General features: G+C 46.3%; 1 protein-coding gene across 2 annotated transcripts; it reads left to right on the top strand.

The window, feature by feature from the left end:
- Positions 1-90,556: 90,556 nt before the first annotated feature.
- On the top strand, positions 90,557-271,189 carry PIP4K2A (phosphatidylinositol-5-phosphate 4-kinase type 2 alpha). 2 transcript variants are annotated; one of them, XM_002717397.4, is made up of 10 exons: positions 90,557-90,983; positions 203,078-203,175; positions 204,561-204,657; positions 219,279-219,431; positions 238,734-238,880; positions 243,421-243,459; positions 257,955-258,068; positions 265,088-265,331; positions 266,604-266,707; positions 268,962-271,189. In XM_002717397.4, the coding sequence occupies exons 1-10, from the start codon at positions 90,840-90,842 to the stop codon at positions 269,040-269,042; spliced, it is 1,221 nt and encodes a 406-aa protein (XP_002717443.3). In that variant the 5' UTR covers positions 90,557-90,839; the 3' UTR covers positions 269,043-271,189. The 2 variants fall into 2 exon arrangements, with proteins under 2 accessions (XP_002717443.3, XP_051676660.1); XM_051820700.2 differs by lacking the exon at positions 90,557-90,983 and adding an exon at positions 176,124-176,146.
- The last annotated feature ends 17,169 nt before the right edge of the window (positions 271,190-288,358 follow it).

The raw sequence follows: 288,358 nt of genomic DNA, 5'->3' as shown, positions 1-288,358 counted from the left end.
TATGGCTAAGCAGCACCCGAGACCCCGGAAGAATCCACAGCTGCAGGGGCACACCCACCTTCTGTTGTTACTTCCTCCTTCACCCAAAGGTGATTGGTTTCCTGCTCACCCAATTTGTCTCATCGTACCTTCTCGAGTGACACCACCTGTATCCAGAGTCACAGAAGAATCTTCCTCAGAAGAAAGCCTGCGGAATAAAGCTGTGTGCCTCACAAGGTTAGGCACCTGGGGGATCAGAAGAACAATCACCTTGAACCACAAGTTATTTGGATCATTCGGCGAAAGATAAAGCCACTTTCTCTCACAGGTGCGGTCTGAAAAGGTTTTCGCCTGAGAAGGAGAAATGGATAGCCTAAGAACTGAGACCAAAGGCGTGCTGGGAGATGCGGAAGGGGATAATCTGCATTGTGATTTGAGTGGCTCTAGGGATGGATTTTGGTTCCACACCTGAGCATTCTGACAAGGACGAGGGAAACTTCATCCTCAAGTAAAGCCCTGAAACCAAAGAGAACACTTGTCCAACAGGACAGACACCTAGTCTGCCTATACGCTTCAGGTTTCTTTTACAAATGTAAACTTCAACTCAAACTCTCATTAACTTGTTTTGAGTACAAATCCCTTATGATCAGCCATGAAATACATTTATTATCAGTCTTGTCCGATCTTCATGCTACCTTTTGCTGTTTTCTGTGTCTGGAATCGCCTCTTTTTCTATTGTATCTCCCTTTTGATTCCTTGCATGAAAATCTGACTCTATGGATATCTGACTCTAATTAGGCAACCACTTGCAAACCACATCTTGAGCATTTCAGTGAGAATTGTTTTCACTGTGAATAATTCTTCCCGAGAAAAGAGGCTTTCGCAGATCTAGCTTGAGTCTCCTTGATCTAAATCAAAACCATACTTGCCTGTTTTACCATGAGGAAAAATATTTATACTTTCTACTCACAATTCCAGTCTGGCCCATGGAGGAAAGAGTGATCTACCTGCACCCCATTGAGGAGTGTTGGGGAGAAACATTGAGGAACTTCACGTCCTCTAGGCCACGTTGCACACAAGGGAAACATCACTGCATTCTGTCTTGCCCAAATCCTCCATTCCTTGATGGATGAGAAGGAACAGTGTGCTTTACTGAATCCTGTCCCCAGAGCACTGTGAGATGTTTTAAAACCCACCCAGCACCCCTCTCCCCAGGGGCGTCCAAGGTCCTAGGGAATCTTCAAAGACAGGAGCCAGGAACCCTTCTTTGGTCCAAAGTTGAAATTACATTCTCTAACGGATTTCCTGCAGTTGTGGGGGAGCTGTGAGAGAGGAGGGTCACTTACCAGGCAATTGTTAAAGGTTTGCCTATTGGATCCTACGAGACAGGCCTTCACTGAGAAGCACCTGCCCCAGGTTGGAGGCCATACAACTCTCAAGCCCCAACACCTAACATCTCTACATTCTTAGAGAGATGATTGTTCTCATAATTGTTCCACTTGCCAGATAAGGCTGTCTGTAGTCACTGATCCTCCATGAAATCGTGCCTGTGTGTCCTCAGTGCTAGGTAAGGCGAAGGATCCAAAAGACAACAAGCCCTGCTTTCTCTCCTTGGGAGATGTTCAAGTTTATCTCTATTGGTTCCAGTGATTCAAGTAACCCTACTTTTCTTTGCAGCCTTATTTTTACAAGATATTCATAATTTTACAACTTCCCTTCTGGATGGTTCTAGTCTCTAAAATGTGATTCTGAACCTGCACAGAGTGTTTACTAGGGTCTCCTCAGAATGAAATACCACTTCCTGATCTTGCACAGGCAAAGCTTTCCATTTGTGTTAAACTTTAAAAATAGCTTCTTTGTCTAAACAACAGGCACCGCGTCGGCTGTTCATGCAGCATCTGCGAGTGCATCACACTTTCTGCACCCTCACACTTCTCGAGGAATCCAGCTGGAAGCCGGTTTCACTGGTTCAGGCCCATATGTGCTACGCATTTCACCCCCAGCGCCTTCTTCCTCAAAGAGCAGCATCGCTGGTCAGGGAGCCGAGCCCTGAGCAAGCTTAGATCAAACGTCATTGGCTGCTCAAATCTCAGCGCCACAAAGAATCTGGGGTGTTACCATATCTTGGATATCCCCAAAATCTTGGGATTTTTGTTCAATTTTTGGTAAAAAGGACTTGAAGCTGTACTGAACATGCATTGGGATGCTATCTTGTCTCCAAAATCCTGAAGCCTTTTTGTTTTTGCTTTTTTATTTCTTCTGTTAGTTCATCATTAGTGTTCTCTCAGTCTGAACTAATAGAGTATTTAGGATGGAATTGGGAAAAGCCTATTTTTCTCTCTCAAAGGCAATTGGAATTCCCCCAAGAAAACCTACCTAAAAGTCCATGTTTGATTTGAAAGAGACACATACTGTTCATAAAGTATTTAGAAAAAGGCAAGAGAATATAAAATTCTGTTCAATAAAAGCAATAATTAATAACAACATATAAGTTGGTTCTGTGTCATGGACTAACTTTAAGACCGATTGAATGAGGAAGATAGAAAGGGGAAACTACAGGGCTGGCATTGTGGCGTGGAGGATAAAGCTGCCGACTGGGACACCGACCGTGGGCACTGGTTTGTATCCCAGCTACTTCACTTCCAATCCAGCTGCTAGCTAATGGCCTGGGAAAAGCAGAAGATGACCCAGTTGTCTGGGCCCCTACCACCCACATGGGAGACCCAGATGAAGCTCCTGGCTCCTGGCTTTAGCCTGGCTATTGAGGCCATATAGGGAGTGAACCAGCAGATGGAAGATATTTCTCTCTCTCTCTCTCTCTGCTCCCATAATTCTGACTTTCAAATAAATAAATCTAAAAAAAAATAAAGAAAAGAAAGGGAAAAATACAAGGGGTGATGAGAGGGAGACAGAGAAAAGCCGAGAGGGTAAACAGTAGGGTGGCAGCACCAGAGTGTGGTGTTGTTGTCACCAAGCAGGGAAACAGTCATCACAACGGAGGCACAGTGAAGTCATCCTTGGAGACTTTACTCTCGGGGAGATGGCTAAAGTAGAACGTGAGCAACAATGTCCTCCTGCTTCAAAGGAGGAAACAGTAGGAAAGAGAGCCACTGACTGTGCTGTATTGTGAGGGTGCTCATTTTAGGCACAGTGTCCAGTAGAAGTCTGGAAGGGAAAAGCATCAATCACAAGAAACAAAAAGGCACTGCCCAGAGCTGGTTTCCATATACCATGCAGGGAATCTTCAAAAAATCCAGGCAAAATGCATATTATGAAAATACTATAGGGGCCGGCGCTGTGGCACAGTGGGTTAATGCCCTGGCCTGAAGCATCGGCATCCCATGTGGGTGCCGGTTCGAGACCCGGCTTTTCCAATTCTGATTCAGCTCTCTGCTATGGCCTGGGAAAGCAGTAGAAGATGGCCCGAGTCCTTGGGCCCCTGCACTTGCGTGAGAAACCCAGAGGAAGCTCCTGGCTCCTGGCTTTGGATCAGCACAGCTCCGGTCATTGCAGCCAGTTGGGGAGTGAACCATCAGATAGAAGACCCCTCCTCTCCCACCTCTCCTCTCTGTGTAATTCTGACTTTCAAATAAATAAATAAATCTTTAAAAAAAAGAAAATACTATGCAAGGATTTCAATGGTTTTTGCACCTAATATAAACTTAACCTTTACTTCTATTTTTACAAACTTTTTCAAGTACAATCTGCATTTCCCATACCTGAACATACACAATCTATAAGAGGCAGGAAACCCTGCAATAAAAACCTGACTGTGACTCTAGTTGACCAGAGCCCTCCTGGTCCTGCCAGCTTGCTGCTGCCTTCACTCCAACCAGCAGCCCCAAGCCCTCATCGCTGTCCTTATGGCAAAGTGAGGTTTAGAAGGTGCTGGAGCCAATCCATCCTGAATTGTGATAACCAATCATTAAATTGACAGGAACTCTCTGAGCTAGCCATTATTAAACAGTAAATTATATAAACACGCAATTCAATGAATTATACTTACACCAGAGCTAACATATACTTAAACCCATCATTTCCTAGTTATTTTCCAGCCTTTAGTGGTCGCCTATGCTTCTGTGGTTGTTCATGTTATTGTTATTGGTTCAGTGCAAATATTATATAATGATAATTTTCCAACTCTGCATTGAGTGATATCACTCAAGAAGCTTGAAATCAGCCAAAGAGAAGTCCTTACGCCACCAAAATCAGCAAATGCGGTAAATCAGAGCTTTTTACTTTTCCAGAGAACTAGTTGTTAAACACTAAGCAACACACCACAGGCTGCAGAGGGGAAGGCACTGCCAGGGACAGATTTCCCAGAGAAAACTTAAGTTCTGCAACCAAGGGGATGCGATGGAATGGTACAAAGTACATTAAAATTGCCACGGACTGACGAGCACAGACGAGTTTCATTTGTTTTGTCACAAATGTAAAAGATAGAAAATAAAGAACCCAGAGGGAAAGAGGCAAGTTGCAGGCGTCCCTGGCATGCATTCGTGGTTCTCCCTCTTGGCACTGCATATTTGCCACCACCCAGTTCGTCCCCACCAGCCCAAAGTGAACAGAGGGACTTGTGCATACCCGGAGACCACTCCTGAAATCGACATGCGGCCTAACCAAACCAGAAGTACGAACATCTCAGTGTTTCCTCAATAACATTTCTGAACTCTCCTCCCATCTGTGGAATGGCACAGCTCTGAACTTGGAACAGGAAACCAACAATAAAAATCACTGCGGCGTGCATGTGTGTTTAGAGATAGTTTCTGAAAATAGGGGACTGCATGCACAACTAATTAACAATGTGTCCTACAGAATCAACAGGCCCGTTTGCCCAATTATACACATCAGCCGTTCCTTCTGGACGCACACCACCCTAGCCTCCCACTTTTCCCCCTTATCAGTTATTCAGCACCTAATTACGTCTCTGTAAAGCTGCACTCAGCCAGATATACAGAGGTACCAAATACTTTCACTTCGTTCATCCAAATATAGTCTAAGCTCCAAAGGAGTATGTTCCTCTTTCTTTTCGCTCTCTCTTTAATAAAGTTCCATTTTAAAAAATAATTATTTTATTTATTTGAAAGGAAGAGTGACAGAGACCACCTGCTGGTTCATTTCTCAAATGGCTACAACCAGGGCTGCGCCAGGCCAAAGTCAGGAGCCTGAACTCCATCCGGGTCTCCCACGTGGGTGGCAGGGTCCCAAGGTCTTGGGCCATCTTCTGCTGCTTTCCCAGGTGCATTAGCAGGGAGCTGGATTGGAAGCAGAGGAGCCAGGACTTGAACCAGTGCTCCAATGTGGGATTCTAGTGTTGTAAGAGGCTTAACCCCCTGTACCCCAGTGCCAGTGCCCATTTCTCCTTTCTTAAAAACCCTGTGTCCAGATGTTCAGGTCCACATGCACCTCGTCAGCACTGGGCCTGTGAGAAACACAGGGTATGTTCTGAGAGCCACCAGAGAGACCCCTTAACTACCTAAATACTTCTTCATTTCTCCGAAGCAAGAATACAAGCTAATCATACTAATTGAACATTCGATCAAAGGGAGTTGTAGTAAATAATGTTTATCCTGGCTGACTTCAGGCCTAACAAAATACAATCTAGGTGCATAGGATGGCGGTGGGTGGGCGGTGGGAGACAGGAAGAGGATGAGGAGAGAGAAACATCAGTGAAAAGGGATGGGAAGAGGGTCTTTTTTCATGATAAACTTTGATCATTGAAAAATTCAGCTGAAGTTCATTTACAAATTAACGGAGAGTCTATTGACTGCTACACAGTTTCCTGGGGTGTACCTTGAGGTATCATGTTGGGGGTACCCTGCATGATGGGGCCCAGGCCTGTGTCTGGGCTCCCAGGCAGCTAAGTCAGCAGACACCGTTCTCACTTCTAACAGTCTCTTTGCACCCAGTTTGCACCCCGGCACCCAGTTCAAAATTCAGTAACAACGTGAGAACTAAATGAAGTTTTCCCCTTTTATAAATCTGCAGAATCTTGAATTTTCTTCTCATTTTTCAAAATGTGAAGTTAATGGCCCTACCCTATGCTTAGTGAATTTCCCAAATATCTATGGTTTAAAGGAAGCTAATCCCACTTCCTGCCCCACCACAAGAGAGAATGTAAACCCAGGTTTGAGATGCAAATAGCCTTTGTTTTTAAAGACTGGGGCTATAAAATCCCTCCTTTAAGACTGTCATCAACATCTTCCCATCCCCTAAGAAAAGAAAGAATACAATTTTCTGCGTCTTTTTTTTTTTTACCACATTACTTCTGAATTCAAACTTAAGTAAAAAGTGAGCAGGAGTACAAAGACACATGGCTTAGCTAAGATAAGACTTGTCAGCAACTTTGAGACACTACGCTTGCTTACAATTAACGTAAAAATCATAAATACAACATTGATGGGAATATAAAATGATCTGGCCACTTTGGAAATAGTTTGGCAGTTTCTTAAAAAGTTCCACAGGATGTGGCCATTCAGCCTAGCAGTTAGGGTGCCTGCATCCCACATCAGAGTACCTGAGTTCCTTCCCCAGCTCTGGCTCCCGACTCCACTTTCCCGCTAATGCCGACCTTGGGAGGTGGCAGTGATGGCTCAAGTAATTGGGTGCCTGCCACTCTCCCAAGGAGACCTGGATTGCATTCCTGATTCATTGCTCTGGTCCCAGGAAGGCCCCAGCTGTTGTAGGCATTTGGGGAGTAACCAGCAGACAGGGAGATCTCATTCTGTGTGTGTGTGTGTGTCTGTGTGTGTTTGTGTGTGTATGCCTGTGTGTCTCGCTCTGCCTCTCAAATAAATAATTATTTCTTAAAAAGAATTTAACATACACTTACCATACGATGCAGCAATTCTACTCCTATGTATCTACCCCCAAAGAAATGAAAATATATGTCTATACAAAGACTTGCACACAAATGTTCATAGCAGCACTACACACGATCACAGAAAAACTGAAAACAATCCGCAACTCTCACACTGGTGAATGTTAAACAAATGGTGGTTTACCCATAAAAGCTATTCAGCAAGAGAATGAAGAAAACCACTGATGTACCCCACTTAAATGCATTATGCTACGTGAAAGAGGAAAAGCACTGTGCTACATGGAAGAACCAAATATCCAAGACCCCATATGGTATAATCCTATTTAAATGAAATTTCTAGAAAAAGTGTAGAGACAGTGACTGACTAAGGCGAGAGTTGAGATTGGAAGCATCTGCAAATGGGCATAAGGGAAGTTGCGGGGGGAACACGATTGTGTAAAACTGGATGGCGGTGAAGGTTGCACAACTATGCTACTTCACTAACATGTCTAGCTACACACTCACAACCAGTCAGTTTCATGCTATGTGAACTATACATCAAAAAGCTGTTTTTAAAAGAGCATGTATGGGGACCAGCGCAGTGACACAGAAGGTTAATCCTCCACCTGCGGTGCCAGCATCCCATATGGGTGCCGGTTCTAGTCCAGGTTGCTGCTCTTCCAATCCAGCTCTCTGCTATGGCCTGGGAAAGCAGTAGAACATAGTCCAAGTGCTTGGGCCCCTGCACCCACATGGGAGACCAGGAATAAGCTCCTGGCTCCTGGCTTTGGGTAGGTGTAGGTCCAGCTGTTGTGGCCATTTGGGGAGTGAACCAACAGAAGAAAGGCCTTTCTCTCTGTTTCTTCCTCTCACTGTCTGTAACTCTATGTCTCAAATAAAAAAATAAAAATCTTTTTTTTAAAGATTTATTTATTTATTTGAAAGTCAGAGTTACAGAGAGAGGAGAGGCAGAGAGAGAGAGAGAGAGAGAGAGAGAGAGAGAGAGATGTTCCATCCGATGGTTCATTCCCCAGATGGCCACAACGGCCGGAGCTGTGCCAATCCAAAGCCAGGAGCCAGGAACTTCTTCCAGGTCTCCCACATGGGTGCAGGGGCCCAAGGACTTGGGCCATCTTCTACTGCTTTCCCAGGCCATAGCAGAGAGCTGGGTTGAAAGAGGAGCAACCGGGACTAGAACCGGCGCCCATGTGGGATGCTGGTGCTTTAGGCCAGGGAGTTAACCCGCTGTGCCACAGTGCTGACCCCGAGTATGTATGGTATTCTACCTTTCCAGGAAGCAGAAGGAAAAATTAAAACCATGAATATCTAGGGATGTTTACAAAAAAGCACAGGAAGGATAAACCAGAACCATGAAGTTGGTGAGCTACAAGGGGAATGTGGCAGAAGGGACTGTGTACGGAATGGCATTTGTGTGGCTATAACTCTCCAGATTTTCTTTTGAAAATATTACGACTTTCTACACATACAAAGGATTAATCGAATTAGTAAGAATAGCATAAAAGAAATGAAATGGAAAAAAATACGAAAAAGTCAACCCAATTAGATTTTAAATAAACAGCATAACCACACAGAGAGAAAATGCAGAAAAATTAACCCTAGCAATGTCTGAATACAGTATTTAACTGTTCTCTCCAGTGGTTTTCATTACATTAACTAAAATACCTCAGAGGAGTCATTTAGCAAGGAAGGTTTATTTCCCCTTAACTTTTTTTTAAGATTTATTTATTTATTTATTTATTTGAAAGTCAGAATTACACAGAGAGACAAAGAGAGGGCTTCCATCTGCTGGTTTACTTCCCAACTGGCTGCAACGGCCAGAGCTGTGCCGATCCAAACCCAGGATCCAGAAGCTTCTTCCTGGTCTCCCACGTGGGTGCAGGGGCCCAAGGACTTGGGCCATCTTCTCCTGCTTTCCCAGGCCATAGCAGAGAGCTGGATTGGAAGTAGAGCAGCCGGGTCTTGAACCGGCACCCATATGGGATGCTGGTGCTTCAGGCCAGGGCGTTAATGCGCTGTGCCACAGTGCTGGCCCCTCCCTTTAACTTTTGTTAGCTCACAGTCCAAGATTAGGCAGTCAACTGCTAGAGCCATCTGGGGAGGCTGTAATTCACATGGTGATCTAGGAAGCAGGAAGCAGGAAAAGAAGTCCAAACTCAGCTCATGTAACCAACCTTCCCATGAGAACAACCCTCAGAGAGCAGGCTTCCATGACCCAGAGACCTCCCACTAGGCCCACCTCCCAGATGTGGGAACTGGATCAAGCCTCCACCCTTATTCTATCAACTATTAACATTAATCCATTAGGCATCAGCTAAGACTTTGGTGCTTAGATGACTACATGATTGTGAACACCCAAATTCTGTTCAAACCATAACAGGGTATGGTTTGAAAAGCTGAGGGTATCCTCAGCTCATGGTCAAGTAGTTGGGCAGGGAGAAACTTAAAAATAATTCCTGAACTCTTTTTGTTTGTTTCACATATGGAAAAATGATGTGATTCTGAAAATATTTTAGATATATTATACCACTGGGCAAATAAAAAATGGTTGTTTCAGGATCCCAGAGTTCTCACTGAAATAAAAAATAAAACATACAAACATGAAGGAGAAGGCAAGAAAAGACCTGTGCAGATGGGGAAAAAATTGAGATTTTGATTTTTTAAAAAAGATGTATTCATTTATTTGAAAGGCAGAGTTAGAGAGAGAGAGAGAGAGAGAGAGAAGGAAAGACAAAGAGATCTTCCATCCACTGGCTCATTTCCCAAATGACAACAACAGATGGGTCAGACCAAAGCCAGAAGCCAGAAGCTTCTTCTGAATCTCCCACTTGAGTCCAGGGGCCCAAGCACTTGGGCCATCCTCTGTTGTTTCCCCAGGTGCATTAGCAGGGAGCAGGATCAGAAGTGGACCAGACAGGACTTGAACAGCACCCATATGGGATGCTGGCATTGCATGTGGCAGCTTTAACCCACTGCACCACAACACTTGCCCCAAAGATGTAATTCTTGTTTTCACATATTTTCCACTGAAGGTTGGGTTAATCTAAGGATGTAGAACCTGCAGATAGAGAGGGTCAACTTCAGCTGAGGTACTGGAGCTAGGAGATACTGGTTTTGGAAGATCTATGTTTGCTGCTTAAAGTAAACATAAAAGATAGACTTGAAAAATATCCAAGTTATTTTTGAGACCTAAAAGCTTAGAAGCAAAGCTTTACATTTTCAGAATTCTATGGTAAGTTTAGTTTAAAAAGATAAAGTTGGTTTCTTTACGGCATTTAAGATGAACTCTTAATATTTCTCATTTCAGGCCTAAAATATAAAGAAAGAATTTCTCCTACAATAAAAAGACAGAAGAGAAGCTTTACAACATCTGAGTAGGAAAAGAATGTTCTTTTCTTTTCTTTTCTTTTTTTTTTTTTTTTTTTTTTTTGACAGACAGAGTTAGTGAGAGAGAGACAGAGAGAAAGGTCTTCCTTCCATTGGTTCACCCCCAAATGGCCGCCACAGCCACACACTGTGCCGATCCGAAGCCAGGAGCCAGGAGCTTCTCCTGGTCTCCCATGCGGGTGCAGGGTCCAAGCACTTGGTCCACCCTCCACTGCCTTCCCAGGCCACAGCAGAGAGCTGGACTGGAAGAGGAGCAACCAGGACAGAATCCGGCTCCCCAGCCAGGACAAGAACCCGGAGTGCCAGTGCCGCAAGCAGTAGATTAGCCAAGTGAGCCTCAGCACCGGCCAAAAAATGTTCTTTCAACACAATAAAGCTCCAAATAAAATACAATAAGTCCTTTATTCATTCAATATAAAAAAGTTCCAAATCAAATACAAAGACAAAAAAATAAAGATGTGAGAAGAGCTGCTATTTTTGAAAATACACCACCAGAAGGACCTTACTAAGAAATCTACAGGGGTGTTATTGAGGTGTAAAGCCCTCAATAACAATAAATAAAGCCACCACCTAGGATGCCAGTATCCAATATGGGCACAGGTTCATATCCCAGCTACTCCACTTCCAATCTAGTTCCCAGCTAATTTTGTGGGAAAAACAGTGGAAGATGGCCCCAGTGTTTTGGCTCCTGACACCCATGTGGGAGACCTGGATGAAGCTCCTGGCCCCTGGCTTCAGCCTGGCCCAGTGCTGACTCAGTGCTGGCCATTGCATCCATCTGGGGAGTGAACCAGCAAATGGAAGATCTCTCTCTCCTGTGTATGTGTGTGTGTCTTTACTTATATATAACTCTGACTTTCAAAATAAATAAATAAATCTTAAAAAAAGAAACCCAGAGATGTTTGCGTATCACATGTCCAATAAAGAACAGAACACCTAAATACAAAACAAATTCTAACAAATTTTAAGAAGCACTAGGGGCCAGTGCTGTGGTATAGTGGGTAAAGCTGCTGCCTGCAGTGCCGGCATCCCACATGGGCGCCGATTCTAGTCCTGGCTGCTCCTCTTCTGATCCAGCTCTCTACTATGCCTGGGAAAGCAGTAGAAGATGGCCCAAGTGCTTGGGCCCTGCACCCGCATGGGAGACCTGGTGGAAGCTCCTGGCTCCTGACTTTGGATCAGCTCAGCTCCAGCTGTTACAGCCATTTGGGGAGTAAACCAGCAGATGGAAGACTTCTCTCTCTCCTCCTCTCTCTCTCTCTCTCTGCTTCTGCCTCTTAGTAACTCTGCCTTTCAAATAAATAATCTTAAAAAAAAAAAAAACCACTAAAAATCCATTGGAAGAATGAGTGAAAACCTTGAATGAGGATATCCAAATGGTCAATAAAAATATGAGAAGATGCTTACTCTCTTCCTTTCTATGAAGATAGTAATGAAAACCATGATGAAACACCATCCTACACTCTAAATGAAGAACCAATCTACAGTAAAAGAAAGAAGTGAAAAAGAAAGCAGTATCAAGTCCTGGCAAATCCATCAGATCATTCATATATGTATGGTGGAGTCTGAATTAGTCTAACCACTTTGGAGAAGAGTTTGGCAGAATTTACTAAAGCTGTAAATATAGTTACACTGTTCCCATCCAAACATACATCTACAACAGATATGTGCTCAGATGTCCTTGGCACTAGGAGTCATAATAACCCTGGGCAGGAAACCACCGAAATGCCTGTCAACAGGAAAACGGATAAACACTGTGGTATCCATACCCACTGACACACTACGCAGCAATAAGAATTCACAAGCCACAGCTGACACAATAATAACAAGGAACCACACCCACATAATGCCAAGCCACAGCCAAGGGAATCCATATTATGTGGTTCTATTTATACAAGACAAAACTGTTAAATGAATTTGTGGGGCTATGAAATAGTGGGTGCCCTTTTGAAAGGAAAACCTGAATGGCAACAAAAGCTACCCCTGGCATGTAGCTGACATTCTGTTTGTTGATTTCAGTGCTGGGCACAGGAGTGCACTCAACCTGTGAAAGTTCTTGGAGATGAGCATGTATGGGTTTTTCATTTTCTCTGTGTATGTGTTACTTCAATAACAATTTGGGAAGAAAAAGGAAAGAAGTAAAAATATAAACTTTGACATGCAAAAAGTATGAGTAAGCAGAAAGGATTATCAGAAAAATATAATATCATTTTTGTTAAAAACTGCATTTTGCATATTAAAAGAAAAGGTTACATACAAAAGCTAATTAAAATGTGGAAGGAAGTAGTGATGACAGATAAATAAAAAGATGATTTTTTATTCTATTTGCTTTTGTGAAATATAAGACTATATATATACAAATGTAAATGAACAAAATGTAGCAAAAATCTATATAATGTGCTGTCTCAAGTTAGTAAAATCTGAAATGCAGAAAGACAAAGTTCCAGATTGAAGGAGGTTAAAGGGACGTGACACTTAAATTTCATGTCTGGCCAAACCCTAGATCCTTTACATGACAGAGGGTTGTCATTAGGTCAACTGATAAAATTGACAGATAAATGGCAGATTAGACGGAAGTTTTATGTTACTATTAAATGTACTAATTGGGTAGTAGAGAAGAAATGAATAAATTCTTGGACACATATAACCTACCAAGGCTAAATTATGAAGAAATAGAAAATGTAAACAGACTAATAATTAGTAAGGGGACTGAATCAGTAGTAAAAATGTCCTATTAAAGGGCAGGCACGGTGGCACAGCGGGGATAAAGCCCTAGCCTGAAGCACCGGCATCCCATATGGGAGCTGATTCTATTCCTGACTGCTCCTCTTCCAATCCAGCTCTCTGCTGATGGCCTGGAAAAGCAGTAGAAGATGGCCCAAGTTCTTGGGCCCCTGCACCCATGTGGGAGACCCAGAAGAAGCTCCTGGCTCCTGGCTTCAGATTGGCGCAGCTCCAACTGTTGCAGCCATTTGGGGAGTGAACCAGCAGATGGAAGACCTCTTTCTCTGTCTCTGCCTCTCTCTATAACTCTGTTTTTCAAACAAATAAAATAATTCTTAAAAAAAAAAAAAAAAAAGCCCCATCAAAGAAAAACCCAAGAAGTGATGGCTTTCCTGCTGAATGCCATCAAACATTTAAACAGCTAATACTAACCTTCAAACTCTTCTAAAAAATTGAGAAGATGGAAACATTAACAAAAGAAATTGAAGAAGATACAAATAAATGAGGGGATATTCCATATTCGTGGATTAGAAGAACTAACATTTTAAACTGTCCATACCCAAAATGACCTACAAATTCAAAGTAACTGCTATCAAAAATCCAATGATATTTTTCAGAAACAAGAGATTACCCTAAAATTCATATGGAATTACAGATAAAATCAATAAATCAATAACCAAGACAATCTTCAACAGAAAAAACAAAGCTGAGACTGGCACCGCGGCTCACTAGGCTAATCCTCCGCCTTGCAGCGCTGGCACACCGGGTTCTAGTCCCGGTCAGGGCACTGGATTCTGTCCCAGTTGCTCCTCTTCCAGGCCAGCTCTCTGCTCTGGCCCGGGAGTGCAGTGGAGGATGACCCAAGTCCTTGGGCCCTGCACCCGCATGGGAGACCAGGAGAAGCACCTGGCTCCTGCCATCGGATCAGTGTGGTGCGCCGGCCACAGTGCGCTGACCACGGAGGCCATTGGAGGGTGAACCAATGGTAAAGGAAGACCTTTCTCTCTGCCTATCTCTCTCACTATCTATTCTGCCTGTCAAAAAAAAAAAAAAAAAAAAAAAAAAAAAAAAAAAAAGAACAAAGCTTGAGGCATCAGATAGCTATGTAGTAGGAGTAATAAACAAACGAATGAACAAACATATACACCAGTAGAACAAAACAGCCCATAAATAAACCCAAGCATTTATGGTCAATTCATTTTTTTAACCAAGTGAGAATTTTGAAAAATAAAGCTAAAAAACCCCAAAGTCACCCTGCACCCCCAGTGCCTCTTCCCAGGAGTAAATTCAGTCTGACTGCATTTATAATGAGGGAATATACACATTTACCATTGCACAAAATGGACTGGCATGACCCTTGCACAGGGATAACACACAAATTCCAGAAGAGATCCACATTTTTTGTACTTAATGCTCTGACTTGGGCATTTAGAGATGGTTAAAATTATAAAAAGTTATGTGTTTTTTGTCACAATAAGAGAAAGAAGGCCTAGGAATAAATTTAGAAATACACACAGAATGCTTAACATAAAAGGAGAAAAAGAAGGAGTGAAAAGACGACACTCCAAGAAACAAAAACAAAACTTTTGTCACCCATGGAACTGCGGATATGTCAAAGGAATCCTCTTCAGGCAGAAAGAAAATAACAGATGGAGATTTCAACTTCATGAGAAAATGACAAACTTTTCCAAAATGGCAGTACTATTTTTCTTTGCTGTCATTGGTGCTGAGAGTTCCATCAGCTTCACATCCTAGGCAATAGTTAATATTTACAGCTTAAAACATTTTATCCATTGTAGAGGCCATTACGGCCTTACTTGCATTTCCCTAATGACAGAGTTTTCTTATGTGTTTTTTTCGGCCATTATCATATCTTTGGTGAAATGTCTGCTCAAATCTTTTTCCCATTTAAAAATCAGGTTGTGTGTCTGCTTATTGAATTTTGAGAATCATTTACAAATTCTGGAAACAAGTCCTTTATCAGTTATGAGAATATATGTTGCAAATATTTTATCCCAATCTGTTTTACATTTTTGCTTTCTTAAAATGTGTTTTGAGGAGAAGGTTTAAATTTTGATGATTTCTTCAATGTATTAATTTTTTATTTGTGTCTTGTTGCATCCTAAGAAGTCTTTGTTACTCCAAAATCACAAAGAATTTTCCTCCTACTTTGCTATAGAAGTTTTATAGCTATTGATTTTCCATTTAGGTCCATAACACACTTTAAGTTAGCTTTCTTAGGTTGTATGAGATAAGGGATAAGAGTTTTTATGGGCTCTCAGCTCCATGGATCTATTTGTCTATCCTTAGGGTAAAGCCACACTGTCTGATTTTAGCTGTATAATAAGTTTGAAATCAAGTAGTAGTTGTTCTCTCGCAAGACTGTTTTGGCTACATAGGACTTCACATGTCTATGTGATCTCTATGCAAATATCCTGCCTGGATATTGATGATATTGATTGGGATTACATTAAATCAGTAGGTCAGTTTAGGGGAGATTTGACATCTTAACAACAATCAAGTCAAATGAACTCTGAATATGGCACTTTGCAGTATTTATTTTGATTTTTTTAAATATTGCTAAAGAAATCCTAAGAGTTTTCTAAGGGCATACCATCATTGCCTTGCAAAAAAAAATTTTAAGATTTATTTCTTTTATTTATTTGAAAGGCAGAACAATAGAGAGAGAGGGAAAGACAGAGAGAGAAGATTTTTCTATCTGCTGGTTCATTCCCCAAAAGGCTTCAACAGCCAGGTTTGGACCGGGCTGAAGCCAGGGGCCTAGAAGTTCATCCAGGTCTCCCACATGGGAAGCCAGCACCCATGCACTTGAGTCACCTTTCACTGCCTTCCCAGGCACAGCAGCAGGAAGCTGGGTTGGAAGTGGAGCATTGCTCTAAAATCCGGTGCGTGCTTTGCAGGCAGTGGATTGACTAGCTGTGCCACAAGGCAAGTTGCACTGTTTTGTTAAATTTTAAACCTAAGTAATTAATGTTTTGTGATGCCATTGTAAATTATGTATTTTAAAAATTTTACTTCCAATTGTTTGTTCCTTGCATACAGAAATACAATTGATTTCTGTTCGTTGACTTCATATTCTGTCACCTTGTTAAATTTGCTGCTGTTGTGGTTGCTTTTTAATAGATTCCTTAGGACTCCACATGTCACTATTACATAGTGACCATTTTATATATTGCTCTCCAAAATACATGATTGTTTTTTGGTTTCTTGACTTGTACCCTGAACTAAGAACTCTCATGTAACAGTAATGGCAGGAAAGGACATCATTGTCTTCCCAATCTGAGGGTAAAATAATTCAGTTTTGAATTATGATGTAGGTTTTTTGAAAATGTTCTCTTCTATTTCTAGTTTGTCAAGAGTTTACTTTTGAAATTGCAAATGCATATTGAAACCTGTTGAATGCTTTTCTGTACCATTTTTTTTAAAGATTTATTTTATTTACTTGAAACACAGTATGAGAGAGAGAGAGAGAGAGAGAGAGAGAGAGAGGAGAGACAGAGACAGCAATATCTTCCATCTGCGAGTTCATTCCCCGAATGGCCATGATGGCTAGGGCAGGGCCAGGTTGAAACCAGAAGCCAGGAGCCTGGAATCACATCTTGGTCTCCCATGTAGGCAGCAAGGGCCCACGTGCTTGGGCCATCATCCGTTGCCTTCCCAGGCACATTAGCAGAAAGCTGGATTAGAAGTAGAGTATCCAGAACTCAAACAGGTGCCCCAATGTAGGATGCTGGTGTCCTAAATGATGGCTTAACCCACTGTGATGCAGGCGCTCATGAGGTTCTTGTTTATGCCAAATCAGCTTGCATATGCTTGCGTGTCGGTGAGCCTTAGGAGAACACTGCCTGGGAGGAGCAACTTCAGGGCAAGGAGCTATAGACACATATTCCCCCACAGCACAGAGGTAAACGCCAGCATCAGTCCCCTCGGCGAGAAGAGACAGAGCAAGACCACAGGCGCTGAGGGGCCATTTGTAATGACCATCTCAGAAAGCAGCCAAGCACTCAGGGGCACTGGCAGAGCAGACGACATGGGGAGAGTTTCAGGATTCTGGTGTTTTTGCTGGTAGCGTGTAGAGCCGACACAGTTTTTGATTCTCACTGAGAATGTCAACCACTCTGCTAACTGGCTTTGATCTGTACAAGTTTGCTTACACCCAGCCAGTGCTGAAAGAAACATCTTTTTCCAAATACAAAAAAATATTTTACATATATGGGAACTGCCCTCTGCCCCGGGAGAGGCTCATTCATTTTTCAAAGTTGATTTTCCTAAGAGGTAAATTCCCACTGATTGTGAAAGACTACCACACAGCGACTTGGCAAACCAGGGAACTCCACTGTCGTTAAGGAGAGTACTCAGGGCACTCCAGTGTCTCAAGTACTCCACAGGAGAGCAGACAGAAACCCTGGCCCTAGAAGCTTTGGGACCTCACCACAGGCTCTCAGAGATGTCTCTGAAGTCTCTTGGTGCATTTTAAAATGTTATACTAAGCATGCATTGATTTTGGAAGCTATTGGAGATTGTTTTAACATGAAACCGTCTATTGCTTCTAAATCTTTGAATAGGTAAATTCCAGAAAAGTAAACAGGTTGCACACTCCAGATTGAGAAAACCCTTCTCACTGCTTGTCATGACACATTGTTATTTTTCAAACTATGAAAATAACCAACAAGTACATTATATTTATAGTAAAATAATTTTAAAAGCATTCTATAATTCAACAATTTTAAGGGAGTGAATAGTTATCCCAAATCTGAACCAGAAACCTATCTGGATGTCTTTGGATCTTTGCTTTTGCTTTATCTTAATCTGTAAAATGGTGATAGCAACATTTTCCATGTAAGGATACTATAAGGAATGAATTTAATTAATTATTTAAACTACTAGGCAATAGCAGATACTCCATAAGAATCTGTTCCCTTCCCATAGGTGCATTTCAGTGTGATTAAGACAAATGTGAAAGAAAATAGTCTTGTGAATCAAGAAAGAATTCTTCATAGAATTATCTGAAAGTCAAAGTAATTAAAATCAGTAATCAGGGTTGTAGAAGTTTATCTTCTTTCTTTTTTAAAAAAGATTTATTTATATATGTATTTGAAAGGCAGAGTTACAGAACAGAGAGAGAGAGAGACAGAAAGAGAGATCTTCCATCTGGTAGTTCACACCCTTAGTGGCTACAATGACCAGGGTTGGGCCAGGCCAAAGCCAGGATACTGGAACTGCATCCCAGTCTCCCATGTGGGTGCAGAGACTCAAGTACTTGGGCCAGCTTCTGCTGCTTTTCCAGGTGCATTAGTAGGTAGCTGGACTGGAAGTAGAGTAGCTGGGACTTGACCTGGTACCCATATGGGATGCACACTGTAGCCGCAGCTTAACCAGCTCCAGCACACCAGCAGCTCCTTAACTTAAACTTTCAACTCCCCTGCTTACTTTAGAAAATCACTTATTCTTTATGCTCAGAAGTTGAAAATAAATGAGATGGAAAGAAGATACTTTAAACATACATCAACTGGGGCCGGCATTGTGGCTTAGAAGGCTTCATCCCATATTGGTTCTGGTGCATGTCCCTGAGTGCTCCTCTTGTGATTCGGCTCTCTGCTCTAGTCTGAGAGAGCAGTGGAAGATGGCCCAAGTCCTTGGGCCCCTGCACCCATGTGGGAGATCTGAAAGAAGCTCCTGGCTCCGGGTCCTGGCTTCGGATTGGCCCAGCTCTGGTCATTGTGGCCATTTGGGGAGTGAACCAGCAGATGGAACACCCTTCTCTCTATCTCTCCCTCTCTGTAACTCTACCTCTCAAATAAATAAATAAAATCTTCTTAAAAATAAAAAATACATCAGCGATGTTCCGAGTGCCATCCTTGACCATGGGTTTCTAAGTGCATTTTTGAAGTGTGGTGAGCACCATTGTGTAGTATGAAAATTTCTCCCCTTATAGGAACAGATGATGGAAAGAGAAAAGCAGGCTTGCCCAAGGTGACCAGGTGATTAAAGAGCTGGCACATTTATGAATGCCAGTGTACCTGATGTCCACTCTTTGCAGACATGGCACACTTCAAAAGTCACCACACGGGTCCCATGTTAAGCGTGCCAGTTGTGAATGTATGATCAAAGACTTCCTGAATTTCTTCTTCATCGTGGCACAAGAAGACCACAGAAAGGGAAAGAGAAAATGCCTTGAAATCCATAACTCATTTTTTAAAAATCACAATGTGGAACTCTGTATCAACAAATGAAACTTAAATGGAGACTCATTGGTCATGTGCTGTTAAAATAGATAAATATTTATTCTATTTTTAAAACAGCAAAATGGGAACTAAAATAAGCTGTGTAATACAAATAAATGAATTCATTAGGAACACAAATGAAATAAATTGTCATGTTTTTGTGCAGTAAATTATAATTTGTCACTTTTTTTATACAACAGAAGAATTTTTAAATATTTGGTTATAAGCTACTAAGAATTGTTTTTGTAGCCAGATTCCTTTTAAAGTAAATTTGCTGGAAGAAAATAACACCCAATTACTAATGCAAAAAATGTTTTCTTTTTGTCTTGATAAAAAATACTACATAAATTACTATAATACCCTGAAGAGTTACTAAATTTCTTTGATAAACATGATGGATGGAAATGGTATGGGAAACAATAAGCTAGACAGAAAGGGTGGCATTTCACTATTCACATAGGCTTCTCATTAGTTATTTATTAGATGTGTTTATATGTTACAACTATCATTGACATTTTTCTTAATCTGCATTGTTCATCTACTGCCTCCATAATAACCCTGGTGCCCTGCAAGTAGGGTCTCATAAATTTAATCTTTTACCATGAGATTGCATTTTCATATTTACTAGGCTATTTGGAAAAAAGACCAGAGGAAAACCTGGATGCCAGATTGTCGCATGAAATTAAATCTATGTCCTTAAAAATGAAATGGTACACTTAGCACATGGCTATGCTCTTGCAGAATTAGATCTAGCATTGTTTCTGGTTTTTCATGTTGCTAAGAACTATTCCTACTCTCTGGAAAATTCCTTTCTGAAATTATCCGTGCAATATTTCATTTAAATTGCAAGACAGAATAACCTCCTGCATTTCACTGCCATTTCTAGAACTACTATGTAAATAGGCCCATCAGTCTAAAGACAGAACAGTAGCTTGTATCTGTGGTAAGAGAGACACAAAATTAAAAAAAAAAAACATATTTATGTTTAGTCGTCTGTTGCTGATGCTAATTATCGAGTATAATCTTTTGCCTGATTTGAGTCAACACTTGAAAATCTATTTCCTGAAGTTGGTTCTTTGCCATGAATATCAAAGCATGTGAATTTCAAATAAACCAGGAAGAAGCAAAACCATGTTAATTCCCTAAGAGTTATAATCAGATCTTTTCCAGAGATGTGTGTGTCTGTGTCTTGTTTGCTAACATTGATATAGAGGAATGTTGGTAATAACAATGACATCAATTTGTTGAGTGCCCTCCCTGTGCCAGGTAATATGCTAACACTTTACATGACTTCCCTCATTGGATCCTCACAAAACTCTGTGAAGTAAAATCAGTTATCCTGTTTTGCAGGAGAGGAAACTGACATTAAATAATTTGTCCAAGGTTGGACAGTCAGTAATTAGTCAAACAGGGATGTGAAATAAGACTTTTGACTCCGGATCTCACACTCTATTATTCTACTTCCAAGAGATTTCAGGTGACTCTGAAAGACTGTACTTTGTACCCAAAGAAAATAAACTAGGAGCCCACGAGAAAAAGAACAGAGAATAAGAATGTAAGTGGGGGGCCAGGAATTAACCCAGTTTATGAAATGCATAGTAGTTGCTTAGGTTGATCTACAAGTATACTCTAAGCTTTCCAGGGGTCTTCACAGAGACCAGAACGTGGTGCCTATGTTGCCAAACTGAACCATTCAGTCAGGTGAAGCACAGCTCTTCCTTATCGCAGTCTCCTAAGAAACCTCATTAACACAACACCATGCAGAGTAGTGAAGCCCATTTTCAACAACATCCTTCCAGGTAATGCAACAGTGAATTTCACTGGGCTGTTTCTTACCGATCTGCGGACGCAGGCCAACAGCACAATTCAGTGCAAATCGCAGCACAGCAAGAAGCAGTTAGAGCACCTCTCCAGGAGGCAGCCACGACATGGTCAGACACACAAGCGTCATCAGCAAGAGCGAAGACATGCAGGAAGCACCGACGATCGCTTCAGAAATAGAAAGCCAGTCCAAAAACGAAATAAATTTGCTCCATGGTTTTCCCTCACTGGAGATAATGGCTGACTTTTGCCTGCAGTCATGATCCATGCACAATATTTTTCTTTTTTTTAAAGATTTATTTATTTATTGGAAAGGCAGAATTACAGAGAGGCAGAGGCAGAGAGAGAGAGAGAGAGAGAGAGAGAGAGAGAGAGGTCTTCCATCTGCTGGTTCACTCCCCAAGTGGCCGCAATAGCCAGAGCTGGGCCAATCTGAAGCCAGGAGCCAGGAGCTTCATCCGGGACTCCCATGTGGGTGCAAAGGCCCAAACACTTGGACCATCTTCTACTGCTTTCCCAGGCCACAGCAGAGAGCTGGATCGGAAGTAGAGCAGCCAGGACTCAAACCGGCACCCATATGGGATCCTGGCCCTGCAGGCGGCGGTCCCATCTACTATGCCACAGCGCCAGCCCCCAACAGAATATTTTTTTAAGAAGTAAAAGTAAGGAAACATTGAATTGTACTTCAAGAGTGTACATCTAAATAATGGATCATCCTGTGCTGTGGGTGGTTCACTGAAAGAGATACTATTTTACAGGTGACAGAATTGAAGGATTGACTCACCCAAGGTCACACAGAGAGTAAGGGCCATCATCAACTTTCAAAGCTAGGTGGCAGGTTCTGAGTCCTAGCAGGCAGCTCCTGCACTTTTCTGCGTCCAATTCCTACCACTGGCACCTGCTACTTGTTTCTATTCTTTCTCATCCCTTTCTTCCAAAGGAAGTGTTGCCCTTCCCAGCCTTCTCCACTTCTCCATCTCCCATTCACTCCTCTACCAATCAGGACCTGGCCCTCGCCCCTGCACTCCACTGAAACTACATTCATAATAGTCACCAATGACCTCAGTTCTCAACTCAGATGTCTTTCTGTCTTTACTGTCTTCTCATTTGGAAAATTGTAGAAGCAATCCCTTCCCTTTGCTTTCTGGACCCTTCTGTTTGTGTGTGTGTGTGTGTGTGTGTGTGTGTGTGTCATTTTGGTTTGTTTTTCTGCATTGACTGCTGCTCCTTCCTAGTCTCTTTGGTTCATCCTTTTCTACCTATTCTTGCATGTTCATCCCCACCAAAATACCTCACTCCCAGTTTAATTCCTCACATCGTTCCTTTGCCCTCTATACACTCTTCCATCCACCATTCCCAAGCCTTTCTTTTCAGCCCAGAGCTTCCTCTTGAGCTCAACATCGCTTTTGCGAGTGCTCCCTCTGCCCTCAAATGCTTTGCTATGGAGACCTGTATCATGCACTGCACATCGCCTTCCTTGCTCTCTGCTTAGCACCTGGAACAGAGCAAATGCTCAATAAAACAAACAAACAAACAAACAAACAAAACCAGAATGGGGCTGGTGCTGTGGCGCAGCAGGTTAAAGCCCTGGCATGAAGCACCAGCATCTCATATGGGAGCCGGTTCTATGCCCGGCTGCTCCACTTCTTCTTCTTTTTTTTTTTTTTTTTTTTTTTGACAGAGTGGACAGTGAGAGAGAGAGAGACAGAGAGAAAGGTCTTCCTTTGCCGTTGGTTCACCCTCCAATGGCCGCCGCGGCCGGCGCACCGTGCTGATCCAATGGCAGGAGCCAGGTGCTTCTCCTGGTCTCCCATGGGGTGCAGGGCCCAAGGACTTGGGCCATTCTCCACTGCACTCTCTGGCCACAGCAGAGAGCTGGCCTGGAAGAGGGGCAACCGGGACAGAATCCGGCGCCCCGACTGGGACTAGAACCCGGTGTGCCGGCGCCGCAAGGCAGAGGATTAGCCTAGTGAGCTGCGGCGCCGGTCTGCTCCACTTCTGATTCAGCTCTCTGCTATGGCCTGGGACAGCAGAAGATGGCCTAAGTCCTTGGGCCCCTGCACCCACGTGGGAGACCCAGAAGAAGCTCCTGGCTTCGGATTGGCACAGTTCCGGCCGTTGCAGCCAATTGGGGAGTGAATCAGTGGATGGAAGACCTCTCTCTCTGTCTCTGCCTCTCCTCTCTTTGTGTAACTCTGATTTTCAAATAAATAAATAAATAAATCTTAATAAAATAAAAAAATAACAAAATGTAGGTAAACTGGATTAGAGGGTGCTGCAGTAAATCAGGTCAAACAGATGATGCGAGGATCTATAAAACCCTTGGGAGCAGAAAGTGAACTCAAGAGACAGCAGAAGGGACCAGTGCTGCGGCTCACTAGGCTAATCCTGTGGCCGGCCTGTGGCGCCGGCACCCTGGGTTCTAGTCCCAGTCAGGGCGCTGGATTCTGTCTCGGTTGCTCCTGTTCCAGTCCAGCTCTCTGCTGTGGCCTGGGAAAGCAGTGGAGGATGGCCGAGCTGCTTGGGTCCCTGCACCCGCGTGGGAGACCAGGAGGAAGCACCTGGCTCCTGGCTTCAGATCGGCACAGTTCCAGCCATAGCGGTCATTTGGGGGGTGAACCAAATGTCTCTGTCTCTCTCTCTCACTGATTATAATTCTACCTGTCAAATAAAAAAAAAAAAAGACACACAAGTTGTCACTGGAGACTGGTGGAATACGGGGCTAAGAGCATCTGTCACAGGCACTGAGTCATGTGTGTGCAAGGAGAGAGGGCCTTGTGTTTCAGCCAACTTACCAGACAACTGCCAATAATGCATGGTATTTTGTCCTGTGCTGCTTAGACACACCCTTCCGTGTAAACCAGAGCCACGGGAGGGGGATGTTCTCCCTAAGGCACGAGTCAACGGTGCCAATTCTGCCAGCCTCAGCACGACGGGAACAGAGGTCCTGTTTGTTCTGCCCTAGTGCCCTGTCTACTGACAAGCACGTTGTAGGCACACAACACACGTGGGTCATCGTTCATGGTGCGCCAGCTTCTGTTCCATGCAGCTCGCATATATTTTCTCCTTTGATACTCACCCCCAAAGAGAAGGGCGGCCCATGGTAGAGACGGCAGCGACACTGGTGCTCAGAAACAGTAAGTGGCTTGTTCAAGTTTATGCTGCAAGGGAAGTAGCTAAGGCAGGAGATAAACCAAGGTCAGTCTGATGCCAAGGGCTGCCCTTTAAGAGGTTCCTTGGCTCTCCTCTGTGTGGTTAAATTTTCCAGGGAGAATCTCTACTAGTTAATGCAGATGATAGGAAGGCAGAACATGAGAGTACCTCCATAGCAGAATTATTTTCCTGTGTTTTATCAAAAGATTTTTTTTTCCAAGGCCGGCGCTGTGGTGCAGCGGGTTAAAGCTCTGGCCTGAAGTGTTGGCATCCCAAATGGGCTCTGGTTGGAGTCCTGGCTGCTTCACTTCTGACCCACTTCCAATCCAGCTCTCTGCTATGGCCTGGGATAGCAGTAGAAGATGGCCCAGGTCCTTGGGCCCCTGCACCTGTGTGGGAGACCTGGAAGAAGCTCCTAGCTCCTGGCTCCTGGCTTCGGATTGGTGCAGCCCTGGCCATTGCCGTCATTTGGGAAGTAAACCAGCAGATGGAGGACCTCTCTGTCCTCTCTACCTCTCTCTGTAACTCAAATAAATAAAATAAATCTTTTATAAAAAAGATTTTTTCCTTTATAAATTGCTTTGCATATAAATGTGACTACTTAAAATTAGAATGCTCTCGTGTCCAAGTTCTTTCAGAATTCTTGGAATGTTATTAGGCATTTTAAAAATACACAGATGGGGGCCAGCGCTGTGGCACAGCATGTTAAAGCCTGGCCTGCAGCGCCGGCATCCCTGCTCCACTTCCGATCCAGCTCTTTGCTATGGTCTGGGAAAGCAGTAGAGGATGGCCCAAGTCCTTGGGCCCCTGCACCCACGTGTGAGGTCCAGAGGAAGCTCCTGGCTCCTGGCTTCAGATCAGCTCAGCTTTGGCAGTTGCGGCCATTTGGGGAGTGAACCAGCAGATGGAAGACCTCTCTCTCTGTCTCTACCTCTCTCTGTAACTCTGTATTTCAAATAAATAAAAATAAATCTTTAAAAAAATATATACAGAGATGGAGCTTTTTGACTCTGATTTTGTTTGTGGTGCCACCGTCGCTGTCGTTTGTTTGCTTCTCAGGTTGAAGAATTTGTCTTCATCAAAACTGCCACTTCCTTTCTTGGTGACACTCTAGAAGTGAAAGCATTTTCTTCGTGTGTTAGGAGCCCCTGGAGGAGGGGGAATTTGGAGGGCTTTCCTGCAACTCAAGAAGAAAGAGGGGCAGGCGTTGTGGTGCCACACACAGGGGAAAATTCTGCTTCAGAGTCATGTCAGAATGCTAGCTGGAGGCTTGGTCCCTTTACTTCTGATCCAGCTTCCTCTCAATGCTTCCTGCAAGGCAGCAGGTGATGGCTCGAGTACCTGGGTCCCTGCCACCCATGTGGGAAACCCGGATAGAGTTCCAGGCTCCTGCCCCCAGCCTGCCTCAGCATTGGCTGTTGTGAGCATTTGGGGAATGAACCAACAGGTAGAAGATCTCTCTCTCTCTCTCTCTCTCTCTCTCTCCTTTCAAGTAAATAAAGATAAATAAATAAACTGTTAAATCAAATTATCAGAAGAATGTGAAGCAAAATCAGAGATATGGAAAAATATTCAATTTTTGAGATTAAAAAATGTGAGCTTTTAACCCAAGAGGGAGAGGGTTGAGGGTAGGGAAGAAGCGGGCAGACAGAGAGCGTGCTACAGGTCGAGCGCAGTTGGCTGCCGCACACAGCCAGGTGAGAAGGCAGCCACGGTTCTCAGAAGCAGCGCTGCCTTCCAGGAGAACCTGCAGCTGATCTGTGATCTTGAGAGCTGAGCCTGAGGGAGAGGTGTGACAGTGAGCCCAGCCATGAGGACAGGGCCCAAGCCCAGCTGGGAGAAGAGGCTCCAGGAGCACAGTGTGTGCTTGCTCCTCCACCAACCGACAGTACAGCTTCCTCCCTCTGTCCAGTGCCTGGCCTCACCCAGCGATGACACCACCCAGGCACTGCAGTGTATCAGTTCCCGGGCCACGGCAGAGAGGCAGGAACCCTCAGTGCTCTCCTGTTGGTACTTTGTGTTTATTTTTTAATTTTTAACTTTTTAATGTATTTGATAAGCAGAGGAAGAGAGAGACAGACAGACAGACAGTTCTCCCATACATAGCTCATTCCACAAATGTCCAACAGCTGAGGCCGGGCCAAGCCGAAGCTGGGAGCCAGGAACTCCACCCAGGTCACTCATGTGGGTGGCAGGGACCCAGCCACTTGAGCTGTCTCCCAGGGTGGTGCAGTAGCAGGAAGCTGGAATTGGGACACACTCGGGCCTCGAACCCAGGCACTCCGATATGGAATCCAGGTGTCCAAGCAGCATCCTTACCACCTAATGCCCGCCCCTGTGCTGCTTATATATCCTGGGGCACAAACTAGAACAATTCGGAGAGCGACGTTAGGAATAAAGACACGACAGACAATTGTGTATCCTAACACAGTGAGACTGGAAGGCCCTCCAGTCTATTTCCTTTTAAAATGATTATTCCCCTTAAAACACACACACACACACACACACACACAAAAACTTGTTTAAAGTCCCTGAAAGTTTCTTGAAGCAAGTGGTTTGGCCCGCTTTTCTCAGCACACGGTGCCGAAAATAGGAACTGCTTGGCTTTCTTTCCAAGGCAGATCTGGGTAGGGCCTGGCCTGAGAAAATCCTCCCTGCCCATTAACTTCTGGGACTTGTCACCGCAATTCTAGGAACTGCGACATGCGTGTCTGCACGGCCCCTGCAAAGGGGCAACAAAGCTTGTCCTGGCGTTCCTCAGCACCATACCACCCCCTGACTCTGCTCCCTGAGAAGACGCCGAGGAGAAAAGAGCTTCCAACCAACACAGCTGCCATCTCTTAAACACTCTGGCAGCTTGAGTCACCAAAGGCAGGTGTCCGGTATGTGGGATAACCTGATTTCACGGGTGTTTAGCCTCTTGACAGAGTTAACATGCCGTTCTTATCAAAAGGACACATGACTTAATAATAGCCAACCTTGACTGTGTGCTTCCGATGTGCCCGGCACACCTGCTAAGTGCTTTCCATGCCATCTCACCCAACCGTGTGAGAAAGAAACGTGACAAGCCCCATTTTACAGATGGCTAAGCTGAGGCTTCAAGAAGTTGAATACAATGGGGTGATGCAATTAGTAGAAGGAAGAGCCCAATATTAAACCCAAGGAAATGGAACCAGAACAAAGGCTCATAACAGCCTGGTTCTAAACCTGAAACTCAGACAGAAACCTCCAAAAACATAGCGACTCAAGTATGCAGGTACTTCCAACTGAAAGCATGGAAGAAGCCCCCACCCAGAGCATAGGGGAAGGATGCTTCCATGCAGCGGAGACCAGAAGCTAGGAGGCATGCCCAGGGAAGACGGGCACCTGGGCACCTCATAGAACAGATTTCACCTGGCCAGCGCCGCAGCTCACTAGGCTAATCCTCCGCCTGCGGTGCCGGCACCCCAGGTTCTAGTCCCAGTTGGGGCGCCGGATTCTGTCCTGGTTGCCCCTCTTCCAGGCCAGCCCTCTGTTGTGGCCTGGGAAGGCAGTGGAGGATGGCCCAAGTGCTTGGGCCCTGCGCCCACGTGGGAGACCAGGAGGAAGCGCCTGGCTCCTGGCTTCACATCGGCGCAGCGTGCTGGCCGTAGTGGCCATTTGGGTGGTGAACCAACGGAAGGAAGACCTTTCTCTCTGTCTCTCTCTCTCTCACTAACTCTGCCTGTCAAAAAAAAAAAAAAAAAAAAAAGAATAGATTTCACCCATGGTTCCCTTGTGTGTCTCGGTGATGAAGCATTACAAACATCTTCGGCAATGGGAAAGGAAGTCATTTTTTACAAACACCTTAAGTTGCGATCTGCTGTGCAACCAGCTCTATGCACAAGTGTTTGGTCTCGGCAGATGTGTCCCTTAATGTGTTGGTTGCAGCCTCGAACTCATCCCTTTCTGCCTCCTAGAGGGGTCAGCATCCTGGATTTCAAACCAGCTCCCACTAGGGCCCTGCACTGTGCAGGCTGCCAGTTCTTAGTGCAGGTAAACGCGGGCATTTGTGTGCCCTCACCTTGAACAGGAAGTGGGAAAGGACTTCCTCCCCACAAGCTCCGCTACCAATCGGCGCGCCCACCCTGCAGATTCTGGCAGACTGCCAGGCACTATTAGGTTAGACTAAGCACTCAGAGGTCCTGATAACTTTCTGAGTTACAAACATCCACCATTTTACGATGCAACTCAAAAGCATTTAAATATTAATTCTGCTTATTTTAGCAAGACAGCAGCTGCTAGAGAATCAAAACTAAAAACAGTACATTTAAAAATGGAAGGATTTTTACAGGAGCTAAAGTGGCTACATGAGAGATTTAGTTAAATAGCCACAAAATGCCTTGCTGCACACAAAAGTTGACTTCAAGGAGGAGTCAAATATTTCAAAAATGTTTACCGCCTCTGCCCTGGCCGTCCACCTAGAAAGCAGGACTTACCATTCACCTGTTGGCTGAGGCTGAAGCCGGGTTTGCTACACAACCCAGGGACTGCGGTGGCCTGGGCTGCCAGGATGGGCTTCCTCTTTGGGTGCACACTTAGCCTGTCTTCTGAGGATAGATTCAGAACAAAAGAAAAGGAAGTAGAGACAACAATTTGACCTTCAAATGCAAGCAGCAAACAATGCGTAACCAAAGTGGGAATTTGAGGGGTTCTTGTCTGTGACACCATACACTGCCTTTTGCTCTTTGCGGCCTGGGTCACCTGTATGCAAAAGCAAGGAGCTGTCAGGACTAGACCTCACCGCGTGCCTATGCAAATTGGCCACTTCTCCTTAACCTCAGCGGTGACTGTCTACTTTGCAAGCCGCTAAGCTGTGACAAAACATGTACATTACTGGAACAACATGTAAGCATTTCATAAATGAGTTCCAAATACTCTAGAGCTATTTTCAGACACAGTATTTATGAAACCGCTCAAAGCTCGTTACGCTTGCCATTTCTTTTATAAGTTGAAAAGTAAACCCAGGTTATTTATATCCTTGCCCTAGAGACACTCGTCATGTTGGTCTAGGAGACATTCATGTTTCAGATACAGCATGCAACTGGCATCAGGTTCTCCTTTGAACATGGTGTTTATTCGCTCACCGATTGGTAGCAGTTCTAGCTAGTAGCCTAGAGGTTGTGCTGAGAAAATATGAGCATATATCATGTTTTTATTTGGTTGACATAGTTGAAGAAGCATCATTCTGAGTGAGAGTTGAAGCCATTTCTGGAGACGTCTAAGTGGATGTGTAGTCTCCCACGGAACTGGACTAGGAGGAAAACAGGACTTTACATCAAAACTACCCCGAACTCCCCCTTCTGAAAGCAACAGCTTCGGTTTCTGCTTTCACGTGGGACCGACGGGGAACATGTTAGGATTGACATAAACGTGTCAGAGAAAGAAAGATCATGTGCATCCAAGACCCCTGGATGTGAGAACCCCCGCATCCAGCACCAGGTGACGCACAAGCATTGTTTTCTAGCTGTTAACTACAAAATCTACACCCTCTTTCCATATGCGGGGGCTTCAACAAGTCCATGGAAAACACACAGGATGAGGAAACCAAGGGTGGCTTGCAAAACTTTTTGCACCAAAATAAGCTTAGCTTGCAATTCCAGTTTTCCCATGAACACTGTGCAGTCCCCTCATGCATGTGTGCAGCATGTGTTATATGAACATGGGTTGGTCTTGAGCAGGCTGGACATCCCCTAATTTCCTTTTGCGTAGAACTCTCAATTCCGTTTCTTTTGTAGGAGCTTGTTGTGTGTGTGTGTTGGGGGGTGGGGTCCTTTTAGAAGCTCCTTGCAGACTTGTAGGTTTCACACACCTGTGAGTTGACAGCCATCTTGGAGACAGTCCAAGGTGAATGCAAGTGTTTGGCAAAGCAGTCAGATAGCCAGGGTTCCCCCTCTTGGCGCTTTTATGGCTTCACTGGATATCTGATCCCACGGATCCCTCCCTCTGGGATCGCTGACTAAACCTTGGACTTCCTCAGGTTGGGTCGGAAGTGGAGCAGCTGGGACTCGAACTGGCGTCCATGTGGGATGCCGGCACTGCAGGCTGCGGCTTTATCTGCTACGCCACAGCGCCAACCCCGTTAGTTCCTTTGCCGCCATTTCTTCTGCTTTCCTTTCCCAGGCCATCATGTCCAGTTGACTACCATGTTCTCCTGAGCGCCTGTGGAACTTGCCCTCAGGGCTGTATCCTGCCCACCGAGGCCCTAGTGAGCCCCTCACCTGGGTAACTTGGCCACAGGGCCTCTCTGGCCTTCCCCCTCCATCCCCTCTTCCATCCCTTCCTCGCCAGAAGGTCAAGCGGCACGCCTTAAAGCCAAACTGCTAAAGTAACTCTGGTACCTGGAGAGGAAGTGGGGCTCTTCCTGGTCCGCGTGGCGTTTGGGGTGAAGTTCAAGCAGCTGCTGTACCCACCGGGTACACCTTTCTGGCTCATCTCATCTCTAAGCTTCTGATGACCACAAAGTAAGAATGTGTAAGAATTCCATTTTCTTTTTACACTGTCCTCAATCAAAACCCGGGTTTTATGGATATGGTTAGACCAAAAAAATTACAGCTTTAAGTGGCCAAAATGAATCCCAAATGGACAAACCTTTTTCCCCAGATACCCAAGTAATTGATATGCACACACTCAATCAGCTGAGACAGCACAGGAGAGGGAAGCCTGCGGCAGGGGCATTTTGCGGGCAAGCGCAGGGAGGCTGAGTGGGTGCCCTGGCTCTCCCAGCTCTCACCCTCTGAAGGATGTGGTTGCCATTTCTGCTCTGCCCTCCTCCCTCTCTCTCAGTGGAGATAGAAACAATGGGGAGATGAAAAGATCAAACAAAGAGGGCTTTGTGAAGCAACACAGAGGTACCTCACAGGCCTCTGTGGGAGGCAGGGTGGACACTGCCTCCGGCTTGCATCCCTGCTCAGAGGGGTGAGAGAGAGAGAGAGAGAAGAGACCAGATGTGGTAGCTCACAGGTGCTGGAGGACGGCCACTAACTCCCCCGAGCACCCCCAAATTCCAGCCCGTGGTGAAGAGCTGGTCCCTGATCACAGGAGCCTTCTGCTTTAGGAATCTTCCGACGCTCTCACTGTTGGCCACGGCGACACTCTGGGAAGGGGGAAAGCAACAGAGATGAATAAAATGAAAGTCTCGTTCTTATTTTTTTTTTCTTAAAAAAAAAAAGTAGGAGTGAAGTGAGAGAGAGAGATGCAAATAATTAAAAGTCTCATAACCGTGGGAAAGGATACCTCATTTAAATGAACGATGAGAGCAGATCCCTGTGAGAATAATTCATGCTGAGCCTTGTCCCAAGAAAAGTCACATACTCAGGACTGGCACAGTGGATCAGCAGGTTAAGCCACCACCTGTGACACTGGCATCCCATATGAGCTGCAGGTCAAGCCCTGGCTGTCCCCCCCCCCCTTTTTTTTAAGATTTATTTATTTATTTATTTATTTTAAAGGCAGAGTTACAGAGAGAGAAGAAGAGACACAGAGAGAGGTCTTCCATCCCCTGGTTCATTCCCCAAATGGCCCCAATGACCAGGGCTGAGCCAGGCTGAAGCCAGGAGCCAGGAGCTTCATCCGGGTCTCCCATGTGGGTGCAGGGGCCCAAGCACTTGGTCCATCCTCTGCTGCTTTCCCAGACCTGGATGGAGTTCAGGCTCCTGGCTTCATTGCAGCCATTTGGGGAGTAAACTGGCAGATGGAAGGTCTCTTTCTTTCTGTATCTCTGCTTTTCAAATCAATAAATCTTGAAACACACACACACACACACACACACACACACACACTGCAGCTGGACTGCCTAGCAGGGATCCTGGCACCCAGGTGACTCTGGTGGAGTTTCTTAACTCTCCTGTGCCTCAGTTTTCTTGTCTTTAAAATGGGGCTGAAATCACATCAACCTCCCCGGATTGCTTTGAGGAGCATATGAGTTAAGACAAACATAAGGTACCCGGGAGGCTAAACCCCAGAAATTCCAGCTATTATTGCACTAAGCGACTTACATAATTATTTTAGGCCTTGGGTTTTCAATCTGTACAACTGAATTTGTGTCACCAACTCCATAATACTTAGGAAACTTAGGAGGATGTCATGGAATATCTTAGAAAATATAACCAACACGTCAACTTGGGAGAAATACTTTGGAAGATTTCTTTGTCACCCAAGCGTCTACGAAACAAGAAAGGAATCATCCTGTCCACACTTAATCACCCTTTCTTCAGATGCATCCCCAAGGAGTAACATGAATTTCAACTACTCTAACACACCATCTGATCTGGAGAGATAGAAATGGCATTCCCAACAACCGCCCCAGTTCCTGTGAAAACCAAGCCCAGAAGACAGAGTGGGTTTGTTTATGTTCTTTGACCATACTGTCTAGAAAGTTTAGAAGCTAACAATTGGGGCTGGTGCTGTGGCAGTAGGTTAATCCTCTACTTGTGGCGCCAGCATCTCATGTGGGTGCCGGGTTCGAGTCCCGGCTGCTCCTCTTCCAGTCCAGTTCTCTGCTATGGCCTGGGAAAGCAATGGAAGATGGCCTGAGTCCTTGGGCCCCTGCACCCATGTGGGAGACCAGGAAGAGGCCCCTAGCTCCTGGCTCCGGATCGGTGCAGCTCCGACCGTTGCGGCCATTTGGGGAGTGAACCAACAGAAGGAAGACCTTTTCTCTCTGTCTCTCACTGTCTGTAACCCTACCTCTCAAATAAATTAATTAATTAAAAAAAGAAGCTAACAATTAACTGCAATTTGTTAAGTCCGTGTTATGAGCCAATGTGTCTGGTATGTACATGCCTACTGGCAGGCACCTGTAATGGGCAGAACTGTTGTTATGCCATTTTATTTATTTATTTTTAAGATTTATTTATTTTATTTGAAAGTCAGAGTTACACAGAGAGAGGAGAGGCCGAGAGAGAGAGAGAGAGAGAGAGAGAGAGAGAGAGGTCTTCCATCCGCTGGTTCACTCCCCAGTTGGGTGCAACAGCCAAAGCTGCGCCTATCTGAAGCCAGGAGCCAGGAGCTTCTGGATCTCCCATATGGGTGAAGGGGCTGAAGTACTTGGGCCATCCTCCACTGCTTTCCCAGGCCACAGCAGAGAGCTGGGTTGAAGTGGAGCAGCTGAGTCTCAAACCAGTGCCCATATGGGATGCCGGCGCTTCAGGCCAGGGCGTTAACCCGCTGCACCACAGTGCCGGACCCTGTTATGTCATTTTACAGAGGGGAAGATCGAGGTGCAGAAAGACGGACTGAGTAAACGTCTGGCTCCAGACTGCTGGTTGCAGGCAGACCGCGTGATGGGATTTTTCATCATATGACAGTACCATTTGATGTTACTGGTTTTAAAGTACTTCCAGCTGTCAAATTCATAACAAGAAACATTCCCATTGTCAGCCATTTTTTCCCTTTAATTGGTGGCCTCTGGGAACATTGTCTCACCCCTGGACAGTGTCTGCCAGCCACTGAGTCCGAGGCCCTCCACTCTCCGCCCTCCGCCCGGCACCGCTCCCAGGACTCATGGGAGCCGGCCAGTCGTCTGAGACATGTGTACATAATTCAGTTTGAAAAATGGGGAGAAGATAGCTCTAAAGCTGCGTGGGAGATGGTCAGCTAACTCATGTGATACTTGAATTATCATGAATTTATCAGGTATGACAATGGTATTTTTATTTTTTCACACCCTTTTTTCTTTTCTTTTTAGAGATGGATACTGACTTTAATGGGGGCCAAACAATACACCTAGCCTTGACTTTAAAATACTTTAGCACATTCTTTTTTAAAGGGACAAGGAAACAGAGAGATCAAGCAAGCAAGTCAGTGTGGGTGACAGAGGAGGGGATATGCAACGATGGAAATTGCTGGGGGTGGGCCGGCGCCACGGCTCACTAGGCTAATCCTCCGCCTTGCAGCGCCGGCACACCGGGTTCTAGTCCCGGTCGGGGCGCCGGATTCTGTTCTGGTTGCCCCTCTTCCAGGCCAGCCCTCTGCTGTGGCCAGGGAGTGCTTGGGCCCTGCACCCCATGGGAGACCAGGAGAAGTACCTGGCTCCTGCCTTCAGATCAGCGCGGTGCGCCGGCCGCGGTGGCCATTGGAGGGTGAACCAACGGCGAAAGGAAAACCTTTCTCTCTGTCTCTCTCACTATCCACTCTGCCTGTCAAAAAAAAAAAAAAAAAAAAAAAAAGAAATTGCTGGGGGTGTCACACCAAGGACACAGATGTGTGTGACCAGGGGTCACCTTCCAGTCCTGCTGCCCTTGTTCTCCTTGTTGACAGTGTATACTTGCGTGCTTTCCTCTCGTGTAAAAAGAGGCGAGAGTGTCTTTGCAAATTATGAGAATTAAACGAGGCATCCAGCTCCAAAGAGGTCCTCGTTCAGTGTTGGTGCCCTCCCCTCCTGCTGCGTGTCCCCCTTTCCCGTGTTGTATACAAGTTCAGAATTGTGAGAGGATAGGGTAGGTAGCGGCTGTTCACATTTTACCACACGTGCTACTGTCGACTCTCAGAAAGAACAGCTTTCTCTAGTAGTTCCACAACATAACACAAACGCAACGCAGCTGGTGTGAAGTGAGAACCAGCAGTGGCAGGAAATGACGGTCACTGGATTAGTGGTCACGAAAATGTGGCTCTGCACTTACATTTCTCAGAAATTCTTCATCCTTTCAAAGTTCTACTTTAAGTTTTGATAATAATTATATTTCATTAAATGAAACTTTAAAGCAACTATAATATGGCTCACAGAGCACTAGCAAAATCCTTCCGTTTATATCACAATTAAATTTCTTCTGAATGAAATAATTTTATGGAAATCTTTTCTTAATATAAAGATTATTTATTTGAAAAGCAGTTTGAGAATAGAGACACACACACACACAACACACACACACACACAGATCTTCCATCTGCTGGTTCAGTCTCTAAATGGCCACAAAGCCAGGGCTGGTCCAGACCAAAGCCAGGAGCCTGGAACTCCATTCAGGTCTCCCACAGAGGTGGCAGGGGACTAAGTACTCGGGCCATCTTCTGCTTTCCCATGCACATTAGCAGGGAGCTGGATCAGAAGTGGTGTAGCCAGGATTCAAACTGACATTGATACAGGATGCTAGCATCACAGGCAGAGGCTTAACTGGCTCTACCACAACGCCGGCCTGGGGAAATTTTTTTTTAAGATTAATTAATTTATTTATTTGAGAGAGAGAGCAAGAGCTTGCTCTTCCATGCACTGGTTCACTCCACAAATGCCTGCAACACTCAGAGGTGGGCCAGGCCAAAGCCAAGAGCAAAGAACTGCCCTCTGGTCCCCACACAGGTGGCAGGGGCCCAGGTACTGCAGTCATCATGTACTGTTTCCCAGGTGAATGAGCAGGAAGCACAACCAGAAGCAGAGCGTCTGGGACTTGAATCAGCACTCCGCTGTGGGGTGCCTGTGTCACAAGCAGTGGTTTGACCTGCTGTGACACAGCATTGGCCCCTGGGAATCTGAAAATTGTAAGAGAGTCTGAAAATGGAGCAATGCTTTTGTCGCCAAAACAAAAAATAGTTTTTTCTATTAGTATGAAGATTGATAATTGTATAGATATACTCACTGTTTTTATTGGCATAATATGTTAGGGTTCACAATGAAATAACAAAGAATAATGTCCAAATTAGAGAAAGAGTATGAAGAGTCTGAAGAATCACAGCTGCAAGGGGCACTTGAATACCCATCTAGGGGCCAGGCGTTGTGGCACACAGGGGAACCTGCTGTGTGGACACCTGCACACACGCAAGTGACTGCTTTGACTCCTGGCTACTCTGCCTTTCTGATCCAGCATCCAACTAATGCATCTGGCCCCACTAATGCTGACGGTCTGAGTACTTGGGTTCCTTCCACCCACGTTAGAGTTCCTGGCTCCTAGCTTTAGTCTGGCCTAGCCAAGACTTTGGCGGCCATTTGAGGTGTGAAGTAGTGGATAGGAGTACTTTTGCTCTTTCGTTCGCTCGCGCTCTCTCTCTTTTTCTCCCCATCTCGTGTCACTCTACCTTTCAAATAAATAAATCTTTAAACATTTTTAATGTTGATCCAGAAGGCATATCCTCCCCTAGCTTATCTTGCAGTTCATCCTATTACAGCTTTTTGAGCATGAACTTGGTGGGATAGAAGGTACTCCTTTTCGAAGCTTTTACGAAACAGCGCATGTCATTCCTATGCTTTGCCACCTGGAGATTTTAAAAATTTCAATTAAGAACTACCATTCATCATGTGTCATGAGCATGCTCATATGCCCAGACCCTTTTAAAGAGCAGTGGAACAATTTAATAAGTTAAATCCTGTCGAAAATAACCTCTCAAGCAGATGACAAAAAGAACCCTTGCTTTGAAGCTTGAAAACATTGCATTTCACTATGAAAAATCATCTGTCTTTAGGATCTGTTTCATGTTTCTTCAAACATTTCATGTCAACCTTTCCCTAGGGCAAAATCCGAGATGAAGTTGTGTCATTTATTGTCACGCTTTAAAGTTATTGTATGTATTCCCCACTTTGATAGCCTTTTTTTTTTTCCTCTCAAAGTGAGACTGCTGTGGGTTGACTCTGCCTGCGGACAATGGAACAGGTGGTGGGGAGAGAGACGGTAACCGGAGTACAAGCAAGGAGATGGCGAACGGGGCTGAGTGAAGGAGAACGCGGTGCTGGGTGAAGGCTGGACTGGCTTCAGAGCTGCCCACAGGTAAACGTGACAAACGGGAAAGGGAGAGCAGTCCTCCAGGCTACCGTTACATCATCAAATCCAACCAAGTCCTGCAGTCTGCCTCATGCAAGGGAAAGGAGGAGAATTGTTATCTGTTGGGTGTCTCTTGGGTGCCATGAACAGCAGAGGGAAGGCCCTGTGTTACGTACCTATCGTATGCCATCCACAACTCCAGTACACAGATTGGGAAACTGAGACTCAAGGAAATCACAAAATAGATCTTCAGGGACCTCTGGGGCTGAACGGAGCTTCTCTGTGCATTCTAAAGTTCAGGATTTTCGGCAACACAAGGCATCATGCTCTAACATAACAGTTCTGTTCTCTCTATGGCCTGCCTCTTCCTCCATTGTGGTCGCAAATCAATCCAGAGCATAGAAAGGGACCTGATGTAAGAAGATCCTATCAATTTAAGTTTTTTAAGCCAAAAATTGAACAAATCAGTGGGGAAATGCATCCAAATAGGACTGAAATAAAAATGACTAACTTGGGGCCGGCGCCATGGCATAGTGGGTAACGCTGTCTCCTGCAGTGCCGGCATCCCGTATGGGTGCTGGTTTGAGTCCCAGCTGCTCCACTTCCAATCCAGGTCTCTGCTATGGGCCTAGGAAAGCAGTACAAGATGACCCAACTCCTTGGGCCCCTGCACCCACATGGGAGACCCGGAAGAAGCTCCTGGCTCCTGGCTTTGGATAGGCTCAGCTCTGGTCATTGCAGCCATCTGGGGAGTGAACCAGTGGATAGAAGACTTCTCTCTCTCTCTCTCTCTCTCCCTTCCTCCCTCCCTCCCTCCCTCTCAGCCTTTGCATTGGCCTCTGCCTCTCTGTAACTCTGCCTTTCAAATAAATAAATCTTTAAAAAATGACTAACTTGGGGGGAGGGCAATCGTTTAAGTGATGCATGCATCATCTGAAATTATGGGTTTTCGCTTTTGCTTGCATTGTTGGAGCCCTTGGTGGTTCTGAAGTCACTCATTGACACAATCTTTCAGAGGCTGAAGGGCTGACCACCTGTTAAGTTTATCTGGGTTAATAAGTCTCACTCCATATTATTCAGTCTGGAGTGCATTTAAATATGAAGATGTTTATGCATGTACATGAAGGATTTTTCAGATACCTACAAACACAAACTATCTGAGGCTTGACCAATGTGATGACATAAGTGAGGAATGGACAGATCCATGTCAAAGGCGCCTGCGGCCTTGGAACCTAGGTCCATCTTAAGGCAACTGCATCTGAAGGGAACCACATAACAAAGCTGTTGTTGGTATGTGAACCAGTGACAGTGTTCCACCCCTCAAAGGCCTGTGGGAATAGAACCTGCTGTGAGTGCAAATTCCATAGCTAATTTCATTTTCACCCACAGCCAGGCTGCAGGGCACAGGGCCAGGCAGCCTCTGGGTACAGGAGGAAGTTATAAGAATAGGAACTCAGGGAAGCCAGTGCTGTGGCATAGCGGGTAAAGCCATTGCCTCAGACATCAGCATCCCATATGAGCATAGGTTCGAGTCTCAACTGCTCGCTATTGGTGTGCCTGGGAAAGCAGCAGAGGATGGTCCAAGTACTTGGGCTCCTGTACCCATGTGGGAGACCCCAAAGAAGCTCCTGGCTCCTGGCTTCAGTCCCTTGGCATTGCAGCCATTTGGGGAGTGAACCAGCAGGTGGAATCCCTCTCTTTCTCTCTCTGTGTAACCCTGACTCTCAAATAAATAAAATAAAATAAAAGGAAAGGAAAGATAAATTGTGCTTTTAAAAAAAGAATAGGAACTCAGGGCTGGCATTGTGGCCCAGAGGGTTAAGTCTCTGCTCACACTGCCTACATCCCATATCAGAGGACCGGTTCTAGTCCCACCTGCTCCACTTTATGATCCAACTCCCTGCTAATGCACCTGGGAAAGCAGTAGATGATGGCTTAAGGACTACCCTTATGGAAGACCCAGATCAAGTTCCTGGCTCCTGGCTTCAGCCTGGCCCAACCCTGTCTGGGAGTGAACTGGCAGATGAAAGACCACTCTTTATCTTTCTCTCTGTTGTTCCACTTGGCAAACAAATAAACCGATCTTAAACAAAAGGGGGGGGGGGGGGCGGCGGCGCCGTGGCTCACTTGGTTAATCCTCCGCCTGTGGCGTCGGCATCCCATATGGGCGCTGGGTTCTAGTCCCGGTTGCTCCTCTTCCAGTCCAGCTCTCCGCTGTGGCCCGGGAAGGCAGTGGAGGATGGCCCAAGTGCTTGGGCCCTGCACCCACACGGGAGACCAGGAGAAGCACCTGGCTCCTGGCTTCAGATCAGCGCAGCGCCGGCTGTAGCGGCCGTTTGGGGGGTGAACCAAGGGAAGGAAGACCTTTCTCTCTGTCTCTGTCTCTGTCTCTCTCTCTCACTGTCTAACTCTACCTGTCAAATTAAAAAAATAAATAAATAAAGCAGGAACTTGACTGTCACTGTGACGTCCTTCCCCAAGAAAATGAGAAGTTGGGAGGACAGCGCAGGAGACAGGTGAAGCAGCAGGACAGCCACCACAGGAACCACAGTGGGACCAGCTCACCAGGTGCTGTGCACGTGCCGGGGAAGCTCTGCAGAGAAGCTAGTGTGAACCCCTCTCCTGGGGGAGCGACACCAGCAATGGAGATATTCACTTTTGCACATTGTCGTGACTTGGCATCCCTTATTTTTATCCACAATGTTTCCCAGTGAATGTTACAGACCCAGCAAGGCAGTTTCCGTCCCTGGTTCTGCCGCCAGTTTGCTCTGCCAACTCCAGTGCTCCCTGGGACCTGGCTCCCACATCAAGGGCTGGAGGACCCTTCCCACTTGTGCTGTGCTCAGTCTGCCATGCACGGCACATGAGGACTGGTCTGCGCCTCTCCCAGCCTGCAATGTCGGAGTAAGTGGCAGTTTGCCTGCCTGGGGGAAAAGAACTGGACGTTTGAATGGATCATTGTTTTTTCTTTTAAGCTAAAAATGAAAGCCTTGAGACGCAGCCAGATAGAGACGAATCGTCAAAGTAAGCAGCTGACTGCTGGCCCCACCCTCCCTCCCTCTCTGTCCGGCTCTTCCAACCCTGCATCCTCGTGTGCGGTGTCCTCTCCTCCAATCCTCTCCACCCCTGACAAAGCCTGGCCGCTGCTTTGCAGTCCCAGCACTCCCACTCCTTTCAGTGGCTTCACATCTCAAAATTCTTCCCCAACCCCAGCCAGACTGGCATTATTTCTCTTAGATGCTTTCAGAAAAATCTGCCTTGTTGAGCCATTTATACTAAGATGTGAATGACTGATAATCCTTGCACATCCCAAAGACATTTGCATTTCCTAATAACATCCTGCAAAGGGAGAGGTGGGGGCTGGGGGGGGAGGGAGGGGGGAGAGGTGAAGGAGAAAAAGAGCTTTGTACCTACTAGGATGTTGGGGAAAGTAAAATCAAAATCAAAATTTGGAAAAAAAAAAAAAAAAGCTCTAGTTTGAGAGATAGCAAAGAGTACGGAGAGAGCAGATTTGCTGGAGTCGGAGTCCTGTACCTGTGTCTGCACATTTTCTTCCCTTCCTCCTTTTCTGAATCCAAGGGAACTCCTGGTCCTCCTGACCCCTCCTCCACAGCACGACGGTTTTTCTAGGGGAAGAGTGGAGACCCCAGCAGTTAAGAGATGAGCATCTATAATCATCTGGTATTTTTAAGTCAGGAACTGTTTTTGTTGGTGAAATGTCTAAAATTCCACCCCTAAAATGGTGATGAACAGCTTTTTCTCAGTTATTAAGCTCATGCTTATAAAAATCAAATCAAGAGATGGAAAGCGTCCTTCTTTGAACCACCTTGCCCTTCTGGTGTTTCTGCTCTGCGGAAGCAGTCAGTGCGGAGTAGGGGAAGGACACACAGAAAGTAACTGGAAAGTTTAATGCCTGCTAAGAATTGACAGGCACTCGCTTGGGAGATCACTCGAACTGCAGTGTTTCTATGGCCCTTTGATCTTCTAAAAATCCGATTTGGAAATCATGAAAACAAGACCTACAATTTTCCAAAAATTACTCAATATTGAAGAAAGGAGGTATATATGTGTGTGTGTGTGCATACCTACAACATATATAGATTTATGTACGTGTATGAATGTATGTATATATAAATACATGTGTGCATGCAGGTATAGGTATCTACATAGGTAGATATCATTGGATTTGTTCTGAATCTATATACTTTACCACCTAACTTACCCACTCATTAAGATTTAAGGCCATTTTGTCATATTTTGTTACAGTTACAATATCAACATTTTTATACTAATGGTCACAGGTGCTCAAAAAGCAAATATGGTTAACACAGCGCTGAAATTGAAAGTTGCAGCTTTCGTCACGCACCATACAGTTCAATCAACACCAAAACCTTTAAACTATTAGTAGATAACTGTCAAAAGAACTAAAATATGCCCTCACTATTCCTTATGACCTGAGCTGAGATCTGACTCAATGTGTGGTTTAACAAAGGTTATTTCTATTACGTGCCATAGCAACAACCACCAAAATGCCAAACACACGTTTTCCCACATAGAATTGTCCAATTCTGAACCACTAAACAGTTCTTCTCGACTAGATTGGCAAAAGATTGAGTCACCAGACAGGAAACTGTTCAGGTGGTAGAGACGGCTTCAGACACTTGAGAGAAAGTTGTGTGGTTGCGCCCCGATTGTCTATATTTTTGTAGGACTTCATCTTCGATGACACATGTTACAGGAAACAGATTTAGGAAATTGTAAGTAGCAGGCGAAAATGCAGAAAGGGGGAGCGGAAAACAGAATGCACCCCCATGCTTCACTTTGCCTGAGAAAGTCTGTGCTTTTCCGATGATGTGACCTTCTCCCCAAAATGCAGTGAAAATACATCCAGTCCTCTCCCGCCAAGAACCACACGCAATGTCAAGGGTGCTCTTACTCTTTCTACAGGACCCTCATTATTTCCTTAAACTGCTAGAAAGAAAATGAGTCATTTAAGAACTATGTGAAGTACAGCTTCCGATAAGGAGGGCAACGTTTCCCTTCAGATAAAATGCCCACTGATGCTGTCACCAGCATTTCATTAGAATGCCTATTTCCTTCTAGTATTTTAACTATTATAGATTTTTTATTAAATATTCATTGAAGCATACATAAAAGCTTAAGCAAACAAAAAATTCCTGTAACTCACTGCATTATTAACCATGGTTAACATTTTGTTGTGTATTTTATAGTATTGGTATATATTTATGCTTTAATGTACATGTTATTTTTAAAAGCCTTTGATGATTATCTTTCTTAATGATTTGTAAAAGCCCTGTTATGAAATACCTGTTACAAACTGCTTGCTGTCTTTTCATTCTTTATATTTCATTCATGGCACATTTTGATGTACGTTTTTATTTTCATTACTCAAATCTATCTTTAAGACTTTCATCTTCTGTGTCATGCTTGAAAAGACCCTCTATAGCAGATAAAATTTTCTTTTCTGCGATTTTATTTTTACAGTTTGCCCCTTAATGCACCTGGAATCAATTTCCCATTTAGTGTGAGGCTGAGAATCCTTTTAGTTCTTAAATAGCTGGCCAATTTTCCTAAAACATTGATTTGAAAAAAAAATTATTTTCATGCCTGGTGGGAAGGTCTTCGTTTTCCTTGGATTTTTACGCAGGTTTATTCTTTTTAACTTGTATCTCTGGCTAGTAATGTACCAGAACTACACTGGGTAGATGATTTTAGCGCCATCATAATGATGAACACATGGGAGCACAGCCAATTCTGCCTTGTTATTTCACCTTGGGGATTTTTCTTTGCTAGGATGCGCCTATTACCAACACAGTGATTGCATGCGGACTTCTTGTGACAGCATGTCAAGACCCTTAGCAGGCCATGCTAATGCAGTAGGTTTTCATCATTAGAAATGAGTGGGCCCTTGCTCCTCCCCTGTCCCCTGACCAGTGTCCTGTGCACCAGTGATTTTCTTTACAGAATTGGTTGATGCCTGTGTCTCTACCAGACTGATCCTCTTAGGGGAGAGATTTGGTTTTGTTTCTGATTATAATTTCCCCAAAACCTGGCATTTATATTGTAGACTTTCAAAGAATGTTTTAAGGCCTGTAGAATAAATTAATGTCCAGATAATGATTCTCTAAGAGACCTAATGTTTTTAAAAGATTTACTTTATTTATTTGTAAGGTAGAGTGACACAGAGAGAGGAAGAGACAGAGAAAAAGAGAGATCTTCCATCCACTAGTTAAACCCCCAAATAGCCACAATGGCCAGGGCTGTGCCAGGTTAGAGCCAGGAGCCCGGAATTCCATCCATCCTGGTCTCCCACAGGGGTGCAGGGGCCCAAGTACTTGAGCCATCTTACATTGCTTTCTCAGGTGCATTAGCAGAGAGCTGGATCAGAAGTGAAGCAGCAGGGACTCAAATACTCTGATATGGGATGCCAGGTTGGAGACAGTAGTTTAACCTGCCGTGCCACAATACTGGCCCTGATATCTAAATTTTTATTGTAAACTCTGCTTCTGTTTCCTTCTTTTTAAGGATAAATGTTGGGTCCAGTGTTGTGATGTAATGGATAAAACTGTCATCTGGGACACCACCATCCCTCATGGGTGCCAGTTCCTATCCTAGCTGCTCCACTTCTAATCCAACTCCCTGCTAATGTGACTAGGAAGAGTAGTGGAAGATGACTCAAGTGTTTGGGCCCCTTCCACTCATGTGGGAGTCCAGAATGAAGCTCCTGGCTCCTGGCTTCAGCCCACATCTGGCTGATGTGGCCATCTGGGGAGTGAACCAGCAGGTGGAAGATCTCTTTCCTTCTAAAGTTAATTATTATATATCTAATATCAACATACTAGAAAATTATGCAATTTATGCATGGATCCTGTTCACGGTTTGAAATCCTTAGAACAAGAGATGGATAATATTTTTAAAAATTGCCTTTAAAGTACAAAAGAGTTTCAACAACTCAAAAAGTTTCTAAAAGCTTTGCTATTTAGATTTTTATGTTTTAAATAAAACCAATACTTATATAGGGACTCTACATGCCAAGAGCTAGTCTGCTTTTTTTTTTCCATTTGATCCTCAAGATAAGTGCTGAAAAATGAACGCTAAAATTCCTGTACTATGGTTATCTCCCATTTTGAAAACCAGGACATTGAGGCACAGGGAGACTGAGTGATCTGCCTAAGACATACAGCCAATAAGTACAGAACTGAGGCTCAACCAAGGCAGCCTCAGCCTAGCATCTGTGCACCTAACCAGTACACTGCTTGCTAACTCTGGCCTTAGACAAGATCCAGAAACCGTGAAAACAGTGAATCTTGTTTGAAATTACTTGAATGATGCCCTTAAAGGTCAACTGGTGATGAATCATATGTTTGGAAATCAGAATATTTAAAGCCAAAAATATTTTGTATTTTAAAATGACGTTTTCCTGTGTGTTCTGGTTTGTTTTGTGCTGCTATAACAAAATACTGGAGGCTTGATCGCTTCAAAAGATTAGAAATTTATTTTCTCACTGTTCTGGAGGCTGGGTTATATCCTGACAAAGTCATTATAAACTGAAAACATCTAACTCAAGTGCATGGATACATGTCACCTACCAAACATCACAGCTTAGCTGCGCCTCCATTAAATATGCTCAAAACACTTACATTAGCCTACTGCGGGCGAAACCACTTACTGCAAGGTCTATTGTATAATAAAGTGTTAACTGTCTCCAGCGGCTTATTGAATAAGTATCTGTCGCCAAGAAACACTGACAGCACGGCTCACTGTAGAGTACCTGTTGTTCTTCCTGGAGGCTGCAGAACTGACTGGAAGCAGTGGCTGCTGCTTGTGCCCAGCATCACCAGACATCCGCCAGCCGTGGAGGAGACTGAATTTCGCACTGAGAAGTTTGGTTTCTGCTGAATGAGTATCACTTCCGCACCATTGTGAAGCCAAAATATGGTAAACCCAGCCATCCGAAGTCAGGGATCACCTGTATTCACGTATTCCAGTGCTTGAGTTTTTGAAATAAAATATTCTGAATAGTAAATACAGAGATATTGCAGGGCCCCGTCTGTGAACTGGATGTTTTCGGGCTTATAAAAGAAATGTGATGAGCCAATGCTGGAGGAATGGGAGAACAGCTGTGGATCTGTTCAACACACACCCAGACAATGTCCCCAGCCACGGGCAGAAGGTGCCTCACGAAGCCTCGGTCTTAGGGAGCTTTAACTCTTTTGCAGCGAATCAGACTTGATTTGAATCACAACAGTTGGCCAACTCAAAAACACCATGGAGGAAAAGGGAACATTTTGAGAGGTAGGCATAAAGAGAATAGCCTAGATTTTTAAATGAGCATTGTGGGGCCCATACTTTGGAGCTAAAGGTGACAAGGATTTGCAAGGATATTTAGATGGTTTCAATACTATCAATGTATCTACAATAATAGTTACCCACCTTCAAAGATAACTATATGTGGAATAAAGACATAAAATACCATCCAGGTTAGTGAAGCCACATTGGATACTATGCCATTATGTTTTATTCACTGTGGTTAAGGAGTTTCTGGGGATTATCAAGACACTGGGAGTTGTATCCCGCAGTTCTTCACCCGCTGTGCAGTGAATCCGGCATTTACTGGTAATTGCCATCCAGGCTTGGATTTATTTTTTTGTTTTTAAATTTTTACTACGTGTTAAATGTTCTAGAAATTCTTTCTGAAGACCTTCAAAGAGTAGCTAAAAATGCTTCGCCTTGCCTTCTAAACCCAAAGTGGGATTTTGTTGTTTACCATCTGAGAGAAATGACGATTAGTTTTAAACCATTTGGAACAGAATAGATGAATAATGCCAAATAATCTCGAGATGTTCCAAAGTGAAAAAAAAAAAACATTCTTTTCAAAGGAGGCAAAAAATTCCAAGAAAAATAGATAATGGCTGTTTGTGTAAAAATATTTTCCCTACTTTATGACAAGAAATGGACTAAAATTAAAAGTTGTAGCTAAGAACTGGGTACTAGAGTATAGAATATAAATATATTTTAGAGAGCAATTATATCACCATCAAATAAGATTCTCAACTTACTGCTTAAATGCAATTACCCATTAAATACAGCAGTAGCCAAATGTGTACACCACTTTGATAAGCATGAAGTCAATGTGATCCTAGAAGTTTAGTGTGAATGCAGCCACCAAAAGCGATTTTACTTGCTGTTTTTTTAATCTCAGCAACCTGGATGTTTATTGAACATAATCTTTCTAGCTACGCTTTTGTGTCTGCTGAGAGCTACTACACAGTGCTTTGATTTAGCCAATTACTAAAGCAAGCTCAGGCTGTTTTGCATGCTTTTCTCCCCCTAAAAACCCACTTACAACTCCATGGTATAGGGAGGGACTGAGAGTCATTCTGAAAGGCTAGGAGCAGGGGTGTGCAGAGGCAGCTTTGAAACATCACACGGTGTTTTGATAATATAAAGACCTAAGGGTGGAAATATCCAAAGCTGTGAAACAAAAACAAACGGAAAAAAAGGTTTTGAAAGCCGTACTTCACTCTGAGACTACCTTAGGATAGTGATATGGTGACATTAACATTTTAGAAAAAGCACTACAGGTGCCAGCGTTGTCAACTAACCGATACAGCAACTGCCTGCAAAGCTGGCATCCCGAATGGGTGCCAGTTTGCCTCCAGGCTGCTCCACTTCCAGTCCAGCTCCCTGCTAATGGCCTGGGAAAGCAACAGGGGATGGCCCAAGTGCTTTGGCCCCTGCTACCCACGTGGAAGACCTGGAAGAAGCCCCTGGCTTCTGATTGGCTCAACTGTGACCATTGCAGCTATCTGGGGAGTGAACCAGCAGATGGAAGATCTCTCTCTCTCTAAGTCTGACTTTCAAATAAATAAATAAATCTCAAAACAAAACAAAACAGAAAAAGCAGTCTGTCAGCTGTCTAAAGAATGATTGGGGGAGAAAAAGACTGGAGGTAAAGGGGCAAATGAGACTTAGAAATAGCTAGGTATGAAGAACTGGGGAATTCTCAAGAGAGGTACAACCATGAGGTTCCATTATTGGATTGGAGACAGAAGCTCAAGGGAAGATCACACCCGAGATTTTGCTTATAACAGTGTAAGAAAAAGTACAAAAGGGGTTGTTTTGGTGTACCCCAGAATTCCTTTTAGATGAATGACATTCAGGCAGGAGACACCAAACCAAACAAACAAAAACCAAGCAAGCAAGCAAGCAAGCAAGCAAGCATTTTTACTGTTTTGGGGGGTTTCCTTAATTTCCAAAGGAGAGAACAGCTCACCATTTGGCGAGAAAGAAGGATGATGTGTGAGCCTCACATTTGGAATTAATTGCTGAGAAAAAGAGGTCCCGAGAGCTGAGGAACTCTCCCTGCAAGTATGAGGAGCACTGACCCAGGAACCCCAAACCTGGTGATCGTCTGCCTTCAAGACAGCACTTTCAGGTCTTCGTACCTCACATACACAGAGGATGAAAAATGTGTCTCCACCCAGACCTCTCTTCTGAGCTCCAGCCCCTCTGCCCACCTGCCAACATGGCTCTCTTCCCAGGAATCTCAGTCAACGTGTCTAAATCCAGACTTGAAACCATTCTTCCCCAGCTTGATCTCACTCCCTTGTTGGTATCATCCAGCCAGAGAGGCCCGGCAGGCACCCTTGCTGTGTACCTTGAAACCTGACTTCCCCAATATCCTGCCCACCCACACAACACCTAGAATCTGACTTTCCTATCTTTTTTGTTTTGTTTTGTTTTGTTTTTATTTATTTGTTTTATTTTATTTATTTGAAAGGTAGAGTTTTGAAAGGAAGAGGGATAGACAATGAAAAGTCTCCCATCTGCAACGGCAGGAGCTGGGTTGATCTGAAGCCAGGAGCCGGGAGCTTCTTCCAGGTCTCCCATGTGGGTAGCAAGGGTTCAGGCACTGGGGCCGTCCTCCGCTGCTTTCCCAGGAACACTAGAAGAGAGCTGGATCAGAAGACGAGCAGCGGGGACTTGAACCAGTGCCCACATGCGATGCCGGCATCACATGCAGAGGCTTAGCCTACTATGCCACAGCACTGGCCCCACTTCCTATCTTAACTCTTGAGTCTATCTGGTTTTTTCCACTCCCAGGACACAAGAAGATGCCATGAGCAACTCAAAAATTGCCGTTCTCGCAAATGATCACTAAGTGGAGAGAGGAGCCTTCCGGAGTTGGGCAGACTGTGGTCCGGGCACTACCACCACCCAGCCAGTATTATTGCCTCCTGCTTGTCTATGGCCATGGCCTCCCAGCATTCACCCTGCTTCTCTTCTGGCCCCAGGGAGTCTGTGCTTCATGCTTCACGTGAATTTCAAAACTCAGATCTCACTACACGTCCTTCCCGACTGAGACCCTTGCATGGCCTCCCACTGCTCTTTGAATAAAGAAGTGAGTCTTTAACATGGTCTGTCAAGCTCGACATGGCCCTGTCCCTAGCCACCCAGACCCAGCTCCCGTGGTTTCCCCACGCTAGGATGCATCCGCCCAGGTCTTCTTTCAGTCCCACCTCACCCAAAGATTGCTACCTGCAGGCCTCTGTCTCTAAAACTCTCTGGTTAACCTGTTCTCATCTGTGTCAGCTAGTTTGCTGTGACTAATAACTCAGATGCTGACCAAAGTCCCAGATCCAAGGGCCAGCTGAGCGGGTCAGCCACTTGGGCCAGGTCCGGCTGCTCTCAGCTGGGCTTGCTTATCAGCCACTGCTCACTTAGCAGGCCAGGTGTGGTCTGGCTGGTCCAGGTTGGCCTTACTCACATGTCTGGCACCTAAAATGCCTGTTAGTTAAGGTCAGGAGCAACTGGACAATCTGTCTCTGCTCATCCAGTTGGGACAATTTTTATAACCAACACAGCACGTCATTGTTCAGACACAGGCTCAAAATAAGATTCCTCGGGCCGGCGCCGCGGCTCACTAGGCTAATCCTCTGCCTAGCGGCGCCGGCACTCTGGGTTCTAGTCCCGGTTGGGGCGCCGGATTCTGTCCCGGTTGCCCCTCTTCCAGGCCAGCTCTCTGCTGTGGCCAGGGAGTGCAGTGGAGGATGGCCCAGGTGCTTGGGACCTGCACCCCATGGGAGACCAGGAAAAGCACCTGGCTCCTGCCATCGGATCAGCGCGGTGCGCCGGCCGCGGCGGCCATTGGAGGGTGAACCAACGGCAAAGGAAGACCTTTCTCTCTGTCTCTCTCTCTCACTGTCCACTCTGCCTGTCAAAAAAGAAAAAAAAAAAAAGAAAAAAAAAAAAAAAGATTCCTCGGGGAAGCCTTCCCCAAGCTTCCTTGTCAGAACTGCAATTTCCCAGGTGGATGTATAAATATTTGTTTAAGGTCTATTCCCCCGGACCCCCATACTCCTCTTGCCCCAAGACTTAGAGGGCAGTAGGTTTCCCTTTGTGCTCACCATGACATTCCCAGCACCTCGTACAGAGTGGGTACTCAGAAAATATTTGTTTACTGGATGATTTCACTTCCCCCGTTGTTTTATTTTCAGAATATATTGTCCTATAATAGAGTGCTCTTATTTTTTGACACAAATGACTGTTGCTTGTCTAGGGAAGGCAGCTCAGGGATATTTAGTTCTGTGCACAGCAGAATCCTCAAGAGATCAAGTGATTACTGTCCCCTCTCTGAGACCTGTGGCAACAAAAGGACTGCACAGGGAGCCACTGAGGCAGGGAACTGTCTGGAATTTAAAATATGGAGGCACATGTGCAGCTTTCTCATGGACTAAGTTTAACAAACACACACACACACACACACACACAGAGAGAAAAAGCAGCAGGTTACTGGGGGACAAGACCGTGGGTTTCAAGGCGGATTTGTGTCCAGAGAACATCTATGGGTCTAACACTTGGGAAAGAGCTCTGAGATCCCTAGATTTGGAAGTTAGTAATGTTACCGGTACCAATTTCAGCCACATGTAAATAAGTGAATGTGGGCAGACTACCAAGAGAAAAAGTGAAGACGGGCCCTAGAGAGACAATACTATTTAAAAGGCAGGAAGACAGAGCGAGACTAGGGGTAGTGGGAACAGCTCATGGAAATGAAAGCAGAAGCAGGAAAGAGCCACTCTCGGGAGTCAGAGGGGGAGACTGTTTCCAGAAAGAGGAAGGCACCAGAGCACCACATGCAGCTGAGAGAGCAGGAAGACTCACTCCAGATCAGCACATGCTGTTGCGAACGTTACGAGTTAATTTTCCCCAAAGGATCACTTCCAGCAACGCACACAACCTCAAGTTCTTAAATAAAATGTTGTCTAACTTGCAAGAAGGGCAATTTACAGGCACCACCACTCAAATATCGTGTGTTTTGTAGAGAAATTTCTACTATGAATGCAAAGGAAGACCTATTCAAACTCCTGTCCCCTTCCTACTGTGCGGCCCAGCCTCTCATTTATACCCATACGTGAAATGAGTTATTTTGTTAATTTTCACTGCCACTGATGTTAGTAAAAAAAATACTGAGATAGCTTAAGTACGATTTACTCCACTTAACCTCAATTAAGTGGCATCATGTCAAAATGCATCTAAGAACAATAAAACAAAAAGCATCTAATAAACCCAATAGGATATTCTAGATCCCTACTACCAAGTGAGAATGCCCCTGCCAAACCTGGTATAAATTCATCCATGTGTCAGGTATCTGTTGACTATGGAGCTGATCAACTGAAACTTGCAAAGACTTTACTGGATTTTATCTTTTTAGAGAATAATAGCACATAAAAGCAATCAAAAGGAAGGAAGAGTTAAGCAAACAAAAACAAACAAAAAAAACCTGAATAAACTGGGTTAAGAATACTAATTTTCTAGGGATTAAAACTCCAGTTACAATGCTCAGATCCAACATGTAGTGCCTGAGTCCAATTCCTGGCACTGGTTCCTGATTCTAATGCAGCCCCTGGGAGGCAGTGGCTTAAGTCATTGTGTTTCTACCACTCACCTGAGAGACCTGAGTTCTTGGCTCTCGACTTCTGCCCTGCCCAACTCCAGCTCTTATGGGCATTTGGGGAGTGAGCCAGCTGATAGGAGATCTGTGTGTGTGTGTGTGTGTGTGTGTCTGCCTCTCAAATAAATAAATAAACAGATCATATTTTTAAAAATGCCAACCTCTTTAAAAGTCATGTTCTAAGGATGATCTAATCATAATTTGCTTGGCAGTTGTTTTTTAATTATTTATTAAGAATTTTAATAAAAGGCTTTCAGATTCATTTGGTTGCGTATTTTAACTCAAAGAGAAATAGTCTGATTTCTTCCAATAACCAAACAGCTACAGAGGTAACTTTTCTAATAATTTTTAAAAATATTTATTTATTTATTAGAAAGGCAGAGTTACAGAGAGGCAGAGGCAGAGAGAAAGAGAGAGGTCTTCTGCTAGTTCACTCCCCAGATGGCCACAACAGCCAGAGCTGCGCCTATCCAAAGCCAGGAGCCAGGAGCTTCTTCTGGGCCTCCCACTTGGGTGCAATCTTTCACTGCTTTCCCAGGCCATAGCAGAGAGCCGGATCGGAAGTGGAGTAGCCGGGACTCAAACCAGAGCCCATATTGGGTGCCGGCACTGCAGGTGGCGGCTTTACCCTACCCGCTACGCCACAGCACCAGCCCCTCTAATAATTTCTAATAATGGAGACTCTAGGTAAAGATATTTATAGTCTTATTATAGCTGATGTTTGCTATAAATGAATACTTGAAAAGAGACTCTATAATTTTATTGCTGAAATGCAACATAGACCTGCAACTCCTGGGCACACTTCCACCACTATGTGGGATTAGTCTACTGGAAAACAAGAGACTAGGTGATGCAGTCCCAGCTGAAAGGTAAGCTAGCCCGGCTGAGCCCCAACACCAAGTAGCTGACCCGAGTCCCCTAACCCAGCCGTAGCTGGTAGGAACTGCCCCGCTGAGCCGACTCCAGATTGCTCCTGATCCAGACTCAAGAGAGAAACAATGATTGTTTTCTCAAGTCACTAAGTTATGAGGTGGTTCGTTATATAGCAAGAGCTGATGAGAGAGAAAGCAAAACACACACACACACACACACATCTTCAGAGATATTAATGTGTGGTAAACAAGGATAAATTTTTAAGAAAAGTACTCTATATTTCTTATTTCTTATCTAAGACAGAAACTGAAACACATTAAAGTCCCACAACTTTCTCAAAAATCACTTTTTAAAAAAAGATTTATTGAATGAATTTGAAAGGCAGAGTGACACATAAAGAAAGGGAAAGTCAAAGAGAGACAGAGGAAGGGAGGGAGGGAGGAAGAGAGAGAGAGAGATCCTTCATCTGCTGGTTTACTCCCCAAATGGCTGCAATGGCCCAGAACCCCATGTGGGCCTCCCATGTGGGTGGGTATAATCGGGCCATCTTCCTCTGCTCTCTCAGACATATTAGCAGTGATCTGGATCAGAAGCAGACCAACTGGGACTTGAACCAGTGCTCTGATGTGGGATGCAGGTGTTGCAGGTGGCAGCTTGATCCACTGCGCAATAACACCGGCCAAAAGTGTCACATTTTAAAACTTAAAAAAATTTGTGACAAAAATCCAAATAGCTGAGGTACCAGGTATGTTCGCCTTACTATTCCTGGAACTGCTCCAGATAACCTGAAATACTATAATTTTATCTGGTAACTAAAAGCAGATTTGGATTTTGGTGCTGATTGCTATTTTTTGTAACTAAAAAATCTGAATAATTTAGACTATAGCCAGTTGGGTTGCAAAGCAGCCAAAGGGAATGCTTTGTTAATTGAGGGAGGATCTACTAGTACACTTAGAGTGATGAACTTAAGTCTTCATTGGTCTAAACTTAGAATGGGAATATAGAGAGTTTTGCTTATTGATATTTTGAGTATTCTGCGATCCAGGTACAGAAAGTCCCCAATTTAAAATGGCTTCACTTGTGATTTTTCCTTTATGGTGGTACAAAAGCAACAAGCATTCAGTATAAGCCATTCTTCAAATTTTGAATTTGGACTTTTTCCTGCTGGCACTAAGGATGCGATCCTTTCCCACCATGCTGGGCAGTGGCTGTGAGTCACAGCATCCCACCAGGCCCATGGTCACATAGGGCAACAGCTGACATTCCACAGTGTGCTGTGTGGCATGCTAGGATGTTCTATAGGCTGGATTTATTAAATGCATTCTTGGTTTGTGATATTTTCAATTTCCTATGGGTTTATTGGTACATAACACCATCATAAGCAGAGGAGCATCTGTGTATTTCATTTTTTTCTTTATGAGGCTTACTTTTGAGGAACCAATGAAAGTCCAAATGTCACTGATTTTTCAGTGCTTTTGCACAGAGTAAACATTATCAAGGTAATGAAAATGCAAATTACAAGAACTTAATTGCAGGGTATCTATCTGTGGCAATCACATCTTCTGTTTGGAATGATTTCTGCATACTGAACTCTCATCTTCTATTTACCCCCGAGGGCCATACATCTGTTAAGTAACAATGCAAAATTCCTGGCTATCTCTGCAATTTGGTAGAGCAATTGTCTAATTCTTCTCTAAAATTACCACTTAACTGCACAAGCAGGTCTCGTGGTAGGTTTAAATAAAATGTTTAGGGTGTGACACTCTCATACAGTTTTTTAAAATATTGAACATGGCAATAAAATACCTGGGTATAGGCAAACAGCATTGGATGGATACAAGCTTTGAGGCTGTTGTAATTGTTTTCCAGAGAGTCCTACAAAGAAAGTGCAAGAGAGTGGTCACTGGATGAGAAGTCAGATCTTTCCAGGTGAGAGTTCACATGGCATTAGATAGGAGGGTTCCAGAGAGCACCAAGCCAGAGGAAACGGATACAAGAAGCAAATGAATGGGAGTCCAGAGTATACGATCAGGATGATTAATTGGGGAATTACATCAGGACCCATCCTCACAATTGAGCTCCTCCCCTGTACTCTGGTTTTAGCAACGGGCAACATTATCTTTAAACCCAGATTACAGCAGAGAATGTGAGCACTTGGCCCAGGAGAAAATTAGCACCCAAGACAGATGCTAAGACTCAGAAGGAGCAGGAAGAGCCCATACCACACCGCAAGCTGCTGTCCCCTTTCACACAGCATCAGTGTCCCTTCCCACCATCACCAGAAAAGTCCTGCCAGTCACAACTGGAATCTGCAGGTGAACATGAATTGTCAATTCCAGAGGGAATGAGCTGGAGGAATTGATACTCCAAATCATCCCTTCCCTTCCTCTGATCGCCAGCCAAGGCTCCTCACTTGCCAAACCCATCATCAGTTAGAGAGCAAGGGAGCCACAGAGGGGCTCACATACACCAGCTCTCAGGAAGGGGTGGAGTGGATGAGGCTCAAGTGAGGGCATGCATGCAGTAAAGGAAAGAGGTCTAGACCAAATATGTAGGCTAAATTGTTCATCATAACATAAAGGACAGGCCGGCGCCGCGGCTCACTAGGCTAATCCTCCACCTTGCGGCGCCGGCACACCCGGTTCTAGTCCCGGTCGGGGCGCCGGATTCTTTCCCAGTTGCCCCTTTTCCAGGCCAGCTCTCTGCTGTGGCCCGGGAAGGCAGTGGAGGATGGCCCAAGTGCTTGGGCCCTGCACCCCATGGGAGACCAGGAGAAGCACCTGGTTCCTGGCTTCAGATCAGCGCAGTGCGCCGGCCGCAGCGCACCAGCCATGGCAGCCATTGGAGGGTGAACCAACGGCAAAAAGGAAGACCTTTCTCTCTGTCTCTCTCTCTCACTATCCACTCTGACTGTCAAAAAAATAAAATAAAATAAAAACCATAAAGGACAGACATAATTTCAAAACCGCTTAGACAAAAAAATGGAGTAAAGCATACACTTGGTCAATCCAACAGTCTGATGGATTGCTTGCAATCATGGTGAGATAGATCTTCACAGCCCTGTATGCAAAAGCCTTTAAATGATACTTTTCCATGCCTCCCATTAAGCAGTGGAGTTTTCTTCTTCTTCCTTGTATTAGTCAGCTTTTCCTTATTCAGGTATTTCATAAAATACCCGAAAGAAGCTATTTAGGAAGGAGAAAGGTTCATTTCAGCTTACAGTTTTGGAAGTTCACAGTCCAAGATTGGGTGGGACCTTGGTTTATGCACCTAGTGCTGCTGAAGATGCCACGGGGGTGGTCACGTGGCAAGCCAGGAAGCAGAGACTCCTCATCCAGCCTCTGTACGGTCTCTCCTTCTTCAATCTTTGGACTCCCTCCAAACAACCTGATCCGAAGCAAACACTTCCAAATGTCCCCACCTTCAGACACCATAATTGGATCAAGCCTCACCTTACTCCATCAGCCTTTAGCATTAATCCAGTAGCTGTCAACCTAAGACGCTGGGATTTAAATGTCTGCATGAGTTTGGGAAGCCAAATTGTGTTCAGACTGTAATATCCCTCCAGTTCAAACCTGGCCTTGTGACTCTCTTTGACCAGCAGAGTAATACAGGAGTGAAGTTTTAGTCCTTGCAAGCCCAGATCTCAAGACATTGGCAGTTTGCACCAGTACCTTCTTTGAATGCTGCTGTAGGGAAGAGGACCTGGCAAGACTCTCAGGATTTAAGAAACCATGCAGAGGGGTCCAGTGGGCAGCCGACACCAACAGCCTGCCGCAAGATCCCAGTCGTGATGCTGGCAGACTACACCTGCATGCATGGTCCCAGGCAGGACCAGAGGAGGAAATCCCTTGCTGATCCCAAAGAGCTGACACACTGAAATACTGGACAATAAATGGAGGGCCAGCTATCCTCTAAAAATGCTGAATATCCAGTGCTGTTTCTGCACTTTTATTAAATACATGTGTTTCTATAAGTATTATATAGATGTGTATTGTGCATTTTTAAGATTTATGCTATAGAGAAGGGAAAAAAAACTTTCTCTAACCTCCTAGGCTCTGCAAGTGGGCCTCAAGAAATTGAACTAATGAAAAACAGTTTAATAAGAGGAAAACTGAATTATTAACATGTACATACACACGGGAGAAATTCAGTATGAGTAACTCAAAGCAGTTGGTTAGAAATCAGGGCTTATATGGCATCTTAACAAAAACCAATAAACTTGTACAGAAATGAGAAGACAAACGAAAAGGCAAAGACAATGGTTTAGGTTCTTAGGTGTTGCAAACTGTGAGAAAGTAAGTAGATGGGGAGACTGATGGAGGAAAATGGTTGTTTCCAAGGTTTCTCATGCTGATTCCTCTCTGGGTAGGTTAGAGACTCTGTTGATTAAGAATTCTGGTGGTTGATAATTATTCTCCTCTCCCTTGTATGGAAGAGGGAACTGGAATGACACATAAAAATTTATGTCCTGCTTTTAACCAGATAGAGGGAGAACAAGGAGCTTTCTTCTTCTGATTTCTTTTTTAACATATCTGCTGCCTCCTAATTTCCTTAAGCTGAAGATAATCCTGATGCCAAAGAGGCATATTTTGGGTTAACTTATGCTGATCCCTTACCCCATAAAATTTTAAATTTACAACATTATGTATATTTCTGAAACATTTTTAATTCAATATAAAAGAGTCAAGCTGTTTCATTCAAATATGTAAGATCAAGCTCATTTATTTCAGCTGCTGTGAAATATTCAATTCAATGATCCATTCTCCTTCTGATGAGTATTTAGGTTGCCTCCATTTTTTGTTTTGCTTTTATGATAATTCTGCAGTATGCATGTTTATATAAATTTTCATGGGTATATGTAAAAGCATTTCCCAGGGAAATGAGATTGCTGTGTCATAGGTATTCCATGCCTTTAATTTCACTGAATACTGTCAAACTACTAAGCTGTACCAAGTTATACTCCACCAGTAGCAACTTAGAGTTTTGACTTCCCCAAGTCATGACTACCACTTTCTACCATTAAATCTGTGTTGATCTGGTGGGAGTGATATGGTGCGGCTCAGTCCAGAATAGAATCCTAGCTTGATAGTCAATTTCCATTTACTCTCTGGCATCAAATGTTGCAAATGAGAAATATATCATCTGTTTAACTGTCATTCTTTTTTCTGATTTGCTTCTTTATTTTTAATGATTTTTAAACTTTATGTTATGCCATTAATCGTACATGATTAAATATTTTTAAAATCCATATCTGTTATGGTTTGGATAATTATTTGTGTGTCCCCCAAAGGCCCATGTGTTTATGGGAATGGCTTGAGGCTGGAACTTAACTGAAAGGCAGAGACAGAAGGGGAGGCCTTGGAAAGCGATCAGCCTGGATTGGGTTCTTGGGGTGAGGTCTAGGATCCAATCACTGTGGCCTTAGAAAGAGAGACTCGGGGTTGTGAGGAGAGAACCTGCTCCGTGCCTCCCTGCTTCCTGGCTCCCCACGCGATCCTCCCTCTCTTCCGCCCCTGCCAGCCTCTTAGCATCTGGGCTGCTGACGTGGGGCTGTAAATCTCCAGACCAATGGGACAAAGGACAGCTCCTTCCTTCCTGGGTAGTTTCTCTCAGGTATCTTAGTAAAAGTAACAAAAAAACCGACTGACACAGTACACTTTTTACGTCAGAGCCGCTACAGTTTTCTAGAAAGTTCTCAATCATTATCTCTTAAAAGACTGTGTCACTTCCAGGAATTTGGTAAACGTGATGTGACCGTCCAAACACAGAATCATTAAAACAGGAAAACATATGTCTCAAAAATGTGTTTCTTAGGTCTCCGGAAAAGTAAAGGAAAACAACCGGAGGACGGAAGGCACTGGAAAGCCGGATTTCTCCATTTGCACTCCAGTCAGTATTTAACCTGAGGTCAGCATCAGGATCCTGACGTCCCATCTAAAGGCAAAGGGCAGAAGAGTTGAACAGAGGCTGCCCACGGCAGCCGGGACCTCCTGCACAGCAGGGTGAACCAGAAAACGAGCACACTGAAAAAGGTGTTTGCCTCGTTTGGCCTTTGCTCTGCATAACCAGAGGGGCAAAAAGTCTCCTGAGTTATGGTAGCCACAAACATGCACTCAGTCAGCTTGAGGACCAAATTCACAATACTTGTGTGGCGCAAAGAGGCCCAAGTGGAAAAGTCTTTCCCAGAGGAACATCCTTTCATCATAGGCCTCAGAGAATCCCAACATAGAAAGTCCCAAGGAATCTATCACAGTCAAAATATCAGGAACCACGATGGAAGAACCACAATGGGTGAGCGTTTTGAGAAAGGACAAAATATAGAATCAGACCCACACGTGCAGATATTGAATATGGTTTACAGGAAAACTTATGCTAAAAGACAGAATTTGCTTAAGGGAGGTGAGGGTGTAAGCTGTGTTTTATCTGGGGGGAAACCTCATCTGAGAACTCAGAGTTTAACGAGTCAGCATGAACACAACTGAATGTTCCAGAAACAGCAAGAAGGACATTCTGGCCAAAGCAGAGAGAGGTCAGACGGCTAATGGGAGCCCGAGCCCAGAGGGACGTGCACACCATTGAGATGGACTTTGACTATAATCTTCAGGGACCAGGAAGCCTTCAAGGGTTTTGAGTAGGAGAGTGGTGGGTATGACCTGTGTTTTTAAATAGGTCTTTCTGGATGCTATGTTAAGAATCCAAGGAATCACATCCAAGGTCAGTCTGTCATCTGGACAAGGATGCTTCACAAAAAGAAAATTACGGGCCAGGGGCTGGGGCTGTGGTGTAGCCGGTTAATCCGCCACTTGCAACGCTGGTATCCCATAACAGAGTGCTTCTTCTTGAGTCCTGGCTGCTCCACCTCTGACCCAGCTTCCAGCTAATGAACCTGACAGGGCAGCAGAAGATGGCCCAAGTGCTTCAGCCTCTGCCACCCATGTGGGAGACCTGGATGGAGTTCCTGAGTCTTAGCTTTGGCCTGGCTCAGCTCTGGCTGTTGCAGCCATTTAGGGGGTAAACCAGCAGATGGAAGAAATCTCTCTCTCTTTCCCCCACCCCCTCTGATGCTCTAGCTTTCAAATAAATAAATAATCTTTTAAAAAATTCCATGCCAATATCCTGATGAACATATAAGCAAAATTATCTGGAGAATATTTTTTTTTTGGAAAAGTAAACAAAACGGACCTAAGTATAGTTAGGCTTACAAGAAAAAAAGAGAGAAGACCCAAATAAATAAAATTATAAATGAAAGTGGAGACATTGCAATTGATATACAGAAATACAAAGGATCAGAAGAGCCAATAATAAATTTAGACATCAACAAATTTGAATATATAAGAAATATGGATAAATCTTTAAAAACATACATCTCGCCAATGATGAGGAAACAGAACATCTAAAGAAGCAAATAACGAGTAAGGACATTGAATTACTGCCTTAGTCCATTTTTTATTGTTGTTGCTATAAAGAAAGACCTGAGCCAGGGTAATTTGCAAGCGAACAAGGTGTATGTTGGCTCACAACTCTGGAGGCTGGAAGTCCAGGATCAGGCGGCTGCAGCTGGTGAGGGCCTCATGCTGCTTCTAACACAGTGGAAGTCAGACTGAAAAACAGGTGTCTGTGGAAGAGGCAAAACATGAGGGGCAACCTCAAGCTGACTTTACAATAACTTACACTTGTAGTTACTGATCCAGTCCCACGAGAATTAACACAGTCCCCCAAGAAAGGCATCAGCCCCTCTTAAGAACCTAAGCACCCCTTAATGACCCCACCTCCTAACACCACCACAGTGGAAATCAAATTTCAACATGAGTTTCAGAGGAGACAAAACATAGCATTCAGTAATCAAAAACCTTCCAACAGGGCCGGCGCCATGGCTCACTAAGCTAATCCTCTGCCTGCGGTGCCAGCATCCTATATGGGCGCCAGTTCCAGTCCCAGTTGCTCCTCTTCCTGTCCAGCTCTCTGCTGTGGCCTGGGAAGGCAGTGGAGGATGGCCCAAGTGCTTGGGCTCTGCACCCACATGGGAGACCAGGAGAAGCACCAGGCTCCTGCCTTCGGATCAGTGCACCGGCCACAACGCGCAGGCCATAGCGGCCACTTGGGGGGTAAATCAACGGGAAAAGGAAGACCTTTCTTTCTGTCTCTCTCTCTCTCACTGTCTAACTCTGCCTGTGAAAAAAATACAAAAAAAAAACAAACAAACAAACAAAAAAAAACCTTTCAACAGAAAAAAATCCAGGACCTGATGGCTTCACTGAGGTGAATTTGACCAAGTATTGAAAGAAAGATTAGGCCAGCGCCGGGGCTCACTAGGCTAATCCTCTGCCTTGCAGCGCCGGCACACTGGGTTCTAGTCCCGGCTGGGGCGCCGGATTCTGTCCTAGTTGCCCCTCTTCCAGGCCAGCTCTCTGCTGTGGCCAGGGAGTGCAGTGGAGGATGGCCCAAGTACTTGGGCCCTGCACCCCATGGGAGACCAGGAGAAGCACCTGGCTCCTGCCATCGGATCAGTGCGGTGCGCCGGCCGCGGCGGCCATTGGAGGGTGAACCAATGGCAAAAAGGAAGACCTTTCTTTCTGTCTCTCTCTCTCTCTCTCACTGTCTACTCTGCCTGTCAAAAAAAAAAAAAAAAGAAAGAAAGAAAGAAAGAAAGAAAGAAAGAAAGATTAAAATCATTCCTTCTGAAATTACTCTGAAAAATTGAAGAGGAGTGAATACCTCCAAACTTACTTTAGACTCTGATGCCAAAGCCAGAAAAGGGTATTCAAAATAAAAGAGAAAGAGAGAGAGAGAGAGTAGGAGGGAAGGAGGGAGAAAAGAAAGAGAAACAGTGAGGGGGTTTCTCAAAAAATTTAACTACCATGTGATATCATAGTTACACTTGTGGCTATATTAGCATACCCAACGAAATAACCTCAGTGTCTCAAAGAGCTATCCACACTGTATTCACGGAGGCATTACTCAAATAGCCAAAATATGGAATCAACAAGGTGTCCATCAATGGATGAATGGACAAAGAACACATGATGTGTGTATACATACAAGCGTATACATACTCATACACACACACATGCATACACACACATAGGGATATTATTCGGCCCTAAAAAAGCAAGGAAATTCTACCATTAACAATGATAGGGATGAACCTGGAGTACTATTATCCTAAGTGGAAGAGCAAGGAAAGAAAGACAAACTCTGCATGGTCTCACTTAATTTGGAACCCAAAAGAGTTGAACTCACAGAGGCGGAGAGAATGACTGTGATTGCTGGGGATCCGTGGGGTTATGCTGGTCAAAGGATGCAAAGTTTTAGTCATGTGAGATGAGTAAGTTCTGGAAAGCTAGTGTATAGCAGGGTTATCACACTTAATGATACTGTATTGTGTGCATTAAACGTACAAAGAAAGACCTTACATGTTTTCAACAGGTACAAAAAAGTAATACTTAACTATATGAGGTAATGAATATACAAACTAGCTTTCTTGTAGTAATCATTCCACAAAGGAGAATATCAAAACATCACATACAAGCTAAATTTTTGTCAATGATATCTCAATCAAGCAGTAAAATAAATGATGAAACTGAAAAATAAAAAGGCTAAAGACAAAAATATTGGAATGGATAAAAAATAAGACCCAACTATATTCTGTCTACAACAAACACAGGCTGAATATAAAGACATAGGTTAAAGTAAAGCAATGGAGAGAGATATACCATGCTAACATTAAGCTGCAGTAGCTCTAATAATATCAGACAAAACAGGCTTCAGAACAAGAAAAATTATCAGAAGTTAAATAAATTCAGATAACCTAGGTCTATACTTATTAAAACAATTAAATCCATAATAAAAATCTTACATAAAAAAAGCATCTGGCCCAGATGACTTCATTGGTAAATTAGACCAAAATTTAAGGAAGATATGATAATAATTCTCTGTGAGTTTTTCCAGGTAATAGAAGAAGGACTACTTCTTAACTTACTCTATGAGACTAATATTACTGTAATACCAAAATCACAAAAAGACTCTGAAAGAAAGAAAATTCATAGACTAATATCTCACATTAGCATAATCATGAAATTTCTCTCAGAAAATTAGGAAATTGATCCAACAATGTACAAAAAGAGTAATGAAGGAAGAGTGGCTTAGTGATTAAGAGTCTAAGACACCCACGTCCCACCTCAGAGTACTTGGTTCAACACCTGGCTCTGTCTCAGGCTTTCTACTAATGCAGACCTTAGAAAGCACTGGTGATGGCTCAAGCAACTGGGTTTGTCTACCCACAGGGGAGACCTGGATTGCATTCCTCTCTCCTAGCTTTGGCACTGGCCCAGCTCCAGTTATTATGAGCATTTGGGGACTGTACCAGCAGATGGAATCTCTCTCTCTCTCTCTCTCTCTCTCTCTCTCTCTCTTCTGTCTTTCAAATAAGTAGATTTAAAAAAAAAGAATCATACACACAGACAAGTGAGAGTTATTCCAGATATGTAATATTGGTTCAACTTCTGAAAATAAATTAACATAACCCATCACCTAAACAGGCCAAGGAAGAAAAACCATATGGTTGTATCAGTTGATGCAGAAAAAGCATTTGACAAAATCTAACATCCTTCCATGGCAAAAATGTTCAGCAAACTAGGAATAAAAGGAAACTTCCCCCATTTGACAGAGACCATTTGCCAAAAAGTCCTATAAATGAGATCACCTTAAAGCAGAGATTCCCTCTCTCATTATTCCTGTTCAACATTGTGCTGAAAACCCTGGCTGGTACAATTAAAAAAAAAAGGAAAGATAATAAAAGGTTTATAGATTATAAAGTAAAAAACAGACCTGTCTTCTTTCACAGATGGGATTTGTCTATGTAGAAACCCTAAAGAACAAAAAAATTAAAAACCAACTGCTGGAACTACACTACTTGATTGTTAACAAGTTTGTGGGATACAAGATTGGCACACAAAAGTCATTGCTACACAATGGCAATAAACAACTGGAATCTGAAATTAAAAAGAAAATAACATTCATAATAGCACCCACAAAAGAATGAAATACTTATGTTTAAATCCAATAAGCTATGTGTCAGATTTTATGTAGGAAACTACAAAATTTGATGAAAGAAATCAAAGATCCAAATAAAGAGAGGAATATTTTAGAGTCATGGGTTAGAAGAGTCAATACTGTTGAGATGTCAGTGCCTCCCTACTTGATCTATAGATTCCCAGCAAGCTAATTATAGATATCCACACACTAATTCTAAAGTTTGCATAAGAAGGCAAAAGACTCAGAATAGCCAACACAATACTATAGAACAAAGTTGGAGGATTTTACTATAGAACTTCAAGACTTACTACAAATCTAGAGTAGCCAAGATAGCATGGTACTGGCAAAAGGACAGACACTTAGATCAATGGAACAAAGCAAGGAGCCCAGGAAAAGTCCCACACAAGGATGGTGAATTGATCTTTGAAAAAGAAGCAAAAGTGACTCAATAGAGGAAGAATATTTTTTGTAATCAGGTAGAAAACTTAAGGGTTCTTGTCTGGTATATATGCCAAAGGAAACATGTAGACAATAGATTGAGCTGTAAATAGAAAGGAATGCATTTGTGTTGATGAAACCAGGAGAAAGTTCGTCTTGTGACCAAAACTCAGGCTCTTCTAACAGTCAGCAGTTACAAGTTCTGTAGAGCGTGCTTCTAGGGAAGTTATACAAGTTTGCTAAGTTTTAGGAAAGCTCTGGGAGAGGTTATGCACATTCAGAAAAGAGCAGGTGCACATGCTCACTAAGTTACCATGTTCCATGTTCAGCTGGGGGTGGAGATTACAATGGAGGCGGGGGAGAGTGGCTTTCAGTGCCAGGAAGGTGAAGTCAAGGATGCTTCTGCGGCCTCTGCAGAATCCTTTACCCAGCTTCAGCCAGGTTTCTTACCAAGGGAAGTTCACTGCTGAAATGTGTCTTCCCACCATCAGTTGTGGCTTGCATTCACCTGCAAGGACCTGAAAGGACATCTGTTTGCTTTTAACTACGACCAAAACAAGAGTGAGTCATTTTCTGGGGGGAGGGAGTGTAGTGTTGTTTTCAACAAGTGGTGTTGGAACAATCCATATTTTTTAAAAAAGAAAAAGAGAGAGCAGAGGAGGAAGGGATGAAAGATGGAAGGAAAGAAAAAGAGAATCTAGACACAAAAGACTTTAACAAAAATTAACTCAAAACGGTCCTAGATCTAAACCTAAAATGCAATACTATAAAAATTCTAGAAGAAAAATCCATGCGATCTTGAGTTTGGTGATGAGGTTTGAGATATGAAAAACATGATCATGAAGGAAAAAACTGATAAACAAGACTTTATCAAAGCTAAAAACATCTACCCTGCAAAAGATACTGCTAAGAGGATGAAGAGACAAGCCACAGACTAGAAGAAAATACTAGCAAAACACACCTCCAGTAAAGGCCTTATGTCCAAAATATACAAGGAGCTCTTAAAACTCAGCCATAAGAAAACAAACAGCCCAGTATTTAAATGGCCAAAAGATCTGGGAAAAAAATGGGCATGGTATATGTGACTAAGTTAAGGATCTTGAGAGGGGAAATTTGTACTGGATTATTCAAGGGAGGCCAGCGCAACCACCAGGGTCTTGTAAGAGGGAGGCAGAAGTCAACGTCAGAGAAGCAATGTGAGCATGGATAGGAGCTGTGAGTGTGAAAGCACAGGTGTAGTCAGAGATTCAACACCACCAGGCAGCTGGCTTTGAAGGTGGAGGAAAGGGTCATGGGCCAAGAAACACAGTCAGCTACTACAGCAGGAAAGGACAGGGAAATGGGGTCTGCCCTAGAGCCTGCAGAAGGATCTCAGCTCTGCTAAGACCATGATGTCAGCCCAGTGACATCTATCCCATTCCTCTGACCTCCAGAACTGTTAACTAATAAACTTCTGCCATATTAAGCCATAACATATTGCATCTCCCAAAATCCTATCCCTTGGAAGACCCTTCGCATGGCCCAATTTAAGCGGAAAGCAGTCCCCTGACATGTCATGGTGTTGTGACAAATGTACCATAATTTGTTATAGCCACATAGGACATTAAACCACCTGGCAAGACACTTATATTTCTCGATGGACCTCGTAGGATTGCAGAAAGTATCCTGTCCAATCGCTGACTTAGATGAATGGCAAATGTCTTTGCTCTTTTCCCAGGCCAGCAAGTAGAGTTCTCTCTAGTCTTGCCTGGGTGAGATAGACTATTTTGTTTCTTTATTTATTTGAAAGACAGAGTTACAGAGAGGTAGGGGGAGAGACCTTCCATCTGCTCGTTCACTGCCCGAATAGCTGCAATGACCAGGGCTGGGCCAGCTGAAGCCAGAAGCCAAGAGCTTCATGTGAGCCTCCCACATGGGTGGCCAGGACCCCAGGCACTCGGGCCATCTTCTGCTGCTTTCCCAGGGGCATTAGCTAGGGAGCTGGACTGGAAGTGGAGCAGCTGAGACACAACCAGGCACTCATATGGGATGCTGGCTTTGCAGGTGGCAGTTTAACCCTCTAGGCCACAACACCTGCCCCGGGATAGACTTCTGAAGTCAGGCTTTATGCACACAGCTCAGTAGCAGTTTTCGAAACATGCAAGCCCAAGGTCAGACTCCCAGGCTTGCAAACTTTAGCGGACTGCCTTCCAGCTGTCCCCATGAAAACACATAGCACTCTTTCCCCATAAACCATTTCTCTCTGACTTCTAGAGATTTCTTCTTCATTTCAGTAGGGCTATTTACTTTTTTTTGAAAGATTTATTTATTTGTTTGAAAGAGTTTCACAGAGAGAGAGAGAGAGAGAGAGAGAGAAAGAGAGAGAGAGAACCTTCCATCTGCTGGTTCACTCCCCAGATGGCCACAACGGCCAGAGCTGCACAGATCTGAAGCCAGGAGCCAGGAACTTCTTCTGGGTCTCCCACGTGGGTGCAGGGGCCCAAGGACTAGGGCCATCTTCTACTGATTTCCCAGGCCATAGCAGAGAGCTGGATCAGAAGTGGAGCTGCCAGGTATCAAACAGGTGCCCATATGGGATGCCGGCACTTCAGGCCAGGGTGTTAACCCGCTGCACCACAGCGCCGGCCCCTCCGTAGGGCTATTTATTTAAAATATTTTTTCCTTCATTTTCAAATACGTGTTAGGTTCAAAAGATTCGAAATGAAATTACCAACTATTTAGAGAAGAGTGAAAAATAAGAAAATACTAATGAATCATAAAGTGTGATGTAGGCAAAGCAGTACCCAAAGAAACATGCATTGACTTAAAGGGATATACCAGAAAAGAAAAACGGTCAAAAGCAAATTAAAAACACAGTTATTCAGCTCAAAAACTAGAAAAAGACTAATCTAAAAAAATGAATTAAGAAAAATAAAAGTTGAAATAGAAAAAGAAATTCAGAGAATTGATTTAATCAATAAAACATTTTTTTTCTTTTAAAAAAGAATAAAACATCGTGAATTTTAGCAAATAGGATCAAGAAACAAACTAGAAAATACAACACGAGGGGACAGCATGGTGACACAGCAGGTTAAGTCACCACCTGCATCCCATATGAATGCTTCTTTGAGTCCTGGCTGCTCCACTTCTGATCTAGCGCCCTACTAATGTGCCTGCAAAGCAGTGGAGGATACCTGAAGCTCTTGGGCCCCTGCCACCCACGTGGGAGACCCAGATGGAATTCCTGGTTCCTCACTTTGGCCTGGTCCAGCCCCAGCTGGACCACTGGGGGAGTGAACCAGTGGATGGAAGATGTCTTTCTCTCTCTGTCTCTCCCTCTCTCTCTTTCTATAATTCTGATTTTAATAAATATTTTAAAATATTTATTTATTTATTTAACAGGCAGATTTACAGAGAGGCAGAAGCAGAGAGAAACAGAGAAAGAGAGAGAGGTCTTCCATCCACTGGTTCACTCCCCAAATGGCCACAACAGTTGGAGCTGGACCGATCCGAAGCCAGGAGCCAAGAGCTGAGACAGAGAGAGAGAGAGACAGACAGACAGACAGAGAGAGAGCGAGCACTTCCATCCACTGATTCTTTCCCCAAATGGCCTCAACAGCTGGAGCTGGGCCAAGGTGAAGCCAGGAGACTGGAATTCCATCCAGGTCTCCCATGTGGGTGGCAAGGGCTCAAGGACTTGGACAATCTTCTACTGCTTTCCCAGGCATATTAGCAGGGAGTTAGATCAGAAGTGGATCAGCCAGGACTCGAACCGATGCCCATATGGGATGCCAGCACTGCAGATGGTGGCTTGACCCACTGTGCCACAGCGCTGGCCCCAATAAATATTTTTTTAAAAAAATAAAATACAACTTGAAACATTAGCAATAGGAAATGATACCTAATTTGGGGCAAAAAAGATATTATTTTACAGAAGACTTTATAAAAATTTATATCAATGGCATGTAAAATCTAAGTTGTTAATTTTCTAGAAACATAGATTATCAAAATTGGCTCAAGAAGATAAAAGCTGAACAGATACATAATAATTCCCAAACCCTAAAACTGGCACTGTATCAAAGCGGTTTTATCAGTAGGTTCTGCTGTAACTTTAACTAACAGGTAACTCATGTCTTATTTAAATAGTTCTAAACAGAAACGTGTGATGTGTCCAACTTATCCGTTACCAAAACTGTGTCAGATTTATCAAAGAGCATGTCACTGTGAACTAATTTCACTTAGGACATGGATACAATAAAATGCTAGCACTTGGGGCCAGCGCTGCGGCTCACTTGGCTAATCCTCTGCCTGAGGCGCCGGCATCCCATATGCAGCCAGTTCTAGTCCTGGTTGCTTCTCTTCCAGTCCAGCTCTCTGCTGTGGCCCGGGAAGACAGTGGAGGATGGCCCAGGTGCTTGGGCCCTGCACCTGCATGGGAGACCAGGAGGAAGCACCTGGCTCCTGGCTTCAGATCAGCGCAGCTCCGGCCATGGTGGCCATTTGGGGGGTGAACCAAGGGAAGGAAGACCTTTCTTTCTCTCTCACTGTCTATAACTCTACCTGTCAAATAAATAAATTTAAAAAATGCTAGCACTCAAAAACAGCAGATTGTTAAATGCATAATATGTCATTGGTAGAACAAAAAACTTCTATTGACAAAAGGGGGACAGAATACTTAGAACAAAACTTACAAAGCAACGTCTAAGTTCTATGTGAGGGAAAGCATAAAGCTTTACTGAAGGCCACCAAACTTTTTTGTTTTTAGTTAGAGGGATAGAAGACACAGAGAGATAGGCAGACCTCCCGTTCACTCGTTCTCTCCCCAAATGCCTGCAATATTAGGAAAGGGCTGAACCAAATCTGGGAGGTGGGAGCTAAGAATGCAATCTGGTTCTACCACGTGTGGGGAGGGACCCAACTACTTGGGCCATCAGCTCCAGCTTCTCAGGATCTGAACTGTCAGGAAGCTTGAATGGCAAGCAGGAGCCAGGAATCTAACCCGGGCACTCTGATACGGGACAACTGCGTTTCAGCCAGGGTCTTAACTGCTAGGCCCAAAACCTACCACCTGAAGGTTACAGAGCACTTTTAAAAAAGACAACCGGCCGGCGCTGCGGCTCAATAGGCTAATCCTCCACCTTGCAGCGCTGGCACACGGGGTTCTAGTCCCGGTCGGGGCGCCGGATTCTGTCCCGGTTGCCCCTCTTCCAGGCCAGCTCTCTGCTGTGGCCAGGGAGTGCAGTGGAGGATGGCCCAAGTACTTGGGCCCTGCACCCCATGGGAGACCAGGAGAAGCACCTGGCTCCTGCCAGCGGATCAGTGCGGTGCGCCAGCCGCAGTGTGCCGGCCGCGGCAGCCTTTGGAGGGTGAACCAATGGCAAAGGAAGACCTGTCTCTCTGTCTCTCTCTCTCTCTCACTGTCCACTCTGCCTGTCAAAAAAATAAATAAATAAAAAATAAATAAAAAATTTAGTCTGCAAATCTATGCAATCCCAGCAAGAGAAGCTCATCCTCAAGTCCATAAGAAAGAGAAAATGCTTAAGTGTCACCAACATTTTTTTGAAGAAATTAACTCCTGATAGAAGATTTGACCAATCAACTATGAAAATGTAACAATACAGTGACTTTAAAATGAGGTATGAAAAAAACCTAAATGAAAGATCTCCGCGAGTGAGATCCCAGTGGAAAGAATAGGTCATCAAAGAAGGAGGTACCTTTCTCTGAAGGAAGGAGAGAACTTCCACTTTGACCATGGCTTTGTCTAAATATGATCAGAGTCGGTGAACTCAGGGGGCTTCCATAGCCTTGGCAGCTCATGACAAGAGCCTAGGGTGATTACTGAGGCCATAAACAAGAGTGTCAATTTGTTAAGTCAACAACAGGAGTCACTGTGCACTTACTCCTCATGTAGGATCTTTGTCCTTAGTGTGCTGTACATTGAGATTTAATGCTATAACTAGTACTCAAACAGTATTTTTCACTTTATGTTTCTGTGTGGAAGCAAACTGTTGAAATCTTTACTTAATGTATGCTAAACTGATCTTCTGTATATAAAGAGAATCGAAAATGAATCTTGATGTGAATGGAAGGGGAGAGGGAGTGGGAAAGGGGAGGGTAGCAGGTGGGAGGGACGTTATGGGGGGGAAGCCATTGTAATCCATATTCTGTACTTTGGAATTTATATTCATTAAATAAAAGTTAAAAAAATGAGGTATAAAGAGAATTGGAACTGGGGAGTAAAATAATATTCCCATCAAAATGAAAATTTAAAACATGGTAAAATGATCATTTATCCCAGTCTGTAGAGAATAATTTATTAAATATGTGATGCTGAAATATTTTTATATCATGAAGAAGAAATTAATTTCAAAGAAATTAAAGAGCTACAAATAAAAAAAGCATAGAATTATTTTTAAACTATAAAATATTTTTATAATCTTGGAGAAAGGAGATGGCAAATATGACTATCTAGCAATATGATAGATCTTTTGAATAAATGGCCCTTTCGAGGATGTGGGGGAAAAGGTACCCTGGTACACTGTTGGTGGAAATGTAAACTGGTATAACCACTGTGGAAGACAGTATGCAGAGACTTCAGAAATCTGAATGTAGGCCTACCGTACGATACAGCCATCCCACTCTGGGAATTTACCCAAACCAAAAGAAATCAGTATATGAAAGAGTTATCTGTACCCCCATGTTCATTGCAGCATAATTCACAATAGCTAAGATATGGAATCAAACCAGATGTCCATCAACTGATGACTAGATAAAGAAATTATGGTATATATACACTATGGAGTACTACACAGATGTAAAAAAAAAAAAAGAAATCTTATCTTGCAACAAGTTGGTTGCAACTGGAAACCAGTATATTTAGTGAAATAAGCCATTACCCAAAAGGCAGATATCATATGTTTTCCCTGATTTGAGGTAACTAATAAGAGTACCTGACATATAATGTATTGGAGTGAAAGACATTTTAAGAATCAATGATTGTTTATAGCCCTTGTCTCTTTTATGGAGGACAAGTTTTTTTTTTTTTCTCTTCATACTATTTGTTGAACTCTTTTACTTAGGATAGGGTTAACTATATGATCGTTAAGTGTAGAAAAAAGATCACTGTAAAAATTAAGAGTAGGAATCCGAGAGAGAAGGTGGGGAGGAGGGGTTGGAGTATGGGTGGGAGGGAGGGCGGTGGGGGGAGTGACACTATGTTCCTAAAACAGTTTAAAGTAAATATACAAAACTTGCATAATTTAAATAAAATACATAAATAAAAAACTTAAAAAAAGAATAAATGGCCCTTTAGCAAAACAAGTGATAGATTGAGTCAACATATTTGCAATACATATAATGTATAAAGGATTAATATCCAGAGTACAGTCTCACTACAAATTATTAAGGACATAGACTGAACAGGCAATTCACAAATTAATAAATGTGGTCAGCGTAACGCGTGCTGTGTTATGCTAGGCACTGAAGGTTTTATTTCCAGTTTCTGCGAGTTGCTGGATGGCAGCCCTCTCTGGAAACTGCCCTCAGTGGAAGAGACCTGCCTTATCCAAGGCACCCCTTCCCAGTGCAGCCTTCAGCCAGCTACAGGAGAACGCTGGGCTGTGCAGGCCTGGCCACTATGCAAAAGGACCATCCTCGCTTCAGAGATCACCAAGACATCACCTCTTTCCATCTCATTTAGAAACAAGACAGTAGGTCCATCAATCACAACAGCTCCTGCCTCTCTCTGGCCCCCAGCAGCTCTGCACTTTCCTGGTCACAGCACTAAGGCCAAGACTGTGCACCTGATGCCAACAGGGCCGATCTCAGACTCCCCATGGAACTGAGAGATGGACACTGGTTTGGAGAAGCTCCCTCCGCACAGCAGTGTGTAAGGCAGGGTTTCTCAGTGGCCATCCTCCCTGAAACACAAAGAGAAGCTCTCCGTGGAATGGAACCAGCGTTCACCGTGGCTGATCAACAGCTAGGAAAATTGCTCTTTGAAGCAGTTAGTCTTTACAGCCAGCTGCGCCTGATTCTCCCACTTTGATAAGCCAGCAGTTCCTCACCACCCCAACTTTGCTTAAACTAGTTCAAAAGCGTTTCTAAGTCTTGCAATCAAAAGAATATTAATGTAACTTGTTGCCCATTAGGAACCTAGTTGAAAACATGACAGTACCTGCACACAGGACTCAGCAAACGTTTTTCTCTAAGGAGCCAGTCATTATTTTAGGCTTTGTAGGCTTCAGCCATCCAACTCTGTACTGTTGTGATGTGAAAGCAGCCAGAGACAATAAAGAAATGATTGAGTGTTCCCATAAAGCTTTATTAACAAAAACAGGCAGTGGGCAGGATTGGACCCTCAGGAAATAGTTTGCTGACCTCTGCTATACCGTGGAACCATGGAGCAGTTAAAAAGGATGTCCTTCCATAAATAGTAATGCAGTGGGATAATATTCTGCAGCATAAACCCATGGTTTAAGCTTTCTGCTTCGGAGCCTTCACCTGGAGTAGGTACCTGTATGGCCTGGACAAGGTGCCTGCATGGCTGGCTCCATTCCTGCTTCAGGCCGTTATCCAAACATTTCCTTCTCAATGAGGCTTTCTCTGATCATGCCGTCTGAACGTCATTCTTTCTTCTCTGTTATAGGTTTGTCCTTAGTTATTTTTCCAATCAAACATATTGCATATATATATATATATATATTATTTTCACTTTAACAGCTCCAATAGGACAGATATTTTCTTCTGTTTGATTTACTATGCCAGTGCTTAAAACAGTGTCTACCACATAGCAGGTGCTCAATAATTTGTTAAATGAATGAACAGTAAGGGCAACACCTATTGAGCACTTAATATATGCCAGGCACTGTCATAATTGCTCAAGGAATATTTTACTACGAACCTCACGACCAATGATTACCTCTACTTGATATATACCTAGGCAGTGACAATGCTGGTGCTACAGCCAGGAAGGACAAAGAGCAGAAGATATGGAGCTAACATCCTTGGTTTTTCCACAATGGGGTCTACTTTTAAAAATAAAACTGTAAAAAGTTTTTTATATGGTCAGAATACAAATACCCACTACATTACTATTTATGGAAGGACATCTCTTTTAACTGCTCCATTGTGACATAAAGCATACTCTTTATTTAACATTTTTTTTAATTTGAAAAGCCAAAACACACACACACACACACACACAGTGAGAGAGAGTTTACCCATCCCCAAATAACTATGACAGACAAGGCTGGCAGAAGCTAAAACCAGGAGCCAAGAACTCCATCCAGGTTTCCCATGTGTGTGGCAGGAACCCAATTACTTGGACCATCTCCAATGCCTCCCAGCACCTGTACCAGCAGGGAGCTGGAGCCAGGAGCCCAAGCTGAGAATCAAACCCGGGCACTCCTATTTAGGACTTTAGGCATCTTAACTGACAGACCAAACATCAGCCCCACAAATGTGTAGCCATAAGTGATAGTTTGAGATGATCATTTCCAGTTGCACCCACTAGAAGAAGAGGAAGAATACTGCTGGTGCAGCTGCAAGGGTTCTCAGAACAGGAGAGCTGCAGACCCGTCATGGGGATCAGGAGGCAATAAGAGCAGGCAAGACAAGACCCAGGCCTCAATTATGAGGTGCGTCCCAGGAGAGCTGAGAGCATTACAGAGAAGAGCCAGGGCGAGACCAGAGCACGCAATGGCGGGGACGATCGAGGTTCCAGAGGAAGAACCTGCAGGCAACTCAAAGCCCCTGTGCTCCTCTCAGAAGGGGGGACAGTAGCCCTGACGGGAATGTGAATTGGGCTGAGGAGTGTGCAGAGCATGGAGGCCAGAGTAAAAGAGACCCTGTTGTGCTGGAGGTCATCTTGGGACATTCCTGGAGACCAGGAGGCCAACATTCTGCGGGTGGTCTCCATCCTAAACTCACAACTCACAAGCCTCTCACCCCTACCTGGGGAGGGGGAAGTGGAATTGACCTTCGCTGAGCATTTCCCTAATGGAGACTGTGAAAAGCTCAAAATTAGACTGAGATTATCACAAAGGGACTCGATCGAGTGCTCCACTATTCAGCTAACCACTGAGCTAAGAGCTAAGGGAAGTCAATGGCAGATGGAGGAAATTGCAACTTGATATACACAAGATTTGTGATAATGAGATTAGTCCCCCTTACTCCATTACGGAAAGACTGCCAAGGCAGAGTGATAAGTAGAAAGGAAGCAGGCCATGGACCAATATATACAGTACATTCCTGGTTATATAAAAAGCAAATGTATATTAATGTAAATGCATAAAAACGACCTTGAAGGGGGCTAGTGTTGTGGCCCGGCAGCTTAAGTTGCCGCTTGCAATGCCAGCATCCCATACTGGAGAATCAGTCCAAGTTCCAGAGTGTTCCATTTCCAATCTGGCTCCCTTCCAATGCTCCTAGGAAGGCAGTGGAAGATGGCTCAAATACTTGGATCTCTGCCACCCATGTAGGAGACCCAGATAGGGTTCCTGGCTCCTGGCTTCAGCCTGGCCCAGCTCTGACCATCACAGCCATCTGAGGAATGAAACAACATATGGAAGATCTCTTTCTCTCCCTCCTTCTCTGTCATTCTGCCTTTCAAATAAATAAGAATCCGCTGAGATCATATAAAGAGGAGGGTAGTAGAGGGTGAGTGGGCGGGACAAAGTAGGGGTGGAGGAGTAGAAGGGAGAAGGAAACGGAGGTGGAAAAGGGACTTCCCTTTTCAGTCCATGCCCTTCTATACTGTTCGCGCTTTTTAAGCATTTTTATTTGTTTAGTTTTTATTTATTTGAGAAGCCGAAGGACAGAAACCAATAGAGAGCTCCCATCTGAAGGCTCAATCTCCAAGTGCCTGCAACGGCAAGGGTTGGGCCAGATCTATGCCAAAAGCCAGAACCCAATCCAGATCTCCCACATGCGTGAGAGGGGGCAACTACTTGAGCCATCGCTGCTGCCTCCCAGGGTGCACGTTAGCAGGAAGCAGGCACCCCAGTATGGGACGTGGGTGTCCTAAGCAGTGTCCTACCTACCAGACCAAACACTTGCTGCTGCCTGCACTTTCTACAGGAGTGTATTGAACTGCTCTTTGTGTCAACACAACAATGAAATCAAAAGACGCTGTGCTTATGTTGTATAAAGTTTTTAACTCAAGCACCATCATTTCAAGATTGCCTTCGTCAGCTCCAATGGCCACCATTTTCCTTCCTTCCTTCCTTCCTTCCCTCACCTCCGCTGGCTGAGTGATTGGGTCTTCCTCAGGGAAACCATCCTATGGTGTTGCATGGCGAGTCCCATACAGCATTGGAAGCATCTGGTTTGGTTTTTCTTCTCCACAAAACTAAGAGTTCCTCAAGAGCCTGGAATGTATCTCACTCATGTTTCTAGGACCTTACCTATATGTGAACAGTGAATGAGGAAAAACAATAAACCCATCTGTGATTTCAGGTTAGGCCCTGAGTTCTGTTTTAACAAGTTTTAAAATATCGATGTGATGATCTATGTAAAATTTGAATTTTGAAAGCTAAAACAGAAAAAAAAAATCCAACTTAATACAGGAAAATAGGATTCTTCATTGAAAATTAGCTTGATGACATCAATCAACTCCCTAAGAAAGAACCAAGTAATATTCAAGGACGTGACTAATACAAATGATCAACAGTTTCACATTTTTGAAATTCAGACCTAGAATTTTATGTAACAATAATTTCATCCACTGCTCTCAGATTTTAGCTGGCTCCATAAATACACAAGGGAATCAAAAGATGACTCTTTCTGAGAACTTGGTGAGGCCCAGCTCCATCCCTTTAGGGATTTAAAGGGACTCGACAAAACGACTGGCGCATGTCTCGGGTGACCGATGGACAGCAGATTATTAATTGAAAGTCATCAGCACTTCGCAGTAGTCAGCCAAACAGACAACTGTGAGGTGACTCGGGTCTAGGATGTTGAGGTCTTTGTACAGGTGCCTGTGTAACTCTCTGAGGTAGAGTCAGGTAGGCTCCCCACGATTGGGAGGATGGCCCTGAGGGACACAGATGGGTCTAGAGATGCAAACACACTGCACCTCCTGAGTGTTCTGGGAGCTGCTTCTGCCTCTGCTTCTACAGAAGCTGCGACTGCAAATTTCAGGAACTGAGAGCAGTGAGCAGGAAGTGGAAACAGCCTGGGTAGCAAGGGAATCTCTTGGGGGCTCCTTGTTCCTCTTACCCATTTCAGTTCTTCTGTTCTTCTCCCTGGGTTGCTGGATGGCAACTGCAGGGGTTAACCCACACAGACCCTCACGCTACCTGGATGGCAAGGCCTTTGTCCTTTGCTGCCTCTCAAGGTCATTGTCTGAAGTCCTTCCTTCCATTTGTAAGGGCAGCAGAGGCCATGGGGACTGCCCTATTTCTGCCTGTTGTACGCAGCAGCAGGAAGCCGGCTGTGATCATTTTCCTCATGTTGGTCTCATTACATTTCTGTGTTTCAAATACGCACATCAATTATTTCTCCTTAGTGTTGCATTGTTACAGTTACATGAAGGACAAGGAATTTATCTCATCCCTTGTTTGCTACAATTCAGAACTCATACTTCCATTCAAGCAGACGGTGGGCAATTTTTTGCTTTAGGAGCAGTAGGTGGTCACATTAGTGTGTCCCCGGATTTCAGGAATGTTGAAAGTATAAACGAAGAAGTGACTGGTGACTTGGATCTTCAACTGTGAGCCCCGTTAAGGAGTGAGACCAGTTTGCACCTTCTCCTTCTCTGACTGCATGCAAACACTACTTGTAGACGAATTTGTCCATTTCTCCCCTTATCTTTAATGCCAAGACTAAACACCACCATCTTGTACCTCTTTTCTTGCAATAGTTTCTGTATCTCACTATTTTAATATTTGTGTCTCTTCAATCTCTTCTCCACATAGAAGCTACTGAGATCTTTTTATAAAACGAACCCTCTGCTTCAAAAGGGCTCCTATTGTACTTAGAACAAAATTTAAATCCCTTGTCAGCAAAGTCTCCTTTGAGTCCTGGAGCAGAAGCTGTCACTCGGGCCAGCCAGGGCCACTCTGTCCCAGCCACTCTTCACCCCATTCTTTACATGGCTGACTTCTTCTTTCAGGCGTGCATATTTCTTCCTTGGAGAAGTTTTCCCTCAACACTCTATTTTCTATTACTGTAGCAGCTTCCTGACCCTTGTCAACATCTATAAATATATGATTGTTTGTTAATTTGCTTAGAGTCTGTATACTCTCAGATTGTCAACTACAAGAGGGAGAGAGAAAAAAAATACAGTACCTTCCAATCTGTTCAGCTGTGTGCAATCAACAAATATTAACTGCATGAATGCATTTTTTCTTAAATGCAAATGAAAAAACCATTAACTGAGGAAAATGTCAGCCTCCTAACAATAGTCAAACTTAACTCCTGCCTCAGTCAGGAGAAATGGAAGCAGCAAGTTCATGGACACTTGTGTGTCTTCCTCTCTTGCCAAACACCTGCTGGCAACCTCCACAGAGCTGGTGTCCCTTGTTCCTGCTTGTGGACATTGCGGACTTTTCCCTTGGCCAGGATAAACCTCCATTCCTCCCAGGGCATTTAAAAAATTACCTTTAGTGGAGGGCATTTGATTCAGTGGTTAAGACATATACTAGAGTAGCTGGGTTCGAGTCTCAGCTCCACCTTCAATTTTAGCTGACTGTGAATGCACACCCCTGGAGGCCACAGGTGATGGTTCAAGTACTTGGGTCCCTGCCATCCACATGGGAGGCCCAGACTGAGTTCCAGGTTCCTGGCTTCCACCTGCACCAGGACACCTGACTGTTGTGGGTTTTTGGGGAGTGAATCAGTGAATCAAAGTTCTCTCTCTCTCTCTTTCTCTTTCTGCCTTTCAATAAAAATAAGTAAACAAAAATTGCCTTTTGTGCTGGAAATTCTTAGTTTTGGAAGCTGCACTCCACTGTATCAAGCATATTAAAATGTATTCATATTCCACACTTAATACAACACTTTTGCTCTAAAATGCATTAGAAAAATTTTTATGATTTTGTTCTTTGGATTTGTAGCCATGACTAACAGTTTATTTTCTTAATTTAAAATCTTTTATTTAGTATGTAATACTTGTATATTTTTATGGGGGTACAGTGCAGAGTACAACTCCTGTATACAGTGCAAAAAGATCAAATCAGACAACAAGCTTTTTCATTTCCTAACCGTCTCTTTGTGTCTGGAGCCTACCAGCTCCTCTTCTGCAGTTTTTTTAAACAATGCAGTGCTGTGAACTACAGATGCTCCACTGTGCTTGGGAACACTAGAACCTATTTCTTCTGTTTAACTGTGTTTTGGTACCCATTATTCAAACGCCCTTTATTGTTCCTCCCTGACCACCTCCAGCCTCTAGTAATCACCATTCTAACTTCAGATACTATTTGTAGCTTTCACGTATGACAGAGAACATTTAGTATTTGTCTTTCTGTGTCTTGCTTATTTTACTTAACAGAATGATCTGCAGTTCCAACTACTTTTGCTGCAAATGTCAGGATTTCATTCATTTTCATGGTTGAATAATAATCCGTTGTGACTATGTGCCACATTCTTTATCTATTTATCCATTGATGGGCATCTAGATTGATTCCATATCTTGGTTACTGTGAGTAGTGCTAAAATAAATATGGGAATACAGAATATCTTTCACATGTGGGTTTTAGATCTATTTTTACTTTTCTGAGGAATCTCTATGCTGTTGTCTGTAATGACTATACTAATTTGCATTCTCACCAATAGAGTATAAGGACTCCCTTTTCTCTACCTCCTCACCAACTTGTCATTTTTTGCCTTTTTGCTGTCAGCCTTTCCAATGGCCATGAGATGATACACTGTGTGGTTTGGGTTTGCATTTTCATGATATGCAGTGATATTGAGAATTTCTTCACAAATTTGTTGGCTATTTGCATTTCTTCTTTTGTGAAATATTTACTCAGATCTTTGGCCTATTTCTTAACAGAGTTGTTTGTTGTTTGCTGAGTTTTTTGAGTTCATTATATATTCTGGATATTAATCCTTTCTTAGATGTAGAGTTTGCAACTGTTTCCTCCCATTCTTTGCTTCTCTCTTCACCATTTGCAGTGCAGAAGCATCTGGTTTGGTATAATCTTGTCTAGTTTTGCTTTTGTTACCTGTGCTTTGGGGTCGTGTCCAAAATTTCATTGCCTATACCAACTCTAAAAGTGTTTCTCCCATGTTTTCTTGCAGTAGTTTCATAGTTTCAGGTCTTTCATTTAGGGTTTGGAGTTGATTTTTGTATAGGTGGAGATGTAGGGGTAGGGGCAAGGTCAGCTTTCAGTCTTCTGTGAGTAACCTGTTTTCCTAGCACAACCTGATGAACAGACTTCCATTTTTCTAGCGTATGCTTTTGACACTGTTGGGGAGAATCAGTCTTTGCAGATGTGTGGATTCATATCTAGGATTTTCATTCCGTTTCACTGGCCTATGTGTCTGTTTTTGTGCTAATATCATGCTGTTTTGATTACAATGGCTATGTAGTGTGTCTTTTTTTTTTTTTTTTTTTTTTTTTGGACAGGCAGAGTGGACAGTGAGAGAGACAGGTCTTCCTTTGCCGTTGGTTCACCCTCCAATGGCCACTGTGGCCGGCGCGCTGCGGCCGGCGCACTGCGTTGATCCGATGGCAGGAGCCAGGTACTTATCCTGGTCTCCCATGGGGTGCAGGGCCCAAGTACTTGGACCATCCTCCACTGCACGCCCTGGCCACAGCAGAGAGCTGGCCTGGAAGAGGGGCAACCGGGACAGCATCCGGCGCCCCGACTGGGACTAGAACCCGGTGTGCCGGTGCCGCTAGGTGGAGGATTAGCCTAGAGAGCTGCGGCGCTGGCCCTGTAGTGTGTCTTGAACACAGATATTGTGATGCTTCTAGTTTTGTTCTTTTTGCTCAAAACTGTTTTGACTATTGAAAATCTTTTGTGCTACCATATGAACTTTAGGATTTTTTTTCTAGTCCTGTGAAGACTGTCTGTAGTATTTTTATGGGGATTGTGCTGAATCTGCAAATTGCTTTGTGTAGTATGGACATTTTAACATTAATTCTTCCAACCCACCAACATGAGAAGTCTTCCCATTTTTTTGAGTCTTCTTTAGTTTCTTTTTTTTTTTTTAAAGATTTATTTATTTAAAAGGCAGAGTTACAGACAGAGAGGGAGGCACACACACACACACACACACACACACACAGAGACAGAGAGACAGAGAGAATCGGTCTTCCATCCACTGGTTCACTCCCCAAATGGCTGCAACGGCCAGGGCTGGCCAGACCAAAGCCAGGAGCCAGGAGCTTCACAGGTATAGAGGCCCAGGTACTTGGGCCATCTTCCACTGCTTTCCCAGGCACATTAACAGGAAGCTGGATCAGAAGTGGAGCAGCCGGGACTCGAACCAGTGTCTCTATGGGATGCCAGTATTGCAGGTGGCAGTTTTACCTGCTATGCCACAATGCTGGCCCCTCAATCTCTTTCACTGGTGTTTTTACATTTTTACTGTAGGTCTTTTACATCCTTGTTAAATCTACTCTACAGTATTTTTTGCTTTGCTTTATTTTTTGTAGCTATTGTGAATGGCATTATTCTTATAATTTTTCCTGAGAGTTTATTATTCATGTATTAAAATGCTATTGGGGGGGGTGCTGGGCAGTGGTATAGTAGGCTAAGACTCTGCCTGTGGCCCCGACATACCATGTGGGTGCTGGTTAGTAACCTAGCTGCTCCTCTTCCTATCCAGCACTTTGCTATGGCCTGGGAAAGCAGTAGAAGTTGGCCCAAGTGCTTGGGCCCCTGCACCCGCATGGGAGATGTGGAAGAAGCTCTTGGCTCCTGACTTTGGATAGGCCCAGCTCCAGTCAAAGTGGCCATTTGGGGGGTGAACCAGTGGATGGAAGACCTTTCTCTCTCTCTCTCTCTCTCTCTCTCTCTCTCTCTCTCTCTGTAACTCTACCTCTCAAATAAATAAATAAAATCTTTTTTAAAAATGCCATTTTTGTGTATCAGTCCTGTAATCCTACAACTTTAATCAATTTGTTTATCAGTTCTTAGTCTTTTGGTGGAAAGGTTTTCCTATATATAGAAACATGTCATCTGCAAACAGGTATGATTTGATTTTATCATTTCCTGTTTGTTTATGCCTTTTATTTGTTTCTCTTGTCTAACTACTTTGGCTAAAATTTCCAGGACTATCTTGAATAACTACAATGAGAATGAACAGCCTTGTCTGGTTTCAGATCTTAGAGGAAATGCTTTCAACTTTTCTCCATTCAATGTGATGTTGACTATGGGTTTGTCATATGTATATCCTTCATTACATTGACGTATAGTCCTTCTAGACCTCATTTGTTCAGGATTTTGAGCATGGATGAAAGTTGACTTGTACCAAATGCATCTTCTGTGTCTATTGTGATAATCATGTCCTTTTTGTTCTTTATTCTGTTGATGTGATGTGCAGTGCTTAGTGATTGACATATTTTCAAGCACCCCTACATCCCTACAGTAAATCCCACTTGATCATGGTGAACGCTCTCTTTCATGTGCAGTTGAATTTCCTTACATTTTTTTCCCTTGGTTCTCAAAGATATTGGTCTACAGTATTGTTTTTTGTGTGTTCTTGTTTGGTTTTAGAACAAAGGTAATTTTGACTTAGTAGAGTGAGTTTGGGAGGGTTCCCCTTTTTCAATACTTTGGAATAGTTTGAGAAGAATTATTGTTAGTTTGTCCTCAAAGTTCAGTAGAATTCAGCAGTGAAGCCTTTAGGTCCTGAGCTTTTCATTGCTAGAAGAGTTTTTATTTTATTTTTAAAAAAGATTTATTTATTTATTTGAAAGTCAGAGTTAGAGAGAGAGAGAGAGAGAGAGAAAGTCTTCCATCTGCTGGTTCACTCCCCAGATAGCTGCAACAGCCAGAGCTGTACTTATCCGAAGCCAGGAACCAGGAGCTTGTTCCAGGTCTCCCATGCAAGTGCAGGGGCCCAAGGACTTGGACCATCTGCCACTGCTTTCCCAGGCCATAGTAGAGGGCTGGATTGGAAGTGGAGCAGCTGGGACTCAAACCAGCGCCCATATGGGATGCCGGCTCTACACTGCAGGTACTACACCACAGCACTGGCCCCTGGGAGACTTTTTATTACTAATTCAATTTCATTGCTTGCTATTGACCTGTTCAGGTTTTCTATGCCTTCAAATTTAATTTTGGTAAATTACATGTGTCCAGAAACTTATTTCTTTTAGCTTCTCCAATTTTTTGGTATACAGTATTTCACATTAGTCCCTAAAGATCTTTTGCATTTCTGTGTTATCAATTGTAATATCTCCTTTTTCATCTCTTATTTTATTTGCCTTCACTTTCTTTTGGTAAATTTATCTAATGGCTATTGGCAAGCATTATGGTGCAGCGGGTTACACTGCAGACTGCCACGCAGACATCCCACATGAACATATTTCAGCCCCGACTGCTCCACTTCTCATCCAGCTCCTCGCTAATGTCCCTGGGAAAGCAGCAGAAAATAGTCCAAATGCGTGGGACCCTGCCACCCACATGGGAGATCTGGATGGGGTTTCTGGCTCCTGGCTTCAACCTGGCCCAGCCCTGGCTATTGTGGCCATCTGGGGACTGAACCAGAGAATGGAAAATCTCTCTCTTTCTTTCTAACTCTGCCTATAAAATAAACAAATTAAATCTTTTAAAATAGATTATTAATTTTTCTAAAAAGGAAACAACTTCACTTCATTGATCTTTTCTATTGCTGTATGTAGTCTTATTTATATTCTAATGTTTGCTATTTTGTTCCTTTTACTAGCTTTCATTTTGGCTTGTTCGTGCATTTCTAGGTTCTTGAGTTGCATCTTACATTGTTTATTTGAGATAATTTTTTTAAAAGTGGACATCTATTACTATAAACATGTTTTTAATAAAGATAATAGCTTTTTTAAAAAATTATTTGAAAGGCAGAGTTACAGAGAGGCAGAGGCAGAGAGAGAGAAAGAGGTCTTCCATCCGCTGGTTCACTCCCCAAATGGGAGCTGCGCTGATCCCAAGCCAGGAGCTTCTTCTGGGTCTCTCACATGGGTCTCTCACAAGTGCTTGTGCCATTTTATTTATTTTTAATTTTTAAATTTTATTTAATGAATGCATTTTTTACATAGATACAACTTTGGGAATATAGCGGTTCTTTCCCCCATACCCCCCCCCCCACGCTCCCATCCCACCTCCCCTCCCTCTCCCATCTCCTTCTTTGCTATGGATCATTTTTAGTATGACTTTATATACAGAGGACCAACTCTATGTTAATCATAGACTTCAACAATTTGCCCCCACACCCACACACAACATACAGAGTACAGTTTGGGGAGAAAATTTGCTGTCGATTCTCACATTACAATTCAGTAGGGACAGAGGTCCTACCTGGGGAGCAAGTGCACAGTGACTACTGTTGTTCCTTTAACAATTAACACTCTTTTTTATGACGTCAGTGATCATCCGAGGCTCTTGTCATGGGCTGCCAAGGCTATAGAAGCCTTTTGTGACCACAGACTGTTGGTATTTGGACATGGCCATAAGCAAAGTGGATGTTCTCTTCTTCCTTCAGAGAAGAGTGTCTCCTTCTTTGATGACCCTTTCTTTCCTCTGAGGTCTCACAGAGATGCTCCGTGTAGGGTTTTTTTTGTCACAGAGTCTTGTCTTTCCATTTGGGCCATTTTCTACTCTTTTCCCAGGCCATAGCAGAGAGCCAGATCAGAAGTGGAGCAGCCAGGACTCCAACCATTGCCCATATGGATGCCAGCACTACAGGTGGTGGCCACATTGCCACCCTTGCTATAAACTTCTCTTTTTCACTTTTTCATTTTTTAAAGATTTATTTATTTATTTTGAAAGCCAGAGTTATATATATATATATATATATATATATATATATATATATATAGGGAGAGGGAGGGAGAGAGAAAGCTTTCATCTCCCCAAATGGCTGCAACAGCCAGAGCTGGTCTGATGTGAAGTCAGGAGCCAGGAGCTTCATCTGGGTCTCCCATGTGGGTGCAGGGGCCCAAACACTTGGGCCATCTTTTGCTGCTTTTCTCAAACCATTAGCAGGGAGCTGGATCGGAAGTGGAGCAGCCAGGATTCCAGAGACACAGTTGCCATGTTCACCAACTATGCTACAAAGCTGGCCCTTCACATAATTTTTGGTATGTTGTGTTTAACATTTAATTTTTGATTATTATTTTTCTCAATCATTAGTCAAACTTATAAAATAAAAAACTCAAAAATTACTTGCAAATGTAATGACTTTTTAATAGTAAATTTAAATTTAATAAACTTGGTAGCAGAGGACTGGCATGACTTGGCAGGTTAAGTCTGCCTGTGATGCCCGCATCCCACATGGGCACCAGTTCAAGTCCAGGCCACTCCACTTCCAATTTCTCTTCCCGTCTCTCACTCTGTAACTCTGCCTTTAATAAAAATAATAAAATAAAAATATAAATAATCTTGATAGAATTATGTTTTGCAAAGGTTTACTCAAATGTTTATTATTGAAATCATTTTCTAGTTCTCTGTTGTAGCAAAATTTTTTTTCACATTTTTTTCTAGACCCCTGAGAAGTCCATAGTCCTCATACATTGGGAAGATGTCACCCAATAGATGAAACAACACTGCTTCGGTTTTTCTCATATGCGTAGACTTCCTTTGTCCTAGGGACCCTGTGAACTCAGGGAGCTTCCCCCACTGCCTACATAGAGGAAAATGATCTGTTCTGCTACAAGCTTAGGCGAACGGTTCTGAAATTATGTAATAAATATAGTAAATGGCAGGAAATAACTGAAAAGGCTGTTCTTTATAGGAATTGGGTTAGTATGTTAAATGCCATTACATGTTACTTATTTAGCTAGTGCAGATGGTTGCATTTTAAAAAGTTATTAAAAAAGTAACACACATGTATATGATAAATCTAGAAAATGAAGAAATATATTTTGAAAACCATCCATCATCCAAACTGCCCCTGATACAGCAGTCAACAGTAGGATGTATTTTTCTTTTAGTGTTTTACATGCACACACACACACACACACACACTTTGTAATATTAAACCATGCCATATATACAATTTGTCTCCTATTTTCTCACCCATGTTCATGTTATAAATATTTTATGTCATCACATTTTGGAAAAATACTACTTTACTGGATGCACTATTGTCTGTCATGTGAATCTACTATAATTCATTTAACTGATCTTGTAATGTGGGAACTTTATTTTTATTATGAAAGTATACGAAATAAGAGTATAATGTCACTGGAGACTTAGTCCTAGCCCTACACAGGGCTAGTAAAAATTCTTACGCAGTGACTGGCAGGAAGGGATGAGGCAGCTTGGGAAATGGTTGGCCTGTGTGCCAGCCTTTCATACCCCATCTTCTCCCAGTCCCATCTCATCAAGTCAGGTCAAACAAGTTAAGTGCCAACTAACTGGGAGATTCCTGGAATTGCTGCCACCGTCTAGGAAGGAGCCAGAAGAACTACCATCAATATTTAAATCAGAGTGGAAAATTCTAACCAGTTGGTGCCAAACTATAGCCAGGCCAAGAAGAGCTTAGGAAGCATAGCTAGACCCTGGGAACTCTCAGATAGCAGGCTGTGTTGCATCATGTCAATAACTTCCCCTGGAAGCAAACTCTCGTGCTATAGGTGAATTTTTGGAAACAACCTATTGCATTTGGAGCCCATTTATTGCCCTTGGGTAGGTTTGACAGCACAGTACATGTGCTTTAATAATGGCATTCAAGGGGCTGCCGCTATGGCATAGCAGGTTAAGCCATCGTCCACAGTGCTGGCATCCCATATGGATGCTGATTAGAGTCTTGGATGCTCCCTTTCCCATCCAGCTTCCTGCTAATGCACCTGGGAGAGCAGTGGAGTGCTTGGGCCCCCACATCCACGTGGGAGATCTGGATGAAGCTTCTGGCTCCCGGCTTCAGTCTGGCCCAGCCCTAGACGTTGCAGCCATTTGGGGAGTGAACCAGTGGATGGAAGATTTGTCTGCCTCTGCCTCTCCTTCACTGTAACTCTGCCTTTCAGACAAATAAAAATATATCTTAAAAAAAAAGATCTTCCAAAATAATAACTTTGAATGGCAGGGCTCTGGATGACATCACCAAAGACTGGGATTGTCCCACATCTTGCTCTGATCTTTTTCAGAAATCAATGAAAAGAAGATGAACTTTCTTAATAGTCCAACTCAAAGATGCTGCTGATTTGTTCTCTTCAAGGAAGAAGCCTATTTGGAATTAATTCAATTGAAGGAGTATTTTTCTTTTTTACAATTTTATTTATTTGACAAGCAAAGGGACAGAGAAGTGGCACAGAGATCTCCCACCTGCTGGTTCATTCCCCAAATGCCCTCAATGATCAGCTGGAGCTGGGAGCTGGGAACTCAATCCAGGTTCCCATGTGGGTGGCAGGAACCCAATTACCTGGGCCATCACCACTGCCTCCCAGGGTCTGCACTGTGGGGGAGCTAGAGTCAGGTGCCGGATCCAGGTATTCCAAAATGGCACACGGGTGTTAACTGCTATACCAAACACCACTCCTTTCAAGAAATCGAGTAAGATATCAGGGTATCTGTGCTATTTCAACTTCTATTTCTGTATACTTTAGTCAATGTAACACTTTCATCATATTGTTTTAAGATGGTAAACAAAGTTGATTGTAGTACAACAAAACAAAGCAAAATGGCAACAAGATGCATAAATCAGTGGGTATCGGTAGCCTTTCAGTAATCTCCATATTTCCCAACTTCTTAGCGGTCTTAGCTGCCAGGGCGTTTCTTGGAGCTGTAATGACACTGGCACCAGATGAACACATGAACCAAACAAATGCAAAGGGGTGTGGCTGTTGGAGAGGCACTTACGGAAGGAGCTGGGGTCTCCTGACTGAAACAGCCACATGCCCTTCCTGAGGCCGAATTCCCTACTTCTTCTTTTCCTAGCCAAGCCTCGCTTCAAGACCCTTGGTGAATTCTTGAACCCTTGACAGCATAAGCAGTCTGAACTGGTGGCTTCCCCAAGGATGGGCAGAACACAGGCACTGATTCATTATCACGTAGACTCCAGAGGAACACAGTGATCAATGTGTTAGGTTGCTAAGCCCTCAAGTTCCAGTAGTGTGTCTATCCCAGCCCAATGTCACAGTTAAGCACTTCTGAATGGAACCCTGCTCAAATGCTGCCTGGCTGTGGGAACTTCATATGGAAATGTGAGAGATGAGAATGTCCTCTTCGAAGTCATTAACACGTTTTCATGCTGCTAGGTGGAAGGGAGTGAGGTGGGGCTCTGAGCGGCTCCAGCAGCCTTGCAGGAGCTTCCAGTTCCCCATGACATCAGGAAATGGGCTACCTTTCTCTGGAGCCCAGAGGTCCACCTACTGTGCACAATTTGGCTACAGCACTGAGTGCCTGCCAAGGTCAGTTTTGATTTCAGAACTCCTGCATCTCACACAGCCTCCACGGAACACAATGCTACCGTGAACAGTCACTGGCAACCATTTCAAAATGTATTTGTGAACATGGCATGAAATGTTATTCAAAGCTAGTTAAATCATCAAAACTTTTCATTAAGAGATTATCGTTTTAAAAATTTCATTTCTGGGGCCGACACTGTGGCTCAGTGGGTTAAAGCCCTGGCCTGAAATGCGAGCATCCCATACGGGTGCCAGTTCGAGACCCGGCTGCTCCACTTCTGATCCAGCTCTCTGCTATGGCCTGGGAAAGCAGTAGAAGATGGCCCAAGTCCTTGGGCCCCTGCCCATGTGGGAGACCTGGAAGGAGCTCCTGGCTCCGGATTGGCACAGCTCTGGCAGTTGCGGCCAATCGGGGAGTGAACCAGCGGATGGAAGACCTCTCTCTCTCTGCCTCTCCTTCTCTCTCTGTGTAACTCTGACTTTCAAATAAATAAATAAATCTTTTTTAAAATTTTCATTTCTTTGAGAGCGGGTGTTGTGATGTAGTGGGTTAAAGCAGTGCTGGCATCCCTTATAGGTGTCAGTTGAAGTACTGGCTGCTCCACTTCTGATCCAGCTCCCTGCTAATGTGCCTGGGAAAGCATGGAAGATGGCCCAAGTCCTTGGGACCCTGCCACCCACATAGGAGACCTGGACGAAGCTCCTGGCTTCCGGTTGGACTAGCCCTGGCTTTTGCAGCCATTTGGGGGAGTAAACCAGTGGATGGAAGATATCTCCCTCTTTAGTTCTGCCTTTCAAATAAGTAAATTTTCAAAAATAAAAAAATAAAAAAAAACTTTGAAAGACAGAAAGAGACAAAGAGACAGAGAAGAAATCTTCCATTTGTTGGTTTATCCTCCAAGTGACCACAACAGCTGGAGCTGGGCCAAGTGAAAGCCAGGAGCCTGGAACTAAATTCAGGGCCCCACTTGACAGCAGAGACCCAAGAATCTGAGCCATCAACCTGCTGCCTCCCAGGATGTGCACCAGTAGGAAGCTGGACCAGAAGCAGAGTTGGGACTAAAACCCAAGGACTACCATATGGGACACAGGCATCTTAAGCAGTGAATTAACCACAGCACTAAGTACCTAGCACTGACCTCCTTTTAAAAGTTCTAGTCTCCTCTGATATCCAAACATTTCATGCAGATCTTCATCTCCATGCCTGTGTCCCTGTCTTTCTGTCACAAGGACGACACTGGTCTCTCAACTCATCCATAGCTTGCTGCTCTCCAGTGTGAAATCTCACCTGACAATGCCTTCCTCGAGGCTCATTCAGCACTTAATCATTACCGAGTTTAGCTTTTTAAGCACTTACAGCAAGCCCATTATCTTGCATTATTAATACCCTATTAAGTATAACGTACCTACTATGAAACCAATAAAATGCCATGAAGCACTGAGCTGGAAGGATTAATTTCAACAAGGAAAGACCACGAAAGCACCAGGGAAGAAACAATATTTTAGCATAATTGTTTTCAAGGGCAAAATCTGGTACAGGGCTTAGCAAGGAGTGGTGATGAGAAGGAATAATCAATGATAATGCTAAGCTTTCAAGCCTGAGTCAATGAAAATTTGTTAAATGAACTTCTAGCTGGGGTAACAGTGATATGAATGCCATTTCTTGTATTACAAAAAGCAACTTGTGGGCTGGGGGAAGATGTTGAAGTTGGTTTTAGGCTTTTAAAAGGTGCCTGTGAACAAATGTAGGTGGGTTCAGTCGGGCATTTGTCTGAGGCGAGGGACGACTTGCAAGCCATCTGCGTTTTATCTTTGTTGTGTGGGGTACGGAGGGCTTCCATGGATGTTACCTAGTGTAGCTTTGATTCTAACAAACACCCTATAAAGTATGGTAGGGCAGGATTATATTACAGGTCCGGAGGAAGCCCTAACGTGACATTTTTGTCTGATTACACCAATCAGAGAAAACGAGGCTTAGAGAAAGGAATTTTTTTATTTATTCTTATTTTTTTATTTTATTTATTTATTTTTTTGACAGGCAGAGTGGACAGTGAGAGAGAGAGACAGAGAGAAAGGTCTTCCTTTTTGCCGTTGGTTCACCCTCCAATGGCCGCCGCGGCCAGCGCGCTGCGGCCGGCGCACCACGCTGATCCTATGGCAGGAGCCAGGTGCTTCTCCTGGTCTCCCATGGGGTGCAGGGCCCAAGTACTTGGGCCATCCTCCACTGCACTCCCTGGCCACAGCAGAGAGCTGGCCGGAGAGAAAGGAATTTGATCAACTAAGCAAGTGAGCTACATACAGCTCAATCCCATGTCTTCTCACTACAAAATTGAGTTTGGTTTTCTTTTTGAAAGATTTATTTATTTTTAAAGTCAGAGTTCCAGAGAGAGGGGAAGTGATAGAGAGATCTTCCATTTGCTGGTCCACTCCCCTGGTGGCCACAATGGCCAATGCTGGGCCAGGCTGAAGCCAGGAGCCAGGAACTTCACCTCCCCGTCTCCCATATGGGTGCAGGGGCCCAAGCACTTGAGCCGTCTTCTGCTGCTTTCTCCAGGCTATTAGCAGGGAGCTGGATTGGAAGTGGAGCAGCAGGGACACAGATGATGCCCATCTGGGATGCAGGCACCGCGGGCTGCGGCTTAATCCCTCATGCCACAACACCTGCCCCTGTTTTGTTTTTTGTTTTTGTTTTTCTTTTTAACCACTAAAAGTGGCGATGGTTGATGCCGGGGGAGCAGGTATCATTTTTGATGGTAGTAAAAAGAAAGTGGAAAAGAACTAGAGAACTCTGGGCCGTCCCTCTGAAGAGCACATGAGGGTGATCCCAGGATCTGCCGCCCCACCCCACGGAAGCTCCTTAAGGAATCCCTCATCCTTTGTCTCCCAAACAGAACCAAGCAGGGTACACCAAGGGCACAGAGCACAGCCCTGTATTGGGGCAGGGTAAAACTGATAATTGGCGACAATGTCACCCCTGAGCTGAGTGAGAGCGAGTACCTGGCATGCGATGAGATGACTGGGGAAGTTACAAAACAGCAGGCTTTTAGATGTACTTGGTAGCCTCAGAGGTGGGCCAGGCACTCCTAGCATAACAGCTAAACGTAGGTACCCATGGAGATGGCGACCAGGTTTCCACGGAGGAAGGTGAGGATACTGTGGCGGGGGGGGGGGCGGGGGGGGCGGGTAGGGATGGTGAGGAACACGCTGCGCTGACGGACTTCAAGAAGGAGGTGCAATTTAGGGGCCGTGTTTCTGGCTAAACCAAGGGCTCTGGAGAGCGATCCAGGGTCCTGCCTGGGGAGCAGCGAGGGCAGGGAATGACAGGGCAGAGTATTAGGTGCGATTCTCCCTCTCGAATGACTCAGGGAGTCTGGGAAAGAGCAAACCCAAAGGGCCAAAAAGGTGAAGGCGCATACGGATTAAGTTCGGTTCAGGGGCACTTTTCAAGGTGGACGTCCACGTGCCAAGATGCTCCGACTTGGCGCTTGGGGAGCCTGGCTCCGCATGCGGCGTTCAGGGTGCACCAGCTCTCCGGGACTCCCGGAACCGTTAAGCAGCGGCTCCCTGAGCCTCCTCGCTTCCCTGGCTCAGGCCTCTGGGGGCTCCCCGCCACCTCCCCGCTCCCAGCGCCTCCCTTCCTCTCCGCTCTCTGGAGAGCAGAGGGGATGCCCAGCGGAGTGCTCACGCTCCCAGCAGCCAACGCTCACCCCGCGGCCTCTTCCGCGTGGCCTGGAGCTGCCTCCCCGAGCTCTCCTGCGCACCGGGGCAGCCGGGCCGCGGGAAGCAGGAGCCGCAGCCGGAGCCCGAGCCGGAGCGCGCAGCCTAACGGTCCGGCGGCCGCGCCCCGCGCCCCGCCTGGCGGCGCCGCAGCTGCTGCCCGCCCGCCCCCTGCGTCATGACGCCGGCGCCCAACGCGGAAGCCGCTCGCGGCGCGCCTGGTCCAGCCGCGGGCTGAGCGCGGAGCCGCGGCGGGCGCGGGAGCCGGGCCGGGGCGCGAGCCGGGCACAGCCTCCCGCCGCAGCTGGGCCGAGCGGGCGGAGCGAGCCGAGTGGGGCCGAGTGCGCCGGCGGCGGCGGCGGCGGCAGGCGGAAGCGGGCACGGCGCGCCGGGGCCGCCGCCGAGGGGATGCGGCTGCCTCCCCGGGCGGGTGTGTAGAGGGCGGGTCCCCGGCCTCGGGAGCGCGGCGGTGGAGGGGACGGAGGCGGCGGCCATGGCGACCCCCGGAAACCTGGGGTCTTCTGTGCTGGCGAGCAAGACCAAGACCAAGAAGAAGCACTTCGTAGCGCAGAAAGTGAAGCTGTTCCGGGCCAGCGACCCGCTGCTCAGCGTCCTGATGTGGGGGGTAAACCACTCGGTAAGGGCTCGGCTGCGGCGCGCGGTCCTCTTCCTCCTCGTTCCCCTCCTCCTCCGGCCGCGGCTGCTGCGGGGCGGGCAGCCGGAACCTGCTGGGTCTCACCCTCCACTTCGGCGCCCCCGGCCCCGGGGCGCGCGCTCTCCCCTCCCGACCACTTGCGCCCCCTTTGGACCTTCGGACCCGGAGCGGCACGAGGGGTCCGGTCTGCGTTTGAGCCCTGCGGCCGGTGCTGGTGCTGCCCGCGGTCCGCTCGCCCGCCCGCAGGGAGGTCCCCGCAGCTTGGGAAGTGGGAAGTTTGTGCGGGGCACGGCTCCGCCTCGCCTGTCAGCGGCTGCTGGGGGCCGAGTCCAGGCCACCGCTCCGGTACCCCCCGCCGCCAGGCAGGTGTACCTGTTCCAGGTTGGGGGCGTCCGGAACCTCCTGCGGGCGGTCGGGAGAGCACGATTTGGGGCAACAGCTTAAGAGCTTAGGTCTCCCCCCCTCCTCTTTAAAGGAAGTATTATTAGACACGAGGAGGCCTTTTGGCAAATTAGAAGCCAGTGCAAGTGTTGCACTGGTGTTCAGCATCTTGGGCCGCTCGTCTCCCGCATCGCGGGCGGAGGAGCCATTGGCGGGGAGTGCGCTCCGCTCACCTCCTCCTGCAGCCGGCCCTAAGCCGCCGCCTGCGGAGGGCGGTCCGGGCGGGGCCCGCTGGAGGGGTCCCGGCGGGCGCGGACGGGGGGTCTTGAGCTGACAGCCTCTGCGCAGGGGCTGTGTTTAAAAGGCTGCAGGAGAACGCCTGGGGAAGCTTTGCGTACGGCCACGGGCGGTGGAAGATGCGCCCCCGCGGGCTATGCGGTTTGCGGTGCGAGGGTCCGAAACAGCCTCCTGCAGATCTTACCGCGAGGAACTCCTGCAGTTTTAATCAACTCAGATGGGGATCAGGAAATGTGATAGGAGCTGTTGGCAGAGCTGCGGAAGTAGAAATAAGACAGCGAATTTTGACCGTGACCTTGCCCACTGCAGTCAGTGGGCATCCGAGGAAAGAGGCAAACTTGCTTTTCGTGCTTTTGATGTCCACGGGTGTCATTGTGTCCTTTTCACCGTGACGGAGAAGGCAGAAAACCACGTTGGTGTTTGAGAGAGCACTCTCGGTTTCACGAAGTTGTTTAAGATGTCTCAGAAGCATCATTGTCCGATTTCTATTCCCCGATGGTGTTGGGGGAAAAGGTGAAACAGTAGCAGGGCTGATTGCGTGGAGTGGCTGTTTTTAACAAAGTTGAGAAATAATTGTTTCTACCAGCTTAATGTGTGATCCGCTTAAGTTCATTTTAACTGAAATACACTTTAAAAAAAAAAAAAAAAAAACAAAACTATCAGAGTTGTAAGATGTTGCAACAGCATACATGCATGGCTGCACCAAAAACTCCCCCAAATTTTATGGGGAAAATGAAACGAATGGTTTCCTATGTAATAAATCTGTAATTTAGAGCTATGTCTAATTTTGTTAAACACTTTTTAAAAAAAATTATGTTGTTAGTTTCTGGGATAGAAACCTGTAATTTACAGAATAGGATGTATGTCTCCTTGTGCTTACTCATATTTATGGGTGTTTTTATCTCTCAGAGTTCTGGTGTTTTGGCCAGGAGATTGTTTGTTTCAAGGTTTAATCTAGTAAAGTAGTGTCAACAGTGTGCTGCCGAAAAAGTGTGCTCCCCAGGAATCAGTCTGAATTCCAGTTTACTTTAGAAAATCTTGCAACTGTGCATGTGTTACTGGGACTGCTTATGTGTTACTGGATTTTATGGTTTGCTACATTTGTTTTATAGTTTCTTGCATTGGAAATATTTCAAAACTACTTAAGGCTTATAATGTATCATCTGTAGGTAGTAAGTTTGGTGTTACTTTTGTCTTCATGAGAAGTGAGTATACATAGCCAGCGGAGTGAGGTTTCCAGGTTTCCATAGGATACAAGCCTATTATTTATATTGGGCACAGGCAGTGCCAGCCACAGTGGGAAAGATTGCTAAAACCCCTCTCATATGTATGTCCAAATATCAGAGATATCTGCCTTCGTATTAAAAGCATCTTTTCCATGAGTTTCTTTTTCAAAATGTCTATTTGTTTTAAATATACTGGTTTTTTGGGGAAGAATACCAGAGTGTATGTAAGGATGAAATTTAAACTCTTAGATACCATGTACTTCTTGTTGATTTAATTTTAGGAGATAATATCTGATAGTAGATACATGTTTTATATGACTTGTGCCCCAAAGTTTACAGTTTAATGTGAGAATAAGGATGTCAGCAATATTAAGAATGAGCAAAAATAGTGCTGGATGTGAATGGGACCCTTGAGAAAGTATAGCTGAAAAGGAATAGATAATTTAAATGTCTTTTCCTACATCTCTAATGTGATCAGAATTAAGATTTGTCATGAATATAGTAGTTCCGTACTTTGAACAGTCATGTGAACTTATCACTGGATATTAGGAAATAACGACAGATTTGGAGCACTAAAGAGAAACTACACATTTATTTCATCATCTAGGCATCTTATAAGGGGATGGGGCATCTCACACATATTGTGGTAAAAAGCTCTTTGGATCTGTGTTCTAGTTCTTTAATTCCTACTGTTGACCTTGGGCATGTTAAGTAGTTTTTGCATTTTTGCATCTCTGAAGTAAGGTTGATAGACTGGATGATTTCCAAGTTTTTTCTCCTAACTAGCAAGATTCAACTGTTTTTACAGTTAAGTGGGTGTACAGTGTCATAGTAAGATGTGTAGAATGGTAATAGTATATGTAATAAAGGTTGCAATGCTATTATAATCTTGCAAATGCAGCAGCATTCAGGAAATCTTCAGGGCATTGACTAGAGGGTAGGGAAATTTATGGTGATTGTAAGAGATTGTGAAATAAGTGTTTGATTGTAGTTGAACTGCATTGCAGTCTATTACATAGTGTCCATTTAAGTGAAATGTAAAATCTTACAATTAAAGTGAACATTTTCAAGACCATTGCGGTGGTAATGAAGATCTTGATTTGGGCAATGCTCAGTGTCAGAATAAGCCTGCTATTGTGTGGTTAATTTGAAATGTTACTGCTTTCTAACATAAAATATCCATCAGTGAATGGATCAGTGCCAGTTTTTATTTTAAGTATTTCAAGCAGATATTATAATTGAATTTATAAAGAAAAAGATAACTTAAGACAGTTTTGTCTCATTAACATTTGGAATTAAACTAAAAACTCATCAGGCAGCTTACTTCTTAAAACGATATTTTAATAGTGTTAAGCATGTTGAATGATAAGAGCCAAGACTTGTTTTAAATAAATATGAAAAGATCCTTAGACATGCAAAATGTGAGCCTTTTAGAAATTAGTGTTTACAAACCTATCTAAATAATTGAAAGAAGACATTCATTACTGATATAGAGTGATTTTAAGGGATGTAACCCTTGTTTAACACAGAATACTTCAAAGTAGCCTGTGTTAGGAGTCTCCATTTCAAACCCTAGACACCACATTTGGGCAAAGATTCAAATATCAGGAAGATTTGGGGGAGCTGCATAGTAGGAGGAAGAACTGGTAACTGGACCCCAAGAAGAACCAGGTGCTTGGGTACTCTTGGGACTTTTCTGTCCACTTGTCTTTATTCTGCTTCATAGCCAACTGGTTTACTCCACCGGGCAGGCAGTATCAGGCAGGGGCCTGTTCTCATAATAGAGCTGGAGTGTTTATCTTTGGGGATTACCCCTGGGGATCTGTGAAGGCCAACCCTTTTTAAAATATATATTTATTTTGCTTATTTGAAAGGTAGAGTGGCAGAGGGAGAGAGGGGCGCGCACACACACACACACACACTCACTCACTCACTCAGAGACACAGAAACTCAAAGATCCTCCTTCATTCCCCAAATAGCTGCAATGGCCAGACTGAAGTCAGGAGCCAGGAACTCTATCCAGGTCTTCCACAAGGTGACAATGCACAAGTACTTGGGCCATCATCCTACTTGCCCAGGCACATTAGCAGGGAGCTGGATTAAAGTGGAACAGCTGGGACCTGAACTGGCACTCTGACATGTGATGCCAGTGTCACAAGTGGTGGCTTGAAAGGACTAGCCTTAAAACAGGTGACGTGTTTTCTGTGCATTGGGGAATATGTGGCTTTCTGGAGGCCACATCCATAGCTTTTATCAAATCCTCAGCAACATCTAAGACTTGAAATAGATAAATGTTATTTTGGAGAAATAGTGATTCCTTTTAGGTTCATGGGTTTATATTTGGATATTAAAAAAAAGGTGAAAGAAGAAACCAGGTTTAAAAATGATATAAATGGGGCCAGCGCCGCGGCTCAATAGGCAAATCCTCCGCCTAGCAGCGCCGGCACACGGGGTTCTAGTCCCGGTTGGGGCTCCGGATTCTGTCCCGGTTGCCCCTCTTCCAGGCCAGCTCTCTGCTGTGGCCCGGGAGTGCAGTGGAGGATGACCCAAGTGCTTAGGCCCTGCACCCGCATGGGAGACCAGAAGAAGCACCTGGCTCCTGGCTTTGGATCAGTGTGGTGCGCCAGCCATTGGAGGGTGAACCAACGGCAAAGGAAGACCTTTCTCTCTGTCTCTCTCTTTCTCATTGTCTACTCTGCCTGTCAAAAAAAAAAAAAAAAAAAAAAAAAGATGTAAATGTCTATGAAATTATTTTGACTGAGTAGAATATAAAAAGGCAATTAGATTAAAATAAAATGAAAATTAGCTAAACATTAAATGAAACTCATTGAATGGAACCCAACTAACCATTCATTCAAAAATTAATCTGATATTTTTTTGTCTCTTCATTTTTCAGAGAAAAGCAAAGTTCATTATTAGGGAAGTGGTTTTATACTCCCTAATTTAGTGAATATATTCTGAGAATAAAGAACATCTTTTCCATTTATTAGATACCTTTGAGAGAACTTTAGTATTCTGAATGCTGCCCCATGCAGGACAGTGCCTTCTCTTTTCCAAACAGGGTGGTCCGCAGTACCTTCCAAGACACTGGCGGCAAGGCGCGTGATAAACCAGCAGAACCTACCCCTGTGTTGGTTAGGAAATGCAGTGCCCGAGGCAGTTGATCCTGCCAGCAGACTTGGAAATACCTGTTTTGGAATTGAATGGAATTGGTGCAATTGGTATGATATAGTATGAGGTCAAATCCTGATTCCATCATTCATGGGCTCTGTGAGCAGGTGATTGTGGCCAGTTGAGCCTGAATTTATGCAGTCTTGAAGTGGAGATAATGGTGATAGCCTCCCATGTCATTTTGAGGGTTCAATGAGATAATGTATTTAAAGGCCCATCACAGTAATTGGCACATAATAAGGATTCAGTAAATGATGCTTAAAAGTGAGAAAATTCAGATGCAGTTAGGTTGGTGGCATATTAGTAAGTACTAGACTCATGCTTCTCAGAATTTAACTTGCATATGAATCATTTGGGAACTTTTAAAAAATGCAGATTCTGGTGCAGCAGGTCTGATGGAGGTGAGGCCTGAGGCTGCTGGTCCCTGGGTTACACTTTGAGTAGAGAGGCTGTAAAAGAGAGCTGTAAAAAGGAAGAGACAAGGTCAGATTTTGTCTCCTGAGTGTACGAGAGGAGTCCTTGGAAGAATCGTAACCCTTTGATGGAGTTAGAAGAATTAGGAGAAACAATTTGTGTTGGATAAAGATAGAAAAAATTTTGTTACAAGGAACTTTTAAAATCATTTTTAATTTATTTATTTTCATTTTATTTAAAAAGCAGAGAGGCAAAGACAAATGGAAATTCCACCTGCTGATTCATTCCCTAAAAGGTTGGGTGAGGACAAAGCCAGGAGCTTGGAGCACTATCTGGGTGTCCCATGTGGTAGTGGGTACCCAAGCACTTGAGCCATCACCTGCTGCTTCCCAGGGTGTGCATTCGCAGGAAGCTGAATTGGAAGTGGGAGAGTTAGGGCTTGAAGCAGGATGTGGTGTTCTGCCAAACACCTGCCCCATGATTTAAGAAATGTTGAATTGCAGGTGGTGATGGGTAGATGTTTCAGTGACAGTACACGTGGGATGCTGGGAAGGTTGGGCTGGCCAAGGCAACTTCAGCTGCTGACAAGGTCACAGCAGAAGGTCTGTCTCAGCAAGGCATGAGAAGGACAGCTGCGGTCCTCTTGGTGGTTTTAGGTTTGATGGGAACTACAAGCTGGAGCTTCCTGGTGGTCCTGCTAATGATTGCTGTATTCCAAATTTTACGGAAGAGCACTTAGTCTCATAACCTCCAAAATGTCCATTGCCTTGTAGAATTTTAATCAAGCAGAATGTTAGTGTAGAAGAAAGGGTTAATGCCTTATGCAAGGTTGAGCTGTTTGTAGAAAAGAATTAAAAGGCAACAGGCTCTCTGGTATATACTTCCCACTAGAATAAAGATAGATGTTAATAAAGCTTTAATTCACTATATGCTACAAATACTACAATGGTTAGGATGTCAAAACTGTAAAATAGATCTAAGTAAACCTTTAAATATGTACAATAAAGAAATTAAATAATTACAGAAAAAATTGCAAAGAGGGGATACATTTTAAAAAGGGTCTGCTTTGAACTTGGGGCTTCTAGTAAAGATTAGATTAGGAAGGTACTATTCTAGCCTATATAGCCAATTTCTGCAGCACTCGAGGCCTTGGCTTGTGTGGGCAGCCTGTTATCTTGCACCTGTCTGTGCTTGTAACCCATGCTCTGAGTATGCCCTTGAAAATCAAAAAAATTGTAATTAAAAAAAAATGGACAACAGGCTTTTCATTGTAAGAAGAAAAAATCATTATGTGGCTTATAATATAAAAATAAAGTCTGGTGCTCAAAAGCCATCAGCCTTGCTGTGAGTGTCTCTCATTTCTTTGAGCGCTGACACCTCTCACACCTTGGGGCCCCTGGACTGGCTGGAGCTGGTCTCTGGCAGGCTGGAGCCCAGGAACAAAGTCAGGGCTGATGTAGGAACTGTCCTGGCAGAACTGGTCATTGCGCATACGGGTAAGTTAGAGCTCTGTGTGCAGTGGGGACTCTTGACTTTCAGGGGAAGAATGGGTGAAGAAGAAACCGGAAGGAGGGGAAAAGGAAAACTCAGCAAGGAGGTGGCACCATTAGATGGTCTCAAGAGCTTGATACCCAGGGTTGTGCTTTTTGCTAGAGTGATTGACGCAGTATCTGAGTGAAAGCTGGAAGGTTTAGGAAGTAAATCAGTAGGAGAGGCAGCTTCCCTTTTTGGAATGTTAGAAGTAGGAGGACAGTAGAGGATGTGGTTTTTCATGTGGAACACCTGAGTATGGCCTTGACCCTGTCTCTGCCTATCCATCTTTACTTGTACCAGTCCTGCCCAGATTTATCTTCCATTCCTCCCTCCCTCCCTCCCTCCCTTCCTTGATTTATGTATTTATTTGAGGTACACAGAAAGAGAAGGAGAGGCAGAGAGAGGGGTAGGGGGAGATCTTCCATCTGCTGGTTTACTCCCTAAATGGCCACAACGGCCGGAGATGGGCTGATCCGAAGCAAGGAGCTTCTTCCAAGTCTCCCATGTGAGTGCAGGGGCCTAAGGACTTTGACCGTGTTCTACTGCTTTCCCAGGCCACAGCAGAGAGCTGCATCAGAAGTGGAGCAGCCATATGGGCTGCCAGCATTGTAGGCAGGAGCTTACCCGCTACACAACGGTGCTGGCCCAATCTTCCTCTTTCTTAAACTGTTATCAGAAGCTCCTAGCTTATGTCCCCATGTCTACTTCTGTCCTCTTTTCCTTTCTTTTTTTGTGCCCCTGTGGCCCTCTTCTCAGAACAGTGCTTTCAAATAAATGAAAAGACAGAGGGGTCATTCTGCCAAGTCCATGGAGTCCTTGAATTCTGTTCATGGACCACTTAGGCGTTGGTGTGATCCAGGTGAGGACTCTCACGAGAGTAAGGTGATGGTGGGTTGGGAACCCAGGGAGAACATGAGCAGCCAGAGCGAAGGCTGCTGGGGAGGCACCTGTGGAGTTGAATTCATGAGCCGTTGGGATCTCTGTGCTAGTAGGTGTTGGGTTCTAGCCAGTACCCCTAAACCCCAAGCTGTGCTGACTGTGTCAGGCCCCAAAGTTACTTGTTTCTCTGAGATCCCTTCCTTCTAAGTCTTCGAGCTGTTTTTGCAAGGACAAAGTATTAACTATGAGGGAGTTCATGGAAATTATTATAAAAAAATAGATTTCAAAAATTTTCTTTGCACCAAAGTAAACCATTTTACCTTGTAATTCCATTTTTTCAAGAAGAATTTTTGAAGTACCCTTGTAATAATATGGGTTAAACTCTTTGAAAATATTTTTCCCTTTACAGAAAGAAAATAATTATTTATGTTCAGAGCATTTAGAGAAACAATGAATATATAATTTACTCCTAAAAGGTGTTGAAAGGAACTTTAAAACAGCAACTTACCTGAAGATAAGCTTTTAAATTCTAAGTAAGTCTTTATAGTTTCCACCTGAGCACAGTGTTTAAGCTCTTGCACTCTGGAGTCACGGTGTTTCTTGGCTGTGGGACCTTGAGCAAGTTACGTAGCCTCTCTTGGTCCTGTATTTGTAAAAGGAGGTCATAACAGCACCTGCCACTGAAGTTCGTTATGTGGCTTAAATAAGCTAGTACTTGCAAGATGCCTAAATAACTGCTGGCACCTGAGAAGTTCTTCATAGGTGTCAGCTGTCATTATTTTTAAAAAATACATTTTAAATAGTGAAATGTGGCAAATTATTTTATGCTTAATTAATTGTTACTTTATTCTGATTCATAGTATTATGTCACCATTGCATCTGGTGTCCCTGTGTATCTTTGAATGAAGAATTCTCATTTTAGAATTATCTTTGTGCCGTGGCTTTATTTTCTACATCTATTTTGTTTTGTTGTGTGGGTGTGGGTGTTGGGGGAGTATAATATCCACTACTGATTAGATTGTTTGAGATGTCAAAAAACTAACTCACTTTCATTAGTTGCAAGTTATGGCAACCGTTGCTATTTCACATTTAACACAGAAAATACTGAAAGATGCTTCGGATGCAAAATGGATATATTGTGGACCCTGCCCTGGAATTGCTCTGTATAACTGCAGGGGAGACAGACCAGTGATAGATACATGCACAGTAACAGATCCGGTGGGGATGCAGCAGGGGAGGATTATAAATGGCGTGGACCGAGGATTGGCCTCAGCAAGAAGATGACATTGAGCAGAGGTACGAAGGAGGCGAAGGGTTTAGGCGTGAGGCTCTCTGGGGAAAGAGCTTGCCAGGCCAGGGATTGTCCTGTGCAGAGGCCATGAGGCTGTGCTTGCTCAGCAGGTTCAGGGAATTGCAAGGAAGCTGGCATGGCTGGTGCAGGGTCAGAGAGGGTACAGTGGTAGGAGATGAAAAGAGGGGCTGAGTCATGATTACCTCTGCCTGGGGACTCCGAGAAAACGAAGAGCTGACAGAGCTGACGTTGACTAGGACCATATTCAGCCAGGGTCTGTATGGAGCCAGGGACTGTATATACCTGCTTACACCTGTTAGAAATGCAGAAATGGGGGCCGGTGCCAAGGCGTAGCAGGTTAAGCCACCACCTACAGTGTCGGCATCCCATGTGGGCACCATTTCAAGTCCCGGCTGCCCCACTTCTGATCCAGCTCTCTGCTATGGCCTGGGAAAGCAGTGCAAGATAGCCCAAGTCCTTGGGCCCCCGCACCTACATGGGAGACCCAGAAAGAGCTCTGCTGGCTTTGGATCCGCCCAGCTCTGGCTGTTGCAGCCATTTGGGGAGTGAACCAGCAGATAGAAGATGTCTCTCTCTGTCTCTGCCTTTCACGTAAATAAATAAATTAAAAGAAAAGAAATGCAGAAGTGACAGGATGTCAGGAGCTGACTGCGGAGGGAGGCTGAGACCAGACTGGAAGGCCACAGAATTGATCTTTTCTTTTCTTTTCTTTTTTTTTTTAATTAAAGATTTATTTATTTATCTGAAAGGCAGAATTACACACAGAGAGAAAGAAATCTTCTGTCTGCTGGTTCACTCCTGATATGGTCAGCAATGGCTGGGGCTGGGCCAGGCTGAGGCCAGGAGCCAGGAGCTCCATCCACGTTTCCCATGTGGCTGGCAGGGTCCAAGCACTTAGGCCATCTTCTGCCGCCCTTTCAGGCACATTAGCCGGGAGCTGGATTGGAAGTGGCGCAGCTGGAGCTGGCGCACATACTAGATGCTGTTGTCGCAGGCGGTACCCCAGCCTGCTGAGCCACATTGCTGGCTCCCACAGAGGTGATCTTTGTCAGAGAAAAACTAACACCAGTTCTGGCAAGGGTCACTTTAAGTTTTAAGGCCTCCCCTGCTTATTCCCTAAGTTCATTTCACACCTGCCCTCCTCAGTAAGCTTCCTTCTCGTGTCTTGTCCCCTTGTAGCCTCCCTGCTTTCTCACCTAGAAAGCATTGAGCAAGCAGAGGCCTTCAACTTCCGCTCCTCCCTCTGTCCCATCTAGCAGCCTTTGGGCAGCCACACGCAGCAGTCCACAAACACACAGGAGGCCTGCACTGTCCGCCCTGGCAGCTGCGAGCCACATGCGGCTACTTCAATTCCAGTTCCCCTTCTGCTGTCAGCTGCTGTGCGTGGTGTCTGCTGGACTGCATGGTGAGGCTGTGGATGGTAGCCTTCACCACAGCGCCTTCTGTGTGGCAGCATCTCTGCCACAGGACCTCCCTCCCCAAGACAAAGGGAACAGCGGCGGCGACAGCAACAGCTCTCCTTTGCCCTCACTGTGGCCGCTCAGCTTCTCTGTTCCTTTTTATAGCTGATACTGAAGAGTCTCCTGCTGCCTGCCCCCACCTGCCAGGTTCTCCTTTTTCCAGTGTAGCTTTTATCCCTACTGCTCCATAGGCACTGCTCTTGTTAACATCTCCAGTGATGCTTATGGCTTCCAATCCAGGGGCTTCTTTGTTTGGCTTTTCCTGTTTTCCTTCTGCCTTACCGGCCATGCCTCCTTAGCTGCCTTATCAAGCTCCTCCTCTTTCATTCAGTCCCAAACTGCTGCCAAGCCCCACGACTCTATCCAGGGTTGTCTTCACAACTGCGGATATTTTATTTTATTTATTTATTTATTTTTTGGAGAGAGAAAGATAGACCCAGACAGACATAGGGCTCGATCTCCCATTTTGCTGGTTCACTTTCCAAATGCCTTCAATAGCCTAACTAGACCAGGCAAGAGCCAGGAGCTAGGAATTCAATCTGGGTCTCCTATGTGGATGGCAGGGACCAACTACGTGAGCCATCGCCACTGCCTCCCAGAGTGCACGTGAGCAGGAATCTGGAATCGGGAGCCAGAGCTGGGACACGACCCCAGGCACTCTGAATGTCAGATGCATGTGTCCTAAGTGGTGTGTTATCCACTGTGCCAGGGCCCGCCCCTACTACATGATTGAATTTAGTGTCATGGCTTTTGCTACCATTTTATGCCAATTGAGAAGGTTGGTGTCTTCGGTGTGCTGCCATCTCCCTCCAGCTCCATGTTTGGTTTCTTTTATTATTTATTTATTGAAGATTTATTTTATTTATTTGAAAGGCAGAGTTACAGAGAGAAGTGGAGACAGAGAGGTCTTCTATCTGCTGGTTCACTCCCCAGATGGCCACAATGGCCAGAGCTGAGCCAATCTGAAGCCAGGAGCCAGGAGCTTCTTCCGGGTCTCCCATGTGGGTGCAGCAGCCCAAACACTTGGGCCATCTGCTGCTGCTTTCCCAGGCCATAGCAGAGAGCTGGATTGGAAGAGGAGCAGCTGGGTCTCCAACTGGCACCCATATGGGATGCCGGTGCTTCAGGCCAGGGCTTTAATCCGCTGCAACACAGCGCCATCCCCCATGTTCAGTTTCTTACCAGGTATCTTCATGTAAATATCAGCATGAGATGCCCCAAATAAGATCTGATCCCCTGGCCCTGCTCTGCCCCACTCCTGTCATGCCGTAAACCAGTGTCTTCCTCCTGTCAGTAAATGGGCTGACATCTTCCTGTGCGCTGAAGCCCCAAGCCTAGGAGCTGACTGATTCATCATTTCCTTACCACTCCTCCTCCATGTCCCACTTTTGAGTTGTGAATCTGCATCTTCCTTCCTATTTAAATCCTGTTTGTCTAGAACACTGACTACTAACTGGTCTCCCTGTTTTAATTCAAATTCTTTCCGAAATAGACAATATGATGCCACTTCCTCAGTCAGACCTTCCAAAAGCTGGCCCTTGCTTTTTGAGTGAAAGCTCCACTCTTTCCCATGGCTTCGGAGATCTCGATGGCCTGGCCCCTCTTCCCTCTTTGCCCTCATCCCTTGGCACTCCCCTTATTACTCCTGCAGTCCCTCACTCTGCTCCTTCCCTGTCGAGAGGAGCTCACTTTCATCCCCCAGCTAAAGGGTTGCATCCTCGGCCCATCCGACCTCTTCATCTAAGGTAGTCCCCACCCTGTGGTGTTACCTTTTGGCTTCCTCCATGACACTTAACAAGAGCTGAAACTGAGTGGTTTGCATGTTTGTTATGGACCTCCCCCAAGTAGAAGGTTGAGTTCCGCAGTGGTTGAAACTTTGTCTTATTTACTGGCCACATCCCTTGAACCCACAACAGTGCTTTTATGTAGCAGGTGCTCAGTAAGTGTAGTTGAATGAGTGAGTAGAGCAGTTGGCCATTAGTGCTCAGTTGGTGCACCATGAACTCCTCCACATTAAATGTCCATCAAGCCTTAAATATTTTTTTAAATGATTGAGCAAAAATATATAAAGTCTTTTGCTGAGCACGTTATGCAATGCATTAGAGAGTGGGGAAACTTGCTGCAAGTTGGAGATAAGAGGTATGGGGTGACCGCAAGCCCTTGCCAGAGAGACCTTGTGTTGACAACACAAGAACTTTGCCTTGTGAACCCAGCAGGGAAGGTTCTGAGAGCAAAGTGCTTGTCTCCAGTAGTGCCAGAATGTTGAAGGGCCACCAGGTGCATTGGGTGAAGAGCGCCAGTTTGTTTGCAGTCGTCTGAGACACAGCATGGTGCAGAGTACACAGCAGTGTGCACCACTGACACACTCCATTTAGTTTGGGACTTCTGATGGCCAGTATTCAGAAGTTTGCCATGAGTTAAATTTAAGAATCTCTACATTTGAAAAGTGGTGATGATACCAGTATCTCAGATCTTCGTTGGATCTGTTTCTACTGGTTCTTCATGGCACCGATTGTTGTTGTGTTTGCCTCCTTTTGGCTTTGAGCTGCTCATTCTCACAGTCACATGGAGAGGATTCTTTGAGTGTTAGAGTGAAGTGAAAATGTGGTCCACTGGAAAAGATGGTTCATTTTTTTGTCAAGTGTCTAGGGATACTACAGAACAAGATTTTTTAAAAATATATTTATTTATTCCCACTCTTATATTTAACAGCGATCACTTTTCAGTTAAGTTTCAGCACTTAAGAATAATTGTGTATTGATTACAGTATTCAACCAAAAGTATTAAGTAGAACAAACAAAAAAAATACTAAGAGGGATAACATATTAAGCTGCTCATCAACAGTCAGGGTGAGGGCTGATCAAGTCACCGTTTCTCATAGTGTTCATTTCACTTTAACAGGTTTCCTTTTTGGTGCTCAGTTAGCTGTTACCTATCAGGGAGAACATGTGGTATTTGTCCCTTTGGGATTGGCTTATTTCACTCAACATAATGTTTTCCAAATTCCTAACAGGGATCACTTTTCAGTTATAATTTAAACACCTAAGAATAATTATGTGTTAATTACAGAGTTCAACCAATGGTACTAGAACAAAAAAAATACTAAAATGGATAAAGTATTACATTGTACATCAACCGTCAGGACAAGAGCTGATCAAGTCACTGTTTCTCATAGTGTCCATTTCACTTCAACAAGTTTCCCCTTTGGTGCTCAGTTAGTTGTCGCCAATCAGGGAGAACATATGATATTTGTCCCTTTGGGACTGGGTTAATTCACTCAGCATGATGTTTTCCAAATTCCTCCATCTTGTTGCAAATGACTGGGTTTAAGAGAGGGAAGAGATGTGCAATTCGGGACATGCTCAAGCTGACTTACCTCAAATGGTAGAGTTAGAAACATACCAGGGGATTCGAATTCAATCCCATCGAGGTGGCATGTACCAATGCCATCTCACTAGTCCCAGTGATCAATTTCTGTTCACAGTTGACTGTAATGATAGGACTAAGAACCAAAGGGATCACATAAACAAGAATAGTATCTGCAAATACTAGCTGATAGAATCAAAAAGGGAGAGAATGATCCAACATGGGAAGTGAGATACACAGTAGACCCATAGAATGGCAAATGTCCTAACAGCACTCTGGCCTCATAATCAGCCCTTAAGGCATGCGGATCCGACTGAAATGCCCATGAGAGTATTTCAGGCATGGAAAGCCAAGACCCTCTGGGGAAAAAAAAAAACCTAAATGAAAGATCTCCACGAGTGAGATCCCAGAGGAAAGAATGGGTCATCAAAGAAGGAGGTACATTTCTCTGAAGGAAGGAGAGAACTTCCACTTTGACCATGGCCTTGTCTAAATATGATCAGAGTCAGTGAACTCAGGGGGCTTCCATAGCCTTGGCAGCTCATGACAAGAGCCTAGGGTGATTACTGAGGCCATAAACAAGAGTGTCAATTTGTTAAGTCAACAACAGGAGTCACTGTGCACTTACTCCTCATGTAGGATCTTTGTCCTTAGTGTGCTGTACATTGAGATTTATTGCTATAACTAGTACTCAAACAGTATTTTTCACTTTATGTTTCTGTGTGGGAGCAAACTGTTGAAGTCTTTACTTAATACATGCTAAACTGATCTTCTGTATATAAAGAGAATCGAAAATGAATCTTGATGTGAATGGAAGGGGAGAGGGAGTGGGAAAGGGGAGGGTTGCGGGTTGGAGGGACGTTATGGGGGGGAAGCCATTGTAATCCATATTCTGTACTTTGGAAATTTATATTCATTAAATAAAAGTTTTAAAAAAAGATTAAAAAAAAGAAGTTCAAAAAAATATATTTATTTATTTGGAAGGCAAAGAGAAAGCGAGAGATCTTCCACCCACTTCCTCGCTTCCCAAATGCCTTCCAAAGCCAGGATTGGGCCAGGTGGAAGCCAGGAGCCAGGAACTCAGTCCGGGTCTCCCATGTGAGTGGCAGAGACTGAGCAGTCACCTGCTGCCTCCCAGGGAGTGCGGTACCTGGAAGCTGGAGTCGGGAGATGCAGGACTTTACCCCAAGGCACTTTTCCAATACGGGGTGTGGGTGTCCTCAGTGGTTTCTTTTTTTAATCTATTTATTTATTTTTATTTGAAAGGCAGAGAGATGGAACAATAAAGAGAGAGAGAGAGAGAGAGATTTTTCCATTTGCTGGTTAACTCCCTAAGTGTCTCTAACAGCCTGGTCTGGGCCAGGAGCCAGGAACTCCATCCTGGTCTCCCACATAGATGGCAGGGGCCCAACTAATGGGGTCATCTTCTACTGCTTTCCCAGGGGCATTAGGAGGGAGCTGGTTCAGAAGCTGAGCAGCTAGGAGTTGAACTGATGTAGGATGCTGGCCTTGGAAACAGCGGTGGGACTCACTATATCACAATGCCGGCCCCTTCAGTGGTGCCTTAATGGTTGTGTCAAATGCCCACCCTACACCTTTTCTTTTGTTTTTCCATGAATGATACTCAGGAATTGTTTTCTCCTCCATTAGAGATCCTTCATATGTCAAGAAGAGCATAAAGTCACCTTCTCCCTATAAATGGTATGGATAAAATTAATCTTGGATTCTTTAGATAGAATGCTTTATGTTTGTTTGTGTTTTATAGCTTTCTGCATGCTGTTTTTGCTGTTTTGTTCGAGAGGAGAGAGAGAGAGAAACACATCCCCATCTACTGGTTCACTCCTGCTCAAATGCCCACAAACAGTCCCCAACTTGGGCTGAAGCTGGAGCCAGGAACTTAGTCCAAGTCTCCCATGTGGGTGGCAGGAACCCAACTACTTGAGTCATCCCTTGCTGCCTCCTGTTATCTGCATTAGCAGGAAATTGGAATCAGGAGCCAGAGCAGGAAGTCAGTCCCAGGTGCTATGATGTGAGACTCTGGCCTACTAACTGGTATTTTAATCTCTAAGTCAAATGCCTGCCCTATCTTCATGACAAAAGCCCTGTGCCTACCTGAAAAATCAACTTATTGCTTTATAGGGGAGTATGCTATAGTTTGATCATTTAAAAAAACTTTTGACATGTGGTATTATATGAAGTGTGTTTTGTATGTGCATGTGTGTATTTGTATGAAAATTCTTAGAATCTGATGACTATAAATTGTCACAATTATTTATAACTAATTCTCTGTATTGAAAAGATTGAAATTACTTGAAAGCCTACTGGCAGACCTGAGGTGTGAGGCTTTTGTACATATATTTTGGTATATATTCCCTTGCATACTAAGAGGCCTCCCTTTGTCTTGTGGGCAGGTTGTTACAGGGAGAATCCTGTGCTTGGGTAAGTGCATCAGCAGCACTGGGCAGCCTGCCTACTGCACAGCTCTTCTCAAAATTGATTTTAAGCTTTGTATCACGTATCCAAAGAGAAGAATTCCTACCTTTCCAAAGAATGTTCTAAAACAGATCTTCTGAATAAGATCTTTTCACTATTTATTGACCATTTGCTAACTACTAGGAACTGATCAATGCCTTGGATAAAGAAAGACAAGAAAGTTGGTCTGTGGACGAGTTCACAGTCTCCCTGGGAAGGGGCTCATAAGCAGGTGGTGAATGGGGGCAATAAGAGGAGCACCTTGTTCAGAATTTATTTGGTTGCACACGACAGTCACATAAATCAGATTAGCTAAAGAAGAGAGAGAAGGATTATTGGCTAGCTCCTGGAGCGTAAGGGCAGCAACCTCCACTGAGCCCTACATAGACCAGGGTCTAAAGAGGTCTCATCCCTCACTCTGTCTTGGGGCAGCAGGGTCTCTAATCTTTGCATCACTTTCCATGAACCCCTTCTCTAAGAATATTAGTTTTTCTCAGCATCTCTGCACTCGTGTAGATGCCATATAGTTCCCTGATTTATTTGTCCTCAGATCTAGGCACATTCATATGATAATTAGATACTCTGAATCCTAATTTCAAGTTCATTAAGAATGAAACAAAGAGAGTTGGACACTATCCAAATCCAACCAACTGTGGCTTCAGGAGCAGGGTCTCCTGTGGTGCCTGCTTGGCTGCTAGTCACCACTGAGTGGAGGGGCACTCAGAATCCTCGTGGGCAGTGCCCTTCAGGCCCACTACCCCCACCCCACTGCGCCAAGGGTTTGTATGCTCAGATGCCATGAGATGTACAGGACTAAGAAGCTGCCTGAAAAGAGTTAGTGGTGTGTGAGTTGGACCTTAAAATTCTTCAAGAGTTGATTGGAATTAGCCTGGTGAAGAAACTGGAAAAAATGGATTGTAAACAAAGCCAGTAAGATAGACAAAAACGTGAAAGGCATGTGGCATTTTCAAGGAATTGCCATTCTACTGCCCATTTATACAGTGCAATGCATGTCCATTCTTGTGGATGTGTTCCTATTTAAGTTGCCTCTGTATGCATTCATTTCTTTAGGCCGGGATATGAGGTCATTTAGGAGTAGAATCATACCTGTAAGTTGCTAGACAGTCTACCATTCATTTAGGAGTTACTGACTTGTAACAAATGTGCTTTGTTTTTGTTTTTACTTTGAAAAGATTTATTTTATTTATTTGAGAGTTGTAGAGGCAGACAGAGAGAGAGGTCTTCCATTTGCTGGTTCACCCCTCAAATGGCCGCAGTGGCTGGAGCTGAGCTGATCCAAAGCCAGGAACCAGGAGCTTCTTCTGGGTCTCCCATCTGTGTGCAGGGGCCAAAGCACTTGGGCAATCCTCCGCTGCTTTCCCAGGCCATAGCAGAAAGCTGGATCAGAAGTGGAGCAGCCAGGACTTGAACTGGTGCCCATATGGGGTGCTGGCTTGCACTGGGGCTTTAACCTGCCACAGAGTCGACCCCTGTTCTTGTTTTTTCCGCCTGGACTCTGAGGAAGATGTTTGGTGTTAGTCAATCCTTGAATGGCCTCTGTTGCACTTACTGGGTACCGAGGCTCCTGGCCCTGGGATTGGGGTGGGGCAGAAGTCAGCATCATCACCTGCACACCATGGGAAGAGGCTGCACTTGCCAGAGGCAGGCACCCTGCACAGAGGAGGTTGGCTTTCTGGTAGGCGCCGAGGTCCCATGAGCTAGCAGCTGCCCTGTTCTTCTTGGACCGTGTGTCCGCGGTCTCTCATGCTGTCTCCCCACGTGTTGGGATCTCTGAGGGGGCTCTCAGGTGGTATATAGGCTGCACAGAAGTAAGGTTTGGATCTGCTTTGGAAAACGGGAAGTTGTGCAGTCTTTTCTGCCACACGCATGTTTCCATAATGCAGCTCTCCCTATACAAGATGAGTAAACGAGGAGTGCACCGTGCGATGCAGGAGTTGTTCCTGTGCAATTTTCCTTGAGTCCTGCCCTCACTGTGTAGTGCCTCCAGGTAACAGCAGCCGATAGATAGGTGAGCAAAGCCAAAGGTGGCAAACCCCATCAGAGAGCAGGACAGTGAGCCTTGCTCCTTCACCCGTTCTTCCTCTTGCTCCAAGTGGCCAGGTGCTCTATCTGGGAAGGACTAATTATAGGGTTTTCTCTCATTTTTGGACATTTTGTCCTAATAGGTGTAATTTAGAAACTCAGTTATTCCTTCCATTTAGTGATCCTCACTTTTATATTTGTTAAGTCCATTCTGTATTAGAAAATCAGCAGTTTTGGCTGGCGCCGTGGCTCACTAGGCTAATCCTCCGCCTTGCGGTGCCGGCACACTGGGTTCTAGTCCCGGTCGGAGCGCCGGATTCTGTCCCGGTTGCCCCTCTTCCAGGCCAGCTCTCTGCTGTGGCCAGGGAGTGCAGTGGAGGATGGCCCAAGTGCTTGGGCCCTGCACCCCATGGGAGACCAGGAGAAGCACCTGGCTCCTGCCTTCGGATCAGTGTGGTGCGCCGGCCACAGCGCACCGGCCACGGCGGCCATTGGAGGGTGAACCAACAGCAAAAGGAAGACCTTTCTCTCTGTCTCTCTTTCTCACTGTCCACTCTGCCTGTCAAAAAAAAAAAAAAAAAAATCAGTTTTGCAAACCAGCCTGGCCATCTTGCTCCTCTACTCTCTCCCACTCCAAGGTGTGTTGAAGCACCTTTCACAGGTGCACTCTGACCCTTAGATCTCGAGGCTCCAAAATGGCCCTTCTCTCTGTGCTGCCAGGCAGCTCCTTTCCCATAGTTGGTTCTTGCTTGCTGCTGTGCCCAGCAAAGTGAAAAGAAACTTTTCAGCTGGCTCCTCTTCTCTCAGAACCAAAGCCTCAGGCTTTTAGACAAGATTAGGGCTTGCTTGGAACAAACGCACAGCCAACCTCCATGTGATCATCTGGAACAGAACCTGTTCATAAGTTAGATTCTGCTTGCACCCAGATGAAAAGTTCAGATGTCTGGGCCTAGAAAGAACTGTTTTGAAACAGTTATGATCAACACATATGGCACTTTTTTTTTTTTTTTGGCACATTAAGCCAAAGTAGTAGGACAGGAACAAGTTCAAGAGACGTTGTAAAGGAGGAAAAATAGATGAGGAGACGCCCCTATTAGTATATCCCTTGCTCTTATTTACTCTTCTCTTGCAGCTTTGGCAGCAGATAGTCACAAGTTTAAAACATGCCAGTGAACATTTGACCCAGTAAATACACAACAGTGAATATTTTACTCCTTTCTTCTTGTTTATTTAGGTGAACTAGGACACTCATAGTTTCAGTAGAATTTAAGTTCTGATAACAACAGATATATGTGTATATATATATATTTAATTTATTTCATTTATTTGAAAGACAGTTACACAGAGAGAGGTTTGCCATCTGCTGGTTCACTATGCAGATGGCTACAGTAGCTGGGGCTGGGCCAGATTAAAGCCAAAAGCCTGGAATTCCATCCGGGTCTCCCATGTAGGTGGCAGGAGTTCGAGTACTTGGGCTGTTTTCTGCTGCCGCCCCAGGCATGTTAGCAGGGAGCTGGATTGGAAGCAGAGCAACTGGGACTTGAGCCAGTGCCCATATGGGATGCTCAACCCACTGAGCCATGACACTGGCCCCAGTACATGTTTCCTGAAAACTTCAAAGATAACACACAAATATGTGGAACAGATAGCTTAACCATTCCATTCAGAAGCAACCAGTGTTACAGTTGTATGTCTCTAATATACATATGGTTGTATATACTAATATCTTTTTAAAGATCTTATTGAGATTATGCTTTCTTTATATTTCCTCATATTATTTATTCATCATAAGGCTGTTTTAAATTTTTTTTTTAGATTTATTTATTTTGAGAGGTAGAGTTACAGACAGTGTGAGGGAGAGACAGAAAAAGGTCTTCCTTCCATTGTTCACTCCCTAGATGGCCGCAACAGCTGGAGCTGTGCCGATCGGAAGCTAGGAGCCAGGTGCTTCTTCCCGGTCTCCCACATGGGTGCAGGGGCCCACGGTTTTGGGCCATCTTCTACTACTTTCCCAGGCCATAGCAGAGAGCTGGATCTGAAGAGGAGCAGTCGGGACTCAAACCGGTGCCCATGTGGGATGCTGGTGCCACAGATGGAGGCTTAGCCCACTATGCCACAGTGCTGGCCCCTTGGGTGTGAATGTTTTAAGGCTCTTCTACATTGCCGTGCTGTTTTCTGAATGGGTTTTGCCAGTTTTCGACCCCAGTAATGTGATCACTTTTTTTTTTTAATCGCATCTCTGGTTTTGAACAGCAAAGATTAGAAATAGAAGATGCCTTTTTCTGTACAGATGCTCCTCACCAGTTAAAATCTCTGTTCATAGGGATTTGAGGCAGTTGAACAAGAGAGGTGCACACATGAGAATGTGGAGAGTCAGGCTCCCCTGTGGGGAGCAGCTTCCACCTGGCCCACTACTCACAACTTCTTTTTGCATTCTGCTTTAGAATCCTCCAGTTCTCTGAAATGTAAAGTGTGTTGTTTCTGGTTTGCTTAAATAAAGGCAGCGAGGTTAAATCTGTGCTTTCTTACATGTTCAGGGTCCCTTTGGGGTGGCCATGCAGTTGAATAAGGGAGTGTGGGGCAACTTGAAATTGGTTATTTGTGAGGCCCAGGGTGCTGGGACCCCACAGGCAGGTGGGTGCCCACTGTTTGCAGTTTGCCACTTCTGCCGACCATATGGTCTGTGACTCAGACACAGTCTGGTGGCATTTAAAGATTGGTTTATTTATTTGAAAGATAGTGTGACACAGAGGGAGACAGAGAGAGAGGCAGATTCAGAGATCTTCCATGTTCTGGTTCATTCCCCCAAAATGGTTGCAATGGCTGGGGCTGGGCCAAGCCAAAGCCTGGAGCCAGGAACTCCGGATAGGTCTCCTGCATGGTGGTAGGAGTCCAAGCATTTAGGCCATCTCCTGCTGCTTTCCCAGGTGCATTAGCAGGGAGCTGGATTGGAAGTAAAGCATCAGGGACTCAAACTGGCATTCTGATATGGGATGCTAGTTTCACAAGCAGTGGCTTAGCCTGCTTTGCCACTACCCTGGAGCCAGGTGCCTCTTCCTGGTCTCCCATGTGGGTGCAGGGGCCCAAGCACTTGGGCCATCCTCCACTGCTTTCCCAGGCCACAGCAGAGAGCTGGTCTGGAAGAGGAGCAACCGGGACTAGAACCGGGGCCCATATGGGATGCCAGCACCACAGGCGGAGGATTAACCTAGTGCGCCATGGTGCCAGCCCAAGTAACATTTTCTTAAAATTAGAATATATATATATATATAGTTTGAGAAGGAAAGAGAGATGAGAGACACAGAGAACACCCGTTTGCTGGCTCATTTCCCACAGGCCAGCAGTGGCTGGGGCAGGGCTGGGTATTCAATCTAAGTCTCTCACATGGGCAGTAGGAACCCAGTCACTTGAGCCATCACTGCTTTCTGCTGGGGTCCAACTTGGTAGGAAACTGGAGTCAGGAGCCAGAGTGGGGGATAGGATCCAGGCACTCTGAGATGGGGTGGAGTGTCTTACCCAGTAGGCTAAATGCCCACCCCTAGAGTAATATTTGAGTGGAAGCAGTTGTTTTCCATTTAACATGTGTGACCAAATACTATTTCAAATCAAATCTATTCCTGTTGCTGAACCTCCAAAATGAGGAACCATATGAGAATTCCATTTTAATTTGGCTATTTATGGTAGTAAAGGCTATTCTTTAACTTTTTTATTTATTTATTTACATTTTATTTGAAAGAGAGAGGAAGAGAGAGGAGAGCTCTTCCACCTGCTGGTTTACTCTCCAGTTACCAGGGGTGGGCCAGGCTGAAGCCAGGACCCGGGCGGGGGGGACTCCATCCGCATCTCCCATGTGGGTGGCAGGGACCCAAGGTCCTGCACTGTCATCTTCTGTCTCCTAGGATGAGTATTTGAGGAGCTGGTGTTCAAACCAGGCACTCCCACACGGGATGCAGAGTCCCAAACAGTGACCTAAGCCACTGCAGCAAACACCCACCATGAAAAAGCTATTCTGATAGGATGTGTAGTAGTCCTAAGTAATGAGTTAAACTAAAAATATTTACTTATAACTGCTGGAGAGATCATTATAGCTTGTGCTTCCTTCCAAAACCAAGAATAAAACACATTTTTTTTTATTAGCAGAAAACAAGTTGGAAGTAATATAAACATCCATTAGTGGAATATTTGGACAAAGCTTAATTCTGTGTGTCTGTGTATTGAAATGCTCTGTAGTCCTCACACAGGTTGGTGGGAATTTGTGTATTGATGTGGAGAAATGACTGTCCTATTGAATGAGGACATGGTGTGTTTGTAAAATACCATGGTCTCTCTAGGGAGGAAAGGGGTTGCAGATGATTTTTCACTTCGTCCATATATCTTTTTTTTTTTTTTTTTTTTGACAGGCAGAGTTAGACAGTGAGAGAGAGAGAGAGACAGAGAGAAAGGTCTTCCTTCCATTGGTTCACTCCCCAAATGGCTGCCACAGCTGGTGCTGTCCCAATCCGAAGCCAGGAGCCAGGTGCTTCTCCTGGTCTCCCATGTGGGTACAGGGCCCAAGCACTTGGGCCATCCTCCACTGCACTCCCGGGCCACAGCAGAGAGCTGGACAGGAAGAGGGGCAACTGGGACAGAATCCGGCGCCCCAACCGGGACTAGAACCCAGGGTGCCGGCGCCGCAGGCGGAGGATTAGCCAAGTGAGCTGTGGCGCCGGCCCCATATATCTTTTTATAGGTTTTTTTTTTTTTTAATACTTTGCATGTACTGCCTCTGTAATTGAGAGAGAACATAAGACACTCTGAGGTGAGATGGCGGTGGGCAGAGATCTTTTGTGTGTCGAATGTGATAAGGCATACATACATTGTATATTTTGGTTTAAAGCAGATATATTTGTTTGATATAATTAAGGATTTTTTTTTCTTTGTGTAGCCATTCCAGGAAATTCTTTGATTAAAAGAAATATTGTTTTGGGAAAGCCAATTAGGTAATAAATGATCATAACAATTGCCACTTTTTGTGAATTTGGGAAAAGCAAAAATAAACTGGAGTGATTACCACTAACTACCTTATAGGTGTCCAAGTTTTTAGTGTGTATCTCATCAACAAAAAAGATTGAATCAGTGTTCCAGCCTGTGAGTTCTTATAAGTTCATCTGTGTACTGTTATGTTGTTTTATGTTTATTTTGTAAGGCAAGCAGTTTTAAAAGGATATGCTAACGATAAACATTAACAAGTAAAAGCTTGCTCTCATTAAAAATATCGTTTGTATTAAAAAGTTATTAACACATAATAATGGATTTAAGTTTTTTCCCCTCCAAATCAAGTCTATGAAGATGAATTTTTTTGATATAAACATTTTATTTATTTATTTGAGAGTTAGAGTTACAGACAGAGGGAGGGAGGGAGAGAAAAGTCTTCCATCTGCTGGTTCATTTCCCAAATGGCTGCAATGGCCAGAGCTGGGTTAATCTGAAGCCGGGACCCAGGAGCTTCTTCCGGGACTCCCAAGCAGATGCAAGGGCCCAAGCACTTGGGCCATCTTAACTGCTTTCCCAGGCCATAGCAGAGAGCTAGATCGGAAGAGGAGCAGTTGGGACTCGAACTGGCCCCCATATGGGATTCCAGCACTGCGGGTGGAGACTTAACCTACTAGGTCACAGCGCTGGCCCCACTGAATTTGTTTTTTGAAATGTTGATATCTACTTGTGATGAAGCGATTTGAAGGTCTGATCCTACATTGGATCCATTTTGTTATTTAGTTTAAAAGTTAAAATAACTAAAAAGGAAAAGTTGCCTCACAAAGATACACTGATGTAAATAGGTAACATGGGTTCTGACTATTCTTATTTATTAGTGATTCTCATTTCAAACCATCCACCAGTTATATAAAAATTGTTTATTAAAATTTAACTGAATTTTTTTAAAGATTTCTTTTACTTATATGAAAGAGTTATAGAGAAAGAGATGGAGAGTGAGAGAGAGAGTGTCCATCCACTGATTCACTCCCCAAATGGCCACAATGGCTGTGACTAGGCCAGGCTGAATGCAGGAACCAGAAGCTCCCATGTGGGTTCAGGGGTCTCCCATGTAGGTTCAGGGGCCCAAGCACTTGGGCTGTCTTCTGCTTTTCCCAGGCGCATTAGCAGGGAGCTGGATGGGAAGTGGAGCAGTAGGGATTCAAACCACAACCCCAGCCCCTATCAGTAATTTCTGTTGTCCTAGTTATCATTAAGTTTTCAGAAAATGTGTTGCAGGTTTTAATAATAAGGATGTGGAGGTGTTAAAAATAAAACTCCTTTTTCATTCACCGAAAAGTTTCAAGTAGGTTAGAAAAGTGTTACTAAGTTCTCTGTAAGTTACACACACACAGCTTTTCTTCAGATGCTTTCTCCCTGGTATGAATTTCTTTCTCAATAGGCCAGTTATTTTCTTGCACTTGATTAAGTCAGCTTGTTTTGAAAAGTGGCTGCCAGGTAGCATATTACCAACAGCCACCTGCAGTCCTAAGGTAGGTCAGGAAATCTGGAATGCATTATGTTCATGTGAAAGAGGAATGTGGTAAACATCCCTAAAACAATTCTGTGTGTTTCGTCATGAGGAAACCAGAGCAGCAGTGTGTGCAGAATGTTGCTGTGGTCACTCCCCACCTCGTCACCTGAAGGTTTTGTTTTTCATGCCACGTAGATTGTATACTGCTGTAGGTGAGCTGAACAGATGGCCGAGGGGCCCAGTAATTCTTCCTGAGATTATGGGGCAGGAGGAATTCCTCCCTACTCCAGAGGATCTGCTCTTTTAAGTCTGCTGAGATAAACTGGCAGCAGACAGAGGAACAGGAGCGAAAGCACACGCATCTGTTAAGGTGTAGGGGTCAGAAAGTCAGTGAGCGCCCCACACCTGGTGAGGTTCAGAAACTCACAGAGGCCTCTCCACAGCGGAGAGGCAGTGGGGATGTGCAGGTAGAGGGGCAGCTCTTGATTTTTAGGGGATGCGAATGCACCCAAAGAACAGACGCTGGTCCTGCGACAAAATTCTCAGGACTCTCAATGTAGAGTATGACTTTCAGTCTCTTCCTCTGTGATGGGTTTAATCTAATCTTCTTTGGTTAACAGCATTTCAGTAAGGGGATTGGAGGTAATCGTGTTCCTTGTTGGTAGATCCCTTCTTTAGTTCCATCAGGGCACTTCAGAAAAAGAGCCTCTCCCTGCACTTGGAGGGCAATGAAGGGAAGGTCAGGGGGCCTTGGTTCGTGGGCAGCTTCTCAGGCTGTGGGGTTCCCTGTGTTCAGGGTGCTCAGCATGCCCCGATGCCACACATAGTCTTGGGGTCTTGTTTTCTGACGTTAGGCCAGCAGCACGGCCATCTCACATATCAACTGCTGGTGTAAGAATTGCTAGTGTTCATGAAAGCTGCATTTCTTACCTTTAGAGGTAAAATTTACTGAGTCAGGGTTCTGCTAGTTTCCTCTGGCACCCAGGAGAGTGTGTTGCTTTACCCTGCCCCGCTGTGTACTCCTTAGGAGATTCTAAAGTACAGGGTGTAAACAAAGGGGAGAGTGACTCCGGATTTGCGCCTCTTTCATCACATTCTCCCCATTTATATGGTTCCATTTTTAAAAATCATAAAATATTAGAACCAGATGGTACTTGTGATCCCCCCTCCCATAATCCCTTCATTTTATACAGAGAGAAATGAAGAGCCAGCACTCAGTGGTAGAGTCAGGGCTAGAATCACATCTCTCTAGTGAGCAGTGGGCTCCTGGCTGTGTGAAGCTCCTCTGTGGATTCCGTGGGTGACCAGCGGCTCCCCAGATGCAGACCTGTGGGGGTCTGGTGCTCTCTGACTGCCTAGAGGCTGATTTCCTTCTCAAACCTCTTGGCCCCCATTCTCTCATTTCCCAAACATATGGCCTTGAAATCATCTTTGGTTTTCATTTTTTGCTTCCTTATCATAGACACATGCTTCATCTAGCCATTATTGAAACGTGCAGAATACTCATAAATACATTCTCATTTCCTGAGCAGTAGCCTTCTAAGTGAATCAGGAAGCAACGGCGAGTCACTGTTGAACTGTCCATGATAAAGCTGCAATCCTTATCATGTGTCCACTCTCCAAGAGCCTCCAAGGCACTGAAATCCCAGCACAGTTTTAAAAAAATAACCAAAAAGCAAACAGTAAAAACATCAAGTTGTTAAAAAAAAAAAAAAAGAAGAAAGAAATGGAATGGAAATATATGTTTGTTGTAACATTTTGCACAGTCCTGGCTAATGAAACTGACTTGAACTTGATGTTTAATTCTGAACTTTTTTTTTAGAATTTTTATTTATTTGAAAGAGTTACAGAAAGAGAGGTAGAGCCAGAGGGAGAGAGGTCTTCCATTCCACTGGTTCACTCCCCAAAATGACCGCAATGGCCAGAGCTGAGCTGATCCAAAGCCAGGAGCCAGGAGCTTCCTCCAGGTCTCCCATGTGGGTGCAGGGGCCCCCTTGGGCCATCTTCTACAGCTTTCCCACGCCATAGCACAGAACTGTATTAGAAGAGGAGCAACTGGGACTTGAACCGGTGCCCATATGGGATGTTGGCGCTGCAGGCTGGGGCTTTAACCCACAGTGCCGCCCCCAAGTCTAAACTTCTTAGTAGACACAGCCCCGACAGGTTTCTGGCATGTGGTTCAGAGTGCCGCTGTCAAGGAACGTGTCATCTTGACTGTAGTTCTAGGATGCCTTCCACAGCACTTTCTAACCAGCTATGCTTCTTTGCAGTGTGCTCTTATGAGTCCTTTGCTGAAGCCCGGATGGGCTGAGCATTATGCTGGGAGCAGAGTTTTCTTTCCCTTGTTATCAGGAGTGTGACTGAACATACAGAAAAGGACTTCCAAGCATGGGGGTGATGGAGGAGCCACCTCATCATTTGTGGAGTCAGGTGCAGCCTACATAAACAACGAATGCTTCTGTGCTAATGTGCGTATTGCTGTTTTAGACAGATGGCTTAAGGGTTAATGATTTACAATGAAAAGTAAGGGAGAAAATTTGAAAACAATCAGGAATCACAAATGTTTCTAAGACCTTCTGGAGGAAACCCACCAGGCTCCTTGTGTATGAAGATGCACACGCAAGGAGGGAGCAAGCCCTGGAGTGATCCGGGCAGGAGGAGCAGGAGCGAGAGAGTAAGAACGAAGCCCGGGGCTCTATCACAGACAAAGGTGAGGAGAAAAGGGATGGGGCTCCTGGCTCTGTGACTCTAAGGTCCTTGGAGACAGTGTGAACGCTCAGGAGGTGGATGGCAAGAACAGAGGAGGGCACGAGCCTGCTCCAGCCACGCTGTAGAGCTCTGGGCTCATCCGAATCACAGCCATCATCCTGAGTTGTGTTAGAGCAAGTGGCAGTGCTGTGCCCTGTGTGCACAGTGGCATTCCTTGAGCACAGTACAAACAGCAGGGTGGTTTGAAACTCTGGCATTAAAAAGAAAAGATTTACTTACTTGAAACTTTAAAAGGCAGAGTGAGAGAGAAAGAGAGAATTTTCCATATACTGGTTCACTCCCCAGATGAGTACAACAGCCAGAGCTGGTCCAGGCCAAAGCAGGACCTGGAAATCCATCCATCCTTGGGCCATCTTCTGCTGACCCCTCTGGAGCATCAGCAGGGAGCTGGATTGGAAGCAAAGCATCCAGGACTCAAACTGGTGCTCCCACAGGGATGCCTGCGTGACAGCCCGTGGATTAACTTGCTGCAGCCCTGTCATTTTTGAGGCTTTCACAAAACTTCAGTTTTCTTCTTTGCAAAATGGGGATATCACCACTTTTTTTTTTTTTTTTTTTTTGACAGGCAGAGTGGACAGTGAGAGAGAGAGACAGAGAGAAAGGTCTTCCTTTGCCGTTCGTTCACCCTCCAATGGCCGCCGCGGTAGGCGCGCTGCGGCCGGCGCACCGCGCTGATCCGATGGCAGGAGCCAGGAGCCAGGTGCTTTTCCTGGTCTCCCATGGGGTGCAGGGCCCAAGCACCTGGGCCATCCTCCACTGCACTCCCTGGCCACAGCAGAGGGCTGGCCTGGAAGAGGGGCAACCGGGACAGAATCCGGCGCCCCGACCGGGACTAGAACCTGGTGTGCCGGCGCCGCTAGGCGGAGGATTAGCCTAGTGAGCCGCGGCGCCGGCCGGATATCACCACTTCTGCCCACTCCCTCTGAATATTGTTTGGGGACCGAATAGATAAAGTGTGCGTGAGATGAAGGCGGGTCATCCTCTTTGCAGCCTGGAGCAAGTGTCCCTCCTGGGCGTGCTCAGGTGCCCCCACTTTCATAACCCCACTGCTCGTGTTGCGTCCCTTTTTTCATTTGCGCCATCAACAGTGTTGTGTAATTTTTCAAAAGCGTGGGCTTTGGAGCCCGGCCATTTCATATACTCACCCTTCCCGCCCTGGACAGTATGTTGCTCTCTCCAGGCTCAGTTTGCCCTTCTATGAAATGGGTGCTATTTGTTGCTGTGTTGTTGTGAGTACACAAGGAGGTGAGGAGGATGCAGGGGTCTGGCTGGAGTCATGGTAGTTTCAAGGCTCTCCGTTCTTCCTGCCCCTGCCTGGTGTTTGTGCTCCTTGAGGAACAGTTCCCTCGAAAGGAAGGAGGAGGCGCTTCCATTTTGTGTCTCTTCCAAAAGGAGAGAGATGGAAATATTCCAAATTTTATTTCAAAATCTTGCAAGTGGTGAAAAATACAGGAAAACAGTGAATTTTTTAAAAATATTTTATTTGATAGGTAGAGTTACAGAGAGAAGGAGAGACAGAGAGAAAGGTCTTCTATCCATTGGTCGACTCCCCAAATGGATGCAATGGCTGGAGCTGGGCTGATCAGGAGCCAGGAGCCAGGAGCTTCTTCCAGGTCTCACATGCGGCTGTAGGGGTCCAAGGATTTGGGCCTTCTTTGACTGCTTTCCCAGGCCATAAGCAGAGAGCTGGATCAGAAGAGGAGCATGCAGGATTTGAACTGGTGCCCATATGGCATGCCAGCACTGCAGGTGGAGGCTTAGCCCACTACACCACAGTGCTGGCCTGGAAAGCAGAATCTTACAGCAACCAATGGGGTTAATGATTTCCAAGGAGGGGAAACCGTAGTGATTTAAATGTGGCCCTGATACTCTACCTAGAGGAGAGAGTTGAGCTTGGAGCCTAGGAGTTCAGACTCAGGAGTTTCTTTAGTCCATTTTGCCTTGCTATAACACAAATGCTGGAAACAGTGTACTTTGTAAAGAAAAGAAGTCTAGTTCACAGTTTTGGAGGCTGAAACTCCAGGATCAGGGACCCCATCTGGTAGTGTCCAGCAGAAGGTATTCCTTGGCAGGCATGTGCCGTGGTGGCACATGAGGAAGACAGAGCACAGTGGGGGAGTTTGACAAATACTTACCTCATCCTCTGAGAGCCAGAATACCTGCTAGATAGCCTCTGTCCTGTTGCTGGGAATTCAGGACCCAGTCATCTCCCACTGGACCCCACCTCTCAGAGGTTCCACCACCCTTCTGGACAGTCCCGATGAGGGCCAAGTCTTTGGGGGCAAACCACAAACCATAGCATGGACTGACCCAGCTCAGTCCTGGTCCCAGCACTTACTAGCTTTGTGACTTTGATCAAACTGACTAACCTCTGTGTGCCTCAGTGTTCTCATTTGTATAGAATGGAAAATGTTAGCATGGAGTCATTCCTCCTACCCCCAAAATTTTTGTTATGCTGCTGCTGTAATGCTATTAAGGGGCATGATTAATACAAGTTTGAAGAAATAATTAGAATAAAGTGTCTTCTTGGGATAAACAATTAAAAGACTTTAAAATATTTATTCATTCATTCATTCAGTTTATTTGAAAAGCAGAGACAGACAACACAGGTGGAATGAGGCAGAGCGTTCCCATCCACTGGTTCACTCCTCAGGTGCCCACAACAGCTGGGACTGTGCTAGGCTGAAGCCAGGAGGCAGTAACTCAGTCTGGGTTTCCCAAGTGGTTGATAGGATCCAGCACTTGAGCCATCACCTGCTGCTTCCCAGGGTGCACATTAGAAGGAAGCTGGAGTTGGGAGCAGAACCAGGACTGGAACCCAGACGCTCCGATGGGATGTGTGCCTCCCAAGCACTGCACCAGATTCCACCCCAAGACTCTTCCCCCGCCCTCCTTTCTGCAGAGCTCAAGTGCTTGGAGAGAGAAAAGGAAGTCTGGCTTTACTCAGGGATGTGCTTACAGTGATCCTGCTTTTGTGTCTCAGTTCCTTGAGCCGATGAAAAGTTAGAGCAGTTAGGGGAAAGGCTGCAGGGTATCAGAGCAACAGCCCTCAGTTTGCAGTGGCCGTATTCTGTTAGGTTGCTGTCATAGGGCTCCACTCTTTCCCAGGTAAAAGAAGTAGTTGATTTCTCTTCTGCGGTGCACATTGATAGGTGTTAGGGGATACATATAGGTAATAACATGGTTACTATAGTGAAGCAAATTAACATATGTATCATCTCACGTAGGTTTTTTTTTCTGACAAAGGTAGTTAAAATCTACTTATTTAACAAAAATCCCAGATGCCATAAATTTTGTTAACTGTGCATTGGCTCTCTAGACTTGTTTACCCTGCGCATCTGCTCCTCTCAACCTACACCCCCTCTGCTCCCACCTTGTGGTTGTAAAGCCACTTTTATTCTTTCTCTGTAGATTTGACATGGAAAAAAAAAAAAGTCCAGATATCAGTGAGGTCGTGCAATCTTTTATTCTTTGTGCCTGGCTTATTTCATTTGGCATAGGGTCTTCCAACTCCCTCCATGTCACAGCAACTGGCTAGGTAGGGACTAGTTTTTCTTTAAGTCTGGAGTTGATTTTCCCTTCATCCCTTTAAAAATAATCTGACTTATTCTTGCTTACTGGGAGCTTAAATTAGTATAGTGTCACATGGAGTGTCACAGCATAAGCATATCAGATCATCACACTTAATTTACAAGAATTTAATGCAAGTAAAACAAATACAATTCCAACTGCTGCTCCGTGAGCGAGCCCGCATGTGCTGGGTTAAATAATTGCGAAGGGAAGCAGCATGTGTGTGCGCCTCGGGGGTTGTGTGCTTCTCACAACATAAGGCCCTGGATGTGATTCTGGTGTTTGAAGACATGTCAGATTCAAAGGGACTGACCGAGCTGAGCTAGCCTGAGGAGTTTTAAAATACTGAAATGTTACCTAGTCTTCCACGTACTCCATTAATAAGTGGAAGAAGCAACTAGAGCCTGTTTTCCGCAGTTGTTGATTGGCTCCTCAGCTTAGGATAACTGACAGAGAGAAAGCGGTCTTTCTGGTATCTCCTGAGACCGCTTTTCTGAACTCTGCAAAGAATCCAGGGATTTAAAGTCTTCTCTCCCAGTTCATCTGTGGCATTAATTAAGATGTGATCTGTGGAAAATTATTGGGAGGTTAGATTTCCTTCATCAAACAAGAACATCTAGGAGTTCACGGTGTCGGAGGAGGCAGTCAGCTGCCCTTAGGAATAATGAGTTTCTTGTTTCTGAAATTGTCCAGGTGTGTGCTGCTCCAGTGCACTTTGGAGTGGTTTTCCACGGTGATGGGCAAGAAGGGTGCGTATCGACAAGTAGGGACTTCACTGTCGGCAGGCTTGGGTTTGTACCACATACCTGTCTTGGCAGCCGTAACTCCATCCCCAAACCCTCACTCAAGAGGGAACATTGGAATGAGAAGGAAAGGGATACTATGCTCAAATATAAAAAGTGAATGATTAGAAAGTTGTAATAATTATTGGTATCAAATTACAGATTGAGTGCCCCCTTATCTGAAGTGTGCCCCCTTATGCTGAAGTGCCAGAAATGTTTCAAGATTTTTTTTTCTTTTGGATTTTTAAATATTTTCATAAGCACAATGAGATATCTCGGGGGATAGGAGCTGGGTTGTAACCTAGAATTTATGTTTCATGTACACGTTTGCATAGAGCCTGACGGTAATTTTATACAGTGCACCTGCATTTTGTCTGTCACCAGTGTCATATTGGTGCTCAGAGAGTTTTGGATTTTTGGATGTTCAGATTAGGAGTGTACCAGTACCAGAGTAGAGGACAGCACGGTATTTGTGTGTGTGACTGGAGTTGCCATCTGCTGGCCTTCTAGCCTGCTGCTGTTTGGACAGCACCAGCACCAGGTGGGTGGTAGGATGAGGAGGCTTTTCACTCTCAGCCCTAAGCCTTTGATTCTGTTGTGACCAAGATTGCATAAGAAGTTCTCTTTTTAATGATTTATCTTTCTTCTGAAATTTACTGCCATTTATACTATAGCTCAGAGAAGCAGAAACTTTGGTATCTTTTTTGCCTGTGAAAGTAAGGACTTGAGCTGATACTAAATGTCAGAAACACTGGTTGGGGGCCGGCGCTGTGGTGCAGTAGGTTAATCCTCTGCCTGCGGCACCGGCATCCCACATGGACACTGTTCTAGTCCTGGATGCTTCTCTTCAGACCCAGCTCTCTACTGTGGCCTAGGAAAGCAGTGGAAGATGTCCCAAGTGCTTGGGCCCCTGCAGAAAAATCTGCTAAAGCATCTACATTAATACTTTATGTTAAACTACTCTGAAAAATTATGAGTACATTCTCTCATGTTACGGGACTCTAAGTTCAAGTTTGCATTTCATGACTCTAAGCAGTCTCAAAACGGTATTTTGCATCAACATTCTATTGAAAATATAAACATAAGAACTATTTAAATACATGTGTATTTTCATGGCAGATCTGTCAGAGTTGATGTTAGATGACAAGATTGTCACCACTAATGAGGTTTTGTCATTCATCTGTTTCACTAGCAGAGATGCTTGCTGAACTGGCCAGCAGCACAGCCACTAGGCAGCTGCGCGTGGTGTGCTGCGGTGGCACAGCTGTGGGCGGAGTGAGCCATGCTGTGTAAGGACGCTGTGGAGCCCACCTGCGGGTGACTCCGCGGGGCAGGAAATGCTGAGTCGCAGGAGGGCGTTTCCCGGAAGTGCTCAAGGAGCTCAAGGCTGCGCTACAAATGGTCGCTCTGCTGCGTGCCTGCGACACCTGCATGCTTGCATAGGAGGCACGCAGATTCTGGCGTCCTGCAGGCCGGGCATCTTCTAGCAATGGGGAGCTTGAGCTGACAGTGTCTGTCAGGAGGGAGTTCAGGTTGCTGACAGACGTATGTTTCACTAATGCCATCGTTTGTTAGGTAGGAAATGTTCCAGAGGACAAGGCAAGCCAGGAACAAGTTATCGTGAACACATGTGTGAGAAGGCGCATAGTGAAGCAAACGAGTACAGCTGAGAGAATGGTAAAATACACTGGATATAAGCTTCAGGGGAGGGCGGATTAGCTTCAATCTTTTTAAAGCAATTTCCCTTGGCAAGAGAAGTAAAGGGGGCGGAGGATTGATATCAAGGGCACTTATTACTGCTACTATTACCACAAATGTCAGTGCTGGTATTTAATACAAAAGATTCAATCAGTAGTATCTTTAGGCATGCCTAAATTTACATTTTGATAAAGAATGTAGAGCTAGTAAGACAACAAACCAACAGGGAAGATAAAGTTAAAAGGTGGTTTGCCACAAACATGAAATGGTGAGTGGGAAACTTAACACACCACACTGTGTTCATTTTAGAAAAATGAAAATGACTCCGTGATGCATGTGGTTCGAGGCTGCTGCTTGGGGGTTCAGGTGGGGATTCTGGTAGAGGCTAACAATCATTTGGCTGCCCCGAGTAGCCGGTGGTGGTGAGGCGGTGGCTGCACAATGCCAGCAGAAGCAGGAAGAGAATATTTCAAGGTCTTGCACTTTCAACTTTGAAGCACATGTGTGTGTGTGTGTGTGTGTGTGTCTGTGTGTTCCCTGTTGTGGTAGGAAATGTATGAGAGAACTGGGAAAGGTTAAGACAGGAGCCACTAAAAGAGGGACCAAACCATGAGAAGAAATTCCAGTTGAAAGGAATCGCGGTCCTGAAAGATGAGGCTGTGGTTAGAAAGCAATACAAAGCATCTGCTAAACAGACATCTTTGTTAAGCCCTGCAGGAACAGAGAAAAGGTAGCTGTTGTTGCCCAAGGAGGAAAGCTCACAGGAAAACGACTTCTGTGTCCTGACTGACAAAGCAGTTTCACCTTTGTCATTTGACCTTTACACCAGCCTGAGAGGAAGAGAGGGGGCGTGCTGACAGGTGAGGAAACCGGTCACAGATGGTAACTGACATGGCTAAGTTGACCCTACAGGGTCTTCAGAAAGTTCATGAAAAATGAGTATTAAAAAAAAACTGCATGGATTTAATTTTTTTTTCTTTGCACCATAATGAACTTTACTTGCATTTTTTTCTGTGAACTTTTCAAAGGACCCTTGTATATGTGGCAGGGTCAGGGTGACACCAGCTCTCCCTGCTCCCCTGTGCATTGTCCGACTTCCGTGCCTCACAAAGTTGGGTGGAAGACTCAGGATCACAAAGCCACGCACTGTGAGTCTGTCTCCAGGGGCAAGCTGTGTGGAGCAAAGTGAGGACTGTTAAGACTCTAAAGGAAAGCCATAACTCTCACCGCCGTGGCTGTGAGAGCTGAGTCAGCAAGCCGTCATCCCAGAAAGCTCCCCTTGTGAGAGGCTGATGGTTGACTGGGTAGTGCAAGGTGATCCTTTTTTTTATTATTATTAAATGAAGTCACTTTATTTTTTAAAAAAATATTTAATTAATTAATTTATTTGAAAGAGTTGCAGAGAGACGGGAGAAACAGAGAAATGTCCTCCAACCACTGGTTCACTCCCCAGAGAGCTGCAATGGCCGGGGCTTGGCCAGGGCAAAGCCAGGAGCCAGGAGCTTCATCAGAGTCTCCCACGTGGGTACAGGGGCCCAAGGATTTGGGCCATCTGCTGCTGCTTTCCCAGGCCATAGCAGAGAGCTGGATCAGAAGAGGAGCAGCCAGGACCCGAACCGGCACCCATATGGGATGCCGGCACTGCAGGCCAGGGCTTTAACTCGCTGTGCCACAGCACCGGCCCCCCAAAAGATCGTTCTAATGGGAAGAAGACCCCAGGTAACAGGGTGGGTTGGTGCTGCCTGAAGTTTCAGATGCAGGTAGAGTGTATTTTAAGATTGTGGGGGCCATCTGGATATCGTCAGATGCTAGGTGAGAATACTACGTGTTACACAAAAGGGACAATGTGATGCCCGTTAACCCTAACTAACTCCGCATTGCGGTTACCCTCCCTGAGTGGAGTCTTCAGGAGCCAGATTCAGATCTGGCAGACCCACATCTGAGGCGGGTTTATGTGAGAGCGGACACTCAGTATTTCAGAGGTCTGAAGCACTTCAGCTGGTCCCTGGTTCTGCCACCACCACCAGCAGGGTTAACAGTAAGTGTCACATTGTCAGCGCTTTTTTTTTTTTAGGTTCATGGACACTGTTGATAACATAGTCACCAGTAATTTGTTTTGTCAGTAAACTAAAACAGTCCCTAAGGAAAGAAATGATCAAAGTGGCAGTTGCCTAGTCTTTAGGTTGCTGACGCTTTGTGGAGAAGAGAAAGTGGACCTCCATGAGTTGTGAGAGTCGGCACAGCCTCCTGGCAAAGGCGGTGAACAGTGACGACACAGGTTAAGTGAAGCCAAGAACTGAAGTACTGAGAAAAGTTTGGTAGCAAGTCAAAGCGATTCTTAAGGAGTAGTTTGAGGACAGTGAGAAATTTGTAGCTAAGAATTGTTTTATCCTACACCTGGAGTATATGGAGATTTCAAAAAGTTCCCAGAAAATGAAGTGAAAAGGCATTTATTTTGATGCAAAAAAATTTTCAAGTCCACGCATAGTTTTTTCCCTACTATCCACTTTCAATAAGCCTTGAAGGCCCCTCTGAGTGCTTCCTCTTTCGACCTTGTTACCGTGTCTTTCAGATGGATTCGAGTGGAGGAGCTGGTCCGTGAGCCAGATATGGCCTGCTGCCTGTTTTTGTGTGGTGGGCCATGAGCTAATGGTTTTTACATCTGTAAATAAAAACGGCAAAAATATTTTTTAAGAAAATCAAAGGAAGAAAATTTCATGACACATGAAAATTACATGAAATTCAAATTTCCATGTCCATAAATAAGTTTTATTGGAACTCAGCCACCCTGGTTTCTTTGCCTATTTATAGCAGCTTTGGCGCTGCAGCAGCAGAGCTGAGAAGTCGTGACAGACTGTAGGGCCCACAGAGCCTAGGATATTTTTGTATGACCCTTTGCAGGAAAAGTTTGCCTGTCCCTACTAACGCAAAGGAGTACCAATATTTGCATTTTTTTTAAATAGTAAAGTCTTTAGCAAATTGAGTCCAGTTCATCAAATAAAAGGGCCAACATCTTTTCAGGAGAGTGACTTGATTAATTCTTCAGGACATTGGAAAACAGGGGCTGTGTAGCAGGCTCGCTGTAGCACACAACTTTTCTATAATATATGTGTGTTAACAGCCAGGGGTTCACCCTGTTGGAAATTGTTTTCTGCTGGGTGCCCAGGCTGCTTGCCAGTAGGTTCACCAGCTGTTCCCGATCTCCTGTGTCCTTCTCTGCACCTGGAGTCTGTTTCTCCCTCCTGTGTGTAGGCTGGCCCTCTGACTGACTGTGACCAATAGGATGTGGTGATGGTGATGCTGCAGCATTGCCAGGCCAAGCCTGTAGAACCCTGCAGCTTCTGTCTTGGCCTTTCAAAAACCAGCCGCTGCATAAAAGAAGCTTGGTCCAGGTGGCCACATGAGGGGAAGCCACATGGCCAAAATGAAGGCACCCCAGTCAACAGCCACCCCCAAGACCCAGATATAGGGAGAGGTGTGTGTGGTGGGGAGGGGGTCAGGGAGTGCCAGCCCATCTGAGCTGGCACAGGAGCACCATGTGGCTGAGCAGCACTCTCATCCCTGACCATGTTGTTAGGAGCCATTGAAGGGGTGGCAGCTGTACCATTTTAAGCAGTGTTCCCTAAGTAGCAAAGTCTGGAGAGAGATGCCTGAAAGGGGAAGATGACCCTCTAGGAGAGGCTGCCGGTGAGGAGCTGTAGTGACCACTGTAACTTGCATGCCTCATTTCCCAGTGCCTGTGGGACACCTGAAAAGCTACTTATTTTTATGATGATACAAATAATGCTCACCTGTTGAGGGAGAGCTATAAAAGAATAGAAATTTATGATGCATAATATTTAAATTTATAATTCTGCCATCTAAAGGCAGTCACTATTCCAACCTTTTCTTCAAAAGTACATTCCTATTTTATAAAATCACAAAGTTTTATACTATTTTTCATATCATCATTAAGTATATTTCAGGAACAGTTTTTCATGACCACAGCAACCTGTTTTAATGAAGTTCAGAAAAACTCACAAAATGCAAAAGTATTACATGCTTTTTATTTTCTGTATTTCTAGGTTTCCTAATTAGAGAACTTTTTAAAGCAATTTTTATGGCTGTCCTGGGATATAGTTCATATGTTGTAAAGTATACAATTTAAGCAGTACTTAAAGTATGTAACTCAGTTTTTTTAGTACAGAGTTGCATAACCATTATCATCTAATTTTAGTGTGTTTTTGTACCCCCACTCCCACCCCAACCTTAGGCAACCATTAATCCACTTCCTGCCTCTGTAGCTGTGTGTGTGGTCCTTTGTGACTGGCTTTGGTCACAGCAGAGCATCCTGCTTCTCAGGTTCATCCATGCTATGGCATGTCACCACACACTGTTCCTTCTTATGATCGGTAATAAGTGCTCCAGTGTAGGGATAGGTCAGGTTTTGTTTGTCCAGTCCCAGTCGATGGGCATTTGAGTTGTTTCTACTTTTTTTGGCTATTGTGAATAATGCTGCTTAGAACATGTGTGTGCAAGTTTGTGTGTGGACATGTGTTTTTGTTTATCTTGGGTGTGTATATCTAAGAGCAAAATTGTTCAATTCTATGATAACTCTGGGTTTAACTTTCTGAGGAACTGCCAAACTGTTTCCCCAAGTATCTGTATTATCACATCATTACCAGCAGTGTGTGAGGGTTCCAGCTTCACTACATCCCTGCCAACACTTGGTACTCTTTTATTATAGTCATCCTATTGTGTTTCAAGGTGGTATCCCATTGTGGTGTTGATTTACATTTTCCAAATGGCTAGCCATGTTCAGTATCTTTTCATATGCTTATTGGCCATCTTTGCTGCTTCTTTGGAGAAGTATCTATTTGAATATTTTGCGTGTTTAAAGCTGGGTTCCTTAATACTATTTTTTCCCAATTTTTATTTATTTGTGAGGCTACCTCTGTGGGTTCAGGAGTAAGGAACTCAGTTCAGGTCTTCCATGTGGATGGCAGAGACCACACTACTTGAGTCACCACCACCTGCCGCCTCCCAGGATTTTTTATTAGTGGTAAACTGGAATCAGGAGCTGATTCAGTCAGGACTTGAACTGAAGCGCCTTAACCATTAGACCAAGCACCTGCCCTGTCTTTATCAAGGAGCTGTATGAATTTTTCATGTATTCTGGGTACAGATCCATTACCAGATATGTAATTTGCAAATATTTTCTCTAATTTTGTTGGTTTTCTTTTCCCTTTTTTGATAGTATTGTTTATATAATTAAAGTTTTAAATGGTGCAGTGTAGTTTATCTTTTAGTTGTTGCTTCTGCCCTCACTGTCTTATTTCAGAAACCATTGCCCAACCCAAAGTCACAGAGATTTTACAGAATTTTAAAAGCAGGTTGTTTTATTCATTTATTCTGAACCCTACCTATTACTGTGCCGTTAGTACAGCCAGGTGTTTTAAATAATGCAGATCCCTTGAGGACAGTGTTTTCTGTTTACTAGCTGCATTATACTCTGTAATAATACACCCTAAAGTATTCAGCCACGACCTGGATGGGCGTAAAGGCTGAGAGCTCCTTGCACATTTATTGTTATGCTTTGGAACTGTTGTTATTGAAGGCTGCTTTGTTTAGGGTGGCATGGGAAGCCTCTTCCAAAGTTGGAGTTGTTAAACATTTGGCATCAGAAATTGAACAGTCTAGGCAGCTGATTGGAGGAAGGAACATGGATCTGCTGTAGAAGAAGCTCTTGTCTTAGCAAATTCATCTCACAGAGCTGAGTGGCCTTCACAACCCGTTGCTGTTTCTCTACTTTCTTTAAGGTAGGAGAAGAAACCGTTTCTGCAGAATTTAGGGACCATGTGAGGCTAGGCACACTTGAGAGCTGTGTGTGTTCATGCGTAACCTGCGGGGGAACCTCTCGGGGAAGGTGGAACTGTGCTGACTCTTCGCTGTGGTCCTTGGTATTTAATTTCTTATGTATTCTTGAAGGGGAGTGGAAGGGCTAAAACTGGGGCAACTGATACTTTTCACGCAGTTGTGACAAAAATGAAGACATGTAAAAAAAGAGTTCAGCCATTAAAATTGAGTGTAGTTTTTATATCATTGGTTAGAAATGGTTTAAAAGCCCTGAAAAAATGCAGAGGAGCTTCAAGTGATGTCTTGACCCTGTAAAATCTGTGTTAATATAATTAGTGGTCAGCCTCTTATTTGGAAGAGCCACACAGCAGATGAGTGTTTTTAGATTCTTTTAATATCCCTTGGTGGCCTTTCCTGTCGACTGTTCGCTAGAGCACGCTCAGGCTTCTTTTAGTAAGCCATCAACCTCTTGCCGTTAATTAGACTTTGGCAACGAGGCTTCTTGGGTGCCTTCACCACTGGCTGAGATGCTGTTATACTTTAGCTTCATTTTTTAAAACAGTTGCTGGTAGTTTAGGGTGTTTAACGTGATCCAACCTAAGCAAATAATTTGCAGGAAACTGTCAACTATAGATAGTTTTGAGGACATTTTTTTTTTGCTTTTGCTTTTCTATTAATGGAAACTATAAATCCTTTCAACATAGAATAAGTACAGATCTCCCCATGAACGTGTAACTCAGCTTCAGCGTTTGTCATCTCAGAGCCCATTTTGCTTTATCATTCTGCACGTTCCCTCATAGCAGCTCCTGGCCACTGTGCGGCTGTGTGGGAGCCCCTGCATGTGGCCAGTCCAGCTGAGATGGCCTGGCCGTTCCACAGCCCACATGCCCTCCTTGTAGGCACCTCACAGAGTGCTTCCCTGACCCTCCCACCTAAATACCCCTTCCCCCAACCCTGCCTCTGGATAAGCCCTTGAGTGTTTCCTCTAACATTTTTTTATTTGTATTTATTTGAGAGATTGATTGATTTCCCATCCACTTGTTCACTCCCCAGATGGCCCCAACAGCCCAGAGCCTAGAATTCCATCCAGGTCTCCCATGTGGATTGCAGGGCCCATGCACTTGGGCCATTCTCCTCTGTTTTCCAAGGAGCTGGATCAGAAGTGGAACAGCTGGGACTGAAACTGGCACTCATATGGGATGCTGGCATTGCTGGTGGCTTCTTAACTTGCTGTTCCATAAAGCCTGCTGGTCCTATGTGTTTCCTTTATAACACTTTTACAACTTGTAATTATTTATTTGACATGCCTCTGAAGTTCCTGCAATAATTTCTTCCCAAGGAATAAATGCTAGTACCCACTTGATGAATGAATACGACACAACAAGAATGGATCCTCAACCCAGGCAGACCCGGTGTCTCCTCTTTCACAACACATGTCAAGTTTTCTCCTCCCTGTCTTGATGTGAAGTTCACTGATTATAGTTTTTTTTTTTTTTTTAATGAATATAATGCCCTAACTATGGCAGAGAAATACAAGGAAGTTATTTGCAATGAAACAATGTTTTTCTAGTGTTGGCAGCGTAGCTTGTATCAGACTAATGCACCAGCAGTAACACTTCTTAAGCTTGAGCTAACATCTGCGTGTGTGTGTGTGTGTGTGTGTGTGTGACACACAGAAATGAAGTCTTTGCCAAAAGGTTTCCAGAGAGAACTTTCTGGACTGAGCCCCTTGGACAAAACAGCAACCCCCTAGTAAGACTGACTCAAGTTCTTGACTCACTTATTACAGAACTTACCCAGTGTTCAGCAGTCAAACCAGACAAGGTTTACTGGGGGCAGGAATACAAAGGAGACGGCACGGCAGGAAGAGTTTCCACCAATGGGCTTTCCAGTGGAAGCCGGACAGGAGTTTCTGTTGGGTTAGGAAGGCATTGTTCAGCCTTCCTGGTCTCTGGCTCAGCCCCCTCAGCACAGGGCACTTCAGTTTGCACCGTCTGTGTAGGCACTATTACTTGTTCACATATAGCACGCTTAGAAAGGTGGTATTACACACCGCTCCCTCCCCAGATAGGTCAAATATTGGTTGGACTGAGCTACTCTGGGCATGGGTTAGGGTGAGGAAGCCGGACAGGAGTTTCTGTTGGGTTAGGGAGGCATTGCTCAGCCTTCCTGGTCTCTGGCTCAGCCCCCTCAGAAGTCCCTAATGAGACTGTATGGGTCTGTGGTGGTTAGAGTGTGGGATGCACCTTGCCTCTGGTTGGTTTGGAGCTGGAGATGGATATAAGTCAAGTTGGAAAGAGCTTGTTGTTGTTTGTTTGTTTTGAATGTTGTTTCTGTCCTGTCTCACTGACACCCACTTCCTGCCCCTTATCACGAAGCTCTCCTCTCCATCAGTGAATAACCCTGGCTCCTCTGGGTTTTCTTTGTCCGTTTCTTCCCCTAAGGAGCTCCATGAAGGCAAGGAATTCTATTTTTTTCACCATGGCATCCTCGGCACTCAGAAGAGTGCTGGAAGTTAGCAGGGACACAATTGAACACATGAATTTTCTCCTTCTTGCTCTGTGATTCCTTAGGAAGGAGGGCCTATGAAGAGCTGGATTGTGGTCAACTGTCAAAAAATGTCTCCCTCATCAGCCTATTGCTGAGTCCAGATGCTCCCCAGGGTTGGGCTGTTACCATTGCCACTCTGTGCTGGGGAGGCAAAATGAAGTGAAGTGATGTGTTAGAGGATACTTCCTGTCTAATTCAGGTTTTTAGACTACCCACCTCGATCTGGCAGTATGTAACATGAAATGCTATTTTGCTCAAACAGTAAGGCTGAGGCTTGATCAATCTGAAAACTGAATTTAAGGATCTGATTATAGCAGCTCAATTCACAGTAGCTAAGATAGGACATCAACCCAGGTGTCCATCAACTTATGACTGGGTAAAGAGAATGTGCCATACTCGGCCATAAAAAGGAATGACATTCTGTCCCTTGCAACAAAATGGTGGAGCTGGAGACCAGTATGCTTAGTGAACTAAGTCAGGCCCCCAAAAAACAAATATGTGTTCTGTGAATTGTGGTAACTCCTATATAAAGTACAAAAAAAAGTATCTTGGTGAGTGAAATTGATGTCTTGAGATTTGATTATTGTTTATAGCCCCTGTCTGCATGCCTCAGGAACAGTGGTATACTTTGCACTTGTTGAATTCTTTATTGAGTGGAGGATTAGGCCTGTGATTATAAAGTAAATTGAAAGTATGTTATTACAAAAATTAAAAGAAGAAAAGAAGGAGGAGGGGGGAAAGTATTGATTTTTTTCTTAGAATTGTATATGAAATAAGTGAAATTTGTTCTCTTTAGTAATAAGATTCTGGTGGAAGACTGGTTAGTTGGCACTTCAGAGGAGAGTCACAGTGGCAGCTGGGAGTCATGTGTTGTCACTGTAAAGTTCTATTGGTGTAGCTTATTGACTTTTTTTTAACTTAATGTTTTTTTTCCTCAACAGTATCATAAGAGTTAAAGCAAAGGTGTCAGGTAATGTTCCATGGTCATGGTGCCTATGATAGAAGAATGCCCAGGACATGCCTTGTTGCTTGTCGCTCTCCCCACTCTTGTGTTTTTTTCATTCATTTCAATACTCAACCAGTGTGCCCGTCAACATTGTGTGAGTGATTAACAATGCGGATAGTCAGGATGGAGGTACAGAAAGATGTACGTTTCAGTGGTGACCGTTCTCAGCTGTGTTTCCTTTGGACAAGTAAGTTCTCTCTGACTGGTGGTAACATAGGCTACCGGTTAACTGCCTGTGAAGAGTTTAGTTGGACACTTCTTAATCAGATTCACTTTTAATGTTATAAAGCACCTGTAATTATAAAATCCAGCTTTCGGAAAATATTTCCATCTACTGTCAGCCGAGGCCAGGGGTTTAAAAACTGTACTTAGCATAGCGCCTGCCGTGAAGTCCACACACAGCAGTAATCGCTGGATGCACGTGTGGGTGACTGAAGGAACAAACTTGCACTCAGGCAAGCAGCTGGGCTTCCTCGCTTTTGCTCCCAAGTCTCTTCCTCCCTCCCTCTCTACCCACTACAGCATGGCTCTGAGGAGTTGAGGTGTCTGATGAGCCTGGGGACATGGCTTTGGAAGGGAGACCTCACTAAAAGAAAGTGACGTCACATGGAAGGGGCTGTTACAGGGGAGTAGCCCAGATGCCAGCATAAAGGCCTGTAGTGCTCTGAGAACACCCACTGTGTGTACGTGCCCTCCGCTTGCGCTGAGTCTAAGCTGTTAAGGAGAGTAGAAGGCTGTGTCTCTGTGGTTACATGTTCTGTGTGAGCAGGCACAGAAATGGGCACCAAATTAGAAACAGGAAGAAGCACGAGAAGCAAAGCAAAAGTTCTGTGTATAATCAAGAGGGTGGGGCTCAAAAAGTCTTTCTCGCATAGCAAGTTGCTGAAGAAAAGAAGTCGGCCCTTTCAGCTGGTGCGACGACTTTTCGTTTGGCTGTAATATTCCCCTGGTTTCATTGAACAAAGCTGTTCTGTCTGAGGGAGTACATAATTAACCCATAGAAATTAGTGCATCCAGTATATTACTAGGAAAACGGATTAAATACTGGTATGTGTAAAAATAGTACCTGTTATTGTTCTCCTTGGGATAAAATTACCGGGACTGTCAGTCACCCTGCTGAAGGGTCTGGTTTATTGTCGGCTGGGTTGGAAACTGCTTCCCGTCTCCCTGTTACGTAAGAGTCCACAGTTACATGAAAGTGGGATATTTTTTCTCTTCTAAAAAAGGTCTGGGCTGAGGTGCTTCAGGAACAGAAAATGAAGATTTGGTTGTTTCGGAATTGAGTTTGTTTACATTGTGTCAATTTTAAATAACTCTTGTACCCCTTAACATTTCTTTCTGGATATTGCATGCTGTTTTGAATTTAATATGCCCTGGATTTGGAAGAAGACTGTTGTGGTTCTTTAAATTCATTCATTCACAGCGCAAGTGGCAGGCACTGTCGTACACACGATGGGTGTTCTCGGAGCACTACAGGCCTTTATTTGTTGTATTTTCCTTCATTAAGTTCTGGACTCACAAAAATGAAAACTTGGTTCTTGCCCTTAAGGGATCAGTTTAGTAGTAGGAGGGTAGAGATGAGCACAATTGTGCTACAGCATCCATAGAGGTGTGCATGGTCTGTTTCGTAGCACACAGGAAAGAACCCAGAGCATCCTTGGTGGGGAGCAGCGGAGAAGACTTCCCGGAAGAGGTGATACCTGAGTTTGATGACAGTCACACATGGGGATCAGGAGCCTTGTATAATGTTCACATCAGAGGCAGTTATATAACAAGTCACATGGTATCCAGATGTGTTCAGAGGCAAATGAGGCTGGAGGAATGAGATCCCCAGGTCCAGTGTTTTAGTTTGTTTTTAAACCTGAAAATGAGGCTGTGTTGATCCTAGGAGGCTTCTAAGGAATTAATTTCCTTGAAAGCTTTTTATGTTGTTGCTTCTTGGTGAGTAACCACACTCACCTCTCAGCCCCTGCCTTTGTAGAGTGTTGAGGGTTGAGTATTTGCTGTCTGGAGTTTGGCAACATTTTGAACAAGGACATCCCAAGTGGGCTCACCTTTGATTCGCAAAGTGTGGCTTTTTTCCATTTTGTGACTATTATACTTCATGTCCAGGTCTGTCTTGCCTAGGCCTCTGTTTTTCTGCCCTTCTGGAATCTGTCTCTATCTCCATCTCCTCTAGGCTCAACTGCTCCTTTCTATTTTCTCTCCTTTCTATTTTCTCTCCTTTCTATTTTCTCTAGCCTTTCCCCAGTTCCCAGCCCTGCGCATGTGTGTGTAGGTGACCCACAGACTTAACTCCCTTCTTGTTAAATGAGAGAGATCTTCCGTCTGCTTGTTCATGGGGTTGGACCAGGCAGAAACCAGGATCCAGGAGCTTCATTTGGGTCTCTCACATGAGTGGCAGAAGAACTTGGGGCAGCCGGGACTTGATGCCAGCTCAAGGGCAGCGGCTTTACCTGTTATGCTATAATGCTGGCCCCAAAATAAATCTTTAATAAAAAATTAATCAGCTGTACAGTCTCCACCGAGAGATCAGTAATGAAGGCTCACTAGGTCTTTCTTGCTCCTTCTTTTGCTGCATTTTTATTTGTTTATATATTTTTAAGATTGATTTATTTATTTGAAAGTCAGAGTGACACAGAGAGAGGAGAGGCAGAGAGAGAGAGAGAGATCTTCCATCTGATGGTTCACTCCCCAATTGGCCGCAATGGCCGGAGCTGTGTTGATCCAAAGCTGGGAGCCAGGAGCTTCTTCCAGGTCTCCCACATGGTTGCAGGGGCCCAAGGACTTGGGCCATCTTCTATTGCTTTCCAAGGCCATAGCAGAGAGCTGGATGGGAAGTGGAGCAGCAGGGACTTGAACCGGTACCCATATGGGATGCTGGTGCTTCAGGCCAGGGTGTTGACCCACTGCGCACAGTGCTGGCCCCTATTTGTTTATATTAAACAATTGTTTATTGCCAAAGATATTTAATAGTTTATTGAATTAGCTATTTTAGGTTAATATTTTTTGTTTCCTCTGTGTGTGTGTATGTGTATGTATGAAGGTACTTCAGAAAGTTCATGGACAAATTAAAATTAAAAGAACAGTTTAGGGGCAGACATTTGGCATAGCAAGGTACTGCTTGTATTGCCCGCATCCCATGTGAGAGTACGTGGGTTCCACTACTGGCTCTCCTGCTAATGTGCACACTGGAAGGCAGCAGGTGATGGCTCAAGTAGTTGGGTCCCTACCATTCACTTGGGAGACTTGGATTAAGTACCTGATTTTAGCAGCCCTAGCTATTGTGAGCATTTGGGGAATGAATCAGTGGATGGGAAGATGGATCCCTCCTCCCCCTTTTCAAATGAATTCAACAAATAACTTTTTTAAAGATAAGTTATTTTGACATTAAAATTTTTGAAATCCATGCAATTTTTTCATAATTCATATTTTCCATAACTTTTTGAATACTGTTATATAAAAAAGGGTGTGTGTGTGTGTGTGTAGTTTTCTCCCCAGACCTTTGCTAAGAAATGACCTCAAACAGTAGCATTCACAGTGTTAGTATAGCAAAGAAGCAAACTCAAAAGTAACTTTCCCCTGTTCTCTTGAGACAGGCTTCTAAGACCAGGTGTGTACTGGGGGAGGGGCGGAGGGTCCCCACCCCCCAAGCAGGTAGTGCTGCAGCAGCAGCTGGCGTCCTCAGATTCGGTTCTGCGCTGACACCATCTTGTAGAGCCAGGGTCACATCCTACAGGTTGAGGGCTCAGTGCCCACAATTGCACCCCCACCCTCACTTCAGATACCAGGAGCTCCCACAACCCTCCTCTGATTAGTTTAATTTGCTAGAGCAACTCTCAGCACTCAGGGAAACCTGTACTGGTTGACTATTTAAAAAAAGTATGAAGGACACCCACAAACACCAGATGAAGAGATGTCGAGGGCAGGGTGGGGGGCTAGGGGCACAGAGTCCCCCAGCCTGCTCCATGTGTGGACCCTGTGCCTGTTCAGCTCTCCAGAAACTCTCCAGACATTCACTGAATCCTTGGCCATTGCTGATTAGCTGTTCTGGTCTGTCTGGTGAGTAGCTCCCATCCTGAGACTGCATGGAGGCTTCCAGCCTTTAGTCCCCTCATTCGCTAAGCCACTGTCAGTTCGGAGTTTCCAAGGAGTTTAGGAGTTCTATGCCAGGAAAAGAGAGGGAGACCAAATGTACTGCCACGTTTTTAAAATTAGACCAAAATTATGGGACTGTTCTAAATTTTTGGTGGAGAAAGCCAAGAATTTTAATATTAATGACAAATAAGATTCCTGTTGTAACATTGTCAAATAGTTAACAGTAGGTTTTCAGATTTCTATGGTGTGCTAAGAACTGTTTTATATAGTGAGTTATTGTTACTAACTTAGCTTTCAAATTATATAAACCATATATTCTCATCATGGAAAGTGCAGAAAATGTAAAAATCATAGCCATTCCTAATGGCTTAACCTCCGCTTAACCACTAGAATGGATTCTGTCTGGCACACAGTACATGTGCGATAAACAGCTCTTGGATGAGTGGATGAGTGGATGAGTAAGTGGACCTGTGGGCTTTGTAGTGGACACTCTGCAGAAGGGCACAGCTGTTCATATCTGGAAGAGTGGGTGTGCAGTCCTACTTTTTAGTTGTCAAAGTGAATTTTAAATTACATATGTTATGATTAATTTATTAAAAGACAGTAATTAATGAAAGTACTAAGAAGTGCTAAATGTCAAGCAGGCATTTGGGAAGGCAGTGAAATTTTAAGATGCTGCTTGGGACACTAAATTGGAGTGCCTGGATTTGAGTCTGGGTTCCTCTTTTGATTCTAGCTTATTGGATTAGCCATTTTGATAATATGTTAGGCCAATATTTTTATTTCATATGTGCGTGTGTGTGTGTGTGTGTGTGTGAGCATACTTCAAAAAGTTCATGGAAAATGGAATTAAAAATTGAAGAGTGGACATTTGGCATAGCAATTAAGATATTGCTTGTGCTGCCTGCATCCCGTATGGGGGTGCCTGGGTTCTGCTTCTGGCCACCTTCATACTAAGGTGCACCTGGGAGGCAGCAGGTGATGGCCCAAGTGCTTGGGTACCTAGAGTGCGTTCTAAGCTCCTGACTTCAGTTTGGCTCAGCCCCAGCTGTTTTGGGTCATTTGGGGAGTAAACCAGAGGATGGGTGATCTGTCTCTGCCTTTAAACTAAGCAAACAAAATTTTTTTAAAATCTGCAGGTTGTTGTAAAGTCGGGCAGTAATTTATATCTGAATGCTGACGCAACCTCATTAAGTAACATTGGGATGAGACCCTCTGCTTCTGGGGGCCAGCACAGCCCCCTCTCTGTAGCAGTGGTCAGTGGAGTTCGCTCTCACTGCACTTCTGCAAATAAACAAGTGTGCAGACTAGGAATCAGAAAACCATTAATATCTTTTACTAGTAAAGACTATTTGGTAAAAATTTCACAAGTGGATGTGCTGAATCTCATAGGCCTGCTTCTTACCCCAGTGGACTTTCTCCAGTTAGACGTGCTTTTCTTTAACACATTAAGCTAATTGTTGATGAACTAGTGATGGTATAGTTTTACCAAAAGAATAGGTATTAAAACCAGGAATGTTTTATTTAAAATGAAATACGTAAAGACAGATAATTGACTTAATAAAAGTGAGACATGCAGAAACAGCCTGAAAGTTTGTTATTAAATTATTCCATTTGTGCTTTTTTCTTCCTTCCTTCATTTCTTTTTCTTTTTTTTATAAAAACCATGTTTTGCTTCAAGCACTGTACTTCATGAGAAGTTAATGTTTGTTTATGTAATTTCCTTTAGTGTTTTGTTTAGTGTCTAATGTTGCTGATAGAATGTATATTGCACAGGAAATTATTTTCTAACTTTTGTATTGGTACACTCATAATATTTCATACATGTTATGGGTCATAAAGAACTTTGTGGACTGGTTTAGACATACTGAGTTTCAAACAATAAGCTTAGAAATTCACTTTTGAAACACAGCTCAATTTTATATCAGGAGTTGCCTATTTTGTAATAAAACAAAGAGCTTTTACACTGGACTATTTTGAAATATGATCAAGAAGCATCTAGTTCATATAACATAACTTTTTGCTAATTAGGAAAGGTCTTAGTTTGGCTTCGAAATCTATCCATTGTCTCTCTAGTTGGCGATAGTCTGATGAAAAAGCCTACTGAGAAACTTCTAGACTATAAATTTCTATGCAGGGTCTTTTAAGCACCAATTTAAAAAACAATAATACTTAGGGGCCGGTGATGTAGCATAGCGGGTAAAGCTGCCGCCTGCAGTGCTGGCATCCCATATGGGCACTGGTTCGAGTCCCAGCTGCTCCACTTCTGATCCAGCTATCTGCCATGGCCTGGGAAAGCAGTGGAAGATGGCCCAAGTGCTTGGGCCCCTTCACCCATGTGGGAGACCCAGAAGAAGATCCTGGCTCCTGGCTTCAGATTGGCACAGCTCTGGCTGTCACGGCCATTTAGGGAATGAACCAACAGATGGAAGACCTCTCTCTCTCTCTATGCCTCTCCTTCTCTCTGTGTAACTCTGACTTTCATATAAATAAATAAATATTTTTTAAAAATAATAATAATAGTACTTAGAAATCCACCGAAAACTTGAGAATTTTCTATGGTTAAGAGTCATTATCAGTCATGAAAGTATGAACTACTTCTGAAACATTTTCGGGGGATTTAAAAGTTGCTGCTCAAAGTTTTTTCAAATGTTCATTTTTACAAGAATGAGTGTTAGTCTCAAGGGAGAGCTGTTTGGAAGAAATTCATTTTCTAGTTAAGAAGAAGTAAAGACAAAGTGTTCACTTTCTAAAAAATTTTGATTTGATAACCTCCTCTAATAATATTTTAATGTGAAAATGGGTCTTGTGACATGTGACTTTGAACATACTTCATTTGCTAGATTTTTTTTTAAGATTGATTTATTTATTTGAAAGGCAGAATTATAGAGAGGCACAGGCAGAGAGAGAGAGAGAGAGAGAGAGAGAGAGGTCTTCCAACCTCTGGTTCACTTCCCAAATGGCTGCAACAGCCAGAGCTATGCTCAGCCAGAGCTATGCTGATCTGAAGCCAGGAGCCAGGAGGTTCTTCTGGGTCTCCCATGCTGGTGCAGGAGCCCAAGGACTTGTGCCATCTTCCACTGCTTTCCTAGGCCATAGCAGAGAGCTGGATTGGAAGTGGAGCAGTTGGGTCTCAAGCCAGCGCCCCTAGGATGCCGACACTGCGAGCGGCAGCTTTACTTGCTACGACACAGCGCCGTCCCCAGGTGTTGTTTTTTAATGACCATTGTATTTTATAAGTAACCCTATTTGTAGAAGAATGAGGAAAAACACAGAGGTGTGACCTTCCCACTTTAATCCTTTGAAAGAACACAACCCACTCAAAACCATGAGGTTGGGGGTGGGAGTTGGGGTGTAGTAGGTTAAGCTGCCACCTGTGATGCTGGTATCCTTTATGAGCACTGGTTCGAGTCCTGGCTGCTCCGCTTCTGATCCAGTTCCCTGCTAATGCGCCTGGGAAAGCAGCAGAGGATGGCTCAAATGCTTGGGCCACGCCATCTGTGTGGAAGACCTGGATGGAGTTCCATGCTCCTGGCTTCTGCCTAGCCCAGCCCCAGCTATTGTAGCCATTTCAGGAGTGAACCGGCAGATGGAAGATTTCTTTCTCTATCTTTCCATCTCTCTGAAACTCTGCCTTTCAAACAAATAAATTTTTTTTAATTTATTTTATTTTTTTTGATAGGCAGAGTTACAGAGAGGTAGAGGCAGAGAGATGAGAGAGAGAGAGAGAACCATCCACTGGTTCACTCCCCAATTGGCTGCAATGGCCAAAGCTGAGCCAATGCAAAGTCAGGAGCCAGGAGCTTCTTCTGGGTCTCCCACGAGGGTGTAGGGGCCCAGGGGGTTGGGCCATCTTCCACTGTTTCCTAGCTGCATTTAGCAAAGAGCTGAATCAGAAGTGGAACAGCCAGGACTCAAATTGGCACCCATATGGGACGTTGGCCCCATAAATAAATCTTAAGGGGAGGCTGTATTTATAATGGATTTTTAAGGTATTTGCTACCATAATTACAATTTGGTATTGGATGATATATAATTATACAGTGTTTCAAGAGTAGGGTGCTGTACTTGATTCCATATGTCAAAACTTGCTGGTTTCTTTCTTTTTCCCCCATGAGAAATTAAATTAAGGAAATGTAATTAAACACTAGTTATTTTAATTTCCGTGCTGTTTTATCAAGATCTTGCTCTCGCTGGAGTCATGAATACTGGTGGCATACACTGTTACCTGGTATAACGAGTTGGAGGCTATTGTTCTGAATCTGGTGAGGGAGTTCTGTGCCAGTCAACACAAAGTTATGTTCTGTGGTCAGAAGCATGAAAATTTTTCTTCTCATTTTGTGTGGTGTAACTATTAGTATTGTCAGTGTATTTGCCTAAAAAGTAAGCTTTGCTGAAACAGTGAATGGATTTACCTGCAGATTTTACATGCGCCCTGGTCAATTGGCATCAGCCACTGATTAAGTTTCTGGCAGAGAACTAAGCCTTGGTTATTCAGATGCTTTATTGGCACACGGTTCCTGTCAGCATAGGACTGTTTAAAACTCTTGACACATATTAGCTGGCGCCGCGGCTCACTAGGTTAATCCTCCGCCTGCGGTGCCGGCACACCGGGTTCTAGTCCGCCGGATTCTGTCCCGGTTGCCCCTCTTCCAGGCCAGCTCTCTGCTGTGGCCAGGGAGTGCAGTGGAGGATGGCCCAAGTGTTTGGGCCCTGTACCCCATGGGAGACCAGGATAAGTACCTGGCTCCTGGCTTCGGATCAGCGTGGTGCGCCGGCCGCGGTGGCCATTGGAGGGTGAACCAATGGCAAAGGAAGACCTTTCTCTCTGTCTCTCTCTCTCTCTCTCACCGTCCACTCTGCCTGTCAAAAAAAAAAAAAAAAAACAACACACTCTTGACACATGCAAGGGTCTCCTTATAAGAGCCATGTTTCAGATTATGCTATAGAAAAACAACAAGAAGAGAAAGCAGGTGCCCAGACACGGTGCAGGGAGTATTTTATTTTATTTATTTATTTTTTTAAATTTTTATTTATTTATTTATTTATTTTGACAGGCAGAGTGGACAGTGAGAGAGAGAGAGACAGAGAGAAAGGTCTTCCTTTTGCCATTGGTTCACCCTCCAATGGCCGCCACGGCCGGCGCTGCAGCTGGCGCACTGCGCTGATCCGATGGCAGGAGCCAGGTACTTCTCCTGGTCTCCCATGGGGTGCAGGGCCCAAGCACTTGGGCCATCCTCCACTGCACTCCCTGGCCACAGCAGAGAGCTGGCCTGGAAGAGGGGCAACCGGGACAGAATCCGGTGCCCCGACCGGGGCTAGAACCTGGTGTGCCGGAGCTAGAACCTGGTGTGCCGGCGCCGCAAGGCGGAGGATTAGCCTAGTGAGCTGCGGCGCCGGCCCGCAGGGAGTATTTTAGAAGAGCCGCGGTTGGGTTTGCAAGTTTGCAAGTTTGCAAGTTGAAGGAAGCGTCTGATGATGAGCCAACTGCTAGCTGTTGACAGAAGTGCTCTTGGTGTTGGGGAATGCCTTCAGAGCAGAATCAAAGAATGGCTCTTTGGTTCTGCCTTTGTATTTGGCTGTATCCTTTTTTTCAAAGCAGGCTTCCTAAATTAATGCCTTCCTGCTGCACAAAAACCTGATCATTTCTTCGGTGAACTAGGGAAAGAGGCATTCAGAGGTCACTGTTGCTCTTGTGACTTTTGTACATAGGTAGCTTCCCCTGCTGTGGTTTAAATGCCCAATCTAAAAACTGTGGTTGATAACCAATAGGTTGTTCAATATATTTCAGAGTCATTGTGGCTCTCACCATTGTTCAGATGTTTGCTTTGAAGCTCATGGTTAAAAAAAAATAGGTAACAGGGCAGCTTTTACTTGGTCAAATTTATTAGAGACCTATCTCAAATGTTAGAGGGAATGTTAACAAGTCTATGTAATATTTCTGGAAGGCCATTTGGAACTAGCTATCAAAACTAAAAACTATCTATAGACTTTGATCACTCAGTTCCATACCTGACCATCTATCCTATAGATGATTATCCAGATTTTGTTTATCACATCATCGGGTATGGCATCAAAACATTGGGAAGAGATTCAATGACCTTCTTAGTGGAATGGTCAATATGTTGTTGTGCATTCCTCCTCTGGAATAACTAAAAGTGAGTTAGGGCAATTGAGTAGCAAGGGTCTGTGTGAAGTGATTTAGGAAAAAGGAAGTTCACAGAACTGCGTGAAAGTTTCTCCTAGTAAAAAGCACACAAAGCATTTCTCTGAATTGCTTTTGTTGTCTTACATATGAACCAGGCTGCCAGCACTGGCTGTGAGCTTTGTTGATGACAGGAAAAGTGAGGTGATAAAGACAGATATCTTAAAGCCAGTTTTTCTTTCTTAAATGTAGAAGTATATGTATGTCTATATAAATGTATTGAATATATACAAAAAGATATATATGCAAAAATGAACAAAATGTTAGTGGTGGTTCCTAGATACTAGAGCTACAGCAATTTTTTTTCATGTTTCTCTACTAGAATTTCTTTTCAAGAATCCCATGTTTATATAATATGAAAGAAAAATCAAACTTTTCTTGGAGTGGGGAACATAAGAACAATTGCATCTAATTTTCAACATTGTATTATTAGCATTCTGATTTAGCCTCAAACTTTCAATGCAATGTGCCACGTACACTTAGTTCTCAATTTACAAATGTGATATGTTTTAAGACCTAGAAATATTTGCGCCTCTGAAGTAGTAATTTGTATTAAAATTATAAAGCAGAATTTTTATTTTGTCTCCAAAGCATTAGTATTAAAAAGTAAAAAGCAAAACATTCCACAGGCATAAAATTTCTGTTTAAAAGCACATGGATGGCCGGTGCCACGGCTCACTAGGCTAATCCTCTGCTTGCGGCGCTGGCACACCAGGTTCTAGTCCCGGTCGGGGCGCTGGATTCTGTCCCAGTTGCTCCTCTTCCAGTCCAGCTTTCTGCTGTGGCCCGGGAAGGCAGTGGAGGATGGCCCAAGTGCTTGGGCCCTGCACCCCATGGGAGACCAGGAGAAGCACCTGGCTCCTGGCTTTGGATCGGCACAGCGTGCCGGCCGTAACAGCCGTTTGGGGGATGAACCAACGGAAGGAAGACCTTTCTCTCTGTCTCTCTCTCTCTCACTGTCTAACTCTGCCTGTCCAAAAACAAAACAAAACAAAACAAAAGACCAAAAAGCACATGGGTACTAAACTGAAGACAAAAGGGGAAAGATTGGTAGATCTAACTGCATAAGAAGGAAAAATTCTCATTATCAGTGCTTCCAAAAATTGGTAGCCATAAGGTGTACTTTTGTGTGTGTGATCAACAAGAAAAGAATACTTCTATAGAAAATGGGTGGAAAGCATAAATAGGAGAAATTACAGATAAAGAAATATGAATAGCCAGTAAACAAGAATATATCCAAGCACAGTAGTAATCCAAATTGCTGATGAGAATTATGATAATATATTTTAGTAAAATTTCTCTGAACAATACTTTGGTTTATTTGAGATCAAAATAAGTGCCAACCCTGACCCCGGTGATTAAAGGCCTAACACTTTATAATGATTTAGCTAATTAGGACTACCTTTTTACAAAACAGATGTATGGTTATATTAATTATTCAACTCTGTGTATTTTTTTAAAGATTGATTTGTTCATTGGAAAAGCAGAGTGACAGAAAGATCTTCCATCTGCTGGTTCACTGCCCAGATGGATGCAGTGGAGGAAATTTGAGCTTGGCCAAAGCCAAGAGCCAGGAACTCCATGTAGGTCTCCTGTGTGGGATCCAGGGATCCAGGTGCTTGGGCCATCATCCACTGATTTCCCAGGTGCATTAGCAGGAAGCTGCTTGTTTGAAGTAGAGTAGCCGAAACTCAGACTGGCACTTTGATATGGGATAAGAGCATTGCAAACCATAGCTTAACCTACTGTGCCACAGCTGTAGCCCCATCCAACTGTTTATAATGACCAAAATGAAGGGAAAAATCATAAATACACAATGGTAAAATTATATTATGGTTATGTTATACAGTTGAGTCCTATGTCATTAAAAATCATGTAACATTATATGGAAAATTAGTGAAGAATTAATTTGTAAAATAATACAATATGACATTCTCTTTTTGTAAAATTGTAAACCTTAGTATATAAAAGGGTCTAGAGGAATGTACCATTACATCAAAACACTCAAAGTGACTCTCCCTGGATAATTGAGTGATTTTTTTTTCCTCTTCTCTTTGCATTCTTTAAATCTTCTGACATAAATTGCAAACTTTCAATGAAATACTTAACTTACAAGTTATTTCTCAGTTTATAAATATAATACGTAATTTATTCGCCTCCTAAGGTGAACATGTATTTCTTTTATAGTCAAAAAAAATTCACCTTGTTCATATGATACATTAAAGAAGAGCCAAACAGACAACATGGAAACTAGACACAGAAGAATGCTCACAGACAGTAAGAGGAAAGTCGAGGTAATGAACATTTATTAGGCACTAATTGTGTGCCAGTTTCTTACATGTTGTTTCAACTAAGCATTTATTTACTAATTTAGCAAATACACATTGAACACCTGTTACTAAGTTGTAGTCACAACAAATAGTCCTTCTTACAGAAAATTAGTCTCCGAAAAATACCACTCGTGATCATACAGCTAGTTAAGCAGCAAGCCAAGTGTTTAAATGTGGCCAAAATTGCCAGGATCATCCCATGAGTTTCCCGCCAACACGAAGCTCAGACAGCCCGTCTACCAGGACTCACCAGACTGTCAGGAAGAGCGTGCATCCTGATTCTGGGCTGCCGCCAGCACTGCCTCCTCCCTTCCCGTGTCCTGAGCCAGCGTGCCCCGTGGGTCTCAGAAGGGCACCGGGCCCCCGCAGGCTTGTGCTTCCACTCCAAGCCCAGGCTTCGTTTCCTGGCTTTCCCCTGGCATGGCTTTTCTGGGAAGAGAAAACTTGTGTGAGTCTTTGGGTGTCTCTGCCATTGGCTTTTCGTCATTTCCAGCTATGCTTGGCTAACATAACCGTCTCCATTTCCTGGTAAGTGCTGGTGAGTTTTTAGCCATTCAAGTGGTCATCCTTCTAACAACCCCTTTTATGTTACTGAACTCCACATCTTCACAAGTGAGCTTTTAAGCCAGTTCAAGAGCACATTTTTCTGCCATGTGAACAGTGACATATCCAGCGTCTTAAAGGGAAGAGCTGAACACGGCAGGCAAGAACCCATAATTATGTGCAAGAGGGTTGCAGTTGCCTCTGTTGTCATACACACAGAAACCAAATAGAGGCTAAATGCAGAAGTCTTCAGCACTCAGCAGAGTCTTCCCTGAAATGTTAAACCCAAACCAGAGAGAAAATGCTTGTGACCTTGGAGAAGACTCTCGGTTCTGTGAATTGTTTAGGAAACGAAGAGGACTTGGAAGATGGGAAGGTAGATACAACTAATGGAAAAATGCAATCTGAGAAAGCACTACAGACTCCTCAGTGAAGCCATTGAGAGTTTCTGAGAATGAAAGTGTAGTGGACCACACAAGTGGAGACTTAGGAGAGGCTGGTAAAGCTTGGGGCTGGCACTGTGGCATAGCGGGTGAAGCTGCCGCCTGTAGTGCCGGCATCCCATATGGCCGCTGGTTTGAGTCCCAGCTGCTCCACTTCCAATCCAGCTCTCTGCTATGTCCTGGGAAAGCAGTAGAAGATGGCTCAAGTGCTTGGGCCCCTGCACCCCATGGGAGACCTGGAAGAAGCTCCTGGCTTTGGATCACTGCAGCTCCAGCCATTTTGGCCATTTGGGGAGTGAACCAGTGGATGGAAGACCTCTCTGTCTGTCTCTCTCTCCCTCTCCCCCCTTTCTCCCTCCCTCCCTCCCTCTCTCTCCCTCTCTCTCCCTCTCTGCCTCTCTATGTGTAACTCTTTCAAATAAATAAATAAATCTTAAAAAAAATATGGCAAGCTTTTCTCTTTGCTTGCTCCAGCATAGGTAGCAGATGCTTATTTTTGTTTTTATCTGGTTATCCCTTGCATGCATCTTTTCTGAGTTGGATTTAAAATAAACCATCAAGGTTATTGTTTCTGCTGGTTCAGTTCTCCCAAATTGTGAGATCCATTTTCATATCTGACTCATTTTCACATCACCTTCCCTTACTCTTCATGGTGTTAGTCTTTGCTTTTCATACCGAAACTAGTCTTCTAGTTGTCAGTCTCTTCTCCGTGGCTCCTGCAGTGTGTGCTCTGGAACATGAAGCTAATCTCCTCCTCTGTGAACTCAGTGGTTCAAACAGTGCTTGTAGGGTGTGTACTACCCACCCAGTATTGCACTATAAAAAGCAAGTCCCTTGGCCTCGGGGAGCTTGCTTATAGTTTAGAAGAGTACACCTCCCAAAACCTGCCAGTAGCATTAGGGGATGAAGAAAGGGCCACAGAACGAGAAGGGCAGTGGGAACTGTGCTTGCAGGGGAGCCAGGGAGCCGCTGAGGGAGGGAAGAGGTTGGGAGGGCCTAGTGGTGAGAGGAGAAGCCTGGGGGCTGCCCCAGCCTCCATCTCTTTCCCGGGGAGGGAGGATTGCTCGTATCGGAACTTCTACCTTTTTCCATCCCTCATGTCCAACTTCCCTGCTTCCTCCCTTATTATAAGTATTTCAGAAAGTTCATGATAAAAGGAAATACAAAGGTAAGCTTATTTTGATGCAGAAAATGTTGACATGTATTTATTTTATAGTGTGCGTTTCCATGAATTTTTTAAGTGCCCTAGTATTCTATTATTAACACCCCTCCCCTGCTCTGTGTGCCCCTCTTCCTTCTTCAAACTCAATTTAAAACAGCCCCTCCTTTGAAGCCTTCTTCTGATTCCGTGGCTTGCTTTCAGAATAGGTGGCATTTCCTGTCTTGTTCTCCTATATTAACAGCATTTGTGCACATAAGCATAGCCTTGTATATATAAGGCTGAATTGAAAACAAAATGAATCTTGAGGATAAATACATACCTTTCATGGGAAAGCTCCATATGATGCATTTTCAGGCACTTGCAAAAATGATTTTGTTATATTGTAGCTTGCGACCACAAGGGTGAATAAATGGTTTACCTTAAAGCATGCAGGTCCTTACCAGTGTGGATTCACTGAAGTGGAGTTCAGGTTCCCTGACACTTTTTTTTTTTTAAATCAACTTTATTTTTTAAAGCCATTTTAGATTCAGAGCAAAATTGAACAGATGGTAAGTAGAGGTGCTATAGCCTGTCCCACACTCTCACAGCCTCCCTGCTGGTGACATCCCACACCTCAGTGGGTATGTTTTAGGATCAATGAACCTATGTTGACATGTCATTATTACCCGGGGTGCAGTGTTTATTTTACTCTCAGCATTGTACATTCTATGTGTTGTGAGCAATGTATGAATGGAATGGCAGGCATACATCATTGCAATATACTACATCCATTTTTTTGCTTTAAAGACCTGTAAGTTTTCTTGAGTTACAGAGATGCAAGGTACTAAAGCATTTATTGATATCAGGAGGTAGAGGGATGAGCAGATTATTAAAGAAAAATGGAAGGAGATGCTACCTTTGGAATTAAGATAAGATTCTCAAAAATTATTAGCAAGATGAATCAATTTAGGAATCTTCTTACCTTTTAGAAATGCATGCAAAATGAAAGAGGCCTGTAGTTGGTATTTGTTTCGTGGGCTCCTGGGTGTCAACGCCTGTCAGTCACCTGCATTCTTTCTTATCATCTTCTTTTCTGCTCACCTTTTAAAAAAAAGAAAACGCAGGACTCAGGGAACACCTACTGAACACCAGTTGTGTGCCAGGCATTGTAGCAAGGAGTGGGTAGGTGCTGGGGATGCAGGCATACTTGAGATGGTGTTGATGCCTTCTGGGAGCAGTCATCTAGCAGGGGAGGGAGTCCTGGCAACAATCACCAAAGGCTGTGTAGGGTGTTCAGGACCCGGTGTCTGTTCCGGAGGCCTGGAAGGACCAAGAGTTCTGTTGGGGAGGGGAAGCAGGAGGGCTGGTCAGGAAGTCTCCCAGGATGTGAGGCTGCAGCTGAACCAAGAGATCCAACTGTGGACCACAGCCCCCAGCCATGTCCCCGTGGAAACAGCCTGAGGGAGAGCTCAGTTGTAGGTCTGCCTTTGTGGCTATTAAATAAGAGCCTTTCATCTTATTAGCCCTCAAAGTGCTTGAGTCATTTTGTGGCCACACATGTATCATGAATATTGTGAGTGGTGTATGCATAAGCAAAGAAACATAAAACCATTGAAGAATGGGTAAAGCCCAGCTGTTACAGCCAGAAGGAGCCACAGCCCATGCTTTCCAGCCTCTTCCCAGGGTAGAGAGGGAGGGGAGGCCAAGTGAGTGGCCAGCAGAGCCGGGGCAGACTGCAGAGTACTTCAGTTCTGCTGGGTGTGCATTTCTCAGTAGTGAGCTGGCCTGGGCAGCCTTGAGGAACCTGGAGACGTACTTAGGTGCACTGCAGACTCCTTATCAAAAGGGTATGAAAAGCCATGAGCTTGGTTTTCCAGTATTCTGGGATTAAATATAACCTGTAACCTCAGATGACTTCAACTTCCTGAACTCTGTTTTTCCTTCTTAAAATGGAGATTTGGGGCCGGCGCCATGGCTCACTTGGTTAATCCTCTGCATGCAGCGCCAGCATCCATATGGGGGCTGGGTTCTAGTCCAGGTTGCACCTCTTCCAGTCCAGCTCTCTGCTGTGGCCCGGGAGGGCAGTGGAGGATGGCCCAAGTGCTTGGTTGCTGCACCCACATGGGAGACCAGGAGGAAGCACCTGGTTCCTGGCTTCAGGTTGGCACAGCACTGGCTGTGGCAGCCATTTGGGGAGTGAACCAACAGAAGGAAGACCTTTCTCTCTGTCTCTCTCTCTCACTGTCTATAACTCTACCTGTCAAATAAACAAAAAGAAAAAGAAAGAAAGAAAGAGAGAAAGAAAGAGAAAGAAAGAGAGAGAGGAAGAGAGAAGAAAAGAAAAGAAAAAGGAAAAACCAACGTTTAAAAAAATCGAGATTTAAAAACCCATATCTAAGGGCAGGTGACTTGGTAGAGCAGTTAGGACACCCATGTCCCATATCAGAGTATCTTGGTTCAAGTCCTGTCTCTGTTTCACATTCCAGCTTCCTGCTAATTCAGACCCTAAAAGAAAGCAATGATGGCCAAAGTGGTTGAGTGCCTGCCACCCAAGTGGGAGACCTGGACCTAGTTTCAGGCTCCCAGCATTGGCACTGGCCCATACCCAGCTGTTGCAGGCATTTAAGGAATGAACCAATAGATGGGAATTCTCTGTGCGTGTGTCTGTCATTTGCTTTCTCTGTCTCTCTCTGTTCCTTTGTCTCTCAAGTAATAAATAAGTCATGCATATCTAATGAAATTACTCTAGACTTTATGAGATAATATGTGTAAAATGCCTGTGACACTACTAGGCTTAAGGTGACTGCTTAGAGTTAATTAAAAAGGAGGGATGTCCTCATCCTCATTCCTATGAGAGCTTTCGCCGCATAGCAACTATATAACTCCAATGGGTTGATGAAATAGAAGAGATTTGCTAAAAATCTAGTCAAAAGCTATTTTATTTTAAAAAAGTGGATCTGTAGTTCTTGAATTCGTAGTCTTCTTGTATTTTAGTCTTGGTAATTTAAATCTGTTGTCCTTCTTGTTTTTATTTTTAACTGATTTGCATCAATTTAACATGTTTTCTTTTAAGTTCTTGGATTCCTATATGTTTCTAAAATATTAATTTACCATGGTTGGCTTCTACACCAGTACAAAGATTCTTTAAAAAGTCCATGAACAAATGGAACTAAAAGTGTAGGTTTAGGAGCTGATCTTGCAGCACAACGAATAAAGACACTGCTGTGACGCCAGCACTTCGTATTGGAGCACTGGTTCAAGTCCCAGTCCAGGCTGCCCCACTTCCTATCCAGCTCCCTGCTGATGTGCCAGGGAAGGCAGTGGAGGTTGGCCCAAGTGTGGGGGCCCCCGCCACTCATGTGGGAGATACAGGATGTCCAGTCTCTGGCTTGTTCTGGCCCAGACTTGAATGCTGAGGCAATCTGGGGAGTAAGCCAGTAGATAGAGGATCTCTCTCTGTCTCTCTCTCTCTCTCTGTCTCTCTCTCTCTCTGTGTCTCCTTTCTCTCCATCATTCTGCTTTTCAATTAAATTAATAAAAAATGATGAGTTTCTTTTGGTACATTGTGCATGTCATAGATTTTTTGCACCAAAATAAACTTTGATTTTTTTCATGAACTTTTTAAAGTATCCCTTTCCCATGTAGTACAAGTGCTAGAGATAGTATTATTCCACAGCATGTTTCCTTCTTCCCAGGAATAACTTTGTCATCCGAATATCTCTTCCTTCTCCATTTAGATCACATTCAGCAGGTTTAGTCTTTTGCGGGGGGGGGGGGGGGGGACTGTTACATTTTCTGATTAGCAGTGTTTTTCCTACATGACTTATTTATGGCATAACATGACACTTTCTTGCCACCTACTTAAAGTACAGCAAGCCTTCAGACATCTAATTCTGAAAAAGTCCACAAAGGAAATTTTTAGGAAGCATTTTTCCTGTGGTGTGAGTAAAGAACTTTCGTGTTGTAATCATAGGCGACTGCTTAGGAAAAAAAAAATTACATGTTTCTCTTCCTGGCTTTTCTGCAGGCACACGTACTTCTGTAGTAGTGACCTCGGGAAGGCTTGTAGCCCCCAGAATAGGTAGACGCCATTTGCTAAGTCCAGCTGGAAATGCTTTCACACCAGCACTCACTTACGTCCATCAAAACAAAGCAACAGAAGCTGCTGGATCTGAAATTTAGCTTGATTGTAGCCCCTTTTAAAAACTAGTAGTGTTGATAACAGCACTCCCGCGCATTGTCTCTCATCCCAGGTCTGGCAGGGTAGACAGTCCAACCACACTTCTGCGTTTCCCAGGATCGCGTGTGTTAGCACACACATTTCTGACATTCCAGCTATGTCATCGGGTCCTTGCTTTCTTTGGTGGGGGCATATTCTTTGAGAAGATACTTATACTAGGGTTAAAGACACTTAGGCTTCCAGTGAGGACTCTACAGTGATTTTAGGCTATTTTTATCTTGGTAAAGCAGTCTTTTCCTTTGCTTTGGATGAGGGAGATTAAAAGCGACTTTTGGGGGATCCTGCAGGTGAACAGAAACAAATGAAGTTGTTCTTGGAGGGATTGTGCTAGACCCACAGAAGTGAAAAATAACATTCAGAAGTTCCTTGAAAAGGCACCTATTACTGGATGTGCTGATGGAAGGCTTGTGCCTTGTTTCCAGGGAGCCATCCGTTGCCCTCCGTGGTTTGGGGTTGTTCCCAGCTTCTCTTTGTGGGTGCCTGGAGGTGAAGGTGTGCCGCTGCATGGGCAGTTGTCTGTGCCCCTGGACCACAGCGCAGCTGATGAGTGTGAGAGTTTTGTTCACAGAAGCAAGGTGCGGCAGGCACAGAAAGCATAACCTGGACCCAAGGTGTACACATGGTACAGGGGACTGTTCTTGGCACTGTTTGGAACCATGGGACACTTAGTCTAGCCCAGGGAGTTTAAAATCTAGTCGGCAAGTCACTAAGGGTTTGAGTTTTTAAGTCTGTTTTTTTTATGTGAGTGAGCATAACCAAACTGGCTTACATCAGAAATTACTGGGTTGTACATAAAACTCCGAGCATAGTTGCATCACAGTTTGCCCCTGCCTGGTTCGTTCTGTTTTCTTTACATTTGCTTTATCTTTACCCTGTGATCACCAGGGCCTCCACAGCCCAAGCCCTACCTTTTTTCATCACTGGGCCCAGAAGGACTGTGTCTCTTCCTTCCCCTTACAATGTGAATGGAAATCTCGGACCCACCTGTCACTGGCCCAGAATGGGTATGAGTCTGGCCTCGAAGCTGTCATCATGTGCAGTGAACACAAAATGCTTATTTCTCGGGCACAGTCCACGTGTTCCATTTCTGGAGCCAGGCTGGGAATCGGGGCAACGGGCACCTCGGGTGAGAGCACAAGAAACAGCTACCAGCGGGCACCGAGGTGCTGAGCGGCTGAAAGACCAGGGTTCCTTCAGGGGAGACAGGGCTGAGCCAGGAGAAGGAAGTGACGTGACACTCACCGGTGAGTCATCACAAATGAGTTCCTTAAGTGTGGTCTGGGCGTTGAGAGAACACGAGTGGGGAGGGCTCTGGGTGTCACTGAGGCACTGACACTTCCCAGAAGCCCTGGAGAGGTAGGAGGCTTGCTCTTTGACCTTCCCTAGATGCAAATTAGGGAAGGCCTGGCGTCAGAACTGATGATGCCAACTCCCAGCTCTTGGTGACTTCTCCATGAAACAACACGGCACTATGTAGTACACTCACCCCCAGGAACAGAAAAATGAAACTCTTCACTTGAAGAAGCCATGGATGACCTGAAAAGCTGAGGACCGGTGCCACAACAGTAAAGAAATCAATGGGGGCCGGCACTGTGGCGTAGCGGGTAAAGCCGCCACCTGCAGTGCTGGCATCCCACATGGACACCAGTTGAGACCTGGCTGCTCCACTTCCAATCTAGCTACCTGCTATGGCCTGGAAAAGCAGTAGAAGGCTCAAGTCCTCCCCGCCCCCAGTGTGGTCAGGCTTTCCGCCCTCTGTAGAGGCGCTGTACCCTTAGTCCACTCATTTCTGTCCTCTGCACTTTCCTCAGCCAAAACTGCAGGCCCCTTTGGCCGTAACCTTCCTCTTTGGCTTCAATTTGCAATACCACAGGCATCACCCTTTGTAGTTTCCAATGCACTCTCGTATCATTTGCCACCTCCTTATAAATGGGTGATATTACAACTTACAAGTATGAGGAGAGGGCTCTGAGGTTTTCACTTGCCTGGAATCCATAGCCCATGTCTCCCCACTCCACATGGGGTCTCCCATCCATGACGCCACAGTGCTTCTTGCCTGTGGGAGCTCTCAGCCTGCTGGAAGCAGCTTGAGGACCAGGTGCTTTTTTGGGAGTTACATACAGGACCACCCTTACATTGCTTTAAAACGTGGTGCTGGCCTTTGACCTAATGACAGAGACACCTGTGTGTTGGAGGTTCGATTCCTGGCTCTGGCTCCGATTCCAGCTTTCTGCCAATGAAAGAGACAGCAGATGCTACTCAAGTATTTGAGTCCCTGCCAGTTGCATGAGAGACCTGGATTGAGTTCCTGGTTCCTGGCTTTAGCCTGGTCCTGCCCTAGCTGTTGTAGGCCACTGGGGAGTAAAACAGCAGATGAGAGCTGTCTCCCTCTCTGTCTCTGTCTCTTGAATAAATAAAAAGTAAAACTAGTAAAAAAAAAAAATCATTCTTTGAAGATAGCTAGTAATGGCTAGTTAACCAGCTTCTGTCCTGCTGCCTTTAACTTAGCCTATGTTAAGAACACAGATAAGGTTGTTAATAGGATTCTCTGACTGTTAACTTTTTATCCTTTGTGATTTGGGTTACTTGTGCCCTCTGAATGCCTACTTTTGCACATTTTCCCCTCCTCACACTGTGAACTCTGGGAAAGTAAAAGTTGTGTTTTCCATTTCCTGAGCCATTGGTTGTTCCCCTGGGGGGAAGTTCGGTGAGTGCTGAATGACCAAAATGATGCATCTCGAGGGACATTTTCATAGCAGTTTCAGAAATATTTATGAGATTAAATTTTCCTGAAAAAATGACTGAAGCATCTGTTTTTCAAAACTAAACTGGAAATATTGATGGCCTGGGGCACCTGTGCCCAGCAAGGTTGGATCCCCCTCCAGAACCTCAGCTGCGGGGCTTCCTTTCTCCCGTGCTGTTGAATCTGTGCCTCGTAGCGAGCAGGGACACTGCTTGGTCCCCCAGAAGGCACTGTTTTTGTCATCTGTCTTGGCGTCGACACTGACCTACAGATGTCTGCTCCTGCAAAAGCACGCCTTACCAGTCTTCCCTGGCCGGGAGTGGGTGGGGTGGCTGGAGCAACTGTGGAAGTCCCGGAGCTCAGTTCAGAGCAGGGTTACGCCCAGCCATTCTTCAGCCCTGTTGTCTACCAGCTGCTCAGGGCTGCCACCCTCCTTCCTCTTTTTGGTTTCTCTCTACCCCAGGGTTCTCAGTGTCTTGTCTGCTGTCCCCAGCCATTAAGAGGATTCAGATGGGTGGCTGGTGAGCCTGTTGTTGCTAGAGTTCCCTTCCCCCAGCAAAACAGGGGTGCGTGGAGAGACTGAGGGGGTTAGAACTTTGAGAAGAAGCCGTTTCCTCACTGCGCAGGGTCGTAGGGGACTCTGAGGGTGACCAGTGGCAGAGGGGTGGGGAGGACGGGAAGGAAGTGGCCCGGCTTCGCAGTGGAACAAACTCTGCGCCAGTCATTTCCTGGTCTCCCACGCCCCCATCACCGAGGCGACAGGGGAGGACTTGCCTCCTTTTCCTTCTGTCCTTCCTAGTCTGCTCTTTCAAACTGCCTTTCCTTCTCAGTTATCCTCCAGGGGCCCTGGGCTTTTGCAGTGTGATCAGAGCCCCCCGGAGGCCCTTGCTCACAGGGTGGAACAAGGAGCAGCTCTTTCAGCGGGAATTATTTGTGTATTATTCACTGAGTAAATGTCATTTTCCATTTCCCTGTGTCGCACACGGCAAACATGACCTGAGTCTGCGGTGTGAGACTATGGATTTATCACACAGTGAGACTTTTTTGAGTTTTAGTTTTCATGCACATTTGACTACTTCCAAAGCAAATGCTGCCTTCAAGCCATGACACACAATGCTTGATACTGTGTGGTGTGGTGCTAGGGACCCCCAAATTATGTTATGGGGATTGAGAGACCCCTGGCTTTACTTAGTCCAGGTACTTGTCTTCCTGAGTATATGAATACAACTGAGAAACAGAGGTGAGCCAAAAAAGCAGGATTTATTGAAAGGCAAATGGATAGTATACACTCAGACGTGAAAGTAGGCAACCTTGGGGGTGGTGCTGTGGTGCAGCGGGTGAAAGCCCTGACCTGAAGCATCTCATATGGTGCCGGTTCTAGTCTTGGCTGCTCCTCTTCAGATCTAGCTCTCTGCTATGGTCTGAGATAGCAGTGGAAGATAGCCCAGGTCCTTGGGCCCCTGTACCCACATGGGAGACCCCGAGGAGGCTCCTGGCTTTGGATCGGCACAGCTCCGGCCATTGCGGCCATTTGGGGAATGAACCAGCAGATGGAAGACCCCTCGGTCGGAGCCGTGGCTCACTAGGCTAATCCTCTGCCTGCGGTGCCAGCACCCCGGGTTCTAGTCCCGGTTAGGGCGCTGGATTCTGTCCCGGTTGCTCTTCTTCCAGTCCAGCTCTCTGCTGTGGCCCGAGAAGGCAGTGGAGGATGGCCCAAGTGCTTGGACCTTGCACCCGCATGGGAGACCAGGAAGAAGCACCTGGCTCCTGGCTTCGGATCGGTCCAGTGCGCCGGCCATAATGACCATCTGGGGGGTGAACCAATGGAAGGAAGACCTTTGTCTCTCTCTCACTGTCTAACTCTGCCTGTCCAAAAAAAAAAAAAAAAAAAAAAAGATGGAAGACCTCGCATTCTCTGTCTTTACCTCTCTCTGTAATTCTGTCTTTCAAATCATTAAAATCTTAAAAAAAAAAAAAAAGAAAAGGCAGCCTCACGAGGGAGTGGTTGGCAGTCCTCAGCTGCCCGCCTCTACCCGCCGACCCAGGTCATAACCTGTGTTGATTGATTACCACGAAGACTACTCAAAGGGGTTCATTCCCCAAAAATCAGGGGTTTAATATAGCCTATTTGCTAAAGTGGAGAGTTCAAAATTGTCATGTGTGTAGTTTATAAATTCAGTCATGTATAGTAATTAGTGGTCATTCAGCACTTACTGAATGTTATCAGTGACAGTCTGGCTCTAGAAAACAGATCTATTGGTGCTGATGTAGATAGTAAAGAGTTAAATGCATCAGCATGCATTCACGGTGGCTCAGAGAATCTTGGTGAACGCTAAAGAAGCAGCTGGAGGGAGGGAATTGTGATCTCTGTACGCAGAACCCTGTGGCAGGGATGTTTGAGAAATGGGCTCTTTTGCCCTCCATCCCGAGCAGTGCGGGCAGGACAAGAGGAGGAAGCACATCTGCCCTCACCACTGCCAGGCCCCGCATTTGCTCTCCCTAGGAAGTCAGATACGTCACACGAGGACCCCCAGTGTCAGTGTATGAAGCTCAAGGGGACAGGTACAGGATGCTTGGAGACAAATCTGAGAAGTTAATCCAAACCAGAAGTGAACTGGGGTGCTGGGAACACCCTTGGGGGACAGTGAATTTAAGCAGGGACATGGGGTTTGCCAGCTGAAGCCAACGTGGGTGGATGAGAGCGTTGCAGGCAGAACTGGGCCTGGGGCTCACTGAGGGGACAGGGAAGGCCGGATGACCCGGGAGAAGTGAGGGGGTGCAGAGCTGAGGATGGGGCTGCTCAGCTGGGGCTCAGTCTTTTCAGAGCAGGAATGATAGCAGATGAGTGGTTTTAAAATTTTTTTTTTTTTTTAAGATTTATTTACTTATTTGAAAGTCAGAGTTACACAGAGGAGAGGTAGAGAGGGAGAGGTAGAGAGAGAGATCTTCCATGCCCTTCTTCACTCCCCAGTTGGCTGCAACGGCCGGAGCTGTGCCGATCCAAAGCCAGGAGCCAAGAGCTTCCTCCAGGTCTCCCATGCAGGTGCAGAGGCCCAAGGACTTAGGACATCTTCTCCTGCTTTTCCAGGCCATAGCAGAGAGCTGGATTGGAAGAGGAGCAGCCGGGCCTCAAACCGGTGCCCATATGGGATGCCGGCGCTTAAGGCCAGGGCATTAACCCACTGTGCCACAGCGCCGGCCCCAAGAGAAGAGTTTTAAAACGATCACAGCAGCTGTAGTTTGGAGAATGGCTTGGAGGAGGGACAGAATGCGGTTCAGCATCTGCTGTGGCAGACAGAACAGGGGTGCATGGATGGGTACTGGTGGCTTAGACAATGGTGGTGGCCAAGGAGCGGACTTAGGGAGAGATCAGGTATGGGAGAAGAATGAAAATCCTATGTTTCTGGAATAATCAGGCAGTGAGAGTGCCTCTGAGCTCTCTACATGGAGAGGGGGTGGGACAGCCCTTGGACACAGAGCCCTCAGGAAGGCGTGGGCTGGGGGGACACATCTGGGAGGCAGCACACGGAGGTGAGGCTCAGACCCAGGCGTGGAAGAGGGAACCGTGGGGGAGGGGTGGGGAGCGGCTCCAGCCTGTAGAGCTGCAAAAGGCAGGAGAAAAAATTGCAAGTAGAGCGAGTGTATCTCCTGAAAGAGAGCTGTGTCTAATTTAGCAAGGAATATCTTTATTTTTGGAAACAGGCCATTTCTAGAAAGTACAGAGGTTGATTCATATATCTAGTCCTGTTGGCAGCCAGGCTATCCTGGGAAGATTCATTTAAAATAAACAATGAGTTTATCTCCGTTAAGATTATTAACTGTCCTGACGTACGCTGAGTGACACCTAAGTGAGAGAGTGTGCATCTGAGGCCAGAAATGCAGTATGTTAGCAATAAAGTGGAGCAAACATATGTCCTCTCGCGTTTCCACAGTGCTGTTATAGCATGCGCTGGTACTTCACTTCCAGTACGCAGGGCAAATGTTTCTTTTTCTGTTTTATAGTTAAGGAAACTGAGACTGGAAAGAGGGACATGACAGCAAAAACATGTACACCCACTCCTAAATTCCTCGGAGGGATTATGAGATCACCTCCCCTGGGAAGTCCCTCGGGGAGTGGGACACAGCCTACCTATAGTGGGGGAAGAGCCTAGACAAGTTTTGAGTACCATCTGGCAGCATTTGGGTTTAGTTTTAATATCTGTTGAGCCTAGTCCTGTTGGTGGGTTCTGGGGTGAAACTAGTCTGTGTCCCCAAAGAGTACATGGCCGGATGGGGGAAGGCAGGTAATACAGAAACAGACAAGGTCTGAATACAAGGTAAGACCTCCTCCCTCCTGCAGGGACTACCTGGCACACTGTGTTACCAGAAGGAAGGAGAGGGGCCTATCAGTGGCCACAAGGGAAATACAGAAAGTAAATACGGCTGGTGGTAGTTTGCTCAAGAATTGTTCAACTTACACATTTTTCCAGGGCCATTCCTTCTGGATGCACTCTGCAAGTCACCAGGGAGCCTGCCCGGGCCATGGTTTAGTCCTGTTTAAGTCAAGTTGTCTATTGCCTCGCTGTCTGTGTATCCTATCCTGGTATCATGATGACTCAGGGAGCATGCTCGCACCGTGGAGGTGAGCTAGGTCAGTCTGTTCAGGTTAACTATTAGCCCAGTGCCTGTGCTTTCCTTCTTCCTCTTTGTGTGTGCACTGCTCCTCTCTGGTAACTTTATTAGCTCCCCAAGGGCTGGGAGTGTGTTTCCTTGCAATGCTATTTGGCCACCTGCACTGTATTGGGTTGGTGCAGCATGGCCCTTCCAAAGGAAAGAGATGGCAATTTGGTTCAAATGCCAACCACTCTGCCCTCTTACGTGCAAGATAATTCACTTGACAACCAAATTAATATTTAAAAATGTGAACTTAAAACAGTAAAGAAACTTCTCTTTGAGTGGAAAAATTGCAGTTGAAGGAGAAAGAAATGTAGAGACATTTTAGACCTATCTGATAGTGGAATACAGGAAAATGTTAAATTATTCATAAGTTCCTTGATAACTGGTAAATAAATGCATGATGGAACACTGAGAATTTGGCAGTCCCTTTCAGAGAAACCATTAAACAAAGAGCAATAGCAAGAAATTTTGGTGAAATTTTTATTCTGATACATTGGATGACACAGTTAAATTCACAGAACCATGAATGAAAATATCCTTGTGCCCAGAGGAGTGAATTATTTTCTCTGGGGATTTCTGTGTTGTAAAAATTTTATTTTGCTCTCAGAGGATTGATTTTTTTTTTCTAAGCATTTAGTATTTTCTTTCTTTCTTTCTTTTTTTTTTTTTTTTAAGATTTCTATTTTATTTACTTGAAAGAGAGTTACAGGAAGAGAGAGGTCTTCCATCTGCTGGTTCTCTCCCCAACTGGCCACAATGGCTGGAGATGAACCAATCAGGAGCCAGGAGCTTTTTCCAGGTCTCCCACGTGAGTGCAGGGACCCAAGAACTTGGGCCATCTTCACTGCTTTTCCGGGCACATTAGCAAGGAGCTGGATCAGAAGTGGGGCATCTGAGACTCAATCCGGTGCCCATATGGGATGCCAGCACTGCAGGCGAGAGCTTTAACCCGTTGCGCCACAGTGTCAGCCCCAGGACTGATTCCTGAAAGTCAGATCCTATGTGGCAGAGCATGTTTACAGCCCCCAAGCAAATAATGTGTCTTTGGGTCAAGATCTGATGATCACAAGGTGCTTTGCTGAGTTGCTTTTCTGCTTCAGGAATGTTTATATTCTGTAGCCTCTTGGCCAAATGCGTGTCTCAAAGACATTGTGGCCTGGCAGAGCAGCTTCTGGCTCATTAGTCTGCGACTACATTTTAAATAGTTACATTCAATTACATTTGTTGCCTTGGAGCATGTGAAGAAAATGTGCTTGTTTCAGACCACAAGAGCAGGAGAGTTTTTTCATATTTGATTGCGGTTAATCTGCTTTGGGTTCTTCCTGGGGGACAAACTGCCTAAGAAATGTTGACTGTTTTATGGTTCCCTCCCATGAAGTCAGAAATATTCACAAAGTGACAGGAGACAGTCAGATATTAAGGACCATTTTTCCAGGATGAAAGAAAATACTTGGGGAAAGGCAAAATGTTCATTGTCTGCAGAGACATCCATGAGGAAGAGGAATCATGAAAAGAAACTGTCCCTTGGCAGAGATTCCCTTCACATTGCTTTTCTTTTCTTTTTTTTTTCTTTCTTTCTTTTTTTTTTTTTTTTTTTTTGAGACACTAATTACCGGAGGACCATTTAATGCCCTCTTGTAGTATGAGCAAAATGTCTGTGCTGTGCATATGTGTACAAAATCATCCCCCCTTTTTAATTAAAGAAAAATACCAAAACTGAGGGCTAGTATTTTAGTTCTGTAATTATTTCCTATACTTAATCTCATTCCTTGTTTGGCACTGAATTTGCTTTCTTTGTATTTAGTCTGTTTTAAGATCCAGCCTTTGCAGAAAAGAGGACAGCCGGCTATGCACATCAACCCTCTGAACTGTGCTAAGTAACCCTGGCGGGACGGAGACTGGAAGGAAGATCATTCAGGGCCACAGTATTCCAGGAAGGCTTTGAGGAAGGAAATCAAATCTGGACAGCCTTGAAGGATGAGCAGGTTTAGGAAAGTATTCAGGGGCATTTTTAGATAAGGCTGTGAGTAGAGAGAAGGCTGCCATGCTCTCCTTAACGGCTTGTTCTGATCTTCCACATGGGTCTCTCGGAGCAGAGTCCTTGTTTTCTTCACACACTGGTTTTCTTTTTCTCAGTGTCTGCGTCCAGCGCTAATGCTGAATCCTCCCGCAACTGCAACCTGCTGGACATTTTGTCGTGTAAAAACCCCAAAGAGTCACATGCACGTGCCTGTTGTCCCAGCAGGTTTTCATGGGGTCATTTACTGAGGCTTGATTGCCAGTGACCCTCAGGGCATTTCCCACGTTACCTGGAACATAGTTAAGGGGGCTGCTTGTGGGAAGAAGTGTCAGCAGCCCATCTGTTGTCCTGAATGTACACTGAATTCTTGTCAAGCTTTTTTCTTTATGCTGTTGTCTTCCAAACGTGTAGATCCTGTGACGTCAGATGGGGCTGAAGATGGGATGCCTCAACCAGCACCTCCCAGGAGAGCCTCACGGTCCTCATTCATGCCTCCTCGTGCTCCTATCATTTTCCTGTCTGTGTCTCTGCTTACACCTCCATCCCCAAAGCCTTTCCCTGAATAATGACACATTTCCGTGGAGAGTGTGCATTTGGGCACGCTGCTCGCTCTCTCGCGCTCTCTATCTCTCTCACACACACACACACACGCTGCCACAGCCCTGTGCTGTGCTATAGAAACTGGCATGTGGGCACACAGGCACATCAAAATGGGCTTCCCAGCTCCAAGGAAGTGAGGGAGAGTGAAAAAAGTCGTCATGAACTCCTGCATTTCCTATTCTACTTTAGCCCGCCAGCATTTATTTATTTATTTTTTTTTTGGAAAGCAGATTCCCATCCTTTGAGAAAACCTTGTACTATAAATAAACAGTCCTGTTTGTTTATTTTAATGAGAGAAACCCCCAGGAGCCGGGCCGTGGAGGGCCTGTAGCTTGCATCCTGCCTGCTGATTGTTTTCTGTAAGTCCAGTTCTACTTAATCTACAAACAGTAGAAGGCAGTAATTAAAGAGAAAAGTGAGCCGGCGCCGTGGCTCAATAGGCTAATCCTCCGCCTTGCGGCGCCGGCACACCGGGTTCTAGTCCCGGTTGGGGCGCCGGATTCTGTCCCGGTTGCCCCTCTTCCAGGCCAGCTCTCTGCTATGGCCAGGGAGTGCAGTGGAGGATGGCCCAGGTGCTTGGGCCCTGCACCCCATGGGAGACCAGGAAAAGCACCTGGCTCCTGGCTCCTGCCATCGGATCAGCGCGGTGCGCCGGCTGCAGCGGCGGCCATTGGAGGGTGAACCAACGGCAAAAAGGAAGACCTTTCTCTCTGTCTCTCTCTCACACTGTCCACTCTGCCTGTCAAAAAAAAAAAAAAAAGAGAAAAGTGTTTTCTGCCAGCCTGTCCCAAGCGTGATGTAACTACACGGCCCTCATCTTCAGTGAGTGTGTTTTGGCCTTTGCCTAACCCTCACACGGGGCACCTGCCCCTCGCTGGCCATCCCTGGAGGACCACCCTGGCTCCCCACCCCTGGGTGGCTTCAAGGCCTCCCAAGCTAAAACAGTGAGTATGTCCTGAAGCTTGGACTCTGATAAACAAATCGGCCATCTGGATTATTATTCTCAGCAGAAGCAAGGGTGGTCTTGATTTTGTTGTTGTTGTCATTCAAACCAGTCTGTTTCTTGCCTCTCAGAACTCAAGGCTGTTTTTTAGAAAAATATGTGGGTTGAAAACCCCACCTTTCCCTTGTTAGTCGAGTGCAGGAGAACTAGAAACAAAACAGAATGAGTTGTTGGAGCCGTTGTTAAGCTGTCTTGTGTAAGAGCAATCAAAACTCAATGGAAGGCTATCTGAATTTTTTTTTAAAGTAAGGTATAAAAGTGCGTGGAAACCTTCTCCCTCTCCTCCCTCCTCTTGGCTCGGTCTCCAGTCATATTTGGCAGCAGCCATTGTCTTCCTTGCCGGGCAGGGGGGTCCTTCAAGACCGAAGTGCTGGCCTCCAGACACTTTCTTCCTTGCGTCCTCAGGAAAGCTGGCTCTCAGAGGCAGTCCTCTGTTGATCTGCATGAGTGCCCCACCCAGCTCACCAGTGTTTTTCAGGGAAATTGATCACAGAATTAAAAGTAGTTTTTTTGGATTAATTAAATAATATGTCACCTGGGCTCATTTTTTTTTTTTCAAGATATTTTCCACTCATTACCTCCAGCAAAGTTCATATTATTGTCTTCCATTTGTTTATCTTTACCAACTCACAAAGTACAGCTGCAAGGTCCTAGGCACTAATATTTGTAATCCTCACTCATTTCCTAATGAAACATTGCATTTTTGTATGTCAGCTTTTTGATACTATAACAAACTACCTGTGGAAGCCCAACCTTATAAAGGGCGAAGATTTCTTTAGCCCATAGTTGGAGGTAGGAGTACATGGTCAGGGTGGCCCCACTGGGTGTAGCATCTGATGAGTGGGCGGCTGGCCGATAGCAGGCAGGGGCAGGCTCACATGGTGAGGCAGAAGCAGAGAGAGGCGGGCCCTACACGGGCTTCTGTAGCAGCCCTTTTGCAAGAATGACTGTCCCCAGACAGGCCCCCAGTGACCTTAGGACCCCCCCAGTTGGATTAATTTTCCTCATTCTTAGAACTACTGATTTAGGACTTTGTGGTTTAAACATCTGCCTGAGTCTGGGGCCAAATCATTTCTTCTACCTACTGTGGAGACAGTGTAATACAAAGGAATTTAATAGCTAGCTCTATTTGGGGTATTTGATATATAGAAGTAAATTCTAAATAGTTGTAGTGACTTTTATTTAACCTAATGGTTTGATTTTTTCCCCCTTTCAGAGGAGAAATAGGTAGGCAGTAAGCCCTTGAAAACAAGATTGTGTGAAACTTGCTTGGATCTTACAGATTTGAAATTTGTAGGAATATCTGGAAATTAATAGAAGCAGTTTTTTAACTCTTCCTGTTAGGGGAAGCTGGCACTTAATATATACAGTGGTGACTTGGTTGGTTTATTGAATTTATTCATCAAATACTTATGGCCTATCTAAGTCTGGCACTAATCTGGTCCTGGGAGATACACACTGGTGGAGGAACCAGACCACCTAGACCCCCCCTCCCGACTCAGTCATAACTTATATTTAGTGGGGGGGGGGGGGCTTAAAAAAATAAAGAACAGATCCAGTTACAATATAAGATGGTGACAAGTGCTGTGCAGGAAATTCAGGCTGGGGGAGGGGCATGGAGGTACCGAGTGCGGTCAGGGGCATCCTCTCTGCTAAGGGGATGTCTGAGCAGAGATCCAAGGGGCGAGACTGGCAGGGTCGGGGAGGGGGACTGTCCCTGATGCAGGAGCCATCAGGTGGGAAGGTGGGAAGGTGGGAAGGAGGAGCACAGTGGAGCCACTGGAGGCTGGAGAGGGGGTAGAGTTGTGGAGATGGAGGCCCCAGATTACATTGGTAAAGGATGACCTGGGGTGACTGACTGATGGGTGCTAAGGCAGTCTGGGGAAGATGTGCCCGTGGATTAGAGCAAACAGGCAGCGGTGGTGAGAAGCACTTGACCTGCCGAAGGCCTGGGCGCAGGGTGCACTCTGTGCACGGGGGTGCCTGGCACCGCAACAGAGAAGCATGAGATCCGGATGAGTCGTTTGTTTCTTGAGATGCTCGTCCGGTCCGGAGTGCTGATCAGGCAGGCAGGATATTTGAGTTCAGAGGAGAGATTAGGGCCATAAATTAAAATGTGAGCGCCATTGCGCTGTGGATGCTGGGACAGGCTGGGTCCTCTAGAGTGATAAACCCCAAAGGGAAGAGGGAGGCGGCCAGGAACTCTGCCGAGGCCAAGAGTGGTAGAGTCTGAGGGCAGGTGCTTCAGAGGAAGTGGTTCAGGCACGAGGGAGGTCTGGATGGGCAAGGGGTCCCCAGAGCTCCTAGCCCTCCTGCTGGCCTAGTGGTCCCTTGACATGAAAGGAAAGAGAGGCTATAAAGGGAAGCATGGCCATTGGATATAATCAGAATTTGGTCAGTGGGAAAAGATTGGAGAAGGCCCAGTGGAGAGATGAATTCCTGCTCGGGACTGATCATGACTTCTGGGAGCCCCATGCAAGAATCTGGGGGCCTGGGTTGAGGGGTCAACTGGGTCAGGTTAGGAGACCTTTGGAGTGCAGCGAGGCGATGGCTGGGACTCTTGTGACAACTGGATTAAGCAGGAAGCCCTGATAGGATTAACTCTCTGAGGCCAACACATGCGTGAGCCAACGTATTCTGTGAAGAAGACTGTATTCTAGGCACTGTAGGCCACACAATCTCTCAGTTACTTAACCCTGCCATCATGGCACAAAACACAGCAGCAGATAACACGGGGAACGAAGGAGCACAACTCTGATCCAGTAAAACTGTATTTACAGAAGCAGGAGACAGCCAGATTGTCCAAAAGGCATAGTTTGCCAGCTGCTAGGCAAAGAGTTTGTGTTTGGTGAGAAAGGGGTGTGGAGGGGGTTGGGACTAGGTCACTGGGGACTCTCAGTGGCCCGGCCCCATTCTGATTTCCCACTCCCATCCTCCTCACCAGCGCCAGGGCCTAGGGAACACTGCTGTGCAAGAGAGGCGGGCGATATTCAGGGGGTGGTAAGCAGTCCCTCCCCTCCACAACAGACAAGAGGAAATGGACTCCCAACATCGTAGCGGACATTTAAGCTACACAAGAAAACTTGGCGGCGATTAACTGTCTGGGAAGACTGGAAAGTGGTCAGGTGTTTGTGAGCAAGATTCAGCTCCTCCTCACTGTGGGGCACAGAAGTCTCTGTCATTCTAACTCCTGGATGTGTTCCTGTAAATGTGCAATGTTAACTCTGTAAGAGGCAGATCTCTCAAGCAGCATTATAAATGCTGTCGCTTTGAGAATATAAAACCGTATATTTAAAATTTATCAAGTTAAAAGTGATCAAGTTTTTTAAAAAGAGATTAATTTATTTGAAAGGCAGAGAAAAGGCGGTGGGGGGGGGGGGATTGTCCATCTGCTGTTTCCCTCTACAAGTGCTTGCAGCTGGGCCAGGCTGAAGCCAGGAGCCAGGAACTACATCCAGCTCTCCCACATGTATGGCATGGACCCAGGGACCTGGGCCATCATCGACTGCCTCCCAGGTGCATTAGCAGGAAGCCAGATTGGAAGCACGGTGTAGCTAGGACTCAAACCAGGTACTCCAGTATGGGATGTGGGCATTCCAAGCAATGGCTTAACCACTGTGCCCCCAGTGCCTGCCACAATAATTGCTATTTACCTTTTTTTTTTTGGACAGGCAGAGTGGACAGTAAGAGACAGAGAGAAAGGTCTTCCTTTGCTGTTGGTTCACCCTCCAATGGCCGCTGCGGCCGGCGCACTGCGGCTGGTGCACCGTGCTGATCCGAAGCCAGGAGCCACGTGCTTCTCCTGGTCTCCCATGGGGTGCAGGGCCCAAGCACTTGGGCCATCCTCCACTGCACTCCTGGGCCACAGCAGAGAGCTGGCCTGGAAGAGGGGCACCGGGACAGAATCCAGCACCCCGACCGGGACTAGAACCCGGTGTGCCAGCGCCACAGGCGGAGGATTAGCATATTGAGCCATGGCGCCAGCCGCTATTTACCTTAATAAATTGTACACTGAGATTTGAGTGTCAAAGTTGATTTTGCCAGCCTATTCTGTTTTTATTAATGTGATTTTATTTGCCAAAATAAACTGTTTTGTAGCAAACCATACACTAGGTATTAAATGATCTCAAAGCAAAATCAGTGAAACCTGGGGATGCTAATGGACCATGGTTGTAAGTGATAGAAACCCAGTCCCAGATAAGCCAAAAGATGGGCTTTGTCTCCAAGATGCTGGCAATGTGGCTGAGCCTGCTCCATGGCTGGAACCTGCAGTGCCGATGCTGCCAGGACCACTCTGCTTCTCAGCTCTGCATCTCTACTTCCTCCAGGCCAACCTGTGGTAGATACTGGCCACCTCCATTCTCTGTGTCTCGTCACTCAGTGGTGGAGAGAGGCCAGCAAGAAGATCCCAAGCCCAGACCCTAGAAAGAAGACACCCTGTGCCTGCTTGAGGCTAGAGCTGGCCCTGGACCAGGGAGCAGGGAGCTCTGTGATGAATGGGGAGGGAGAGGGTCACAGTCACATCCTGTGGTAACCCCAGGGGTTTGGCATTCAGGGAGGAATCCGATGTGAGTGGTGAGCAGGGCATTCCAAAGAGAATGCTGAGGGCTAATCACAGCACTGCCCCTTAACTGCCATGGATATCCTAAACGCCCTAGCTAGTACCAAACTCCAAGTATATAACATGTTTTCTTATACGTACATACCTGTGATAAAGTTTAATTTGCAAAGTTAGTCATAAAGACTAAAAAAAAGCATAATACATAGAATAATTACAACAGCACACCAGAGAGGTTATGTGAGCAAGGTCTCTGTTTATTTTCAGAACTTTCCATTTCGTCTTTTTGTGCTGCAGTTGAACTTGGAGAACTAAAATCACAGAAAGCAAAATGGCAGATAAGGGGAACTACTGTCAATAAGGCATTGTGAAGTCTCTTAAATAGAACAGAAATCCGATCTGTCAAAGTCACACCTCAGTATGTACACTGAGAATGTTTTCTTTCTTTTTGTTTTTCTTCTTTACAATTCATTTTCACTTTATTTGCAGGGCAGGGACCCAAACAAAGAGAAAGATCTTCCATCTGCTGGTTCTCTTCCCAAACACCTGCAACAGCCAGGGCTGGGTCAGGCTGAAGCCAGAAGCCTAGACTCAGTCTTGGGTTGCAGAGACCTAAGTGCCTGAGCCATCACCTGCCGCCTCCCAGGATGTGCGCTGGCAGGAAGCTGGAATCAGGAGTGGAGCTGGACTGCAACAGGGGATGTGGACATCCCAAGTGGCATCTCAGTCATGTGCCAGACTCCTGCCCCGAGGCTCTGTTTCTGAGGCAGACTATGTTGTGGGTAGCCGGGGTAAGCTCAGGACCATCTCACACAGGCTGTGGATAAAGACAGAGACCCCTAGCAATGCACTCGCCAGAGTTGCACCCAGCTTCCCTGTGAATGACATTGAACCTCAGTGTCTTCGTGTGAAAAACAAAAGCTTGGACTAGATGGTCTCCTGAGTACCCTCTGTCTGCACAGCCTGCACCGTGGACTGTAATAGAATTTCCAAGAAATTGATAAGTCTTAGAAACAGTGCAGCTGCAGGCATATATTGCTTTTTGTCTGAATTGGTGAGGCTTAATCACATGAGATATTTAGAGGCATTAAGATATTTTTTCAAAACGAAACACAAATCATATTCTTTCCCCTGTCTTTATGAGCTCTTAGAATTGTTTATTCCTGGGGCTGGCACTGTGGCATGGCAGGTAAAGCCACTGCCTCCACTGCCAGCATCCCATATGGGCACCAGTTCAAGTCCCAGCTACTCCACTTCCAATCCAGCTCTCTGCTATGGCCTGGAAAAGCAGGAGAAGATGGCCCAGGTGCTTGGGCCCCTGCATGGGAGACCCGGAAGAAGCTTCTGGCTTTGAATCGGCTCAGCTCCAGCCATTACAGCCATCTGGGGAGTGAACCAGCAGATGGGAGACACTCTCTCTCTCTCTCTCTCTCTCTCTCTCTCTCTCTCTCTCTCTCTGCCTCCACTTCTCTGTTACTCTGCCTTTCAAATAAATAAATAAATCTTAAAAAAAAAAAAGAATTATTTATTCCTTTCTTTTTTTCCTGATGCTTTTCCCCTGGATCTCATTGGGCTTCATGTCCTTTCTGTCTGTTCCCATGGTATATTTTTTTTAATTAATTAATTAATTAATTAATTTTTTTTGACAGGCAGAGTGGACAGTGAGAGAGAGAGACAGAGAGAAAGGTCTTCCTTTGCCGTTGGTTCACCCTCCAATGGCCGCCGTGGCCGGCGCGCTGCAGCCGGCGCACCGCGCTGATCCAGTGGCAGGAGCCAGGAGCCAGGTGCTTCTCCTGGTCTCCCATGGGGTGCAGGGCCCAAGCACTTGGGCCATCCTCCACTGCACTCCCTGGCCACAGCAGAGAGCTGGCCTGGAAGAGGGGCAACCGGGACAGAATCCGGCGCCCCAGCCGGGACTAGAACCCGGTGTGCCGGCGCCGCCTAGTGAGCCGCGGCGCCGGCCCTTTCTGTCTGTTCCCATGGTATATTAAACATTGTTCTCCATGACTTCAGCTGCACTTGACCTGTGTGTTTGGGAATGCAGAACTGAGTCATGTTTAAGCAGCCTAGTGTCAATCAGAGAGTCCAGATTCCATTCTCCCAGGCCAGGGAAGAGGTGAATAAACTGGATGTAGAGAGAAGTCTATTAGGATGTGCTCGTCGCTGTCTCTCAGCAGAACTCCACGAAGAAGGCAGGCAGTCCCTGAGGCTCTGCATGGCTCACTGGCCACACAGCAACAGCATAATCCACTTCCTGGGTCCTTAGTGGGGCACTGGGTCTTGACCAGCCTATTTGCCTGCCACAGCTGCTGTCCTTGCAGCCAGTTCTGCTGCTGTTTAGGCTCTTTCATGCTTCCTTCCCATTAAAAGCACCTGGGGTTGGTAAAGAAGCCTGAGTTTCCAAGGGATGAATCTCATTTCACAGTCCCGCTCAGCCTGCCCCTTGACTGTCTGTCAGAAGACCCTCTAATTGTTGCCAGAGTTTCTTTCCATACTGCACTACCTGGTGCTCAGTCTCCCGGATGCAGTACTGACACCATTCTTCCGTGATTTATGAGTCCATGTTCTTTTAAATCAAACATTTTCTTTCCAATATTCTAGAATTAATAATAACTCAGCTTCATCTAAATGATTGTGTTTTAATAAAAGTTCAAAACACCAGCTTATCTCGTGGCTTTCAGTTCTAATAAAATGCTGTTAATCCTTTTCTTAGGCCATCCTGATTTTTCTTTTGCTTTTTCTTAAAAAAAAAAAAAAAAAAAAAGACAACATACCCATTTGATTGAAATTTGATTCTTCTTGGTCAAACAGCCAGTTTTAATCAAGTTTGAACATTGAAATACAGCTGGGTGTTGGGTGAAACTCAGCATAGTAATTTCCTTCATGTTCTGAAGCAGGGACAGTGAATTCATGCAGGCGGAGACACTGCAGGACTTGAATTGTGCCACTTATGAATGAAATCCAGCTTTTCGGTGTTGCCAGTGTTCATAAAAATCCCTGAAGGGAGAAGAGAACACTAACAAAAATGTTCAGTTCCACACTGTGGCCTCTTCTCATTGGCCACAAGCAAGCAATTAGTCCACTTGGGTTTTAGTGAGTTTTTGTTTTTTAATTGACAAATAATGTATATACTTCTGGGGAATTAGGTAATGATGTGTTGATACTCATATACATTTTGGAAAGATCAGATCAGCTTAATTAGCATATCTGTCAACTCAGATATTTGTCATTTCTTTGTGGTAAGAACATTGAAACTCCTGTCTTTTATAGCTCCTGGAATACTTAGTACAGTTTTACTCATTAGTTCCCCTGCTGTGTGATGGAGCACCAGAGCTTACTCCCCCTACCTAACTGAAACTGTGTGCTTGTTGACCAGCGGTCACCCCTACACCTGTCTGAGGGTTCCACTTAGGAAACCTAAAGACATTTTGTGCTGTGATTTTAAGGAAGTTATAGACCAGGATGCACTTAACCATCCACCTTTTCCCTGCTCATTCCCAAGCCAGTTTGACCTAGTAAAGGTTGGGCATACTCATGCCTTTTCTGTTTTAAGCTCTTAACTCTTGGAAGGAGAAATGAAGAGAAACCCATTTGTTTCCATCTCTAAGAAGTAATCAAAACGCTCATTCTTTGTTAACTCCCTTTGATTTCTGTTAAGCGTGGAGTGAAGGGATATTTTTGGCAAGCTCAGCTAGCGTTTCTCTGAGTACTTTTTGGTTTTATTACATGTGTGGGCAAGACTGACCATTACCTAAATGTGCTTGTGGTAGTCCTTCTTGGCTTCCTTGGACTTCATCTATATCTTATTGCTCAACTGACGCGCTCTAAGCTTTTCTTCAGTGTCTTTGGTTTGTCTGAAGGTTTGTACTGAGGGTTCCTTTCACAAACACCGCCCCCTACGTGTCTGGCTACGAGGCTCATTTTTCCTTCAGGATAATCGAGTTGCTTGGATTTTGCCACCCCAGGTTGAAGGTAGGGGCTGGTGCTATGGTTGTGGACTCCGAATATTCCTTTTGCCTTCACTGTGGCCCTGTTAAGCCAACCTCAGGGCCGTGCTGACAAAAATACTTAAAAACATTTTGCAAAAAACAAGTCCTGGAGATCTGTGATGCTGAAAAAACATGGTTACTAGAAAGAGTCTTATGTATTTTATTTCACAATCTTTCAGAGAAACTATTAAATATTCCAAGGTACCATGATTTTTAGACTTTGTCCTCCATTGTGTTTCTAGGTCCCACCTAACTTCTTGTAACACAAAAACCAAAAAGCCCCCTCAAAAAGTGTCAGAGAATTCCTTTCAATTGAACATAGAAGTAAAATAGAGAAGTGGTTTTTTTTCTCTCTCCCTTTTAAAATTAATCCCTGTTTCCTAGAGGAATGGTAATAATTTCCAATTATTTTGAAAACTGTCTAGATGGGCTCAAGAGAAAGTAGGCTTCCCAGAGAGGGAGGAACTTGAGTCGGTGTGGTGCCCTCTTCAGTCCCTTCCTATACATTTCATCCTTGATTTACGTAGAAACACTGTAAGGCGTACGTGATGAATAATTGAAAGCAGGAAGTTGGCAAGACTGATTCTGTGGAGAGGGGAGGAGAAGAGTCATTGAGAGAGGCCATAAATTTAGGTCAAATTAATCAAAGGATATGGCCATCTGTACATAGAAACCTAACAGGGAGACGTCAAGAAGAGATTGTTCAAAGAAAGGGGACAGCGTGGTAGCGAGGAGTGGAGTTCATTTAATGTGATGTGCTTTTAATGTCCCTAATTTTAATTTTATATTACGTAGGGTGTTTTTTAATCAAAACCTAATGCTTTCTATTTTAATTATAGTCATTCATTCTTAGCAAGTATAGTCAACGAGGAAGATGAAACCTGCTTCAAATTGCAGATTATCATCCAGAATGCGACCTTCCTGGAGCCCCGTTGGGAATCATTAGTGCAAATTCCTCTGTAGTTTTTGGTCCTGGGGGACCATTCAAAAAGGGGGGTGATGGGAGAATAAGCCGATCAGATTACAGGGTGGGGGATCTCCAAAGGGCAGATTTTACCAAGATGTGATTCATTTATGGATCCATTACAGGATCAAATTATCCATCCAAAATTATTCTGAGTCAGAAAATGCCTGTTTCAGAGTATACTTGTGAGGTCCTTTTAGTAAGCGAGAACTGTACGATCTGCAGCACGCCGAGCAGCAAGACTAAAGGTAGATCAAGCATGTTTTGTGGGATTCGACGGCAGCACGCCCTTTGTGCCCCAAGCTTCTTGGGTGGTGATGGGTGTGAGTCCTGGTTTTGTCTGGAAAGTATAGCTTCTGTGACCTTTTAACCAGTGCACCTCACACTCCTGGTCCTGCTCTGGTGGCTTCCCCACCTGGGTGATTCCACCCAGCTGTTGAGCCTCACTGCGCAGACAACAAAAGAACAAATTCCCAGGTGCACCAGGGCATAAGGGCTGGCTCTCTGGAGAGGAGTGGGTCTATGAATAGAGTCGTGCATGGCTGTGGGCAGACAGGTTCATGGCACCTGGAGCACGCTGGGCTGAACAGTGGCCAGCCTGGACTGGGTACTTGATGCTGAAAGCCATTATTTGTGTAACTTCAGGATGAGCCAGTTCTTTGGTTTTAACCTAGTTTCCTCATTTCTGGTCATCTCTAGGTCCTTTCTGCATTTAAATCCTAGAATCTGGATCTGTAGGTCATTGTGGGTACAATCGACAAGTGAGGATATGACAACAGTTTAAAAACAACCAACTGGAAAAGGTACTTAGAACCAGAGATTCCAACCCAGGTTTCAAGGCACAGACCAGTTTCAGTCTTCTGTAGCTTTTTAAATCTCACCATATGCTCTATGGATATACAAGCATATAGCAATGTTTTGGTTAGTGATGACGGTGTTGCCATAACATTATAATAGAGCTAAAAAAGATCCCAATCACCTAGTGACATCACGGCACAGTGGATGACTCACATGTCTGATGATGCTGCTGTAAACAGACCCCCTGAACTGCCAGTCATATAAAAGTACAGCACATACAGTTGGGAGCAGTAGATAATCCTTGATACCAAAGTGACTGTTTTACTGGTTTGCGCATGTACTTACTGCATTGTACTTTGTTTTATAATTTTAGAGTGTGCTTAACTCCTTCTACTTGCAAATGAAACGAAGTGTGCTTATGCTGTGTTACACCATCGGCAGCTTCGTGCAGTGCCTGTTTGCCGAGTCTCTTGATTGCATCAAAAGTCTACCTTGAGTGAGAGGCTCACACATAGCGACAAAATTCTCAGAACGTATCCCTTAAGTGACACGTGCTTGTTGTAATCCACCCCAAACCTACTACTTCCATCCCAATTTACCTGTTTTCCGCCCATATATGTATACTTTGCTCCCCACCTTCAAAATGTCCTATGGCAGCTATTTAATTGCTGTCTAATAAATAACCCTTAAACCTAGTGGCTTTAAAACAACTCTTTATTTGCTGACGCTCCTGCAGTTTGGGGTAGGCTCTGGGCAGTACTTCTGGTCTCACTCATGTGGCTGCAGTCACCTGAGGGATCCACTGGAGCTGTGTGACCCAGAGTGCTCCCCTCACACGTCTTGTGGGTCAGCTGAGGCGACGGTAGCAGCATTCCAGAAGGACAAGGCCAGGGTCACCTGCTTGTCAAGCTTGTGCTTACCGTGTAGTCTGCTGATGTCCCTGTGGACAAGAGTTAGGTTTCATGGCCAAGACAGAGTCTGCATGGTTGGGGGCTCCGTAGCGTTGTAGACACCAGGAGGCGGGATTCACTGCACTGTTAATAGGCAAGCAACCACGTGCTTCAGACTTCAAAGTACATGTCTGTATTTCCTGACCTAGGTTATAAACTTTCAGATAGGTAAGAGTGTGGTTTTTGCTTAACAGTGTCTGTGTCTCTGCACTGAGAGGTGGGGAGCAGAGAAGGGGTCCCAGAATCAATGACTTGTGATGGTGAAGGTAGTTGTCTGTACTTCCCTGAGCTGGATCAGGAAAGAACCTTTCCTCTTCCTATTGGTTCTTCTTCCTCTAGGAGCTCCTTTGCAGACTTCTCTGTGGAGTCGTCTTCCTGAACATGATGGCATTGTCCGTTTCCACGGTGAATCCTCTGTGATGCTGTCAGTTCCTTGGCTGCAGCTCCTCTGGAAGCTTAAACTAAAATCTGTTTGCTGGTTTCTTCTCAATGAATTTTTAGCCTCAGAACGGTCCTTGTAATTGCCTGTTAGGCATCTCTACATGAGAAATCGTGCACCTTCCAAAGTAATGCCTCTTCTACACACTAGAAGACCTCTCTGCATTTCCTGTTTTAGGTAATGTTCTCCCAGTCTCAAAGGCTCAAACCCCTTCTCTCCCCTTTCCTTCCTCTCTTCTGAGCCCCTCCCCCAAGCCCTGCACATCCTGTGCCTGGTGGCACTTGGGCCAGCATTCTGATTTCCTGCCTACAGTCCTCATCCTTGCCCCAACTCCATTCCACACACTGTGAGCTGAACTCCTTATAGGTCCTCATCCTGTGACTTCATAGAACCCTCTGGCTCAAAACCCACCACTCCTTGACACCCACAGATCGGGCATCCCCCCCAGCCTTCCCGGCCTGAACCCCCCGGCTGTGAGTTCCTATGGTCAATGACTTGTTCTCTAAACCCTGCAACCCAAGCTCTTCTCCGCAATTCTCAGGTGTGGCTCTTGCATTTCCTCCTCAGACAAACTCAGTAACAGCCTCTTTCTTCTCAATGCCATTTTGGCGTTTCACCCTCCTAGCCCTTTTCCTTTTCCTGTAATAGATTTTAATTTTTAGTAAAGTTTTAGGTTCCCCCTGCCCTTGCCAACCCACACTCAGCCTGCCGTGTCCTACCAGTGACTTGCCCGGCCATGCCAGTGTGGAGACAGTGGTTTCTTCGGAGGATTGGCATTGATGTGTCACAGCGACCAAAACCCACAATTTCCTTTTGATTCTCTCCGTGTTACACATGCTAGGGGTTTTGATAAATGTGTTGTGACTCATACCCTGTGGTATACTCATACTCAGAGTATACTCGTACTCTGTGGTGGCGCAGAGAGTAGCTTCACTAGCTGAATCCCCTGTGCCCGGCCTGCTCAGCCCTGCCTGCCTAAAACCACACCTTCTCCCCTTACTGTTTCTGCCACTCAGTCATGCCTCCCCTCATCACCGTCCCCCCCGCAACATAGATCTCTGAAGAATGTGGGCACATAGATGATTATATCTGTACAGTCCCAGTTAAAGAGCAGTAATTATTTCCTGAGCAGTCCCAGATTACACAAATTGGGAGATTCTCTTTGGGGACCTAAACCATGAAATGTTTGTAAAAAGATGAAACTGGACTCTTAAGGAGAACGTTTTCCAGCTGAGTAGAAAGTCAGTGAATATTTGGTGACATTGGAGATGAATTTTTGTTGCGGGCAGGTGTTGCGTGCGCTGCCTTGTAAGTGGCTTTCCCATGTATCAGGAGAACGTGTGCTCTTGGAACACCTTTCACCTCTGCAGCAGAAGACAGAGTGCAAGGTGGATCTTGGAAAGGAGTCCTTAGGTGGATCCTTTCTTGAAAGCAATCTCCTTTTATAATCACCTTTTAATCGATTTTCTGAATGGGTTAAGTGTCACCTGAGATGCCGTACTGTGTTCTGGTTTCTCCGTTTATCATCTAGCTCCCTGCTACTGTGCCTTGGATAGCAGAAGATGGCCTGAGTACTTGGGCCCCTGCCACCCATGTGGGAGACCTGGATGGAGTTCTAGGATTCTGGCTTCAGCTTGGCCCGGCCCCAGTCATGGCAGCCATTTGGGGAGTGAACCAGTGGATAGAAGATCTCTTTCTCTCTCTCTCTCTGTCTCACTACCTTTCAAATAAATTACTAACTCATTAAAAATGAATAAATGCATATGGACATTAAAAAGTTGCTACTTGATTACAATAAACAAATGAGGTTAGCAGTAACCTCAGGCAAGTTAGAAATAATATGTATGTGCAGAATGTGGTATACTATTGCTCCAAAGAGCTTAAAAAAAAAAAAAGGATACAACATTCTAAAGTTGTTTGAACAACATTGCCAGCAAGTGTCTAAATGTTCCCCCAAACCTGTAACCACTAAGGAAATGAACTTGAAACCAGTACTGTAGGAAAGGAAGGCGCTACACCAGATGAAGACACGTTTCCTGTGGCAGAACCTGTGTCACATGGGAGGTGTTGACTTGCCAGCAGTAATGAAAGGGACCAGACAGAGCCACTCCTGGATGTGTCCCGTTGCTGTGCAGCCTCCCTGGCCAAGCCCCTGGATCTGTGCTCTGATTTTACAGGTGCTGGGGTGGTAGGGCATCTGCTCTGAGGAGTATCAGCTGCGGCTTTTGAGTTTAGCGGCATGCTCAAAATGACGCCGGATCACATAGTCACATTTTGATTTAACCACATTTCGTTTTCCATAAAAGTCAGCATGGATTTATCAGGTGTCTGTCTACTCCAGAGCAGCACCAGGGGGCAGTGACGGCAGTGACAGCATGGCGCAGTCGCCATGCACCAGGCACTGTTGTGGGCTTGGGAGACCATGCTTCGGGCACCGCTTCTGAGATGCCATGAAAAGACCCCAGTCAGCGTCTCTGCACGTGGACTCCCACTTGCCTGGTCTTTCGTTTGCTTGGGCCCAGTTGTCCCCACACCGGGGCAAAGGTCTGAGAGAACAATGCCACACTGAAGTGGTTAGCACTTGTTGTCTCTCTCCCGCGGCTACCAGTCACGGGAAGTATTTTCAGAGAGCGTGACCAACAGCTTGCGAGTGCAGCATTAGGGAGCATTGGTCCACTTGGGAAGGACTCCATGCTGACCCCTGTGCTGGTTCTGCCGCCTGGTACCTCCTCCCTGCTGGTGGACTCACATCCAGCTCCAGGCAGCGCTCAAAGCCCCAGCCTTTCCTAAGTGATGAGCACAGTATCCTATCTTCCCCTTTTCTAGCAACTGAGGCTAAGCCAAGACTCGTCTCACTGAGGAATTTTTGCTGTGGGTGAGTGGGTGAAATAAAAGAGGCAGAGAATTGTGTCCAGACTCCCAAGGCAGATAAGCGCATTTTTACCTTGACTCTTTTATCTGGATGCCATCTAGCCTTCAGGCGGTTTTCCTCTGGCTGCTTTAAGTCGCTGAGCAGGTTCTTTTTTCTTTTTAAAATTGATGTCCTTTTCATTTATTTATGTGTATATAAAACAAGAGGCAGTTTAGAGCCGTGGCTGAGAGCCCAGGTTCTGGAGTTGCACTGATCAGCCCTGGACCCAGCCTGTACCACAGGCAGCTCGCTACGACCTTGAACCACGCTCTCAGCCCAAGTTCTCTTTGACTGTGAAGGGGTGGGGTATACGGCTTGTCCTTGTCCCAGGGTTGTTCAGATGATTACCTAAGAGAGACTGTAAAGCAATTAGCAGATTGCCTGATGCGTAGTAAACCCTAAATCAATGTTAGCTTTGGTGGTGTGCTGTGACTATCCGTTTTTAGAATTGGCGAGTGCTGGCTGAGGATGGAAAGGTGCCTCACAAATAGAAAAGCCAAGAGGATATAAAACAAAGTTTTGAAACTGTATTTTCCAAAAGTAAGGCTAGTTTTTGTTTGTTTGTTTCCCCTCCTAGCAGAAAACTATTCCTGAAACTTGATAAGGTAGCACAATCAAGAATATTTTATGTCCTATGCCCCATGCCTTTATCCCGTAGTTTTTATTTCAAAATAAGCCCCTGGGATTCCTTGGCTCACTGAGCACTGAGCTGGGCACAGAGCTCCGTGCTGAGGGTGCCGGTGTGGCTCCTCCACATGAGCCACGTGCTGTTTGCTCATGGGGTGGGACAGATGATCACTGCTATTCCCTGTGGGGCGTGAGAGCAGGATTCTAGGGGCCTGTATGTGAGATGCATTCGGTGGTGTGAGAACTGCAAATCCAGCCCAGGTCGGGTTGTTAACTTTAGTAAGCACGGTGCAGATTGTTCGGGGCAGAAATGGTGGTGTAGGTACTGTACTAAAAATCCCATTTCAGTGTTTGTTTTCTCTCTTCACCTTGAAATAATCTGGGGCCTATAAAAGTGTTGCAAAAAAAAATTGTAGAAAAAGCTTGGTATACCCTTCCCCCAGATATTAACTTCTTCCATAACCTTACATAACGTGCAGTTACACTACTATTACATAATCTGCAGCTCGTATTTAACGATTCCCCGATTGTCCCACTGTTGTCTCCTCTCTGGTCCGGGACCACATGTGCGTTGGTCGTCCCCTTCGTCTCCTTTAGTCTAGAACACTGCCTGTCTTTGTCACTCACGACCTTCACATCTTTCATGAAACAAGACAAGTTGTTTGGTAGACTAGGTTTCAACCAGGATCTGCTTCTTAATGATTGCATTCTGGTCCTCCGTGCATCACAGTGGAAGGCACAGATGCCCAGGGCCCGCTACTGATACCGCTAACTTTGGTCACTTCTTATGGTAATATCAGTTTTTTCCAACGTAAAGCAGCTATTTTTCCCTTTGTTCTTAAGTGCCTTTTGGGGCTCTGCTTGGGGATTATGTAAATATCCTATTTCTCACCATACTTTTGCTCACTAATTTTAGCATCCAGTGCTGATGCTTAAACAGAAAGTTATCACTGTGGTATTTGTACATCACTGCTTTACCAAATTTTATAATTCCTGATCCATTTATTAGTTGGAATTCCACAGTCAGGAAGAGCCTGCTCGTCTCTATGTACATATTTGTATTTTTGGAAATTGAACTGATTTTTTGTTACTCCGTGGGTTACTGTATTAGTTAGCTACAGCTGCCATAACAAACTACCATAAGCTAGGCAGCTTAACAACAGAAATTTATTCTCTTACAGAATTAAAAAAAAAGTCCCAAGACCCCAGCCAGGTTTGGCTTCTGGTAAGGGCTGTCTCACATTGTGAGGGGACAGTGGTGAGAGAACGAGCTCTCTAATGTCCCTTCTTAGAGGGGCACTAGCTTGGCAGGAGCGAGGACCCCTCTCCGTCCCCGCCATGACCTCATATAACCGTGGTTATATCCTAACTGCCCTATGTTAAGCATATTCCTATTTGAGGGTCATGACTTCAAAATACAACCTAGGGGTCACAAACAACCCAGTAACGGTTATAACCCGTTATTATCTTCATTTCCAGAAAGGTTATTCTTTAAAAGCTTAATTTGGAAGAGAGATAATTGTTAAAGTACAGAAACTTACTGTAGCATAGCCAGTTAAGCCGCCAGTGATTGCCATCATCCCACACAGGAGCCGCTTGAGTCCCTGCTGCTCCACTTCCCATACAGCTCCCTGCTAACGTGCCTGGGAAAGCAGCGGAAGATGGCCCAGGTCTTAGGGCCCCTCAGCCCATGCAGGAGACCTGGATAGAGTCCCAGGTTCCTGGCTTCAGCCTGGCCTGGCCCTGGCTGTTGCAACCATTTGGGGAGCAAACCAACAGATAGAAGATCTTTCTCTGTTTCTCTGCTTTTCACATAAATAAATAAATCTTTAAAAAAAGAAAAAGAAACTTTATTGATTGTCAATACAAAGTGCAGCTGACCATCACGTCTGCTGTGGTCTTAACTCTGCTGCTGTCTGGGCACTGGATGTGACTTGGCTCCTGATGTGTGATAAGAAGCTGTCATTTAGGCTCCTGCCCAGCTGTCTCACGCTGGTGTGGGTGTTGCTGTCCATTAGTATTTACTCTCCTGAGTAGGAGAAGTAGCATGTCACACCTTGCCTGCATCTGCTGGCTTGGTTGGGAGGACTTGGGTACAATGTAGCTGTTGGTAGTGGTGGGTCAGACCTCAGATTTGCATATTTTTCCTCAGCATTAGTTAGATGTTGGAGTTCCTGAAACCATGGCTTGTGGAACATGAGTTTTTTTGGTTACTGTCTTCGAGATTTTTGTTGTTGTTGTTATCCTCTGTGGTCCTTTCTAGTGTTTTGTTGATAATCCTATATTTGCTAATGTCCAAAACCAGAACGGTAGGGTCTTTGCTGTAAAGTGAACAAACACGACAGTTCTAGAAGCTGCTGACTTGGTAGATTCACATCTACAAGACAAAGCAGTTTCTGTTGCCAAATCACCATTGCGTATGTTGTAAAGATGACTTCTATGCAGTCATATTTTTAGCAGTCGTTATATATCTGAGTAGCTACAAAGTAGGGCATTTAAAACAGTCTGTATAGCCTCACCAAATGTAGTAAACGTGGCCAGTGTTCTATGTCATAGGGTCAGAGGAAAGAATATAAACCACATAAACTGTTAAGGCGTTAAAGGGGATACTCGGCAGTGTTTAAATCACTGTTAAAATCAGAACCTGAGCAGAGAAGTGCCCCAGTATCACTGACAGGTTCGCATCAAACAAGAAAACCCCTGTTCCCCCTGCCACTTGTAAGGAAAGAGGGGCAGAACAGGGCAGAGAAGGATACGAACTCAGTGCCAAAACGAATTTATTCAAGGGAAAGCCAGTTCGCAGAGGCAGCTGACTGCCAGTGTGCACACAGGTCGCACCACAGGGCAGAGAGCCAGAATTCAGGTACAGGCTGGGTTTACATAGCATAAGCCAGGTAAGGGCCACGAGGCAGGCAGAGCTGAGCCGGCTTTTGGCGGGCTCTTCAAACTCAGGAGGCCTTCCGCTCTGTAGGCTGGTTAGCTGAGAAAGAACACAAAGGGTGGGGTGGGGAAGAATACAGGGCGAGGGACCCAGCCAGCCTAAGAATATGAGGGCTAGGGAGTCCCCTGGGGAGGTGGGGGGACCAGATCTGCTCTCAGGCAAGGAGCCGACACGGGGCGCTGAGACCTGCGTCCTGGCTCCTCACTCAGGCCGCCCATGCTGGGGAGCCGGCTCCTGGAGGCCGGTGGCGTCTTCCACCCAGATAGCACGGACGGTGAGGGCAGCTGCAGGGTCACACTTTTTGGGGTAACATTTCTTACTTAGTTTTCCTTCCACGTAATAAAGGTAAATTTTTTTTCTTAGTCCCATTTTGAAAGAAATGTCTCAGGAGATGTGCCTAATCAGCAAACAAGGGCCACGACAATTCCCTAAGCCGTGGCTTAGAGAGCCCCATCTCATCAGAAGTGGCAGATCACTTGAAAGCTCACATGTAGGGTCTGTTGTTTGTATTTTAAATTTCTCGCCAGTGTTGTTTATATGGTATTTAAAAGTCACTCCGCTTTTTGAAATATAGTGTACTGTTTTTCTAAAAAAGGACGACCTATTATATAATTAAATCAGTCAATAAGATTATTTTCCTCAGAACACAAATGGTGATCCCGTCCCAGCATGCTGGGCCAGTGGAGATATCATTGCAGTCGTCTTAGAGTAATCATAGGCCTGGGAGCTGCGGGCGTCTCATTTGTAACCAATCCAAGGAGGTAAACATTTTTAACCGCATGCAAGTAAAATAATAGGAAAAGTGTGATTGTAATAGCTGGCTGTTGAGGTTTTTTTTTTCCTTCAATTTCCAGTGTTTCAGTAACATATCTTTAGAGATGTCAAGTTTAAAGTGCTTGTATGTTAAAGCTGAATGCACCCTCAAATCACTAACTTAAGTCTAATAAATGTTCTGTTCTGTTTGTCAGCAGATTGGGTGGGCACTGCTGTTGGTTTGCTGGGGCGAGTTACTGTTACTCCACACAGGTACACTTATGGCATTCTGGGTACTGGTTTTCTGTGATTTCTGGGCCTTTGGGTGATCATAAAGGCTCCTAATATTATAAAGGTGATTTAAATAATGGGTGTGAACCTTCTTTTTAAGCTTGAAATGTTATGGAATGTACAAAATAGACATTATCTTCCTCAAGAGTGGAGCAAGTAGTGTTTGGAGAATACTTCATTTATTTACACCAATAAAGTAATCTTTAAGTAAGTCATTTTGCATTTAATCAGTCCAAATTTTAGTAATTTGGTAAATAGGAGTTTAATCATTGGTATGGCTTATTGGTTTTCTGAAAGAGCAGTGTAAATTATTAGCATTTGTTTTTTGCTCAGCATAATAGTAAAGTCACTTTGAAAGCTTAAAAGTGAAGGAATTGGGGCTGACACTCTGGCGTAGTGGGTAAAGCTGCTGCCTGCAGTGCCGGCATCCCATATGGGCGCTGGTTCGAGTCCGGGCTGCTCCACTTCTCCACTTCTGATCCAGCTCTCTACCACGGCCTGAGAAAACAGTAGAAAGTGGCCCAATTCCTTGGGCCCCTGTACCTGCCTGGGAGACCCAGAAGAAGCTCCTGGTGCCTGACTTCAAATCAGCTCAGCTCCAATTGTTGTGGCCAATTGGGGAATGAACCAGTGGATGGAAGACCTCGTTCTCTTTCTTTCTCTCTGCCTCTCTTTCTCTCTGTGTGTAACTCTGACTTTCAAATGAATAAATAAATCTTTTTTTAAAAAAATAAAGTATATGAATTAAAGTTTATTCAACAGCTCCTTCTTAGAGTTGGTCTTAGGGAATGGGCAGGAGTATCCAGAGACGCATGGGCCCAGTTCCCTTCTTAAGGTGCTTACCAGTTTGTAGGAGGAGAAACAGCTACAGGCCAGCTGCTGTCTCATGAGAAACTGTGCTTTAGTTGCCTATCACAGCTAATGCCCATGCTCCTAACATTCCCCTTGCACCGGCGTTCCATAAGGAGTGAGGGTCCTCACACAGTTGCTCTCGCTGACAATCGTGGAGGTTCTTAAATTTAGCAATAAGGGGCCTCGCACACAGGCAAACCCCTCACGCAGTGGAGAGCCTAATTGGTCATGGACCACAGCAAGCATCGATGAGGCCACATCAGGCCACTTTCCTTAGATTTTGGTTTAACAAATGTAAGTTTATATCAAGTCTGTATTAGATTTCATCTGCTTGATAAGCAGGCGAAGGCTATACAATATGTCTTGGTTGCTTAGAGTTTATGTCAGAGAGATGCTTAGGAGAAAATGTGGAATAAGTGAATGCACTGTTTAAAATCTGCAGAGCCCGTGAGAGCCCACACAGGACGATGGCATGCTGTCCCTAGGGATGTGTTTAGGATGCCGAGTGGGCAGGGAGGAGAGAGCGGTCAAATGCCCACATTCTGATCTTTAACTCGATGAAAACTGTCAGCCTCAAACAATTCATAAGAAGTAACAAAAGAGGCAGTAGAACAGCAAAAAGAAGAATGTGGATCTTTTGTTACAGCGGAGAGCGGGAGTCCCTGCCTGGACTTTCAGAAGTTTCCAGGTTTCAAGTCCAGTGGGAGCTGCCTGGATTAAATCAGGGTGGACTGCGTCCTAATGCGTGTCATGGCAGGTGGAGGATGTGAAAATAATGTTCATTGACTCAATTAGGAGTTAAAATTCTGTCATCTAATTCTTTGGTTCATTTGCTCTTCTATTTTTTTTTTTTTTTAAGATTTTACTTATTTATTTGAGAAGTAGAGTTAAGGACAGAGAGGGAGAGACAGAAAGGTCTTCCATCTACTGGTTCACTCCCCAATTGGCCACAACAGCCAGAGCCGAAGCCAGGAGCTTCCTCTGGGTCTCCCCCGTGGGTGCACGGGCCCAAGAACTTGGGCCATCTTCCACTGCTTTCCCAGGTACACTAGCAGAGAGCTGTATTGGAAGAGGAGCAGCCAGGATACGAACTGGTGCCAGACATGGGATGTCACAGGCAGAGGCTTAGCCTACTACGCCACAGTGCTGGCCCCTGCACATCTATTTTTAGAGTCTATGGAATACACAGAATTGTGGGAGGAAGCAGAGAAAGGAGAGAATTATTTATGTAAAGCCCATGTGATAGCAACTGTTCTTTTCTCCCAAAATAATGAAAAGAAGCAGTAGCAATTTTGTTCTTTTGACAGTTTGTGAATAGAAATATTTGCGGGTAGGAAATATATGTTAATTGGTATGACATGTTTTTTAAAATGAATTAATCATGTAACTGAAAGTTTTTTGGTTTTTTTTTTTTTAGCCAGAATAAAAAGGGTGCTTGTTATTTTTGTTATTTGTAGAGCATGTAAGAACTTGTACTGGTGAGTATACATGCATCTCAGTAAAGGGTTAAAAATGTCCTAGCCTTGAAAAAGAAATTGGCTGAGCCAATAATTATCTTTAAGCCACATCACTTTCTTAACATCAGAATGTAAATTTGCACGTATATGAAAAAGTGACTTTTTGCAGTTTGGTATAATGACAGAAGTATAGGGGTGCTAAACCCCAAACTGAAAAGTCTTTGTATGGTGATTTGCTGAACAGGATAACTTGTCCTCAGCTTTCAGAAACATGCTCAGTGACAGAAGAAAATTATGTAAGAAATGTAGTCTGGTATGCCTTATAAACAGTATCCTCTTGTGGTAAACGACAATAACTTTGGAATATTGTTTGCTAAACAATTGTTTCTTGTTTAGACAAGACTTGAGCGGCCTCTCGGCTTTCATTTTCGAGAGGCATGCATTCGCACATGCTTGAAATAATCTTTGAGACTAAAGAACCTAACTTACCAGGAAAATGACTAATTCAGCGTGTCAGATCAAGAAACCTCTGAGCTCAGAAGCAAGGTGTACGGAGTATATTTTAGAAATGGGAGGAAGGGCAGATTGAGACTTAGATGGCAGCCCTGTGCTGTCATCTGATGTCAGTTTTTATCCCAGACTCTGTAGGTTTTGTGAGCTCCTGGAAGGCGTCCTCCCATTAGCCCACTGAAGAGCTCCACTTGCTTCCTTGTAAAGCACCACGGGGCTGGCCGCAGCAGTGGTGTTGTCTCTGTCCGTGTGGGGGCCACTGTAGGAGCCCAGGGTCCAGAGTGGACGAGGCTGGCCCAGCATGGGCTTATCAGAAAGGAGGCTGCTTGTGCCACTGACTGCACTGCTGAGTGAGCCGCCTGTGTTTCTCATCTGTTTGTGAGAGTCTGACTTCAGAGGTCTGTGGGGAAGGTTCTGCTGACCATTCTGGCAGTGTCTCACTTGTGTGGCTGTGGCAGTGCTGCGGATGGGATGGGCTCCCATCACTCGCTCACTGACTGCCTGGAGCACTCACAGGGTGCACCAGCTGACTGGGAGAAAGTGGTGTGAGAGATACCCGGAGACCTTTCTCATTCCCCAAAGCCCTCGGCCAGAGGCCCTGTTCTCCACTAGGTGCGTTTTTCAAAATCTTGCTTTGAACGATAGACTTCAGTTTTTTTTCGACCACATGGTTGTGTGTCTGTGTGTGACATTGGAGCATGGTAGCATATATTGTGAATCGTACCTTGGAATCATGTGACAGAGTCTTCAAAAAGAAGAAACTGCACACATGCCACAGAGTTTTGTGCCAACATAAATTTATCTCTTAAATCCATTTTCCACAAACATTTGAAAGTGCCATCATATACAAATATAATGTCTTTGCATATTTTACAGCATATCTGAAAACTAAGAAGGTAAGATTAAGTATTTTTACCACAAAAAATCTCTTGTTCTCATCAAAGATTCATATTTTTCTTGAATTTTTTGAGAATTTTGTCTTACTAGTGATTTTCTTTTAAGTGTAGCTCTAAATTCTGCATATTTTGATAATTGATTTTAATGGCTTTCATTGCTAAAAAAAAGTACACCTCACAAAAATCTGTAAATGCAAATGGAAGAAACTATCTCTGACCATTTTTAGTAAATCATCATACTGCTTTCTCTCAGTCAACCCCAGCTGTTATACAAAGCTTTTAGTTGACTGTCAGCAGCAAATTTTCCCTGAAAACTTCAAAATTTATTAGAAGTTGATTGCATTTCTCAACCTCTAACAGTGGACTCAAAATCTATTAAGATATGGATCCAAAACTGGCAAGATATCTCATGCCTAGAACATTCTATCTCCAAGTTTTTGAGTGTGCTGATAACAAGAGTTTTCATAGGTGACACAGTTAAATTGCTTCTGGCAATAGGATGACAAAACAGTGGAAACATTTCCAAACATCTGTTTTTAGACTTCTCTGTTTTCAAAACTTTGGTTTGTCTTGAAAAGCAGTTACTTTCTTACTCAACAGTGAGTCTCACCTTCACTGGGAAAGGAACCTTGGGATGTGTTTGTATTTTTTTGCTGCTAGGTAGCATGCTACCAAGAGGTACCTTAGACCCCTGGGAAGGCCCACCAGTTTGTAAAGGGTAAGTATGGACTCATCTTTTAAATCCCAAGGCTGCTTTAGGCTCATAGTCTGCTTCCCTGTAAACCGCACGCAGCAGCTCTTAGCATACAGGAGAGTGCAGCAGCTATCAGGGGAAGGTGTGACCACCATCTGCACTTTGGCAGAACAGTAACACAGCGGATTCTCACCCTCAGGCTTCCAGGAACGACCAGTGTGCTCTGTGCTTCTGCCAACAGTATTTGAATTTGGTGCCCCTTTGGTTTTCATGTGCTTCCTGCTATTTGCACTGTGGTAGAAATATCAAATGTTTCCCCCAGTGGCCTGTTCAAGCAACCTAGAAAGAATCGTGTCTCCATCAATCATTGAATTAATAAAATTTCATGAAGGGAAGGGATGAATTTCGTCGTGCCGTGCTGCGTGGCGTGAAACACCAGTGGGAAGACTGCCAGTATCTGTCCACAGTGACTTGCCTATTCTGATAGCTCCGTCGTTAGCTAATATCTCAAAGCACTGTGGACGCTTGGGAAGCTTTGCCAAGAGCAAAAGTGGATGGAAATCCACATTCGTCCTAAGGTCTTTCTAATTATTTCAATTGTTTTAAAATAATTCTAGTTAAATCCAATTAAAGCATCAACTCTTTGACCTCACAGTGTGACGGCTTGAGAGGGAATGCACTAGGAATCCAGCCATGTTCTTGTTAAGTGGCGCTTGTGTTTTTAGCATTATCTTAAGCCCACGGTTTCTTTTCTTTGAAGCAGTTGTCTGTCTTGTGAGGGTTATTTAGCTCAGTGAAGGTCTGTGCATCTATTTAGCTGGGCACACACAACTGCAGTCGGAGGCGAAGGTGTGATGTTCCCGTGGCCAGCCCCTCCCACTGTGGGATTCCGACTCTTTCTTTGGGATAGCTTCCTTACGACGTGCAGCTCATGACTGTTCCCCATGTGTGATTCATTTTAGAAAGATTGCTCTGCAAGATATCGAATAAATAGCAATTCCATCCCCTGCCCAGGGAGACCGCTGCCTTAGAGTCATATTACTGCCCCAAGTTGGGGGCTTCATGCTTTGGGTTCCTCTCATCATTATGGAGAAAATAACAAGAGGTAAAGAATTTAAACTGTGCAGAAGTACCCAACCCAGACCTCCAAGTGCACTCTCAGAGTTGGCCTTTAGTAAGTTTCACTGACAAGTGCGTGAATGTGTAAGCTTTGTAGAACAACAGAAATGGGGGCATATTAAACATGTCTATATCTTGCCTCTTCACACTGTCTCTTACAGACTGTGTGTGTGTGTGTGTGTTTCACAGAGAAAGGACTCCTATCCACTGGTTCATCCCTCAAATGCCTACAGTAGGCCCTGGAAGCCAGGAGCTGGTGTTTCAGTCCAGGTCTCCCCCATGAGTGGCAGGAACCCAATCACTTGAGACACACTGCTGCCTCCCAGGGTCTGCATTAGCAGGAAGCTGGAGTCTGGAGTACAACCTGGTATCTGACTCGGGCACAGACATGGGATGTGGGCGTCTCAGTCGCCAGGCCTGAGAACGCTCCGTGTTAGTTCGCACAGATGCATCGTTGTTTGCCCTGATGTTCACTTCTGCACCTCTGGGTGCTGTGCCCGTGCTGCTGTCGGTGCGTTTGTCAGTGTCAGGCATTGTTATCTGTTGACTCTACTGTGATGGACGGTGCTGCAGATCTCCCACACCTTGTCCTCCCTCCTCTCATCCTTCATTTCAGTTAAAATAATATCTAACTAGCACTCACTTTACCTTGACTACCTTTGGTGATTCAGAATTGCCTGATGTTAAACAGCACTGAAGAAATCAGACTTGTTTACTGCCTTTTCACCCCAGAGGCGTTCCTCAGGTGTCTTTGCCACTGTCCATTCACGCCCGGTGGGAGCAGTGCGGGTGGCTGGTGGCTGGGGGCAGGCCAGCAGCTGGAGTGTTCTCTCCAGGGAGGGGTCTTCCAGTCTGCCCTGAGGGAGGGACCCAGTAGGCTGCAGGTGTGACTGTGACAGAGCAGAGGGAGGAGACTTTGGGTCCCAGGGGTTGGAGCACAGATTTCCACCAGGCCCTGTGCCCAGCTGTGCCCCACCAGCCCTGCTGTGTGCTTGGCCTCCACACACCTGAGGCCTCTTGGGTTCTGTCTCTGGGGAGCTAGTCCGCTGTCTCCTAGGGGGTGGGTTGCAACAGGCAAGTCACCCTCTTTGTGCTACCCGAGCTCCCGCTGTGGAGGCCCTGATGTGTGGGAGAGCATAGCATTGGGTGGCCCTGGCACTTGGCTGGCAGCAGCTTCTGGTAGTTAACAATCCTCTACTTATTTTCTGACTCTTAAAATGTTCCTTGGAGTTTTGCCTTTTCTATTGTCTGCCTTCAATTGTCCTTGTTATGGCTGCCCACCCCCCAATCTGATCTTTAGCAGAGTCTCTGGAAGGGAAGGAGATAGAAGTCCACGGGCAGCCCACCACGTGAGCGGGGACCCTGGAGAGCTATGTGAACTCCCTGATGGTGGCCATCCTCACCCTGTTCTTGCAGCATAGCTTTGGGCAGCAGGTGGGACTACCTGCCCCTCTGCTCTGCTCATGGGAAGAAAAACCAAAGTTCCACCCTGCCAGAGTTGGGAATCCAGCTCTTCCCTTCTCAAATCTTAATATTAACCCTCGATGGCAAAGTCTGCTCAAAAAATCCTCAAAAACCCCTAAACCGGGCGTGCCCCTCCCCACCTTCATCATTGTGCAGGTTTTATTAATGATGTGCACATGCAGTTGGTTGTCTGAATGCATGGGGCCATCTCTTCATTGTCTGTTTATCTGCAGATGTGGCTCTCTGGAACACGGGTTGCACCCCACAGGGCTCCTGCACGTCTTGGGCACAGCTGTGCTGACCTTGCAGCGTCCACTGCCTTTCAAAGCCTGTCCCTCTGCAGTCACCAGGGCACTGCTGTGTCAGGGTGTCCTCATCTCAAGATGAGTATACAGACGTGCACCAGGAAGTGTCTGATTATATTGGCCTGTTAGGTAGCTGATCTAAAAAGTCAGATCTGTTCACTTGAAACTTTCAAGGTCAGATTTTTTTCAGAGTATGGTGTAATTGCTAGTATTCACACCAACCAGACAAGTGAAGTTCCTGTTCACTTGACATCTGCCAAGTATTCTGAGTAAGGCATTTGGATGTCTTCAGTTACAAGTGGCAGAAACCTCACTTCCACTGGCATAACAGGTGCTTTTGTGTAGCTGGGAAGGATGGCAGGGGTGGCCTCAGGATTCAGCTGGTGCAGCAATTCAGCTGATGTCATCTCCATAGTCCATCTTTCCTTTTTTTAAAATTCTAACATACTTGCTTATTTTTATTTGAAAGGCAGAGAGAGAGAGAGAGAGAGAGACACCTCCTATCCACTGGTTCACTTCCGAAATGCTTGCAACAGCCAGGACTGGCCCAGGACAAAGCCAGGAGCCCAGAGCTCTGTCTGGGTCCAAGAAGTAGGGCCATCATTTGCTGCCTCCCATGATGAGCATTAGCAGGAAGCTGGCATCAGAAACAGAGGCAGAACTTGAACCTAGGCATTTGGATATGGGATGCAGGCATCCAAAGCAGCGTCTCGAACTCTGCACGAAACATCTGCCACTTTCCCCATCTTCTCTGGGTGTCTGTCCTGCATGGCTGAGGTGGTGGTTACAGGCAGCTGCAAGTGTGTTCACCTAGCATTTCTTTCATGTCTTTCTGTTGATTTCAAAGAAAGGCCAGGGTCCTGCAGTATCCTTCATTGGAATCTCACAGCTCTGGCTTCTCTTCCTGCCCTTGTCCCTGCCCTGTCACATCCATGGGAGGTCATCTGTGTCTTCTAGGAGCTAGGAACGCGGCGGAGGGTCAGTCTGGGATGCGTGTGTATTTGTAGGGGTGCCTCCCAAGAGTTGGCCCTTGGGGTGCACTGGCAGCTGAAGCCCTGGGATGAGCAAAGCCGTCAAGGCAGAAGGCTGCAGAGAATGATGGGAACCATGTCTGACGAGGGTGTCCATCCCCGCAGCTGCTCAGGGATGCCAGGCACATGCCAGATCTCTCCTCTGTTTTTAACAGAAGTCGGAATTCCAAATTTGTATGTAAATTTTCTCAAAGTCTGAAAAGATTAGCAATTAGTTAAGCATTTTCTAAATCACTATCTAGGCCAAACAACACATCGTTTGCCAATTTCTTTTCAAATTCATTTTTTGGAAAGCATTATGCAGTGGGCAGGTGTTGTGTTGCAGTGGGTTAAGTTGTCACTTGGGAAGCCAGCATCCCATATCAGAATGCTTGGGTTCAGGGCTGGCGCTGTGGCATAGTGGGTAAAGCTGCCACCTGCAGTGCCAGCATCCCATGTGGGCGCCGGTTTGAATCCCGACTGCTCCACTTCCGATACAGCTCTCTGCTATGGCCTGGGAAGGCAGTAGAGGTTGGCTCAAGTGCTTGGACCCCTGTACTCACGTGGGAGACCTGGAAGGAGCTCCAGGCTCCTGGCATCGGATATGACCAGCTCCAGGTGTTGCAGCCAATTTGGGAGTGAACCAGCGGATGGAAGATCTCTCGCTCTCGCTCCCCCCCGCCCCATCTCCTTCTCTCCCTCTGTTAACTCTGACTTTCATATAAATAAATCAGTCTTTTGGGGAAAAAAAAAAAACACGGAGTGCCTGGGTTCAAGTCCTGCTCCACTTCCAATACAGCTTCCTGCTAATGGTCCTGGGAGGCAGTAGATGATACCCAGTTACTTTTGTTTCTGCCACCCACATGGGAGACCCCCATGGAGTTCCTGGCTCGTGGCTTTGTCCAGGTACAGCTGCCAGCTGTTGCTGGGATTTGGGATGTGAACCAAGATGGAAGATCTCTTTCTCTCTCTCTCTTTCTCTCTCTCTGTGTGTGTGTGTGTTTCTTACTCTGCCTCTCTGCCGTTCAAATAAGTTAATTTTTAGGAAGTATAAAGTGAGATCAGGTTAGGCAAGTGGCAGGACCGGAGCCTGAGTGAACCACGTTGTAAGCTCTTGTTTTCATTGGCAAGGTCTTTCCTGAATTTCTAAAAAGCCAGTATTACCTCTGTAATAGCTTATAGATTTTTGGCCTTAATTCAGTAATTTCATGTCAGATTCTGTGGTTCACAGGAGGTAAAATTTTAACATGACTGCATTTGTTTGGATGAAGTTGGCAGCAGGCCAGCCAGCGAGGCCTGGCCACCGAAAGCTTCTGATTGATCTTGCAGAACCAAGTTGACAGATGGCAGAGTATGCGTCTATGTTATAAATTAAAGTGAAATTCTAAGCAAGAGTTCAAATATTTCTGATGACATTTGAATTTCAGTCAAGTAGCCATTAATCAAAAGACTGCCTTAATGAGCCTTGTTCAACATAAACCTCCCCTGGAGTGTGTTAACGCAGACTTCGGAGTTCCCAGACGCTGAAGTGGCCGAGCTCTCTGCCTTCACCCACATCTCCACTCGCTTGGCGACCAGAATAGGGCATTTATGTTCTAGGTATGGGAAGGGAGCTCGCGTTTCAGAAGAAGATTTGAATTCAAATACATTTGGGTCTGTGATTTCATCTCACCTGCAAATGCAAAGCATTAACTATTAAGAAACAGCCTTCGAAAATGAATGTGGATGGAGCAGCCTTCCAAACTGACCTCTTGCCCCAAGACGAATAAAAACACGTTTCACCAGCGTTTCAGCGGCTTGTTTTCTGGCTACCTCTGTAATTAGCTCTAATTTGCTCTACCTGTCCCTCTGAAACCTCAGAACTTTCCAACTGGTCTTCCGCTTGCAATGTAAGCTGTAACAGGAGCCACGTTGCTCCAAGGGCAGGCTCTTTGCCTGAGTCATCCTGGGACTTGAGTTTCTGAAGTTCCTAATTATTTCAAACTGCATTCATTAAAAGAATAAAAAAAGTTATTTCCAAAGGAGAGCTGATGTTAGACTTCATGTTGTCTTTTTTCTCCTCATATATAATTAGAAATTATGAATGGGTTTCAAAAAAAATAGTGAAAACAATTTTAAGTACCCCACCACCACTGCCAAACTTGCTAGTAAGAAAGTTAGTAGAAAAAAAGCAAGAGAAAATAGTGCCTTATGATGGTCTTCGTTCTCAAGGATGTTGTGATTGCTACTGCATAGCCGCAAAAACCATGAACTTTGATCTGTAAGCGGGATTTGTGTACCACAGATGGGACACCAGAACTTGTTAGAAGTCTACTCGCAGATATTGGAAGGGCCACTCATAAGTACCCTACTTGATGGGAGTAGTTCTCTGCCAATCTGGAAGGCCGCTGACTGGTTGATGTTTATTGTTAGAGTCCTCAGAGCACCTGTCCAGAGACCAGGGGTGCAGCTCTAGGTGGGAGGGAGGGGCGAGTCCCGTGGTGTTTTCCAGGTCACACGATGGAAAATATTTTCTTTGAAATGCACCTGAGGTCACTTTGTGGGCCTTTGGGGAGGAGCAGCATGAGTGGTGATTGCCATGTGCACAGGCCCGCTGCTGAGACAGAACCTGCCAGAACTTCCAGCCATGGTTCATTCCAGCAGTTCTGGGAATACCCTCACCGCTTATCTCTCAGTAGTGGTAACTTTAGCTTTTTTAAAATTCATTTGCTAAAGCGAATGAACCTCAGGGCAGAAAGTGTTTAAAGTAAATTATTTGCTGGGGAGAATCTTTGCATGCTTTGTCAGCTGTGGAGTCACAGAGGAATTTTGTTGTTTTTTTTTTTTTTTTTTTTTTTTTTTTAGTATGAGCCCCAGTAAGTGAAATGTGTCTGTTTCCAGAGACCAGTAAGAAAAGGGTGGTGATGATGGGGATTTTTAATAATAATGGTGAACTTATTTTTAAGGCATATTTTATTTGTTTGAAAGGCAGAGTTAGAGAGTGAGAGTGAGAGAGAGCTTCCATCCATTGGTTCACTCCCCAGATAGTTGTGTGGGAATATCCAGGCACCTGGAACTCCATCCATTTCTCCACATGGGTGGCAGAGGCCCAAGTCCTTAAGCTATCTTCTGCTATATTCCTAGGCACATTAGCAAGGAGCTGGATCAGAAGTGGAGCAGCAAGGTCTTGACCCCATACTCCCATGTGTGCCACTGGCTTTGTTACAAGCATCGACTTAACCCGCTATGCTACAAACATTGGCCCCTATGTTACATTTTTTGAGTATGCACCTAGGATCCTCTTGTAGAAGCCAGATGCAACTGAAAACAGGTGAAGTCCATAGAATCTGCTAGCATGTATTTATTATTTGATCTCCCTAAGAAATTAATGGAAGTTAAAACAGTATACAGAACAACAGTCATGTTGAGTTGTGCACTACATTCTCTTTCCCCCCACTGGGTCCTTCCTGACCTTAAATCCTTTGGGCTTTTCTTGCCCTACTTTCTCACTGTGCAATCTCTCATTTTATTTTTATTATTGAATTATGTTATCTTATTTTTTGTACAAAGAAATATCAATTTTATTTTTTAACTGAGGAACAAACAGGAAATAAATTCTATATAAAACATTTATAATAGGATCACATGTATCAGATGACTAGTAATAAATCTGAAAACTATAAGCAAGACCTTTAGGGGTTTTTTCTGTTTGTTTGCCTTTTTTTTTTAATTTATTTATTTTACTTGAAAGATCTAAAGAGAAGCAGAGGCAGAGAGAGATAGATGTCTTCCATCCACTGGTTTACTCCCCAAATGGCCACAACAGCTTGAGCTGCAACCGATCCGAAGCCAGGAGCCAGGAGCCTCTTCAGGGTCTCCCATGTGGGTGCAGGGACCCAAGGACTTGGGCCATCTTCTGCTGCTTTCCCAGGCCATAGCAGAGAGCTGGATTGGAAGAGGAGCAGCCAGGATTTGAACTGGCGCCCATATGGGATGCTACGATTGCAGGCAGCAGCTTTACCTGCTACATCACAGTGCCGGCCCCTTGTTTGCCTTTAAATAAAATGTTTTAAATAGTACACAGAAGTATAAAGAAAGGTTGAGCTGTTTTAAAATATGTAGTCACATAGTCACATCAAGTGGTAGGAGTGTTGATCTGCAGATAAAGTGAGCTGTTTCCTATCTCAGTCTTGAGACTGGGTGAATGGTCCTTTCAGGCTAACTCCCGTTCCACCATTACCATCTGCGGCCTTCCCCGATGGTGGAGCAACTGGCCGCTGTAGAAACAAGGCTGGTCCACCATGCCCGCCGACGCCTCACCTGCCACCTGCCCCCTATTTCATCTCAGTCTGCCGTAATTTGTACGGGATTGTCTTCATTATAATCAGATTAAGTCAGTGGCTGCTGTCTGGCTTTTTGGGGTGGGGGTGCTCTGTGTATTCTTGCTTGAATGCAAAGCAGTTGCTAATTATGTATGAGTCTGAGAACATAGTGTTAAGGGTGACTATATCTGAATTAATTGTCATTAGTAATGTCTCATAGTTTATGAACATATTCTCTGCTTGACTAAAAAATCATAAATAGTGAGTTTTTATTTTAAGATCTCAGTGTGAAATAGCTTTGAGAGGACACCTTCGTGTGTCTTAATTTCAGACCTATTACCAGCTGGGTCTCATTCATGCATTGCTTGTCCAGTAGCTAATTATTATTCACATTTTTGCAGCTTAATTGCAACCTCTGTTCTCTCACCAGTGTGAATCCAGTCTTGAATCTGCAGGAGTGATACTGCAGTCAGCAGATCTAGCCCACAACAAAGCAGACCTGTGTTTTGGGCACTGGGGGTAGCTGATGTGGAAGTACATGTTAGTGCCTTTTAGGCGAGAGCAATCAAGATGCCTTTTCTGAGTTGGACTTTCTTGTGTTGTAAAAGGAAAGGCTCATACAAATTTTACTATGCTTGTGTTAGTCGTCGTCTTCATAAAGGAAAACTTAGGCAGTTGGCTTTAATAAACAATTACCTCGATCATTGATTTCACATCGTTCAAGAATACTGTTCATGAAAGTCATGAAGATTTAGTGGAATTTGGAAGAATATTTATTTTCCCTGTTTTGAAGTTGACAATGTCAGAGAAATGATGACTTTTTGGTGACACAAGTCTTTCCAAATTTAAATTGCACTGTGGAAATCATAACTGGAGTAAGTGTAGTAGATCATGGCACATACTCAATTAAATGTGCATTTGCTCAGTTTTTTTCAACAGCTGTTTTGTTACCACTTATTTTTTAAATAAGGACTCCTGTAGAAGTGTGTAACACAATAAAGAGTAGTTTCCGGAGCTGTGTGAAGAGTTTGCTGTGACTCTTGCCATAGGCTGTGAAGGATTTGGAAGGCTCTTAGGCTCAGCCAGTCCAGCTCCCTGAATTTTATGTTTGTGGCAACTCAGGTGAGTTAACCATGACTGAAGAATAAGCTTAGGCGGGGCTCCAGGTACAGCACTGCCATTTAGTAGCTAGTAATTTACCTAATCTCACTAAGCCTCCATTTCCTTGTCTGTGAAATGGGGACAATAATGGGACTTACTCCCGTGGTTGCAAAGATCAGATAAGATTCTACCCCTGGAGCGCTTACTAATGTGGTGCTTGGCACATGTCCACCAGTCTTAGCAGTAAGGTTAGCACCAAGTCTTCAAGTGAATTGAAGGCCAGGCTGGGTGCAACCTCAGCTGCTCTCCCCGGCTCCCCTCTGGCCAGCTCCTGAATTATAGTACAATAAGGAACATTTCAGCACTTTGTACTGGCCGCCACCCCCACCCCACCCCCGTTCTGGTGACAACAAAGCTGCTTTATTTTATGTCCTCTGTTGGGCCCCAGCACCGCCAGCAGTGATGCCCAGTGGCCAGGAAGACAGGCAGTACCCATCTCCACACCTGTGTTTGGGGGTGACTGGCACAGCATAATTAGGAACAAGAGGTTCCTTCCCAAGACACAGGGAGACCCCTGCCCCCAGCCTCTCTGGGTAGGACAGTACCCACAGGCAGGTTTGTGTGTTCCTAGTGTAAGTCCACACACCTATAAAGACCAAAGGAAAGGGTAAACACTTTGTTTTAAAAGTTACTGATGATAAGTATCAACTGGTGGTAAACGGTGGTTAGTTTTGCTGCCAGTTTTAGGGTGGGCCACATAGAATGGTTGGGCTAGGTAATTGCTAAACTAACAAATTTAAATGTCCACCTACTCAAGACTTTGGAATCCAAGAATCGTATCTTGCAATCTGGAAGTTCACAGCCTAGAGCACCCTGTGAAATATAGACATTAACAAGATTAGCATGACCTTATTCAAAGTGATGGCTGATTGTCATTGCCTGTGCCAGCTCGGGGATTTGAACCAGAGATAAACAATGTATTTTAGCTGGCATCATGGCACAGTAATAGGCTAAAGGAGAGAATTATCCAAGAAGTTATGTGGCTTGTCCATGACCAAGCAGTGCTGTGATTAATACATCTCAGTGAAACCGGTGAGCATCTATTGAGGCTCATATGCAGCAAAGTGTTGGCTCACAGGTCATTAAATCTGGCCACTCACTTGACCAAGAAGTTTGGGGGATTTAAGGGAGAGACCCATGGAAATGCAAAGCTATTGTGAAAGAAAGATAGCCTGGAAGAACAGCGGAGTGGCTGTGAAATCGCTGTCTGGTGTAGCTCAGTGTCAGGCGACCACTCAGCGACAGTGGTACAGGGAAAGCTATAGCAGGAGGTAGGATAATCTGAAAAATTAGAGGAAAGACCACAGGGCTGCTAAGACTCTCTCACAGTTGTAGCATCTTGCAAATCTGGGAGAACCCAAGTCTCTTCTCATCTCTTTTTCTCCCCTAAAAAGGAGGACCAACCATTCCCTTCACTTCAGGGGAAGTCTGATTTATAAAGAAGAGGCTTACAGAAATAATGAAAAGTTCGTGTTTCACATACGGTCAAATGACATAGCAGTGACAGCTCTCCAGCCCTCCGGAGCCCCAGGGGCTTCCCTGCGTCCAAGCAGCCGTGCCCCTGTGCCTGCAACAGTGCACAACTCTGTCCGAACCCCTGCAGCGCTTCTCGTCTAGACGCCAGCGTGCCTTCCCTGCCGCTCTGTGTATGTGCTTGTCAATGTCCCACGCCATCGACTGCAGCGGGCAGCGCCATGCCCTCCAGGATCCTGTTGTGCGCAGACTTGCTGTCTCCAGAGTGATGGTCCCCAAACTCCCTCACTCCTTTACCTCTCCCCTCAAACCTGAAGGGCGCCAGCTGTCCTCTGCCTGTGCTGCTGCCACAGGCCCAGCTCTGCCAGGGTACGAATCCACAAAGCTTACTCGACTCACCGTAAATCAACCACTGACTGCACATGGGCTCTCAGCCCTGCCCCAAAGCCCAGCCTCATTTCTCTCCAACCTTGTTTCTCCACATGCTGCAGTCACTTCACTAAGCCTCTGAACCCATCAGTCTGTGTCTCTCTCCCTCTCTGTCTCCCCCCATTTGGTCCTGGCACCTGCTTCCAAGACAAAATGGGAGCCCGTGGACAAGAACTGCCCGTCGTTCCCCCAGGACCCTCTCCTGTCCTCCTTGTTAATAGGGGGGCCAGAGGGAGGCCTGCCCACCCTGGCCTTTCCTTCCTATGTTCTTCTTTTAAATGTTTTCCTTTTTTTCAAAAAGCAGAAAGCAAGAGTGACTGAGACAAAGAGATCATGTACCCACCATTCGCCCCCCAAATACCCACAACAGTTAGGGCTGGGACAGGCTGAAGCCAGAGTCTCAGAACTCCATCTGGGTCTCCCACATGGGTGGTAGGGACCCAACTCTTGGAGGGATCACCTTCCTCCCAAGGTGCACAATAGCAGGACACTGGAATTGGAAGTGGATGTGGGACTCCAACCCAGACAGGAGGCAGGTGTCCCAGGTGACACCTTTGTGTCTCTCGGCCTCCCCTTGTCCCTCATCCCCCATCACCTCTGTCCTCTCCCTGCCTCCCAGACTTTGTAGAAGCTAGCCATATGCAGTGCCTGCCTTTGCTTACCTTTCTCACTCCAGACTGGGTCTTTTGCTGGCCTCCAGGAAAGCACCTCCGGCCACCAGAGACTGCCTTGTGTCGTTCAGCCCTCTGGCATCCCCCAGTCCTCACTGTGCCTGACTTCCCAGAGGCATTCCATGCTGCTGTTCCCACTTCCTTCCCCGTGCCTGCTTGTGACTTGTCTTTCTCTCTCACTGCCGGTGCTTCCTTCCTTCAGCCTGAAGCCTTCCCGTCCTCCTCCAGGCTCTTACATGTTGAGGCTCTGCAGAATTGCCCCTGGGCTCTCATTCTGCCTGCTCCCCAGGTCCGTGCCCTCACTCCTGTGGGGAGCTGGTGTCGCACGCACAGACACACAAATTCTTGCCTCCTGCCCCTGCTTCCCCAGGACTTCAGCCCCGTACCCCTACCCTCACCTACCTGACAGCAGCTCAAAACTGAGCTCTTCTAAAATACCAGACTTACCATCTGCCCTGGCATGCCAGCCAGAGCGTTGCCTGCAATGCTTCTGTGTCTTGCCTTGCCTCTCTGGTCCTGTTGATTTTGCTGCGTCAGTATTGCTGGAGTCTGCCGCCTGTTCCCCATGCCCAGTGGCCATGCTCTGTCCCATGGGGCTCCCCAGTACCTTCTCTGCACTTGTCCTGAGCATGCCTTCTTCCTGGAACCCCTCTGCCTCACCTTCTCCTCCCTCCTCCTGCACTCCCTGTGCAGGGAAGCTTCGCCTGTCCCTGCACCTGGTCCCTGCCATGAACATGCTGGCTCACAGGCTGTGGGCGTCTCCCTCCTGACTCTCGCCATTGCTGTAATGCTACCTTCACCCAAGTCTTCTGTTAATATGTCCACCCCTCCAACCTGTAAGCACTATGAGCGTGAAGACTGGCATTTGAGCCACGCTCAGCATGGAGCAGACTGGCAAATACTGCACTGAGGAGGGGATGGCTGGGGAGAATATCCATGATGGAAGCCCTCAGATTGTGCATTCCATTTTGGCTCATTTCTGCTTACTTTCTTTTTAAAGATGTATTTATTTGAAAGGTAGAGCCACCCAGAGAGATCTTGCATCCACTGTTTCCCTCCCACCACTGGTTCCCTCCACCAAAATGGGCACAACAGCCAGGACTAGACCAAGCTGAATCCAGGAACCCTGTCTTGGTCTCCCACATGGGTGCAGGGGCCCAAGCACTTGGGTCATCTTCCACTGCTTCCCAGGCGCATCAGCAGGGGGCTGGATCAGAAGTGGAGCAGCTGGGACTCGAACCTGCACTTTGATAAAAGTTGCTGGTGTATGTAGCACCCACTGCTTGCTTTCTAAAGGAGATACTGTTAAGCAGCAGGTTTGAGCAGCCTGAGAGAGAATCATGGATGTTTAAATAGTCAGTGTTTGATCCTCTTCCACATTGGGTGTGGCTTCCGGTGGCCCCTGAAGCCCAGATGTGACAGTGAGGAATCATTTGGGATGTGCTCTGCAGCCTCTCCCTGTAGGGAACGCAGCAGGTACCTGATTGCTCCTACCTTTTCCTCCCAACCTGCGCTGTCTCTGTTCTCAGTTCAGGTCTCACAAGTGATTCAAGTGCCTGCTTTTCGCTAATCGTGCTTACCGTCAAACGACTTGGGTGTCTGTCCTGAGTCGCCTTTCTGTCTTGCAAACATTGGGTGTTTCAGGTTGACTTTTTCCCGAGGGTGCTCAGGCTCCCTCCCAGCCTGAGCTGGGCACTATCTACCGCTGAGGCGATAGAACGGGGGACCCCACATGATCCTCCAGCACTGCAGCCTCTGCGAGGCGGCAGCTCGACGCGTGCCTGTCCGAGAGAGGCTGCTGTCTGTCTGTTGCCCCCTGGCGTTCTGTCTTTCCTCTCCGGCCACCTTTCTTTTTGCTTTTGACATTCTGTAGCTTCACTACAGCATATCTAAGTAAGCTTTGAATGCTCCGCAGCCGCATTACACTGCTGTGTCAGCCCACCTGCTCATGCCATATCCATCTCACTGCTAGTTTTTGTTTTAGTAGGGTGAAGTCTTGGAAGTAGTCCTTTCTGTCCTGTCCGGGCGCTCGTATTTGGTGGGCGTGAGTCTGTGGGAATGCTGGAGGCCTGGTCCAGGGCAGTTTCCTACAAAGGCCAGCTGCATGTACCTCCACCCGGTGCCGGGGCCACTTTGCAGAGGCTCCTTGGGCTCTGAGTTTCCTGGGGAGCTTTTGGGTGCGCTGCCCGGCCTGCCTCTGGCCCTGGCAGATGTTGCAGTTGGCATCTGTCTCTCAGGCCTGCTTGGTGCTCACTGCATTCCCTGTGGATTAAATGCACTTTGGGGGAAAGGAAGTTGCCTTGGAGATTTGCTTTGTTGTCTGCTAGCCCAGCGATGTGTTTATAACTCGGCTCCATCAAGGCACTCGTTTCTCCAGCTTGTTTGTTGGCTTGTTTTGTTTCTGTGACTCGAGGCTCCTTCAGCGTCCCTTCCACTCTGCTGGAAGTGTGGATCTTTGAAGCGGTTTTCACTGCCAGCAACCAGGGGAGGTGGACTAGCTTAGGGAAGCAAGATGCAAAACTAATGAGCCCAAAAAGAAAGAGCGAGTTGTTCAGGGTCACGTGTCAGAAGCTGTCCCCGCCACTCCCCAGGATGTCAGTGGGACTTGGTTCTGCCTGTGGTCCTCCAGGGCATGTCTTTGTTGCTGTTCTTGGTCGCTGTCGGCCCGTGGCCCTGCTCGTTTAGTCCCAGAGCCCGTGTCTCCCTCCCTAATTGCGCGTGCCCGTCCTGTTAAATTCATGCTCCACCCCAGTGTTCGTTCTTAAGCTTAGCTCCTGGTAGAGACCACATGAACGACAGTGTTATTCTCCGGGTAACCAAAGGTGCGTACTCGCATGGCGTCCATCCATCAACAAATCGCGTCAGTTACTCCAACACGCATTTACCAAATTTCTAAAGCCATCTTTCTCAGGTGGAATTTTCTCCACCGAGGGAAGATATCCTGGACATGTGATCAAAGGGTTTGGGGTTGAGGTTCCCAAGGGGCAGTGAGGAGAGTAGATGGGGGAAGGCAGGGGCAGCTGGTCCCGAGGGGCCATCCTCTGGGGTTCACCCTTTGCTACTGCCACCTGGTGGCCACCGCAGGCCCAGCCTGAGAAGAGAGGGGAGGCAGTGGTGAAAGCTAAGGCAAGAGTGAGGGGGCGGGAAGGTGAGCAGGGAAGCTCCTCTTTCTTCACAGGTTTGAGTCAAGCCCTTCCCACCTAGGTAGTAACAACCCGCGCCATTTATTTTCTGCTTTTCCAGATCAATGAACTGAGCCATGTTCAGATCCCAGTTATGTTGATGCCAGATGACTTCAAAGCCTATTCAAAGATCAAAGTGGACAATCACCTGTTTAACAAGTAAGTGCAAGTGGGACCTGTCCCAGCCATGGCTGCCAGGAGTGTGACTTTTGTGAATTTCAGAACTCGTAATTTTTCTATGGGTGGGAGTAAAGTTTTGCTGATGAAGTTAATCCTGTGATAAACACAACCATCTGTGATTTTCGGAGAAGCAGCAGCAGGTCCTCTGGGATAATATCTCTTTGCCATATGGCATATTGTTCTCTATGAATATCTCATACATTAAAAGTGATATTCTCATTACCATTTAAATTTTTTGAAGCCATAAATGGCTTGGATATTTTAAGCAGTTAGGATCCTCTACTGTCTTATGGAAAACTTTGAAAATGATGACGTTACAAACAGAAGTGACCGCGTCAAGGAATTAGGACCACATCAGAGAATTATGATACATTTTTGTGCAACATAATTGGATGCCACGTTGGCACCAAGCCGCTTTCTCTGTCGTTGGAGTGCTGTTTACAGCGTCATTGGTGGGCGCTTGTTAGGTATGAGGCAGCCCACTAGCAGCCAGAGATGCAGTGCTATAGGGGACCTGGCCCTGCCTTCAGTGAGCTCCCCGTCTGTCTGATGGCTGAAAACTGACAGGTGTGTGGACAGCTGTGCTTCAGTGTGCAGGGTGCACGCATGCGTGCCATCTCCATGTGTGCTTCCACGGGGGAACCGAGGAGGGAGCAGCTCTGAGCCAGCTGAGGGAGCCTCAGAGAAATCCCTCCCACGTGAGGATCAGTGATGAAGTTTCCGAGTGGGGCCCTCATTCTGCCGTAAAGCCAATGTCTTGATTTCTCTCATAATGCTGTTTGGAGGGTGACTTTGAGGGAATTTTCCCCATCCAAATTTGAAATGTGGTATTTATATACAATAGGCTGTGCAAGGCGTGCGGGCGAGCCTTGCTGCGTCAGCTTCACTCAGCAGTAACAGAGTGCACGTGGGGCCTGCTCTGCTGCCCCTGGCCTCTCCCCTCCCTGCACCTTTCCTCTGCCCAGCCTCTTCCCTTCCCGCACTTCTTCCTTGGGCAGTGGCCACTGCATGTGGGCGGGACAAAGAGCCCATACCGTCCCAGCGTGCCTGGGACAGGGAAGACGATGTCACCAATGCCTTCCCAAGTCTCCCAGATCTTACTGGCTCTGTGAAACACCAGGGATCTTCAGAAAGTTCATGGAAAATGTGTTACTATGAAGAAACTGCACATGGATTTCATAAAAGTATTTTGTACCAAAATGAACTTACCTTTCAGTTCCCTTTTTCCATGAACTCTCTCAAGTCCCCTTGTGCACCTGTGGCTTCGGTGGCTCCTGAGCGCCAAGCACGGCTTTGGCAGTGGGACACGAGTCTGGGTAACTCCTTGTCTCCCTGAGCTGTCCTCCACCCTGTGGTCGTTTCAGAGAAAACATGCCGAGCCATTTCAAGTTTAAGGAATACTGCCCCATGGTTTTCCGTAATCTGCGGGAGAGATTCGGAATCGATGACCAGGATTTCCAGGTGAGTTCCCTCTGTGACATTTGCTTCAAACGGGACGTGGCTCTCACCTGCCTCTTGCTCTGTGAAATAGGATGTATACCCATAACAACACAAGCAATTATGCAATAGCCACCCCCCGCTCCCCCCGCCGCACGTAGGAAGTTTGGGTGTTATTTGTGAAGGGGAAAGGGTTCTCCCAGGGACCCTCTGTGCCATGCAGTGTCCACGCACACCTCGGTCCTCTGCCCAGAGAGCGAGCAGGTGAGTCTCACTGGATACTCTCATTGCCAAGCGGAAGCATTCGCCCAGCGCAGCCGCCTCTTGGTTTCTGTGATCAGATGGGTCAGCAGTGTGTGTGAAAAAGTCCCATTTCCTGTCTTTGCACGGGCCACTGAGGAATCTCAGGAGGTGTTTTCTTGCTGCGTTGCTGCTCTTCAAGTTGGCCACCTCTGACTCTCACTGCAGCACTTGGGAAAGGCCAGGGCCCTGCTGTGGCTGTCAGGAACCCCCGTCCTCGGCACAGGCTGTGGAGCATCTTTCTCTTGCCTCCCACGCCTGCCACGTACAAATGCGAGCTGTCGCTTTCCACCCCTACCTGCCTGGTCCTCAGCCCTAACTTCTGAGCATCTGTTTCCGTTTTTAAAATCATTATTCCTAAGAAAGCTCCTGACATGGGTTAGTTACCTGAATTCTTTATCACCAGCCAAGTTTTTTTTTTTTTTCTTTAAGATTTATTTATTTATTTGAAAGGCAGAGTTACAGAGAGAGGGAGAGAGACTGAGAAGGAGAGGTCTTCCATTCCCTGGCTCACTCCCCAAATGGCTGCAACAGCTGGTGCTGGGCTGGTCCAAAGCCAGAACCGGGAGCTTCTTCCAGGTCTTCCACGTGGGTGCAGAGGCCCAAGCACTTGGGCCATTTTCCAGTGTTTTCCCAGGCGTCTCAGCAAGGATCTGGATTGGAAGTGGAGCAGCCAGGACTCGAACCAGCGCCCATACGGGATGTTCACTTCGCAGACAGAGGCTTTACCTGCCACGCCACAATGCTGGCCCCCCAGATTTTTTTTCAACACCATGGAAATTTTTCAGAACCTAAGTACTAACATCTTTTTAAATCTCATCAAATGCAGCACACATATTCACTAGTTAGCCCTGTACTGGAAATCCTAGTTTATCATGTGTTAATTGCCACGTTGCCACCCTGGGTGACCTTACAAGTTGAGTCCAGGGACAGCTTATCCCCACCCTGATGGAATAGGGTCCCAGAAGCAAACCACATTTAGTACGCGTTCCTGAGGATTTGTGCTCCCACTCCCCAGCCGCCCCCTTGTTGAAAATTTCCAAGAATTTCTCCCATGCTTACTCAGCCATGAGAAGCTGCCGTGTTTGGAAAAGCATTGCTGCCCAGGCTGTGGGGTGACATTCACCCATCGTGGGCTGGGCTGTGGCTTTCACAGAGGTCCAGATCCTGAGCCAGGCTCCCCATGTGTGCCAGAGCCCACCAGGAGGAGTGCAGCAGGCAGGATGTGGGCACCTGCTTTGTTCTGAGATCCATGCCGGAGCCAACACTCAGGTTGGGGCTTAATTTTCAAGAGAGGACTTAGCTCACAATTATGGGCTTGAAATTTACTGCTGAAAAAATAAGTAACTTTTAAAGAAGAATCGTTGGAATAGTAAAAAAGGTTTCTATGAAGTAAAAGTGAATAATCACATATAATTTAAGAACTGTTACCACAGTTGAAGAGACCATATGAAAATGGATTAGACACTGTAAAGGAATTAACAGCAGATAGCTTTGACATTTTAAAATCTCCCCTGTCTGACTCTGATGCCAAACAGGATGTCCTCCCTCTGTCCCTATCTATTTTTTTTTTTTTTAATGAAATGACAGCATTGGGCCAGCGCCGCAGCTCAACAGGCTAATCCTTCACCTTGCGGCGCTGGCACACCGGGTTCTAGTCCCTGTCGGGGTGCCAGAGTCTGTCCCGGTTGCTCTTCTTCCTGTCCAGCTCTCTGCTGTGGCCCAGAAGTGCAGTGGAGGATGGCCCAAGTGCTTGGGCCCTGCACCCCATGGGAGACCAGGAGAAGCACCTGGCTTCTGGCTTCGGATCAGCGCGGTGCGCCAGCCGCAGCACGTCGGCCGCAGCGGCCATTGGAGGGTGAACCAACAGCAAAGGAAGACCTTTCTCTCTGTCTCTCTCACTGTCCACTCTGTCAAAAAAAAAAAAGAAAGAAAGAAAAGAAATGACAGCATTGATGTTTCCCAGAAACTGACCCTCGAGGGCTTGTGCCGTGGTCCCTTGTCAGTGTCCTCAATTCATTACCGAAATGAAGTGTGTCATACTTCCTCTCATCCCCGGTTCTGTTAAAGAGATCCACCGTGATGCCATTGCGTTCCCAGTTGTGCACTGCAGCAGGTGAAAGTGGTTTTCAGCGTTTCCTGAAATGACCAGTTCATTGGCTAAAATTCTAATACGTGAGCCCGTTTTCCTTCCTTGTTTTCCCTCTAAAAACACAACCATGTCATTTGAAAGTTAAGTTCGTGCAAATTGCTGAGTACAGACTTTGAGGAGAAATTAGGCAAGTGGAGGATGACTCACAAGTAACTAATTGGCAAGTCTGTTAACCGCTTAGCCCGAGCGATCGGCACAGAGGAGCGTGTGAGTGTAATTAATCATTCTGCCGCACTCCTCCTCTCAGCGCTGCCTGGTGCTCTTGGCATTTTAATTGCTGCTTTCTCTCTGGCAACTGTATTTTTATTGAAAAAAAAAAAAAAAAAAAAAGTCGGCTTTCAGAGTAACTTCAGTAAACTAGAGGTATCCTTTTCTTCTCTCCCTAGTCTCATATTCCTGATTTCTTTCTCTCCCAAGAGGGCATGGGGCTCCCCAAGTTTCACTGAAAGCAGGCTTGTAAATGCAGGGCTGAACCCCATCTGTTGACTGCTCAGCTCAGAAAAAAGGTGGTGACAGCAGCTTGGGCTGTGGGGCGGTGCTGGGGTGGAGGCCGGAGGTGGGCAGGGCCAGGACCAGAGAGGCCATCACCTCACCTGTCGAGCAACTGACGCTTGCCCACCCAGCCTTGTTTTCCTGTCCCAGGTCTCCCTACTGGAAGCTTGCTACAGGGAGCCCCAGCCCCCACCCCTTTGGGTACTGGCAGCTGAATACTGTGTGTTTAAAAGGCAAGGTCTGGGGCTGGCATTCTGGTGTAGTGGGTAAAGCCAATGCCTGTAGTGCCAGCATCCCATATGGGCACCAGTTCAAGTCCTGGCTGCTCCACTTCCGATCCAACTCTCTGCTGTGGCATGGAAAAACAGTAGAAGATGGCCCAAGTCCTTGGACTCCTGTACCCACGTGGGAGACCCAGAAGAAGTTCCTGGTTCCTGGCTTCAGATCAGCTCAGCTCAGCTCTGGCCATTGGGGTCATTTGGGGAGTGAACCAGCGGATGGAAGATTTCTCTCTCTGTCTCTACCTCTCTCTCTCTGTAACTCTTTCAAGTAAAGAAAATAAATCTTTAAAAAACAAAAGGCAACGTCTTTTCCCCGGTCCATGCCTGTGAGCGGCTTTGGCTACACTTCCCAGCCTGTTGTGAGAAGCAGGCTCGGTGACCCAGGCTCTCAGCTTTGGGAGGCCACTGCTTGGTGAGGGGCCCCAGGCGCTGCCTTTCTGTGTTTATTTTCCTGTTGTGCTCACATTTTGAACAACTTTAAGTCAGTGTGGCAAGGAGAAGCTCCACTGTCTGGTTCAGACTTTCCCTCGAGTTTAGTGGAGAAAGATCTCAGCTGGTCTTCTTTGTGTGAATGCCTTTTTGCAGCACTGGAAAAAGCTGGTACTGACCAACGTTGACCACTCCGATCAAAGCAGAATGCAGTAATTAACCTGTGTCACTGACCTCTGTGAACTTAAACTTCCTAAAAGGAGATGAAAAACGTGTAAACATTTGTATCTTTTCTGTAATTTTTTTTAAGATTCATGTTATTTATTTGAAAGGCAGAATGACAGAGAGATCTTCCATCTGCTGATATGCCCCTCAGATGGCCATAATAGCCAGGGCTGGGCAGGAAAAGCTAGGAGCCTGGCACTCCATCTGTGCCTCCTAAATGGGAGCCAGGGGCCCCAGTACTTGGTCTGTCCTCTAGTGCCTTTGCATGCACATCTCTGGTAGCTGGACCAGAAGTGGAGCAACTAGGACTTGAATCATACTGCAATATGGGATGCTGGTATCGCAAGCGGAGTTTAACGCTCTGTGCCACAATGCCAGCCCCTGTCTCTCTCTCTAGGTTTGATTTCTTGAGTATCTTTTTTTAAAGATTTATTTTTTTCTTTGCAAGCAGAGTTACAGGGAGAGGGAGGGAGGGAAGGAGGGGTAGGAAGAGAATCCTCCAACAGACTCTGTCTAGCTCTGCAGCTGGCTGGCAGCCCTGTGGGTTTGCATGGGGGGTGGGGTTATGATGTCATGAAGTCTGTATTTTTTTGTTATTGTTTGAGAGGTGCAGAGAGAGGAAGATACAGAGCTCCCATCTGCTTAGCTAGTTCACTTCTCAAATGGCTGCAGCAGTCGGGGCTGGGCCAGACTGAAGCCAGGAGCCAAGAGCTTCATCTGGGTCTCCCACGTGGGTCGCAGGGGCCCAAACACCTGGGTTATCCTCTGCTGTTTTTCCTAGGCCATTAACAGGGAGTTGTATCAGAAGTGGAGCAGCTGGGACTTGGACAGATGCCCATATGGGATGCCGGCGCTGCAGGCTGCAGCTTTACCCATGGTGGCTTTACCCTCTTAAGTATCTTTTTAAAATAAAACTTCTTTTCCTTGCTGTTAAATACATATTAAAGTGTGTGTGTGTGTGTGTGTGTACACCCAGCGCTTCCAGATTCAGAATGTAGCCTGTTAGTGTTTTTGAAGTGTTTGTACGGTGCTGAGCTGAATCCCGTTCTCCTGCTAGTTGTTTGTCCCGTGGGACTCCCCACTGCCACACCCTCAAGGCGTGTGTCCAGGTGCGCACTGCCCTGGGGACCGCCACCGTTCCTGTTGCCACAGTTGCATTTCTCCCATCGCCGCTGCCATCCTAAGCCTGGCGCCCCTTGGGTCTGTGATTTCACGTGTGATTGCCAGCTCAGTGTGTGTCGGCTCACACCTACTGCGCGCCAGGCTCAGTGTGAGACATGCCGTCCCATGCAGGAGAGGAGTCGGAGTGGAACAGTCCCTTTTTTTCTCAACTATTTTATGCCAGACGCTGAGCCAGGTGCTGGCAAGATTCGCAGAAACCCAGACACCATGACACTTTCTTGATGACCCTCCACACTCCTCTGTCCAGTCTCCCAGGCCAGTGGGAAGTCAGGCGGGGGCTACGTTCAAGTTTCTGAACTACCAGGCAGGGTTGCTCCCCAGAAACCGAAACGTCACGCAGGATAGAGCTGCTGCTGTCGGGTCTGAATAACGGGCGTCACTGAAACCCAGCCCTCTTGTTCCTCCTTCGGATAATACCAGGTTTACTTTCCCCTACTGCCTCTCCTGAATTAGAATCCCTCATTAATCACGTCTGATGCACTCTCTTCTTTGTATCTGTAGCAGAGACTTCTAATTTTAAAATAATTAACTTTAAAAGCGAACATCGTAAACTTTTGATGTTCTTGTTTCAAGTTTAAAAATAAAATTCTGAAGCATTAAGGCCTTCAGAGTATACTAAACTTGAGGGAATAAAAAACATTCTTCCAGGCCAGCTCTCTGCTGTGGCCCGGGAGTGCAGTGGAGGATGGCCCAGGTTCTTGGGCCCTGCACCTGCATGGGAGACCAGGAGAAGCACCTGGCACCTGGCTCCTGGCTTCGGATCAGCGCGGTGCGCCGGCCGCAGCGGCCATTGGAGGGTGAACCAACGGCAAAAGGAGGACTTTTCTCTCTGTCTCTCTCTCTCACTGTCCACTCTGCCTGTTTAAAAAAAAAAAAAAATTCTTCCAGTATCTCTAGAATATCAAGTCTATCAAATGAAAACATTTTTTCAAACGTAGAATGCCCACATGGACTTAAACTGCAGGAGAGAAGCGACTGTGTCTGGCTTGTGTGCCAGCTGCCCAGTTTTTAGCACAATACCTGGCTCCCGGCATGCCCTGAAGACATGTGCATGGAAGGAAGGGAAGGAGGGCGGGGCGGGGGGGGGGGGAGGACGGCGTACCAAGAGGCAGCAGCCTTCTGGTCGGAAGCACAGGGGCAGGAGACCTCACGTGACCCTGGCAGAATTGTGGGAGGTAATTGTGGGACAACAGCCAGGACACGCAGAGAATATAGAGATGGAGCAGAAGGCCTCAGCCCAGCTCTGCAGCCGGCATGCAGTCCTGCGGGTTTTGCATGGAGAGGTAGTGATGTCACACAGTCTGTGTTACTGTTTGAGAGGCACAGGGAGAGACAGCTCCCGTATGCTGCTTGATTCACTCCCCAAATGACCACAATTGCCAGAGCTGGGCTGGAGCCAGGTGGGAACTGGGAACACAACCCAGGTCTCCCACATGGGTGGTGACCCAAGTACTTGAGCCATCACCTGCAGCCTCCCAGGGTACACAGTAGCAGGAAGCTGGAATCGAGAGCCGAGCAGCGACTCAAACCCTGGCACTCTGATTCGGGATTTGGACGTCCCAAGTAGCATCTTAACCGCCACACCAAACATCTGCCCAGCTTCTGGCATTTTAATCTCTGTAGTCTAGCACCAACCCGAGATCTTAAAAGGCGATCTTGCAGCACTCTGTGAAGTTCCAGCGACTCTGCGGCTCTCCCCGTTGGTCAGCCCCTTCCATTTTTATGTTCTTTTCTTATAAATTGCTTCATTATTGATGAGCATGGAATTGCACCGTGGCTCACTCCCCACTATAATGAAAGCCATTCTGTGCTTGGGATCACAGTGCAGAACATCTCTGAGATTCCCCAGGAGCTTAACACAGGGCTTTGAACTCAGTGGGCATTTAATAAACCCTTGATGCCAGTGCTCAAGTGAGCACATAGGCCTTTAACTCTCCGAGAAGGCCAGAGGACCATCTGGGCCCACTCAGACGGGTCAAATGTGAACCCGCCTTCTCTGGGCAGCCGCTGCTGTCTCCTGGGCCATCAGACTTGAGGCCTATAATCCTAATCCCAAATTGTCAGCAGAGCAACAATCGGTTTCCAGGTTTTAGGTTCATGAAACAGCCAGCGTAGGAGCTGGCAAGCCTGGTTTCAGTCTTGGGTCTTCAGTGAGTGATGCTGTGACCACAAACCGCTCAATTAGCCCTGATGGGTCTCAGTTTCTGCATCTGTAAAGTGGGGCCCACCCAGCCGTCAGATCCCCGAATCTATTGCTAAATCTGTGAGTAGGTGACTGTCACTTAGATTCTTCTCTGTAAGGGAACATGCCCCCTTGGTAAAATAAGGGCTTTTACACATGTGTGCGTGCCGGAACTGACTTCACATGGCCTTTCCTTTGACTGAAAATTAAAGCTTTGCACTTTAGCAGAATGTACAAATGAGTGTTTAAAAGGAAAGCATGAAGATTGTGTACAGGACTTCATGATTAGTTCAAGAGGATTAAATGGGCGGAATGCTTTTTATTTTTTATTTTTGTAAATAAGTCTGGGAGAAAGTAACGGTTGCTAAGTCAGGCTGTTTCTAAAGCGCGTCCAGGATTGGTGGTGAGAACGAGCTAATTAAATTGACTTTCGTGTTTCCTCCACGCTTCTGGGGGCTCTGCCCTCCTGGACTTCCCGGTTCAGAAACGCACATCTCCAGCACAGACCTGGAGAAGGGGGTGGGAAGGCCGGTGCAATAAATCCCTTCTTCAAGGGAAGAGACAATCAGTGTCTCCAGTTATAAATGTAAGAAGGCGGTTGGAGAGTAAGCATCAGCTCTCACTATCTTCCTTTATTTCCTGTTTCTGTTAGCGTGGCCCCATGGCTTCAGAGTTTGAGATGGGATATCACAGGGCCAAAAATGCATCTGGCTAAGAGACGGATGCTTGCTCGCCAAGTTGCAAGATAAACAAGAAAAAAACCTAAACAGACCTAATGTCATTTTCTGACCTGCCCTGCTTCTGACAGCTTTGCCTTAGATCTTGAATTTTGGTCTAAAAGTTAATTTCATCTTAGCTAGGGTCCCCAGCAAACCCAGGAGCATCCTCAGAAGCTACATTGCCAGGCTGTGGCACAGCCAGTGCCGGCTCCCACAGCGTCCCCTTGCTCATGTGGAGTAAGCTGGCACGGTGGGTCAGCTCGTTGGGGCTGGTGTGTTTAGTTCCACCTGCCAGAAGAATGTTTGGTCCAATCCCAAGCACCTGTGTACTCTATGATTACACTGATACGAGATATCCAGGATGGGGAAATTTACAGGCAGGAAATAGATGAGTGGCCTCCAGGTTGAGAGGGGTACGAGAAAGCATGGGAGTGACTGCAAACCAGTGTGTGGTATTTCTTTTTAGAGTGCTGAAAAACCTTTTTAAATTGGTTGTGGTGATGGTTGCAGCACTTTGTGAATACTAAAAACCACTGAACTGTATACTTTAAATAGGCGAATTGCAGAATATGTGAGTTCTATCTTACTAAAGCCATTATAAAAGGAGACTGCTTGCAGTTTGAAGTTAGTTTATCTGCAATAAGAGACATTTTTTGCCCCCCAACATTTATTTTTGGCAACTTTTTTTTCCTTAGGACACGTTATGATAAGTGTTTTCATTTAGAGCAAGTGGGTTTAAGGAGTTACCTAGTTTATAATTTGAAACTATGAATGCATAGAAGAACAGAGTAGCCAGTGACTAGAGCATGTTTTCTGTAGTTTCTTCATATTTATTTATTTTTTATTTATTTGACAGATAGACAGTGAGACAGAGAGAGAGAGAGGTCTTCCTTCCGCTGGTTCACCCCCCAAATGGCCACTACAGCCAGCGCTGCACCGATCCGAAGCCAGGAGCCAGGTGCTTCCTCCTGGTTTCCCACGCCGGTGCAGGCGCCCACTGCAGTTTATCATTTGCCCCCCATAAGCTAATAGGAGATCATGTGCGTTTCCTGAGTCTCTGCCCCCCACTGACAGCAGCGATAATATGCAGCGATCATTGGGGAGCAAGTCGGAAGACCGTTCAGTCCAGTTGTGGTTGCTGATAGCAGGTGACAGAGTAAGGGGTTTGTGCAGGAGGAATTGGTGGGGCCTCAGAGTCCCTGCCTTCAGGTAACCAAAGTTCCTGTGTTGACGTCTCCTGTCCCTTTTGTCCTTTGCCTGCTACTCCATTTGCCTATCCCCCTCTCTCTTCTTGTTGGTCTGAGAGGATGCTGGGAGTGAGCAGAAGTCAAGGATAGAAGGGAGACCTTGTGGACTGGGAATTTCCAACTTGAAGCTCCTTTGCAAAGTGTTTTAAATCCTCTTTTAAAAATACAAGTTGGGGGCCAGCACTGTGGCATAGCAGGTAAAGCTGCCACCTGCAGTGCCGGCATCCCATATGGACTCCAGTCCTAGATGCTCTATTTCTGACCCAGCTCCCTGCTAAGGGCCTGAGAAAGCGGCAGAGAATGGTCCAAGTGTTTGGGCTCCTACATCCACGTGGGAGACCCAGAAGAAGCTCCTAGCTCCTGGCTTCAGATCAGCCTAGCTCCAGCCATTGTGTCCATTTGGGGAGTGAACCAGCTGATGGAAGCTCTCACTCCCTGTCTCTGTCTCTCTGTCTCTGTCTCTGTCTCTCTCTTTCTCTCTGTCCTCAAATAAATAAACAAATCTTTTTAAAAAAAAATAAAGATACAAGTTGTTATATAATCAGAGCCGTAGGAAATAACCTAGCACTTCTGAGCAGATGGTTTCAGGACCTGGGGGAGGAGGGGTGGAAGGGGGTTTGAATTTAAGAAGTGTCACCTTGTTACAGAGCATACAAGTGCCTGAGCTCTGTCCAGGGCAGAGAATTTGTTTTCTAATGAGAGTCGATGTCTCCAAGCCCTGGGTGGCTTTCTTTGGGTAATCCTGCCTGACAGCTTTCTCATAAAGACAGGTGGAAAAGGGAGACATCCCCCAAGTCAGGGCATCACCTGGCGACTAGGAGGTGCCTTGGTGTCAGCCACACCAACCCTGTCAGTGGTGCTTCTTAGGCCTTGAGGTGGGTCTCATCTGCATCTCAGGCTGGCCTCTGTCCCGGGCTTACTTGGCATCACTTTTTTTTTTAAGATTTTATTTAATTATTTGAGAGGTAGGTATAGACAGTGAGAGGGAGAGACAGAGGTCTTCCATCCGATGGTTCACTCCCCAAATGGTCGCAACGGCTGGAGCTGCGCAGATCCGAAGCCAGGAGCTTCTTCCAGGTCTCCCATGCAAGTGCGGGGACCCAAAGACGTGGGCCATCTTCTGCTGCTTTCCCAGGCCACAGCAGAGAGCTGGATTGGAAGAGGAGCAGCCAGGACTAGAACCTGGCGCCCATATGGGATGCTGGCACCACAGGTGGAGGATTAACTTACTGCACCATGTCGCTGGCCCCACTCTTCATCACTTTTTTTTATGTTCACAGGGACAGGAAAGTTACATCCTACATTTGGCAAACCAAGAACTTTCCCAACAGTTTAGGTTACGGGGGGCTGTGGTGCTGGCTCCAGTAACTGATTCCTGCCACCCACAGAGAGACCTGGCTTGTGTTCCCAAGTCCTAGCTCCAGCCTCAGCCAATGAGAACATTTGGAGAGTGAATCAGTGGATGACCTAGCTCTTTCTCCCTCTCTCTGCCTCTCTAAAATAATATAATAATAATAATAATAATAATAATAAATTTTTTCACACACTGGAGACAGATATTGTGGATTGGGACCACACATGTAACCATTAATAAAGTGGATTAAGACAGAATCGAGATTAGAATTCATGAGATCTTATAACCCAGGGCTAATACTTGTATATGAGTAGTTATGCAAAGTCTATAGTAAATGATTATAAAAATGTCTTTGAACATTAAAGAAAGGCAAAGAATTTGGGAAAGGGTAACATCTGAGCTAATGAATTTTTGCATTTCTTGATTAGTCATTCCTAGCCCTTCATAAGCTCATATATTGCCTTGTCAGGAGTCAGTGTTACTAAAGGTCCCTTTAATACAGTGATTAATTAATTAATACAGTGTTTAATTAATTAATACATAATTAATTAATACAGTTCATCTATAACTATAAAATTTCCCATTTTAACCAAACTGGGGGTGGAGAGGATATAACGGGGAAAGCACTAATGCAAGAAAGCCTGCAGTGACCACGCAGGAAGCACCTTAGAAGCACCAGCCAGTGACTCTGGGCTCTCACGTGTGACTGCAGAGCAGCCCCATCAGCAGCATCTACGTCTTAAAATGCTACCTAACCCTGCCCTGGGCGAGGAGACCCCAGACTGTGCACTCCTCTTCCCCGCAGTGGCTCAGGTGCTTGTTAGGTTCAGGAAGCACTGATGGCACAGTTTTCAGCCATGTTCTCCCCCAGTGGCCTGAAAGCGAACGTTGTTCCCTCCCACACAAAACGCACTGTGAACATGGGCCACCTTTACCCCATCCTTCGCAGAATGTGGTTCTCGTCTACTCTTCCTTGTCACCCCCTCCCAAAGGTATTTTACCTCTGTTGTCAGTTTTACAAAGCTTATGGTCTGTTCCACCTGGCTGTCATGAAGTTGATTGTTCCTGCTTTAATTTTATGCCTGAAAATTATTTGCAGTCCTAATCCTAGAGTTCTTGTTTTATTTGAAATAACTATCCTTTTGCAGATTAATGTTTAGGAGAAAAAAGTTAGCCAATTATAATAATTGATTTTTTCCCCACTAGTATTTAAAACCCCAAAATAGTTCATTTACTTTGAATTTCTTCCTTTTTATTCTAAGTAAGAAATAGTGTAAAGACTTATTGGGTTTTATTATTGTATTTGTTTGAGAAACAGCAATGTCATTGAGAATTAAACCGTGTTTTACTATAGTCACGTAAAAAATTTTTTAAATGTATTTTCATTTTATTTGAAAGGCAGAGCGACAGAGAGCTCCAGTCTGCTGGTTCACTCCCCGAAACGTCCCCAACAACAGGGCGCGGCAGTCTGATGACACTGGCTTAGAGCTCAATCCAGGTCCCCTACATGGGTTGCAGGGACCCAACTACTCGAGCCATCACCTGCTACCCAACCACCCCCACAAAGGGTACACATTAGCAGGAAACTTGAGCGGAAGTGGAGTTGCCAGGCCTGAAACCAGGCACTCTGATATCGGATGTGGGTGTCCCAAGCTGCCACTCAGCCACTGTGCCAAATGCCTGTCCCTCATAATAGTCATTTCAGCATGAAAATCATTTCATCATTCTCAGTCTATCCAGCGAATTTCATTTATCTTAAGAATAACTGAACACTGCCAGATTCTGCTATTTGAAGTCGCTGGGAGTTGCACTGATTTTTTTCTTCACTTGGATTTTCTGATAAGCTAGGGAAGACAGATGCCGTTCTCCGGCCATCTTGGCTCTGCTTACATTTGGATGCCCACAGGCTAACTCAGAATGCGAGAATCTGTTGCCACAGTGGAAACAAGGACCCCCGGAAGTATGGGGCTTCCTTGCCCAGCTGCACCTCTGTGACTCGATTCTGCCTCATCCCTGTTCAGTCCTCTGGGGTTTCATCTAGAGAGAAAGGGCAAGACGGGGAGCCTTGGAGATGCTGGGAGGAAGGGGACTTTTCCATGGAAAATGCCTGGGGCAGAAACAGCACCTTCCCCTGAAGACCTCTCTGTTCCGTGACCCAGACCACCTTTGGCCCACTGCAGTCTTCGATTGCCCATTAAGGAGAGGAAGTGGTGGGGCGAGGTCTGTGTGGTCCCTTTGGGTAGTAACCATGACCATGGCCTGGGGGTGTTAGCAGAGCAGGAGAACCACTGCACCTCTGGAGCCAACTCAAGGGCAGTTAGCAGGGATGGCTTCTAGGGGCAGGGCTGTGCCAAGCCAGGGTCTGAGGGCCAGGGCAAGGAAGGTGGGGCATGGGCAAGAGGCTTCCAGATGCTGTAAGGGGGAGAGACAATGGAAGAGCCTGCATGAGAGGAGGGTAGGCTTGTTGTGGGCTAGGCTGGACTTAAATTAAATTTCCAGACTCTTGTCTTTTACTTAGAAAAGAATTCTAAGTATAGGCATAAACATGGCATGCAGTATGATACACTTTATTTACAAAGTGAGAAAAATACACAGGCCCAGGGCCAGCACTTTGGCATAGCAAGTAAAGCTTCCACCTACAGTGCTGACATCCCATATATGGGCACGGGTTCAAGTCCTGGCTGCCCCACTTCCTATTCAGCTCTCTGCTGTGGCCTGGGAAAGCAAGGGAGGATGGCCCAACTCCTTGGGCCCCTGCACCTGCTTGCGAGACCCAGAAGAGGCTCCTGGCTCCTGGCTTCAGATCGGCTCAGCTTCCATTCATTGCGGCCATTTGGGGAGTGAACCAGCAGATGGAAGACCTCTTTCTCTCTGCCTCTGCCTCTGCCTCTGCCTCTCTGTAACTCTAACTTCCAAATAAATAAATCTTAAAAAAAAAAAAAAAAAGGAAAGAAAAATACACAGGCCCATTAGGGCTTTATTTAGGGAGAGTTGGCCAGGGAAAGGGAATTACTATACCCTGCTCTGCCCATCCTGAGTCCACGAGGGGGAGAGCCCAAGCTTCTGTGCTACCTGGCTTTTTATGAGCTTAGAAAAACAGAAGTGTTTATGTGGTACCACTCTCACATCCCGGGTAAGAGGAGGTACTTTCTAGGGAGGAGTCCCCGATTGACAGGTAGGTGAACATGGCAACTCAGAGCGAAGGAGGTGCGGCTTCCAGCCCCTGAACTTAGAATTATCCGTCTAAGCTTTCCCACACCAGGCTTACCTGGCGGCTACGTACACAGCATGAGCCAGACGCTGCACTAAGAGACGCCAGAAAAGCCCCTGCTCAGAGCCTCTGCTCCCAGCTCCTCCTCGTCTGCCCCGCAGGGAGCCACGAGTACTCAGACTCGGTGGAGTGGAGGCTGGACCAGAGCAGGCTTCAGAATGCTGAGGCCCGGGCCCCTGCCTCCCTCCTCTGGGGCATAGCCCAGGAGGCCGCGGTCCCTGGTCAACGACTTGTTCTGAGCCGACCATGCCTGAGTTGGAACTCCAGCTGTTCCCTTACTGGCGCTGTGGCCTTGGCCTGTTTATTCCACCCCTTTTTCCCCAGCATGCATCACGCATAGAGTGATGAGGACAATGACCGTGAACGTAGCGTAGGGATGTTACCAGAGCCAGGGGAATGGCCTGGCCGAGGTCTTGGCCCAGCGCCTGTCACACACAGAGATAGCAGGGGACGGTCGACCTTGGTTTCATAACTGGCTCCTAACTTTATTCAGAAGAAAAATTGGAGCTCCTGTCCAGCTCTGAAAAGAAGAACCAGGTGAATAAAGTAACTCTGATCACAATTCTAGCCCCCAGCCCACCTTAAGAGCGTGGTGTAATAGTCAAGCTGATGCCCTTTCATCTGCGAGGCTGGCCACCTGAGCTCTGAGAGCCGCAAGATGTTGTCATCCTGCTGATTGGTTCATTCCCAACACAGATGCTCTTGAACACTTGCTATGACGACAGCTCATCTGGGCATCAGAAAAGCCACCCCTTTAACCGATTCTCTTCCCTCCCCTCCCACCCGTCCACCCCTGTCCCGCTCCGGGAAGAATTCCTTGACCAGAAGCGCACCCCTTCCCAACGACTCGCAGGCCCGCAGCGGGGCACGGTTCCACACGTCCTACGACAAGAGATACGTCATCAAGACCATCACCAGCGAAGACGTGGCCGAGATGCACAACATCCTGAAGAAATACCACCAGGTAACGTCTTTGTTTTCGTTTGGGACCCTGAGGGGGTTAGCGTTCATGACGCGTCATGATCAAGGCCAAAGGCTTGGACGCACAGTTGGGAAATGATAACACGCCCAGCATTGTCACCTCTGGCCCGGCTCTCAGATCGCTGTGTCCAGACTACTGACAGCATTCGGGACTGCTTATGCCGTAAAGATCACTATCGCTTTTATGCTAAGCACCCTTCTGTGCGGTGGGTTCAGTGACCACCACCTAAGACTTGGTAACTTCTAGAATCCTCTCTGCCTGCCCCAGAAATGAGTCACTGAGCTCTGAGTGTTTATCCGTTTAGACCCCCAAATCCCACCTGCTCTCCCTGTCACGGCTCCTCCTGGCTCACCGACAGCTGTTGGGAAAATTCTCTGCTTTCCAAAGGTGAGTGCCGGGCTGCACTCGGGTTTCTCCGAGCATCATCCCTTCCTGATCGCCCTGGGGGTAAAATGGACTGCCCTGGGCACCAGCAGGCTCTGGCTCGTGCAGTCTGTTCCAGGGCTGGTTTGCCCATGTTCACAGATCCCAGCCTCGTTGCTAGAGGCCTCACTGTGCAGTACCAAGAGCGTGACGTCCAAAGTCAGAGGGTTCCGGGTTCAGATCCAGTACTGTCGTTTGCTAACCACATGCTGTCTTGACTCTGAGGCCTTTTTTGTTCATTTGTGTGCTGGGGATGCTAATAACACATAGCTCTGGAGGCCTGAGGATTAACTGGGAAATGTGGGGCAAGTACCTAGCGCAGCGTTTGCCTCACATGCCGTGTGGTATGGGTGGTGGTGGTAGCATCATGGTAAGATCATACCTATCTTTTAACAGTAGTTCGTAGCAGTGAGGTCATTCTGAGAAGGTGTAGTCTTGTGACACAGATAGGACTGCCGGTGCAACGTCGCAGCAGTCACTTTGGCACCGATCCCTGCCTGGAGCACACACTCACTGTTGCCTCTACAGCCTTCGCCTCCTCAGGCTGTCGCAACAAAGCACCGCAGACCTGGTGACTTTCTGAAAGGGCTGCCATCTGCTGGTCCACTCTGCAAATGCCCACAGTGGGTCAGGCTGGCCCAGAGCCAGTAGCAAAAAAACCACGCAATCCACATCCCCCACGTGGGTGGCAGGAATCCAGTCACTTGAGGCCGCTAGTAGGAAGCTGGAATCAGGAGCCAGGGCCAAGAATGGTACCCAGGCACTGCAGGCATGGGACATGGGTGTCCCAACCAGTGGCTTCACCACGAGGCCAGATGCCCAGTTCTAGACCAGAGGTCGGCTGGCAGGGTGCTAGCGTGAGCAGGTCCCAGTGAGGGCAGTCCCCCTGGCCTTGCTCACAAGGGGAGAGAGAGAAAGGGATTCAGCCCCTCTAGTAAGGGCGCTAATCCCATTCGGAGGGCCCCAGCCTCCTTGACCTAATTAATTGCCTCCCTGAAGCCCCACCTGCAGATGCCATGGTGTTGGGCGTTGGGGATTTTGGAGGACACAGGCATTCAGTCCACAGCAGAGTCATGCTTTGCTTTCTTACCTAAATAAGCCCCAAATCTCTTAAAGATAAAAATCAGCTGTCACAAAATAAAGTGCCCTGGGCCCTAGTGCTGGATGGAAGGATTTGGGGAGTTTCAGCAAGCACATTTATTAGGTGTCGCCTCTCGGAGTGCTGCCTTGAAGGCAGTGCCCGTTTGGATCTGTGAGCACTGAGCTATCTGTTCAAAGGGCTTTCAAAGCACTGCTGTGGTGGCGGCTTATGCTCTGACATCATGCATTATTTCCTGGCCTAGCTTATTCTTCCAGTCTTTGCAAATGCGATCAATTGTGTTCTGCTCACAGTAAAACCTATAGAAAATATTCGGACCACATTCTGTTTCTGGAAACATAGCACTGCCTATAATTTATTTTCTAAAAGCCTTAGCCAAAATCTAAATTCATTTGTCATCTAATAAATATTTTATAACATCTGTTCCTTCTGCATTTTGTTCTACAGTGCTCGTGCTGTTGCCGTTCATAAAGGAAATTTCTAAGTGGCAGAGTAGAGGCAGGCATTTAGCATTAAAGACACCCGCTTCCCATGCTGGAGTGCTTGGATTCGTTCCCTGGCTCTGGCCCCTAGCTCCAGTTTCCTGCTAATGTAGACCCTTGGAGGCAGCAGTGATGGCCTAAGTAACTGGGTTCCTGCCACTCATGTGGGAGACCTGGATTGAGTTCCTTACTCCTGACTTTGGCCTCAGCCCAGCCCCACCCCCAGCCATTGTGGACATTTGGAGTATGGAACAGTAGATGAAGAAGCTCTCTTCTGTCTCTCTTCCTCCTCCTCCCTACCCCTCCTTCCCAAATTAAGAAAACAATAGGGGCCGGCGCCGTGGCTCACTTGGTTAATCCTCCACCTGTGGCGCCGGCATCCCATATGGGCGCCGGGTTCTGGTCCCGGCTGCTGCTCTTCCAGTCCAGCTCTCTGCTGTGGCCCGGGAAGACAGTGAAGGATGTCCCAAGTGCTTAGGCCCCTGTACCCACATTAGAGACCAGGAGGAAGCACCTGGCTCCTGGCTTTGGATTGGCACAGTGCCGGCAAAGCAAATGTTGGCTCTTATATTACCTGGTGAGTGGCTAGGATACTGTTCTAATAAAGCATGACTCTGGCCGGAGCTGTGGTGTAGCAGGTAAAGCTGCTGCCTACAGTGCCAGCATCCCATATTGGTGCTGGTTCAAGTCCCAGCTGCTCCACTTCCAATCCAACTCTCTGCTATGGCCTGGGAAAGCAGTGGAAGATGGCTCAAGTCCTTGGGCCCCTGCACGTGTGTAGGAGACCTGGAAGAAGCTCCTGGCTCCTGGCTTCGGATCAGCCCAGCTCTAGCCACTGTTGCAGCCATTTGGGGAGTGAACCAGCGGATGGAAGAGCTCTCTCTCTCTCTCTCTGTCTCTGCCTCTCTGTAACTCTGACTTTCAAATAAATAAATAAATCTTTCAAAAAATAAAGTGTGACCCTGAATTCAGCTGTCAACCTCGGGATGACAACTCTGAATTCAGAACCCTTTGACTCTGCAGGGATCATAACTTGAAACATTTTCCCTAAGTAGTTACTGTAACCTAACATACAGGGGTTTGACATGTCCAGATAGTACATAAAATATGCTGAGGATCTAAATAAGTCTAGGACGCACTGCAGGAGCTTGAACAGTGCTGCAGAGTTCCCTTCTTTCTACTTCTACAAAATCGGTCTTTTCCTGGTGTGCTGTTTATTTGGGAGAGTCTCATTGTTTTCTTAAAGATTTATTTTATCTATTTGAAAGAGTTACAGAGAGAGGTAGAGACATAGAGAGAAAGGCCTTCCATCCACTGGTTCACTCCCGAAATGGCCGCAATGGCTAGAGCTGAGCTAATCAGAAGCCAGGAGCAATGGGCTTCTTTCGGGTCTTCCACATGCTTACAGGGCCCCAAGGGCTTGGGCCATCCTCCGCTGCTTTCCCAGGCACTTTAGCAGTGAGCTGGATCGGAAGTGGAGCAGCTGGACCTCAAACCGGCACCCATATGGGATGCCGACGCTGCAGGCCTGGGCGCCAAAGTACCAGCCCCTGAGAGCATCTCATTTAGCCAGCACCTATGTTTTTCTTTCTTCTTAGAAACAGAATATTCTAAGTACAATTTAAAGGGTCCCAAAGATTGAGAATAGCCAGTATTACCACAGCTGACTGTAAGGACGCAGAGACGAAGGTCCTTGGTTGTTGGGGCTGGTTACTTAGGCAGAGTCCGCCTCAGTTTCCCCACACAGCTTTCTTATTCCGTTCATTCATCCCGGCAGATTTAAGGTGGTCTTCAAAGAAATGTGAAATACAAGATAGAATAAGGTAGGAGAAGCGGTGAAAGGCACAAAATGGAGCCTGGAGTGAGCCTGAAGTTTCGTTCGGCAACACACTTGCTGTTTTGAGGGCCACCGGTTTGACCTGAGCTTCCCAGCAGCCAGAGTAGAAAGGGCAACCAGAGCAGTGGTGCCCGAAGATGCAAAGGAAAGCAAGACTCAGGAGGAAAACAGTAACTGATACTGATGGCAGGTCTGATCCGGCTGTCTCCAGGGTGTTCCCCATAGAGAGGACTCAGACACCTGACTCGCTGTGCAACAGCAACCGTGCGACAGCCCTGGAACACACATGGAAGCTGCAGACCTTTTTTTTATTTTTAAGATTTTTATTTATTTGAGAGGTAGAATTACAAACAGAGGGACCTCCATCAACTGGTTCACTCCCCAAATGGCCACAACAGCTGGAGCTGGGCAGATCCAAAGCCAGGAGCCAGGAGCTTCTTCTTCTGGGTCTCCCACATGGGTGCAGGGACCCAAGCACCTGAGCCATCCTCTACTGCTTTCCCAAGCACATTAGCAGGGAGCTGGATCGGAAGTGGAGCAGCCAGGACTCGAACTGGTGCCCATATGGGATGTCGGCACTGCAGGCAGAGGCTTAGCCTACTGTACCACAGTGCCAGCCCCAGACCTTTTAAAAAGGTGTCCTTCCAGGCCGCTGTACCACACAGGCTGTACCGCAGGGACAGGTGCAGTGCACACAGCCTCTGGGCCCTCACTAGTGCTGTCCACCGTGGGAATGTCCTCACACGCCTCTCTTGACCTTGAGTGGACCAAGGTCACAGCATGGTACACGGTCCCAGGGAGAGCCTCTGCCGTGCCGTGGTTCCCGTGCTGTTCCAGCTCACCTTCAGGAGTCAGAGCCTAGGACCAGTCCCCCACCCCAACTCTACAGAGGCCTAGACCCCTTCCAGGGGCTGTGTCTAGTCTCAGACAGTCCTGTCTCCTGTTGCGCGGTGACTGCCACTCCTGTCGCTTTGGGTTGCAGTTTTGCTGCTCGTGGGCTGTGCTCCTGAGCTGCCCAAGTCAGGGCGGTAGCTGAGCTCTGTCCAGCTGCAGCACCACACCTGCCGTGGGCTCTCTGAGGCCCCTCCTGGGGATACACTGGCTGCTCTTTCTAATAGCGTTCACTTCTTGGGTGCCCTTTTTTCTTCCTTTCTTCTTTGTGTCCATGAAATAACGCCCACCCACACTTGCTGCCTTGTCGTGGCAGCCCTTAGAGACGTGGCACCTGCTGGCTGTTTGAATGAGTGCTGCTCACTGGGACTGATTTTCCAACACAGCGCACCTGCCAGCAGCGTGCTACGTGTGGCAGATGATAGGGAGCAGGGGTTCGGAGCCAGCCAGTGGCCTTCAAGTCTCAGCTCTGCCCCTGACCTTGGACAAGTTGCCTAACCTCTGCACACTTACTTCCTTGTCCATATGCTTGGATAGGAGCACCTGCTTCATTGCCATTGCACTAATTAAGTGGACTCGTGTTTACAACATGCTCAGAACAGGGTCTGCCGCCTAAGGGTAATTACAGGCCATTCTTGTATTCATGCCATTTCCTCCCTCCCCAGTGGAGGGTGGGAGTCCCTCCGCCCGGAATCCAGTCACTGGCTGTTCCGTCCACTAGGGGGCCTGCTTTCTGACAGAGTGTAGCACTGGTGCAGAGTTACCAGGATGTGAACCCTCAGAAGTTGGATTTCTTTTGTCCGGGCTCTGGTATCATGCCCTATTCTTTCTATGCTGCCTAAATCCTGCCTTAATTTCCACCGTGTGCTGAGAGGGCAGCGCCCTCTCTCAGACCAGTGGAAGACTGCCCACTAAGTGCAGCAAACTCCAGTAAGACTCCTTCCCCTCATTGGGTTTTCTGTTTCACATGGGTGGGAAAGTCATGTTTTGGTGTAAGTATCCTTTTCTTCGCATTCTTGCTAGGCTACCACAAACTCAAGTCCTAGAAATAGTGTTTATCACCTGACTTGCCAAACCATGTTGGAAGAACACTTAAAAAGGAAAAAAAAAAAAAATGATGAAGAGCCTCTTGAATGTCTCATTTCTCCTAAATTGACTGGTATCCCCCCCCCCCGACCTGAATTCATTGTGAGTTTTGGAATGAGGCAGCTTCAGTTTTAATTAAAACAAAGAGGCACTGTCTGTAACATTTTAGAAGCTGTAACTTTAGGGAACTGGGCTTTAACAAGCTGTGTCACAGCACCAGACCCTGGGAGAGTCTCACTTAGCCAGCACCTGTGTAGATGACCAGAAAATACTTGATGAAAATATTCATACTATGAACACCTAACTTCAAGCTTTTGAAATACAAGGTTGAAATTCATTTATGTTTTATTTCGAAGTAGTCAGTAGGTTGAAAACTTAATAAAGTAACCTGAAATCTCCTCTCATCTTTTATATTTGGGAAATAATTATTAACTTTAGCTGAATCCACAAGTTATGCTCCCAAAATCTGAACTCTGTGCCAGGTGAGCCAGTTAGTAGCTCAAACTCCAGTGCAGGGTTTGAGCGTGAACTCCTGATTCTGGGGGAGCCTCCTTAGAGTGCATCTGTGTATGCTTCCCTGGGGGACAGTAGCCCTGTGGTCCCATTCACAGGAAGAGGCCTCAGCAGAGTGGACTCCTCCCCCTCTTGGTGGGGGGGCAGGGGGTGGTCGGCCCTGGAAGGCTGCCACAAACCACACCAAACACTGGAGTAAGGGAAAGGGTTTATTGGTGGGGAAACCTGACAGACTGGAGGGAAGGGACGAAGGAGAGAGAGGAGAGCAGAAGAGAGAGAGACACGCACGCGCACACACACACGTACAAGATCAGGTCCTGTTAAACCTTTGCCAGAGAGGGGGCAGGGAAGTAGGAACAGCGAATCCCATTAGGGTGGGGGTGGAGCTGACACCTGTGGTTGGGCCGTGTGGTCACCTGGCTTCCAGCAATGGTGGCAGGGGTGTAGATCGCGCCACAGATAAGACTGCACCATTTTACTAACACACACACGCGTGGTGCGCCTGTGTTCCTGGGCCTTTCCCTGTGCACAGACCCAAGAATCCCGCAGGTCTGACTGTACTTGACATCCCACCAAGCCCCTGGTGAGGGACAGGGCGGTGCCTGCTGTCTGGACATCCCATGGCCTCCTGGGCGTATTCTGGAGGGACGGTCAGTGGAAGCTTGCAGGCCTGCTCGAGTGTCCAGCCCGTGGGTACTGGAAGACTGTGAGGCTCGGGTGAGCCCCCTCCTTCCCCCTGCTGCCAGCAGGGCTTCTCTCTTTCAGGAATGTCGGGACAGCGTTGGCCATCTGTGGCCTTCCTGTGGGCCAAAACATGCCCTGTAGCTTGCCAGCGGGCCACTTGTAGCCTGCTGTTTGCATGTGAAACATCCCTGTCTCCTCCTGACCCTCCCACAGCTGTGTGTGTGTGACGCTGTCACCCTAGCCTCGCACGCCGAGGTAGGGGCTTTTGCACTGGGCACCCCCAGACCTTTGCCCAGCTCTGGCCACGTGCCCTAGAGGCACCGTCCAGCCCTGCTCCTCTCCTCGGCCATTGCACCTGCCCAGGGATGCTTCCTCTCAGTGCTGTGTCTCCGTCCACAGCGCCCAAGCTCATGTCTGAGGTCACACTGTATTTCTTCCAGCATTGTATGCATCCCTGTTGATGCGTTTCTCATCGTGCCGAGTTCTGCAGGTCCTGGGATCCTGAATTTGCAGTTTCTGGGTCTGCTGACTGTCAGGCCAAGTGGAGGGAGGAGGAAGAAGCAGGGGTGGGCAAAGGGAGACATGAGCCCAGGTCCTGACAGGCCTCAGCCCAGCTGCAGGGCACCGTGTAGCATGCCCCCCGGGCTGCAGTGCGGTGGAGGTGCTGACCGCACTCCCCCAGCAGGGGCGGCAAGGCCTTCCCAGGAGGGCATCGAGCCTGGCTCCCGAGCCATCATGCCTGCAGCACCTGCCTTCCCTTCCTGGATGGTCTCACTCAGATCACTTAGCCTTAATCGGGGAAGGCCTCAGCAGGCTGTTTTCCAGAGACTTTGGGTTGGGTGGGGGCTGCTACTCCAGGACTCTGCAGCTCCTTGCGAGGGTTTTGCCATGAGTGGGAGCCCCCAGGCTTACTTCCCCTACCTGACTGGGGTCTCTGTCCCTCCACAGGTGGGCTTCTGCCAGCATCATCTGGCTGTGTGCCGCCCCTCCTCCCCAGGCCCCTGCTACCCCTCAACTCCTCACCTGCTTGGATGTTTGCCCCCTGACCCCAGGCACAGGTCACTGAGGGGCCAGCTCCTCATGAGAGAGTAGGGAGCTGGTTCAGGGGCCCTCCTGTCTTTGATACACCTGGACTCCCCAGTGGTGACACCTGGAGCAGCCACTGTGCACTTACTGCAGTGGACGCCATAAAGAGCGTCACCGTGTGCTTGACAGCATCGCTGCATGTGATGAAACAGTGACGGGCCTCCCGGGTCTGGGTGGTGGTGTGCAGGGAGTGGCAGTGGCGCGTCAGCACTGGCGCTTGGGTATATCCTGCAGCATCCCAGTTCTGGGAGTGCTTGAAAGCGCTGCAGAGGATCCTGTCCCTTTTAAGCCTTTTCCTGAGATGTACGAAAGGCAGTGAAGTTTAGTTTCCATATTCGTTTAAATGTAGTCATCCTTACATTGTTTTTTTACTTTAAAGCTATTTGAAATCAAAATGAAAATTCTATTAATGGAGCCTCATAGCCATTATCCTAAAACATAGCAAGACACCAATTCAAGGAAAATTTGGATGATCTATTTGTTTGGCCATTCTAAAACAACGCAATCCATAATTTCAGGCTGGCTTGTTTTTTTATTCCCCCTCCCTCTCTCTTCGCGCTCCCTCCCTCCCACCTTTCTGTGTTGCTGGAGTGAGCTGTAAACATAGCCAGAGGCACAATACGGATTACAGATAATTCAACCTTTCAAAAACATTCAATGAAACAAGACTTTGCATTGAAGTATTAATTTGACACTATATTAAATTGTCACTTCCAGCCTTGGGAAAAAAAAATGAGTGAAACACGATAATAACAGCAATTTCCGCAAGCCGGAGCCCAGGTTCACCCTGTCATGCGGAGGTATAAATATTTATCCCTTGCAGAGCCTCACTTAGGACCGGGCTGCTGAAACCTCAGTCAGCTGTGAACGTTCTCGTGCGATGCATTTTGCATGAGAAGAGCAACAGATCGGGATTCACAACGCACCTTCTTCTTGGTGGGAGCCTCAGAGGGGAGGAACGAAGGCAGGAGGAGCTGTGGCTGCTGCATTTCCAGTTCATCACTGCACTGCGGTCCTAACAGGCCTGCAGCCGCCCAGGAAAAACTTCTAAGGGAGGCTTGGGAACAGGGGACATTTGTTTGCCTTTAATTGTCACCTTGGCATCATTTCTAAATTTTTTTTTTAAAGGGCAGAAAAGTGTTAGTGTTAGAAATGGAGGCTACAGGCTAAACCTTACCAACCAATATAAAAATTTCTGAGAGCAGTCTTAGAAAAAACAGAAGCCACTGCACGATAAATAATGAAGGGCGATGACATGTGTCACACAGCTGTGAGAATGCAGGAATGTGCACCGTTTAATGACACGCAGCGAGTTTAACACCGAGAGTGTCAGAACAAGTGTCCTTACACAGGAGGTGCAGTAAGAGCTGATGGTGCTCACATTCGCCTGTTCCAACATCGGGAGTGCATGTTCAGCCTGTGTTCAGATGCAGGCTGTGCGCATGGCTGCACTGAGCACCTGTGGGCCAGGGCTGCCGCCTCTGGTGCCAGGCAGAGTGTCTAGGTTTGGGATGAGGGAAACAGGTGAGCTGGAGAGCCCCAGGAGGTGGAAATAACAGAGGGTGGGACGGGTAGTGTGTGGTGAGGAGCCATCCAAAGGAGAGATGCTGTGCTGTGGCTCTGCCAGGATGAGAATCTCTGGTCTGATGTATGCTCCGCATTTGTGAGCCACACATGGAGTGGCCAGGGTTGAGGCGTGTTTGGTGCATATTCAGCCTTGTCTCCCTGGGGATCTCAGAGTGGCCATGGACAGGAACCGGCCAGGCTCCTGCCGAGTGTGTAAATCCGTGGCAGGTTTGTGCTTATACCAGTGGGGAAGGCGTGCCCGGTGGCCACATCCAGACCCTGTGGCTGAAAGTGGAAGGCGTGTTTGTTCCTCTCTTAGAGAGGCCCTGAGGACGAAGCTGTCGCTTTTCGGTTCTCGTAACCTGGAAGTGAAACAGATCCCTCAGACCGCCTTGTGGTTGCATCCACAGCGCTAACAAGAAGCTTATAGCTGCCGAGGGCGTTTGTGACCATTGAAGACGAGAGGATGCTCATGCGGAGTAACAGACAGTTAACAAACACAAAGCATGCATCGTGGGGCCCCCGGGACCCCCTCTCCTTTGTGAAGCATTCATTGGCAAGTTATTCTGCTAATTTGTCTATGATGTTGGTGTTTTGCAGGAAAGGTGCTCAGAGTTGTGATCCTAAAAGCAGTGCAGGACAGAAATAACTTTTTAGCCTCTCTAATATTTATAAAACATTGTCCCACTTTATAAACACACGCATGCACACACACACTCACACACACACAGTTACTCATTTTTGGCAAGTTTTTATCCTATGGAGAGTCCCTGACATTGGGAATTCCTATTCTCATTTAAAATGTAGTCATTCCCTGGAAAGCTCCTTAGGGACGCATCAGGTGCTGGTGGTGGTGGGCTCCCTCCCTCCCTCCCTCCCTCCCTCTCCGCGGCACCTGGGCCTGCTTGTGTCATCGCAGGCCTTGTCTCCCTTATCTGTACTTCTGCAGCTTTCTCCCTGGGTTGGACCATGGAGGCCCCGTGTGCCACTGCAGTCGCTGCGCACGTGGCCCTGAGGTTACAGGGGCCAGTGGGACCAATTCTCTGAGTCCATGTTCGCTTCAGGAAGCTGGGAGACTTTTGAGTGGGAATTCCGTGTAAATCCGAGAACAGAATTCTTCACCCACTTTCGGCGACAGCTTGGTCATCACTAGCGTCGCGATTCCTCTCTGCCTCCTTCCCCAGAGCCCCGGGGTCACGGTCGCCACGCACGCATGTGCAGTAACCGCTTGTGTCGGCGCTCTCCCCGCCCACCCCAGAGTCGCTCCCAGCACCGCAGCACTTACCAGATTAACATCCTTAAGCAATTACTTGGCGGCTACTCCTTGTTCTCCTCGTGGCTGACACATGCCATCTTTTTTCCTGCCTTTCTTCTCGTGTAATGTCCTTCATTTATCACGGCCATCATGAGAAAAAGCCTGGGCTCCCCTTTCACCATAAATCACCCTGGATTGTCTTCCTGCCTTCAGAATCCAGAATTTTCATATTTACAACACCTGGAGGTGAGAGTCATGGTGTTAATTATAAAGATAGGCAATACGCATCTGTTAAAAAAAAAAAATGTTGGGGGCTGGCACTTTGGCATAATGGGTAAAGCTGCCGCCTGCAGTGCCAGCATCCCATATGGCACTGGTTCAAGACCCAGCTGCTCCACTTCAGATCCGGTTCTCTGCTGTGGCCTGGGAAAGCAGTGGAAGATGACCCAAGTCCTTGGGCCCCTGCACCCATGTGGGAGACCCAGAAGAAGCTCCTGGCTCCTGGCTTTGGATCAGCCCAGCTCCAGCTGTTGGGGCCATTTGAGGAGTGAACCAGCAATTGGAAGACCTCTCTCTCCCTCTCTCTCTCTCTCTGCCTCTGCTTCTACTTCTCTGTAATTCTTCCCTTCAAATAAATTAATAAATCTTTTTCTAAAAATCTTGGATTTTTTAATTGCCCCGTTCATTTATTTATTCAACAGTAATTAATGAAGTTAAGCTTTTACATGCTAGGTCTTGCTGAGTTCTGGAGAGTTCACATAGAACAAAATGGGTCCAGTGACCCCTTCATAGAGCTGACGTCGGGCAGGGAAGCCGTATGAACTGGCTGAATCCTGTGTTGATATGCACCTCACAGGAAAGGCTGTTGACTGGAAATGAGCTGGAGGGCTACTGGGTGCAGACAGAAGCAGAAACACAGCGCTGGCTGAGGTGGCCTACAATCTGCAGAACGAGACGGTCCCAGGCCCCCTGGGTTGAAGCCCTGAGCAAATCCGTGTTTAATGGGCACAGAGAGGAGGAAGAATCGGCCAAGAGTGGAAGGAGAGAAGCGAGGAGCACACAGTGTTTGCACAGCCACAGGAAGAACACCGGCCAGGAAGGGCCAAGCAAGAGAAAGGCGACAAGCATCGTCGCCTTTAGCCTCTCCGGGGTCACTGATGGCCTTAGTGGGAGAGGTGCGCTGAGGAGGTGAGAGGCAGAGTGAGTTACAGAATGGGTGGGGAGTAGGGCGGAACCAGAAATAAGTGCTGTCACGTCAGTGTAGACAGCATTGTAAGGTTGATCAAGAGAGAGCCCATGGGTAGAAAAGGAGGCAGGACCAACCAAAGAGGCTTTGTTTTTACTTTTTGGTATAAAAACTTTCAAACATAAAAAAGGATTGATAGCTTATTCCCATTACTTGGATTGAAGAGTTATTAATGTTTTTACCATATTTACATCCTTTTTTTTTAAAGTATCTCAAATTACACAGAGTTTTCTTCTCCAAGTACTTGAACGTGCTCCTCTGAAACAGAAGGGCTCACATACTAACACCTGGCGAGTGGGTGTCCCGATGAGCCCGGTGCCCTGGCGCTGCCCCCGGCCACCATGTCTCTGCTGTGGAGGGAGCGTTTCTCCTTTTGGTTTTGTTTTGTTATGTTTGTTTTCCAGGAGAAACTGTAGCACCTTTGATGACAGTCGGGGTTAGGGGAGGAGGTGGGTAAAGCATGAGAAGCCAACAACATGGGGCGCAGGGGGACTGCAGAGCTGCGACTCGCGAGCGCCACCCTCCGGCCTCCCACTGGAGCTGCCCAGCAGATTGTGGGAGATTCGGCAACAGGAAGAGGAAGCCGAGGCCCTCACTGCCAGAGGGTTCCGTCGTCCCTTTGGTGGAGGATCAGTCTCTCCTGTGTGGTCAGCACAGTGCTGGGCATTATATGGATGCATAATGCATAATAAGTGTTTTTTAAATGAATGTATGAATGGATGTTGAGAGAGGGATTTTGAGGCCTGAAGAAAATGGAAAAGGTTCAGATGACAGAAACCATTTCTGTAGAAGACATTTTTGTATAGTTCATGGAAAATGCACATTGTTGAGGGGGGAGATATGCACAGATTTCAGAAATGTTTTACACCAAAGCAAGCTCCTGCTAGCTACAGACACTAAAAGAACAAGGCATCAGTCTGAAAAGAGCCCCCAACACAGCAACATGACATCTGATAAAACTGAAGCAAGGGGAGGCAATGCTGTAGTTCAGTAGGTTAAGCCACAGCCTGCAGCGTTGGCATCCTGTGTGGGCATGGGTTCAAGTCCCAGCTGCTCTGCTTCCAATCTGCCTCCCTGCTAATGCACCTGGGAAACAGCAAAAGATGGTCCAAGTGCTCGGGCCCCTGTACCCACGAGGTAGATTCAGAAGAAGCTCCTGGCTCTTGGCTTCAGCCTGACCCAGTCCTGACTGTTGTCGACCATTTGTTGAGTGAGCTGTAAGACTGCCTTTGAAATAAATCAATCAATCTTTAAAAATAACTGAAACAAGGACAAACATCAAATTCATGATTACAGCTTGGGTGGAGGAATGGTAAGATTGTTGGTGCTTCGCAGAAAGTTGGAGGGGACGACACCCCCAAGAAATCAGCAGTTTACAAGTGGAGAGCTCATTTTAAGAAGAGACAGACAGTGCTGGTGTTGAAGGCTGCAGTAGCAGACCATATGCATCAGTTTACAGGGGACAGAGTTATCCCATTCATGCCTTGATGGAAGAGACTGACGATCAGCGGTAGAAGCAGCAGCCAACACCATCGATCTTCCAACGGGTCCAGCTCATGCAATTCTGACTGAAAAATTAAAGTGGAGCCAACTCTGCTCAACGGGTGCCAAAATTGCTACAGCCAGATCAGCTGCAGGCAGGAGCAGAGCTTTCCAGAAACCCTGGAACACATGAGATCCAGATCATGAAGCGTCCCATTGAAGGATCAGAACAGGAGATGAAACATGGCGTTACCAGCACAGTCCTGCAGAGAAAGCACCATCAAAGCAGTGGCTACCAAGAGGAAGGCATGGTCCAGTCAAAAGCAAAGCAGACTGCTTAAGAGCAAAAGGCATGGGGTCGGCACCATGGTGTAGTGGGTAAAGTCGCCACCTGCAGTGCCGGCATTCCATATAGGCAAGGTTCCAGGCCTGGCTGCCCACTTCTGATCCAGCTTTCTGCTATGGCCTGGGAAAGCAGTAGAGGATGGCCCAAGTGCTTGGGTCCCTGCACCTGTGTGGGAGACCTGGCAGAAGCTCCTGGCTCCTGGCTTTGGATTGGCCCAGCTCCGGCCGTTGCAGCCATTTAGGGAGTGAACCAGCAGATAGAAGACCTCTCTCGCTCGCTCTCTCTCTCTCTCTCTCTCTCTCTCTCTCTGCTTCTCTTTAACTCAGCCTTTCAAATAAATAAATAAATCTTTTTTTTTTTTTTTGACAGAGTGGACAGTGAGAGAGAGAAAGGTCTTCCTTTTCCTTTGGTTCACCCCCCAATGGCTACTGTGGCTGGCTCACCGCACCGATCCAAAGCCAGGAGCCAGGTGCTTCTCCTGGTCTCCCATGCGGGTGCAGGGCCCAAGCACTTGGGCCATCCTCCACTGCACTCCCGGGTCACAGCAGAGAGCTGGCCTGGAATAGGAGTAACTGGGACAGAATCCGGCGCCCCGACCAGGACTAGAACCTAGTGAGCCGCAGCACCAGCCAAATAAATAAATCTTAAAAAAAAAAAAAAAAAAGTAGCAGCATCAGTTTTTTGTGGGGATGCTCGAAGCATTTTGCTGTTGACTTTTGGGAGGGCCAAGGGCTGGTAACATCTGCTTATTAGTAGAGTATCTTTAGAGCGGGAGCGAGAGTCTCCACATGAAGACTCCCAGAGAGGCCTCCCCGTGACTGCTCCTGCTCCTCTCGTCTAACGGGCAGTTCTGTGAGAGTCTTGGTGGGAGATGATTGAGCATCTGCCTATGAGAGAGTCCTCATCTGGCTCCCTATTTCTCTCTGTTTCAAAAAGCTCTGTAAGGGGCACCCCTTTCTCTCCAGGTAATAATGTTAAAAGTTGGCATTACTGTGGTTCAATTCCCTGGACCCTCAGCTCTTTAGGGGTGAACTAAATGACTGCTGTCAATTCTTATAATAGTGTCTTGACTTTGATGGAGCTTAAGTTGAGTGATAAAAATCTACGTTCTTAAATTCTGTCTGAACTTCATTTTTCCTTGAACTTCTTGAAGTCCTCTTGTTTCACGACAACCTGCAATAGGCTCTGTCCTAAGAACTTATAATTTGCTGATTTATTTATTTACTTGAAAGGCAGAGTTACACAGAGATAGGCAAGGCAGAGAGAGAGAGAGAGAGGTCTTCCATCCGATGGTTCACTCCCCAATTGGCCGCAAGGGCCAGAGCTGTGCCAATCCGAAACCAGGAGCCAGGAGCTTCTTCCAGGTCTCCCACATAGGTGCAGGGGTCCAAGGACTTGGGCCATCTTCCACTGCTTTCCCAGGCCACAGCAGAGAGCTGGATCAGAAGTGGAGCAGCCAGGTCTTGAACCGGCACCCATATGGGATGCCTGCACTTTAGGCCAGGGCATTAACCCACTGCGCCACAGCGCCAGCCCCAATCGTTTGCTAATTTAATCATCTCAAAAACCCTGTGGGTTAGGAGCTGCTGTTACTCCTGGTCTCTAAATCAGGAGCCTCGGCAAGGTTGAGTGACTCACCCGAGGTCACACAGTTAGTGAAGGCAACGGCTGGACCCACAGCACCAGGAGTGGCTGAGTTGCGCCAAGAGCCCCAGCTAAAGCTATGGCCGTGAATTCACAAACCCCTAGGTATTGAGATCTCCTCTTGTAATTTGTGTGCGTAGGGGTCCTTATAGATAAGCCCGCGGGTGCTAAGACTTTAGCGTACTCTGGGTCAGCTGGTGAAGAGGCTGAAAGGATTACCTGCAGGCCCCTTGGTGTCAGTGGCTGCATGGTGGTACTGGAGGACCGTGGCCTCCTCCAGCCCTGGAGTTCCTTTATGAACAAGTGAGTGGATTCTTTGCCCTGGGCCCACAGCCAGAAACTCACTCCTTGGATAGAACGTTCTCTTCTGCAAAATGTTGGGTCATAAATGCTTCCCATGCTCTTGGCACCCTCTGCTGTTTGGTAGTGCTGGGATCTCCTAGATAGACTTAAATGTGATGAGTTGTGGTGTTGTATATGTTTATGTACTCAAGGATTTTTAAGCAGACTCATAATCTGTAATTTTCATCTGAGAGCCCTTAGGTGAGCCATCAGTACACGTAGACACTGAGGAAGTAGTTCGGATTTTTCAAAATTTTTCATTTCCTTGCTTGAGAGGCAGAGAGAGTGCTCCCCATCTACTGATTGACTGCCCAAATCCTGGTAACAGCTGGGGTTGGGCTAATGCGAGAGCTCGGAGCTGTGAACTCCATCCAGGTCTCCCAGGTCTTCCACGTGGATGCCAGGAACCCAAGCACTTGACCATCACCTCTGCCTCCCAGGCTCTGCATTAGCAGGAAGCTGGAATCGGGAGCTGGTGCCAGTTATTGAACACCAGGCACACTGCTGTGGGATCCTGGCATCTCAACCACCGGGCTGAACACCCATCCACTAGATCCAATTTGATCTGTTTTATTCTGTGTAGTGATAGATCTAGTGTTGCTTAAAAAATGTTTTAAAGATTTTATCCTTATTTATTTGAAGGAGAAAGTGGCAGAGAGGCGGTCACTTTCATCTGCAGATTCTCTCCCCAAATGGCTATGGCTGGGCCAGGCGGGAGCCAGGAGCCAGAAACTCCATCTGGGTCTCCCACATGGGTGTCAGGGACCCAAGGGCTTGGCCATCTTCCACTGCTTTCCCAAGTGCATCAGCAGGGAGCTGGATTGGAAGGAGGGCAGCCAGGACTCTGACTTGGGATGCTGGCGTGGCAGGCGTTGGTTTAACCTGCTGCACAGCACTGGCCCCAGCAGATCTAGCCTTAGATTAGGTGTGGGGGATTGTCACAGAATATAACCTGTGGGTATTTTTCCCTGATAAAAAGAAAACTCAGAAGAGCTTCTCTGAGTAATATTCACGAAGTTTCTTGGGCAGAGTCAGCAACGTGAATGCCGATCCTGACCAAGGAGAGCCTGTCTCAGCAGGGCGTCTAACAGGGAGCCCATGACGAGAACCATCTGAGCGGAGTGGCACAGAGACGCAGTGACAGCCGCACTGACACTGGCAGGTGCTGGGGGCCCAGGGTCGTGTGTTGTGGGCCTGGAAAGTTCCCACCGCAGAGTGCATCCCAGACACAGCCAGGGCGTCGCTGCGAGCTGGTTTCACGCACCACACGGACGGTGCCAGAGCTGCGAATAGAAGCCCCATCACCGCCATCTTGAGCGCGGGGCTCGGCTCCTGGGTGAAGTGCCGCGATAGCCTCGTTGTCTGTCATCCGCCCAGCAGCCTTCGGGGCAGGAACCAGGCGCGCATTTTCTGGAAGGGGACACTAACACGCACAGGGATGAGGAACTTGCCCGAGCCTCCACCGCCCGTAACACGGAGGCACCGACGGGAGCGCACAGCTGCTCGCCTTCCGGCTGTGCTCGCCCGGCAGAACCCAGCGGTCCGGTCCCCGTGCCTCAGGCCCATGCACCCGCCTGTCTGCAAAGGCAGCCGACAACTGCCCTTTTTATGTCTACAGTTCCGATGTGAAAAGTTTTCTTTTCAGCCAAGGGCTACTTCTGACCTGTTTTGCATTAGCAAAATTCCAAGTTAATTGATTATACTTTGAAAGGAGAGAAATAGAAAATGATACACTCATCCGATTTCAAATACTAAGCTGAGGTAAAACCACTCAGAAAATACATCAAATTAAAGGGTCTAGTGTCATGGCACAGCAGATCAAGACATTGCCTGCAGTGCCCACGTCCCATAAAAATGAAAGGCTTTTAATACCGAAGGTGGTTAAATATTATCAGTTGATTTAACAGTGCATACCACTAAAAAGTCTGAAAGGAAAGCATTCTAATTACTTTTATTTTTTATGAAATTCCCATTGGGGAAAAAAGAAAAATCCAAGTAGGATAGACAAAAAAATAAATAAATAAATAAAAATCACCCTAAATTCCACTACTAGCATCTGGCGAAGTTCTCCCAGGCGTCTGCGTAAATGTGCACAGGGTTTACCGTATTCAGCTCATGCTATTCATGCTGGCCACTAGCCTGGAGATTTCAAATATGTCATAGGCATACTTTTTTTCTGAAAAGTTTTTCCTCTGCTTTTAAGGAAAGGAAAACTTTAAACTTGCTCTGGACCCTGTTTATATTATGTCTGCCAGTCAGGAGACAGCGCCATCTGGTGGGCCCTTGGAGCTGTTTGGAGAATGGTCATTAAAGACTGAAGGCCATGTTGTGTTTTTGCAACTCACTTTGGAAATGATGTCAGCCCCGGGGTTCATCCAACAGATTTGGTGAATAACAACCCGGAGCCAGAGAATCCCCGTCTGTGTATAGAGCAGGAGCAAATGATCCATGGTAGCAAGGAGACCCGTTCTTGCCCCTGCTTAGCTCTAGATGTTAAAGTCTCTGGGAAACGAACGCCAGAACTCAGCCCTGCTAACTCCTGAGACCCAGCGCGGTACGGTTTCCTCCTCCATTGTGGCTTCAATGCTGTTAAGGAAGCTAGCATCCCCCACGAGAGTTCCTGGGTTCAATACCCAGCTCCGGCTCCTGTCTCCAGCACCCCACTGGTGCTGACTCTGGAAGGCAGCAATGGTGGCTCAACTCATTGTGTTCCTGCCACTCATGCGGGAGACCTGGATTGAGTTCCTGGCTCCCACCTTTGGCCCCAACCAAGCCCTGGCTGTGGCAGGCATTTGAAAAATGGAAGCTATGTATGTGTGTGTGTCTGTCTGTCTCTCTCTGTCCTTTAAATAAATGTTTAAAAAAGAAATAGCAGCAGCAGCTAGTCTTGATGGTCAAGTTGCCCAGCCTTCCCCTTGTAAAGTCATGGTCAGGGATTCTGGAGTAGATGATAGAAGGCCTGGATGGAGTGTGACCTCACCTCAAAAGAATTTCAGGAAGGACCAACCACTTGTCCTGTTGCTTCGCACTGTTATATCCAAGTTATAACTTTACAAACGAGTTTAAAGTGTTAGGAAAAGGATCTCTTCGGAGATAAAACGGAATTTTCTTAGTATCTGTGTACAAGTGGCAAGCACAGATCTGATCAGTAAACAGTGCAAGTGTGGTGATCCCGTGTAAACAGGACCTCGCTGGCTGAAGGGTTTTCCTTTGCGTGAATGTCATCGGCAGGAGAGTTGTGCTTTACGTCTCTAGAGCGTGTTCTGATTGGACCTTCACCATTTTCTTTGTTTTCCCTGCAGTACATAGTGGAATGTCACGGGATCACTCTTCTCCCCCAGTTCCTGGGCATGTACCGGCTTAATGTCGACGGCGTGGAAATATACGTGATTGTTACCAGGAATGTGTTCAGCCACCGTCTGTCTGTATATAGGAAATACGACTTAAAGGTGAGATTACTTCTGGTAATGTTTGTGCAGGGCCTCAAGCTCACTCATCCATCCAGTCCGTGTCATAGCCGACGATACAAAGTGCCTGGGCATCGCTCACAGCCTCCGGCTCACCAGCTGATGGCACAGTTAGCTGCCCTGTGAGCTGTCGGTGCTTCCATGCTTTGGAGACGCCGTGTCTGTTCACTCTGCACCAGCTGTGCACCAGCCCCTGTTCCAGGTGCCGGGATAGTGAGGGGTGCCAGGCAGAGCTGATGCTGCAGGGGCAGTGACGGGCACTGAGTGGACATCCTCAGGGTGCAGCATGTTGGGGGCAGTCAGCGCTGCGGATAGAAGCACACAGGCTGTCGGGAGGAGTCACTGCAGCCAACTTGAGGAAAGAATGTTCCTGGCAGAGGGAACGGTTGGCACACGGGGCCCAAGACCAGTCACTTTTCGGCACTTGGAGTGAGGGGAGCCCTGGGAATTCTATAGAGGAGCACGATCTGACTGCCAGCATCACCAACACAGGGAAGCGTCCAAGTTAGGGGCTGGTGAACTCCGACCTGCCCTGCTCTGGGGAGGGGGCCGTGTTTGTAATAAAGTTTTATTGGCACACTGCCATGCACATTGCTTCTGGAGTGTCTGCGGCGGCTGTTGCACGGACGCAGAGGTGAGCAGTCACACAGGAGACGGTCCTGGACCACCAGGCCTCAAAGTTGACCCCGTGACCTTTCTTAGGAAGTCTGCCAACCTCAGGTCTGCATCAGTTGGTTCTCAGGTTGATTTCTTTTTTAATTTCAGGTTCTTTTTGTTCATGTTCTTAAAAGAGCTGTGTTTATGAATAATTTGCAGTATTAGAACTTAAAGTGAGAACTGTGAAGATGGGTAGTTTATTGATAAGAGTGGAGAAGCCATTAGTGAGACAGGCAGCATCGCTCGGCCTTTCCGCCGGCCTCGGTGACGGCCGGCTTACCGCGAGGCAGCTGCAGCGTCCCAGCTGACTCCGCTGTCGGTGTCGTGGAGAGCACTCTGACCTCTCTGAAGCTGTGCACTTGGGAAAGGAGGTTGGGAGTGCCACGGTCACTTCTTCTAGATAACTGTGCATATTCTTCTTTGATACTACACCAAAACTTGACGAGAGGTTATTCCTCAAAGTTTAATTATCGCATGCAGTCTGGAAACCCATCAGCGAGCTCTGTGTATTCCTATCATGAAGACCTGTCCGTCTGGCGCACGCATCAGTCTGAACGTGTGATGTTGAGAGTCACCCATGTGGGACGTCTGGTTCCCTGCGGTTCGCGGCTCTTCCAATCACTGACCTGTTGCATTCTGCAGTGTTAAAAAGTATTGCAGCCACCACCGCTGTTAGCAGAAAGGTCTTCCGCGAGTGAGGAAGCTGTCAAGCTCAGAGGGATAGATACACGTTTCTCAAAATTCTGGTTTTCAGTTGAAAGTTCAGATTGAATCATGGGCCAGAAGGGCTGTCCGTGGGTTTCTGTGATGCGACAGCACACGCACCCCCAACACACACAGACACACAAGCCATCGTGGCTTCGTTTGGTGTTGAGCAGACATCTGCCACAAGCCCAGGTCTGAGTAAACCTAGATTATAAATTCTTTCAAGTAAAAATGCCGTTTGGTGAAAAAGGCGGCTAGTTCAGCTTGTAACTCAGACTATCCCAGAGAGGGGTCTTGAGAAACTGTTCCTTTACAAACACAAGTGCCTTGTGCGTACGTGGTGCTCAGAACAGTGGCGGGGTGGTGGGGGGGGGAGTCCTCCAGCATCACTGCTTGATTAAGTGAATTGTGTTGCTCCTCATGCTTGCTCGGTGCCTGACCGTGGAGGATCGGGGGCTCACATACAACCAACAAGTCGCGATGCCAACATGTGTGGCTTCAGCGGCCGCTCTGCAGTGATGGGAGACCTCCGCAGTGATGCCAGTCCGTTCCATTTGTCAGTCGCAGTCACTGCTGGCACCCTTGGTGCTTGTTTTCTGCTACGCTACCAGCAGTGTTACAAAGCCATCATTATTCTTAACAGCACCCAAGGTAGCAGCAAGACAGTGGAAAGAGAAAGTCATGTCCCAGTCATATTATAAAAGTAGTTGTATCTCTGCAGACTCCTGAAGGGTCTTGGCACCCACCCACCCTCTGGGATTCTTGGGATCGTGCTTTGAGAAATGCTAGTGCCCATAAAGAAAGTGCTCTGGGCTTGTCCGCAGCCTCTGACGTCCTTGTAAACTAGATCAGCTTCTGAAAGGCGGCCTTGCTCTGGCCTGTCTCCACGGCTTGGCCCCTGGGGAGATCCCAGCCAGCGCTCAGAACTGCTTCTCGAAGCCTTTGTGGTGCCGCCGAGGGCAGCCTGCCTCCGTGCGGGGAGCCAGAGGAGCCTCTGGAGCTGCGTGCGCTGGTTTTATGACTTGTTAACTGAGTGCAAGTTGCTTACCCTCTGATCCAGTTTCTTCATCCGTTAAAACAGGGATACTGTTACCCCCATGTGCAGCATGGTGAAGGTTTGCTGTCGTGTCCAGCGTAAGGCGTAGCATGTGGGAATTGGTCGGCGGGTCTTAGCTGCCTCATGCATTCCACTGGGTGTCGAGGTGCTTGAGGGCAGGTGTTCTGTCCAGTGTTTTTTTTTAATCAGCCTCCAGCGCCTGAGCATACAAGGAATTACACGTCTGGGAACCACATCTTGATGTCAGTTATGCATGGAGGTTGGAGGTTATTGTTTTAATTTGCCTTGCACGTCACGCTTTCTCTCTTTCACTCGTAGAATAAGAAATCCTCTTCTTGCCAGGACTTGGCATTGTAATGGAATCTGCACGTTTCCCATCATTTCAGGGCCCAAACTCTCAGCCTTAACTTATTAGGCTAGCTTTCCTATTTTTGTCTCAGTTGTGGTGAGGGGTGGGGGGGATTTAAACTGGGGTGGGTGTACGTCCAGGCTGATGGCCCCTGCATTTACACAGAGATCATTCCCCGGGAGTCAGAAGCAGAGGGACTCACTGGAGGGAAGACACGCGCAGACCAACTTCCTGGTTAAGATCACAAAGTGGCCTGAACAGTTTGCCCCCAGCCAGCAACACAGGCAGTGCTCACATGTTAACAGATGGCCCCGTCTGTGGCTTTGTTTTTCTAATCTGGGGATATCCTTCGTTGGAAACCAGTGTGTAAAGGAAGGTATTTGTGGCCCACATTCAGGAAGCCCTCAGGGAAGGAAAGGAGACCACCGCAGATGACCAAGTGGCAGCTGTTGGCAGTGCCCCTTGGCTGCCTGCTGCACTGCTGCTGGGTGGTCCCCGGGTTTCCCTCGTGAGGCTCTGACATCACCCATCGTTGGGGAGTCAGCCTTGTGCTCCTCCATCTCGTCCTCAAGAAACGTGGAGCCTTTCCCTGGGCTGGCGCAGGGTCTCGCAGATCCCCCGACACCGGCCTAGGCCGTGGAGGATTGATCTTGGGGAGGCTGGCCGTCTGGCCGTCTGGCCGTGGCTCCCCTCCCCTCCAGCATCTCTCCTGGGGCTGTGAATTACCCAGGGCCTGAGCTGCCTTGTGAAGCTAGCCCTGGAGTTGAAGGTTCAGCTCCCTGGGGGCCAGTGGGACCACTTTCACTTTTCCCAGGCCACCTCATGCGTCCCAAGGCACTAGGCAAGAGTCAGGCAGACAGGTAGCTCTGCCGACCTCGTGGCAGCGTGTGTGTCCAGTGCTGTGGGGAGACCAGCCCCAGCCACTTCCCAGTGACACCAGCACCTGCTGCAGGTGAGATGCCCAGACTGCCGCTGGGAGCACACAGCACACACAGCCCTCATCGGGCGGCACACCGAGGCCTCCCCACCCCCGGCCACTTGTGTCCCAGCTTGTCCTCTGAATTAAAATCTGCACACACAAAGGCAAGCTTCCCTGCCCGCCTCCTACCCCAGCTCACCTGCAATGACCCAGAGCTCTGAGGCATGGCACCAAAAACCAGCACCGTGGAGTAGACAGTGCTGAGGGCAAGGCCCATGTTTTCTGCCACCCTTTCCCTCCGCGCTCTGCATAGGGCCTGGCACAAATGAGGAGCCAGCAAACGTGGGTCTCTGAAGGAACCTCTAAAGCACCAGGAAAGTCAGACAGTGCCCATGGGGACTTATGGTGCAGGAGAGAAGGCGCGGCCGCCAGAACCTGCCATCAGGGGAGAGAGCAGAGTTTCGGAGACAGTCAAGGGCATCTCGCCGGGGAGGGGAGCCCGAGGCCCCGCGGTTCTGGAGCCAGACGATGGCCTGCTGCCCCTTTTGAGGGTAGGAAGATACCGTGTCTGGCAGGGGATTCAAGACGTGAGTTTAGCAGATGATTGCTCTCATGCTGGTCAGGCTTGTGGGTTTCCAGCCGGCAGGCAGGGACTAGAGAGAAGGCAGGGCGGAGGGGGGTGGGCAAGGGACAAGACGCCTGCAGAGGGCAGGACATGCCCCAGAGCCGGGCAGCCCATGGACCGACCCCGCCATGACCGATTTCCTGTTTCACAGTGCGCGGGACAGCACGGTGCTTGGCATGGCCATGTTTTCATTGTCTCTTTGTGTTTCAGGGCTCAACAGTGGCTCGAGAAGCTAGTGACAAAGAAAAGGTAAGCACGTGGATACCTCCCTCGCCGCAGCCCCAGGGGCCTGGGGAGCTGCGCATCTGTTCTTCCAGGCCGGCATGGTTCTTGGCGTTTCCCGGCCACTGCGGCCGGCGGGAAATGCCTTGTCGGTGGGGGCTGAGGCGCATGCTCTTTCCTGAATAGTGACTTAGCTGTTAGTTGTCGGTGTGGTTGAGAGGAACATTTCATGCGCACCGTGCTCGAGTAGACACAGCCCCTGTGCAGTAAGCTTGAGGTCAGGGCTCGGCTCCCCAGCTGCCCTCCCTGCCACCTAACCAGCCGTGACCCTCAGGAGGCCTCCACACGTCCCTAAGCCTGTTTGCCCCCCTGCGGAAGCCTTGGCTTGGATGAGCTGCACACACTTCTCCAATGATACAAAATAAAATGCAAATAGAGTACTTTTTCACTTGAAAATTAGGGGTGAAGGAGCTACCTCTTTTTACCTTTTCCTGACTTGTTGAGCATTAGGTAATATTTGTACCACGTTAGTTTATTGTATGAGAGTCTAGACAGAGTCACCTTGAAAGATCTGTTTCGATGAGAAATTGGGGCATAGCTTCCTGTATGTGAACCTCACTTGGCCCAAACCCTCCTGTGCCGATGTGAAAAGTGAGCCTCGACTCCGTCGTTCCCGCTTGTCGCCCGGAAGCGCCTTTCCTTGACCATTCCGTTGGAAAGCTGGCTCCAGGTGCTGGCTGTCCGTTTTGTAAATTACATTCTTTTACAGTGATATCATGCATTTTTATACTAATTTTACAAATTTGTAGATCTGTGGGGCTGGGGCTGTGGTGTGGAGTGTTGGGCCACTGCGTGCAGTGCCAGCTTCCCATATGAGAACCAGTTTGAGTCCCGTCTGCTCCACTTCCAATCCAGATTCTAGCTAATACTCCTGGGAGAGCAGTGGAAGATTACCCAAGTCCTTGGGTCCCTGCACCCATGTGGGAGACCAGAAAGAAGCTGCTGGCTCCTGGCTTTGGCCTGGCCCAGCTCTGGCAATTGCGGCCATTTGGGGAGCAAGCCAGCAAATGAAAGATCTTTCTCTTTCTCTCTCTCCCCCTCCCTCTCTCCCTCCTTCTCTGTGTCTCTGCCTTTCATATAAATAAGTGAACAAACCTTAAAAAAATTTATAAATTTGCTTTCACTTATTCATGCTGAGGTTTTTGTAACTATCTTTATGGTTGCTCTTCTAGCTGCAGAGTTAAAATAATGAGCCAGGTGGACACATCTGTCAAGGGATGCAGGTGTCAAACAGGAGCTAGAGATATTACCTGATGAATACTCTGCTGGGACACCCAGAGTGCTCTCGAGCTCATAGCAAGAGTGCCTGACTTGGGCTGGACAGCATCAGGAAAAGTCTTCTGGGAGGAGATGTTTGGAAACCAAAAGATAAGTAGGTGTCAGTCAGAACAGCAGGTGCAAGTTCCCCCTCCCTGGAAGGAGAGATGAGGCCACAGCAGAAGACCAGGCCAGTTGGAGAGTGTAGTAGGTGTGGATAGATCAGAGAGAGTTTGGAAGAAGAATTAGAGCCCGTGTTGTGGTACAAGAGGTTAAGCTGCTGCCTGTGATGCTGGCATCCCATATCAGAGCACAGGTTGGAGTCCTGGCTGCTCTGCTTCTGATCTGGCTCCTTGCTGGTGCAGCTGGGAGGCAGCAAAGAAAGACCCAAGTGCACTTGGCCCCCTGCCACCCAGACCTGGATGGGTCTGGGCCCCCGGCTTCAGCCTGGCTAGCCCTGGTTGTTGCAGACATTTGGGGAGTGAACCATTGAATGGAAGATCTCTCTCCTCCTTTCTCTTTTTCACTCTGCCTTTCAAATAAATAAATCTTAAAAAAAAAAAAAAAAAAAAAAAAAAAAAAGAAGAAGAAGAAGAGGAGGAGGAGGAAGAATCAACAGAACTCAGAACTCAGAGATGGAATGTAGGAGGGGACTGGTACCCAGGAGAGAAGTGGGTTAAGGATGACTCCCAGGTTTCTGATTTGGACAGTTTGGTGAGTGTTCATGCCACTCACTGAAACAGGAAGCAGGGCAGATGAGCTGGGGAGAGTTGTGTTTGTTTATTTGAGAGGCAGAGACAAAGAGCTGCCAACTGCTAGTTCACTCCCCAGACATCTGCAACAGCCAGAGTTGGAGCAGGCCAGAGCCTGGAATGCAGTCCAGGACTGGAGAAGCAGCCTACAATGTTAGCATGGCGTCAGAGCAGGCCGGTCTTGGCTGGAAAAGAGAACTTGGAATCTTCCCGGGACAGGGAAGCACATGAAGTCACCAGGAGAGTGTGGAGCGGAAGAAAAGCATGTCAAGAACCAGCCCAGAAGAATGTCATCGCTTAAGGAGAGGCCTGCGAAGGCTCAGCCAGAGATGGGAGAGGAGCCAGAAAGCTCTGGCTCATTCATGGAAGTCTTCCTTGGGTGTGGATTATGAGCAAGCACCTGCCAAGCTTCGTGAGAATGCTCTGGGGAACAACTGCTCAGTCCCTACCCTTACCACACTTGCAGTCTCCTATGGCCCAGAAACCACAGACAGAGAACTTCCAGTATTGGCGATTCCACAAAACCAGGGAAATTGTAGACCGGGAGTTATCCATGGGACCCAACGGGAAAAACACTGGGGAGCTGGCCGGTGAGCACAGCTGTGTAAGTTGGCACCAGATGGCAGTGGGAGGCGAAGTGAAGAAGAGAGAAGGAAGCTTAACAGAGCAACCTGCTTCGCCTGTTGTGTTCTGCCTGCGCATTAATGGATGTGTCCCTGCTGTCGAAGCCCCCATCACAAAACAAGGACCTGCAGTGGTCGTGTGCAAAGTGGTAAAGAGGCTGTGCAGGGTGGCCACATTCCCCATCAGAGTTCCTGGGTTCACAGCTCGGTTCAGCTTCTGATTCTGCTTTCTGCTGAGGTGCACCCTGGGAGGCAGCAGGTAATAACTGGGTCTCCACTGTCCACCAGGGAGACCTGGATTAAGTTCTGGGCTCCTGGCCCAGCCCAGCTGTTTATGGACATTTGGGGAGTGAGCCAGCAGATGAGGAATCTCTCACTCTGCCTCCAACTCTGGTTCTAGTTGTAGCTGCAGCTCAGCCTTTCTAATAAGCAAAAAGAGAAGACAAGGGTGAGGCTGAAGGGAAGGCACAAGCATTTGATGTTGTCTTGGCTGTAGCGTTTCCTCAGGCACAGAACGTTGAGTTCCCAGTCTTGCTCCCCACTGTTCTGCATGTTCCAGAAACCAGGGCATTAACCACAATCCACTGCCCTGCCCACCAGAAATGGCTCGCTCCTTTATTGGTGTAGGTTTTTCCTGGAAGAAAATGAGAATGTAGAATTTGTTAAATCAGCTGAGTCCACTAACACACTTTGATCCTGCTCCTAATATGAATGTAAGTATGTAGTAGTTGTTTCTCCAAGCATCTCCCTTGGGAGTGGGCTTAGAGAAAGGACACAGCTGGGGCTGGTGTAGGCATAATAGGTTAAGCTGCCACCTGTGACTCCACAATCCCATGGTGGTGCCCGGTCACTCCACTTCTGATCCAGCTCCCTGCTAATGTGCCTGGGAAAGCAGCAGGAGACGGCCCAAGTGCTTGGGCCCCTGCACTCATGTAGGAGACCCAGAAGAAGCTCCTGGCTCCTGGCTTCAGCCTGGCCCAGCCCTAGCCTTTGTGGCCAGTTAGAGAGTGAACCAACAGATAGAAGATCTCTGTCTCTCCCTCTCTCTGTAACTCTGCCTTTCAAATAAAAGAAACTTTTTTTAAAGAATTATTTTATTGATTTCAAAGACAGAGTTACAGAGAGAGAGAGAGAGAGAGAGAGAATCTTCCATTCTGCTGATTCACTCCCCAAATGACTCCAATGGCCAGAGCTGAGCTGATCCGAAGCTAGGAGCCAGGAGCTTCCTCTGGTTCTCCCACGCAAGTACAGGGGCCCAAGGATTTGGGCCATCTTCCACTGCTTTCCCAGGCCACAGCAGAGAGCTGGATTGGAAAAGGAACAGCTGGGACTCGAACAGGCACCCACTTGGGATGCCAGCGCTGCAGGCTGGGGCTTTAACCCACTGTGCCACAGTGCTGGCCCCAAAACCTTTTTTTTTTAAAAGTGCATTTTGCACATGCAGTCTCGGTGAACGTTACACCGTGCAAACATGGTGGTTTACAGCAGTGTCCCAAGGAGGAATACAGGAAACTAGACTTCTGTTGGGGCCTGGGTGTGTGACAGCTCTTGTTGTAGAAGGCCACCCTTCCTCCCCTCCTGTTGCAGATGCTCACGGGGAAGGAGGAAGGGAAAAGCAGTCAAACTGGGTACCGCCAAAGGGGAGTGCACCTGTCTGAGAGCTTGCACCTGACACAGCAGCTTGTTTGTAACCTACAGATATTTATTGAATTGTAATAGCTTAAATGAATTAATGAAGCTCAACCGTTAAAAATGTTGTGGTTTTTTTTTTTATTTTTAAGTTTTATAAAAAAGGGATTTGTTCTTTGTTTTCTACCAACTTCTGGATTTTCTTTCCATGGTCAATCAGGTGTTTTTTACTCATCTAAAAACCTTACCATTCTTTGTCCTCACAGATCAAACCGTCAGTGCCACCAAGGGATTACTCGTCCCTCTGTTTTTTTGATATTTGGGGAAGGCTAAAAATATTTCACTTCTATATTTAATAGCCTTTTCTAAATGAAATCAAATTGTTTGCAAGAAGGTTCTTTTCATTGCTATCAATGTGTAACTATTTCCCCTTAAAATGATTGTTATGGTACGAAGAACAGTTTTCAGAGACATGCTCCATTGACATGGCTTAATTAGTAATCGCAGTTCTTACTCCTCTCAGATTTTCTTTCATTTGAGTCATTATGACTGTTTTAATTTCGCATACTTTTCACTTGTTGGTGACAAGTTTTGAAACTGTCATTTCAAATATTTAGTGATATAGGTGCAGACAAGTCCCATCCCTTAGTGTTCAGCTTGACACATAATTAGTGTGATTTGTATTAGCATAATAATGCAGATGGAACTGAAGGAAATAAAGAAGTAATATTCTAGCAATAATGGAATCACTTTCATGGCAACAAGTATCAGAACACGCATGTACAGATGTCTTGGATTTTTTTTTTTAAGAGCAGAACAGTGCTTCCCACCACCCCCACCCCCCTTTAGCCGTTGTCACATTCTGACAGCTGCTATGACTTGTTTTATTCTTTAATTCTTTCCTTTTTAATGGAAGGGCATCTTCCATTCATGGCTCCAGCAGTTTTGCCTCCTCTAAATGAGACAGAGAAACGCAAATCTCCCTGGTGGTCGATCTTTTCACAGCTGCGCTGCAATTCCAGTGTGACATCAAATTAGTAATTACAGCTGAGCGCACTGCGTCTTACAAATGACAGTCTTAGCATGCTGCCAGCTAGCAAGCTGCTCAGCAGGGCGTCCAGGGAAGTAAAAGAAAACATAACTGGACTCACTTGATTTCTGGGGGATTTGACCTGACTCTTTAAAAAAGCCCGTGTTCTGGAGAGAGAGGGAGGGAGAGAGAGAGGGAGTCGGGGATTCACAGATAGGCATTTTGTTCATCCTTCTGCAGCTCTTCTCGAAACTCCTGTCTGATTTTATTAGGTAAAGGAAAGCCTGTGCAACGGAGTCAGGGGTTGCACTAAGAAGACTCCTTTTAACACACAGCATTCCCCCTGGAACTCATCTGAAAGAAAACAGCTGCCCTGCAATCGGCATTTGTAGAACTGTATTGGCAATAATCATTGTTGACACTTTGATAATGGGCTACAAAAAGCCGCCTTGTCGATTCTTTTGCATTGTGAATTGCACTAGCAATTAAGAGATGTCACCATCTCTGACATTTTATCTATTACTGAGTGAAGGTGCGGGGAGAATTAATCATTAACGCCCTGACATCTAAAAATGCTCTCCTAAACCAGTTTTCAGCATTTCCTTTGTGATCTTTAAATTGTAACCAATTATAATTAATTACTCCCTCCATATCTGGTCCTTTGGGCTACGGTTAAAGGCAAGGTAACAGCCAAGAAGGCACAAGAGCACAGCAGTGCGTCCTTTCCAAAATCTGTCCTTGCCTCTCAGCTTAAAAAAAAAAAAAAATGCCTCTTTGCCCACTGTGGGCAGAGAATCTGTTCAGGGAGATTGTTGAGGTTTGCAGGCCCTCTGCTCAGCCAACTTAACCTTCTTTGGTATGATTCATTTTCTTCCGAGGTAACATCTGCCTGTGGACCAGAGAAAGCTCTTTTTAAAAAAAAAAAAAATTATTTATTTGAGAGGTAAAATGAGGGAGAGAGGGAGAGAGAGAGAGAGAGAGAAGATCTTCCATCCGCTGGTTCACTCCTCAAATGGCCACAAAGGCCGGAGCTGTGCCAATCCAAAGCCAGGAGCCAGGAGCTTCTTCTGGATCTCCCATGCAGGTGCAGGGGCCCTAAGCACTTGGGCCATCTTCTACTGCTTTCCCAGGCCACAAGCAGAGAGCTGGATCAGAAGAGGAGCAGCTGGGATTTGAACTGACACCCATGTGAGATGCAGGTTGAGGCTTAACCTGCTATGCTGCAGCACTGACCTCCAGAGAGTTCTTAAAAGAGAGCTTCTGGAGGAGACCTAATAGAGGGTTAGGGGTGTTGCTGAGGGTTGACATATGACTTTATCCTCGTTGGTAAAACTGAAGGACTTGCATTCTCGTGAACCTTTCCTGGACCCTTGTCCAGAGATCCCAGTGCAGCCATAGACCTCACCTGGAGAAGCCATGGGCTTGACAGCGCCGAAATCCCATCTGCTTTAGGAATAGCTTATGGTGATTGTTGAGATTGGCAGAAAGAAATATCCTAACTCTTTGTATCTATAGATGCCTAAGCAAGTCTTAAGAACCCTGCACATAAACCAAGAGGGGTCTTCTGGGAAGCAGAGTTTTTAAGCTTCAATTCATTTGGAATGTTTCTTTCCTGGCTATTAGGTGTGACTGTGTGTGCGTGTAAGAGAGGGAGAGGAAGAGAGAGAGGGAGAGAGGAGCTCATGCAATGACTCTTATGCGCATTTTGAATCCTCCTTCCTGACTTGTCGCTCCCCGTCTTCGTGGAGGAACGACACAGGACCCTGCGCTGTTCTTTTGTCTGCTTGGCCCTCCCCGGGTTTGCTGCTGGTTCTTCCCGGGTTGGCTACCGACCCTTCCACCTCCGTGGAAGGGCAGTTCCCCCTAGCCACTTTCCCCACTTCCGCGGGGGAGTGGCACACCGCCGGCCGGCTCTCTCGGGGGCTGCACAGGTGTTCCTTCAGATAGATGGTCCTTCAGATGTTCCCTGGTGCATGTTGTCTCTCCTCCTTTATAGTCCTCTTCCACCAATCCCAACTCTGCTACCCACACGCCGAGTACGCTGCTCTCCTCCAATCAGGAGTAAGTCCTACAGTTTATTGGTTGAACTGGAGGCAGCTGTGTAGAAGCTGTTTCTCCCTTCTCAGCGCCATATTGTGGGAGAGCAGATGCATAGAATAAGTCTTAATTCCAGTAACTTAGTCTAGTCCGAGTTGCTCCCCACACTGACTCACTGGCTGATGGTGGTGTATAAACTCTCAGTTGCATTAGATTAGTTTTCACTGGAATGACATGAACACAGAGTATCACAAGCCCGCGTGGAGCAGTGCCGTTAGATAAGGGAATCTTTTTAAACCAGCAACTCTTACTCGGTTAGTTCTAGAAGGAGTTGGGAGTAGAGAGATGTCTAAAATTCAGAGTGTGGCTTGAGTTTAAGCCAAACTGCTGCAGGCATATAATTTTTGAGATAATAAAATACTGATCTTCACAAGGTTAGGATTAAACCAGAAATGATAGCACTTAGCAAAACTTGTTGCATGTTCTGCCCTTGACACTTCTTAGATTATCACCAGGGACAGGCAGGCATGCAGCAGATCTGCAGACTGCTCCCAACCTGACTTGCAGGTCCTGCTACGGATCTCGCGTGCAGCTGAACTGGCACGCCACAGCCAGTGGAGAAGGAACCAGACTGTCACCTTTGACAAGGCCACTTCCAGCGTTCAGGAAAGCATCACAGTGCTTGAAAAGGAGTTCCCCTCACTGTTTACATTTCAGGTTGGGAACTGCAGGGGACGCGCCAACAGCTGCGGCTCATCAGCCTCAACTGCAGGCTGACCGTAGGCTCCCCCCAGTTTCATGCTTCTCCGTTGCAGCACAGACCCGCCTGTCGAGGTACATTCTCTTTGCACATTTACACTCAGGCGAGCAGGTTCATCGTAAAAGTTAGGATTCACATGTGAATGCTGGTCGCTGATGTATACTTTCTCACTGTTTTACTGTGAATCTGAGAAGTTAGTAGTAGCCTGTTGGGTCATTTCCCAAGCCATGCACTGGCATAGACATTCTACGTATATGGTGAGGAAAGACTGTGGCGTGTACTTTCCGTGAGAGAACACCTGTTATCTGTACTGCTTCAGTGTGAACTTTATCCATATTCTCCAGTTTGCCTTTCCATGTATCAGATTTGTGGTTTGGATGTTTTGAGAAGCAGAACGGATTTTACTATAAATCTCTAGCATCTCTTCTTACCCCCAAATCCATACCGCATACATGATGTTATTCCATCGAATTATCTTTATCCAAGCTCCACTGTAAGGATTACCTAAAATTCCCTTCCTTATGGAAGTGTTTCTGGAGTGTATTTTCAACTCCAGAGACTCTGATTTTTATGAAGTTTTTTGGCAAGCCAGTGAAAGAGATTTTATTTTTTGCAAGTTTATTTTCATTTAGGTGAGCTTCGAATAACAAGCAAATCACAAACATAAGCAGTCCCTAACATCAGACAATAATTAGTGTACTTTGTATGTTGTGCATTCAACTCCAAGTGTCACAGTAACCGCCCATCAAAGAGACACCAGGCAGCAATCTTTGACATTAAGGCTCACAATTAGACTTTTTTTTTTTTTTGACATGGGTTGCCAAATGAGCACATTGAACAAAAATTCATTTCGTTGTGAAATACAAGTCCTTTAATCACAGAGTGCTATGATATTATCCTTTGCATTGAAACCTTCTGGTGCCAAAATCCTGTTTGCATTAAATACTCAAGTGTGACCGGGTGCATTTCTGCTTCCCGGCAAGGTTTCCAGCCAGCCTAAAATAACAACTTGGCTTTGTCTTACAGATTTGGGCCCTGTGCGTTTTAAATGCATGTATTTGTATCCTCCTGTTGTTATTGGCAATATATAATGCAGTTGGCTCTTTTTGTATAGTTAAATAACAGAATGATAATTGAATCCAGTGTTATTTTAAATTTAATTCTGTATATTTAAAGTTACATTTCCAACTGTAAGCACACATTTAAAAGTTGTTTTTTTTTTAATTTTGCCACCTAAAAGGTAACTAGATTTTTTAAAATCTCACTAAAACAAAATTTCGTTACTAAATTCCATACAAATGACTACACTTCTGCATCGCATCACAAAACCTAATAAAATAAGAATATACTTGTATATTCTTAGACAAACGGATTACCTCCCACCTGAAATACGTAAAAAATTTAAATCTTTTTGGTAAGCACACACACACTTTTTTTTTTTTTTTTGGTCCTTGTTTTGTCTTCAGAGATTTTGCAAAAGTTCTTAGTAATCTGAAATTTCTAAGTATAAAAATGTTAGGTCATAAATACTTGGGTAATGCCCAGAACTCTTTGAGGCCTCGCTTTTTATCTTCTGTGTACTACTTCAGGGAAGCAGGCAGCCCTGTGTCTCCTTTGCCCCTGGGGATTCTGTGGTTTCTCTCTGGCATGACTGTCCACAGAGCCCTGTGCTTGCAGCTTGGTAGCTGTTTTGAACACCCTTTTCCTTTATTAATCACAAATCCCTGACCAAATCCGCCCTTAGAGATCATCTGTAGCTTCTGTGGCACCCCAGGGAGTAGCATTTATGTTCAGAGGCTTGTGTACGAGTAGAAACTCGCCACATGCCAGCAGTTCAGATGTTGACCTCTGTCACCTTCCACGTTCACGTGTGTCTCTGCCACCTGACACTGTTGTTAACTGCGATCAGGATGGTGACATAGTGCTTCTCACTGCTGAAGAATACAGACTCACTGAGGTACCGCTTCTAACACTGCTTTAAAAGAGACCAGAGGCGGGCATTTGGCCTAGCAATTAAGGGGCCACTTGGGATGCCCACATTCCAGATTGGAGGGCCTGGGGCTGCTCTCCACTCCCAGGTCCAGCTTCCTGCTAACGTGGACCCTAGAAGGTAGCAGACAGGGGCCCGAGTGATGGTTGAGTTCATCTCAGCTCATGATTCATCAGGCTGTGAAACGTTAGTTAAATTGCACAATCTCTGTTTCCTTGCCTGTAAAATAGGGTAATAATAAGGTTAAGGTTAAGGTTAAAGTTAAGGTTGTTGCAAAGAGTTAATGAGAGGATTCGTGTGAAATAAAACGATACGCCTAAAGTGTGTTAGTACAGCCCATGCAGCTGCTGCAGGTGGTGGTGGTCCCCTCGTTGTCGAATTAAGAAAGAACTTTGAGGGGTAGGCGTTTGGCAAAGCACAGCGGATATGCCCACATCTTGTATTGGAAAGCCTGGATTCAAGTCCCACCTCCACTCCCGATTTCCAGCTTCCTGCTAAAGCACACCCTAGGAGGCAGCAGATGATGGCTCTAATGGTTGGGTGCCTGCCAACCACATGTCCTGGCTTCTGGCTTCACCCTGACCCAACTTTGGCTATTGTGGGCATCCAGGGAGTGAACCAGCAATGGGAGTGTGTCTGTCTGTCTGTCTCTCTCTCTTTGTATGCCTTTCAAATAAATAAATATAAATTTCTCAAAAATGAAGGCACAGCTCAGAAAAGTCCGAGAACTGGCCCCGAGTCCCCGACAGGTACGGGATGGGAACCTTGGGACCCGGGACTGGGGAACCCTGCCCTGGGAGACGAGTGTGCACTGCCCAGAGTTGGATTTGCTCTCGCAGCTGCCTGCTGAGGACCTGCCTTTGCCTCTTGATCCTTTCTATAAGCCCTTAAGTCTTTTAACCAATCTGGTTGCCCTTTTTTGAACTTGATCCAATATAAATGTGTCCCTAGCGCCTGTGACATTCACAAGTAAGCTGAGTCGTGGAGGCTCAGCGGTCCAGGTTTTATGAGGCAGGATTATACTTTCGCTGTCACATGAGGTAATTCTGCAGGGGTGAACGTGAAATGGCATTCGTCTTCATTAATGTGACTTGTGTTACAAACACATATCTAATGTGTAATTTACTGCCTTGCCTGGGGCCTGTCATCTCAGCCCGCAGGTTTCTCGCATTTACACAAAACCAAAAAAAAAAAAAAAAAAATCCTCTCCTCTCCTTTTCTCACACGCAGAAAAATGAGTTGTGGAATCCAGGCAAATATCTGAACCCTTAACACCCCCAAGACATAGCTACACTGCCCAAGATGTCTGCTCGAAGAAGCAGGGTCCTCCTCTCTCCTCGGCATGAGCCCGCGGGGCTCGCTGCGGCCCTGGGCTCCGAGACGTTGTATTTGGGCCATCCTCTGAAACGCGCCAGTGGGGAGTGTCCTCTTTGTTTTGGGTTTGGTCTTTTTCTTATACTTACATTATTTTTAACTTATGAATGACAGACTTAAGGTGTTAACCTGCTGGGCTCATCTTTAACTTTGGTGAAGAATGGCACTGCATTTCTATTTCTTCAACACTCTGTGACTCGGCATAAAGGTGTTTAAAATAGATAAATCTTTCCGCAGAATCTTATTATTTATCTGGGGATCTTGCGTCCTCCTGTCTTATTTGCTACCTATTTGCGACTGTGTCTTTCTCCTTACAAGATGAAAAACTCCTTGAGAATAGAAATTTTAACCTATTCGTGTTTGTATCCCCGTGCCTGACAGCAGTTCAGTAACTGCCTACTGAATGAATCGTTGGATCTCTGAGCTTTGTTTTACCCGCTTGGTAAGGATAATTATTTTGGTAGTACTTTATATCTAATTTACAGTTGTGGGGCTGGTGTGGCGTATCAGGTTAAGCTACCACCTGGGATGCCAACATCCCATTTGAGCAGGAGTTCAAGTCCTAGCTGCTCCAGTTCCGATCAGCTCCCTGCTAATGCACCTGGGAAAGCGGCAGAGGATGGCTTACTTTCTTGGGCTCCTCCTGAACCCACATGGGAGAACTGGATAAAGCTCCTCGCTTCAGCCTGCCATAGCTCTGGCCATTGTGGCCATTTGGGGTATGAGCCAGCAGATGGAAACTCTCTCTCTCTCTCTCTCTCTTTTTTTCTTATTTGACAGGTAGAGTTAGACAGTGAGAGCAGTGAGAGAGACAGGGAGAAAGGTCTTCCTTCCATTGGTTCATCCCCCAAATGGCTGCTATGGCCAGCGCTGTGCCAATCTGAAGCCAGGAGCCAGGTGCTTGCTGCCTCCTGGTCTCCCATGTGGGTGCAGGTGCCCAAGCACTTGGGCCATCCTCCACTGCCTTCCCAGGCCACAGCAGAGAGCTGGACTGGAAGAGGAGCAACCGGGACTAGAACCCGGCGCCCATATGGGATGCCGGCGCTGCAGGCAGAGGATTAACCAAGTGAGACACGGCACTGGTCCCCGGAAGCTCTCTTTGTAACTCTGTTTTTCAAATAAATAAAAACAAACCTGTAAAAAAAAAAAAAAAAAACTGCAAAACTATTCAGAGTCCCTTCTCAAAACAAAATCGGTAGCCAAAGCTACTAATTTAGAAATGCTGCATGCTTATATGTGTCTGTGTGTGAGAGTGAGCAGGTCAACTTGAATGCCTACATCAGGTGCATTCTTTGTAAAATGAGAGGGGAACATGAGCAGCTTACGCATTCCAAGGATGGATCAGTAGATAGGAACCCAGTGAGTTTTCTCTAGGGAGGGGGAGACAGTCAGTGGAAGAGCCAGGCCAGGAAGGAAAGCATGTTGTTGTTTACTTGGTTTGTTTTTTACATTTGGTTCACCCTTATTGGAGAAGAGGACGATTCGGGGTTTCTTAATACACAGAGAAAGGGGGTACTAACCTGGGCTTCTTTTCAACTGAAGGCAAAAAGCCATGGTTGGGAGAGTGGGGATGATTGGTGTTGAGAGGTAACTAGGATAACCCGCGCTACGTTAACACCGCAATGCCTCCATTACTCTCTATGCTGCTGCCCGAGCCGCAGCCCTGTCTGCTCATCGCTTGTGTTTTGACAGCTGTATGTTGATTGGTGCATCAGCGTGGCTGGCTTGCCAACCCACCCTCTTGTTTATTTGGAAAAAGTGGACTTCTCATCTTAATATGTTTTACATGAAGATATTTTTTCCTGGACATCGCCCAGATGAGAACAGCATTTCCTCCATGGCGGCGTGGTGACCAGGGAGATCAGGAAGGGCGGCTGCCTCACCTCCAGCTGCAGGTTCTCCCTGACGCGGAAAGCAGGCGTGATTGTGGACGGGGTTTTTGTCAGACAAGACGGGAGCCCAGCAAAGGCCACCCCAAGGTGGTGGACGAGTGGAGTTGGGTTGTGCAGGGAAGAAAGTCAAAGTCTCCTCACAGTCTTCCAAGAACACAAATTCTAGTTGTAGAAGACTCCTTATAAGACAGTAAATCTAGGGGCCAGCACTATGACGCAGTGGGTTAACACCCTGGCCTGAAGCGCCGGCATCCCATATGAGCACCAGTTCGAGACCCAGCTGCTCTACTTCCCATCCAGCTCTCTGCTATGGCCTAGGAAAGCAGTACAAGATGGCCCAAGTCCTTGGGCCCCTGCACCCGTGTGAGAGACCCAGAAGAAGCTCCTGGCTCCTGGCTTCAGATCGGTGCAGCTCCAGCTGTTGCGGCCAATTGGGGAGTGAACCAGCAGATGGAAGACCTCTCTCTCTTTCTCTCTCTCTGCGTAACTCTTTCAAATAATTTTTTTTTAAATCTTTAAAAAAAAAAAAAAAGTGAACCTAAGAAAGCAATTAGGAAGGCCAGCCCTGTGGCTTACCAGGTAAAGCCACTGTCTGCAGTGCTAGCATTCCATATTTGGTTCAAGTCCCGGCTGCTCCACTTCTGATCCTGCTGTCTGCTATGGCCTGGGAAAGCAGTAGATGTAGATGATGGCCCAAGTCCTTGGGTCCCTGCAGCTGCGTGGGAAGACCTGGAGAAACCTCCTGGCTCTTGGGGAGTGAACCAGCAGACGGAAAACTCTCTCTCTCTGTCTCTGCCTCTGCCTCTGCCTCTCCTTCTCTCTGTAACTCTTTCAAATAAATAAATATTTTAAAAAAAAGCAGTTAGTTCCATTCCCATGAGAAACATGAAGTGCACTACAGAAAGCCTTATCCTATGGCCGGTGTCTAACCCTTGCTCCCTAGCGGGAATGCTTCCTGTGGTCTTAGCTCACTGGTGCCCCCTTGTGGTACTCAAGCTCCCTCACAGCTCGTTGCCTCTGTAAGACCCCAGTGGTGAACAGGGCAAGCTTCAATTTCCAGGATTGGAAGGTGTATGTATTTTTAGATTTCATTAAAGCTTCTTTCTCATTTGTTTTAGGCCAAAGAACTGCCAACTTTAAAGGATAATGATTTCATTAATGAAGGCCAAAAGATTTATATTGATGACAACAACAAAAAGGTGTTCCTGGAAAAACTCAAAAAGGATGTTGAGGTAAGAAAAAATCAATATAAAGGTCAGCTCCACTATGTAAGTGTCAGCACTGTTGGTTTTTAGGAGATTTTTTTAAACCTCTCTACTTAAGTCTGCAACCAAAGCAAATACACACACACACACACACACACATATATTTTTAAGTATGTATATGTATGTATGTATATATATAGTACATGTATGTATGTATATATATGGTATATATATATGGTACTGTATTGAACTCAGGTGTCAACACCATCTCTGATCTAGTTTAAAAGAACAGTGTGCCCATTCAGCAGCGCTCTCCTTCAGATGGCAAATGCCAGAGTACCTGCTGTCATCTGCTGGGTGTCCCCACCCTCAGTTCCCTCGTTCTTGTGTCCGTGAGTGGGTCCCACCGGGGAGGCTGGCCAGTTCACAGCAGGCAGAGTGGGATATGGCAGGATGGGGACTGGCTGTGTCAGTTACCAAACGTTTGGTAACTCGGTGGTAAATTCAGTTTTGGCATTCCTACCTCTAAACCACATCTCCATGCCAGGGAACACAGCCCTGGCTTGCTTAGTGCTTTAGTATTTCCGCCAGCTACCATGTGCCGTGTTGGCACATCAAACCAGCCTTGCTGCATCGTGGGCACGGCCCAGGGGCAGTGTGGGGCTCTAGGGTCATGGTGGGGTGGGCAGGGGGCAAGAAATAAAACACTGCTTTCTGGAATGAAGGAGATTTCTTTGTAAACACTGTTTCAAGAATTTAAAAGAATGCCTTTTCCTATAATTTTATCACACAGGCATTGCAGCTTTCCCATCGGAATTCCTTACTTAATGCTTCTAGAAATAAATTTATCTTCTTGGAGTTTGTTGAGTTATGAGACAGTGCAAAGAGAATTCTCACTGGCTATTACTAAACTAGATTTTTCTTAGCTGTTGCTTGCATTTATGCATGTACCTTTTTTTTTTTTTTTGGCTCCTTTGAAATACTGTGCCTCACAGACCAGTACAGAGATAGGATTGGTGGAAATCTCTCCCTGTCTGTGTCATTAAACAAAAACAATTAAAATAACTAGAGCCAAAAAATGGATGTCATACATATGATTGTATTCCCCACAAAGGCAGAAGTGGAAGCAGGATTTTAATCTTTAATCTTTTTAACCTCCCAACAGTTCTTTTCATTGCAAGACACACCAACCAAGTTAGTTCCTAGTTATTTTTAGATCATAAATTATTTTAATAAAAATGTTTTATATTATTTTCACCTCCATAGTATCCATGCTTGGATTAAGCATAAACATTGGTTATTTGCAAAGTATATAAATGTCTACGTTTAAAATGTAGGTACCAGTTGTTGCTTTTATCATGTAGCATTTTTCTCACCAGCTTTTTATTAATGAACATTTATTTTTCCTCAGTTGTCAGTGGTTCTTACTGAAATGCATATCAGGCATTTCCTCTTTACTTTGAGGTCAACTTGATCTAACTGATGACTGGGTTCAGTACCACAGGTAAACATACTCTCTTTTGGATCTATATTGATATTAATCAGCGAATTTTTGATCCTGACAATAATATTGTTTTAGCAATTATGATAAATAGCCCTCAGGGTTATGTATGATGTGCCAAAAAAATGTGCTTTTTTTCCTCTCTGTTGGCTGTATGTCACTATGACATTTAGACTCCAGAAATAATTTAACTCAAGCAGCTCAAATTTACAGTTGAATTACATGAGGATCCTCTTAGCCCTTTTGTTGTCTCTAATAATGTCGTTGATTAAAGGATTGGATAGTTTAATCCCATACATGGCTCTCGCACTTAGCTGTTTTGTTGAAACAGAGGCAGGGCATAAAGTGTTCTTTCATTAAAAAATTTTCTCAATAGCTGATAACAGTGTCTTTAGTTTTGAAATTCATGCAGAAGCATCATTAAATTTTTAAGCGGGTAATTATGGTGAAGGAGCTTGACATCTGATCTTGATAATGAGACTAGAATTTAATCTAGTTTTCTTTTTTCATCAGCTCCATGCCTTCTAATTTGGCTCCCTGGCCTAACTGCTAAAGTTTGAATACAGTTTTTTTTTCCTTTTTTTTTTTTTTTGTCTCCTTAATGATTAAAGTAGAATGCGTTTATTACAGCTCAATAAATGATGTATTTTTTTTCCTTTTTAGAGAACAGAATTGTCATTTGAGAACCTAGCTGCTGCTTTTCTACAGTTGAAATCCTGTCCTAGTCACATGCCACACTGAGTACTTCAGTCTACACAGCTTCGCACATAACCCAACACACAGGAGCTCTTTCCTGCTTAAAAATATATATACCAAAAGAAGGTGCTCCGTGGCGAGTCGGAGCGCCTTGGCCTGCTGCTGTGCTTGCTGTCGGCTCCGATCGTGACCCCGGGTAGTCACCTGACCTCCCCTGTCGTTGAGATCCACGTGTCACGTGATGCAAAACTGTGCCTTTCCTGTGAGCGCTCTCATCGCAGGGCTTCTCAGCTTTCCCTTAGCATGGAAATAAGTAGGAGGGGACCAGGTGGGGAGCAGGGACCGATGCGGGGGGCCTCCAGCATTTATAGCACATGCAGCTTAAGCCCTTCCTGTATAATTGTCTGTTTTCCTTCTTAAAATTCTTGAGGGTAGGCCGGCGCCGCGGCTCACTAGGCTAATCCTCCGCCTTGCGGCACCGGCACACCGGGTTCTAGTCCCGGTCGGGGCGCCAGATTCTGTCCCGGTTGCCCCTCTTCCAGGCCAGCTCTCTGCTGTGGCCAGGGAGTGCAGTGGAGGATGGCCCAAGTGCTTGGGCCCTGCACCCCATGGGAGACCAGGAGAAGTACCTGGCTCCTGCCATCGGATCAGTGCAGTGCGCCGACCACGGCGGCCATTGAGGGTGAACCAACGGCAAAAAGGAAGACCTTTCTCTCTGTCTCTCTCTCACTGTCCACTCTGCCTGTCAAAAATAAATAAATAAAATAAAATAAAGTATATGAAATAAGAGCTCATGAAGCCACAGGCGTTTCCCCACCATTCTCCTCATGGCTCATCAACTTGAACTTGTCTCCCCATTTTACAAATTGATGGGGGGAAAAGGCCTTCTGCCATAATGAAAACAACATTGGCAATCATGCTACGGCTTCCACTGTTCGTGCAAGGCACCATGTTTTTCCCCTTAGCTGCCTTTTCTCCTTTCATCCTTTCCACACCCCTCTGAGGTGAGTGGTGTTGTCCCATTTTATAAGTCAGAGAGGTAAAGTAATCCACATATAAAGCTAGTGAGTAAAACAAATAAGACAATTTTCACATCTGACTTCAAAACCTAGCCACTTTATCTGATGCTTTAATAACACCTACACTTTAAAAAAAAAAAAAGATTTATTTATTTACTTGAAAGGCAGAGTTACAGAGAGGCAGAGGCAGAGAGGAGGAGAGAGAAAGATTTTTCATTTGCTGATTCGCTCCCCAAATGACTACAATGGCCAGAGCTGTGCCGATCCAAAGCAGGAGCCTGGAGCTGCTTCCAGGTCTCACAGGTGGGTGCAGGGGTCCAAGCACTTGGGCCACCTTCCACTGCTTTCCCAGGCCATAGCAGGGAGCTGGATCAGAAGTGGAGCAGCCAGGACTCAAACCAGTGCCCATATGGGATGCTGGCACTGCAGGTGATGGCTTTACTTGCTACGCCACAAAACCAGCCCCACACCTATACTCTTAACCACTCTTACTTAACTTACTCTTGTCAGTAAAACCTATACTCAGTCACAGTGCAGACCTTGTCTTTTTCCGTTTCTCCCTGGATGCAGATTCTCCTCAACTTAGGATGGTGTTATATGTGGGAAAACCCATCATAAGTTAAAAATAGCATTAAGTCAGGGCTGCCGCCTTTAGTGCCAGCATCCCATGTAGACGCTAGTTCGAGTCCCAGCTGCTCCACTTCTGATCTAGCTCTCTGCTATGGGCTGAGAAAACGGTGGAAGATGGCCCAAGTCGTTGGACCCCTGCACCCACATGAGAGACTGGAAGAAGCTCCTGGCTCCTGGCTTCGGATTGGCACATCCAGCCAGCGGATGGAAAACCTCTCTCTCTCTCTCTCTCTCTCTCTCTCTCTCTCTCTCTCTCTCTGCATCTTCTTCTCTGTATAACTCTTTCAATAAATCTTTTTAAAAAAAATAGCATTAAGTCAAAACTGCATTTAATATGCCTAGCCTATCCAGCATCAAGTCTTAGGCTAGCCCATCTCAGACATGCTCAGAACACTTAAATTAGCCTGCAGTCCTGCAACCCGAGAGTACTGAGCCAGATATCGGTACCCCAAGAAAAGATCAAAATTCAAAGTACAGTTTCTACTGCATTTGTGTTGCTTTAGCCCACCATCAGGAAGTTGAATAAATCTTTGAAGTCCAGCCATTGTAAATTGGGGACTGTCTGTCTACCCACCCGTTGGGACCACAATCGTTCTCACTTTTCTCGGGCACATCAGAGCAGCTTCCACTCGCAATGAATTGTTCGTTTCACTGGCGGTGGAACACCCCAGCAGCTACCTGTAGCTCTATCATTTCCTTACTGGAACAGGACTTCTGACCCTGTGGCGTGAGGTCAGGAAGGCTGATCCAAGCTGCCCAGCATGTACAGTAGCGTGGGTGGGAGGGACGACAGCCTGGAGGCACACCGGGGGTCCCCTCAGCTGACTCCTGGAGTGGCTCCCAGGATGAGTGAGGAGGAGCTGGGAGAGGGGGAGCATAGATAACGGGACCCAGCCTCATCCTAGACGAGGGTGGGGGGTAGTGGAGGAGATGGAAAGAAACCCACACGGACATGGTTCCCCAGGAACCCAGGGTCTGAGCGCAGACTCCTGGAGGCCTTGGAACCGCAGCTGGGGCAGTAGTGGGGCGCTCTGCCAGCTGTATTGGCCGAGGGTCAGAGGCTGTGACTGGACACTTGTGCGCTCCCCAAACAGGAGGCCCACGGGCTATCCTGGAGGGAAAACCGGCTTCCCGACTACATCAGTGTCCGTGCCCCTGGAGCTGGAGGCCAGCCGAGCCTGTCCAGGCGGGCAAGGCCTTTTGTTCAGGTCCTCCTCAGAAACCAGTTGTTTAACCCATCATCTTCCTACTAAGGTTGCAAAGAACAAGAACCAGAAAAAAAAAAAAAAAAAAGGCCGTTTTAACGGAGTCCAGTCACGTGACTGGGTACAAGGAACACAGGCTCCGGCATTCACTCGCTCTCGGCTTTGAATCATTGAGAACTCGTCCGTCTTCCACACAAGGACGTGAGGGCCTTGCCCGGGCCCAGTCACTGCCACTGCACCTGCACACTGAGTTCTCTTCTGTGCCGGTGTGCAGCACAGCTGGGGGCTCTCCGCTCCCTGGCCCAGCGACAGGGCCTGCATTGGTCAAGGGCTGGGACAAGCAGCCTCCCACCATAAGCCACGCACGCACGTACGTACGTACGTACGTACGCGCGAGCCCAAGGACGCACACAAGCACGCCTAGCTGGCTGACGGTGAGCCCCGACCACCGGAAGGAAGGCTGGCTAGAGAGGTGGCCGCAGGGAGTTGGTGTCTGCGCTCCCTGTGGAGGCAGAGTTGCCCGAATGCCACGGGGCAGCCACTTCTGCCCCCCGAGGGGGGCCAGAAAACTGGAAGCATGGGGGTGAGCGCGAGCTCAGCGCTCAGATGTAACTGGAAATTTGCGTCTATTTCTCAGGAAACGGGATTCCCCTGCCTTGCTTGCTGGTCTGAGCGGAAGATTTGTGCATTTTTGCTGAGTTCATAACAGGGAGGATTCAGGTGTCCCCAGCGGACTCGTGGTGGTGGGCCAGTGAGTGGAAGTCTGAGAAGGGGTAGCGGACAGAGCGGCACGCGCCGGCCAGGGCAGAAGTGGCTCGGCACACCTGTGCCCCGGGGTGCCCGGCCTTGTCTGTCAAGAACCTGCTTCTCCCCGGCTCCGAGAGCAAGCTGCCCTCCGGCAGGCTCAGCCAAAAAGAAAGGGCTCTGCAGGTCTTGGCAAATGGATTTCATTTCATTTTCAGCCAGAACTTCTAAGACCTATAATTTCACATGCCTGCCCTTCGTGTAAGGAAGTTTGTTTCCTAAATTCTACCCGAGGGGCCCAGGGGCCAGTCAACTGCTCTGCATCGGCGAGCGAGGGTGGGGACCACGCACCCTGTGCAGAGCCAGCCAGCCCCGGCTGGGGTCAGGAAGCTGATTAGTTCCAGCCTGTCTTTGGCCTCCGCATTGTGCACGCAGTAACACCGCCCCCACGTTAATGGGTCGGTTAGAACACTGCATTTAAGGTCAGGTATCTGGGTGCATCCGCTTAAACAAAAAAGGAAAAAAAAAAAATCTTGCCCTGAAGAGCCAGAAAAGAACTTGGCAGACAGGAGTAGGCAAACCCACAGAGCTAGCTAGCTCTTGCCCCACCGTCGAGTGTAATCATGGCCTGCCCAGGAGAGGAAGGGCTAACTTGCTTCTGCTTAGGTCCGAAGAAAGCTGAACGGAGACAGAAGGACCGCATTACTCGCCAGAGCCTTGGCACGATGCGTTTGCTGGTTGATTGGGATATTCGGGCGTTTACGTATTTGTGATGGACAGCATAATAGTCTCCTCCACGGAGTGCGCAGAATTTCAAAGTACTCCCAATCCCTCCTGAGCCTGCTGCAAGCTTCTTGGGAGGTCCCTGGTTTTTCCCATTAGCCAAGTCTTAATTGTTGGGGGAAACTCCCCCCTCCCACCCCCGCCCTACCACCACTGCCCTCCATGGCTCTGTGTTGCCAGTCACGCTCTCCACTCTTTGGTATAATCCAGCCTGGGCCTCAGCACCCAGTTTTGCATTCCAGGGATGACTACGCCAGCCGCGGACCGACCCGAAGTGTGAGACTGTGTGTGTAGCCAGAAACACTGCCCATCACCAAGGCTCCTGGCCGCCTCTCAGAGGGGCCCTCTGTGTGCCTCTGTGTGCCTCTGCAGCCAGCTCCCACACATCCTTCCCCTGTGTGTCCGCCTGAGCTTGCAAATCTCCTTTTTTGTGTAAGGTGTAACTGATCATGTCGCCTCCCCCTCCAGTTTCTTGCCCAGTTGAAGCTCATGGACTACAGCTTACTGGTGGGAATTCACGATGTGGAGAGAGCCGAGCAAGAAGAGGTGGAGTGTGAGGAGAATGACGGGGAGGAGGAGGGGGAGAGCGACGGCACCCACCCAGTCGGGACCCCTCCGGATAGCCCCGGAAACACGTTGAACAGCTCACCGCCCTTGGCTCCGGGGGAGTTTGATCCGAACATTGATGTTTATGGAATTAAATGCCATGAAAGTAAGCTTAGTTACCATTGCCTCTTGTTTACATCTGAAGCAGTTTGGTTTTTGCATTGTCGTCTACCAGTAATGAACCCTAGTACAGGTGTGTTGTCCTGCAAGACTCATTCTCCGGAGTCCAGGTAAACGCACAGGGTCAGAGCGGGTTCAAGGTAACTATAAGCTCGGGTTTTAGATGTAATGGGAGCAGGTCCTTGGGTAGGGGGCTGTTGAGGGACTGGAGCAAAACCACGAGTCATCTTGTGTATCCCACATATACCTATAGATGCACCTCTATAGAGAACATATATAAGAACTGGTTTAAGTATTTTTTCCTTAGCTGTCTTCTTTCTTATCTAAGGCTAAAGCACCACACATCTGTCCTGAGGTAGGCACGGGTGTGTGGTCTACTGTGACCCTCAGGGAGGCATATCATCACCAAACACCCCTCCTTCTCTGTGCCAAGGCCAGCCTGTGGACGGGGCGAGAGCCCTAAAGGGGGCTCTGAGCTTCTCTAGGGTCAGAACCATTGTTCTTAGTCCTCAACACAATATAAAAATGACCGGGCATTTGAAGGAATATCCCATTCTACCTTAGCTACTTACCCATAAAAAAATATTTTAGTGATTTGATAAATGCAGCCTCTCATTTTCTGAATAATAGTGTGGTTCATTGATTTTTTTTTCTTAAAAAAAAAAAAACACAGATGGCATCTCACCCAAATGGGTTTGAGTTATGTTTTGTTCTATTCTTATTTTGCTCACCAAAATTGTTTCTTTAACACAGAAAACTAGATGTAGTCAAATGTGCTGTCCTTTCTATTCAGAATTGAAGCAACATCATATTTTTGGGACTAAGTAGATATTGGGGTGCTCTGTGCCTTTATCCAGTTCTGATACTGCATCCAGTGAGAACTGCTTACCAACACTGCAGCTTATGGTAAAGAAAGGATTAATGAACACAGTTAGTTACACTTGTTTCCTAAGTATTTTTAAGATAGCATTCCTCTTTACACAGTCATTCAAGAAAATGCAGATTATCAAAAAGTAAAAATAAAAGCATTCAGTTGCACCCTTGGAGCTCCAGTGTTCATATCCTGGGGTTATGGTAGGTTTTTTCACTTGTTATTTTGAAAGCACATTGGGTAGAGTCCCCAGGGCTGGGAGGAGCACGCAGGAGTCCCTTGGAGTTTGTCCCCAGGCTGCTTCAGCCCCAGGCTCCTCTCCTTCCCTGCACAGTGCTTGTGTCTCCCTCCCGGTGACGTCATTCACTTGCTCTCATCCCTTTGCAGACTCGCCTAGGAAGGAGGTGTACTTCATGGCAATTATTGACATTCTCACTCATTATGATGCAAAAAAGAAAGCTGCCCACGCTGCAAAAACTGTGAAGCACGGCGTAAGTACACGCTCCCGATTCTCCCTCGGGGTCCTCAGCGTGGCCGGGAGCCGAGACCACTCCTTTCTCCTGCGGGCTCCTCCTCTCTGCGGGCGCTGTTCAGAGCCCTTTAGTGGAGCGCGCTGCCTGTGGGGGGCCGTGTTCTCATGCAAATGCCAGCGGCTAAAGCCCGGCCCTCCCAGGGACTTGGTAGGGCTCCTGGCAAGTCCGCGCCTCTTCTGACACACAGAGGACGTGTACAGCCACAGGCCTCCCTAGGAACTGACAAATTCTTTTGTGTTTGGAAAGTGTTCTGAAGATTAAAGTGCTGAAGTTGGTGGTTTTAATGCAGAGTGCTCCGAATTGAAGCACAGTTCTCTGCTTAAGGCGCTTCCAAAGTATGCAAGATTAGATTTCTTCTCTCGTGGTGGGCTGTATTTTTTCTGTCACAGCAGCCATGTGAGTGCAGGGTCCAAGTTTCCCCATGGTCATTCTTGGCCTTTATTGTGCCTGCTCAGAATTGGCACGGTGCTGGGCAGCAGGTACCCTGCTGACCCCTTGCGAGGGGATGCTAGTGGGTCCCCTCTGTCAGCTGAAGGAACGGAAGCAGACAGCTTCAGGGGTGACAACAAGAGCCCCTCGCTAGGCAGGGGCACAGCAGGGCTTCCTCTGCAGAGTCTAGCAGGGTCACCCGCCCTGTGTTCCTGCCCTGCCCTGCCCTGCCCATGCAGCCCCACTGCCTGGCTACACGCCATTCTGGCTTGTAGCGTGGGGCTCCACTTGTGGCTCTCCAAGTGGACTGAAAAGCCACAGAGCCCCATCCCTCGCAGTCGGACTTGTGCTGCCTGTGCCCGCTGGCAGGTGCCTCCCACAGAGCGCTGGCCAGAGCTAACCAACTCAGCTAAAGGCTCTTTTTCTCTATTTGAAACTCAAACGGGCTGCCATCCCGGAAGTGGATTCAGCCTGAAACCATATTCTGTTTGCCAAAGAAACAGCTCAGCCACAGGCTCCTGCTGTGCGCAGAGCACAGCCGCAGACCCTGCCTGGCCCAGAGAGCGCCTCAGCAAGACAAGGTCACAGGGGCAGCGTCCTAGCGCCATTCCTAAGTGCACCTGCGCCACAGGCACAGCCACTCTCCCTGCTTAGAGTCCCGCTCAGGGGAGTGAGGCAGGGGACTCCAGAGGCCCCATGGGTTGAAAGCCATGGGGGAGACTGCACACACAGACCTGGGGCGGAGTCTCCGCCTCCTTCCTGCTTGTGTGAACTAAAGGAAATACTTTTTGAGGTTGCTCTAACAGCCCAGGCCTGGAAATAACGAGAGCCCCCATGAATGTGGGCATCCAAAAATAGCCCCTGGCGACTTAGTAAAAATCTAGTCTTTGCCCCTTGCAGCTTAGGACACTGCAGAAACTGCAGAGCACCGGCCAGCACTGTGCAGGTAATAACAGCACCCCCCACTGGGCCTCTGCAGAGCCCCGTCCGTGCTCCGTGCAGGTCTCTGCGGAGGAGCGGTGGCACCAAGGGCCCTCAGCTCTCGGGAGGTGCAGCAGCATCTTAAGTCCTGAAGTCACATCATGGAAGGTCTTGCTTTCACCAGAACTTACGTGTGTGTCACCCTCAAGTGTCCACGGTCTGCTGCCTTGAAATGCAAAGCTGTTGTCCCATGGCTTTAGAATGTAAACCCCACAGATCCTCCTGGTTGGTAGGAATGTCCCAAACAGGGATGATGGGATTTTTTTAAAGATTTATGTATTTGAAAAGCAGAGGTACAGAGAGAGAGAGAGAGAATCCATCTTCATCCGCTGGTTCACTCCCCAAATGACTGCAATGGCTGGGGCTGGGCGAGTCTGAAGCCAGGAGCTTCTTCTGGGTCTCCCACATGGGTGCAGGGGCCCAAGGACTTGGGCCATCTTCTGCTTTCCCAGGCACATTAGTAGGGAAGTGGACCAGAAGTGAAGCAGCCGGGACTTGAACCCGCACCCATATGGGATGCCGGCGCTGCAGGCAGAAGCTTACCCTTCTGTGCCACAGCGCCAGCCCCAAGCTGATGGGATTTTAAGTCACAGCTGTCATGGCGCTCCTGCCACCCTTGGCCTCATTTTCAGACTCATAAGCCCTTTCAGCCAAAATAGCCAAGATGTCAGGAGCTGGGTTAGAGCCGAGGCTGTAGAGACCTGAAAATTATTAGCATTATATTCAGCCACGGTTGGACATGGAGTAGTGATTCTGGGGAGTCATAAACGTCGTGTCAATACTCCTCTCTAACACTGCACAGGCTGGCGCGGAGATCTCGACCGTGAACCCAGAGCAGTATTCAAAGCGCTTTTTGGACTTTATCGGCCACATCTTGACGTAACCTCCCGCGCGGCCTCGGACAGACCTGAGCGTGGCAAGGGCAGAGGCGGCTTCAGCGCAGGAGAGAGGAAACCCAGCTCGGTGCAGTGCTCATCTTGCAGGAAGCAAACCTCCTTGTTTACATCTTCAGGCCGAGTTGACTGCTTTGGGGACGACCCGCTTTCACAGCCACCTGACATGTCCCAGCGTCGTGCTAGCTATTCCTGACTGTGCGCATGTGTGAGTGCGTGCGCTTTGCGTGGGGGTGTGTGTGTGTGTGTGCACATTTTACAATAATTAATTAAATAAAACCCATCAGCTGGAGTCAGAACCTGTTACAACAGAAACCCTCTGGTTCCAGCTGCAGCCGAAGGAATGCACAAGCAAATGAGCTAGCAGCTGTTTGGGGGGAGGGGAGCAGAAAATGCATGCGGAGGAACCGTGTGGGCATCGCACGACAAACTGTGGACCAGTTTTTTTTTTTTTTGAGTTGAAAGATGTGAGAGTGTTCATAATAATAATGAAGATAATAATAATGATGATGATGATTAAAAAGAAAAAAAAAACTTACTGCAAATGTTACACTTCCACCCCGCACGTAGACACTCCTCTTCATCGTTGTCACCTGCGCCCCCGGCCCTGGACAGAAGAGTGCCAGCATCCCCGTGTGTTCTGGTTCAGGGTCTGTCCCCACACAGTGTCGGGACTCCTGGTGTCCCAGAGCAACTGTCCCTCGTGCGCCGAGAAGCTGATGCCGCAATGACTCTGGACGCCGACACCTCCAGAAACGCGCCCAGGAAAACAGCTTACTTCTCTTTACACCCTTATGTTGCAGTGTAGGAATTAATGCTATGACATGCAAACAGAGCTGACCTGAAAAGTGCATAGTTTGGGGCAATGGTAGCTGCATCTCCCACCGTGGGAAGATAAGCAAAGCACTAAAACTCTCAATTCTGTTACCAAAAGCAAATCTGATTTATAAGACGTTTATGTTTGGCCTTTGTTTAAACAGCGGGTGTTTTGTTATTATGAATTGTCCCTTTAACTGAGACCCTCAGTTGTACTGTTTACATTATTAGGAAAACAGGGATATATTTGAATCTAAAAATTTAATGTACAGCATGTGGTTGTTGAAGTTTACATGTAAAGTCGTTTTGCAGTGTAGGTGAAATCATGTTTGTCCTATTGAGATGTGTCCTGCAGTCACGTGTTTAGGTGAATGTTGTATTCAAAGTACACAGTAGTCGGTCTTTGACAATAAAAGGAAAAGGATTGTTTTGTTTCCTCCAGATGTAAATGTATCAACTTAATGATTTAAAAAAAAAAAATTTAACCCAAATCTGGTTAAATAACTTCATTGCCCTAAACTGTGCTGACTGTGTTTAATCAGGTTGTAAATTTCCAACATTGATCGCGTATCTACCAACTTTCCTGCATTTTCTGGAAGGCATCAAGCTAAAATATTAGACTTGCTTAGAGTAGCTTATCAATTTATACGCTGTGCTAACGCTGTGCCTTTGATATTCTTGTTTAAAACATGAGATGGTTTGGGTAGGCAGTTTCAGGAAAGGGGGGGAAATCCACCCTTCAGTGATTGCTGAACAGCTCATCCAGGTCCCGTGCTGCCTTCTCCCGTAACTTGACTTCAGGGCTGTCCAGGTTGCAGCTGTCCCCGGTGTATGTGGGTTGATGTCACATTATCTTTGGAAGCCAGCAGCAACGCCACCCCTTCCCCCCAACACCCCCGGAGCCCTGCCCTACCATCCACTGACTGTATGTAGATCTGTTAGCTCCTACAGATGATGTTAACACCACTGAACCCAGCTGTACAAGTCTGCGTTTTATGTATTTAATTGATTCTGTGACTTGAGCCCCTCATACACATGCCATTAATTCTGGCATCGAAGTTCTGTGGTTCCTTTGACCCTGAAGTAAAGATAAGGTACCATCTGCATTATTTGAGTAACCATTTCGTTTGGTGGCCAATCTGTGTATGCCTTTAGAAGTTTACAAAATGCTTTCTTTTCCTCTGTAATGGTCTTTGTCATTCATTTCTGTTGATAAACTATTGGACAGAGTGAGGAAGTTTGCCTTGTATTTCCTAGTGCTAACAGTACACTCCCGTCATGAGCCGGGCTTCACGGAATAAAGCACTTTGAAGACTCACAAGGTGCATCCTTTATTCCTGTCTCAGTTGTGTTTCTCTCGGCTGCAGACACATTCTAAATCCCCGAGGAAGTACGAGTGGAATTGAATGTTTTCAGTTGCCAGAGCCTTGCCCATAGTCTGCACTGTTTTTTCAGTAAATATTGGTAACTTCCTCAACAAAATTGACTTACTGCAAGATGAACAGGCAGGAGAAGATGTCAATGAGTTCTCTGTAAAATCATAGAGTTTCATTTTTAGTGTTAATCAGCCTGAGTCCTGTTTGTCAGCATTTTTTTTGAAAACCTCACTTGGGTAACATGGATGGATGGGACATTGCACTTTGATTGGCACCAGGTTAGAAAGAGGCCTGGTTGTTCTAATGTGATTGATAGGTTTGGGAGGGACTGGGGCGAAAGGCGTGCTTCTTGTTGCTGCTATGCAGTTGGGTCCACAAGCAGCTTTAGGTACAGAAAACTGTGGCCAGGTGACCCAGCTCCGTAGGAATACATGAGGCACACACACCTGGGACGGCTGCTAGCACGCCAGTTCACTGTGTGGTGCTGCACAGGGGCCCATATCTGCAATTTCGCCTTTGCCCGACATCAGGTTACCATATTTCCTCCACTTGACAGTAAGCCAAGAGCTGCAGCCCTCCTGACACCCACTGCCATGGGCAGGAAGCCTTCTGAACGGCCCTCCTGTATGTGGCGTCATTGCGTGCTGACCGTGGCCAGCAGGGAGCTTTCATTCCATTTTCTTTGTGGCTGGTTTGAATGTGAACACTCATATTCACTTTTTTTATTTTTTGAAAGATTTATTTATTTACTTGAAAGGGTTACACAGAAAGAAGCAGAGGGAGAGAGGGAGAGAGAGGGCTTCTATCTGCTGGTTTACTCCCCAGTTGACTGCAATGCCCAGAACTGCGCTGATCCGAAGCCAGGAGCTTCCTCCGGGTTTTCCATGCAAGGGCAGGGGCCCAAAGACTTGGGCCATCTTCTACTGCTTTCCCAGGCCATAGCAGAGAGCTGGATCGGAAGCAGAACAGCCAGGACTCGAACCGGCGCCCATATGAGATGCCAGCACTGCAGGCAGCGGCTTTACCCGCTTCGCCACAGCGCAGGCCTCTCATACTCACTTTAATTTAGTTTTGTAAGTTCATGGATTGAAAATTTTTCTAGTCCCAGGAAATTATTTCTAATTCAGCAAAGGAGAAAAGTTAGCATGAAGCATTATTCCTTAATGGAACACTTTTTTTTTTTTTAAAGATTTATTTATATTTGAAAGGCAGAGTTACAGAGAGGCAGAGAGAAAGAGAGGTCTTCCATCCGCTGATTCACTCCTCAAATGGCTGCAATGGCGGGAGCTGAGCCGATCCAAAGCCAGGAACCAGGAGCTTCTTCTGGGTCTCCCATGCGGGTGCAGGGGCCCCAGGATTTGGGCCCTCCTCTACTGCTTTCCCAGGCCATAGCAGAGAGCTAGATGGAAAGTGGAGCAATTGGGTCTCAAACGGGCACCCATATGGGATGCCGGCACTGCAGGCGGCAGCTCTACCCGCTATGCCACAGCACCAGCCCCAGGAACACTCTTTTTTTTTTTTTTTTTTTCCCTGACAGGCAGAGTTAGACAGTGAGAGAGAGAGAAACAGAGAAAGGTCCTCCTTTTTCCATTGGTTCACCCACCAATGGCCACTGCGGCCAGCGCACCACACTGATCAGGAGCCAGGTGCTTCTCCTGGTCTCCCATGCGGGTGCAGGGCCCCAGTGCTTGGACCATCCTCCACTGCCTTCCCGGGCCACAGCAGAGAGCTGGACTGGAAGAGGAGCAACTGGGACAGAACCCGGTGTGCCGGCGCCGCAGGCAGAGGATTAGCCAAGTGAGCCGCAGCACCGGCCTAGGAACACTCTTGACAAGGGAAGGTTAGGAGTGAAGTGGGAGAGATGAGAGGCTGGGTAAGGGGTGAGGTACAGGGTGTGTGTGCACGCATGCAGCGAGGTTCACGGATCAAACATGGGGTCAGCTCTTGGGAAGTCTGGACGTCTGTGCCGTCTGTGCCAGCTGACAGCTCCAGCACCCCTGCACACAACCTTCCTAGGAATTTCTAGTACAAGGTTAGTGATCATAGTAACAATCTTGCATATGCCTCCTTCCAGATCTCAAAATAACTGGCCCCCATGTCTTTCTCTATCCCCATCTGCTATTTTTTTTTTTAATTATTTGAAAGGCAGAGTTACAGAGAGGTCAGAATAGAGAAAAGATTTACCATTTCACTCCTTAATTGCCTGCAACAGGTAGGGACTGGGCCAGGGCAAAACAGAATTCTATCCAGGTGTCCCACATGAGTGAAACCAACATGAGTGAAACCCACATGAGGAACCCAAGAACTTGAGCCCACCATCTGCTGCCCAGCAGGAAGTCAGATCAGAAGCAGAGTAGGGGCTGGCACTGTGGCATAGTGTGTAAAGCCACCTCCTGCAGTGCCGGCATCCCGTATGGACAACAGTTCGAGTCCCGGCTGCTCCACTTTCCATCCAGCTCTCTGCTATGGCCTGGGAAAGCAGTAGAAGATGGCCCAAGTCCTTGGGCCCCTACGCTCATGTAGGAGGCCCGGAAGAAGCTCCTAGCTCCTGGCTTCGGATCGATGTAGCTCCGGCCATTGAGGCCAATTGGGGAGTGAACCAGCAGATGGAAGACCTCTCTCTCTGCCTCTCCTTTTTGTGTAACACTGACTTTCAAATAAATAAATAAATATTTATTTAAAAAAAGTAGAGGAGGGGCCGGCACTGTGGCACAGCGGATTAAAGCCCTGGCCTGGAGTGCCAGCATCCCATATGGGTGCCAGTTCTAGTCCTGGCTGCTCCATTTCCGATCCAGCTCTCTGCTGTTGTCTGGGATAGCAGTAGAAGATGGCCCAACTCCTTGGGCCCCTGCACCCATGAGGGAGATCCGGAAGAAGCTCCCAGCTCCTGGCTTAGGATCAGCACAGCTCCGGCCGTTGTGGCCATCTGGGGAGTGAACCAGTGGATGGAAGACCTCTCTCTGTGTCTCTACTTCTCTTCGTAACTCTGTCTTTCAAATAAATAAAATAAATCTTAAAAAAAGTAGAGGAGCCAAACCTCAAACCAGTGCTCCAATATGGGATGTAGATATCCCAAATGATAGCTTTAACAGCTTCTGCGCAATGCCCACCCCCCCCCCGCCCTCTTCTGAAATGACATATTTAACCTCAGTACATAATGAGGAGATTGCTATACCAAAGACACAAGGAAGGCATTGGGTATAGCAGTCTTGGAGTGCCTGGTTCAAGGCCTGGCTCTGCTGCCCATCCCAGTTTCCTGCTTATGCACATCCCAAGAGGCAGCAGGTGATGGCTCAAGTGGTTGGGTCGTTGCCACCCAAGTGGAAGACCACTGTGGAGTTCTCCAGCCTGCAGCTTTGGCCCCAGCCAAGGACAACTGTGGCAGGCATCTGGAGAGTAAACAGCAGATGGCAGCTCACTCTCTTTTTCTTTCTTTCTTTTTTATTTTTTTTTTTTTTACAGGCAGAGTGGACAGTGAGAGAGAGGGACAGAGAGAAAGGTCTTCCTTTGCCATTGGTTCACCCTCCAATGGCCGCCACGGCTGGCACACTGCTGCTGGCGCACCGTGCTGATCTGAAGCCAGGAGCCAGGTGCTTCTCCTGGTCTCCCATGGGGTGCAGGGCCCAAGCACCTGGGCCATCCTCCACTGCACTCCCTGGCCACAGCAGAGAGTTGGCCTGGAAGAGGGGCAACCGGGACAGAATCCGGCGCCCCAACCGGGACTAGAACCCAGTGTGCCAGCGCCGCAAGGTGGAGGATTAGCCTAGTGAGCCGTGGCACCGGCCTGAATTTTTTTTTTTTTTTTGTCTTTCAAATAAGAAAAATTTTAAATAATAAAATGAAGACAATAAAAATCATCCTCCCTCCAGGGCAGAAACCGCGGTACCTTTTGGATCGCTATGCTCAGGAGTCACCTGCCCCGACCAATAGTCAGCGCATGGTCATATGGCACAGAAGGCCAAGCCAGTGTCCCAAGAACATGAGACTTGCTAGCTTCACCCAGATTGCTTACTGAAAGTTCTTAAAAGTCCTTAAGCATCGAGCATTTATCCAAACTGAATGCCCTTCAGAAGTTTGGTTCTGTTTTTGTGATTCTGTGAAAATCCTGGCAAGGCGCAGTTAAATGCCATAGGCTGTAATTTTGTCTCACTCTTAAACACTGTGTTTAGTTTGATTTCATAAGAGAAGGGACAAAAGATTACAATTTCCCAGAATCAACTGCGATAGATTCATGTGTTGCTGGAAGAGGTGTCACAGAAGAGGCACCTGTCAACTTAAACAACCACAGGGAGAGGGGGCCTCGAAGATTTGACACTATTTCCCTTGGAAACGAACATAAGGTTGTAACCTGGAATGTGTGTGCTGTAACCTGGGTGGGCTTAAGTGGACAGCAAAGGAAACCAAGGGTTTGTGAAGGTACAATGAGAAATGGGAATTGTTTTGAGACAACTATCCTTGGCTCCAAGCACCAACCATCAGTCCCAGTCTGGGCAGTGGCTGGGCGGCCAGCTCACAGAAATGTCCTCTGTGGAAGGTTGCAGTGGCCTTTGTCCAAATTCATGGCTCGTAGAGAGCCCTTGTCACAGCCCTTGTCACAGGCACATATGAGACTGTCCCTCCTGCAGGATCTCTCCACTCATTTCAGCAGGGGATGACGTGTAAGTGGCTGCGTTTTGGTACCCGCACCTCCCACAAAGGCTTGACCCTGGGAAGCAGGGTGGCTTGTCCAGGGTCCTGTAATTATTGGTGGCAGAGCCAGGGTCAGAACTCAGCTGTCTGCTCCAACTCAAGAGGGGAACCTGACCGCGTAAGTGAAGGCCTGGGCACTCCAAGACCTCACCGCCACCCCCAGATTATGCTAACCTGTTTTATGCCATTTTCTTTTCCCATCTTCCAACCGTTTTTTTTTTTTTTTTTTTACTGTCACTTGATTTTTTTTTTCCCCTAAATCAGAGAGCTCACTGGGAAATGGGAAAATATTCTAGACCTATTGAATGGCAGTCTCAGAAAGTGGAATCTGGGAATTCATCATCTTAATACCCTTCCTCAGTGCTACGGATGAGTGGCAGTTTGGAGCCACTGTCTTAAATGGCTAGCCCCGCCCACTGGCCTTTCAAGCAAACTGAAGCTTTGCAAGAAAAGAAATTCTGCCTGTGGACAGCAATTGAGTGCAGCTGCCTGAGAGTGCCAGCTCTCGCTGGGTTTGTCTAATCAGCTCCTCACTCATTTAAGCTGATCCCTTGATGCAAAACTAATATGGGGGGAAAGATGGAATTTTAAAATAAATTTATTTATTTATTAAGATTTATTTTATTGATTTGAGAGAGTTACAGAGCAATGTAGAGACACAGAGACAGTTTTTCCAACCACTGGTTCACTCCCCAAATGGTCACAACGGCCGGAGCTGAGCTGATCCGAAGCCAGGAGCCAGGAGCTTCTTCCGGGGCTCCCACTTGGGTGCCCGGACTCAAGGACCTGGGCCATCCTCCACTGCTTTCCCAGGCACATTAGCAGGGAGCTGGATTGGAAGTGAAGCAGCTGGGACTCGAACTGTTGCTCATATGGGGTACCAGCACTGCAGGCGGTGGCTTCACCCGCTAAGCCACGATGCCAGCCCCTCAATTTCTTTTTAACATTTACCATGTGCAGTGACTATTCATTGTGCTTATTTCCAGTTGAAGCTCACTGGCAGGTGTGATGATTTTATAATATCTGGACCCTGGACAGATCCTGGCACAGGAGCCTAACAACAAATTGAAAAATGCATGACTCACAAACAGGCTAATGTTGAGTCAGGTAGCACTGTAGGTAATAAGACTACTGAGATTTGGGTAAAAGGCATTCCCCCTGGCTCATGATCCAAAACTCACAACAGCCAAGAAGTACTGTAGTCAGATCTGCTGAAGTGTCCCTGTCTCCTATATCCTATCCATCTGTTCCGAGTTGGTATTTTTATTGTTCAATAGTCATGCTATCAGAGTTATTTACTGATTCAATCCAATCCCTATCAAAATACCAATGACATTTCCACCAGAAGTAGGAAAAAAAAAAAAAGAAAGGAAAAAACACTAGTCAAATTTGCCTGGCACCACAAAGCCTGGATAGCCAAAGCGACTCTGAGAAAAAGGGCAAAGCAGGAAGCCTTTCTCTATTTGACCTTAATTATGCTCCAAACGGCCAGCACTGCTGTATAGTGAGCAAATCCGTCTCTCATGCAGGTGCAGGGGCCCAAGCACTTGGCCATCTCCTAGTGCTTTCCCAGGCCATCAGCAGAGAGCTGGATCAGAAGTGGAGCAGCCGGGACTCGAACCAGTGCCCACATGGGATGTCAGCACTGCAGGCGTGGCTTTAACCTGCTGTGCCACAATGATGGCCCCAAGAAGTTTACTTTTAGGTGAAATAAATTGAAACCCATGGATAATTTTTCATAATATGCATTTTCCGTGAGCTTTTTGAAGATCCCTCATATGCATGAATTTTAAAACGTTTAAACCAAAATGTTTAATTTTTTTTTTTTAAATAAAGTTTCGGGCAGTAGCGGCCATTTGGGGTGTATACCAATGGAAGGAAGACCTTTCTCTCTGTCTCTCTCTCTCACTGTCTATAACTCTGTCAAAATAAAAAATAAAAAAAGAGTTATTTATTTATTTCAAAGTCAGAGTTACACAAAGAAAGGAGAGACAGAGAGAGAAAGAGAGAGGTTTTCACTCCCCAGATGGCCACAATGCCTAGAGCTCTGTGGATCCAAAGCCAGGAGCCAGGAGCTTCTTCCAGGTCTCCCACATAGGTGCAGGGACCCAAGAACTTGGGCCGTCTTCCACTGCTTTCCCAGGCCATAGCAGAGAGCTGGATCGGGAGTGGAACAGCCAGGACTCGAACCGGCATCCATATAGGATGTCAGCACTGCAACTGGAGGCAGAGCCCACTATGCCACAGTACTGGCTCTAGAGCTGTCTTAACAGCAAAAGGAAAAAAGTGTTTCTGGAATCCTGGGATAAAGACCCGAGCTTTCCCACGGGAGGCCTGCCTGTCACTGCTGCTGCTACCACCATAATCTCTAGTGATTCCTGAAAATTTCTGGTGTATTCTATGAGTACTCAACACTAACACTGTTGACTGGCAACACTAACACTGTTGCCATCATTGCCATAATAGGTGTGGGGCATTAGGTACTCCTGCGCCCTGAGGAAGGCAGTGACGTAGGCAGAGAGCTAGAAGAAATGAGTTGACCAAGAATTCTATATCCAGTAAAACTACCTTTCAAAAGTAAATGAAATAAGAAGTCATTCCCGATAAAGAACAACAGAGAAACTGTCACTAGCAGACCTGCTCTGTGCAAATCCTAAATGACATCCTTCAAGCGGAAATGAGAACACACTGGCCAGTAACTCAAATGCACATTGGGAAATAAACAGCACCCATGAAGTTAGCAGCATGGGTGAATATAAAATACAATTTTCTACCTTTTTCTCTCTAACTTAAGATAGCATATGGCAATATGAAACTGTGTTTGGGGGCTTAAAATTTATAAGCACATAATTCACATGGCAATAGTATCATACAGGAGGCTTAAATGAATGAAGCTATATTGCAGCAGAATTTTTGTTCCGATTAAGTTGATATAATCTGAACCACACTATTGCTACATTAACTGCAATTCCCAGGGCACTCACTAAGAAAATACTTCCAAAACATAGTAGAATAAACAGCAAGGAAATTAAAATAGTTGACTCAAAAATATCTATTCAAGATTTTTTAAAAATAGTGGAAAAATAGAAATGCAAACATGCATAAGACCTACAGGTAACAAGTGGTAGTGTACGTCTTACCTTCTCAGTAATTATATTAACTGAAAGGGAGAAATTGGCAGAATAAATTTTAAAAGAAAAAAGTAAACATAATCCAACTAAGCTATGTGATGCACAAGAGACACGTTTTGGAATCAAAGACAAAAAAAACAGGCTGAGAAGTAAAAGGATGGAAAGACCATCCATGAGGACCGTAACTAAAATCGCCAAAGTATCTGTACTAAATACCAGACAAAATAGACTTTAGAACCAAAATTATCACTGGAGAAAAGGCCATCTCCTAATGAGAACAGGGCAATGGATGAGAAGACAGAACCATGATAAATGCAGGCACCTAACCACAGAGCCCCGAGACACACGAATTAAAAACTCATGGGCTTGAAGGGGGAATCAGGTCACTCAGCAGTAACTATTCAGAAATTCAACACCCTTCTTTCAATAACGAGTAGAATAAATAGGCATGCATAAGGAAACAGAAGACTTGGATACTCACAAACCAAGCAGACCTAACGGACAGCCACAAAACACCACCCAGCATCCGTGGGAGACAGTCTTCTCCAATACCATGGAACATTTTCCAAGATAGAACCTACCCCAGGCCGTATCACACATCTCAATTAATTTTTTAATTTAAAAGAACTAAGGACCGATGTGGTGTTGTGGCGCTCTCCTGGGCCGGACTTAAGCTGCTCCAGACAAGGGCGTTCATGGCAAACGTTGCCGAGCCTCTCGTTCTGGCCTGCGGGCCCCTTGTTCTGTGGGTGGTGTGTGGGTGGCAGGGGTGCAGAAACCGGCCCGGCCTCTGCTGTCCCCGTGCTTTCGCGCACGGGGGAGTCGGGGTCCTGTGACGTGGCGGGCATCCCTCGCCGTCGCCCTGTCGTGGGCTGTGGCTGCAGAGGGAAAAAAAAAAAAAAGAACTAAGATATACCAAATACGTTTTCTGGCCAAAATGGAATAAAACTAGTAATCGGGCACAGAGAGAATTCGGGGAAATCCACAGGTGAAAATGTGAAAGTCAAGCACCATGCTTCTGCAGGGGCAGTGGGCCCGAGAAGATATCACAGGGGAAGTGAGAACTCGCTGAAGTGGATGAGAACAAAAGCACAGCATGCCACACTTTAGTTGGTACAACTCAGGCTTTGCTTGGAGGGAAATTTTTAGCTGGAATACCTACCTATAGTAAAAAACAAGATTGGGGCCAGCGCTGTGGCGCAGTGGGTAAAGCCACCACCTGTGACATCGGCATCCCACATGGGCGCCAGTCCTGGTACCAGCTGCTCGACTTCTGATATGGCTCTCTGCTACGGCCTGGGAAAGCAGTGGAAGGTGGCCCAAGTGCTTGGGCCCCTGCACCCATGTGGGAGACCCAGAAGTTCCTGGCTCCTGGCTTCAGACTGGCACAGCTCCGGCCATTGCAGCCACCTGGGGAGTGAACCATTGGATGGAAGACTCTCTCTGTCTGTCTCTGCCATTCTGTAACTCTGCCTTTCAAATAAATAAATAAATCTTTAAAAAACAAAAGATCTCAAACCAACCTGATAGAAGTTTGCTTTTAGCCTTTATTCTATTCATATGCATTATAATATTGATTTTCAGTTAAGTTTATAAACCACCTGATGATCTCAACAGATAGAGAAAAATCAATACCTTTTCAGGAAGAAAACATTCAACAAAACTAGGAATAGAAGGGCATTTCCCTCACAGCAAAGGACAGTAGCTAACATCTACAGCTAGCATCGCACTCGGTGATGAATGACTGAATTATTCCCCCCTAAGATTAGGGACATGATCAGGCTGCCTACTCCTGCCACTTGTGCCGCTTTAACAATTGGCATAGACTGGAAGGCACAAACATTTGTTTCTCACAGTTCTGGAGGCTGGAGATCTGAGATCAGAGTCCCAGGGTGGTGGGTTTTTTGGAACAGATCTTCCGCTGGTTTACAGAAAGCTGTCTACTTGCTGTGTCCCCAGTGACCGAAAGAGAACTAGCTATCTCTCTTGCCTTTTTTTTTTTTTAACATTCATTTAATTTATCTGAAAGACAGAGAGAGAGGTAGAGGTAGAGCCAGAGAGAGAGTGAGATCTTCCATCCACTGGTTCATTCCCTGAACGACCGAACGGCCAGAGCCGAGCTGATCCAAGGCCAGGAGCCAAGAGCTTCTTCCGGGTCTCCCACGTGGGTGCAGGGGTCCAAGGACTTGGACCATCTTCCACTGCTTTCCCAGGCCATAGCAGAGAGCTGAACTGGAAGAGAAGCAACCGGGACAGAATCCGGCGCCCCAACCGGGAATAGAACCCGGGGTGCTGGCGCCGCAGGCGGATGTGGTCTGTTTTCTATGTGTGGTCATGTCCTCCATTCAGTGGGGGAGGCATTGGTGTGAATTTTGCTTCTGCGAGAGCTTCAGCTGTCCCACTCTCTTCTTTCCCTTGATTTTCTCACCTCCACCAGGTACCCCGCCCTTCCTGTACAGCCAGTTCCCAGCCCACACCGGCTCAACTCGACAATTTTTGAACTCGACGATGGGGCGAAAGGACACTGTTTTGCAGTGCAATACTCTCAGGGCACTGGCTGTGGCAGTGGACCTCAGCTTTCCATCAGCCATGTGACTGAGCAGAGATAACCCACACTGCCCACTGTGCTCCGTCATGTTCCGTATTCAATACATCACATGAGACAGGCGACACTTCATTACAAATAGGCTTTGTGTTAGGTGATGCAGCCTCTGTGCAAGCTCACACAAGTGCAGCAAGCAGGTGCAACACAAGCCAGGCCAAGCGGTGCCGTTCGGTAGGCGAGGTGTGCCAGATGCATCTTCAACTTGTGACTGGTTTCCCGGGACTCAGCCCGGTCATCTGTGGAGGAACATCCAGGCAATGAGTCTCCCCCGGAAGTAGTGCTTCTCCAAAACACCACCTCCTTTCCTGCATGTGTCCTGATGTCTTTCCTCTAGCCAAAGCTAAGAATTAGCAAGCCCTGACTTATTTTAAAACTTTACTCTCATTTTAATTGTACATGTTTATGGGGTACACTGTGATAATCTAATACATGTACACAATGTGTAATAATAAAATCGGGTAAGTTGGCATTTCCATCCCCTTCAACATTTTTTTGAAATTATTTTGATTCATACTTACTTGTACATATTTATGAAGTACAGTCTGACATTTCAATAAGTGCATACGGTGTGTACTGATCAGATCAGGCTAATTGCCATTCCCATCTCCTTCTCACTTCATGTTCTGAGCCTTCCAGCTCCTCTCTTCTGTTTATTGAGAAAACATTGTATGACCCTATACCACAGCCACCACACCGGGCTGTAGAGCGCCATCATGTGTTCCTTCTAATGAACTACATTTTGGGATTCTACCTCCCTCTGTCTCCCCTCTCTGAAGGAATCATTAATCTACATTCAGGTCAGCTGTCTTTCTAGCATCCACGCATGAGAGAACAAGGCTGTTTCTCTTTCTGGGTCTGGCTTAGTCCAGCTAACATGGTGCCCTCCAGTTCAGTCCATCTGCCCACAAATGATAGGATAGCGTTCTTTTTTCTAATCCCTGACTTTGTCTTTCTGTCCTCCTCTTTTTGATTCAGTCTCTTGGGATTCCTCTCATTTGCTCTCCACCACTACAGTCTTAAAGGGGGGAGGCGGGCAGCAGGCGTTCTGTTGGAATTTGATTTGCTTTTCGACTTATGAGAATTGGAGTGGCACGGTGTTCTCTCCCTCCCAGTGGGTCATGCATGATGTTATTTGCTCTCCTTGCTGTACTGTAGGTGTTTTGGGCAGGGTGAGTGGGACTCAGTTATGTAGCTACCATTGTCCTTCATACGGGAGTTCCAACTAAATTTTACATGTTCCTCGGGGTGTGCACCTGCATCCTCTGCTCACAGGACAAAACTGTCTCTATTGATCTCAGCCACTTTGAAGACTCCAGTCATCAGTTACACATCAGGAACTCCTCCTTCGTCTAGGAATATGAAATCAATGCAGTTTTTCGTAACACTCATTTTTCCATAACTTTTGGAAGATCCCTTGTGTGCGTGGGTTTCAAAGTTTTTTGCACCAACGTAACCTTTTAACTCCCTTTTCCATAACCCTTCTAAAGCACTCCTGTGTGTCTCCTGCCCATCTCTCTCCTTTGAGACATAAAACTCAGTAAGCCAACTGCCTGTTCAGCCTTTCCACTTGGATGTTTCAAAGGCCCCTAACCCCAAGATCCTGCAATATGTAACTGGAGCCATGCTATTATTTCTCCCCAGTGCACGCATCCTTGTTTTATTCTTGTCATACCCCACCTCTGTGGGTGTAGAAGCTAAAATCTTGGAAGTCACTCCTCCCCAACCTCAATTCTGTAAACACCCCCACACACACCTAAATATCCAGCCCACCTTCTTCTCTCATGTCCACTTCCTTGTTTACACACCCAGAGTCCAGTCAGTTACTCGAGCCAGGAACCCGGGAACACCCCTCTCTTGCCCTCACTGCCACATCCAGTCTATCAGCAAATCCCGCTGGTTCGTCTTTCAGAAGATCACAACCCTCACTGAGCAGTCTCTTGCTGAAAGGCAGAGTCTTCTCTCCCTAAAAGGTCAATCCAAGCATGTCACTCATGCATTTAAAGCCCTTCACGGCTTCCCCAGGCACTAAGAAGAAAATCCATACTCCCCGTATGGCTTGCCGGGCCTTAGCTCCTCTTGCCTCTGCCTGCTGCTTAGACTTTATCCACTTCTCTCTTCAAAGTGCCTCCAGCTACACCTGATTTGCTTGTTTTTCAGGCAAGTCAAGATCATCCCAACTCTTCCCACATACAGGAGGGTCCTTCTGCGAGTTCTTCAACAGCCTGTGGAGTAGAGGTTCTTCCACCATCCTCTGTGGTAACACTATTTCTATTTCACAGTCCCTTGATATCCGTGGAAGTTAGTTCCATCCCCTCCTGGAGATACCAACATCTGATGCTGGAGTGACTGATGCTCACGTGATATCATATTTGCATTAACACCTGCACATAGTCTCCCACATACTCTAAATCGTCTCTGGATTGTTCGTAATAGCTCACAGGGTGTAAATGCTATGTACATAGTTGTTATACTGCATCATGTAGGGAATAATGACAAGTAGATGACTCTGGGGGCAGGCATTTTGCACAGTGATTAACACACCACTTGGGAGGTCCTCATCCCATATGGGGTATCCGGATTCAAGCTCCAGTTCTTTCCCAATTCCATCGCTCTGCTAATATACACCCTGGGAGGCAGCAGGTGATGGCTCAAGTACTGGGATTCCTGTCACTCATGTGGGAGACCCAGATCGAGTTCCAAGCCCTTGGCTTTGACCTGGCTCTGCTCTGCGTGTTGTAGCATTTGGAGAGGGAACCAGCAGTTGAAAGCGTTCTCTCTCTCTCTCTCTCTCTGGCTTTCAAAAAAATAAACAGCAAAAAATAATTTTTAGAAAGAGAAGAGTCTGTATGTGTTCAGCACAGAGCCAGGTTTTGTTTTGTTTGAGTATCTTCAGTCTGCAGTTGTTTGAATGAGGAACCTGCAGAAAGGAGAGCTGACTGTGCCCCAACTCTCAGTCTATGTCTGTTCCCTGCTGTAGGGAGGAAGCTGGGTGCTGTGGGTGCACCCAGAAAAGGCATCGATGTGTCTGCAGGAGACAGAAAGCTACCAAGGGGGATTGAGGCCACCATGACATAATGCCAGGGCTAGGGCTGAGACGCCCTCTCACTAGGACGCTGGGCCCCTGTCCCCTGGGGTAGGTAGGTAACTCCCAGCACACCCTGCGTTGTATGGAGAAAGTATGGAACCTTTTTTTTTTTTTTTTTTTTTCCAATCTGGCAGTAAGAAGAGCAGAGACTTTAACTTGACATTTAAGTGTGAAGTTGAACCTTGCTCTGTAGCCCGATCCTGGGTGGGTTTCTGAGCCTTCTCTCCACTTTAGTAGAAAAGGGAATACTATTATGTGCTTCACATGGCTGTTTTAGTGATTGAGAGAGCATATGTTATACACTAGTTTTAGGATTTAACACACACTGGATACTTATGTCTCCAGATCATTCAAGACTGGGTATTCACCAGACATTATTCATTAATGAGAAGGCAAAATGCAATCCAGTTTCATCCCATTATCTGACACAATAGACACCATACAGTTGCAGTAGGTATGCCAGCACTCCGTCTTCATAGTCTAATTTTCCTACCTGTGAACCATATTATCAGAATACCTTTGCTCTTGGTTATTCTTCTATTTAAACTTCTTTTTCTGGATTTTTTTACTTTTTTTTTTTTTTTTTAAAGATTTACTTGACGGGGCTGGTGTTGTGGCGCAGCAGGTTAACGCCCTGGCCTGAAGTGTCGGCATCCCATATGGGTGCCGGTTCAAGACCCGGTTGCTCCACTTTTGATCCAGCTCTCTGCTATGGCCTGGGAAACCAGTCCTTGGGCCCCTGCACCTGCGTGGGAGACCCAGAGGAGGCTCCTGGCTCCTGGCTTCAGATCGGCGCAGCTCCAGCCATTGCGGCTGATTGGGGAGTAAACCATCAGATGGAAGACCTCTCTCTCTCTCTCTCTTTCTCTCTCTCTCTGCCCTTCCTCTTTCTGTACAACTCTGACTTTCAAATAAATAAATAAGTCTTTAATTAAAAAAAAAAAAAGATTTACTAGAGAGGCAAAGTTACAGAGAGAAGGAGGGAGAGAGAGAGAGAGAGGTCTTCCATCTGCTGGTTCACTCCCCGAATGGCTGCAACAGCCAGAACTGGGCTGATTCAAAGCCAGGAGCCAGGAGCTTCTTCAGCATCTCCCACATGAGTGCAAGGGCCCAAACACTTGGGCCATCCTCTACTGCTTTCCCAGGCCACAAGCAGGGAGCTGGATGGGAAGTGGAGCAGCTGGCACTTGAACTGGCGCCCACATGGAATGCCGGCACTGCTGGTGGATGCTTAACCTACCACACCACAGCATCAGCCTCTTCTCTGTTTCCATAGGATGTCTTAGGGCTTAGGATTTGATTTGTAGGTAAGATTAAGGCGGTTCTAAGGCAGGGCACCACACAGAACCTACAGCTGTCTTCCCAGTTAGAGAGTGCGACACACTGATGGGAACATGATAACACTTTAGAACCCATGGAACCCAGGCTCGCAGGGAAAGGAGGCAAACAAGGGTGGGTAAGCGGTTCTGGCTGATGGCTTGCCCCACATTCCAACATTTCAAAGAGAAGTATCTCCTAGGCAGGGGACATCAGGAACGCTCACCTCCAGCGACGGAAGAACCCTGCACCACCTGGTGGACCCAGAACTCCACTGAGTTTTCTATTGCGCTGAGAATTTCACCTGAAGGTGCTTCAACTGCACCATAGGTCTGTTTCTCTTCCTCCTCCTGTTACCTCATCAACCTCGCCCCGGGTCACTCTCTCAGCATCTTCCTGAAGCCTTCTGTTCTGGCTAATGGCTCCCACTCTAAGAGTAGAATGCGTGCAGACCTGAGGAAGAATATTCTTTAGAGGAGCTATCATATAAATCAGGGGAAAAGCTGTGTTTAAAAAGAAATTCAGGAGACTGGCGCCGCGGCTCACTAGGCTAATCCTCCGCCTGTGGCACCAGCACACCGGGTTCTAGTCCCAGTCGGGGCGCCGGACTCTGTCCCTGTTGCCCCTCTTCCAGGCCAGCTCTCTGCTGTGGCCAGGGAGTGCAGTGGAGGATGGCCCAAGTGCTTGGGCCCTGCACCCCATGGGAGACCAGGAGAAGCACCTGGCTCCTGGCTTCAGATCAGCCCGGTGTGCCGGCCACAGTGGCCATTGGAGGGTGAACCAACGGTAAAGGAAGACCTTTCTCTCTGTCTGTCTGTCTCTCTCTCACTGTCCACTCTGGCTGTCAAAAAAAAAAAAAAAATAATTCAGGAAAGAATGCTTCTGTCTTGAGGAGACAGAGCGATGGGAGTAACAAGAACTATTGGGTGAATTCCCAGCTTCCAGGATGCTGACTGAACTGACGGAACTAAACAACGGAAACCTCCTAAGAGACAGTCTTTGAAGAGCAATGAAGTTTAAAAAGCATGCGAGAGCAAAGGTGTTGCTCTTGTTAAACTCTAAATAGAGCCAAGGCCACAAAGAGAAAACTCTGTGACACAAACTGCCAAACTCCAGGTTTTTTGCTTTTGGCTGAAATGAGCCCATTCTTCCAGAAGGTTCCTTTTCTCACAGAGGCCCAGCCACCCACTGAGGAGACTCTCACTTAGCAAAGGTCAAACCCATCAACAAAGGTCAACGCGGGTGGCCCCCCACTGCAAACTTCCCTTGTCAAAATTTCAAGTGTCGATCAGATAAAAAGCGGCCTTCAGAATCTAAAAATAAAAATTAAAATGTCAATAACAGAAATCGCCAGTCCTCGCAGTTATCTGAAAACAAGAGTTAGCAGGATACTGGTGCTGACCTCACAGTGATAAATGACACCGGGCTCCGTGTGTCCTAAAGGGCTTCATGACTCACCAAAGAATCACATAAATCATGCTTGGCTGGGCCTGTGTGCTGTGAATGTTATTAAGGCCCCTGAACACTTCTTTTAAATTAAGTGATTCATTTAGGGCATATTAATCAACTTAATCAGAAGTCCCCATCTCCCAATCATTTTTTTTTTCCTAACAAGAAAAAGCATTGACCGACCTTTCTTCATGATCATGAAACCTTTCACCTGATCCGTCCACTCATCCATCCAACAACAAATCAGAATTGACGCTGCCCTAGGTACTGGGAGCTCCAAGATACTTGTAATTCCTCCGTTCACCCGACACCGCCCCTGACCCATCTGTCCTCCCCCCTGCCCCCGACCCCGTTTCTAAGCACCTTCTTGTCTGGTCATTTGTGACCGAAATTACCAAATGCCCGGTTTCCCTAACCTCCTCCTAGGTGTGCACATTTCCTATTAAACGCTGCAGAGTAAGACATTTGCTCAAATGCACAACTTCCTATGAGAAACACGAGGGGCTTCGATGAAACAAAGTCCTCATTTATGCCCTGCCTCTCTGGAGTCCTGTTTCTAGGGTGATTTCATGCTCAGACCAAAGGCAGACATCACCTCATTTGACTGTCACGTGGGCCTCCTGCTCACCTTCCCGCTCACCAGCCTCAGTCTGCTGCTAAGAACTCCTTCCTGACCAGGGCTGCTCAGGTGTCACAGCTGTCAAGGGCTCTTTGAAAAATAAACTGACCAGAGAATCACACTTTCCCTTCATAATTCCTGAAATTGGGAAAAAGAATTCATGACGCATGAAATCTGAAATAACAGGATTACTTCCTAAGCAATTAAATACTTAACCAT

The sequence above is a fragment of the Oryctolagus cuniculus genome, chromosome 13 (assembly GCF_964237555.1).
Source record: "Oryctolagus cuniculus chromosome 13, mOryCun1.1, whole genome shotgun sequence".
In the NCBI taxonomy this organism is placed as follows: Eukaryota; Metazoa; Chordata; class Mammalia; order Lagomorpha; family Leporidae; genus Oryctolagus; species Oryctolagus cuniculus.
The sequence above is the reverse complement of the archived record's forward strand: the minus strand, read 5'-3'. Positions and strand labels throughout refer to the sequence as shown.

Coding starts and splice junctions, on each gene's coding strand:
- PIP4K2A (XM_002717397.4), top strand. CDS start 90,840: ATGGCGACCCCCGGAAACCTGGGGTCTTCTGTGCTGGCGAGCAAGACC. Junction 243,460..257,954: donor AAGCTAGTGACAAAGAAAAG/GTAAGCACGTGG, acceptor CATTTGTTTTAG/GCCAAAGAACTGCCAACTTT. Junction 265,332..266,603: donor TGGAATTAAATGCCATGAAA/GTAAGCTTAGTT, acceptor ATCCCTTTGCAG/ACTCGCCTAGGAAGGAGGTG.